At 45.6% G+C, this 288,358-nt stretch overlaps 5 protein-coding genes across 5 annotated transcripts; 3 read left to right on the top strand and 2 right to left on the bottom strand.

Annotated features, from left to right (window-relative positions):
* Window positions 1–14,601: 14,601 nt before the first annotated feature.
* SYT16 (synaptotagmin 16) lies at window positions 14,602–86,477 on the bottom strand. The gene is made up of 7 exons (XM_054971907.1): window positions 86,398–86,477; window positions 67,177–67,769; window positions 42,176–42,388; window positions 36,930–37,186; window positions 29,277–29,720; window positions 25,768–25,960; window positions 14,602–15,570 (listed from the first exon to the last, which is right to left on the bottom strand). Exons 2-7 carry the CDS (start codon window positions 67,685–67,687, stop codon window positions 15,257–15,259), a joined length of 1,932 nt encoding a protein of 643 aa, XP_054827882.1. The 5' UTR covers window positions 67,688–67,769; window positions 86,398–86,477; the 3' UTR covers window positions 14,602–15,256.
* Window positions 86,478–146,442: 59,965 nt separating this feature from the next.
* SNAPC1 (small nuclear RNA activating complex polypeptide 1) lies at window positions 146,443–168,789 on the bottom strand. The gene is made up of 10 exons (XM_054970200.1): window positions 168,639–168,789; window positions 166,849–167,008; window positions 165,178–165,318; window positions 161,066–161,173; window positions 157,003–157,161; window positions 154,854–154,922; window positions 153,514–153,576; window positions 150,637–150,781; window positions 149,266–149,388; window positions 146,443–146,933 (listed from the first exon to the last, which is right to left on the bottom strand). The coding sequence occupies exons 1-10, from the start codon at window positions 168,764–168,766 to the stop codon at window positions 146,899–146,901; spliced, it is 1,131 nt and encodes a 376-aa protein (XP_054826175.1). The 5' UTR covers window positions 168,767–168,789; the 3' UTR covers window positions 146,443–146,898.
* Window positions 168,790–173,595: 4,806 nt separating this feature from the next.
* Window positions 173,596–206,888, top strand: LOC129324327 (zinc finger protein 420-like). The gene is made up of 9 exons (XM_054971521.1): window positions 173,596–173,639; window positions 176,122–176,658; window positions 176,834–176,876; window positions 177,853–177,932; window positions 183,097–183,223; window positions 184,512–184,604; window positions 187,163–188,629; window positions 203,215–203,231; window positions 204,359–206,888. Exons 2-9 carry the CDS (start codon window positions 176,245–176,247, stop codon window positions 205,808–205,810), a joined length of 3,693 nt encoding a protein of 1,230 aa, XP_054827496.1. The 5' UTR covers window positions 173,596–173,639; window positions 176,122–176,244; the 3' UTR covers window positions 205,811–206,888.
* Window positions 206,889–213,399: 6,511 nt separating this feature from the next.
* Window positions 213,400–260,355, top strand: LOC129323696 (zinc finger protein 345-like). The gene is made up of 9 exons (XM_054970288.1): window positions 213,400–213,442; window positions 230,455–230,966; window positions 231,141–231,183; window positions 232,170–232,249; window positions 232,763–232,889; window positions 234,274–234,366; window positions 237,678–239,180; window positions 258,453–258,566; window positions 259,558–260,355. The coding sequence occupies exons 2-9, from the start codon at window positions 230,553–230,555 to the stop codon at window positions 259,707–259,709; spliced, it is 2,526 nt and encodes an 841-aa protein (XP_054826263.1). The 5' UTR covers window positions 213,400–213,442; window positions 230,455–230,552; the 3' UTR covers window positions 259,710–260,355.
* Window positions 260,356–267,148: 6,793 nt separating this feature from the next.
* LOC129323698 (zinc finger protein 345-like) lies at window positions 267,149–283,652 on the top strand. Its single transcript, XM_054970291.1, has 6 exons — window positions 267,149–267,216; window positions 270,072–270,583; window positions 270,755–270,797; window positions 271,537–271,616; window positions 277,073–277,199; window positions 280,823–283,652. Exons 2-6 carry the CDS (start codon window positions 270,170–270,172, stop codon window positions 282,496–282,498), a joined length of 2,340 nt encoding a protein of 779 aa, XP_054826266.1. The 5' UTR covers window positions 267,149–267,216; window positions 270,072–270,169; the 3' UTR covers window positions 282,499–283,652.
* Window positions 283,653–288,358: the final 4,706 nt, after the last annotated feature.

Here is a 288,358-nt window from a genome sequence, read left to right as displayed (position 1 = left end):
ACGCACCAACGCACCCTCAGCGGTGCCAAGAACGTGCGAGGCTCGTGTGTTCTGTGAACGTTCCATGGTGCCCAATCTGATCTCTCACTCATCTGTTGAATAAAAATAGCCTTCCTCTTTCTCTCGCCATGAACCACTTTTATCTGTATCAGTGCTTCTGCCCATGAGTGCATGCGTGATAGTTCCCCCAGAGGTAAGTGTTTTCTTTCCTCATGGACAGGACATGCTGGCCAATGAGAACAATTCTATTACACCTTTCCTCCAGGGACTTCCATACACAACCAATTGATCGTTGGTTGTGTATTGAATAATAATAACAACAATAATAACATTCGATTTATATAGCACCCTTCAGGACAACCTAATGCCCATCAGAGCAGTTTACAAAGCATGTCATTATTATCCCCACAACGATCACCCTGTGAGGTGGGTGGGGCTGAGAGAGCAACAGAGAGCGGCGACTAGCCCAAGGTCACCCAGCTGGCTTCAAGCGGAGGAGTGGGGAATCAAACCCAGCTCTCCAGATTAGAGTCCCACACTCTTAACCACTACACCAAACTGGCTGTTGAAACAATGATTACAAATTTATAGTTTCATCCAGGTAGCCATGTTGGTCTGCAGTTGTAGAGCATAATCCAGGTTCAACAACACCTTAAAGATCAACTAGGTTTCCAAACGATGAGCTTTCAAGAGTCAAAGCCTCTACATTCCTACTGTTCTATATCCATTACTAGTCAATAAAGTTTTCTTTTGCCAATTAAAAGTGTAAGTCTGTCTCCATTGGGGAAGAGGCATGCCCAAACAAACCCAATTGGGTCCTATGGTCCAGATCATAGTGCACACATGTGGGGACATCTACACGTGTCTAGCCCAGATTTCCAATGACAATAGCACTATTGCCCAGCCTGGCTTTCTGACTTTATAAGTAGATCTGCTGAGTGTGGGAGTCTTCAGCCTTTCCCCCTGAAATGGAGCCCTCCCTAGCTAACAGGTCTGCCACAGCACTCAAAACCCCCGCAAGTTTGGATTGGGGGAGGGGTCTATTTCAAGCAGCACATGAGGAATGATCAAATGTCTCTGGTAACTGCTCTTGCACTGTTGTGATCTAACATTCTAATGATGCATTGCCACAACTGCTGAAGTCCCAACTTTCATTTTTTAAAGTCTTTTTTCACTGTTTAGTTCTAAGGAGAAAGGTGAAGGTAGCATATTTCCACTTATAACTCCACAAAGGGAAGGGGCCAGAGATTTACTTTTTTTTTTTTTACATGAAAGCTGGCACATCAGCAATTATGGCAGTACATTGTTAGACTATTACATCATAGCACTACAAAGCCATTTCTTTAAAGCCTCCATAAGCCTTCTAGTGGCATGGCAGTCGAAGAATGCAGGATACTGGGTGAATGCAGCCATAGATTGTTATATCAGTCTTGAATAAATGCTGAGTCTTTAAGACAATTCTATCTTTCAATGTTCGTCTAACCAGTCCAATCTGCTTGGACAGGCAATTTTGAAAAAAATCAGTGCAACTCTGTTCAGCAGGCATTCGAGTCATTCGTGTCCAGTTGATCAGACTGGGTGATCAGCTCACAGCCAATCGTTTCATCCGAACACAGTAAGTTTGTCAAAAGCATTCGACACAAAATTCACTGCATCGCTAGTAGTACACTCTCTTGATGCTGCTTGAAATGCACCTTTCCAAGGCTGGCAGAACTGCAAGGCCTTGCAGTTCTGGGAAGGAAGAGAACCCCCTTTCAAACTCTGAGAGACTGCGGCCTTCCCAGTTCACGAATCTGTCATTCCGCATATCTCTTCAGACATTGTGGGAGACATAGGCTGATTCCGCACACGTTGGATAATACACTTTCAATGCGTTGGATAATACACTTTATCAGTCGTTTGAGATGGATTTTTTTTCCGCACACAAAAAAATCCGTTCCAAATGATCTATAAAGAGGATTGGAAGTGCATTATCCAACGTGTGCGGAATCACTCATACTTTCCCCCTCTACAATCAGCCAACATTGATTGGTGATGCTACTCAAGTTTTGACATGATCTTCCTAGGGTTGCCAGCCTCCAGGTAGTGGCTGGAGATCTCCCAGAATTACAACTGGTCTCCAGGCCACAGAGATCAGTTCACCTGGAGGAAATGGCTACTTTGGGGGGTGGACTGTATGGAATTATGCCATGCTAAGGTCCTTTCCCTCCCCAAACCCCCCTTTCTCCAGGTTTCTCCAGGTTTCACCCCCCAGATCTCCAGGAATTTCCCAACTTGGAGCTGGCAACCCTAGATCTTCCCCAACTCTGTCCAGAACTCAGCCCAGGAAACAAGCTGGCATATTCCTCCATTCCTGCCATAAGCAGGCATCACCCCCCCCCCAATCCCACCCCAATGCTTTAGAGATGAATAAGGTATTCCGGAAATGCATTTGCTAATGTTCAAGTGACAGGTAAGCACCACCTTTCAGCTCCCCAATCATAATTTCCTCCCTGCGCGTCCAAGATTATTTCATCTCCTCCAGGAAACAATATTTCACGTGGGAACGTTCAGTCTGAATAATGAGAGGAAAGGTTATATGGCCCGTCACAAGAACCAAGTGGTTTGGAGGAAAGGCTCCTGCTATTTAGTCTTGGCTGAGATACAAAGATGAATGTCACCTTTGGGGGGGGGGGTGTTAACAGACATTGCCTGAAGGGCAGATACAAACTGCTTCATAATATCTCTGAATTTCAGCTTCTATTTCTTTACTTCCTTTATACTCCATCTTTCTCCCCAGTGGAGATCCAAAGCAGCTTACATCATTCTCTTCTCCAAGTTTATCCTCACAACAACCATGTGAGGTAGGTTAAGCTGAGGATGTGTGACTGGCCCAAGCTCACCCAGCAAAATTGCATGGCAAAGTGGGGATTCGAACCTGGGACTCCCAGATCCTGGTAGGACAATCTATCCATTACACAGCACTGTGTCTAGATCAATAAGGAAATAAAGGTAAAGGTTTGAGCAGAGATTGTATGTAAGTTTGGGAGTAAGCCCCTTTGAATTCAGCAGGGGTTACATTCACATGATTGGCTGTGCAACTCGCAGCCACCAGAAAAGAAGGGATAGAGAGAATAAACTGGGGGAGGGAAAGCTGAAGGAAAGATGCATTTGCCTCCCCCGTATCACTATATATCTCTGGTCAGTTTCTTCATACCCTCCATGCATCTGACGAATTGAGCTGAGGTTCTTGAAAGCTTATGCTACAATAAAGTTGGTTAGTCTTAAAGTCGCTACTGGACTCTTTACTATTTTGCTACCTCACAGGGTTGTTTTTGTGAGAAAATGGAGAGGGGAATGGTACTCTAAGCTGCTTTGAGTCTCAACTGGGGAGAAAAGTGGAATATAAATTTAAAAAATACATGCAAATGAAAATGCATAAGTGGATTAAAAACCAGCAAAGCTGTGCTTCTTGCTCACAGGAGACTAAAGGTGTAATCCTACATGCACTTGGCTGGGAGTAGATACCAATGAACTTAGTGGGACTGACTTCTGAGTAGCAGGCACAGGCTTGGGCTGTAAGTCTAACCAGAGTGCTGCAAGGAGACTGGAAGAAGTCTTGCCCTACTAGAGAACTTGAGAATTCATGGTGGGTAAATCCTCTCTTTTCTAGTATCTGCAATGGCTGAAACTGGGTCCACCGATCACCAGGTATTGCACTACTGTAATAATTCTCCTTGTTTTCCTTCTGCAAACAGAGCAACTAGGAGATGAACGGAGCATGGATCCTACCTGAGAGCATTCATTCAAGAGGGAAAACCAAGTCCTGTGAAAATCTACTTTGTTGTCTTTCTGTGTCACAGTGAGCAGGTAACTGCGCCCCGTGATGCAGCATACATGTTCACAGGGCTTTTTTTCAGCTGGAACATGGTGGAACGGAGTTCCGGCACCTCTTGAAAATGGTCACATGGCCGGTGGCCCCGCCCCCCTGATCTCCAGACAGAGGGGAGTTTAGCTTGCCCTCCGCGCCACTGTGCAGAGGGCAATCTAAACTCCCCTCTGTCTGGAAATCAGGGGGTGGGGCCACTGGCCATGTGACCATTTAAACTTTAAAAAACTCCCCCCCTGTTCCAGCTGACCCAAAGTGATGTCATTGTGCAGTCCTGAGTTCCACCACTTCTTTTCCCAGAAAAAAAGCCATGCATGTTCACATAACGCAATTTATAACTGGCTTGTGGAACTCAGCGCCACTGGACGTTGTGATGGCTGCTAGCGTAGGTAGCTTTTGATCCAATTCATGGAGGGTAGGTTATTAGGCATAATGGCCAAATGGAACTTCCATGTTAAGAGGTAGTATATATTGACAAACCAACTGCTGGAGGCAATGATAGGGGAGGGTTTAGCCTCTGTAAGCTGTTTGTAGGCCTTTAAAAGGCATCTGATTGGCCACTGTAGGAAACAGGATCCTAGATTAGATGTATCAGTGGGCTAATCCAGAGTGTTTTTATGTTCTTATAAGATAGGTAAGGACTAGAACAAATATAGACCAAGAGGGGTAGCCGTGTTAGTCTGTCTGTAGCAGTAGATAAAGAGCAACAGTCCAGTAGCACCTATAAGACTAATAACATTTGTGGTAGGGGATGAGCTTTCGTGAGTCGCAGCTCACTTCTTCGGATACCTACTAAAGAAGTGAGCTACTAGAACAAATATAGAAGCCTTTAAGCAAGGGAAAATCAGCCTGCCCCCCTTCATTTTCTCTCTCTCTTTCTCTCCCCTACCCTTCCCTCAAGGAGGGTACACCATTTTGTCCTCCTCTGTTTTGCCCTTGTGACAACTCGGTGTGGAGGAATAAGCTGAAAGAAAATAACTGAGATCGTCCAGCAAGCTTCATAGCAGAGTGGAGATTTGAATCCAAGACTCTCAGATGCTGGATCACATCGCAACCATTCTATCACTCTGCCAGAGTCCAGTAGCACCTATAAGACAAATAACATTTGTGGTAGAGTATGAGCTTTTGTGAGTCACAGCTAGTGACTCACGAAAGCTCATACTCTACCACAAATGTTGTTAGTCTTATAGGTGCTCTTTCCTACTGCTACAGACAGACTAATACGGCTACCCATCTCGGTCTATTCTATCACATTGGCTGTCTCTGGTCCCTGACCTTGAGATTTGATGCCTTCCCTTGGAGGGAAAAAACTTGGCAGCTGCCAAGCCTGGCCTCAACGCCTTCTGAGCAAGCCAACACCTGCCCTCAAATGCCCCTCTGCAGTTCTGTCAGAAACTCTCCTCCTCCCAGCCCGGCATCCAGTATGATCGATAAATGGCTCCTTTCTCCCTTTCTCTTAATAACAGAGTCATTCACAGCCCTCAAAAGCCAGCGCTTCACAGAAATCTATGTTCACACAACAGATCAATGCCTCCCTGGAGCTGCAGGCGGAATGCAAACCAGAACAGCTGGTCACAAAAGCCGAGGAAATCTTTCGAATGCTCAGGGTCTCAGTTCCCCACAGCCTCAGGGGGGCAGGACAAAAAAAAATGCATGCAAAGCTGTCGTTTTCTTTTCGCATCAGCCAGAAGAGTGACTGCAGTTTTTACTAGCAGCCAGAGCTGAATTCTGCACACATGGAGAGATTTCTATTAGGAGCAGGTGGTACGGGTGCAGCTGTTGAATTGTCACTCCCCCACCCTAAAAAACAACAACCCTTCATCAATAGTCAATAGGCTGAAGCTAAACATTATAGAAACTCACTGTTAACGGAGCCACAGATGAAAAGAAGCATCAATGTTGTGAGCGGAAGCTGCACTAGGAATCCAGCAAGTCTCTGGTTTGAGCACATATTTGCTAAAATTGCAGCATTAAAAAAGATCCAGAGGAGTTAGCCGTGTTAGTCTGTCGTAGCAAAATAGAAAAGAGTCCAGTCGCACCTTTAAGACTAATCAACTTTACTGTAGCATAAGCTTTCGAGAATCACAGCTCTCTTCGTCAGATGCATGGAGGGTATGAAGAAACTGGCAAGAGATATATAGGTGGAGAGGGGAGGGGGGAGTAGATGCGATCAGTAGCTTCTGATAATGGGATCAGTTACTTCTAATAATAAGATAACCATTCATAGTCTCTATTCAATCCAAGCCTGACTGAATCAAATTTCCATATGAATTCCAATTCAGCAGCTTCCTGTTGGATTCTGTTTTTGAAAGGTTTCTGTTTGATTCAGTCAGGCTTGGATTGAATAGAGACACATCTGACAAAGAGAGCTGTGATTCTCGAAAGCTTATGCTACAGTAAAGTTGGTTAGTCTTAAAGGTGCTGCCGGACTCTTTTCGATTTAGCATTAAAAAAGAAAACTCAAAGCTGTTTTGACACAAAAGATGCTATAAAATGAAAAGTCTGACATCTTTCTAAAGTGATTTTTGGTGGGTAGCTGTGTTGGTCTGCAGGAGAAAATAAGAGTCCAAGTCCAGCGGCGCCTTAAAGGACTCGAATATTGCTCGTCTTTCAAGGGACTGTCTTAAGCCACGGGCTGACTTCATCCAGACCGGAATGCATCAAAGGCCAAGCTGATGCCAGGGGCAACTGATCCAAGGAGAACGTAAAGCAAGTCTTCCCAAGTAGTTCAGGGCAGAGCACATGGTCCTCCTCCACCCATCCTCATCTCACAACAGCCCTGTGAAGTAGGTTAGCGTGAAGGAAAAGGACTGACCCAAAGGTCACCTAGTAGGTTTAGAGAGTGGTGAGCTGAGCAAGGATATGATCAATTCCAACTCCAAGGCTTGATCTCCACAAGACCAAGTTCTCAGGGTGGGGTTTACAGACCCAGCCTACAAACTCGATGTCCCAGTAGTGTTGGCAGCTGCAGCAGGCAACCTGATGGGAGATGCTTGGAGGGGGTGGCAGACAGTTATGCAGGTCTTGCACCAATGCACAGTGCTACTTCTGGAGCAAAACTGGAGGTGATGTCATTGCATCAGCACATCATTCTTAAAATTCACTCAAAACTCTATGGTTGAACCATAGAGTTTTCAGTGCATCCTAGACCACTGCCCTGATGCGATGACATCACTTCTGGTTTTGTGCTGAGGTTGATATCATACATTGGTATGATACCAGTAACCCCCCCCCCACGCCTTTTCTCCTGCCAGGTTGTGAAGCGGTGGCAGGGAAGTAAGGCTGATGGGAAGGAAGTCTCCCTCTATAGCAGACCTGCCCCCCTGGAAAGTGTCCTAATCATGTGAGATTTGAATGTTCTTTTCTATGGCTGATTCCACACACGTTGGATAATGCACCTTCAATGCACTTTAGCTATCGTTTGGAAGTGGATTTTTTGTTTCACACTCAAAAAATTCAGTTCCAAATGATCTCTAAAGAGGATTGGAAGTGCATTATCCGACGTGTGCAGAATCAGCCAGTATGTTCTCCTCTATATATTGTCCCCAGCCTAAATTGGACCATAATGGACTGCAGAAGAAGCTTCCCCTTTCCCCTGCATTGTTACTTCCAAAGAAGTATTTGTCCCATTGCAGAAAATGACATGGTCTCCTGGTCTCTACAGTAAGTCAATCATTTATCCCTGGATGGTCTTGTGGAAATTGGCGCAGCATGTCAGACTAGGATCTGGGAGGCCCAGCTTTGAATTCCCACTCTGCCATGGACGCTTGACAGGTGACCTTGGGCCAGTCACAAACTTAGCCTAACCTACCTCACAGGGTTGTTGTGGGGATAAAACGGAGGAGAGGAGAAGGATGTAAGCTGCTTTGGGTGCCCAGTGGGGAGAAAGGTAGGGTCACAAACGATGCAAGAAAATAAATAAAAAATTAAGAATGTCCGTATAACTGTGCTGGATGACTAATGGTCTATCCAGTCCAATGAACAGCCAGATGTCCTCAAACAGGATCCACCAGAAATAGCCCCACCTCCTCACGTGCTCCTCACTATCAGAATCCAGAGATTCTATCCTGCTATCATGGCCAGCATCCAACAACAGAGCTATCCGGCATCAATTTATCCACCCTTTTCAAATCCATCTAAGCCAGTGACCCTTATCACACCTTGTGGCCGTGAGTTCCACAAGTCAACTACCCGCAGCATGAAGGAATACTAACAATGAGCCTGGATGTGCACAGACCTGGCATGTTGCCAAGCTCCCACAGAGACAATCTTCATTCTCCTCTTCCTTCCAGCATGGCAAAACTAGATTCAAAACTGTGTTCCCATTCCTTGGGCATGTATGAATGCCCTGTGTATGTATGTAAGTTCCATCAAGTCGCAATGGATTTATGGCAACCCCAGCAAGGGTTATTCAAGGCAAGTGAGGAGCAGAGGTGCTTTGCCATTGCCTCCCCTCGCAGAGACTTACTTGATCCCCCATCCACTTACAAACCCTGCTTACCTTCCAAGATCTGGTGAGATCACCATGATCCCTTCTGCATGCACTCCCAAGGCACACAGATTTACTGGATTCCCATCTTCCTCTGACTATCCAGGATTCTAAGCATGGGTTCAACTCTGATTTAGAACCCCAGCTTGTAGGAGGAAACTAACTCCAGTTAATTCGCACATCATAGGTGATTGGGGTTAGCTTCTTACTAAGGTTCTTCATGTGAGAAAGGTGAAGATGGAGTGACGTATGTGCAACAAGGTGGTCGATGCTGACCCTGGTTTAATCTTGGTTAGATGGAATGTCTGGATGGAGCCTGACATTCTTGCATCCTGGCTTACTCTAATACTTTTAATATGAATGGGTTCGGGGTCTTGTCTTGGAGGCGCTTCTATGCCCCCATGCACTCTGACACTTCACTCTCATGTTCTGTTTGGCGAACTGAACATGGTATAGTGGTTAAGAGTGACAGGACTCTAATCTGGAGAACTGGGTTTGATTCCCCACTCCTCCGCTTGAAGCCAGCTGGGTGACCTTGGGTCAGTCACAGCTTCTCAGAGCTCTCTCAGCCCCACCCACCTCACAGGGAGATTATCATGAGGATAATAATAACACACTTTGTAAACCGCTCTGAGTGGGCATTGTCCTGAAGGGCAGTATATAAATCGAACGTTATTATTATTATTATTATGGCCCATGCTTCCATGCCAGGTTGAGTTTTAGAATGTCTTTTTCTCTTCACCAAAACGAAAATTACCCCACCAGACTCTGGACTGTACAGCTCATTTCCTCAACTCACCACAGGTGTTTCTTTCAATTTTCTGAACAAAGGCATTGACTAAGCATGTGTTCATGGAGCAGGTCAACAGTCCAGCATTTGGTTTCCAGATGTGGCCCCTTCGCTTTCTGCGGAAGGTCACCAGCCTGAAAAAATTGGTTCCAGTCCACCTATTTTGTCCCCAGCACTGGCAAAGATATACTGCTTCTGTCCATGGAGGTTCCATTTAGCTATAAAAGTTAATAGCTGTTGCAAGTCTTATCTTTAACAAATCCTTCTAGTCCCCCTTTTGAAACCATCTAAGCTGGAGTGAATTCGTAAGTTAACTATGCCCTGTATGAAATGGTATTTTTCATCTAGTTTGGCTGAATCCACTGCTATAACAACAACAACAACATTCAATTTATATACCGCCCTTCAGGACATCTTAATGCCCACTCAGAGCAGTTTACAAAGTATGTTATTATTATCCCCACAACAAACACCCTGTGAGGTGGGTGGAGCTGAGAGAGCTCTGAAAGAGCTGTGACGGACCCAAGGTCACCCAGCTGGCTTCAAGCGGAGGAGTGGGGAATCAGACCTGGTTCTCCAGATCAGAGTCCTGCGCTCTTAACCACTACACCAAACTAGCTCTCAAACTGGCTCAGTTTCATTGGGTGTCCCCAGATTCTAGCATTAAAGGAGATGGGGGGGAGACCCTGCTGTATACCTTCTCAGAGCTATTTATGACTTTATAAATCTCAGTTGTGTTTCTTCCACTTTTGTCTTCATAATTCCTCCCTGAAGATCTGGGATAATATAATTTACAGGACAATCATAAGCAGGTATACTCAGAAGTAAATCCCACTGAGCTCAATGGGATGTACTCCCTTAGTAACCATGCTTAAGATAGCTAAACTGGAAACAGAATGGAAAATGTTGATACGAGAAAAAAATTCACCGTCTTATCGCAGAATCGTTGCTACATTAAAAAATCTGCAGTACCCCTCCATGCACAGAGGAAAGGGGATTCTTCATTTTCAAAGCATTTTATCCCATACTGGAGAAATTAAGATGTGCTAAAAGAGCCAGAAGGAGCCTGCCTGAAATATCCCCCAGAGAAGACATTCGTTTTGAAAGGTCCGAATCCATGCTGTGCTATTATGTCAGGTGAAAATGGCTTTCTCCCCAAGGTCCTGAATTCCCGGGAAAAGGGTCTAATGAGGACGGGGTCTGAATTTAGCTTGGTTTAACAGAATGCTAAACTAAATAGAAAAAAATGGATTTGGGCTGGCATAAAAGTTTTGGCTTGCCACATCCCCTGCATGTTATTTTGTGATTGGCGTGGCCTCTTGTGCAGTTTTCTCTGTGCTCCCTCTGTACTGTTTCAAGTGGCACATTTATAAACAGGTCAAAACCATAAGTCCTTTATATCCCTTCTTTGCAGCCCTGTAAACATTGCTCTGAAAAAAGAAGAGTGCAAAACCTTTCAATAATCAATTGCATCTTGGTCACCTTGACCTCCACCTTCATATGATACACTCTTGGCATGATCCCTTTGGGTGGATCTCTGTGAATATTTGGAAGGGGTGTAAAGCAGACAGCATTCCACACGTGACCAACGCCATTAAGAGAAATGTCGTAAGTTTAATATTACACATTCGGATGCATCTCCCATCAACCCCCAAAATATGAAAACCATTAAGATGGACATTTTGAAAAGATTTCTGACAATAAACGATGCACAGATTCGTGAAGGACGTTCTCATGGTAGAATCAAAGTCTTAAAAATTGTAAATATTGCCTATTAAACTGTGCTTTTTATCCTGAAGAAGAGTTCCTTAGTAACTCTGGTTTCAACTCATATTAATAAAGCCACTCGGATGATCTGTGCTTCTTTATTTAGCAAGTCGAGAAGGAATTCCTTAGCGTGGAGCCTGGATGAAAACCACGTGCCTATCTCCCGCTCAAGTTCCCCTGCCTGAGAGCAAAGTTAAGATGCTGCAGCAGGAAAGGAAGAACCAGAAGCAGTTCTAAAATCTCCTTCCCCTTCCACATACCCAATAAGAGGGTCACATGGAGAGCAGCATGATGAGGCTGCTAGCTGAAAATGGAGCCAGATACAACTGCCTTATACTGAATGAGGCCCTTGGGCCATCAATGTCAGCATTGCCGACTCAGACTGGCAGCTGCTGTCCAGAGTTTTTCACATCACCTCCCACTGACCTCTTTGACTGGAGATGCTGGGATTGAACCTGGGACCTTTTGCATGCCAAGCAGAAGCCGATGCTCTACCACTGAGCCACGACCCCTCCCCACCCCAACAGATTTGCTAGAATATGACGTCGTCTTTGCACCCGGGCAGTGATTCCCGGGGAGAGGGTCATGTTTGCAAATGCAGGGAAGTTTCACGCCACAGTTCTCTTATGCACAAGGACTTCGACGAGAGAAAATGCACCACCTCTTAAACTGTTTTTGCACAGTTTTCCAGCCGTACCTCTAATTCCCGAGAGCATTTTGACTTGGGTCTTCCGAAAAACATAAACAGCTTTCAATGGGCGTGCAGAATGTTAGTGAGTCTAGGCACCAAAGCGAGCACACCAGTTTGCTGGGGGCATCTCTGTTGGGAAGGGGATCTTGTACAAGCTGCCTGATTAAATCATCTCAAGTCACATGCACCCTTTTGGCAAACGGAAAAAACGAAGACTGTGAGACATGCTGGGCCTACCAAATTAGTGCTGTTGACTGGGGGGGGGAGAAAAGGGGGAGTTGCTTTCATGTACACTGCTAACTAGTATTTATATCTTATATAGATTAAATCGTCACCTATAGACCTTTGGATGTTTGTACAGAAAGCTACAGCCCTTCCCCTGAAAAGGGAGTCATTTTGGAGTGTCTCCCCCCACTTCCAAAGTGGCACCAAAGGGTGTTTAATTTCAAAACAGAAACACAATTTTTTTTAAAAAAAGAAAGGAACAAACAAGTAACATGCAGTGCTAGACTAATGATCTCTGCAACCAAGAAAACTTGCCCTCAGCATTCATATGAAAATTAGAAGGTGGGAAGGAAGGGAGAGAGAGTGGAACCTCAGTCAAAAAAAGCATCAGAAACAGTTTCATACCAATGAATCAGCTATCCGGGAAGGAAGCAATCTCTCTCTTCAATTGCCCCTGCCTCTGTGAATGCCTGTTCCGCTAATCAAAATATTGGTCTTGCACTATGGTGTTTGTGGTAACCACAGTGGTTCACTATGAGTGTGGCAGGTGAAGGACCGGTGGCTCACAACCAAGCAGGGGTTTTTTTTGAGGGGGAACGCTCCAGAATGGTGTTCTGGCATCTCTAGAATCTGCCCACGTGATTCCTTCCTCCTTCGGCCCTGCGGACTCTGCAGAAGAGGTTTAGCTGCTTTGAGTTCATTGTGCTTTCTTGAGAGAGAGAGAGAGAGAGAGAGAGAGAGAGAGAGAGAGAGAGCAGTTGCTGCTTGGGCCCAGTGTGGGCTCTGCAGATGAAGTTTAGCTGCTTTGAGTTAATTCTGCTTTTTCCATTCCTCTGTGACAGAGAGAGAGAGCTGGGGCCCTGCACAGGCTCTGCAGAGGAGGTTTAGCTGCTTTGAGTTCATTCTGGGTTTTTTTCCATTCCTCTGTGTGTGTGTGTGTGTGAGAGAGAGAGAGAGAGAGAGAGAGAGCAGAGCTGCTGGGGCGGGCTCTCCAGAGGAGGCTAAGGTGCTTTGAGTTTACTCTGCTTTCATTTCATTCAGGGGTTTCTGTGTGTGTGTGTGCTGCTTTGAGTTCATTCTGTTTTATTTTCATTGGGGGAGTAGGTGAGTGGGGTTGTGTGTGTGTGTGCTGCTTTGAGTTAATTCTGCTTTCTTTTCAGGGGGTGGGGCTCTGGTGTGTGTGTGTGGTGCTCCTACTGCTGCTTTGAATTCATTCTGCTTTTACTTCATTCGGGGTTTTCTGTGTATGTGTGTGCTGGGGCTGTGTGTACGTGTGCTGCTTTGAGTTCATTCTGCTTTCTTTTCATGGGGTGGGTGGGGCTGTGCATGTATGTGTGTGTGTTGCTTTCATTCTTTTGTTGACTGAAGTTGATATTGTTATGGTTCCCACAGCTTTTGAATGCAGATTGGTTTTGTGTTAGTTAAATATATTAGTTATGGTTATTTGTATTAGTTAAAATATCAATTATGGTTATTCCAGTTTTATGCTAGGAATGGATAGCTGTGTCCAAGTCACAGAAAGCTTTCATCAATATATTCATCAGCATATAGGTGCTTTTATGTCTTAATAGCTGTAACTCAAATGGTTCTCCCCATCCTCAGCTGATTAACATCACTGAAATTGCAGTGGACATATGGGTGTTAAGTTTTTATGAATATTGTTTGTTTGGGACATTGGAATATTTATGAACATTTCACAATGTCACAACAGCTTAGTCATTGGTAAGGTAGAGTTGGCAGGCAACAAAAATAGCCATTTTAAACTAAGTATAAATCTAATGCAGCTAAAGTTTAATTTTGAATTGAAAATCTAATTTTGAATTGCTCCAGTAAAGCAAAACCCTCCCTGAAAATTTGAAAATTCAATATTCATTAGATTAGGAATTTCAGACTATGGAATTTTGAGAAAGAATTTTGGATTTTTTTTTCTACACTGGCAGAGGGAATCTGTTAAAATTTAGATTTGTGAGATGGATTTTGGATTTTTAGAGGCCCCCTCCTTCTTGCATATTTTAAAATATGATTCCAAAGAAATGAAATGTTTGGGAAAGGTAATGAAAGATTTCACTTTTTGTAGAGGATACAGAACGGAAACAAACCCTTTCTCATAATAGTGTAATTTCCCAAGCTTAATAACATTTATCTCGTCGTAATGCACTGTGCTGGGTTCCAAGAAGTGACATCACTTCCGGGAGTGATGGCACTTCCGGGAATGACATCACTTCCAGGAGCGATGTCATCACGCATTTCCATCATCACGTATGTGATAATAGAGAGTTCCACCACCTCTTTTCCCAGAAAAAAAGCCCTGAAACCAAGTATGAGGCTGTAAGCACACAAGCATCCAATAATTCAAGTTTAAAAAGCATACCAGTGTAATGTAGTGGTTACAGTGTCAGACTAAGAGCTAAGAGACCCAGGCTGAAGTCCCCACCTTGGGTCAGTCATTCACTCTGTCAAACCAACCTTGCAGGGTTGTTTTGGAGGACAACAAAGAAGGGATGGAATCCATGCCACCTGGGATGTACAGATGTACAGAGAGATCCATTTCTCCCTGATGTAGCCAGGGCCTCTAACTTCCCTTCCATGATTTTGGGTTACATGACTGACAATACAGAATTTGGAAATCTCTCCCCTCCCACTCAAGATTTTGCTTCTTGAGAATATCAGCTACTTTCAAACAACCAAATACAAGTTGCTAGACCTCATGAACAAGAAGTTAGACAAAGAGAAAGCTCTGCTTCTCGAAGATTCTGAAATCACAGGAAGAGAGGAAGGAGTCCTTATAGTCAGAACAGTGACTCTGTGCCCAGACACTGTGCTCCATGTCTTACACTGTAGCTGCTAAAGCTTTGCCGTCCCCCTCCTCTGCCCCAGTTCCACTTTTATTGTGGATTCCTTTTTAACCATCTTTTCCGACTGTTCTATTCTCTTTCAAACTTCATCTCAGTTATTGCAATCGGATAAACCCAGAGCTGAGCCAAATGTTCTCCAGTAAACATTTTTCAGGGCTAAAGAGCCAAATTGTTTCCCAAAAGCATATCATTTTTTAATGCCTGTTCACTGTATCCCCAGTTGACTCTAGAGCTTTGGCACCGAGTGACCACCTTTTCTCATAGTCACAGTTAACAGTCTGCAGCCAATGAGATCAGGCTTTGTGACCGTGTCACTGAGGGCAAAGGCAGCTATTTCAGAGGGGGTGAAGATGACATTTGGTGCTTGTTTCTGGTACTGAGTGGAGGGCAACTTGGCTCTAACATTGCCTCTGTCATGTCAAGAGATTCCCAGCCGCAGAAATAAAAAGTGCATTAAAAAGTCCAGTTCTGTTATCAACTGACAGCTCTCTGCTTGTCCAATGTTGGGGAGACAACTTCTGCTCTTCAGGCAGAAGAGAGAAGGGGCATGCCAAAAGTGTTGAGTTCCACATTAAGACTCCAAGAGCGTATGCCACCGGCATACCTGCTGAGACTTGGACTCTTTCATCTCCTGCCAGTGATTTAGCTCCTCCTCGCCACTGCTGTTCTGACCCATGGAGAGCCAGCCAATCATCTCCTTGCGCTTGATGCTGCGGCGGTTGTAGATGGAGATCATCAGAGTGACATCCGAGAGCTGGAACAAGGCAACTTGGAAGACGAAAGTCTCTTTGTAGACAGGGTTTGGCTGGCCCCGGCGGACGGACGTCTTGCATCGAGACATCTCCTGGCCAACCGAGTTGAGAAGGCAGAGCTTGCCATAAGTATCTGTAAAAACAAAAATGGAAATTAGTTTTTTTTACTAATTAATAAAAACAAGCGAGCGAGGTCATGCACCCAAGCACGCATTGAAGATGTCTGCAAAATGACTATTTAATTCATGGGCAGTCCAGCCTTCCCAAGCTGTTTATCAGCCTTACGTTTTATTCTCACAACAAGTAGGCCAGACTTAAGAGTCTCTCTACACAATAGTTTTGACATGTTTTCTTCACGTGACAGGAGATACAATGTTAGCCAGGAAGTGTTATTTTGAAAGACAGAGCCGGTGGAGATTGCTCCAGAGGGGACAGATTCTCTCACAGCCCTCTGCTGCCTTTAGCATGCTGAACTGTCTCCCCTTCTGGAGTGTTTACCCTGCCTCCCTCACCGCTTAAAACTTTGCATTAACTGAGCCTTGGCAGAGCAAAGGCTCCGGAAGGGGAGACGCTGGGGCATCAGAGGACTGTGAGAGAATCCGTCCCCTCCGAAACGATCTCTGCCTGCTCTGTCTTTCAAAACTATGGTTCCCGGCTAACATTGCGTCTCCTGACACTTGATGAACACATGCCCAGACATCTCGTCTAGAGAAACTCTCATCCAGAGAAATTCTGAAACTCACATCTTCATGGCTGAATGTCTATTTAACCCCTGGTCTTGCTGATCCACGGCTGACACTCAATATTCCACCCTGGTTCTATTTGTTTATATATTTATTTAATTTATGCCTCAGCTTTTTTCCCCAATAGCAACGCAAAGCAGCTTACATTGTTCTCCTCGCCTGTATTTTATCCTCACAAAGACCCTGTGAGGTAGGTTAGGCTGAGAAGATGTGCCTGCCCCAAGATCACCCAGCAAGCTTCTATGGCAATGCAAGAATTTGAACCTGGGTCTCCCAGATCCTAGTGACACTTTAAACAAGACAACAGGCTGGCTCTCCATGTACTTTTCTGGATATCCACAGATACCAAATGCGACTTTTCAATCAAGACCTTCGGCAGCTTCAATCCCAAGTTCTACCTCTGTTATTATAAAAATAATGAACACACGTTTCTAGCCTGTGAAAGAAAACCTGAAATGAACTGACAGTTTAAAGCTAGAGGGTAAGATTAGTTAACTTGAGACGACTCCTTGAGCTGGAAAAAATAAAATAAAACTGAAACTTCAGAAATCAAAGTCAGTACTCTGATAGTTTCGCTGGGCACAATCTGCAGCTATAACGTGAATTTTCTCACTCTAGCAACTGCCTCCTTCCCCCCATTCCCTTAAGATGTGCTATTTTACGCATGTTTTTGCCCGAGAAACCTAAAGCGTGAAATTACACGTCAGGTGTGAAAACAATTATGTGCTTTAAATGAAAGGGGACCCTACTCTTACCCCTCCTCTCTCAAGTTTGGATGAAGAAAAACAACCTGGAAGGCAGAAAATGTGGACCTTTCAGTGTGGTAGGGTTGCTGCAATGTGTGGCTCACCTTTCGGATGTCAACCAGGTCTGGGATGCTCTGTTACCTCCCGAATGCACAAGTTTCACTTTGCTAACTCACATGAAAAGAAGGTTGCCTGTTCATGGCAGAAGAGCAAATGCAGACATCTGAACTGCTGGCATAAAAGAAAATCGAAACTGCCATTTATCCTAACAGAAGTACAGGACCCCAGTTACTCCTGAGAGCTCACAGCCTCTCTGAGTCCTGCCCATGACTCCTCCACTACTTGTGATTCTGGAATGGGAGTTAGAACTGGCCTGGGTTATTGCTAGGAAGGAGGAAGGAACCTTGGTTTTGTAGGAGAATTTATTTGTGGTCCAGCCTGGGCTTGACTGTGGTGTTCTCACTTTATCAGGTGATCTTCTACTCCTTCTTTATGTTGCCCAGTGGCCTGCTGAGGGCCAGCAGGAAGATTTTTTTTAAAAAAAAAACTGCCAGGCAAATAGTGCAACATCATTTCTGGTGAACACCAGGAAGTTACATCATCTCGTTAGCATGATGTTAAGGTAACACTCTAGGATTTGGGCAAAACTCTATGGCTTCACATATTGCTGGGGACAGTCTTCATAGGCTGCTTATCTGTACTTTACTGATTTGACTTTTTACTGGGTTTTATTGTTGGCTCTCTCTTTGGGGAGCCATATTTTGAGGTTTTGAAGTTCGTTGGACTGCCTTGAGTGCCTTGGTAGAAGGACAGGGCATAAATATACAGAAAATAAATAATAAAAGAAACTTCACGTCACCAGGAAGGGGGAACCTGGGAGGTGTTGTGTTAGAGTATCAGACTGGGATCAAGGAGACCCAGGTTCAAATTCCTACTCCATGACAGAGCTTGGTGGGGGGGGGTGACCTTGGGTCATTGCCCGCTGTGAACCCAAACTACTTCACAGGGTTGTTGGGAGATGGGGAAGGGAAAATTAAGCACACTGGGAAAATCAAGCACACTGCCCTGAATTCCTTGTAAAAAGGGTGGGATAAATATGTACTAAACACTGTGTGTGATGGAGAGAATGAGAGAAAAGTGGAACTATTTTTGAAAAGAAGAAACCCAGAAAGAAGTGATCTCTCATCATTTTGTACTGAAACGAACTTGGGGTTAATGTTTACTTTGCACACTGTGATGTTGAGCTAAAATCACCTTTCTAGATAGATCAAAGATTGCAGACCATGTTCAGCAATCTATTGATCTATATTCTAATTTTCAGCCTGTCAGGCTGGCCAAGGACCAACTTCCAGGTTGGTGTAAAATAGCCAAGAGGGCAAAGGAACTTTCCCCCTGACACCTGACTGGCTTCTGAGTTTAAGCAGGAGGCAACCCAACAGAGGGCCTTCTCGGTTGTGGCACCAAAACTGTGGAACTATTTATTACGGTTGTTATTGTTTATAGTTCCCCTTTCTCACTGAGACTCAAAGTGGCTTTCACAGTGATGTCTAGCTAGTGAATTTCCCTGAGGGAGAATAAGAGAGTTTTGTGAGGCGTTAAATTAACGACCTCTGAGAGGAATTTGGGGAATGACTTCTGAGGAGACTTTTGGAGAGATTTGAGGGAGATAAAGAAGCAGACAGATACTGCCGGTGGGCTGAAGCACCCTCATCTCTCTCTGTCCCTCTCTGTCTCTTTCTCCTGCCCTGTTAGGAGTATCTGACTAGCATAGGAACACATGCTTGGAATGCAACTCTGGCTCAGGACAGGATGCTAGCTGAGCACCACTTCTGTGAAGTGAGACCCTCCAAGTAGATATTAACAATAACAACCAGTGACTTATACTGGGGGCTATAAATGTTCTATATGTAAACAACCCGGCCTGAACAAGCAACATTTTATATTTATGAGCCATAATTTATATCATAGAATCATAGGGTTGGAAGGGACCTCCAGGGTCATCTAGTCCAACCCCCTGCACAATGCAGGAAATTCACAACTCCCCCCCAAAACACACACACACACACACACACACACACATCCAGTGACCCCTGATCCATGTGTATGTAATATCAGACCACTGAGGAAGGCCCAGAGGGGTGCAATGCATTTGGTCCCTATATATGTGCAATCAATTTTGTGTCTTGGTTCTTGTATACGTGCCAACATTTTTGCGACTCTGTGTAACTGTTGTTACTAGGGCCGTTTCCAGACGGCCCCCCGCCTTGCGAAACGTCGCGCGTCGTCGCGCGTCGTCGCGCAGAAAACGCGAAATATCGCGTTTTCTGCGCAACGACGCGCGACGACGCGCGACGTTTCGCGAGGCGGGGGGCCGTCTGGAAACGGCCTAGGTCTCAATGTTTTTAACTTTGTTCTGTGGTTTTTAATTGTTTATGTACTGTGCAATATAACGGTGTTTCTTTAATATCTTTTATTTTCTTGGCCGCTCAACTTTGTTAGTTCCTGACTTATTTTTCAGGAGTGTCACAGTGCCAGGTTTGCCAACCTCCAAGTGGAGCCTGAAGATTTCCTGGAATTACAACTGATCTCCATGCTACACAGGTCTGTTCCCCTGGAGAAAATTGCAGGAGTCTATGGCGTTATACCTTGCTTGGATCCCTCCTCTTACCAAACTCCACCTCCCCTGGGTCCACCCCAAATCTCCTGACCAAGAGTTGGCAACCCCGGTCCCCTACCTGTGTATCTGTAAATTAAGCAACTACCACAAAGAGACCACAAACCTCCAGGGAAACCTGGGTTAACAATGACCTCTGAAACCCTTCATATGAAAATAGTTTCAGATGGGTTGCCATGTTGGTCTACAGTAGAGCAAGATTCGAGTCCAGCATTATCTCACCACCAAGATTTCCAGGGTATAAGCTTTTGAGAGTCAAACTCCCTTCTGGAAAACTTTTGGAAAGTTTATATCCTGGAGATCTTGTTGGTCTTTAAGGTGCCACTGGACTTGCATCTTGCCCCTTATAAGGAGGAGTGGACTGAAAGAGTTCTCCACAAAACACAACGGGAGTTTGACTAGTAGGACTAGTAGGTGAAGAACCAAACGAGCAAACAGAGGGAGATTACAGGGAGGGGAGACAGCAGTCGCGGAGGATGCATAAAGCAAAAATAATTTGCTTTGCAGGGAGGGATGTGAGTTCAGCTAAGCATGACTAAGTCCCTTTCATTATCAACAAGGTGACAAGAGGTCCAGCCCTTATTTGCACTCCGGTAATTCAGAGGCCTCGCTAGAGAAAAGAAGTCTGCATCCTGTCCGATACCCAGCTGCCACTCTGAAAATGAGCGCTCTCTATTCCAAGCCTGCATACTGAGCCTTCCAAGGGGAGGTTCACTGGGTTCTAATACTACTGTGGTGCCTTCCAAATCACATTGTGACAGGATGGAGGCACGTGGCAGCTCCTGAACCTGGGACCTGAGAGATGTCCAGCAGGGACCAATATCTGGGAACTTTGGGAAAGTAGCCAGGCAAGTGAGGAAGACAATTGGCCAGAGCAGGTCACATGGACCTCCCTGACCCCTATAAAAGATGTGGAATCCAGCTTGTTGAGTGATCTCTCCGAGGGCCTTCTGATATATCGCATTTACCCTGCCCTTCCTCCAAGTTGCTCAGGGGAGCATCCATGGCTCTCCTTTCCCTGTTTTACCCCCACAACCTTATGAGGTGGGACGAGGTGACAGAGCAGGCAACTGAACCAAGGTTGCCCGGCAAGTTTCACACCAGTGTGGAGATTTGAACCTGGACCTCCCCAGCCCTAGTGTCTGACGCCTAACCACTACGCAACACTGTTTCTTGCAACAGGCCAGCCTTCCCTGTCCGGATCGGGGTCTGATCTGTAGGCTCCAAGTGCCTTTTGTTTTATTCGGTTTTTACTTGTCCCCTCGCCTCTCTGTTTGTGTACGGTCACCAGCTTCTTTTTCCTGCCAAGGTCCTGGGGAATTTCAGAGCTGAGTGGTAAGCAGAAGTCTGGCAGGGGAAGCTTATTATGGGGCAGAGAGGCAATGAGGCTTGGTCTTGGATTCCTGGCATCTGTGGTGCCTACCCAAGATTATTGCAACAAATACATGGGCATGAGCTTAGGCTGGTAGTGGTAGGGTCAGAGACCAGAACCAGCCTAAGAATATGTCGCCCAGGGGCTAACAGGGGAAGCAGAAACATTTATTTAACTGGGTCCCAGTTTATATATTGGGTCCCAATGGGGACCCAAAGTGGCTTACATCCTTCTGCTCCTCCATTTTTCCTTACAACAACCCTGTGAGGTAGGTTCAGCTGAGAATATGTGACTGGCCCAAGGTCACCCAGTGAGCCTTCATGGCAGAATAGAAAAGAGTCCAGTAGCACCTTTCAGACTAACCAACTTTACTGTAGCTTTCGAGAATCACAGTGCTCTTCGTCAGATCTGACTAAGAGAACTGTGATTCTCGAAAGCTTATGCTACAGTAAAGTTGGTTAGTCTTAAAGGTGCTACTGGACTCTTTTCTATTTTGCTACTACAGACTAATACGGCTAACTCCTCTGGATCTCTTCATGGCAGAGCAGGGGATAATAACAACCACCACCTTGTGTTTATATACCAATCTTCTGGACAGATTAGTGCTACTCTCAAAGCAGTTAACAAAATCAGTGTCATTATTATCATCCCCACATTATTATCTCCCACCCCCTGTGAGGTGGGTGGGGCTGAGAGAGCTCTGGAAGAGCTGTGACTGACCCAAAGTCACCCAGCTGGCTTCAAGCGGAGGAGTGGGGAATCAAACCCGGCTCTCCAGATTACAGTCCTGCAGCTCTTAACCACTACACCAAACTGGAATTGAATCTGGGTCGCCCAGATCCTAATCCGTCACTCTAGCTCCCCCCCCCATTACCCACCTCAGTTGCTATTCACCTCACCTTCTTCACCCCCCCCCCCCACTATCTCCAGTATGTGAATAGTATTTAGCCTACCTTACAAAACTGTTGTATAGGCTAATGTATAAGTGCAGAACCCTCAGGCCACGAAGCAGCCAAAATGTACATTCTTTAAAGTCCTGCCAGCATCAACTGAAGACAGTTTAGCATAAACTTGCCTCTCCCGAGTGAAAGTCTGGCACACGGTAGTAGCTAATCCTTGTAATGACTTTGGCTATACTCGGTTTCTCTGTTACATTTTTATCCCATCCTTCCTCCAGGGGATGTACTTGGTTCTCCCTGCCTCCATTTTATCCTCACAATCCCCCTGTGAGGTAGGTTCAATTGAGAGAAAATGACTGGCCCTCCGGGCTGAGTGAGAATTTGAATCCTAATTCCCTGATAGACCAATGGTCCGAGCACCATACCGTCCCCCCTCAGGTTGTCCCTTCTCTAAACACGAATTCAGGACTGACGCTTTTTGTCTTCTGCTCTCTGGCATAAATTATTGCTATTGTATTTGTGTAATGGGGCTAATGTTCTGCTGCTATAATCAGGGACTGTGCAAGGCTGTAATTATCATGTGTGATTAATTTTGGTTGAAGAGCTGAGAGGTTTGTGGGAGGAGATCCCCCTCCTTTTTTTGGCAGAAAGTTCTCTGAGCAATAGCTTTGCTTACCCAGCTGCCTCAAACCAAACACATAGCAATTCATATTGTTCCCATCCCTTTAAGTTCTGCCCTGCCAGGGACTGAACCTGGCACCTTCTGAACAAAATGTAGGCACTCTAACGTTGAGCAAGGTCCTTTCCCTAACACATGTATGAGCCTCTGAGCCTACAAGAGACCATTTAAGTTCACCAGCAATGGGCACACTGAAAATGTTTTAGGCGATGGAAGGAGGCTGTAGTAAAGTTGTACAGTATATTTTCAAAAGAAAAGAAAAAGTGTGTGTGATGCTTGGGAACAGCCAGTATTGTGCAGTGGTTAGAGCAGTGTTTCCCAAACAAGGTTCCACAGTACATTGTCAGGGGTTCCACAAGAAAATAAATAAAAATTTTGAAACTGCAAAAAATTCCAAACATCCCTCAAAAGAACATTATTAAGGCTATGATGGACTTTAAACCAGCATCTTGGAATGCAAATTAGTATGTGCATAATGTGTTGGTCAAGTTGCAGCTGACATATGGCTACCCATGCTGGGGTTCTCAAGGCAAGAGACAGATAGACGTGGTTTGCTGTTGCTTGCCTCTGTGTAGCAAATCTGCATTTCCTTGGTGGTCTCCCATCCATGTACTACCCAGGGCTGATCCTGCTCAGCTTCCAAGATCTGACAAGATCAGGCTAGCCTGTACCAACCAGGCACAAATCTGTAGCTAGTAGAGATGGGCATGGAATGGGAAAAAAATGAACCGTTCAGTTTGTGGTTCGTTAATTTCCACAGAACACGGAACACGAGCTTAACGAACTCACCCAATTTCCAAACCGGTTTGAGGTTCGGGGTTCGGGGGGAAGTCTAGGAGGGGGGGGAGAAAGGAAAAAAGCACCCTTTTCCCAAACACCTCCCCAGTCCCCTGTCAGTAAGAAAAACAAGAAAGCAAGAGAAAAGAAAAGAGGCTTTTCAGCCCCTTTTTCAGCAGCTAGAAGTGCAGGCCAAGTTTCAAGTTCCAATCCCAATCCCAACACCACAGCCAGCCACCAAGCCACCAAGCTCTCCTCTCTCTCCCACTCTAGAGAAACTGAAGCCAGGAATCACACGGCTCCCCCTATTTATGGAAAAAGACAAGAGATTGAACAACACAGGAGCACTCTGGTTGGCAGAAAAACCTGCCTAACATGGTTTTGGAAGAAAGAGATTGGTGTTACCATGGCTGCTGAAGGTCCATCTCCACAGTTGCCTTGGAGATTCTAACCCTCCCCCCCCCTTTTCCTGGCTGGAGAGGCCACAGTGGGGGCTCTCTAGTTGGCAGGGACAGCTGCCAATCAAGGCTGGAGGCCTTAGATTGGGGGCAAGCTAAAGACTGCCACCATTGCCTGGGCAAGGGAGCATTTGGTGCCCAATGTGTCCAAACCGGCAACGGAACAGCAAGAAAAGTTCATTTGCTTTGGAAAAACATGGTCCCATGGAACACGTGGTTGTTTGACTACGAATCGGCCATTCCATACGGTATTTTGTTCTGTAGTTTGTTTTGTGCCCATCTCTAGTAGCTAGTGCAACTGTTTGAACACAGGAGTGGTATAGTCATTTCAGCTTGCCCCATTAGCAAATGAGTGGCCACATCGGAGATAATTTTACCCCATCTAACATAGGGACAAGAGTCCCCTCCAGAATGTCAGCTTTGCTTACTAGTAGCCTCTCCAACTTGTCTGGAATCAATTTATTTTTTCTCCTCCTACCATTCATTTGACCACAGCATCCCTAAGAGGCAGTAGCTCAATTCCAGAGCACCTGCTTTGGATGCAAAAGGTCCCCGGTTCAGTCCCCACAATAACCCACCGAAGGGTCTCAGATCAAAGATCCTTTGCCTGATACCTGCAGATCAGATCCCAGTCAGGACAGACAAAGCTGAACTAGATGGACCAGTGGCATTATTTGATATTAAAGCTTCTCATATGATCACATGGCACTGGTTCAGGAGGGAAATAGCTGCATTGGGAGGTTTGGTCAATGAAATACAGAACTGGCCGTCAACAGCCCACCAATGATGCCCAACCCCAGAACTTGGAAGGGTCTCCCATGAATGTTGAACAGTATGGGAGTTGAACAATATGGAGATCTGGGCTACCGTATTGTGACAAAGCCAGACAGTTGCATAATTCTTCCTGGTCTGGCCACATCAGGGACAATATGACATTTACTTATTATATTTATTTACAAAATTGTGTGCTGAATTTCTGCCCAAGCAGGGCTACCAAGGTAGCTAACAAAACAAAATATTATAAAAAGTGTATCTTAAAGCAATTAAATCCAAATTAAAATACATTGTAAAAGCACAGAAAGCAGGAACTGAAATGTAGGGCAGGACGGAAGGATCATTGAGGGAAACGCCAGATGAAACAAAAATGGTCTTCACCTGCTGGTGGAAGATAGTGACCGAACGGGACAGATGAATATTCTTGGGAAGAGAGTTCAACAATTTTGATGCCATGACCAAAAAGGCATGGTGGAAAGTGCCGTCAAATCATAGCTGACTTATGGCAAGTCCTGCTGGGGCTTTCAAGGCAAGAGATGAACAGAGCCATTGCCTATCTGCAGCTTAGTCTTCTTGGGAGGTCTCCCATCCAATTACTAACCAAGGCCAACCCTGCTTAGCTTCTGAGATCTGATGAGAGGGCTTGCCTGGGCTATCCAGGTCAGGGCTCTCTCTGGTTGCCACCTGCCTAAACTCAGAAGCAGAGCATCGGAAGATGACTGTAGTAGTCAGGTGGGTTGGTATGGGATAGGCCTTCCTTCAGGAATGCTGGTCACAAGCCATAGAAGGCTTTTAAGGATAACACCAGCTCCTTGAAGAGAGTTCAGAAGATATTGTGAGCCAGTGCAGATGGGCCTAGACTGGAATGATATGGTCCTACGACCCACCCCATTCAACATCTCGGCTCCATCATTCTATATCCATGGAAATTTCCAAACACTACCTATTCATAGCCTATCCTTTATCCTAGAGTTGTTGTGGCAGGTCTGTCCTGTTGTAGTTCCAAACAGCGTGAGTAACACCTGAGGGTCCTGGAACCCCCAGACTCCCAGCACCCTGCTGTATTGACTGCAAGCACCGGGAATCGCCAGCCTCATCTTGGGCTGCTTTGTGGAGGTTCCCAGCACAAGCCCCCAATCACTCAACAGGAAATCAGAATAAGAGGAATGGTTGGAACCACCCAACAGCCACAGGATGGTTCTACATACCAGGTGGCCTGTTAATCGCAAGGTTGCGGAAGTGGCTGCCCTTGATCATCTCGACGGAAAGTCGCCCAGTTGTGGCGTTGTAGGAGAGCCCCACCAGCAGCTCCGGAACCCCTCCATGAGACAAGGACTGGGTCGAAGAAGCACTGTCACTCTGAGAGATGGCAGAGAGGCTGATCTGAGAGCCTCCACGTTGCTGGGAGGGAGAAAGAGAGAAAGAGAGAGAGGATGTTCATGGACCAAGACATTTTTACACTCCTCTTTCTAGATCGTTCATATCCTGCCCTCCTTCTAAAGAGCTCAAGGTGGTATACCAAGTTCTTTACTACTCCCCCCAGCCTCACAGCAACCCTACGAGGTAGGTTTTCATAGGTAGGCTGAAAGAGTGTGACTAGCCCACTGAGGTTCAAGATAAAGTGGGGATCTGGACCTGGGTTCCCCCTGTTATATTCTAACAGTTGCATCACACCCCAGCTCATTGGGTTTTTCCGTCTTACTCAGAGCCAAAGGTTGAGCAACTTGCCAGCAATCCCAGAAGTGTAGCTGCACTATTTGCACAAAGGGTCACATGTGGATATGTGTGTAAAGTGCCATCAAGTTGCAGCTAACTTGTGGAGATCCCATAGGGTTTCCAAGACAGAAGACAAACAGAAGCAGTTTGTCATTTCCTGCCTCTGCAAGGTGACTCCAGACTTTCTTGGTGGCCTCTGAACCAAGTACTAACAAGGGCCGGCCCTGCTTACCTCCCATGAGCTGATGAGATCGGGCTACCCTGGGCCGTCTAGGTGAGGGCCCCATGGGGCTAGATAAACCATAAGTAGAGATGGGCACGAACAGCCAGGGCTGGATCTACGGTTGCCAGCGCCCAGGGCAACCGTAGTCAGTCTAGTCGCGCGCTCCTGGCGCTGTGTGATGACGTCACTCCCATGAGTGGCGGAGCTGGTGGCGGTGGCAGCATGTGTGGCTCGGAGGATGCCCGCACCATTTACCTGCCCCGCAGGACAAGGGGCAGCCAGCTTGCCGTCGGGGCAGGGGGGGAAGGCGAATGGTGCCGGCCACCCCTTGTCCTGCGGGAAAGGCAGCGCAGGTGGCTGAGAGGCCGCCCACGCCATTTGCCTTTCCCCAGGCACGCTCCCAGGGCTGGCAGCGCACTCCCAGGGCTGGCAGCTGTGCCCGGCGCCCCCTCTTTGGCGGTGCCAGGGGCAGACTACCCCCCTGCCCCCCCCCCGTTGATCCGGCCCTGCAAACAGCAATACGAACTTTAAAAAGCCACAAACAGCCCATCAGCTGTTTCCAAACAAGCTGTTTGTGAGGCCCCATTCTAAATGAACAGGTGGTCATTGCAAGCCTCGTTCGTTGCTGTTCATCAAGCGAGACAGTCTGGCACCTGCAATCAATTCCCTTGGCAACCGGAGGCAGGGACTGCCTGAACTCTGTCTGAACTCCTGCTGTTGCCCTGGAAACCCCAATCTAAGCCCAATTTAGCTTGATAGGCAGGCCTTCCTTTCACATATGGAGCTCCAAATTTGTTACATGAAGCAAAGAGCAGGGAGGAGGGGGGCTCCCAGCTCTGGTTTTGCAGACAGTGAGGGAGAGACAGTTGCTGTTGGCATTTTGAGAGAGAGACAGGGAGAGTGCATTGGAGCTTGAATTTTCTTTGTGTGTGGTGGGATACGCGTCTACCTCTTCAAGTTCCAGGGCTGCTGCCAGGCTCTGGGCCAAGCTATTATTTATTACTGGTACCTTTCCTGCTGCCTGCTCAGGGATTCTGGGAGTGGTGTGGTAGAGATTTTGATGGCTGCAGGAGAGCCTGCTGGCCCCCACAAACAATGAACAATGAACATGATCGTGAACAGGTCATGTTCATCAATGTTGGTTGTTCATTGTTCGTGGATGGCAATGAACAACGAACACCATGTTCGGGTTTTTTTTTCTGTTCATGCCCATGTCTAACCATAAGGTGTAGTAAAATTATAAAAATGAATGAGTGCATCAGAGACACCTCATAGGAGCTGTCCAACTGAAGTAAATAAGATATCGTAATCAGAGGCCAACAAAACACAGATGGGTCTGGACACGAGGAACCGATGTGCATAGGGGTCATGGCAAAAGAGAAGGCATTTCCGCCATGACTTAAATGCCAGACAAGATCTCAGTGCAAGCCTCCATAACAAAACCGTTGTCATAGTCATTGATGATCTCTAGTTGGATAGCCAGGAGGACCTCTTCCTCTACCAGTGAGAAAGGGCAGAGCAACCTGTTACTTGCATACAGGTGTAACAAAAGCCCTCGGACATCTACTGTTCCTAGTGAAAAACAGCTTTACAGTGAAATTCTAAACAGATTTACTCCAGTCTAAGTCCAGTGATTTCAATGGGCTTAGACTGGAGTAACTCTGCTTAGGATTTTACTGTTACATGGGATGATTTGGGGCAGAGGAGCTGCAGGGAAGGGGAAGGGATAGGGCTTCACCCTTTTCCACCTGCCAAATCAGCCCTTCTACAACCACTTCCTTTGGCGAAGTTCCAGATGGCTGTTTGCTCTTGCAACATGAATGTTTGCTTATTGAGGGGCCATGGCTCTGTGGCCGAGCATCTGCTTGGCATGCAGAAGGTCCTAGGTTCAGTTTCCGGCATCTCCAGTTTAAAGGATCATGTAGTAAGTGAAGGTAACTTACTAACTTGTGCTTGTATTTTCATTTGTGCATGATCAATGGTTTTCAATGAGCTCTAGTGCAAACAGGAGCGCTGGCACAAGAGGAAGCAGGCCAGGCTGTCTAACCTGCACAGAACTTGATCCAAACCTGCGTGTTTGAGTGTGAAACAGAGTGAGTGAGAGAGGGAGACAGAGAGAAGCCCCAGGCCAGCCACCTAAGACTCATGTGTGAAAAGCCCTAAACCCCAGTAAGCACACTCTGCTTAAGGAACACCTAGGGATGTCAGCCCTTGGCTGGCAATCCCCAGGAGCATTGGCCGAGGGGCGGGGCGGGATGGGGACAGAGACTTCTTGGACATCATTTCTTGTTTTGAAACAGGGAGTAACGGGGAGTCTGCATTAGTATCTTTGTGATGCAAGACACTCCTTCTTGACCATAGAGATTTCTGAAATTTTAGTGTTGTGACATCACTTCTTGTTTTAAAACAGGAAGTTATGCCATAATGCTGTAGAGATTTCACAAATATCTATGGTTTTACGATAGAGATTTCTGAAATTCCTAGACTGTCATGATGTCAGTTTGGATGTCCCTGTGCTGTTTTTCCTCCCTTTGCTCCACTGAGCGAAGGAGAGGGACAAGGAGCTTCACTAGAGGGTCTCTATCATTACTGGGTAAGTGGCAACTCTAGAGACACCTGTGGTTATGAAGGGGTGCCTTGCATCACAGAGACAGTAATGCCAATTCTCTCATCCATTTTGTGAAAGCCAAGATTGCAGGAGTTCCAGGTCCTGGCTTTTGCCCCGAGAGCGTTGAAGAGGGAAGTAATTAAGCAGGCCACTTGGGTGAAAGGACTTACACACAAGTTGCTCCTGGGCTCCAGGACCAGCGTCACCTTCATTTCCCCCTCCTGGTTGAGGTGGCTAAGATGAAAGAGCCGTTCACCCATCATCCGCTCCTTCATCATTTTGCGCACTGAGTAGAGGCGGAATCGCAGGGCGTAGCTGCTGAGTTCCTCCGGGGCCAGCTTCGTGAAGGTCATCTTATCCTTGAAGAGTGGATTGGGGCCTCTCTGGACACCTGTCTTCCCCCTCTGTTTCTTGTTGGGCATCAGGACCGTGTGAACCTGCCAGGCGCTCACCCCACTCCGGTCCTTGTCCGGGATATCTTTTGCTTCCAGGACAGTCACGACCAGCTTTTGGCTTGAGGGCCTGTAGTCAAAGAGGATGTCTAAGTCGCCACATTTGGAAATCGGCTCATGGGTGCTGGGATGAACCAGGAGGGCATGTGCTCCTTCAGGGTCCTGGAAAAGGCATATAAAAGATGGGTGAAGCAGAGTGTATGTGAATGAAAAAACTGGAAGTGGTGTAGCTCTGAAATTGTAAAGTTTCACTGGGACCTGTGTGGCATAGTAGTTAGAATGTCAGACTAGTATCTGGGAGACTCAGATGGGAAGTCCTGTTCTGTAACTGAAGTTTCGTGGCAGAGTGTGGGCCAGCTCAGCCTAATCTACTCCACAGGACTGTTGTGAGATTAAGATGGAAAGGAGAGCAACGTAACCTCCTTTGGGTCTCCACTGGGAGACAGGTAGGCTATACAAGTGAGGTACATAAATAATAAATAAATATGGCGGAACAGAACTGAAAAAGGCAGGAAGAGGAAAAAACAGTCTTTGGAGATGGGCCTCCAGGAGAAGGATGAATCTTTGTTCTGGGGTCAGAAAGCAGGGGGCTGAGAAGCTAGAGAGAACAACGGTCCCAAGTCACCATGGCAGAAGTGAGGGGTAGAGAAAGAGAACGCAGTGGGCTGAGGACCACGGAAGGAGGGTTGAGGCAGGGGAATGAAGGAGGGAAGAACCTAAGACATTGTGGGGTTAACCCCACACTCCTTCCCCAGACAGGAGGACTGTGTGCTGCTGAGAAGAACTGAAATGTGGGTTTATGGGAGAAATGCTCTAATTATGCATAATATAATGCAGAGGAAGGCCAAACTGCAGGTAATATTTGAGGCCCATGATAGAATCTCCCAATGGTAAAAAGGAGCCGGAGCAGAGCAGGTGGAAGGTCTGGACTGGAATCAGGGTACTCAGCTGGAAGGGAAGTTAACCTTCCCCCGCACCCCGTACCATAGGCTTGATAGAAACCGCCCTCTGCAAAGCTACTGTTAGCTCTAATAAAGGTAGAAAAAGACAGGCACTCGCATTGTCTGTCTTCTTCTGCATACCATGGCTTACACATTTTGAGGCCAATTTCTACTGGGGAAAAGATGTGGGAAGAAAGGGTTTTCCTCCTTTATGTCAGTACCATCCTTCCTCACCCGTCTCTCCGATGCTTTTTAAAAAGGGGGAAAACATCAGACCGCATAGCTGCCCCATAACATGGGGCCCAAGCTGGACAGTCGAAACTAAAAACACATTGGAAGGCTGAACCTTGAAAAAACCCGATTCAGTAATTTCCGTAATCCCAGTCCTATGACTTTGCTTATTAGATGTTTTATCCAATTGATTCCATTGGCTCATACTGTGTAATCCACCTTGAGTCTCATCAAGAAAGGTGGGGTAGAAAATAAATAAATGCATTGCCACTGTGGTTAAAAAAAGACGCCAATTTAGGAGAAGTGATCTCTGGTCCTTGAGACAGTCCGTAGAGAGACAATGTCATGGACAGAAACTTGCCCAACAAGCTACTTGCACGTGGCCGAAGCTCTCTTGTTCCATTAAATCAACAACCTTGATTCCATGCTTTCCAGAGGCTGCAAGTCTGCATTACGGCTTCAACAAAGTTATAAATACCCCAGCCCAACCTTCTCCTTTACACCAGAGAAAGATTTCCTTGTGTATTCTGAAAGGACTCGATCCAGTTCAGCCTGCCTTCTCGCCAACCCTTTATTTTGATTATACAAAACTGAGGGGCAGGGCAGGGAAGCCGTGTTTGAAGGAGGAGGAAAGCGACAGGTGTTGGCTTACTAATTCCTGGGTGTGTTCTGTTTTCTGTTCAAAGGTGCTTTTTAATCTCAGGCTAGAATGGGTTGCTATAGAGATTGCTCCTTTCTATTTAAACATGAGCATGTGATTTACGAGAATGGGGCATGCAGTTAGAAGGGGGGGGGATCAAGCTTGCACAGCTCACAAGCTGCCGGGCTGAATGCAGCACACCCACTGCAGGCTGTGGCCTGCCAGGTATGGACAACTCACCAGTGTCCACACAAACGTACACAAATCCATTTTTCTAGTCGCAAGAAGGTACTAGCAACATAAAGAGGTGTATTAAGCCTCTGTTGGGCCACCATACATGGTTTGAGATTGTATTTTGTTTGGTAAGTCAACAAGGTTCTCAGACCAGGGCCGTTTCCACATAGCTTACCTTGTTCCGGAAAACAGCGAAATCTCACGCGAAATTGCACAATAACAGCGTCTTCTCGCGTGATTTCGTGCGAGATTTCGCAGTTTTTCCGGAACAAGGTAAGCCGTGTGGAAACGGCCCAGGAGGAGAAAGGAGGTGAATTAAAGTGTGACATGTTGTCCAAACTGTTTAACAAGCAGTTGATAAATAGAGCTAAGCTACGAGTGATGCTGGACACGTGTTTTTTAACGTGTCGAGAACGTAATTTTACCTGGGAACTGTAATTTTCAAAGACAGTTTTCAAAGACAGAGCTGCAAGGGATTGCCGGAGGAGAGTAACTTTGCAATTGTTTTCTTGCAATCTCAACAGAGAGCTGAATTACCAACTCTTCCCCTCCCTTCCCCAACAAAGTCTGCATTCCTTTGACTCCAGTGGGGTCATTACGTGAACGGAGTTATTGCATAATGAAGGTTGTTCTTGGAAAGATAATAAGGGCTTCTAGGTTACCCACCGAGGCAGGTAACTTCCAGCCCCAGTGCTCCTGCTGCTAGTTAGGATCACCAGGTCTCACCTGGCAGCTGGTGGGAGTGGGAGTGGCAGGTGTGTGCCCATTTCCCTTGGCCTGCCTCCTCCCATCAATCAGCCGGCAATTGGCAGGCCGAGACCCAAATTACCAGGAGACTGCCCACCATCAGCAGACACTCGGCAAGGCTGCTACTGATTGATGGGCAGCATGAGCCAAAATGAGGGGTGGGAGGACTGGCATTATGTAATGCTCTAGGAACTCCCCAAATCTCTATGGTTTTTACCATAGTGATTTGGGAGAATCCTGGAGCATTACTGATGCTATGCAGTCACTTCTGGTATGTAACCAGAAGTGATGTCACAAAGTTGCACGATATTGCTTTCTGCAATCTCCACACAACCAGTACTTCCAGGAGTTGCGTGTGGAGGGTTGTCAACTCTAATTCCACCATCATTCAAAGGATCCAATGGAGAAATTGTGTGACTGTAACAGCTACTCTGAGTATGCAAACCCTCTCTGGGATCATAATAGCTATTGTGTATAGTCTGAGCCTGCTTGAAATGTGGTGAGGGCGGAATAAAAATCGAAAATCAATAAATAAAAATAGAAGGGGGGCTGCAGATTAAAAAATCAGCAGCTTTGCATATAGGGTGATATTGCATTTATTTATCTATTTGAAATGTTTATATGCTTGTGTTACTCCTGAGCATCTCAGGACCCAAGACAGGTAAAAACAACATACAAAGATTTTTTTTTTGTAAGACAAACAATAAAAACAACAGATATAAAAACATTAAAATCTCTTTATGCCATTCACCCACAGATATGCCATTGCATGCAAGAAATATCAAGTGGCTCATGAGAATGGGTAAGCCAGTCCACTATACCGTATGTGGCCATGTGCACAGAAATGTAAACCCCAGAAATATATGCCCTGATTACTGAAAAGTGGGCACACATACACAGAGAGCTAGCTGAAATGAAAAATAAGTATATGGAGGAAAGAGCGGGGGGCAACATTAATCCAACACAACAGGCAATTATGAGAATGGCCCTGAAACCATATTTGTGACTCTGATGCCAAAGTGCTGTTTTTATTTCCAAGCAGGTGGGTGTTTGAATGGAGTCCGGAGATACCAGAATATTTTTAGAATGTCAGAATTCAGCCTTCAACTTCAATGCAGCTGGAAAAGAACCAAGTTGCAAGAGACTGAATGGAATCCAAGTGTATCCAACAATCTTGCTCCTTGTGTGTGTTATTCGTATTTCTTTTTAAAAAAAACATGTTGGGAGGGGGACAGGGAAGGGTGCCATACAACTGACATATAGAGATTTATACAAAAAGGTCTTATTGAGAAGGCTGCAGATGTCTTAAGAAGATTTCTTTTAAAAATCCATCACCTTTCAACTTGTAATGAATGGAGGCATAATTTTAACACAGGGTAAAAGAAACTTGTACAAAACCAAATTCAAGCATTACTTAATGAAACACCAGTTTTCCAAAGAAGGTCACAGTTGGTATCTCATCTCTGATCGTATACTGGCAAATTCAAGCAAGGAATGTGATCAGAACTATGGATGGCTTTGCATTGGCTACAGCCAAAAGCTGCCAAATGTGTGTGCGTGCGTGCGTGTGTGATTGAAATCAATTGCTCATTTCCTGCTGACGTCTTATTAAGGAAGAAGTTCTTACTTCTACAGGGCTGCTTCTGGCATTTTCACTGCTGAATCTAAGTAGGAGTACAAATTTGCTATTGCTCCCTAGCCAATTGTTAAAGACAGGGCTCATTTCGAGGGGGAACGAGCAGGAATGCAGTTCTGGCAGTTCCCCAAAGAGGTCACACGTCAGATGGCCCCACCCACCTGAGTCTCGGCCATTTTGGGCCCGTTTCAGCCTGGATTGGGGCTGAAACGGCCCAGATCAGACCTCTGGCGGGTGGTGGATCACTCTCCCACTCAGCAGCGGCCCGATCCTGACCATTTTGGGCCCTTTTCAGCCATTTTCAGACCCTTTTTGTCATTTTGGGCCCAATTTCAGCCCTGAATGGCCAGGATTGGGTCCAAAACAGCCAGGATAGGTGATGTCAGGGGGTGTAGCATATGCAAATCAGTTATGCTAATGACACACTTCTGGTGATGTCAAGGGGCATGGCATATGCTAATGAGTTATGCTAATGAGTTCCTCCAGCTCTTTTTTTATGAAATGACCTCTGGTTAAAGACAAATCTAATTCTCTGCACTGAAGACCGGAAGACTTCCAAACCATGAGTCTCTCTATGCAAGACATCTTCCATGGGGATGTTCAAGAGACTTGCTTTCTGTGTGGTCTTATATGAAAGTGTACTCTGTCTCCTTAGCAGTGCATCTGTATCCACAATGGGAGAACGAGTTTAAGATCTTTCACTTGATCCTACTCGTGTAAGATGTCTTGTGTAGAGAGACTCCATGAACGTGAAACGACCTGCAACTACAATAGCACCAGGGCTATGGAAAATTCCCACTACCCAATCCTCCTCTTGTAGAAAATTGCTAAAAACACTCCTATCTCTCAATTCACAGTTTATTATGGCAGGTTTAATTTTTCCGTTTGAGCTACTGCCTGAATCAAATGGAAGTCATGTTCTATGACCTGGTAAGGAGTTCCAACATGGCACACTAGGGTTGCCAACCGTGGGTTGGGAAATTCCTAGAGATTTGAGAGTACAGCCTGAAAAAGGTGAGATTTAGAGAGGGGTGGGACCTCAGCAGGGTATAATGCCATAGAGTCCACTCTCCAAAGCACCATTTTGCAGGGGGTACTGATCTCTTAAGTTTGGAAATCAGTTGTAATTCTGGGAGAGCTCCAAGCCCTAACAGGAGGTTGGCAACCCCATGGAATAAATTTTGCACCAAGCCTTTGTAAAAGTTCTTCTTTAATCTTTATTTCTTGTTTGTAAAATGGGGAGAATTCTAAATGCATCATAGGGCTGTTTGGAGAAAGAAGCAGGGAGGAAAAATGATGGTGACAAATGTTAACAGTTTATCTACACTTCAAACATATCCAGAGGAGTTAGCCGTGTTAGTCTGTAGTAGCAAAATCAAAAAGAGTCCAGTAGCACCTTTAAGACTAACCAACTTTACTGTAGCATAAGCTTTCGAGAAGCTTTCGAGAAGCTTTCGCATCTGACGAAGAGAATTGTGATTCTCGAAAGCTTATGTTACAGTAAAGTTGGTTAGTCTTAAAGGTGCTACTGGACTCTTTTTGATTTTCCTTCAAACATATATTATTATATATATTAAACGACATATCAGGTCCTTGGTCAGGAGAAAGGCAAGCATTTAAAAATTGCAGATAAATATAAATACATAAGTATACTGCTTTGACTGTCAGTTTCTCAAAAGAATCATGGAAATTGTAGTTTGGCGAAGATGCTAAAAATCCCATTACAGCTGTTCCACGCAGAATTACACACTTGGTCCTATACCTTGTTTCTGTTGGTGCTTCTCTTTTTCCATTACTGAGGCAGTGCTCCTCTGCACCCTTCCTGATTCCTCAAAAGGCATCGTTCTTGGTAGAGTAGAACTGTTTACTGTCAAAGGAACGTATGGTTGCCAGACCTCCCACTATGGTGGGAGACGTCTGGCACCCCTTGTTGCACATCACTGCTCAGAGCAGTAGCAAGAGAGAAAAAATAATTCCTATGGCATATGCAACATGATGTCACTTCCAGGGAAAACCCAGAAGTGATGTCACACGGGTTTAGGAATCGCTGGAAATGCTATTGTATTACCATAGTGTCTCTGGCAATTCCTAGAGTGAAGTGACGTCATTTCTGCTTTTCCTAAGAAGTGATGTCATGGTGCATGTGACATCAGTGTTGTCCCCATGTCTCCCTCTCAAGCTCCTTCAGGCATTCCTAAAGGAACATGTGCTCCACAGTGAAGGGCCACCACCTGAAGAGACAAAAGCCTTTTCTACATAGGTGATTTTTGCCAGTTCTGGCCCCATACCTCTTCGGGTTTTCTTCTGACTTCCACATGATTCCCGCCCCCCTCAGATTTCAATGCAGTGTTTTCAAGGGTTCTCTTCACATTTTCTGCCTGTGCTTATTTCCCAATGTTTTTCTCAATGCGATTCTCAATCAGCTTTTTCAATCATGCAGAATTCTCCTTTCATTTTTTCCCCTCTACCTTCTGTTCCAACCACCCCTATAGGCCACTTCTCACCGATTGATCTCTTTGTTCTCCTCTGAGATCTTCCCTCTCCCTTTCTCCCTCCTCTGTCCCCTTGTTTTCGAAGATGCGCTTTTTAAAAAAGGAAAACTTTATGACGTTATAACGTTATAATGTTATTGCAAAAACGAAGAGTTGGGAGGGCAAAGAGACATCAGGGGAATGCCCAGAAAGCATTTCAACATGGTTACTATTGCAGTTACCACTACTCTATACATCACTGTGAATCCAGATGTGCTACTCATGTGAAACAGGCTCAAACAATACTCACAGCTTTTAGGCTGTGAAGCTGTCAGAAAACGACCGACTAATATCGTAGCACATTTACTAAATTACCTCACCGTTGACATGGTAAACACCACAGCAGCTGTCTTTCAGGAGACCTCAGAGAGAATCAAAACACCGTTATGTAAGAGGGATTCTTTATCCTACCTCAGGGCTCCAGGCCGATGAGCTATCAGTCGCGTCGTTCCCTTCAAAGCCTTGGTTACTAAAGGCCGTCTCCATTTCCAAACTCCCTTCAGTTTCTTGCCGGCTGAGGCTGGGAGTCGCACCGGCCTCCATCTCGGGGTCTTTGGGCTGCCCGGAGCCCCTGCTCTCTGATGCAGTTCTCGAATCGAAGGAGAGATGGTCATCTTCATGATAAGACAGGTTGTCTTGGTAACTTAGTTGGCTGAACCCATCCAGATCTAACACATTTTAAGGAAAGAAAAATCAATTTGGGCGCAATTTGTATCAACTCCTTTATACTTTCTTGTGGTTGTATGTGCGGGTCTTTTAATCCACTACTGTTTTGATCTTGGAACTGCAAGGCATAAGAAACTTTGGAATGCCTATTCCTATCCTCATGTAAAAATGATCCATTCCAAGCACTCTGCAAGAAATAGGTCAAATGATGCATTTATTCAGAACCCCAAGGGCTCTTCAGACATGGGCCTGTATCCTACTGCTCCACTAGGACGAGTTTGAAAAATCCCTCCAACTTGTGGCTCTTCCTCCAACAGAAGAGGCCGCTTAATTTGCAGGAACGCTCTTTAGTCTGGAAGAACTTCTCCTGGCCTAAGGTACGGTGCATTCCATTATACTTTTGAGTGTACACCTAAAAAATGTAAACTATGGATTTGATAATTTGGGAAGGGGGGGGATGAGCCAGTGGTAGAGCACATGCCCTGTGTCCATAAAATCAGTCCTCAGCATCTCCAGTTTAAGGATCTCAGAGCCAAATGAGACGTTACGTGTGATGCCAGCTGGGACACAGGCACCCAACCGGTCTCACGTCACACAGAACTGGGGAATTTACTTTGCAAGTGTTTCATTGTTCCATCGGGCTCTGGAGCACTGCAATGGGGGTAAGGGGGCTTCTGGTTCCCCTACTATGCCATTTTCAACAATGGAAATGTCCACAGGTGGGCTGGGAAAACTGGCCTACTCCCACCCAAAACAGTGCAGTGGGGAAGTAAAAAAAAAAAACCCTGACATAGCCCAGGCAAGCCCTGTCTTAACAGCTCTCAGAAGCTAAGGAGGGCCCATCTCGGTTAATTATTGGATGGGAGTCCTCCAAAGAAGACCGAAGCGGACCTAACTTCTTTTAGTCACTTGTCTTGAAAGCCCCAGTAGGGGCCACCATAAGTCAGCTATGACTTGAAGGCACTTTCCACCAGCGGGGAAGCCTGCACAGCACACTGGAGCTGAATACAGCAATGGGCCACTTTCAATGTAAGTCCTCCATTTCTTCTGTGTGACAGTAAGCCAGGTCAGGCACCCACGTCCTGACTGGGGTCTAGATTTGCCCTCAGCAAACAAGGATTGGGAAAAGCCATTCTCTGTCTGAGATCATGGAGCACAGCGGCCAATCAGAGGAGACAATAATGAGTTAGATGGACTGATTGTCTGACAGGCTGATTCCGCACACGTTGGATAATGCACTTCCAATCCTCTTTATAGATCATTTGGAACGGATTTTTTTCGTGTGCGGAACAAAAAATCCACTTCAAACGATTGATAAAGTGCATTGAAAGTGCATTATCCAACATGTGCGGAATCAGCCAGAGTATAAAAGCCACTTCCTGCTCCTGTATCATGCAGATATGTGGACCAGAAAGTTGGATCGACTGGAGCAACTCCACACTTGATGTGTAAAGTGGACTACTGCACATAGACTGGTGGGTTTCCTGCTGCAAATGCATCTTTAAACACTTGCATACATGCCTTCTTACTTTTTTTCTCTAAAATGACTGGATTTCCCCCCTTCTTACATCCATTTATCTGGTGAAGAAACAGAAGCTGAGCGTCCTCAGAAGAAACTATTTGTGTAAGAACTGACATAATTCTGTCTATGAAGCTCTGCAGCAATGTTGACTATATGCACTTCCAAAACTGTGATCACCCGTGTGATTTTGCCCCAATGACCTCCAGGGGGCATGGACTGAGCTTGGGTTGCCACCTTTGGGTTGGGAAATTCCTGGAGATTTGGGGGTGGGACCTGAGGAGGGGAGAGTTTGGGGAGGGATAGTGGGATATAAAGCATAGAATCCAGCCTCCACAGCAGCTATCTTCTCCGGGGGAATTGATACTTGTATTTGGGAGATCAATTGCTATTCGAGATCTCCACGCCCCTGTTGGAGGTTGGCAATCCTAAATAAGCCTATGCATATTTACTCAGAAGTACGTCCCATTGTGTTCAGGAAAACATGCATGTAGTGTTGCAGCCCAGTTCCATGCATTTTTCTTTCCATTAGATTTCCACTGGCCTTGCTCAGTGGCAACTCAACAACGGATGGGAGTGCCTGAGGCTGCCTCTCTCGCCAGGCACCACACAACCCAGGAACCAGAGCAGACAATGTTCCTTTTCTCTTCATTCCCAAGGATTCTTTCTGGACAGTGCTATAAGCCATGCATGCCCAGGAGAGCTTCCCAAAAAGGTTGGGAAGAGAGCTGTGGGTCTGACGAAGAGAACTGTAGCTCCCGAAAGCTTATGCTACATTAAAGTTGGTTAGTCTTAAAGGTGCTACTGGACTCTACTATTTTGCTACTACGGACTAACACGGCTAACTCCTCCGGACTAAAGAGTTTGGGAACCTCTGTGGAGCATGCATGGCGTCCTTCACTGAGTTTAAAGATTCCTGGGGAGCAAGGAAAGAATGAGTGAGGAGCTGAGCAGTGGGGTCCCAGAAGGATCAGGACTGGGTTAGGTACTATTGAATCTGTTGATAAATGTTTTCAAATTGGGAGTGAACAATGTAGTACCCAAGTTTGCAGGCATTACCGATCTATATGTTCCCCATATGTTCCCCGGAGGTCGCTTCAATCAGCCAATAAGCACTTGCTGATGGTCCCTGGCTCCAGGGAGGTCCGCCTGGCCTCTACCAGAGCCAGGGCATTTTCAGTCCTGGCACCGACCTGGTGGAACTCTCTGTCTGAGGAAACCAGGAACCAGCAGGATCTGTTATCTTTCCACCAGGCCTGCAAGACAATGTTCCGCCAGGCATTTGGTGGGGGCTAGGCTGTCCTCTCGCCGGCCATACCACTGAAGACCATCCACCACCCATGCAGGAGCTCATAAGTGTGACACAGGGCATGATGCAAGAGCCAAGCTCTGCGTCTAAAATGCTGTATTTTAATATTTATACCCACCAATTTTATTGTATTTGGAATAATGTTTTTATAATGTTTTTATTGTTCTTAATCTTTATCATATGTTGTTACACCATATGTTGTTACACTGCCCTGAGCCTGTCTGATGGGGAGGGTGGTTTAGAAGTGTAATAAAATAAATAAATAAATATTTGGGATGGTGAAAACCAAGGCATATTTTGAAGAGGGTATTTTCTAAATAGGGTAAAATAGGACCTAAATAGGTCCATCAGTGGAGGATAGGTCCGTTCATGGAGGAGAGGTCCATCAATTGAGAGGTCCATGCATGGAAAAGAGGTCCATCATGGTGACTTATGGAAGCCTCCATCCCCATAGGTAGCAAACCTCTGAATCCCAGTGCTGGAAAGCAGCATCAGAAGAGAGCCTCGGCCTCTATTCCGTTTTTTGACCCTTCAGAGCAACAAGTTGGCTGCTATGTGTAACAACACGCTGAACTCGGTGGACTGATCCAGCAGACTTTATTTATGTTCTTATGTTATTTATCTCCCCAAATCCTCCACCCAAGGCCACCACCTCACTTCAATTCACTGCAGAGCTGGCCACAGGTTTCCAGAGCCCGTGAGCATAGGATCGTAGCCATGAATCTTTCAACCGATTAAACAGGCTTTCGGCTGCACTGACAAATCAGTAGGACTCATGAACATAACAGATTGTCGCTCTAAAATTAACACGCTTGTGTTTGACATACATTTGGAACACGGGGACATCCATCAGAGCCGTGGGATGAAAGGCAGGGATTTTTTTTTAAGTTTTAAAATAAATAAATTAAATGCTTCTCTGCAGAAAGATTAAATTACACACATCCCACACGTACCCCCAGGGTTTTACGGATTTGGTCTTCAACCAGGATATCATTTAAACTTCAAAAGATCTGCTGAAATTATGAAAAAACACAGTTGGAGGGATTTCATTGGGGCCAAATACTGTGTCGCCCTGTGGCTTCCAAGCCACATTCTGGAAGATTATGGGGTTCTCTAGAAGCTGATCTCTGAATGAGGTTGGTAATAGCAGGTAAACTTTTGTGAAAGACCTTTCCCTGCTGCATGCAGACTTGGGGAAAAACTGAAGTGCATTCAAAAGCACATGACAAAATCTGAAATAGGGCTGCCAACACGTCGGGAGAAAAAGGCCCTGTTCCTATGGTAGCAGAGAGTGCCATCAAGTCATAGCTGACTCATGGTGACCCCTGGTGAGCTTTCATGGCAAGAGACTAACAGAGCAATCCTAAGCAGAGTTACACCAGTCTAAGCCCATTGAAATCAATGGGCTTAGACTGGTGTAACTTTGCTTAGGATTGCACTGTAAGAGAGGTGGTCTGCCTCTGTAACCCTGGTTTTCGCTGGAGGTTGACCCTGCTTAGTTGCCAAGATCTGATGAGATCGGGCTTACCTGGGCTATCCAGGTCAAGCCCCTGTTTTTATAACAGAGACTCAATATGTGAAAATGAACAGGTGATGCTTTTTATGTAATACAGGTAAATAACATCACCTGGTAAATAGCATGTCATCATTACGCCTCTATGAAAGGGACAGGATTTTTCTTTTTTACTTCAGGCTGTAGGCTGCATATCAGCCAGTGCTCTTCCTATATAAACTTAATCTGTTTATTAACAGATTAAGTTTATATAGGGAGATTAAGTTTATATAGGACACTTCCCTTAATCCTTTGCAGGTGATACATGGGGGTTTCTAGACAGATAACATTTTTGTGGTTAGTAAGAGCTCTTAAGAGTTTCAGCAGAAGATGTATGACAACAACTGTGTTCTCCCCTGAGGCAAAACTTTTGTGGCGAGATCCTTCATGGAAGGTTATGGCTGCCTATTGGGAGCTTAAATGAAGAATGTGTACATATCACTGAAAGATGCATGTGCGCACCAGGGGATTAGGTGGAACGTATATCCATTAGAACTTAAATTCTTCAACCCACAGACTGAGTACATTTGCATCTGTCTACACAGTCAGGTTTGGTTGTCGCTTCTCCAAAGCAAACCATGTGGCTTGTGCCAGGTGGATCCAGATAATACCTTCACATTCTGATGCCTCCGTACTGTATTCTTCATGGTTCGACAACAAGCAGTTGAATTTGAGCCTTTGGTCAGAACCAGCCTGGGTCCCTTTTTCAGAAACTCCTGACCGAAAGCTCTGGGAACGCGAGACGGAGATCTCGAACTGCTTTATCACCTCTTCGTCACTGTCTGAGGATGTTGTGAGATCCTCGTCCTCCCCATAACTGTTTACTGGGGAGGGAAACACACACACAAGGAGGCTTTTGACAGCGCACAGTACAAAATTCAGAGAATACGGGGTTCCCCTTTCCTGCTCAAAGCAAAATGGGACACACAGCAGAAAGCAGTAGTATAAAGCACCTCCATCTCCTTCAGGGAAGTCGGGTACTAAGTGATAGAAATGATATTTCTCTGCCTGAGACTTTGGAGAGCCACTGCTTCAGATAAGGTTGCTTCATACACATTCATATATTCGGCATCCATCTGGCTCTCCGGCGACATGCCTCCCCCCCACCCCTTGACCTTTCATGCTCCTGTTAGGAATCTCTTTATTGAATCAACAAGAATGATTAATTTCACTCCTTTTTCTTTATTGAATTCGGTTTTTTTTCCTCTTGTTGTTTTTATTACATGGGAATATTTTTTGTAGCCATAAACAAGATGGTCGCCAGGAGTTTTCACATATGTTAGGTTTCCTTGGTTTTATTGTTAAAAAGTTGTTGTATCCACCAGGTGACTAAAACATTATTGGGAAGTGCCAGCATTCGGTGAGGTTCTAATCCTGAAAGGTCAAGGAAAGCATAACAGGAAAAGAAGTTCACAGCAGGTCCCCCTCCACACACACACACACACACTTGGGGCACAGGTCCACCTTCACAACAGAAACAACAGAAATGCACACAAACGAATCAAACACAGATGATAAACCAGAGAGGAAGGAATTGCTAAAGTACAGTTTATCTATATATATAAAGACAAGTGTCCTGACTAACCCATCAACGCTCAACCCAAACCCCTGGGCGTAGAAACATGAAATTTGGGGAGAACATTCCTTTCATGAAGTAAACGCCTACTAAGAAGGGATTTTAAGAAATTTGCCCCCTATGGGGGTAAAAAGGTGTAAAATGTGTTTTCCCAAAGGGATACAGCTTCCCTGTGTGCTGGCAGACTGCTGTCTGCTTGTGCCCCCGCCCACTGCCAGTTCAGCCACTCTTTCCTGATTGGGCCAGCCTTTCAAGGTCATTTGCATATGCAGGCTGATTGGGGCTCACAACATTCCACACCTCATTTCCCCACCCCCCAGAGACAGTTGGTACTATGCTATTATTCTACAAAACCAACTAAAAACACACACACAAAAACCAAAAAAATGTTACATGTCTACAAGTATTACAACTGGATTTAAAGTAGATAAATACTGTAGCAAAGCAGTATCAAGCTAGTACTATATAAAAGCATGTCATGACCCTCATCTCTCAGCCCCACCCACATCACAGGGTGTTTTGTTGTGGGGATAATAATAACATATTGTCGAAGGCTTTCACGGCCGGAGAACGATGGTTGTTGGGGGTTTTCCGGGCAGTCTTGCCGTGGTCTTGGCATTGTAGTTCCTGACGTTTCGCCAGCAGCTGTGGCTGGCATCTTCAGAGGTGTAGCACCAAAAGACAGAGATCTCTCAGTGTCACAGTGTGGAAAAGATGTAGGTCATTTGTATCTACTCAGGAGGGGTGGGGTTGAGCTGAGTCATTCTGTAAGAGTTTCCCAGGGTGTGGAATGCTAATGGCGGGAGGCTTCACTGTATCCTGAGGCGGTTCTTTTGCATATGGATTGGTGCTTGATGTGCTAATCTTCTCTGCAGGGCTATTGTCGGGTGTGGAGTGTTTTGTTGGCCTGGTGTTTTTCAGAACTGGAGCCCATGCTCTGTTCATTCTTAAGGTTTCTTCTTTCCTGTTGAAGTTTTGCTTATGCTTGTGAATTTCAATGGCTTCCCTGTGCAATCTGACAAAGTAGTTGGAAGTGTTGTCCAGTATTTTGGTGTCCTGGAATAAGATACTGTGCCCTGTTTGAGTTAGGCTATGTTCAGCCACTGCTGATTTTTCAGGCTGTCCAAGTCTGCAGTGTCTTTCATGTTCTTTTATTCTTGTCTGGATGCTACGCTTTGTGGTCCCGATGTAAACTTGTCCACAGCTGCAGGGTATACGGTATACTCCTGCAGAGGTGAGGGGATCTCTGCTGTCTTTTGCTGATCGTAGCATCTGTTGTATTTTTCGGGTGGGTCTGAATACTGCTTGAAGGTTATGCTTTTTCATAAGCTTTCCCATCTGATCAGTAATTCCTTTGATATATGGCAAAAACACTTTTCCTGTGGGAGACTGTTTTTCTTTGGTTGTTTGATTCATCCTGGGTTTGATTGCTCTTCGGATTTCATTTCTGGAGTAGCCATTTGCCTGAAGTGCGTGGTTTAGATGATTAATTTCCTCATTGAGAAAGCGCGGCTCACATATCCGTCTTGCACGATCCACTAATGTTTTCATTATGCCTCTTTTCTGTCGGGGGTGGTGATTGGAGTTTTTGTGTAAGTACCGATCAGTGTGAGTTGGTTTCCTGTAGACCTTGTGACCTAACTGAAAGTTTGCTTTGCGGATGACCAAGGTATCCAGGAATGAGAGTTTTCCCTCACTTTCTTTCTCCATTGTGAATTGTATGTTCAGGTGGATGTTGTTGAGATGATTCAAAAACTCCATCAATTCTTCCTCCCCATGGCTCCAAATGATGAATGTATCATCCACAAACCGGAACCATACACTGGGTTTGTGGGGTGCTGATTCTAGAGCTGTTTTTTCAAAATGTTCCATGTAGAAGTTTGCTATAACTGGGCTGAGTGGGCTCCCCATGGCCACCCCATCCATCTGTTCATAGAATTCGTTGTCCCATTGGAAGTAACTGGTTGTCAGACAATGATGGAATAAGGCTGTTACATCCTCTGGGAAAATCTGATTAATCAGTGCAATAGTGTCTTTTACTGGAACCTTGGTAAACAGGGATACAACATCAAAACTGACAAGTATGTCTTGTGGATTGAGTTTCAGAGAACTGATTTTGTTGATGAAATCTGCTGAATCTTTGATGTAAGACGAGGTTTTCCCGATGTGGTCCTGGCAGATCTCCTGCAGGACCACATCGGGAAAACCTCGTCTTACATCAAAGATTCAGCAGATTTCATCAACAAAATCAGTTCTCTGAAACTCAATCCACAAGACATACTTGTCAGTTTTGATGTTGTATCCCTGTTTACCAAGGTTCCAGTAAAAGACACTATTGCACTGATTAATCAGATTTTCCCAGAGGATGTAACAGCCTTATTCCATCATTGTCTGACAACCAGTTACTTCCAATGGGACAACGAATTCTATGAACAGATGGATGGGGTGGCCATGGGGAGCCCACTCAGCCCAGTTATAGCAAACTTCTACATGGAACATTTTGAAAAAACAGCTCTAGAATCAGCACCCCACAAACCCAGTGTATGGTTCCGGTTTGTGGATGATACATTCATCATTTGGAGCCATGGGGAGGAAGAATTGATGGAGTTTTTGAATCATCTCAACAACATCCACCTGAACATACAATTCACAATGGAGAAAGAAAGTGAGGGAAAACTCTCATTCCTGGATACCTTGGTCATCCGCAAAGCAAACTTTCAGTTAGGTCACAAGGTATACAGGAAACCAACTCACACTGATCGGTACTTACACAAAAACTCCAATCACCACCCCCGACAGAAAAGAGGCATAATGAAAACATTAGTGGATCGTGCAAGACGGATATGTGAGCCGCGCTTTCTCAATGAGGAAATTAATCATCTAAACCACGCACTTCAGGCAAATGGCTACTCCAGAAATGAAATCCGAAGAGCAATCAAACCCAGGATGAATCAAACAACCAAAGAAAAACAGTCTCCCACAGGAAAAGTGTTTTTGCCATATATCAAAGGAATTACTGATCAGATGGGAAAGCTTATGAAAAAGCATAACCTTCAAGCAGTATTCAGACCCACCCGAAAAATACAACAGATGCTACGATCAGCAAAAGACAGCAGAGATCCCCTCACCTCTGCAGGAGTATACCGTATACCCTGCAGCTGTGGACAAGTTTACATCGGGACCACAAAGCGTAGCATCCAGACAAGAATAAAAGAACATGAAAGACACTGCAGACTTGGACAGCCTGAAAAATCAGCAGTGGCTGAACATAGCCTAACTCAAACAGGGCACAGTATCTTATTCCAGGACACCAAAATACTGGACAACACTTCCAACTACTTTGTCAGATTGCATAGGGAAGCCATTGAAATTCACAAGCATAAGCAAAACTTCAACAGGAAAGAAGAAACCTTAAGAATGAACAGAGCATGGGCTCCAGTTCTGAAAAACACCAGGCCAACAAAACACTCCACACCCGACAATAGCCCTGCAGAGAAGATTAGCACATCAAGCACCAATCCATATGCAAAAGAACCGCCTCAGGATACAGTGAAGCCTCCCGCCATTAGCATTCCACACCCTGGGAAACTCTTACAGAATGACTCAGCTCAACCCCACCCCTCCTGAGTAGATACAAATGACCTACATCTTTTCCACACTGTGACACTGAGAGATCTCTGTCTTTTGGTGCTACACCTCTGAAGATGCCAGCCACAGCTGCTGGCGAAACGTCAGGAACTACAATGCCAAGACCACGGCAAGACTGCCCGGAAAACCCCCAACAACCATCAATAATAACATACTTTGCCCGTCTGACTGAGCCCGTCTGATGGGGAGGGTGGTTTAGAAATGTGATATAATAAATAAATAAATAATAAACCACTATGAGTGGGTGTAAAGTCATCCTGAAGGGTGGTATATAAATCGAATGTTGTTGTTATTGTTGTTGTTGTTTTGCTGTCCATAAACAGGATTTTTTGCTTGCTAGGGAATGGGGGGGATGTGGGAAATCACACCCAACAGGTGGAAGTGCTAACCTTGAGGGTTAGGAGTACATATGTGCCTGTCTGAAATATCTAATTCACTATACATTTGGTTTGTCAAAGTGTTAGCATATATTTCCAAAGTAATCCTGGGTAATTTGTGTGTCTATATTATTTTCAGTGGTTTTGTAATGAGTAGGTGTTGATTCCTCTCCTTCCCTCCCACACAACAGGTAGCCTGGAAACATATAGAGCTGTCTGTCGTCGCTACTTGGGCAATGCTCTCCTTTCAGAATGCAAATCTGCATATACATTATTCAGAATTCCTAAGTACCAGTACAAAATTGTAAGAAGGCAAAGTCAAAGGCCTTTTCAAGAAATTTCTCCTAGGACAACTTTGCTTTCTGGCGGCCTTTCTAACGGAGGGAGAGATAGCCAATGGTTTAGATGGCTGTAAAAGGGAATTAAACAACTTCATAAAGAACATTCCAGCAACAGTTGTTAGTCACAATGGCTTGGACTCAGCGATGCTCAAGAGGAAACATTAAACGGACCTAGCACAGTTCCACTGGTGCAAGATGTTATGCACCACCTAGCCTTTCCTCCCTGTATACTATAGTGACCAGTTGCAGAAGATCTTGCCTAAGTGAAAATGCAACGGGAGATACAATAAGTTTGCCTTCACGTAAGTGGCTACTGTGGTCTTTTTCTTGCATGTCCACCTGTGCAAGAGCTGTAGCCCAAGTGGAAATTTTGCACTGGATCCAACCCACTGACTCAATGGAACCTCTATGTTCAGAGGGATTAACTCTCTGAATGCTGGAGCCGGGAGGTAACTAGTTGGGGTGTCTATCCACAGAAGATCCAACTAGCTAGGGTTGCCATCATTTTTGCCATGAGTGAACTTGACAGACAAAATTACCACACTCGACGGCTGCAAAATATGGCAAGTCAATCCTGAGATTTGATTATTTGCTCGGAAAACAACTCAAACTACTTGCAAGTCATTTTACAGCTGCACAGTAGCTGTGTTACTTGGTAGCTGTAGTAGTGCCTTATTTTGAACATTCACAGTACATTTCTGTTGTGCTACTTGTGCAGTCAATATTTGCCATATTGTTGTGCTTGCACAGTTATCAATTGTCTGTGTGCATTTAAACAACCAATCATTCCAAAGATAATGTTTTTTTAAAATGTTGTAACTGTTGATGTGACAATCACCAAACAAGCTGTGGGAATTGGGGCAGTATAGGTCAGGCAATTTTTAAAAGTGATGAACAAGGTGAGAAACTACCATTCCCATGGTCCTTTGCTAAACCATGCATGTGTGAAAATCCTGCTGAACCACTCATATTGGTGGCTGCAGGCATACAAAAGCCATTGACTGATGACGATGAAAGGTAGGACCTATTTTTAAAATAATTCATTGTTCAAGACATCCATGATACATCAGGCTGCAGGAGGCAATGTGCATGCACAAAAACAATCATACTTTTGTGTGTGAGAGAAAGTGTGTGTGTGTGTGTGTGCGCGCGCGCGCGCGCGCGCGCGCGTGTGTGTGTGCATGTGCTGTGCTCGGCAACATCTGATGAGTGGTTCAGAGAGACCTCAATATAACTGTTGGTAACGTGGTGGAGTAGCAATTGTCACACAATCCAAACTTAGAGGTCAAGCATTCCTACAACTAACCAAACTAATTCCAAGCCGGAAGGCACTTTTTAATCTCAAAAGGGGAAAGGATGGTAAACATTGTCAAATCAATTCATCTCATTGCCCACCGCTGCTGGAAGCAGCAGTGGGAGAAAAATTAAAAAGAAAAAAAAGTCTTCATCTACTTACAGGAAGTTCTTTCCATAGAGTTACGGCAGTTCCTAGATATACCTGGAAATAACAAAGAGTAGCTCCAGGAAACACTCTATGGTAAGTCTTACCCTAGCTTTGGTGCAGCTCTAGGAATCACCACAACTCTATGATAAGGACTTCCTATCAGTAGATGAAAGCCAGTTTGGTGTAGTGGTTAAGAGCAGCCGGACTCTAATCTGGAGATCTGGGTTTGATTCCCCACTCCTCCAGTTGAAGCCAGCTGGTTGATGTTGGGTCAATCATAGCTCTCAGAGCTCTCTCAGCCCCGCCTACCTCACAGGGTGATTGTCATGAGGATAATAATAACACACTTTATAAACAACTCTGAGTGTGGCATTATGATGCCCTGAAATGCAGTGTATAAATCAAATGTTGTTGTTATTATTATTACCATTAATTTTTCTCCCGAGATGCTGCCCTCCCCAAATCCTCCCACCATTTGCCACAGTTTATGACGCCTGGATGAAGCCAATGCTTATGAGATGCTTTCAACACCCAGAAAGCAGTACCTCGCAACCCTAATTCACCTCCAGCTTCTTAGGGAATATTTTGCAAGCATTTCTCTGGGTCAATCCGGAGCAGTCAGGTTACAGTCCTAGGAGTAGCAACTGTTTCTGCTCACCAAAGCCCTTAATCACATGAATACATGAAGCTGCCTTATATTGAATCACATTGGTCCATCTATGTCAGTTGTCCCATATACATAAAAACGTGGGTCATGAAACAAAAATGCCTATATTATTCCTGGAATGACGTTAACAAACTAGGTCATGATAATGAGTTCACAGCCCGAGCCAGTACCCCACAAACCTAGAGAGCTACAAATATTTGTTTGAGCATTTATACTCTGCTTCTCTCCCATTTCTGGGGATTCCATAAGGTTGCCAACTCTTGGCTGGGAAATTCATGGAAATTTGGGGGTAGAGCCTGGGGAGGGCAGAGTTTGAATAAACGCTCAAGGGAAGCCATTTTCTCCAAGGGAACTGATCAGCTGAGATCAGCTGAGATCAGCTCCTAGATCTCCAGGCCGCACCTGGAGGCTGGCAACCCTAGGGTCCAAAGTGGTTTACATAATAAATGCAAAAATAGAATTTAAACACACAAACTATGCTTGCACGTCTTGGGCTGTTGCTGGTTTCACCACTCCAGCTCACACAGCAGTGACAAGCTAAGAGCCAAATCATCAGGAGCCCTTTTGCAAAAAGAAGTTTCTCATCTCTCTCCCCAGCGAGAACGGTCTCTTGCTCTACCCAGGTTGCAATGGAAGAGGGAATGGAATGGAATGGAATGGAATGGAATGGAATGGAAGAGGGAAGTGATGCTCAGCCCAAATCTCACAGCGTAGGCAAAGATGTTTCTCTCCCACCATGCTTTGCGTGTGGCACTATCAAAAAAAGATCACAACCCCTTAGATTCTTATGAGGCAAAGCAACACCAGGTTTCTTTTTAGGGGAAAATGTGACTGTTGTCTGTGTTACTGATAGTTAATCACGGGTGGAAGGAAAATATTTTTTATTAAAAAAATAATTAATAAAGGAGATAAAACCTTAGGCGATAAGTATTGGGATGGCGAATGATTAGTGGTTAAAAACCATTCTTTGGAGTAATTGGTATACAAATCATTAACTAGCTCTGATGTTTTCGAAAGAGTTTCAAGGAAATCTTCAAATGTCGCCATGTTAATGTCTGCTGGCGGATCTCGCTCGGGCGCATTTGTGTTTCAAACAACAACAACACAGTGTCAAGCGGAGAGGCTAGAAGTTTTCTTTATTCATACAATTATAAAATACAGGGAACCGGGGGCAGAAGCTCAGATGCTAATCTAAACTATTCAAGGAGAAGTTGCCTTTTATTCTACCTCGTTCCTTATGCAACTATTATCTCCTTGGTTGCAAATGCCAAACGCTAGCAGCCCGTTGTCAAAACACTTCTTTTATTTACCGGCTGGCTTGCTGAGAACATGTACCACTTGAGCTGCAGGCGGACTCCAGAGGCACAGCCAGATGTAACCCTTTCCATGTGTCACCTGTAACTCAGGACAGAGGGCCAGCTCTGCCCAGGAGGGCCACTAGAGTGGAGGCCATTAATCTTCTGCTGTAGAAGCGGGGCGGGAGGAGAGAAACTTTTACTAAGATGTGGAGGAGGAATGATTCTGCCACTTGGGAAGAAGGAATGTAGAAACTGAACATCCCACTGTAAGGTAATGAGTGGGGCAGCTAAGGGGTGAAGAGAAGAGAGGGAAGGAAGGGCTGTGAGCAAGCCAACCCTGCTCCCCGCAAAAGCTGGCTTATGACATGGCAGGAAGAGGGCAGGAAAGGAAAGAAGCTGAGTGGATAGCAGGTGGCACATGCTGATAAAATGAAGAGAGCCAGTTTTGTGTAGTGGTTAGAGCAGCAGGACACTAATCTGGAGACGCAGATTTGATGCCCCACTCCTCCACTTGAAGCCAGTTGGGTGACCCTGGGTCAGGCACAGCTCTCTCAGAGCTCTCTCAACCCCACCCATCTCACAGAGTGTCTGTTTGTGGGAATGATAATAACATACTTTGTAAACTGCTCTGTGAGTGTTAAGTTGTCCTGAAGGGCGGTGTATAAATTGAATGTTGTTGTTGGTAGCCATGTTGGTCAGTAGTAGGAGAGCAAGATTTGGGTCCAGTAGCCCCCAATGCCCTCTCCTCATCCTCTTCCCTTCCCCACCCTTCCCCTGGTTTGGGGTCAGGAAGCAACTTTGATACTATCGATGTATTGTCGAAGGCTTTCACGGCCGGAAAACTATGCAACTATCACGGCCGGAAAACTATGCAAGACTGAAGCACAGCCACCTAGACTATATGGACTCCCCAAAATACATAAGGATTCAGTCCCACTCCGACCCATTGTGAGTGCCATTGGTTCACCGACATATGAATTAGCTAGACATCTGGCAGATCTCCTGCAGGACCACATCGGGAAAACCTCATCTTACATCAAAGATTCAGCAGATTTCATCAACAAAATCAGTTCTCTGAAACTCAATCCACAAGACATACTTGTCAGTTTTGATGTTGTATCCCTGTTTACCAAGGTTCCAGTAAAAGACACTATTGCACTTATTAATCAGATTTTCCCAGAGGATGTAACAGCCTTATTCCACCATTGCCTGACAACCAGTTACTTCCAATGGGACAACGAATTCTATGAACAGATGGATGGGGTGGCCATGGGGAGTCCACTCAGCCCAGTTATAGCAAACTTCTACATGGAACATTTTGAAAAAACAGCTCTAGAATCAGCACCCCACAAACCTAGTGTATGGTTCCGGTTTGTGGATGATACATTTATCATTTGGAGCCATGGGGAGGAAGAATTGATGGGGTTTTTGAATCATCTCAACAACATCCACCTGAACATACAATTCACCATGGAGAAAGAAATCGAGGGAAAACTCCCATTCCTGGATACCTGGGTCATCCGCAAAGCAAACTTTCAGTTAGGTCACAAGGTCTACAGGAAACCAACTCACACTGATCGTTACCTACACAAAAACTCCAATCACCATCCCCGACAGAAAAGAGGCATAATGAAAACCTTAGTGGATCGTGCAAGACGGATATGTGAGCCGCACTTTCTCAATGAGGAAATTAATCATCTAAACCACGCACTTCAGGCAAATGGCTACTCCAGAAATGAAATCCGAAGAGCAATCAAACCCAGGATGAATCAAACAACCAAAGAAAAACAGTCTCCCACAGGAAAAGTGTTTTTGCCATATATCAAAGGAATTACTGATCAGATGGGAAAGCTTATGAAAAAGCATAACCTTCAAGCAGTATTCAGACCCACCCGAAAAATACAACAGATGCTACGATCAGCAAAAGACAGTAGAGACCCCCTAACCTCTGCAGGAGTATACCGTATACCCTGCAGCTGTGGACAAGTTTACATCGGGACCACAAAGCATAGCATCCAGACAAGAATAAAAGAACATGAAAGACACTGCAGACTTGGACAACCTGAAAAATCAGCAGTGGCTGAACATAGCCTAACTCAAACAGGGCACAGTATCTTATTCCAGGACACCAAAATACTGGACAACACTTCCAACTACTTTGTCAGACTGCACAGGGAAGCCATTGAAATTCACAAGCATAAGCAAAACTTCAACAGGAAAGAAGAAACCTTAAGAATGAACCGAGCATGGTTGCCAGTTCTGAAAAACACCAGGCTAACAAAACACTCTACACCCGACAATAGTCCTGCAGAGAAGATTAGCACATCAAGTACCAATCCATATGCAAAAGAACCTCCTCAGGATACAGTGAAGCCTCCCGCCATTAGCATTCCACACCCTGGGAAACTCTTACAGGATGACTCAGCTCAACCCCACCCCTCCTGAGTAGATACAAATAACCTACATCTTTTCCACACTGTGACACTGAGAGATCTCTGTCTTTTGGTGCTACACCTCTGAAGATGCCAGCCACAGCTGCTGGCGAAACGTCAGGAACTACAATGCCAAGACCACGGCAATACAGCCCGGAAAACCCACAACAACCACCTTTGATACTATCCTTTCCCTCCTCCCCTCTTCCTCCTATAAGGGTAAGACCATAGGACTATTTTCACAAGAGATGGTTCGGCTGATTTTGTGTGTGTGCACATGCATTTCCTGAATATGCAATTTGAATGCAAAACACACACAGTGGTTAGAATTCAGTTTTATTGTTCGTTCTATCCATCCATCCATCACTGCTCATACGGCTATCGCTTTAAGCAGAAATTAAAATGGGAAAAACTTTACTTAATGTCAATTTTACTGTTAACGCAATGGCTTCTTTCTGTTTTCTTTGCTTAATCGGCATCCCAACTGACACATTCCAACAAAAAAACATTCCGACCACTAGCATTCATTTGTTGTGAGAAGTTGTGCAAGTTGTCCCCTGCATGCAGACTTACCGTCTAAAAATCTAAACAAATGCCCACAGTACACAATCCACTAAAAGCCACAGACTTCATTTATACCAACAGTTTGCTAAGGGCAGTGGCTCAGTGGTAGGACCTCTTTCTACTTGACATGAAGACGGTCCAAAGTTCGATCCCCATCATCCAGTTCGAAGGATCAGGTGGTAGGTGATCTTTTAAAAAATTATTTACATTATTTATAGTTCACTTTTCTTGCTAGGACTCAAGATGGATTACACAGAGTAAGTCAATACACTCAATAGGGTGACGTATCCAATGAACAGTGCACCTAGCTATGGGTTGGAGAAATCTGGACTCAACCAGAAATCTGAAAACAGAGCTGAAGCAAAAACAAAGATATTAACACATGTTAAATGATGCAAAAATTACATCATAGGGTCCTACTTTACAGCAACATGCAGCCTGAGCTATAAACAGTAATACAGACTACAGTCCTAAACCTTTACCCAAGTTGTTTCTAAATGATTCTGTACAGTACAATTTGTGCAGAGAAGCCCTCTTGAATAATTCAGTTTTGCATAGTTTGCAAAAAGCCAGGAGAAGGGGAGCCTTTCCTGACTGCTTTAGGTAGACTATTCCATAAAATGGGAGCCACAATGGAGAAAGCCCATGTCTGGGGTGGTTGTTGATTTTGCCCATTCGCAGGCTGGCACTTGCAGATGAGCAAAGCTGTCGTGGTTGAGCACCGAGGGACAGATGGTCCTGCAGATATGAGAAATGAAGGCCAAGAAGGGCTTTGGATACAATAGCCAAAACCTTAAACTATACCTTGTAACTGGCATGTCTGCATAATGGGAGTGATACGTATGTTCTGTCTAGTTCCCAATAATATCCAAGCCATGCTGTTCTGAATCAACTGCAATCTCCATGTTGCTTTTGAGGGGACGCACATGTAAAGGTGATGTGAAAGAGTTCCTGAGAACCCAGAGAGCTGCTGCCAGTCTGAGTAGACAATACCCACCTTAATGGACCAAGAGTCTGATTCAGTACAAGGCAGATCTGGTCTGGATTAGAGATGGGTGCAAACCGGAAAAAAAAGAACCATGCTGTTTGTGGTTCGTCAAATTTCACGAACCACAAACTATGAACTTTCACGAACCTGCCCCTGGTTTGTGAACTGGTTCGTTTGGTTCGTGAAAACGTCACATCCAGGTCAGAAAACCATCACTTCTGGGCCAGCAGAAGGTCACTTCCGGGTCAGCAGAAGGTCTGCAGGAAGTCCATCCCGTTGCCTAAGAAACTGATTGATTGGCACCAGGGTGTCTGTAGTCACAAACCAAAAAACGAACCAAACGAACCAGCCTAAAGTTCGTGGTGGTTCATCAGAAATGGGATCTCACAAACTGGCCTGGTTCGTGCTTAATTTTGGTTCGTATTTCGGTTCGTGCCCATCTCTAGTCCGGATTGCAAAGCTCAATGTTTTAAGAATGCTTCAAAAACAGATCTGCACACTGCAGCTAACACAAGGAGCACTCCTCATACAATCCAGGTCTTGTTTGCTTGCTAGTGTGCATGGACCCCAACAACACATGCTACTTGGATTTAGGGTTACCAACCTCCATGTAAAGTCTGGAGATCTCCCAGGATTAAAATTTATCTCCAGATTACAGAGATCAGTTGCCCTGGAGAAAACGGCTGCTTTGGAGACTGGCTTCTAAGGAATTATATCCCATTGATATCCCTCCCCTCCCCAAATCCCAGGCTCCACCCCCAAATCTTAAGGAATTTCCCCACCTGGAGTCGGCAACCCTACTAGCCAGATCCTGCCCTGTGGCAATTGCTAGAAACCATTTCCAATTGGGAAAACAGTGTGTTTTGGAGCTCAGAAAACTTTGCAAAAACTAGCAGGCAGTGACTAGTCCCATGCCTGAAATTCAAAGACTGCCATTATTTCCAAGGGCTTCTGATTATTTATGCTCAGGCAGGCATGCAAAGCATTAACAGCTAATCTGTAGGCAGCTTAGGAAGCCTCATGAATGAAAAATAGAATTATTAACTATGCTTTAGAGAAATGATCCAATCGAATTCTGGAATTGTTAGGAACTTCAACTACAAATATAGCTTTTTAGAGAATGGCTGTGGCGGGTTCTTCACTCTAGGTGCAAGCCTGAGATCCTGAGTTGTCTTGCACAGACCACTAAGTTAAGTATTTGCTTAACCACTAGTCCCGAGGGTCAGGTGGACTGCTCACTTTCTATTTTTTAAAAATCAACAAATACATATCACAATTAATCCTTCAACTTATTACACCCTCCCCAGCCCCCGGAAAGCATTTTAAGTAACAGTTGCAATGCTAGTCTGAGGACCAGGGAAGGGGGGTTAGCAACCTCACAGGCAGTAGCCAATCCGTACTAACCCTGGCTGATTTTTTTTTCATATTTTCTTTCAATTGTGTGTTTCTTACACCTTTGAGAGATCTGTGGATACAGCCAATGGTAGTTTACAATGTTTTTCTTGTTTTTATGTCTTCTCTGCTAGCTGCAACTTTGGTTGTGGCTAAATTTCCAGCAATCTGGCCTCAATAGACCAGGCTAACCTGATCTTGGCAAATTTCAGAAGCTAAGGATAGAAGGCCACCAAGGAAGTCCATGGCTGCTACACAGAGGCGGGTGATGGTAAACCATCTCTGAATGTCTCTTGCCTTGAAAACCCTACAGGGTTGCCTTAAGTCAGCTGTGACTTAACAGGGAAAAAAAAGATTTTAAATTTAATTTAATTTAATTTATTGTATTTACATTCCGCCCTCCCCGCTTTCACAGTCTCAGCCACTGGCAGCAGTGGCTTTTACGCAAAGATGGAAAGAGGGTGGTATTTGTATTGGTTCTACCTAAGTCCACTGGGTCATCAGATTGTTAAATAAAGGATACTGGTTGCCTTTTCTCTATTCAAATGAAAACTCAAAGCTCACCTTAAGAGAGGGGCTATACACTCAGGTAAAAGCCTGAGTATGCTTCCAAAATCTCCTACTGCTATTTATGTTTCTCTCTTTTCAACCATTGAAATTTTCTCTCCCTGTGAATCTCCATCTTAAGACATTAGTCTTCTTGTTGCCATTTTTAAGAGGGGAAAACACGCACACACAGTAAAGTCTGTGCTGGAATAACACCATAAGGGCTCTTTGCGCCTTCGTCATCAGCCGCTGCTAAAATGAAGAGTATCTATTTTCTTCCCGTACTTTACGATTAGCAAGAGGGTCCTGTGAGCCGCCAGAATCGCTTCTATGGCAACAAAAAGCATTCAAGTGTAGCTCCTGTTTTGTGCCAATTTATCGTTAAAAGCTTCCTTTGTATTGGGGGGGCGGTGGAAGATGGTGCATTAAGAATAAATAAAGTCAAGAAACAGCTCTCTCGAAAGAATGAGAGGGGCTGTGTTTTTACTGAGCTGCGGAGGGAGGGGGAATCAGACCCAACTGTTCAAAATTCTCAAATAAACACCTTCTCCTCAACCTTCTTTTACCCACCAGCCAGCCTGCCTGCTTGCCCATCTGCTCATTTCATTATATGTCTAACCCCAAAATGACAAGATCAGAGGGAATGAGCTTCAAGCCTCTCCTCCCCGCTTCGATCATTTCCATTTAGATATGAAACAGCCAGAGTGCTCTGCCAGCCCTCGGCTCCCGAGCTTTTCATTTGCTTTATGTCAAGGGGAAGATCTGAAGAACTACCAGGAGAAAAACTGAGTGGGAGTGATAGAGAAGGCACAAGATAGCCTGATCACTACAGTAGCGCAACGAATCCTCCTGAATACAAGGGCCAATGCATACTACAAACCAGTTTTATAACCCTCTCCTTCCCAGCAGACCTGGGGAACGCTAACTCTATGAAGCAGGACTCTAATCCCTAACAGAGGGCTTTCAGTACCCTTACCCAAACTACAACTCTCAGTCCCCAAATAATATGGTTTGACTAAATAAAAGAAGCCACATCCACCAGTGTGCAAGATCTGAACAAGTCTGTTAATGATAGGACGTTCTGGAGGTCTTTTGTTCATAGGCATGCCAAAAGTTGGAAGTGACTTGACGGCACATAACACACACACACGTGCCCAAACAACAACTCCCAGGGCTCTCTGGGAAAGATTGTGTGATAGTTAGCCCCTGATGGTCACCTGTCTTTTCATTTATGTGACAGCACAGCTTGGACTGCCACTGGTTTTAGTTGTGGTGCAGCCCTGATATGATGGCAGGAAGGAGAAGAAGGGGGAAACCGAGGGGAAAGACTTCTGAAGTAAAAGAGTCTCTGGGCCAAGCTACAAGTGACAAATGACACTTGAACGGCAAGTGTATTTCTCCCTGTTCGCTTGCCCTCCACTTGCACTCCACTTGCCGTTGAAGTGTCATTCGTCACTTGTAGCTTGGCCCTCTGTCTGGACTGAATGAGGTCCTATTACCTCTGCACTCTGAGCCAAGCTACAAGTGAGCCAAGCTACAAATGACACTTGAACGGCAAGTGAACAGACTCATGTGTATCCTCCCTGTTCACTTGCGCTCCATTTGTGCTCTACTTGATCACGTAGTGACGAATGACACTTGAACGACAAGTGAACAGACTGAGGGCCTAGCTACACATGACAAATGACACTTGAACGGCAAGTGTATTTCTCCCTGTTCACTTGCCCTCCACTCAATCCACTTGCCGTTCAAGTGTCATTCGTCATGTGTAGTTTGGCCCTCATGTGTATTCCTCCCTGTTCACTTGCCCTCCACTTGCGCTCCACTTGCCGTTCAAGTGTAATTCGTCATTTGTAGCTTAGCCCTCTGTCTGGACTGAATGAGGTCCTATTACCTCTGCACTCTGAGCCAAGCTACAAGTGAGCCAAGCTACAAATGACACTTGAACGGCAAGTGAACAGACTCATGTGTATTCCTCCCTGTTCACTTGCGCTCCACTTGTGCTCTACTTGATCACGTAGTGACGAATGACACTTGAACGACAAGTAAACAGACTCACATGCATTCCTCCCTGTTCACTTGCACTCTACTTGCACTCTGCTTGATCACGCGAGTCTGTTCACTTGCCGTTCAAGTGTCATTCGTCGCTTGTAGCTTGGCCCTCTGGCATCTCTTTTTCTTCTGTTTAAACCCCAGCTGCCACAATAGTAATAAAAGGGGGGGAACATGAGCTTCGCGAGGTGATTATAAACCCCTTTCCTACAGATATTCTGACTTACAGACAGTACCCCGTTGGAACCGAACAACCCAAGATTTATGTTCAGGAAGTTGTAAAAACAGTTAAAGATATAGTGTGAAACAAATAATAAGCACAGCTGTACAACTGGCTCACAACTTTGTTCCCAAGAAGTTATGTTTCCCTACTGGGAGTTACCTTGTTGAACCGAAGCCTAAGTTAACAGAACTCGGGTGCCGAGGGGGAAATTATTGCCTTTTTTCCAAACAGGGCTCTTCAGCAGTCAAGGTTGATTTGTGACCTCTTTAACACAGCTGAGAGGCTGTTATGCTTCTACCCAAGTACTAGGCCACTCTCTTAAATTTTCAAAGAACCTGACCTCAGAACCGCTACCAGGAACGTTGGGTTTGGGATGGGCCCTTCACAAGGTGCTTGTTTAATTCCTTAAAGCAAGGTTCCTAACCTGCCCTGACCCCCAAATCCTGACCAAAAAGCCCAAAATAAAAAGGCTGACTACAGCTTAGATGCTTATCCAGATGTGCAATCTCCCAGATCAAAGGAAAATATATTAACTCTCCTTCTTCCCAACCAGGAAAGTTCCAGGGGCTCTAATTGGCTGGCCAGTCTCGGGGGTTTGCATGAGGTTAAAACCCCCAGAATTGATTCAGATACCGGCAGAATTTGGGAGTTGGTTGCCACAGTTGCCAACTCCTGATTGGCAAATTCTTGGAGATTTGGGAGTAGATCCTGGGAGAGTGGGGCTTAAGGAGGCGAGGGACCTCAGCAGAGTATAATTCCACAGATTCCCCCTTCCAAATAAGCCATTTTCTCCATGAGAACTGAAATCTGTCATCTGGAGATCAGTTGAGGTTCCAGGAGATCTCCAGGCCCCACCTGGAGGTTGGCAAGCCTATCTCTGGGAGGCTCCATAACTATTACAGTGGTATAAAACCAGTGCTTTTTTTCTGGGAAAAGAGGTGGTGGAACTCAGTGGTGGAACTCAGGACCACACAATGACGTCACTTTGGGTCAGCTGGAACAAGGGAGGAGTTTTTTAAAGTTTAAATTGCCCTTGGTGAAAATGGTCACATGGCCAGTGGCCCCGCCCCCTGATCTCCAGACAGAGGAGAGTTTAGATTGCCCTCCGCAGCTCAGCACAGAGGGCAATCTAAACTCCCCTCTGTCTGGAGATCAGGGGGCGCGGCCACCGGCCATATGACCATTTTCAAGAGGTGCCGTAACTCCATTCTACTGTGTTCCAGCTGAAAAAAAAGCCCTGTATAAAACTAAGACAACTTTGGGTCATATCCAGTGGTAGCTTTGCACTAATAGTAGTGGGAGGGATTTTTGCGGAATATCTTTTTCCACTGCAGATTCATTCCTCTTCCTGTTTGGGGCGGTGGGAGGCTTCCCGCATTTTGTTGAGCCCCTTGTGCTGCAGCAAGATGGGAGAAGCAAAAAAAGCCTCTTTCTCCTGATGCAAATCTCTTCCATTGTCTGTTTAATAGGGCCAGGGAGCCTGCTTACATGGTCTGACTAAAACCATTGGCTTACCTGCCACAGCTAAGAGTTAAACTGTAAATTTTGGCCATCACGCCTGAAACAATCCTAGACTGTGCCACTTCAGAAAGTTGGTGGAAGATCTCATCCAAGAAGACTATCCACAAAATGTTGGATCTAGTTCTAACATCACAGTTGCCACTATAGGATGCAACCAGGGAAACCGGCACCCAAGCTAAAGAATTGCACATTCAGCATCACTCTGCCCTAGCACTCTTTAATTTGCACATCTTAAATGCAAATCATGCAGGCCATGACCTGGATGGCCCAGGGCAGCCCATTCTCATCAGCTGTCAGAGGCTAAGCAGGGTTGGCCCTCGTTAGTACTTGGCTGGGAGATCACCAAGGTAGTCCATGGTTGCTAAGCAGAGCCAGGCAATGGCAAACCGCCTCCATTCTTCCTTTTGTCTCAAAAACCCTTTCGGGTTTTCATAAATCAGCTGTGACTTGACAGTCCTTTCCACCATCCGCAAATCACAAAGGTCAAAGTCAGGGTGGTTTTCTCGACCCTCCTGTTCCATTTCCACCTCCAACATATATCTCTGTCTACTAATAACATAACATAAACCTTTGATCAAATGTCAGTGGTGGGAATCATAAACAAAATGATGAAATCTCATCCGCACATTGAAGGCTAGCATGAGAGTCACAGGCAAGAAGACCACACCTTGTTAGAAGGGGCCGCAACAAATACATTCATGGCAGGTGCCACAAGTCTCTTTTATTATTAGGTCGTTTCTACGGTGTCTCTCTCTCCAAAGGAGTTCAAAGTGACATACAGACATTTTCAAAATAATCTATTTAAACAATATAATTTAAATAAACAAAGAAAACAAACACATCCTGAGCAGATTTTTAATCCACTGGGCAGTTTATTTTGGACTTTCGGTCACGAGATACACACTAAGGGCCAAGAGCCCTTTGTTTCTTGCCCATCTACTTGCACCTTTGGCCATACCCAGGCTTAAGTACCTGCTTCTTTCTTTCTTTCATCCCCCTGATCTTAGACTAAGGTCTTGAATAATAAAACTGAACTTAAATAAAACCCGTATCTAAAAACACCTCCTTTTGGCACTTCTCTGCCGCCTCTAGAAATCGAGCAAAAAAATAAGTACTTTTGGGATCAGAATCCTCTAAGACAGGTGTGGCCAAACCTGCTTAATAAGCGACATAGAATAAACCACATAGGCACATAGAATAAGCCACATAGGATAAACGTCAGATGTTTGAGAGCCGCAAGACATGATGCATTGAAGTGACTTCAGAGGAAGAGGCGAGTTTGGGGGAGTGTATTAAAAGTGGCGCCACAGGAAGGGGAGGGGTTTGGGTGCAGTATGCTGGAAGTGACATAATCGGAAGGGGTGGAGCTTGGGAAGAGCCATCACCTGACCTTTGACAAAAGTGATATCACATCCTTGATAGGCTTAACCCCCAAAGTCCCCCAAGTATTTTCTGAGTTGGACCTGGCAACCCCAACATTTTTATTGAAAATATGAAAGACATGGAAAGAAAAAAGGGAGGGAGGGAAAGACATGGAAAGAAAGAAGGAAAGAAGGGAAGGCATAATAATAATAATAACATTCGATGTATTGTCGAAGGCTTTCACAGCCGGAGAACGACGGTTGTTGTGGATTTTCCGGCCTGTATAACAACAACCAATAATAACATTCAATTTATATACCACCCTTCAGGACAACTTAATGCCCACTCAGAGTGGTTTACAAAGTATGCCATTATTATCTACACAACAAAACACCCTGTGAGGTGGGTGGGTCTGATAGAGCTCCAGAGAGCTGTGACTAGCTCAAGGTCACCCAGCTGGATTCAAGTGGAGGAGTGGGGAATCAAACCTGGCTCTCCAGATTAGAGTCCCACACTCTTAACCACTACACCAAACTGGCTCTCCTTGACAGCAGGGAAATAAACTAAAATAAAATAAACTGTACAGCCACAGCAATACTCAGAGACGTCCGGAAGCCACACAATACATCTAGAAGAGCTGCATGAGGCTCCCAAGCCACAGTTTGGCCACCCCTGCTCTAAGAAGAATTGAACCTACTTAAGTACATGCAAGGAAATGACAAAAAAACCCTAAAGTCAGCCCAGATGGTACAAAGCTGCAGCTTCCAGCCTCCTCCTAGCTTCCTTGACTTCCAGAAATACCTCTGGCCACATCCAGGCTTAAGTACCTACAAGCAGAGGAAAAAACAAACCTAACGATACTCAGCTGCTGCTAGCAAGGTAACAGGATCCTTCCAATTTCCTCCCCTGGCTGCCAGCATCCTCTGTTGTTTTAGACATCACAAATGAGCACGACATCCCCATTAGAATTCACCTTTAAACATTGGTTGAAGCTAGCCAAGAGCACACAAGCGGGTCCCATGTGCTTCGAAGGCTTAGAGTCTGAATAGGTAGAACTTGAGAAGTTCAGGCTTCTCAAGGCTTCAGCTTGATAGAAGAAGATAGAATCCTTCGGCAAAGCTGATTGGAACAATGTAGAAGCGAACAGAGAGGCCAAAGGACATTGATGAAAATCTTGTGCGCTGTGAAGCGTTCAGGAAAGCTGTGAGAATAATTGAAAGGCAGTATTTATGCTTTTTAGAAGGGTTGGATGAATATCACTCATTCTGCTCCGTGGTGGTTTGATATTTTTTTGGGGATGGAGAATTCCATCTTGCATCTTTCAGATGATCCACTGAATATTTCCATGAAATTCCTATCCACGAATGTGTGCCCAATATTCCTTTTGAATTTTTAGGCAGATTTGATATACGATTCAATCTAGACTTCCATGATGATGATATGTGTCCACCATCCTCAAAAATATCCTGGGTCACAGAAAAGGGAAGGCGGGGGAGTGTCCACATGCATTTCAACTTTTGCAACATGCACAACTCAGATTAGAACTCTACAATGTGGGCAGAATTCCTACCAGGAAGGAATCTAGAAGCATCCCAAATTTTTAAGACCATCGTTACATGAAAGGGTTTGTCTGCTTGTACTGTAGAGTTCTGTATAATTTGCATTAAAGCTACAAGCCTGGAAGGCATGCCTGCTGAATAGCTCGGTCAAACTCAAAAGTGTGCTTTTTCTGTCACTGTCCGATGCACTTCCAATGCAAAATTTTGCCTTGTCCACTCTGTTTCCCTCACCGGGAGAAGGCAGATCTGGCCCCACTCTTTGATTGTAAGGCAAGTCCATCATCGTCCATTTCACCATTGCATGAAAATGTGGAGAGGTGGTCCTTCCTGGGACCGTTCCATAATGTACAGATGGAGAGTTCATGTGGCTTCAAAAGAGCATGCCACAAGGAACAACTGAATGCTGTGAAGTTTCTGTTGCTGTGAAACAACACCACTGATTCACAGATCTGCTGTACTTCCATAAGAGATAGAACAGTGAAATGTGGCACGTGCATACAGAGTGCAAGATGCTGCAATAGAGAAAACAGGCCCATTTTCATGCTCATTTTAGAAATGAGCTGGGAGTGATGTTGATCGTAATATTTATTTATTTTGTTAAACTTCTATTCCGTCCTCCCGACAAACAGGCTCAGGACGGATCACATCATTTAAGACACAATACACAATTAAGTATAATTTCCATAAAACACAGAAAAACATTTATAAAATCATCCAGTGTGATACAAAGTTATAATAAATAATTCCCCCCGATGGCAGTAGTCACTGCTTAGCTAATTAAAAAATACACACAGGGTGGTGGACAGATCTGAAAGGGAGGCTTGTGTCATTCACCTCCTCCTCCTACGTGGTTGGTGGAGGCCTGGCCAAGCCTTGACCATATGCCTGGCAGAACATCTCCATCTTACAGGCCCGGTGGAAGGATAACAAATCCTGCCGGGCCCTGGTTTCAATAGACAGAGAGTTCCACCAGGTCGGAGCCAGGATCGAAAAGGCCCTGGCTCTGGGCGAGGCCAAGTGGGCCTCCCTGGGGCCAGGGACCACCAATAGCCTGCAGTACTCCAGTAAGAAGGAAAGACAACAGAACAAAAATAGGCAGACATGGGCACGAATAGCATTACGAACAAAAAAAACCCAATAAACAGCCTAATCTGCTGTTCTCGAACAAGCTGTTCGTGAGGCCCCATCCTAAATGAACAGATGGTCATTGCAAGCCTCGTTCGTTGCCTTCGGCAGCCATTAGGCAAGCCAGACAGTCTGGCACCTGTTGCAATCAATCCCCTTGGCAACCAGAGGCAGGGAGGAACTGAACTCTGTCTGAACTCCTTCTGGCTTTCCTTCTGGCTTTAACCCTTCAAAGTACTTCCAGCAGAGAGTCCCATCTTTGCCACTGTGAAGAGAAAATGACAGCCAACTGGGAGACCCGTGGATCATGCCTTTCTTGGGGTGCAATCTCTCTGAAACTTGGGGGTTCTTCAGAGGACAGTGAGGACTATGTCCCCTGCAAATTTGGTGGGTATTGGACATTGGGAAGGTCACTTTTGTGACCCCTCAAACTAGCTGCCTGCGGACACTGCTGTTTTTGCCAGGACAGGGCCCTTTAAACTATCAGGTGGCAGGCGGGCACCTGCCGCCTGCCAGCTAATAGTTTAAAGGGATCTTTAAAGGGCCAGGTAAGTGGGTTTGAGGGGAGGGGGGCTAAGTGGGGGGGTGGGGTGTGGGTTCTGGCCCCCACAAACAATGAACAACGAACATGTCCGGGAACAGTTCATGTTCATCCACATTCGTTGTTCATTGTTTGTGGATGGCACCGAACGACGAACAGGGTGTTCGGGGGTTTTTTTCCGTTCGTGCCCATGTCTAGAAATGGGTAGACGTTCCCCTTCTCTTAAACAGTCAAATGGGACGTCTTCATGACTTGCAGTTACAGAGCTGGTCCCACAACTAGAGCCATTATATCAGGAGCAAACAGAACAATCCACTTATGCCTGTCATGAATGGAAAGGTGTGGTAAAAACCTTTTCATAAACTTTAACAATCTTCACACTGAAGGAAGGCGGGGGGGGGGGGGCGGGAGTTTACAGGGGCAGCCAGGAATGTATGTAAGCTTGCAGAAAGAAGCAGTATTTCCTACTTTGATTCCATGATGGATAATCTCTTGACTAATGCACAGGGAGAATGTCTTATAGACATATTTGCATCAACACAGGAATAGAACGGCATTTCTTAATATAGTTAATCAAGCTCTCAGTTCACCTCTCCCCTCTGCAGTTTCTGGATCAACTAAACTTAATTAGCTGTAATGATATAAAACACATACCTGCTATAACAGATGCCAAGGCATAAACTAAACATAATCAGATATAAGACGTGGGCCGATGAACTGGAATCTTAGGAACTGTTAACCTATAGCTGCCTATTTTGTGCTCATCTGTCAACAATAAGTTGCGTGCCACGATCCACAGATGCAAGGGCTGTGGATCTTTTCCACATTCCCCTCCCCTCGATAGTCCCTTCTGTCTCTGGGAAAGTTTATTTCTGGGGGTCACAGGACCCACATCAAGTAATAGCCTCACTGGATGAGAGTCTCTCTACATGAAACATCTGACACGTGAAGAACATGTGTCGGGAGATGCAATGTAAGCCAGGAATGGTAGTTTTAAAAGACAGAGCTGGTGGCAGGGCAAAGGCTTTGCTATACACTGGAACTGTGTGAAGAGGCTGTGAAATGGCAGAAGGGAAACTTCAGCCTATTATAGCTTCTCCAGGTTCAAACCCAGCTCTTGACGGCAGCTCCAGCCCATTTCCATTCCTTGCTGCCCTCTAGTTGCGATCCCACACCGTTTTAGAATGGAGAGGTGAAATTGACAGAGCCTTTGAGGAGCGATCTCTGCAGGCTTTGTCTTTTTTAAACTATGCTTCCCAGCCAACATTGAGTGTCCCTACACTTTACAAACACACACCGAGGCGTCTCATGTAGAGAGATTCCAAGAAGCTGCAATGTGAAGGGGGAAAGTCATCCTCTTCTTTTGTCTTCTGCCAGTAGAGCTGAGCTGATGGAAGAGACAGGAAGGTCGGTTTTGTCTCCTTTGCCCTTGCCAGTTCAGAATCCTAATCCTATGCCACTATTAGTCCACACATGTTCCATCATCTCAAGAATAAACTTCTCTAGGGCTGGAAAGGACTGCTGGGTGGGGGAGGGGGGAAGGAAACATGAAGAAAACCTGTGACCATCACATAAACACATCCAGCACTGAGGACAAAAGCCATTTCCATAACAAATATAATTGAATAACCAAACTGATGGTTCTCATGGCCTTTGTAAATGATGTTTTTAGAATGAAAGCGAGCCAATGACGGGAGTGCCAAATTCAACAGACTCCATGGCTGCTAGAGTTTCAGCATATATCAAGAAATCTGTATTTGCCAAAAGCATGGGAAAAATTAAGCACATTATATAGATTTGCCTACTCAGGGATTCCACGGGGAAAGGTAACTACATGGTGAGCACAAGTGATGTATGGGACTCACCCTAAAACCATAGCAAAGTATGAATATGCTGCTGCCAAGGACATCAACTTACCTGCCATATTTGTATTTCCACTGCCCTTTTCTACCAGACATGACTTCTGATCATCCCAGTTGAGTGGCATGTTCTTTCTCTGCTTGGAATGAAGTTGCTCCTCTTCCTCTGGGATGGTGGGAAGAGTTTCCATGGGTTGGTGGCCCTTGTAACTTTGGTAGATTCCATGACAGGTCCAAGAATCCTCATCAAGATATTGTTCTGAGAATTTGAGGCCGCTCCTTTCTCCCTCTTGCCAACGGAGGTTAGAAGCACAGGAAGAGTTTAGTGAAGTAGGGTCACAACAACTGGATGCTGAAAAGTGGTCAGAGCTTTCACTGTCCTGGCTAATGGTGCTTTCATCTTCTGAACCTTCAGAGTAACGTTCGTAAGACCCTTCACTGTCTTCTAAGTCCTCATCTGTCTCATCATTGGAATGGTGCTCTAGTTTGGTTCCCAGATTGATCAAGGAAGAAGACAAGGAGTCACCGGCTTGTTGGACAGCCTCATACACCCGAGACATCCAAGAGGAAAGAGGCTGGAAGAAACTCTGGACATCCTGAGAAGCCATGTTTCAAAACACAAAGTAGTCTGGAGATCATGAACATCGTCAATTCATCTTTGTCAGCATGCCAGACTCTCAATTCTGCAAGCTACAGAAGAAGCATTACAAGATATTGCCATACAGCCCCCATCCCTTTAACCTCTCTTAATTACCAAAAATACCTAGTCGAGAGTGTGGGAGAAAGAAATTGAATGCATGCACCAGAAGAGAAAGGAGAGAATGCTTCCACCCATGTTTGCAGTAGAACCATGGAGTCACCCAAGCAAAAGCCAAGAAGCAATACCACCCCTAATTTTGTAAAAAGCTAAATAATAATTGCTGCGGCTCAGTCTTTCACAATCACTCAGAGTAGCTCAGTATGCAATAACTATTGTTGCTGTTGTTGTTACTGTTAGCAGTCAGACCCCTCCTCACTGCTAAGGGCAGTTTATAGATAGAATATTATAAGCATCCCTTCCTCATACATCGTAAGTCCAAGGCACTGCCTGGCCCAGAGTGGATGACAGTCATCTGGAGCCTGGAAAATTACCAGAGTGTGAGTCAAAGCAGCTGATTGATTGACGCCCCTCCATGCCCCGGAGAGAGATGCATAATTTAGGACAACGAGGATCCCAGGAAATTCCTGACTTATCTTGTCAATGCCTGATCTCTCTGCCCCAAACCCACCTATCCTAATTAAAGCTATTCAGCAAACCTGGTAGCTTTTCCCATCTGGTGCTTAAATGGTCATCAAGTATTTTTTCACCAGTAGTCCACCCCATATAGGACCCATCAAACCTCTCCCAACTTATGGTCCAACCTCCAGACAACCCATTAAGTTATTTGGTGGGGGGAGGGGCAAAGATTTCAGCTTGCCCTAGGGAGCATTTTGCCATATAACTGGATTCCCTAGCCACCAGTGAGTGTGTGTGTGTCTTGGGACCTGCCCTACATCCCCAAATCCATTTGGGCCTCTTCATTGTGAAACGCTGGTCATTCTGCTGCTGTCTTCATGGACCTCTGTCTTTCAGGCTGGTAACTATCACCCTCCCTGAAACTGCTTTCTCCCCATTTCCTCCCTGATTTTCTTAATTAGTCTTGTATGTATGCTGTGTGAAGTTTTTGTACGTTTGCCCTTTTTATTTCTCCTTTAATTAAAAAAAAAACCTTTCCGATTGAACTTCTGCCTGATTTATTAAAGAGTTCTCTCTAAGAGAATAATCCCCGTAAACATAGATGGAGAGAATCCTAATTACCCTCTCTTGCTTGTTTCCTTTAAAGCTAATTCCCCCAACTAATTAGGAGACTGCCTATTTGGGTAACACCACCAATAATGACAAGGATATTACAGTGTTAGAAAAAGACTCCCGAAGGCACAAAAAAGAGTCTGTAGTCATATTTACCTTCATGGAAATGAATTCCGTACATTAATGTGTGCACATGTGTGTGCAGGCACACACCCCTTTGTCACAGAAAGAAGTAGTTATCAAAAGGGCTCTTCACACATTATGTGTCTAGGTTTACACCCCATGTTTTCAAGGATGCCTATGCTTAAACAGAACTAATTTTGTTCACGATGATGAAGTCTAGAGTAGTTCGACGTTATAAATGTTATAAAATTCAATGTTATAAATGTTATAAAGTTTAAATTGGTACCCAAATGTGCTGCTAGCTCTACTACGACTGTGGGAGAGACTGTTTCTACTGAAACACCAAACTCTGTAGAATCCTACCTACTTTTCCAGTGGTAAAAAACAGGGAAGAAGAGATGCCTTCTAATCACTAAGAAGGCTACTCCAGGGATCGGATGAGCTATGTGAACAAAGGTTGTATGAGACTACAGTGAAGAATGGAATTGGGCAAGCTGGAAGGATGTAACCCACTTCTTTAGTACAAAATGTGTCTTCTATTTTCAAATTTTTATTTTTCCCAACATCTGTGATGGCAAAAACTATGCCGAACAGTACGATTTTAAATGATAAATTTTAAATGATAAAAGGATGCATTTTATGTTGTTAATTCAGTAAAATAAGTTCGGGATTGATAAATTAGAGTTGTACAGATATTTCAATTCTTCCCCAAATTTCTTTCCCCCACCCCTTCCACCAAAGCCCGGGGGGGGGGACACATGGACTTTAGTCCTATGCCTTCAAAATTGCTGGAAATTTTATTTTTCTAAGTGTCTATGCGTCAACGATCCTTTGGATGCGTGCCGTCATAAAATAGACGGAAATGGTAGACTTCCCCAACACAAAGATAATCTTCACAAAAGACTCAACTGTCTCAAGTAGTACTCCTTGGTTATATCTTGTCTTGACTCCTCCGCTGTGAAACATTCCAACCTTTCAAATATGCCTGTCTTGAAATCCAAAACTATTTCACCCAAAATAACCAATTCACAAATAATAGGGAATAAAATAAGGTTCTGCTATTCAACCTTCTCTAGCCTTTCTCTTTACTATTGTTCCCCAAGTCTTTTGAGCTTTACTAGCCAATTAAAAATAATGGCAACTATAAAATTACAGTTCTCCAGCAGAGAATAACATACACACACAAAAAGGAAGGAAACGGTATTGTTTAAGTCTGACATCAGTGGTTCCGTTAACCGCTAGAAGCTGTTCTAGAATCCAAAGTCGTCATACAGACAAACATAACATTCATCATTTTATACCACAGGTACTTCCAGATAGCACTTATACCACAGGTACTCCTTCCACAGATAGACATTGATGGGATAGGTAGCCTGGAGGTACCCTGAGGCAACAAGGCTCAGTGGGGTCCCACCTATGAGATAGCATCCCTTTGGACATGCCTTCTCTTGGGGCAGGTAACTCGGTTGTTCCTCTGCATGGGGACTGAGATAATGACTGCCAGTGAGGCAGAGAGATGACAGAACCTTGGGACCCCAACAACAAAAAATATTCTTGCCTTGCCTCTTCCAAATCAGAGACTCATACAGAGGCACAGCCCAGTCCTTCTGCAGATGGGTGTATTAGAGACATTTCCCCACTGGAGCCCAAGGAAATTCAGGGGCATAAGCAGTATTCATCCCAAACACCTGCCAGTTCAGCTCACACCCTTTTCGCCAACTGCAAGCAGAGACACGATTTTTCAATTATTGGTTGAACAGTTCATCAAGCTGTTTGTGGGAGTTCAGAAGGCTTTTCCACCGTATTCTTTAATAACCAGGCAGTACAGAGCAACTGGCTTTTCACGCATGCATGTTCTCACACAGCCCAACTGAAAGCAGAACTACAAGTGACAAAAGGCACAGGTTGGACACTTGTCAGCTTCCCTCAAGTTTTGATGGGAAATGTAGGCAGCTTGGTGGAATGTTGGACAAGTGACAGTTGAAAAGTCCATTGCACAGCAGTCAGAGAGCCAAGCTGCAAGACCAGGATGCCTACATTTCCCATCAAAACTTGAGGGAAGCTGACAACTGTCCAACCTGTGCCTTTTGTCACTTGTAGTTCTGCTCTGAGTACTAAGAATGGTTGTTGTGGATTTTCCGGGCTGTACAGCCGTGGTCTTGGCATTGTAGTTCCTGACGTTTCGCCAGCAGCTATGACTGGCATCTTCAGAGGCGTAGCACCAAAAGACAGAGATCTCTCAGTGTTACAGAGAGAGATCTGTCTTTTGATACTCACTGTGACACTGAGAGATCTCTGTCTTTTGGTGCTATGCCTCTGAAGATGCCAGTCACAGCTGCTGGCGAAACGTCAGGAACTACAATGCCAAGACCACGGCTGTACAGCCCGGAAAATCCACAACAACCAACGTTCTCCGGCCGTGAAAGCTTTCGACAATATATTGAGTACTAAGAACCCCACCCACTCATCCTTGCTGCGTAACTGTTCCATTCATCAGGCAATTGTGTGAACTATCAGATGACTCATCAATTCTATGTCAGTTATCCAACAATGCTGTGTTTCAATAAAATCCTACCCTTCGGTGTTCATCTAAGCAGACTCTTTAGTAACGCTAATGACCACTGATCATTTTGAATCGGCAGTGCCTTTGCACAGTTTTGGAAAAGCCCAGTCCAAAATGGTTCGGCTGGGGTCTGCAGCTGCTCAGCACAAACTGAACAGACCGAGCGGAGCGATCTTCTCACATTTGATTGCCACCTTCAGTAAGTTCGACAGCCGACATGTTGGTGGAGAAATTGGTGGCATCCCTAATAAGAAGGGCATCTCAAGCCTTCCATTTTTGCAGTTGGTTTCCCTCCAGAACCTTCTTCCATCACCGTAAGCATAAAACCACTCGGCCCATCCTCTTTAATATAAGCAGAGTATGTTTTCCTTTCCCCCATTCTACCGTCCCTCCTGAATTTCACCTTCCATGTCCTTCTACCATATCCATGTCCCCATTCCCTGGCTCTTCCATCTCCGGATCATGGCCAGTCAGCTGTACTATGAACTATTCATTCCCCAATGTATTCCCACCTGAATCAGGACTCCCTTCCATCCCTGTCTCTCCCACTGCTCCTTCTATTCCATCTCAGCAACCTCTCAACTCTCTCCTTCTTCTGGATTTACTCTGGATTTACTCTGTTTACTCTGATTTACTTCAGTTTACTCTGGACTACCCATGTGGGAAGAACCCAATTTGGACTCAAAGTAACTGTAACTGGGTATTTAGCTTAAAGTAACACAACTGGACACTAGAACTGTGCAAACATGAAGGATTTTCGATGTATTGTCGAAGGCTTTCACGGCCGGAGAACGATGGTTGTTGGGGGTTTTCCGGGCTGTATTGCCGTGGTCTTGGCATTGTAGTTCCTGACGTTTCGCCAGCAGCTGTGGCTGGCATCTTCAGAGGTGTAGCACCAAAAGACAGAGATCTCTCAGTGTCACAGTCTGTGACACTGAGAGATCTCTGTCTTTTGGTGCTACACCTCTGAAGATGCCAGCCACAGCTGCTGGCGAAACGTCAGGAACTACAATGCCAAGACCACGGCAATACAGCCCGGAAAACCCCCAACAACCATGAAGGATTTTATTGGACTGTCAAATGTACATTGCAGTGGTATTATTGCAATTGCTTGTCCTTTTTTCTCCATTTCCCCACTTTTGACTCTGTATCTTGGATAGAGCAATAAAGTTACTTGCCGGTTAAGTGTTTCTTTCTCTTCTATCTTTCTATTCTCAAAGATGTGTTTTGCTAAACTTGGGCCTGTGTATACAACAGACAAAAAGTTCCCTTTTTGCCCTGGAATCCATGTTCTAGGTTTTCACATGACAAATATGGGTGTGCATGCCTCCCAAGAAATCCAGGGGATCCAGACCCAGGATTCAGGAATCCCCAAAAAATCCAGTATCCCTGAAATCTGGGTCAGATTCTCTGATCCAGGTTAGAGAATCCCAGATTTAACCAGCCATTATTCCTTATGGGGGGGAAATGTCTAGGGGGCTGGAGAAGAATTTTTAAAGCAAACTCCACCTGTCTGTCCATTGAAGACCCCCCCCCCTCCATATTTCAGGAGGGTTGGACCCTGAGGTCCAATTCCATGGCCCCTGAACAAACTGCTCCCAGCCACTCTCCATTGTTTCCTAAGAGGAAATATTTCCAAAGCTTTTAAACTCCACAGCTTGTCATTCCCCACTCCTCCGCTTGAAGCCAGCTGGGTGACCTTGGGTCAGTCATAGCTCTCTCAGAGCTCTCTCAGCCCCACCTACCTCACAGGGTGATTGTCGTGAGGATAATAATAACTCACTTTGTAAACCACTCTGAGTGGGTGTTAAGTTGTCCTAAAGGGTGGTATGTAAATCAAATATTGTTATTATTATTATTAACAAAGACCAACAGAAGCAAACTGCAGCAAGAGAACCAATGTCAAACCTGAGAATCCCCATGTCGAACTGGAGACTCTCAAGCAAAGGAGAGGGTTATCAAGCAGCAGAGTTAGTTAGCATTGGCTTGAAGGGGTCTTTTGGAGTTCAGGTAGAGGTGGAGGGGCAGAATGAGATGGGAATCCACACTGCCTGCTGCCTCCTTCCCCATCCTACCAGCCTCATCCTGCTGTCCTGCCACGAAACTTCTGCTCTGCCACCCTAAGCACAGTAGAATCAAAGGGAATCAAGAGATCCAATGTCAAACCAGAGAATCCCTACAGCTCAGGTGGCAGGAGGGGCAGAATGGGCTGGGAGTCCACTCTGCCTGCTGCCTCCTTCCCTGCCCCACCAGCCTCATCCTGCTGTCCTGCCACGAAACTTCTGCTCTGCTGCCCTAAGCACAGTAGAATCAAAGGGAATCAAGAGATCCAATGTCAAACCAGAGAATCCCTACAGCTCAGGTGGCAGGAGGGGCAGAATGGGCTGGGAGTCCAATCTGCCCGCTGCCTCCTTCCTTGCCCCACCAGCCTCACTCGCCTCTCCTGCAGCAGCATAGAGCTTGACTCCATTTGTGCTGCTGCCCTCGTGCGTCGGCTGCCCTCTCACTCTCAGCTGTGGCTGCCTGTGGCAGCTGCCTACAGGTGAATAATTTGGCCCAGCAGAGTTCAGTTGCCCAGATCAGAGCCAGGGTTCGTCCGGGGGAACCAGCATAGCCGGATTATGCCGGATCGGCATAAATCCGGCAATTTTGCTGCTGGTTCCCAAACCTGGATTGCACACCCCTAGTAGCAGGTCTGACACAGGGACTGGCTTGGGAAACACTACCACGTACACTTGGTTCTTGCTTTGTTTGCATATTAGGAAGAAATTTTAGGTCTGACAGTTATTTTGTATATCACCCTATTTTGGCAAAAGCAGTACATATTTATATATTCATTTTAATTTACTTAATTTATATCCTACCTCTCTCCTCCAATTAATCTTACAACAATCCTGTTAGGTAGGTTATGCTGAGAGTATGTGACTGGCCCAAGGTCACCCAGAAAGCTTCCGTAGCTAAGTAGGGATTCAGATCCTAGTCCAACACTCTAGATCCTGGGGTTCTCAGATCCTAGTCCAACACTCTACCTACTACACCATGCTGGCTCTTGCATAAAGAAAAGAGACCTATGACCTGAGTTCTATGAGCTACAATTTCTAGCCTTACCAGTCAAGGATGGTTACCAGGTCTCCTGCTTTGGTGGGAGACTCCCTGCTCCCTGCTGTCTCTGCCCAGTGATGCTCATTTCGGTAGCATGGTGGAACACCAGGTGAAACGGGGTGTGTGTGTGATTGGCATCACCTGACACAATGACATCACTTCTGGTGTGACCTAGAAGGGATGTTTGGGCTCTAGCATTTGCCCAAAACTCTGTGGTTTAACCAGAGAGTTTTGGGGCAAATACTAGAGCATTTCCCCCTTCTCTGGACAAAATCAGGGCTTTTTTTCAGTGGGAATGCGGAGGAATGGAGTTCTGGCACCTCTTGAAAATACTTGGAAATAGTACTTGAAAATAATATGATTTCAAAGAATCCCGTGTGTTTCTTCCTCATTTCCCTCTTGAGAGTTCCACCACCTCTTTTCCCAGAGAAAAAAAACCCTGGACACAATTATATCACTTCCAGGTCATGCCAAAAGTTAAATCATTCTGCTGAAGATACCACCACCGCTGTGAGTCCCTGCCTCCCCATCTTCTTTCACTTGCCAGGTATAGGGCATGATCTATAGCACTGTCAATAAACTCAAGATCCACATCAGGCGTAAGAGCCTGGCTCAATGCTACTAACAGCACCAATGAGCATTGCCAATGGGGGACACAACGAGAGTGCGGAAATTCTCCTTAAGACATTTAGGATAATTTTTGAAGGGCTTTTGTTTGTATATATTGTATATACTTTCACTCTGCTGATTTTTTTTGTGATCTGAACAACTTATTGAATTTTGATGGTTTTAGTGTTCTCTTTTACTGTTGTTTTCTGCCTTTTTATTTTGGAATTTGATGCCTTTGGGCTAAATATATATTCAAAAAATACATTCAACTACTAGCCATCTACTGTTTTGGCACAACCCTACAAGCCTAGCATAGGGCAGCAATTTGTTATTAAGGCGACTTACAGACGTCCTTTTAGAAAGATGGATATATTTCCCACTTGGCCAAGGACGAGATGATGTTATGCATTAGGCAACAAGCCAAGTCTAATGCGTTCTTCCAGGGACTGGCACACAAGAGGACGTAAGTTTGTACAGAATCCAGGTATTCAAGAACAGGTCAGGGCCTAGACACAGGAGGAGCCAAGTATTGGGGATATAAAAAGGCTGCTCCAAAATGTCTCAGGGAGAGCCATCAAGAATCCAGACACAGGGTCAAAAAAGAACCAGTCCAATATATGTAGAGCTACATAAAGAGGAACAGCCAGAAATATGGACCTGAAACAACAACAGATGATTCTGCATGTATGAAGGGTAGGGGGCATGGCTCAGCCGTAAACATCTCAGTGGAAAGCAGGTAATATTTTTTAAGGAAACAAAACACCTGTTTTCCACAGGTAAGAGAGAAGTGCACACACTGTATGCTGTAACCTTCTTTCAAAGCCCCTTCAACTTCCTGGAAAAAGGACATTTTCCCATGATCTATCCCCAGCTTTCATCAATGCCAAACCGATTACCAGAGAGGCATGTAGAACTTTGGGAATGTAGGCTGTTAGGCGGAGCCAAGCAACTACTTAATTTGCATGCTGAGAGGAGAGTAGGGTTGCCAGCCTCCAGGTGGTAGCTGGAGATCTCCTGGAATTACAACTGATCTCCAGGCAACAGAGATCAGCTCCCCTGAAGAAAATAAAGCTGTAGCAAGGAGCAACCCTCAATAGATCAGAAACACAACGCAAAAAAAGCAGAGGGGACCTACAATAAAGAAACTATGCGAATGTCTTACAAAAAGGGTATTAAGAAACAATTCTAAAAGTGCAAAGTGCTACACAACTTTATAAGAGCGACCTCATGTACAATATGTATATCAAAATGTCAAAAGTAGAAACAATCCAAAATAAATCAGTCAACAGTTAATGAACAATGTAACAGCAGGTATTCTTTAAATTAACAACAATTATTCATTACGTTTACACCAAGCTTAGACCTCTCTGCATCGATTACAAAAAGCAAAAAGAAGAAAGTGGCGTCTGCGTTCCAGCATATGCAGCAATCAAGCAATAAAGATGAGTATCCACAATCTGGGAGTGAACCAAAAGTGATCTTATTCGTATAGTCGTCTTTGTTTTTTTCTTCCTTTTTTTCTTTTGCAGGTGCAGTTAAAGAGTTGCAAAGCCCCACAATTAGCGACTCGGCAAGGAGCCAGCTAATGACTTGTTTCATGACCCTTCCTCAGGAGTCACTCAACAGAAACACCCAGGCTGGAAATAAAGAAATAAATGTAAGCAGTTATCTCCTGTTATTAATGAGTATAACTGTCATCAAGTAAACTCCCTTGGAGAGTTTCTCCCCTGGAGAAAATGGCTGCTTTATTTATTTTATTTATTTTCCATTTATATACCGCCCATCCCCAGGGGCTCTGGGCGGTGAAGGAGGGTGGACTCTATGGCATTATACCCACTGAAGTTCCCTGCCCTCCCCAAATTTTGCCATCTCCAGGACCCCCTCCCCCAAATCTCCAGGCATTTCCCAGCCTGGAGCTCGCAACCAGGAGAAGTTGGCTGGGCAGGAGGGGCTGTCTCATTTACATATGTATGTATTTATTTATTTATTCCCACCCAAAGCGGCCTACACCATCATCACCCCCAATTAATCCTCACAACAACTCTATGAGGTAGGTTAGGCTGAGAAAATGTGACTGGCACCCAGAAAACTTCCACAGCAGTGTGGGGATTCGAACCTGGGTCTCCCAGATCCTGGCCTGACACTTTAACCACTACACCACTTTGGTTCTTGCTCTCTCATGGTTAGAGTGTCTCAGCTTTGTGCAAGGAAGGCCTTTATATCACCTCAGAGCTGGCAGCTAATGCTGCTTCTCACTGAGGTGAGCTGTCCTGTTTCGAGTGGGGAGGTTACATGTCTCAATGCAAAAACATTCCATTCCATTCACAGAGATCTTCAGCCACAGTCTGAAGGTTGGCAACTGTCATGTATGCAAGCATCCATACCATTGTTGTGTTCTGCATCGTGTTTTATAAGCATCCATGCCAAAGTTATGTTCTGCATCTTACACTGCATCTTAAACTCATACTGATATAACACCAAAGTTAACTACTGTATCTTATGCATTTTATATAAGTCACCTGAGGATGTCTAGACTGCTAATACTAATTTCCAGAGGAGCCAGTGGCCTCTTTGTTATCTCTAAGAAATATGTGCTTTCACTTCTGAGTGTCCTTGGAACAGAGCTACAGCTGTGTACTGAAATGTATCTTTTTCACAGGAGGGAATAATTCCACTCTGTACTTTGTCTAGACTAAACTACTTGGTTCCCAAGTAACTTTTTGGGTTTTCGCACCTGAATGCAAACAAGCCAGTGGGCGGGGGAACGTCCCCTATAATTAGTAGTCCTATTGTTTGAATAATCACTTCTGCCAACTTCTACCTATGAGTGCACACCTGAACTGAATAGATCTCTAAATAAAGTTTCTTCAACCAATGCACCTGCCTGCTTGCTGTGAGGGGCTTGGGGCTCTAACTGCCAGGGACTGCCACCCTAGGACTGGCAACAACCCTACTGCCTGTTCTTGACCTCTGTCCACCACCACTGCTCAACAGGGCAATGGGGGGAAATGGGGGGAAGGAACTATCTGTGACACAGCAACATCATTGCCAGTATGTAGACACAAGTGACATCACTGTGTGGTGGAATGCTCTTTCCCCCAAATCCTACAGCATCTGGTGATGTGGTGGCATCGTTTCTCCTTAGACAGCTGGAAGTGGCTCCCCAGGACAGTGTTTGGGTGAGTCTTTGCCCCCCCCCCCAGTCCTTGGACCCTATCTTCAGCAGGCAGGCATGTTCCCAGGATTTCCCTTCCAGTTGTAGATCCAGAGGAGTTAGCCATAGTAGCAAACAGTAGTTAGTCTGTAGTAGCAAACCAGTAAAGAGTCCAGTAGCACCTTTAAGACTAACCAACTTTATTGTAGCATAAGCTTTCGAGAGCTGTGGCTCTCGAAAGCTTATGCTACAATAAAGTCGGTTAGTCTTAAAGGTGCTACTGGACTCTTTACTATTTTGCTACTACAGACTAACTACTGTTTGCTACTATGGCTCTCGAAAGCTTATGCTACAATAAAGTTGGTTAGTCTTAAAGGTGATACTGGACTCTTTACTATTTTGCTACCAGTTGGATCAACTGAATGATACCAAAAAGTTATCTCTCAGGCTATAATGGTATAAGAATGGCCTGATCTTTTCCTGTTTGCACACAGCTCCCTACTTTTTACGTCAGGTACTGTTTGGCACAGGAGATTTTGGTATAATTCAGGGCCAAGCTACAAGTGACAAATGGCACATGTTGGACACTTGTCAGCTTCCCTCAAGTTTTGATGGGAAATTTAGGCATCCTGGTCTTGCAGCTTGGCTCTCCGACTGCTGTGCAATGGACTTTTCAACTGTCACTTGTCCAACATTCCGCCAAGGTGCCTACATTTCCCGCCAAAACTTGAGGGAAGCTGACAAGTGTCCAACCTGTGTCATTCATCACTTGTAGTTTGGCCCTCAGTTGCCACTGCATGCAACCTGGTCTCCCTGACTGTAGAAGACAATCTCCTGCTTCCCTTCCTGTTTCACGTATTAGACATGTGAGCCTTCTGACCTGAAATGAAGGCCAAAAGTTTAAAAGAGTCTTCACCATTAGCTCTTAGTCCGTGGCTCACACAGCCTAAGGGCTTGTATAAGGCAGCCCAAGAGGATCTGAAACTAGCCATGGAGCACCGAATTTTCATTTTGCTGCTAGTTGCTTGTTTAATTATATTTATAGGTGGGGGGTTGGTAAGCCAGTTTGGGCCCCCAGTGTGTGTGGGGTGGGGGAAAACAAGATTTAAATACATAAATATCAGCTTAAACACAATATGGAAGCAATTTGCACATTTGACTGAGAGTCCACAGGAGATGGAGGTGCACATTCTCCCCCTAGAACCTCAGATATGTCTGAAGCAGCCCTGGTTGTTTAATCACACATCTGTCTCGCTGACATATAAAAGGAGAGAGATTTCGTTTTCATAAGCAACTCAAGCCTCCTATCCCCACAATGCAAACGTGTGAACTATACGGTGGCCCAAGAACACATAGTTGAGAGCCAGTATTGTGTAGTGGTTAAAGTCTCTGAGTAGACCCAGGTTCAAATCTGCACCTAGCTATAAAGCTCAATAATTATCTCTCCAACTAACCTACCTTGCAGGATTGCTGTAAAGGATAAAATAGAGGAGGAGAGAACTACGTATATTGCCTTGAGTTCCTTGGAGGACAAGCAAGATAAAAAATAAATAGAAAGATATGGATAGCCAGCCCTCCAATTCAATTTATACGTGTTTTTTAATGTAAAAAAAGAAACAAACATCCTACAAGACAAATGCAACCTACAGACACGGAAACACACCCCAGTGTTTTCAGCCTACCTTCTCTGGAGGCTAGCGCATTAGTCGGAGTGCTCCATACCACAACTAAAGCCATGGGTCCCCCTCCGCCCCTTAAGACAGCTGAGCAGGAAATTACAAGTTCAGAAGAGCTTCCAGCTCTAGCTGTCCATTATAGTAAAAGGAAAATAATTTCTTCCTTGACTTTCCCAGTATAATTAATACATTCCAGTTCCCTGCAATTATATTTCTAGGACCACAACAAAGCATATGCCACTGCTATCTTAGCACGTACAAGCTGTGGTTAAGAGCAGATCTTGGCCTTTCCATTATAAACCCACATTTTGAAGGATTGATGTGTCAATCACACCAGAATCACTTTGAAATGCAAATTGCTGCTGTGTGGAAGCAAATTCCCCCCCCTCCCACCCCGGCAACCTCCCACTTTACTTGATTTTAAAACCTACCCTGTTTATTAATAATTCACATTTTTTAAAAGGGTTCAGTAAATATATGTTTGCACGGTTGTCTGTGGCAGTTCCAGAAAGCATCGACGCCCACACACCGTCAAAGAGAGAAGTTGTCATTTAGAAGCCCGAACATTGTACTACTTGTCAACGGTGGGCGGGGGAGGAGAAACGATAAGAGTTTTACAACGTTCCTATAAAAGGTTCCCTCCCCCACCCCAAGAATATCAGCATTTATGTAATATTGAGAGCACAGCAAAGAATGGAACCGAAGAGAACAGAAGCCTCATTTTACACATCTCTGCAATGTGTGGAAATGAAGTACGATTGCACTCCTCTGCGTTTGCCCCAGATGCCACTCACACACCCTTATGACCAGGGCTCTTTTTCTGGGAAAAGAGGTGGTGGAACTCAGTGGGTTGCCCTCAGAGAAAATGGTCACATGGCTGGTGACCCCGCCCCCTGATCGCCAGACAGAGGGGAGTTCAGATTGCCCTCCACACCGCTCAATCTAACCTCCCCTGTGTCTGGAGATCAGGGGGCGGGGCCACCGGCCATGTGACCATTTTCAAGAGGTGCCGGAACTCCGTTCCCACGCGTTCCCCCTGAAAAAAAGCCCTGCTTATGACTGCCAAGAACCTCCAGAGCCCCCAGAGAGTGTGTTGGATCCAGACTCAATTTTCCAGTGGCAGGATGGAAATTTCCTGCCTCGCTCCTCCCACTGCAACCCCCTGATCTCCACAAAACACTGCCCCTCGGAGGGGGGGACAGTAAGAAATTGCATGAGGGTGGTCTGCAAAATTGGTGGAAATTGCCAATTGAGTCTGCATCCAACCCAATGACTTGTATCTTGCTGGTGTAACCGCCATAATTGGTTTAGCCCAGTAGGGCGGAGTCAGTATCTGGATTCAGGCAGCTGAGGAAGAGCCTGGCTGCTGGGAGCTTGATAACATTTTGCGTGCTCTTATCACCTTGAATAAGGTAATCACAAATAAGTTGTGTGTATGTGTGTTATATCTGTGCGTGTTGTGTGCCATCAAGTCACCACTGATCTACGGCGACCCTATGAATGAAAGACCTCCAGAACGTCCTATCATGAACAGACTTGCTCAGATCCTGCGAACCGGAGGATGTGGCTTCTTTTATTGAGTCAAGCCATCTCGTTTTAGGTCTTCCTCTTTTCCTACTGCCTTCCACTTTTCCTAGCATTATTGATTTTTCCCGAGAATCTTGTCTTCTCATGATGTGTCCAAAGTAGTGTTATATTTCGTTTGGTGTTATTATTGGAATCATATTTTTCTTGCAGGGCTGCAGTTCCCAAGCTGAAGACAGAAGCCTGGGTTCCAGTTGCTTCATAATCAAGAGGACTGTGGCATAGGACTCTAGCACTGAAAAGTCGGGCCTTGCTTACCGGGAGTGGTTTTAAAGACAACCGGTTACCCGAGTGAACTTAAAGACATTGTTGGCTTGCAAGTTTCTGCTCTTGTTCCAGCTAAAAAATAATAGGATTGTTCTGATCGTTGAAAGGTTTGGTGTAAAGACATGTTCTTAACTTACATGTATGTTGCAAATTTGGTTCCCAAATTAGCCCCATAGAACCCAAACAAACAAACAAACAAACAAACAAACAAAAAGAGGTTATACCAGCTCTGAAGATAAAGGGTCTTTCCACCTTCAAAGGAGAGGGCATTGCTGCCCATTTTACTCCCCACCCCCCAAACAGTACACCCTCCTTTTTCCTTCCTGATGAAGAGAGCTGTGGTTCTCGAAAGCTTATGCTACAGTAGAGTTGAGCTGATTCCACACACATTCGATAATGCACTTCCAATCCTCTTTAGAGATCATTTGGAACTGAATTTTTCGTGTGTGAAACAAAAAATCCACTTCCAAACGATAGCTAAAGTGCACTGAAAGTGCATTATCCAACTTGTGCGGAATCAGCCAGTGTTAGTCTTAAAGGTGCTTCTGGACTCTTTACTATTTTGCTACTACCGACTAACACGGCTAACTCCTCTAGATCTATGACCTCCTTTTTCCTTGTATACTTTCAAGTCCAGAGACAAAATGGCAGTAGGCTGTCGAGGAATGGGAAAACAAGGAAGTTCCAGTCTGCTCCACTAGCAGATCTTGATGGACTCAAGCCAAGGAAAAGGGGAGAGGCTGCGACTCAGTGGAGGAGCCTCTTCTTGGCATGCCAAAGATCCCGGATGCAACCTCCAGCATCTCCAGTTAAAAGAATCCGGTAAAAGGTGATGCAAAAGATCTCAGCCTGTGAGCCTGGAGAGCTGTTGTCGGTCTGAGTAAGCAGTATGGACACTGATGGACTAAGGAGTGTTCCTGTTGGAACCCTGCCTGATACCCAGATTCAACCCAAACATCCTATGAAAACAAACCTATGGGCTACTCAGCTTCCCCAAACGTTGTCCCTTTAGTCTTCCCTCCAGCTGGCCCTAACTGCAGATCCCACTCACATCTACTATTGACACAAAACTGGCACCTGCGCACATAGAATACAAAACAGAAATGCGTCGTTCACACAGTCTTTATACGACGAAGCAAGTTACATTAACCAGGCCTGCTTTTGGTGTACTCCAAATACCGATTATAAATGCGAGGCATAAGACCTGCCATGAGAGATCTGACCAAAATCCAGCTTGTCTGCTATTCTGTATCCAAGAGCTGCCACCCACACAACTCTGAAAGCTCACAAACAGGAGCACGAAGGCGATGGCTATCTGTTGTTGTTTTGTCCCCAGTAGGCTCCGCTACCTGGAACCACAAGAGCAAGCCCTAGAAAATGGATACTTTGAGAGATAACAACTGCAACTTAATCCCAACTGGGTCTCTGCAGAGCACGTTAACCATCTGGCCATCATTGGGGCCCAACTCAAGTACAGACACAAAACGGCTTCATTTAGGGTTGCCAATATTCTGAACTGCTCTGCTCTTGAGCCCGCTATGCCGAAGCAAGCAAGGCTTTTCTCATCAGACCTGGGGGTGGAGTGGAAACTCTTCTGCTAAATTACTACTTCTGTTAAAGGCAGCAGAGAAGGGACTGTAAAAAGATTCAGATACTTCTAGTTTAACTGCACACACCCCCCAAATTGGTCACACACTCCCATACCCAGAGATGGTACTTCTAGTAAGCCTTCAATGACTTTCTCACACCATCAAGTGACTATCTGAGAATCTTGGCAGGAATTAGAAGCAGGGCTTTTTTCTGGGAAAAGAGGTGGTGGAACTCAGTGGGTTTCCAGCACAGGGGGCAACTCCTGGCGGGAGGTGGTGCCCCTGGTACCACATGCGCATGCGCAAAGTGCATGTACGTTCCCGGGACCGTGCAATGAGATCACTTTGTGTTATCTGGAACAAGGGGGGAGTTTTTTTAAGTTTAAATCGCCTTCAGCTAAAATGGTCACATGGCCGGTGGCCACGCCCCCTGATCTCCAGACAGAGGGGAGTTTAGATTGCCCTCCGCGCCGTTGGAGTGGCACAGAGGGCAATCTAAACTCCCCTCTGTTTGGAGATCAGGGGGCGTGGCCACCGGTCATGTGACCATTTTTAAGAAGTGCTGGAACTCCGTTCTACCGTATCCCTGCTGAAAAAAAGCCCTGAGTAGAAGCATTACATTGTCTAGCTCGGAGTGGGTTTGCATGCTTACTGCATCACAACCATATCATTAAGTGAAGGATTGCATGTGTCCATACTCTTAATGCCACAAAGTGAACTTCCGCATCATGACTTCTAATGCAATTTTTTCCCCAATGCCTATAGCCCGTTCTCATTTTTCCACTGCCAGTTTCCACGTGTTAAGAAATCAAGTGTGAACCAGCCCTACCTGATTCTAAACCTAGCTTACATCTAGCTTATTCAGGACTCATATCCCCCTTTCTCACCTGTTTTTTGGACTATATGACTTGGATCCAAAGGAGTGTTTACACAGATGGGAGGCTTTCTGCCCATGGAGAACGATTTCCTTACCCCTCCCATTCTGCTACAATCTCAAATGCATCTCAGGGAACATCTGAAGCTGCAACAGGGTAAAGGAGGTGAGAAAGTCACATTTCAGGCATGGAAATCCATCCACCATGGAAACATGTGCTTGGATCCAAAGCCTCAGATGGCTTCTAATCTCCCATCTGCACTTTATACAGAACATCTTAAGTGATTGCATCCAACAAGCAGCATCGTGCTCGGAAACAGAGACAAATGAACATCTAGCACCTCCAGTTTCAGATCCAAAGTTTCAGTCTTCTGCAAAGAGAGAAACCTTTGAAAATTCTCATTTCCTGATACTGACCCAAATTACTGCCTTCTTTTTACCTGCAGGGTAACTCACCCATTTACTGGTCCTTGGCATGCAGACAGGAGAATGTCAACTTATCTTAAAAAGAACATTCACTGCATTTTTTAAACCCTCAGTGTCCTACCACCTACTCAGTGCTTATCAACAAATAACGAGTCATGTCGCCTCCCCCACCCACCCCACCATAATCTTTCGACAGGCTGTCTTCCTTTTTAAAATTATTTTGCAAAACATTGTTGGCATGTTTAAGCAATTGAGACTTCATTTGTGTCTTATTTTTCCAACAAAGGAAACCAGTTTTAAAACACTGCCAAAATGCTCAAGGGGCGGGATTCATGATGTCACAAGACAGTAGCCAATCAGCACTATGAACAGCCAGATTGCACTAAGAACTAGCAGATCTTACTTTTTCAGCCTAAGCCCCCGACTAAACGTGACAGGTGTCCCCATGTTCACCCCGGAGACGCACTGGCATTTTTAAAATTGCATTCCCAGCTAGGAGGTCCTTTAAACTGTGTTACGGTGCCCCAATTCTGGTTGGAAAAAACACAGTGTGGAGTGTATCCTGCCTCCCCCCACATCTGTTTTTTCTCCTGAAAACACTACTACCACTGATGCCTTTTGGAGAAGAAAAACAGTATGAGGGAGATGCAGGATTCTCTTTGCCCATCAATGCTGTGGTGGATCAGAACTGGGCTGATTCTGCACACGTTGGATAATGCACTTCCAATCCTCTTTAGAGATCATTTGGAACTGAATTTTTCGAGTGTGAAACAAAAAATCCACTTCCAAACGATAGCTAAAGTGCATTGAAAGTGCATTATCCAATGTGTGCGGAATCAGCCCTGGTCCCCAGCAAGACAGTTGAACGGAGTTCCTGGCTGGGAACTCACTTTTCGAAATGGCAATGTGTCCCTGGGGTGAACCTGGAGAAACCCACCAAAAGGGTTCATTACATGGGACAAGGACCCCACGTGTATGCTTCGAGAGCTCAGGAGCCCCCCTTTTAAGGCACTTCCACATGCACCACTGGTAACTAACCCAAAGCCAGAGAGCCAGAAGGAGAGCACCCATCACCAGGCTGAAAGCATCCTTAAGGAAGATCCAAAAGTTTCCCAGAGGCACCACCAAAAGAATCAGGACAGAGAATTTAGTCGGTATTCATGTTATTTTTTGATGTATTCCAGACAAGGATAACCACTAGTTATCTTGGAATGAAAGGACAGCAGAGTAACTAACATTTTTGCATTAAAAGGGACATCTGTCTTAGAGCCAAGCTACAAGTGATGAATGACACTTGCCTGGCAAGTGAACAGACTCACGTGTATTCCTCCCTGTTCACTTGCCGTTCACTTGATCAAGTGGAGAGCAAGTGAACGGCAAGTGAACAGGGAGGAATACACGTGAGTCTGTTCACTTGCCAGGCAAGTGTCATTCATCACTTGTAGTTTGGCTCTTACTCTTTCAATCAAAGCCTGAGTAAGATTCAACAGTTCAAGGAAGAGCCAGAAAACTGAAGTGCTTACCGAGGCCCTCATGAACCACAGACTTCTCCCTGTAGTTCCTGCGCCTCCCTCGTTGTTCCAAGCAAGGGAGCCCCCCTATCTTTTCAAAACAGAGTTTCTTGTTGATGAAGAGGAACAGGACTGCAAGGAGGACGATGAAGACTCCAACAGCAGAGAGGAACCCGATTGCTTCAGGGGTAACTGGCGACAAAACACATGGAAGAAGGCAATGTATTAAATTGGTGCAGTTTGGAAAAAATTAGCCATAGCAGCTGCTCACAGACCACGTGTATATTATCTTGGTTCAAAATTTGCATTTCAAATGTATTTATTTAATTTTTTTACCCTGCCTTTGTCCTACAAATAACCCCAAGGTAGCTTATGATGATATTAAGGGAAATAAAGTCAATTGCAGAGAACTGACTCCATAAGCACACGGAAAAGGGACAAATCTCCTAAAGAATCTGACCATTGATAGGGGTGGGGGAAAGCTCTTTGAAATTTGGCTTTCCATCATTTCTGAAACGGTGACAAAGCAAATACTTTCCTTATTTGTTCTGGAGGGCTATTCCATAAAGAATTAGCAACCACAGAAAATGGGTTGAGGTTGATCTAGCCGGCCTACACAAGGAATCAACAAGACATCAAGTAACACAATTAGATCATGGGCTTTCGTTGGGTTAGATACAGGTTTTTGGGATGGACACAAAGGGCACCTTCACTCACTACATTCAGGAAGGCATGTCAAATAGTTTTATTTCAGAGCATAGTCTGGTGGACAGTGGACTGCGTCATCAGATCTGGCTGTGTTTTTTTCAATCATATAGAGTAAGCTTGCCAGGTTTCTCATTATAGCACTCTTAGAGTGGGATAAGCCCCACTGCCCACTATTACTCAGAGCAGAGGTGGGAGAAAAATAAAGTAAAAAACAGCAATGTCATTGACATCACTACATTGCTTCCAGTTAGAACCCGGAAGTGACAAAGGGTAGCTCTAGGAATCTAGGTTTTACCATAGAATTTCTGGTGACTCCTAGAGCTACCATTTATGACTTCCAGGTACCACCAACATCAAATGCATGCTGCCTTGTTCCTGCTCCCAGCTACCAGTTGCAGTGGCCTGGCAACCCTAGTATAGAGTGAATATTATATTGCTTCTACATGTTCACAACTTGTTGGTGCAGTGGTTAAGAGCAACAGCACTCTAATCTGGAGAACCAAGATTGATTCCCCACTCCTCCATCTGAAGCCAGCTGGGTGACCTTGGATCAGTCACAGCTTCTCAGAGCTCTCTCAGCCCCACCCACCTCACAGGGTGATTGTTGTGAGGATAATAATAACACATTTTGTAAACTGCTCTGAGTGGGCATTAAGTTGTCCTGAAGGGCAGTATATAAATCAAATGTTATTGTGTTATTATTACAAGGTTGTGGTTGTGAGGGTAAAGCAGAAGAAGGGAGAATAAAGAGTAAGCCGCTTCACGTCCCAAACAGAGAGAAAAGTGGGATATAATAACAGATTAAAAACAAATGAATAAGCACCCTCTCTCAGGGTGCCCATATTGCAAAAATAAAACTCGAATGGGAGTAGAGAGGGTTTTTACAGTAGGAAATGAGCCAGAGAGGAAAGTGTTTTAAAGTTCTCTTTCCCTGCAGCCTCAGCAGTTACATTTATGGGGAGAGAGAAAAAGAGATATAAACGTAACTCTAATCTGCTCACTGAGTTGTGGTGTAGATAAAACAAAGGAAGAGAGAACCGTTTACGCTGCTGTGTCTATAAAACATGATAGCCAGCTACCTGAATTGCCAAAAGGCAGCATACAAAGAAGTTCCTCAGAAAAGAGGAGGGGGGGGACTTGCTAAGGTAAAGAAATTTTCCTTTCCACCCCAGCCAACCGGCTTGCAATAGTTAATTCCGGGAGGAAGCCCTATTCTAAACAATGAGCATTTCCCTTCCAATTTATTCCTGGCTTCAAGGCAAGAGGAGAGTATAAGGAAGCTGTCAGCCGTACTTTTCCAATTACAAACCCACCACCACCTTATCGGTCACCCTACAAACTGTCCGCTCTATCCCACTTGTGCTAATTGCATCTCGTTATACATTTGGAGCAACGCATTATTTGCCTGTTGGTTCTTATGGCACCCTTCAAAATCGATGGCTAATTATACAGCCTGTGCATGTACGGAAACACACACGGGCCAGCACACCAAGAACTGTTGTGTGGACAGAAACTCTACCGGGGGGGGGGACGGGACACCGCACATGTGGCACAGTCAGTGCTGCAAGGTGCATTACAAGATTTCCTCCAATGAGCATGGCTGCAACATTTGTTGTGCACCCGCTGTGCATAGAGTACCTTCCCCTTATTCTCCGTCTATGTTATTACTACCCCTGGGGGAAGAATCAGAGGAGAACCATTTCAGAATAAGGTTGTACTGAACAGGTATTGTACCGTTCCCTTAACAGATTTTTATCTCTCATTCAAAAGAGGGGCCTAATACATATATCTATAAAATATGTATTGTTAGTGTGTCATGTTTAGAATTGTGTGTTTTTTCTTATTCTTTATGTTTATTGTTTATTATGTTATGGTATATAGTTTATAGTTTAAATAAAGAAAATTCAAACACGAAAGAGGGGCCCGAGAAGCAAAGGAGGGACCTAGTCTTTACAAGAAGATGTTAAAAAAGATATAAGATAAACACCCAATGGGAGGTGGCGCCAAAACAACGTTTTTGCTGGTGATAAAGGACACACACATTTTGTATATTTATTTATATCCTGCTTTTCTCCCCAATGCGGACCCAATGCAGCTTAAGAACGTCGTTCTCCCTTCCTCTGTTTTAATTTCACAACACCCCTGTGAGGTGGGTGAGACTGAGAGACTATGGCTGGCCCAAGGTCACCCTGCAAGCTTCCCAGGATCCTGCCCTGAGCTGGATGACCCAGGCTAGCCTGATCTCATCAGATCTTGAAAGCTAAGTAGGGTTGGCCCTGTTTCCTGCTTGGATGGGAGACCTCCAAGGAAGTCCAGGATTGCTACGGAGAAACCACCTCTGTTCGACCTCCAAGGAAGTCCAGGATTGCTACAGAGAAACCACCTCTGTTCGACCTCCAAGGAAGTCCAGGATTGCTATGGAGAAACCACCTCTGTTCGACCTCCAAGGAAGTCCAGGATTGCTACGGAGAAACCACCTCTGTTCGACCTCCAAGGAAGTCCAGGATTGCTACGGAGAAACCGCCTCTGTTCGACCTCCAAGGAAGTCCAGGATTGCTACGGAGAAACCACCTCTGTTCAACCTCCAAGGAAGTCCAGGATTGCTACGGAGAAACCACCTCTGTTCGACCTCCAAGGAAGTCCAGGATTGCTATGGAGAAACCACCTCTGTTCGACTTCCAAGGAAGTCCAGGATTGCTACAGAGAAACCACCTCTGTTCAACCTCCAAGGAAGTCCAGGATTGGTACGGAGAAACCACCTCTGTTCATCTCTTGCCTCAAAAACCCTATGGGGCTATGCCAGCTCTCTCAAAGGAACGATGTTTGCACTTGAACCACTCAAAAAGATGACACTGAGAATCATGGGGCTGATGGCACCAGAAAGGCCAAAGGATGTTGGGTGGCATCATTGTTCCTCAGCCAGAACCCGCTTAGGCAGAAGCATGAGCCGCACTGTTACACTTCTTGGTTGTACCAGGCTGATTCAATGCATGTTCCCCATACACAGACACACATGCACACCACGCAAGGTATACCCTCCTGAGCCTATACCACTGCTGGCCTGGTCCAAGCCAAGCCCCTGCAGCACTGGACCCAGAAAGAGGCACCATACCAGGAGAGGATGCCATTCACTTCCCGTGTCACTAATGGCTGGGAATCAGTTGAACCCCTGCAAGGCGTTCATGCCTTGAAGCTGCCTTATCTTGACCCAGATCATTTCACGGTAGGTATTGTCAACTCTGACTGGCAGCAGCTCTCCAAGGTCTCAGCTTGTGGTGTTTCCGATCACCTAATGCCTGATCCTTTAAACTGCTGATGCTAAGGATTACTGTGCTGAGCCACCCCATAACACAAAGCTACCCTCTACTGAGTCCAATCCTTGGTCTATCAAGGCCAACATTGTCTACTCGGACAGGAAGCAGCTCTCCAGGGTCTCAGCTTGAGGTGTTTCCCATCACCTAATGCCTGATCCTTTTAATTGGCAATGCTGAGGATTACTGCTGAGCCATCCCATAACACAAAACTGCCCTCTGCTGAGTCCGACCCTTGGTCTATCAAGGCCGACATTGTCTACTCAGACTGGCAGCAGCTCTCCAGGGTCTCAGTTTGAGGTCCTTCTCATCATCTCTGCCTGCACGTATTAACTGGAGATGCCCAGAACTGAACCTGGGACCTTCTGCATGTAAGGCAGGTGCCCTGACTTATGCTCTGAACTTACCCACCCAAGTATTTAATCCAGAAATACAATGAATTCTGCAAGGGACTAAGTGGGCACCAATCTGCTTATTCCTCCGGCTTTTGCCAGGGGTAGAGAACAGCACGGGTCTCTGGAATGCCAGCCCTCCAGTGGTCCCCCATCCCAAATTACACTAGGCATCAATTGTATCATTCCAAGTTTATCTCGCTCAAGGTTGAAGAAGCTGGGTTCTGGGCAAACTCAACGGAGGCTTATTAAAGCAAACTGAACAGCACACACAGCTGTCTTAACAAAATGTGGGTCACGCTATAGCTGTTGGAGCCCTCCCCCTTGACAAAAAGCAGCCTGCTGTTGAAGGAAAGGGGTTGATATGCGCACCACGAGCCACAGTTATCAGCTTCAAACAGGTGGCGCTTTTATTCATGTGCGAGGCGTACGCAATCTGCAAACACTCCAGAAATAAAATGTGTGCGTTTTCGCAGGACGGCGGCTTACTGTTGATTATCTATTTCAAACAAGCCAGAGACTGAATTATTGCCAAGCTTTGCGTGCCACTGAGACGGGATGGCTGTGCCAGGCTCCTGCCTTCAAAAAGGTGACCCTTCTAATCAATCACTAGACACAGAATGGGAAAGAAGGAAGGATGGCAGCCAGAGGTGACGTGTTCCAGACAATAAGATCTGCCAGTCTGAACAGGGAGATATATCCTAGAAATCAAGACCTTCACCCCATCCCCTTCGCGTAGTACACAGAAACTGAAACTTCCCACTGAATTTAAAATTCCAAAGCAAGTAGCCTTGTTGGAGATCCATGGCACGCTTCCTATAGGGCTGCCATGCCCTAGTCAAAGTGAGGGATTCCCTGCCCTGAGGTTCCCTTGCCTGCTGCCACTCCAACTGGGAAATTTAAAGTCATGAGTGTGTTGACATCACTTCCTGGAAAAACTGGGAAGTGATGGTGGTAGCTCCAGGAATTTCCAGAAACTCTGTGCTTTACCATAGAGTTTCTGCCAATTCCTAGAGCTACCACTGTCACTTCCAGGTTTTCCTTGGAAGTGATGTCCTCATGATTGTGACATTGACCCTCCCTCCTTCATGTCCCTGCCTACAACCCTCCCCCAGCTGCCAAGTTCACCCTAACAACTCTACTATTCTACAATTCTACCAGGAGTGGGCTGGCCATTTAATTTACATGGAGAATTCCCAAAGCTTTGCAGGCCTCTGGCAACCAGAAGCAAGCAGAAGCAAGTGTCTACTGTGGTCAGTCTCTGACAGAGGCCTAAACATGGTGGGGAGATTCCTAGTCCTGACAGAGTAACCCTAACTGGACCAAATGAGCAGATTCATTTGCCTTTGGGCAACAGAGACGATTCTCTTTCTGCTCCCGCTACAAAGGCAAAGAGTCCTTGTCTGCCACACTGGCACACCTTGCCAGACCCCATCAGTGAAAGCGATGTTGTCACTGGATTCCAGCCAATTTTAAAATGGTCTGGCCCGCAGGTGACACCCGGGGTGTGGAGAAACGAGCTTTTCCCACACTGTGAGGCAGTCAGAGAAAGCACAGCACAGCCTGTCCTTTCCTGGAAGGGTGTTCTGCTCCGCATTAACAAGCATTCCGTTTCTTTCTACAGGCGGTGGCTGGAGTGTATCCCCGACCCCAAGGAGACACCTGAAAAGCAAGATGTAGACGTTCACCTCTGTTTACCGGGACTCTTGCCGGTTTGGTTGCCATGCTCCTATTAATTCACATCGGTTGAGAGGATAAGCAAACAGGCTGCTAGGAGCATGAGACTCTAGGGGTCAGACCCATAGATCAGCTGAACGATTTTGCAGCCTGCACATCTTGGCTCATGCCCAGAGCCCTGCATTTCTTCTCTCACATGCCTGCTTCAAAACCCACATGCAATTTAACCTTGTAGCCCTCATCCCCCATCAAAAGACATGCCACTGCCTTTCTGTGATTCCAGCCTATGCGATTTGATTTGGGCTTAACAAGAACTGCAGGTTTCTTTTCCAACTCAGGGGCTAGCCTTGTTAGTCTCTCGTCACTTGTTACTTCTGCCACAAAGGGTCCCTGTTATTGTTTATGCCATGAGACCTGGGCAGAATCTACTGGGGCATTCTTTGTTCATGTTCTTCTTATTTATTTATTTATATTTAATTTATATTCTGCCCTCCCCTCATCAGCAGGTTCAGGGCGGATCACAAGCAAGTTTAAAAACGTATTTCATTATATATACAATTTAAAATCATAAAACATCCTAATACATAGATTAAAATACATGTAAACATATTCACACACACACATATGTGTATGTGTGTGTATGTATGTATGTATGTAAACACAGCGGCACATAATCCAGATGACCCTCTATTTAGCCATCTCCAGAGTATTTTGCCAGGGATGTATGAGAGATGGAGGTGTCACTAGTAGGGAGGGCATATACTGTGCTCCCCCCGCTAGGGGGCACCGCCCGGCATCAACTATATGCCTGGCGGAACAGCTCCATCTTACAGGCCTGGCAAAATGCTAATACATCTCGCTGGGCCCTGGTCTCATTGGACAGAGAGTTCCACCAGGCTGGGGCCAGGACTGAAAAAGCCCTGGCTCTGGTCGATGCCAGGTGGGCCTCCCTAGGGCCAGGAATCTTATGATGCAACACAAGGATGGGGGGTCGGGGGAAGAGATACATGAAGTGGGAGAGAAAGACTGCAGTCTTTTTTTTTTGACAGCTAAATGAAGTTTTCACTGAGCTTCTGTGGGTATTTAAGTTTGGGCTCTTAACCTTTAACTTGTGTTGTCAGTTGCCCGAAATCAGCAAAATAAGTGAAACGAGGGTTGCCAGCCTCCAGGTAGTGGCTGGAGACCTCCTGGAATTACAACTGATCTCCAGGCCATAGAGATTGGTTTGCCTGGAGAAAATGGTGGCTTGGGTGGACCTTATGGTATTATACCCTAATGAAGCCCCTCCCCACCCCAAACCCTGCCCTCTCCAGGCTCCACCCCCCACATCACCATGAATTTCCCAATCTGGAGCAGGCGACCCTAAGAGAAACCATTATCAGGATGCTGGAGTGTTGAGCTGTATATTTGTTGGTCTTTTCTTCTGCATTTGTTTTGTAAGCTGGTTTGAGAGGTAGGAGAAAAGCAGGTTATAGATGTCATTAAAAAATTGTTATTTATGGTCCACCTCTCTCACTAAGACTGAGTGTAAATCTATATGATCTATATTTACAGAGTGTAAATCTATATGATCAATGGCTGGGACATTCAATAAAGAATACTATGGATAGCAGAAATTTGTGAACAAGCATAATTCCAAATACAGAACAATTCAGGTAAAGCAACATTCCGCACTCTAAAAAGATATCCGTAAAAGGACAAGAGAGTATCCTAACCAGTCGTGCAAGAGGAGGCCAGCCTTCCCAAAGGGAGATCCATATGGAAGCTGTCCCCACATCTTGTTATGATTTATTTTATCATAAAAAGGGAAATACAGGCAGACTGTATCTAAGAGAAGAAGCCAAGTCAGCGCTGACAGATGCAGTTAAAAATGAAATGAGAAAGGGCACTAAGATAAAATAGAACTCCCAACGTGTTTTGGGGTTCTTCCTTGGGGAAAATCTACCAAAAAAAGTGGGTTGAATCCCACAGATCTGTTCTATTAACATTACTTGCCTCCAGAGCAAGGAAAGCACTGTAGATCCAACCCATAATACATATCTCAGATGATGATAATGTCATTCTTAGGAAACACCTACGGAAGTCACCCATTTTAAAGTGTTACACAAAAGTTTTGGCTGACATACTTATAAAAAGTTTCAAATGTTTAAAGAGGGAAACAACAACAACCTGATGTATTGTCGAAGGCTTTCATGGCCAGAGAACGATGGCTGTTGTGGGTTTTCCGGGCTGTATTGCTGTGGTCTTGGCACTGTAGTTCCTGACGTTTCGCCAGCAGCTGTGGCTGGCATCTTCAGAGGTGTAGCACCAAAAGACAGAGATCTCTCAGTGTCCACAGTGTCAGTGTAGACACGACACGACACATGACAAGACCACGGCAATACAGCCCGGAAAACCCACAACAACCATCAACAACAACCTGACTTCCATAAAAAATAATTCTTGCAAGCAGAGCTCTCCTTGTGGCAACCAGGTCTCAGATGCTATATGAAAATTGTTTTCAGCTACCGATGAGACAGATTTGTGTGCAAACTCGGGATGGCTATTACTAGTATGATTAAGGCTACTCATTTCAGAGACAGAGCATCGTCCCCACAGAACAAAACTATCCTCCATCTTTCCCCTCCCTCCAAAAAGAGAGAGGCCGACCAAGAAGTTTGCCATTCTCGGCTTCCTTTCCCCTCTCACAGACTCTTCTTCGTCTGCCCTCACCATTTTGCTCTTAAGTACAGGTGACTCGCTGCCGTCAAAAGTTGGCCAGCAGCGGGGACTTCCGGTTTGGGATTCATGGAGGTCTAACGCAGCTCCATTTGTGGAGCTGACCGGATTGCCGTTTTAACCGGCCGGAGGGGTGAAAATAACCCGCGGCCGACTGCTCTCAGGCGGGGAGCAGGCAAAGAACGCTCAAGACCCTAGGGTGAGTTAGATCTCGGACGAGGGGGGGCTCTACACAAGGAGTCTCCCCCCCGATCCTTGAGGTCCCACCTTGCGACGGGTCGGCTATAATCTCTGCGGCAATTTTGGGGCCAATTCGGCTGGCATAAGACCTACATACCCAAGCTTCGATCGGGGAGGGAAGTCGAGAGGAGAATTTAAGATCGAAACAGCGATTACAACCCGAGAAAGCTGGAGAGAAGGTAAAGATCGCTATCTCTTGAAACGGGACAGATTGACAAAAACAGAGAGGAAAGAAAGTAGACTTTTAAACTGCAACAGACTAGCGAAAAGGAGGTGAAGACTCGGCAGGAGTTGTATTTTAAAAGAGACTAAGTTTAAAGAAGTTATTACAAAAATCGGACTATTGTTTTGAATACCTGTGGTTTTGGAGCTGTGGGAAAAAGACACCATCGCGAGACCTGCTGTGGGAAGACGGGAGACAGGAAGTGCGTAACAACAATAGAGTGGCTGGAGGGAAGCGGCCCTTGCCAAAGGACAGGAAGTGGGGAATCGCCATCTTTGAAAGTGGAAGGGTCGTGGCTTCAGCGGAAGAGGAAGTAGGCCATCTTGGATTATAATAACATAGAGAAACCATAGAGAAAAGACGCCCGACATTTTGGATATAAAAAATTAATTTTGGCAAAGATTGGGACATTTAAAAAAAAAAAAGGAAAACGTTTAATTATACGCCACGGAGCTGAGGAAGAGAGCAGATTCGTGGGAGCGAGCTAAAGCAAGCCCCACGATGTCGAAAAAAGAGTGGCAATCGGCAATAGAAAACTTGGACAAAAAACTTATAGACATGATGAAAGAACTTAAGGACACGAAATTGGAGCTTATTAAAGAGGTCAAGGAAGTTACACAGACAGTAAAGTCGGAGCTGTCAGAAGTGAAAAAAGGTGTGGAAACGATTAGTAGTGAATTACAAGGAACGCAGCAGAGAGTTAAAACAGTAGAAGACGCGATGGAGAATTTAATAGACACGCAACAAACAGAGATGAGGCTGGTGAAGGGGAGGATGTCAGTTGCAGAAACTAAACACATGGAGAAGCAGCTTCGTTTTCGTGGTCTGCCAGAAGTGGAAGGGAAGTCAGCGCAAGAACAGATGACTGAGGTGTTGGCTGATTACCTGGGGAAGGAGGAGGAGGAAATTGTGGCTATCCTAGATGTGGCGTATCGTGTGAACTCGAGAATTGCAACCCAGAGGAAACTACCAAGGGATGTGATTGTGCAGTTTACAACTAGAAATATGAAAGAGAGGATTGTGACCAAACAATTTCAAGATCCATTGGAGATTGATGGCAAGACGATTATTATAATGAAGGAACTGCCCAGATCAGTGTTATTGGACAGGAAAAAATATAGAGTGCTAATTCAGATTTTGAAGGACATGAATATCAGATACAGATGGGAGTTACCGGAAGGAGTGTCCTTTGAGTTTGGAGGGGCAAAAAAACGTATCAGATCTGAGCGGGAGATGGAGAGATTTATCAAGGACAATGAAAAAGACTTACCAACAAAACCATGAATATGGAGTGTAAAGTATTATCTTGGAATATAAATGGACTAAACTCACCGAATAAGAGAAAAAATATTTTTCACTGGCTACTAAAACAAAAATGTGATATTGTTTGTTTGCAGGAGACCCACATTAGAAAACAGGATGTAAAATATTTAAAATCTGGAAAATTGGGCAAAGAATTTGTAGCGGCTTCCAACAAGAAAAAGAGAGGAGTGGTGTTGTATATAAAAGAGGAGCTGCAGCCAAAATTTGTTATGAGAGATGTGGAAGCTAGATTTGTAGCAGTGGAATGTAATTGGAACTTAAAGAGAGTGTTGGTAGTCGGACTTTATGCACCTAACGGTGCAAAGGAAAGCTTCTTTGAGGACTTAAGGAAGCACCTAGACGATCTTGTATATGACCAGATAATTCTTGCTGGAGATTTCAATGGAGTGACAGATTTGGAATTAGACAAAAAGACTACAAAAGCACAAAAGAAAAGAGGACTATTGCCAAAGCTTTTTTTTGAGTTGATTCAACAAGAGACTCTCGAAGACGTATGGAGGAGAGAATATCCTAAAACCAAACAGTTTACTTTTTATTCTGCAAGGCATCTTACATTATCAAGAATTGATATGATCTGGGCCTCAAAGGACTTAGCGCTATGGACTAAGGAGGTAGAAATAATGCCGATGGTAGGCTCAGATCACAACCCAATTATGTGGAAATTTGGAAAAAGGAGAAAAAGGAAAGCCTGGAGAATAAATGAGGACCTGTTACAGGAAAGTGAGAATATGGAAACACTGAGAAGAGAGACTAAGTTTTTTATACAATACAACGTGAATAAAGAAGTACCAACCAGTAAAGTTTGGGACGCGTACAAGGCGGTTGTAAGGGGCATACTAATGGACTTAAATGGTAGAGCAAGGAAAAAGAAAGAGGAGAAAAGACAAGAGATTGAGGAGAAAATAAAGGCCAAAGAAGTACAGTTAAAAAAGAGACCAGGGAAAAAGAAAATACATCAGGAAATCAAAATTCTTCAAGAACAGTTAACAGCAATGAGTAACAAAGAATTGGAGTGGAACCTTAAAAGACTGAATCAAAAAGCTTTTGAGGGTGCTAATAAACCTGGGAAATATTTGGCATGGCAATTAAAGAAGAAAAGGGAAAAGAAAATAATAAATAAAATTTGTGAAGAAAACAAAACGTATTTGGAGCAGACTACCATTAGCAGAGCCTTTTATAAATTTTACGCTAAGCTGTATAATAAAAAAGAAGTAAACAAAGAATCAATAGCATCATATTTGGAGAAAACCAAACTCCCAGAGATCTCGGAAGCTTGGAGAAATAAGTTGAACAGTGAAGTAACTGATGAGGAAATAAATATGGCAATACAATCCGCAAATCTAGGAAAGGCGCCAGGGCCAGATGGACTTACGGCTAAATTTTATAAGACAATGGCCAATGAACTGGCACCATTCCTAAAAGAGGTGATGAACGGAGTTTTTAGGGATCAAAGAATTCCAGACACTTGGAGCGAAGCGAATATATCATTGATCCCAAAAGAGGGCCAAGATCTGACTAGCGTGAAAAATTATAGGCCTATATCACTACTCAATAATGACTATAAAATTTTTGCGAAGATATTGGCGGAGAGATTGAAGGGGTGGCTCTCGGAAGTCATAGAGGAGGAACAAGCAGGCTTTTTGCCAGACAGACAAATAAGAGACAACTTAAGGACAGTGATCAATGCTATTGAATACTACGACAAGCGTTGTGACAAAGAGGTTGGTTTCTTCTTTGTAGACGCTGAAAAAGCGTTTGACAATTTAAACTGGGATTTTATGTTTGCCACTATGGAAAAGCTACAACTGGGAGAAAGATTCGTCAGAGCAATCAAGGAAATCTATAGAGACCAGACTGCAGCAATTGTAGTGAATGATGAATTGACCAAAAAATTGACGATTAGTAAAGGAACAAGACAAGGTTGCCCGTTATCTCCATTGTTGTTCATTTTAGTATTGGAGATTCTGATGATACAAATTCGACAAGATGAGGAAATACGAGGAATAAAAATAAAGGACTACTCATATAAGGTCAGAGCATTTGCAGACGACATAATGTTAATTGTAGAAGACCCACTGGAGAACATGCCAAAAGTGATAGGCAAGATCAAGGAGTTTGGAGATTTGGCAGGTTTCTTCATTAACAAAAAGAAGTCAAAGATATTATGCAAAAACATGACTAAGCAGAAACAACAATTGTTAATGGAAACAACGGATTGTGAAGTAACTAGTAAGGTGAAATACTTGGGAGTTGAGCTGACTGCAAAAAATATAGATTTGTTCAAGAATAATTATGAAAAATTATGGACTCAGATAGAGAGAGACTTGATCAAATGGAATAGATTGAACCTGTCATGGTTGGGCAGGATTGCAGCAGTTAAGATGAATGTGTTACCAAGAGTAATGTTTTTGTTACAGACAATACCAATCATCAGAGACTCTAAACAATTTGAAAAATGGCAGAGGAAAATATCAGATTTTGTTTGGGCAGGCAAGAAGCCTCGAGTGAAAGTAAAAGTTTTACAAGATGCAAAGGAGAGAGGCGGAATGCAACTGCCCAATCTGAGACTTTACCATGATGCAATCTGCCTAGTTTGGCTAAAAGAGTGGATGACATTAAAGAATAAGAAACTATTAGCCCTAGAGGGATATAAAAAAATTTTTGGATGGCACGCATACCTATGGCATGACAAAGTAAAGGTCAACTCGATGTTCCTGCATCATTTTGTAAGGAGAAGTCTATTTACAATCTGGAAGAAGTATAGAACTTACTTACAAGAAGGAACCCCCTTGTGGGTGGTTCCATATGAGGTGATAGATCCGAGAGCTGTGGATAATGAACAACAATGTTTAACGTATAAAGAAATAACTAAGATTGAAGTATCTAAACTTAGAATAAAGACGCAAGAGGAACTATCACCTAACTATGATTGGTTTCAGTATAGACAGATTAGAGACTTATACAACTCAGACTTTGCAAAAGGGGGCATACGAACAGAGAACTCGGAACTAGAGCAGACCCTTCTTAAAGAAGACAAGAAAAGAATATCCAAGGTATACCAAGTATTGCTGAAATGGTATACTGAGGATGAGATAGTTAAAACACAGATGGTGAAATGGGCTATAAATTTCAATAAAGAAATAACAATGGAGGCATGGGAATACTTGTGGAAAACTACAATGAAGACAACGACATGTATTAATATTAAAGAGAACATTTTCAAAATGATCTATCGTTGGTACATGACACCAAAGAAGATTGCGCTAGGGAATTTGAATACTTCTAATAAATGCTGGAAATGTAAGAAACATGAGGGCTCCCTCTATCATATGTGGTGGTCGTGTGAGGTAGCTAGGCAGTTCTGGGGGGAAATAATAAGAGAAATGAGTGAAATTTTACAGTTTCAAATAAATAAGAACCCAGAACTCCTGCTGCTAAACTTGGGAATGGAGGGAATTCCAGCCCATCATAGGACGTTGATTTTTTATATGACTGCAGCAGCTAGACTTTTGTATGCGCAGAAATGGAAAGTACAAGAAGTACCAACTATTGAAGATTGGATCTACAAATTGCTGTATATGGCTGAAATGGACAAGATGACAAGAAAACTGAGAGATCTGGACTCAGGGCAGTTCAACACAGACTGGGAGAAGCTGAAACAATACCTGGAGAAGAAATGGGAGGTGGGAGGAAAACTGTGGCAGTTTGAGAACTACTGAAATATAATAAAAGTATAAAAGAGAGGGGTGACTTTACCGGGGGAGGAAGAGAAATGTGAATTTATAAGCAGTTAGATTAATTGATTGAGATATATATAGATATGTATAGGTCAACTGATAGAGAATAATTAATGATAAGGTTTAAACATGAGGATTGACTAACTAACAATATTTTCTTTCTTTGACAAGATTTATATGCACCAAACTGAATGTATAGAAGAGTTAAATTGATTGAGTATCTGAGGAGTTATATAGAATTACCATAAAAAGTTGAAATGAGTAATATATAGAGAACAAATCAAATTGTTTGATTTAAATGTGGGAAATTTTTATGGTTTATGATATATAGGTTTATATAGAATTATTCAAAACTGGAAAATGGGATAAATTGTTTATCTAAAGACGTATAGTTTGGGTGTATAATAATTAAAGGAGTTAATGATGCACTGCTTAATATAATGGAGAATGTATATCTGTTTTAGACAGAGGAATTTAATAGAAGTAAGGGAAAAGGGACAGAGGGTGGGAAAGCTGTTGGAAGTCAACAAAAGGGGGGGAAAGGGAGGGGGTTAGAAACGAAAAATTAGGGGAAAATTGATTGTAATGTAAAAATAAAAATGTTCTAACCCAATAAAAAATTTTTCAAAAAAAAAAAAAAAAAGTTGGCCAGCAGCCCCCTTTCCAAGACCTGATCCAAGCGCTATTCCATCAAACTGACTGAGGGTGATGTAGCACTAAACCTTTCCTCTCAAGGTTGAGTGCGTTTCCTTGGCAACCTGCCTGACCTCCATTACTCCAGGAAGCTAAAATGAGCTGCCAAACAAAGTGTTTTCGGCTTAATCAAACCTTGTCCTCTTAATAGTTGTAGGTTTTCCCATCTGCAGGTCACGTGCCCCGACGAGACATGCACACAGACAGGGGGGGAAAGTGCAGCTGCCTTCTCCTTGACCTACAATTATCTACCTGTCTCCCCTCCGGGCAAACTCTTCAGCCAATGGTTACGCAAACAGAAGAAGTAGGCCGAGATGTACTTAACGTTTCTGCTACCGGCTCTCTTCCTGGCCTGTGTTTTTTGTCAGGAATCACTAATTGCTTACAACAGCTATTTTAGGACAGGCAGGCCAAGGAAAAGGTGAGATTTCTACGCAAACGCAGACCTGTACCTGAACTGTAGCCTGTAGGTCAGTTCTGAAGATTACAGCTGCCATAGTCCCTGCGCCATCCTCTTATTTTCTTCCTTCACGACCGTACTTATGACCTGCACACCTCCAACTCCACCAATCCCGTATGCTGCCTGTAAAGCTCCTACTTTCTTACAAGGCTTTTCTGTCTTCGCCCTAAATGCGGTGAAACATTCTCCATCCTGACAACAAATGCCTCAGAATATGGAGAATATGTGAAATGTGTCCATCTTCCACTTCCTTTTTTTTTTAATAAAGAATTTTTATTGGATGGGTCAATATATACATAAATCACCATACACACTTTGTAACAACCATCACATTATATTATTCCCACCCATTCCCCCCCTTTTCAGTTGACTTCCAACAGCTTTCCATTCCCTTCATTTAGACTAAATCACTATCTCCTACTATATAACCTTAAACATTTCTACATTATAATATATACTATAACATAAGCTAACCTTTAGTACAGTATAACCATGATATACTCATCTCTGTCTATCCTATTCCAAATATCTCTAATATTTATTTCAATATTACTGTATTCTTCTTAACATATACTATCATATTTCCATCACTAATTACAAACAAGTAAAGATCTATTCTCCCCTTCTAACCATTATCCAAAGACCACATTTTTCCTTTCATGTCCCACTTTTTTTCCACATAATTCTTAAATTTCTCCCAGTTCATAACATAGTCCAAAGTGTCTTGTTCTTTTAACTTTCTTGTTAACTTGTCCATTTCAGCCATATTCATTACTTTCAAAATCCAATCTTCCACTGATGGTATTTCTTGAGTCTTCCATAGTTGTGCATAACACATTCTAGCCGCAGTAATCATATAAAACACCATTATTCTGTCCATTTTATCAAATTCTTCTAGGTTCATACACAACAACATCAATTCTGGGGATTTATTCACAATTTTCTGTAAAACATCTGACATAACTTCTATTATTTCTCCCCAGAACTGTTTAGCTTTCTCACATGTCCACCACATATGATAAAATGAACCTTTGTGTTTCTTACATTTCCAACATAGATAAATTTGGCTATTACCGTTGGCTAACTTCTTTGGTGTCAAATACCATCTATACATCATTTTATAAACATTCTCTCTTACAGTGGTACATGCTGAAATTTCCATCTTCCACTTCCATGGCACCCCCTGCTTCCTTTTAGGCATGCAACTCCTCCCTAGAACTGAAATATAGTACCTTCTCTCCCCCACCCCCAAAATCCCTCTTCAAAACCTCTTTTTCTCCCACCAATCTACACAAGCAAACCCCATGCTCTCTTCCTTTCTTCTGCTCTCATCCCTTACTCTTCAGATGAGAGCTGTAGTGATTAGCATGCTGTACTACAACCTGGGAGACCCAGGTTTTAATCCCCACTCTGCCATGGAGGCTGGCTGGGTTACCTTGGGCCAGTCCCACATTCTCAGCCTAATCTACCACACAAGGATGTTGTGAAGATAAAATGGAGGAGAGGAGAACAATGTAAGCTGCTTTGGGTCCCCAACGGAGAAACAGATGGCACATAAATGAAGTAAATGGTGGTGGAAAGTGCCATCAAGTCATAGGGTGACACCTGCTGGAGTTTTCATGGCAAGAGACTAACAGAGGTGGCTTGCCATTGCCTGCGTCTGCAATCTTGGTCTTTATTGGAGGTCTCCCACACAATGGCCATTTTCACATGCGCCCCGGGAGATTGTGCAAACTCACAGCATGAAGTGTCTTCCTAGCACAATCTCCCAGCACGATCCCCTTTAATGGCCTGATGACGTCAGAAAAAGGGCCATTAAAGGGGATCATGCTGGGAAATCGCGCTAGGAAGACGCTTTTATGCCGTGTGTTTCACGCAATCTTCCAGGTGTGTGGTTGTGTGAAAACGGTCAATTACCAACCAAGGCCAAATCTGCTTAGTTTCCAAGATCTGATCAGGCTTGCCTGGACTATGCAGGTCAGTGTAAATGAGGTAAATAAAATAAAATAAACATTTAACCCAACATCTTATAATGAACATAGAATCCCACACTCTCAGCCCAATCTACCTTACAGGGTTGTTGTGAGGATAAAACGGAGAAGGGAAGGATGTTGTAAGCCACTTTGGATTCCACTGAGGAGACAACCAGGGTATAAATGAAATTAAATAAATATTTTATTCAAGTATTCTTCATCCACTCCTTATCTCTCTTCGATAACAGGTGACGTAATGTACGGACAGTAGATCTCCCTGAACTCTCACCAAGTTCCCAGGCATTGCAAAAGTTCAAGACCATTTGGGTTGTCTTAGCAACCTCATTTGATGGCAAGACATTGTGACTGAGGGGAGGGGTGGAATGCTGATATTATTATTATTTATTTATTATATTTCTAATCCACACTCCATGTGAACAGGCTCAGAGCGGAATAGAACATATATAAAATAACAAGAGCATTTTGCACAGAAATGGCTATTGTGGATGGCACTGTCTGGTTCAAATGTGGGTTAAGTGTTCTGGTTGGACAGCATGCTTATCAGGTACAGGTCTACTAAGTCAACTGGGGTTGGCAATTCCTGGAAGGGAATTTCCTGGAAATTTGGAGGCGGAGCCTAGGGAAGGGAGGGTTTCAATAGGTTATAATGCCGTAGAGTCCACCTTACAAAACTGCCATTTTCACCAGGGGAACTGATCTCTGTAGTCTGGAGCTCAGTTGTAATTTCAGAAGATCTCCATACCCCACCTGGAGGACGGCAAGCCTAAAGTCAGCATCTTCCCTCCTCAATACAACCCCAAGCAAAAGGCTTAAAGGCAGCATGGGGAAACCAAAACACTGCGGATACAGACATGCCATTCAAACTTGGCCTAATCTCTTGAGATCCAAAAGCCAGAGAAAATTTCATTTAACTTAGTCACCATTCTGAGCTTATCAAACACAACTTATTTGGCTTAGATTCTTATTATCTTCCAAATGGATCCCTCCTATTTTCACACCTAAGAAAAATGAATCTTAGATATATATAACTCATGCAAAGGAGCAGATGCATTCCCCAACACAGCTCAGTTCCTTCACAACCTGCTTGAAAAGTTGAATGGTCAAAGCTGTTGTTTCGCTCCAAAAAAATCATAACATGTGGATGGATTACCTTCACTTCCTGTAATGGAAGATCCAAAACAAGTCATACACACAAATGCACAATAAACTGCCTTATACCAAATCAGACCATTGGTTAATCAACACCAGTATTGTCTACTGGTCCAGGGTCTCAGGTGGAGGTCTTTCCCATCACCTACCACCTAATCCTTTTAACTGGAACCTCATACCTTCTGTATGCCAAGCAGATGCTTTAACACTGAACCATAGCCCTTCCTCAAGGTCGTCTCCCATTCCAAACTGTGCATGCCCTCAATCAAAGTGCAATGCAGCGCACGGGTTTCCATAAGCACATGTGACAAAACATTGACGAGAGCATCCATTTTCTTGACCTCAGTATTCACAGCAGAATAAGCGGAGCCACACTGGGCTCAACAAGCAAGGTGCATACGTTTTCCCAAAACAGAGACCATTACTATCACATAAGGAAAAATACCAGGAGTGTGTGAAGTGTCCCTGAATGAAAGTGAACATGTCTGGAAGAAAGGCAAGATCAAATCTGATTTCAGAACAGGAGAGATGGAGAGGAAGCCTCAAAAAACCAGGACTCTCTTCTTCCACAAAGAGGAGGATTCAGAAGGTTTGTGCTGAAAGGGCAGGTGGAGAATAGTACCCGCAACCTCCCCTGAGAGTGAACCTGAAATGGAACTCCAGAAGCAAAAGGCATTGTCAACACCAGAGGGAAACATACCCTCAATAGGGCAGAGGTGTCCATTTTCTTGCCAAAACTAAAATCTAACTAATGTACGGCTTGTGTTTGTGGGCAGGACGGTGCCATTCTAGAGAATCCTCACTAACTTCTCCAGGACCCTGGCGCCCTCGGGGAGAATTTCTCCAGCCAACAGAGAAATTGGAGAATGAAGGGGCCATGGCTGCAGCTAACAGCAGCCATGTGAAGCTGACCTGGGGAGGAAGGAAATGAACAAGAAAGGGCACCGCGTAGTAACAGTAAGTGCAAAAAACAACCTACTGCGGTAATATCAAGGCAAGGTACCAAAAACACTTAGCAATATATACAAAACCTTTATGATTAGTAACACACAACAGCAAGGGATCACACAATACAGTCACAAGTTCTCCAAGCAGTTCAGTAACATATATTGGACAAATCCTCCTTCAGTCTTAAGGGGATCCCAGAAGCCGCAGGCAGGCGGGGAAGCCAACTCCCTGGCTGAAGATCCTCCAGTGGAGAAACAAGACGTGCTGTGAGAAGGTTGCAGCTATCAACAGCTCAACAGGGCACAAGCTGGACTCCTGTTTCGGTATTGCTTTTTCAAGAGCGTTGATAACCAGCAAACATATTCATAATTAATTCCAAAGATGGATTCCACAAGGGCAAAATTCTCCTCTCTAATCCCGCATGGGTAACCCAGGCAGAGTTACTCCAGTCTAAGCCCATTTAAACCAATGGGCTTAGATGAGTAATTCTGTTTAGGATTGCACTGTAAGACTAGTAGTTAGATTCAGCTGCAACTAGCCAAGGTAATCCACGGCTGTGAACTGCAGTATCTCCAATCCTTATTCAACATTCTAACCTCTGGCTCTCAAAGAAGGGATAACTTAAGATTTCTTTTTAGGTCCATGAGAAACATTTATCCCTTTAACAAGAGACAAGAATTTGGACCAGATCCCCTAGGGAGAGGAGCATGACTGTGACAAATGAGGGGCAGCAGTGGGGAACCTGCATTCCCTCTTTCTGCATCTCTGTAGCACATCACCAACCATCAGCCAGGCAGCCTCTTAGATTGGCAGTAATATGGTGAAGGGCAAAAAGCCTTTGCAACACAAAAAACATGTTTTCAACCAAAAATCATACAACACAGGAAACTTGCCAGCAGGGCACATCATTTATGGAAGGAACGTTTAAAGCAAAGGACTTACCCAGGTTCTTTTATGCTGAGCAAAAAAACAAGACACACACACACGCAACAAAATTTCACCCACTCCACCAAAAATTTAAAAAATCCCAAGAATTTGAGGATGGTAGATTTTGCAGAGGGTAGATTTTGGAATGCAGCAACTCTCGAGAGATGCTTGGTTCTCAGCCCTGTGACAAACCCCTGAACTTCTCTTTGCTTTGGAACAATGGTGCTTCACCACCAAAGGACTGGTGAAGGAAAACTTCTATAGCCACGGGGTTTAAAACTGGGAGCGGCAATTGCACTCTCCAAGGTATTGTCCCAGAGAAAGGAGGAAACTTCCCAGTCTGTAAATATGTGACTGTCACCAAAGGAATGTTAGCAGAACTAGCCCAACTTGTTTCTCCCGTCATCTGCCGACAATCACCTCTCTCTTCTGTGCCAAAGTGTTTCAAAAGGACACCTGGATCCCCTGCTAGGATTCCAATCATTAGCTCTTTCTACACTGGAGGAATTCTCTTTTTGCTGACAAAGTCTGCTCGATGGGAAGAATGGCAAATTATATACTCAAGATTTTCCTTTGCAAAGGTATAATTTGGTGCCCCGTGTGGTCTCAAGACACCTGCCATAAATATTCTTGAACAACTAAAATAGCAATCCCCTTATGTGATGCCTGCCGATATACGTTTCTTGGCACCTGATTTGTTCTTGGGGATAAAATCCAGAGGGTTTTGAATGAATAACAACAACAAAATTCCGAGGAGCTTCCTGCTGAACTCTACCTGCTGAACTCTACCTGGCCAGATGCATGACTCATTACCACGTGCCCTCAAGTTGGCCATTTTCTCATGTTTCCTGAACTTGGAAATCTCTCCCTGGTGGCTACAAAGAGAGCAAAAATAAGAACCTAAGAAGAGGCCTTCTGGATTAGACCAGTAATCCATCTAGTCCACCATCTTGTCTCACACTGTGGCTAACCAGTTACTATGGAGGGCCAACAAACAGGATACTCCCTCCCCATTCTTTGGGAACTGGAACTAAACAGCCTCTCTTCCCTAAAGCAAAGAGCCAATCCAGTCCCCTTGGTAGCCATTTTATAATATGTTTATTGCTTTTCCGGCCGAAGCCATAAGCCATACAAACCAACAAAATATGAACTGTACACTTGAACATACCCAATTCACACAGACATAACTCGTCATTATCACTTTAAACTATCTAAACTCATGAAGATTTTGTTTCTTTATCACCGTGGCTAAAAAGGAAGCCACTATAGCAGAAGTTTGATTGTCAGGAAAGTTATCAGACAGTAGCACTGAGATTGCCCAAGGAAGGAAGGGAAGCTTTTCTTTTAACATAATAGGAATAATAAATCTCTCTCTTTCCTTACTCCACTTAGGAGGTAGCCATTTTATGATCGGCCTCTATAATCTATGGCAGCCTTTTATGGTTCTACCCTTCTTCAGAATTCCAGCAGAATGAAAGCCAGTGTGGTATAGTGGTTAGCGAGTCAGACTAGGATCTGGGAAACCCAGCTTACTGGGTGATCCTGGGCCAGTCACATGCTGTCAGCCTTGCGGGGTTTGTTGTGGTGGGGGGGGGGGTGGAGAGGAGAATGATGGAAGCCGCTTTGAGTCCCCTCTAGGGAGAACGGCAGGATATAAATGATGTAAAAATAAATAAAATAAAATAAAATTTCCACTACCTTTTCTCAAAATTCTAACAGCTCCCACAGGCTCAACATGTTTGTGGACCTCCGCCCTATGAAGACTCGTCTCCCCAATAAAACAGGGCTCTGCAGGATTACAATGAAAAGGGCAGAATTCAAAGCTTTGAACAGAAGACAACAGGGCCACATCCTGCCACTCAGCTCAGCTAAGGGCAGCTTAAAGAAGGTCTCTCCATTGCAAGAGGCTCTTGAGCAGGTAGAGTCGGACGCAAATGCATAATTCACCAGTCCTTGTGCCCGCTTTACTTCATCCAAATCGTCCTGTTTTGTGTTCGCTCTGCCTTGGAAGGGATCACTCGAGTGGCATTTCTACACTGAGACAAACCAATATTAGTTTTTTTGAGTAATCACCACTCTGCCTTGCTCTTTGTGGGTAGAGCAGCAACATCATGGCTCTCAAGCTCTCAATCTGAGACTTATTAAATGACTGGCCCCTTGCTGTGCAGGAAACAAAGTGGGGGAGGGAAAAGGAGAGAGAAAGAGAGAGGGAGGTGGGCCACTGCAGTCTTAACAATGCCCGGTTTCTTCCCCTCTTCATAAAGTATCAAGAAAAGGCGCTTAGCACATTTGCTTTCAGGGAAGTTTGGCATTTTATTACTGTAAGATTTTCAAGCATATCCATCTCCTTCATCTTGCTCAGTCACAAAAGCATTCCAAAGGGGGGAGGAAATGGGTTGCCAGCTCCAGGTTAGGAAATACCTGGAGATTTGAGGGGTTTGGGGATGGGAGAGATCTCAGCAGGGTCAGCGGCGGCGCTAGGGTTTTCGGTGCCCGCAGCAGCCAGTGAGCCAGGCGTCCCTGTGTGCGCATGCGCACACACTCGCACCGGCCTGCATAATGACGTCGCATGTGACGTCATCACGGGTGCACGTGCACGCCTGCCCGATCACTGTAGCAGGCGGCTGGGACAGCGCGTGGGTAGCCTCCGAGCTCTCCTGCTCGGTTGCCCTGCACCGCCGCAGACGCCTGCCCGCGGCTGCTGAGCCTGGCCGGGGGCATGTGCTGGTGGCGGCAGCAACACAGGGCAGGAGGTCTGAGAGGCTGCAGCTCCGTGGCGCGTGCTCCTGCCCCCCGCGCCTCCTCTGGTGCCCCCTCCACCACCACACGCCCTGAGGCCACCGCCTATCTGGCCTTCATGGGCGCCCCGGCCCTGAGCAGGGTGTAATGCCATAAAATCCATCCTCCAAAGCAGCCATTTTCTCCAGGGGAACTGATTTCTATGGCCTGGAGATCCGTTGTAATTCAGGGAGATTTCTAGCCACCATCTGGTTGTCAGTAGACAACCCTAGTTTCCAGCCTCCCACTGCTGTCCAACGTGGCAGCAAAAGAAAAATAGTGGGGAGACTGATGTCATGGCGATGCTGCAAAATCACTCTATGGCTTTACCATAGAGTTGTGACGGAATCCTAGAGTGTCACATCAACTTGCTGATGTCACTTCTGAGGCCGCATGAGAAGTGACAGTGCAGCATTGCCATATCAATTTGACCCCTAAAACTCCTGCCAGTTACCATCCAAATGCCTGCAACCCTAATTCCAAGTATTCAGTTTAAGGCAGAGCCTTCAAGACCTCGCAGGGTTTACCATGCCATCCTCAGCAGAGTTATTCCTTTCATAGCCCACTGACTTCAAGGGGCTTAGAAGGAGTAACTCTGCTTAGGAGTGCACTGATAGGGGTTAAAGTATTGAACTAGGACTGGAGAGAACATAATAATAGTAAAAAAAACCCAACAACATTCGATTGATATACCACTCTTCAGGACAACTTAACACCCACTCAGAGCGGTTTACAAAGTATGTTATTATTAATCCCACAACAATCATCCTGTGAGGTGGGTGGGGCTGAGAGAGCTCTGAGAGAGCTGTGACTGACCCAAGGTCACCCAGCTGGCTTCAAGTGGAGGAGTGGGGAATCAAACCCAGCTCTCCAGATTAGAGTCCACTGCTCTTAACCACTACACCACACTGGCTCAAATTTGTACATGGGTACAAATCCTCAGCCAACTAAGAAATTCAGGACCTAACCGTACAATACATTGTTTCAGGTATGCCCCCAAGTCAGGCTACAATGCACAAGGGGAAAGTATACTTAAGCCTCCCCTCCCCTAACTGTGAAGGTAGCCTGACTGGAAACAACGGAGTGATATTTGCATCACTGATGGCTCCACATGTATTGATGAGGTAGGTAAGGTAAAGGTAGTCCCCTGTGCAAGCTCCGAGCCATTACTGGCCCATGGGGGGATGCCGCATCACGACATCTTATTGGCAGACTTTTTGTTACGGGGTGGTTTGCCATTGCCTTCCCCAGTCATCTACACTTTATCCCCAGGAAACTGGATACTCATTTTACCAACCTCAGAAGGATGGAAGGCTGAGTCAACCTTGAGCCAGCTACATGAACCCGGCTTCTGCCAGGATCGAACTCAGGTCGTGAGCAGAGCTTGGGCTGCAATGCTGCCGCTTACCACTCTGCGCCACAGGGCTCCTATTGATGAGGTGCATGCAGGTTTTCCCAATGGGGTGAAAAGTGCCCACCAGGGCCATTTCAGGGCAGGAAAATGGCACAAGAGAGGGAGATGGCCCTGGGAGAGGTGGTGGCCTGCCGAGGGTTATTCAGTGAGGAGGAACTAACTGTATGATATAGACTACACTCTGGGTTGGATTTGGATTGGAACCATGGCTGTGGCAAGAGGGGGGAAGGTGGAATTACAAATGAAGTAAGTAAAGAAAGAAAGAAATCAATAACCTCTTGCAATGAGAGAACACAAAGCTGGCCCATGGGCACACAAGCAGATTACAATCTACTGTTCTACCAAACACCTATTTAAATGATAGACTAGCAGCCACCTTAAGCCCACACGTGGTCCAGCTCAGGTCACATGCTGCTTTGCAGAGACCCAGTGGGTTGGACAAATCACCTGGACGGAAGCAAACCACCTGTGAACTAGATGCCAAGTGTACCAAACGCTCAGGAGGGAAAGTTGGGCATCAGGTCTGTCGGTGCTTAAAAGCCACAGGCCGCAGGAGACAAGCCGGCTTAGCTTTTGGAAATGTATACACACATATTTTCAAAGGCCCGTGTTCGTTGAGTGGTCTGGCTGGCTTTCAAACCCGACAAAAGTGAGGAAAGACGGATTCAGCAGTTTATGTAGGATACATCTGCCTCTCTTGGAGGGCAGCCAAAGCCTTCCTCACTCTCCGAAGAGCGAATCGGAAATCAATCCCCGAGATGTTCATTTAATCTCACAGAGACACCTTGGCAACAGATCCTTTGCAGGGCTCCAAAGGAGAACGAGCCACTTCTCCCGGCCTCTGGATTGGCCGCTGCAATCGGTGAACCTGTGAAACGCTTAACTGTTCCGTTGAACTGGAAGCAAAAAATTAGGTTGCCGGAGCAACCGTTTCCTTTGCAATTCTCTAGCGAAAAGATGTTTGATTTTTAAAAAATAAAATAACGCCGTGCAGTAGCTTATGTGAAGATCACTGTACAGGTGTTTAAAAATAGCCGCTTGACATTTAACGGGGGTACAGAAACAACGAACGTTTTTACAATCTAGTTAATGGTTGACAAACACAGTACAGCCGTCCTTTGACAAGAATGTATTGATTGCCCACACACACACGCACACACACACAAAGACCATTTAGTAAAGCCACATCTCAGTCACTTCTATTGGACCTTTCAAGTTTAATTTCTTTTAGATATGAGTAGGAATAAGGAAAAACTTGACACCACCAAAATAAAGATTTAGCGATTGCTATGGCTTCTCGTTCAAGCTCGGCGACGAAGCCTTCTCTCTCCGTCGTCACAGGCACAAAACTTTCAAGGTAGTCTTGAATGCTTTCCTCGCGGAAGAGGTATAAATTCCATGTGACCATCCCCAAGGCCCAGTCTAGGTTTGCTGCAACTGTTGCTAAAAACCTGGTTCGGGGATGAGCTGTGGCTCACTGATACAGCCTAAAGGAAGTGCCGTGTTCAACCTCTGGTATCTCCAGTTCACAGAGCTTACTGACTTCGTTTATAGCCCTGCCTTTCTCTCCACTGGAAATCCAAAGAGACTTGCATCATTTTCCTCTCCTCCATTTCATCCTCACCACAATTCTGTCAGCAGGTTGGGCTGAGAGTGTGACTGGCCCACAGTTTCCCAGCAAGCTTCCATGGCAGAGTGGGGACTTGAACCTGTGTCTCCAAGATCCTAATCGGACACTGTAGCTAACACACCACAACGTCTCTTGTGGTTGCCCTGAGCCTCAAGTGGGATACTGTCAAGACTCACCGTAGAGATCCTGCCATTGGCTCATGGAGGCAACATGAGGAGACCTTTCAAGATGAAAGGCTGGAGAAATTGCTCTTGGATCTTGGGTAGTGGGTGTTGGGAAAGACTCTTCTGTGCCCCAGATGCTGGAGAGCCAATCTCAATAAGACAAGACTGACTTCGATAGACTCATCGTCTGATTCAGTATAAGCAGGGCTTTTTTTCAGCGGGAACGTGGTGGAACGGAGTTCCGACACCTCTTGAAAATACTCGGCAATAGTGCATGAAAACAGTATTATTTCAAAGAATTCCATGTGTTTCTTTCTTAGAACAGGACCACAAGTGACGCCTGACACAGGTTGGACACTAGTCAGCTTCCCTCAAGTTTTGATGGGAAATGTAGGCATCCTGGTCTTGCAGCTTGGCTCTCCAACTGCTGTCCAATGGACTTTTCAACTGTCACTTGTCCAACATTCCACCAAGCTGCCTACATTTCCCATCAAAACTTGAGGGAAGCTGACAAGTGTCCAACCTGTGTCAGGCGTCACTTGTGGTCCCGCTCTCATTTCCTTCTTGAGAGTTCCGCCACCTCCTTTCCCAGAAAAAAAACCCTGAGTATAAGGCATCTTTGTTATGTTTATATTAGGGAAGGGATGTGGCTTGGAGGACTATGTACCTTCACTGCTGAACATCTCGTGTTCAAACCCAGGCATCTCCCATCAAAGGACTTCGGAAAAGTCTTTCTGGACCAGGGACCCTGGAGAACTGCTACCTACATACATACCAAAGCAAACAATTCTGAGCTCCAAAATGCCCTTTGGGCAACTTTTCAGGGGGCTACAGAGGTTGTCAAAGGGGTTTTTTTTAAGCTGTCTTATACTGAGTCAGAGCACATCAGGGTCAATACTGTCTGCCAGAAGCAGGTCTCCAGGATCTCAGGCAGAAGAGATCTTTTACACCTACCACCGGATACTCTTAACTAGAGATGGTGGGGACTAAACATGGGACCTTTGCCAGACGCTCAACCACTGTGCCACAGCATCGTCCCCATTTGGGAAATAAGAACACTCAATCACCGACATGCGGTTCGATGCTGAAAAGAATTCAGAGACAGGCTGTTGAGACCGGATCAATGAAGCTATCCGCTTATTCTAGCCTCTGGATGCCAAGGAAGAGATCAGTGACCATGTCGTCTGCCTGGGACTGTACATATCGGGATAGTTTTTCACCAGAATTAGAAAGCAATTCTAAGTTTCCAAAGCTGTGGTTCAGTTTGCAAGACGTGAGAAAGGTTGTTAATGACAGATCATTTTGGAGGTTATCAATAGGTGTGTGTGTGTCTCTGTGCATGCGTGCTATCAAGTCACAACCAAGTTAGGAAGACCTGAGGAAGGGGCTTTCAAGGCAAGTGAGAAAGGTAGTTTGCCATTGACTTTCTTGGTGGTCGCCCAACCAAGTACCAACCCATCTTAGCTTCCCAAGATATGATGAGAGCAGGCTACAACATGCTGCCTTCCCTCCTCCCATCAATTCATAGGCTCAGCATAAGTTGGAAGCAACTTAACAGTATATAACATACACATAGAAACGAGTCCAATAGCACCTTTAAGACTAACCAACTTTACTGTAGCACAAGCTTTCGAGAATCACAGCTCTCTTCGTCAGATGCAGAACTGTGATTCTCAAAAGCTTATTTTTGCTACTACAGACTAACACGGCTAACTCCTCTGGATCTTTATAACATACACGTAACTCAGAAGAATTACAGTTGCTGGCCTGCTTACTTTGCTACCCACTCAACATGTACATTTGTGATATCTAGTTGTTCTCAAAACACTCCATGGCTGCAGTCCTGTTCACACACATGTAAAAGTAAGTCCGACCCAACTGCGTGACCCTTACCTCTGTGCAAACAAGGCTAAAAATCTCCAGTACTCTCTTCCAGGGAAAAGTACCCTTATAAAGCTGTTCTCAAGGCAGAAGTGCAAAATAATATTTATAGCTTGTTGCAGACCTTGACAACACGGCAGTGCTTCAGGAAAACAACCCTCCCCTTCCTCTTCCTCCTCTCAATGGGGAGCATCTTGTCAAGTCAATTTAATGTTGCATCAAGGGCCCTCCCGCGCCATCCTCCATTGATTTTTATTTTAAGCAATAGAAGGAGGTCATTTGGCTGCTTCAATCAATGCAAAGATGCTTATGCCGGGCGCGCGAAAGCTCTCTCCCTGCCACAGAGGAGCAATTGCTGTCAGCGAGGAGCTTGCCCACGGTTGCCGACATTGCGGGGTTATTGCCATTTCTGATTCGATATTCTCACAATTTACGGGAAAGGCCAGACAACCTTGACCAGACTGGCTGCTACAATTTAGCCTCCAAATGTAGCAAGGGAAGTGATCTAACGCCCCAAGGGGGACATGAATAAAGAGCCCTTCTTCCTGCCGGCTGCCTCACATATCCTTCTAGATAGGCAGGTCTTATTTCAAGACCAAACTGCCATCTGCTCCAGCTTTGGAGCAGCTCAGAAAACAGCACCAATGACGCAGCCCCCTCTAGTGGCAGGACGGCACCAATGCTCAAGTATAAAGCCGTACCTTTTTCAGAAGCATCTGTACCCCTGGTTTAGTACGCACAATAGTTACGAGCCCAAATTCCCTGGTCCAATGGCTCAGCAGCAGCCTGAATAGACCAGGCTATTCTGAGTTCATCAGAGCTGGAAAGCTAGGCAGGGTTAGCCAAGGAAAGTAGAATCATAGAAGCATAGGGTTGGAAGGGACCTCCAGGGTCATCTAGTCCAACCTCCTGCACAATGCAGGAAATTCAAAACTACTTGGATGGAAGACCACCAAGGGGTCCAGGGTAGCTATGCAGAGGAAGGCAATAGCAAACCACTTCTGCTCATCTTTTGCCTTGAAAACCCCATGGGAGTCACCATGAGTCAGTTGCTACATAATGGGACAATTATTATTTGTGGGTTCAGCACCACAGTTCCAAGCCAGACTCACCTAGAGAAGAAGCCGGGGTGAGGGACTGCTGTGGAGATTAATTTCCCAAACCTAGAAGGCTTGAATCATGCAATCCACACGAACCCCATGTTTCTCATTGTGCCAATTCAGAATTTGGGGGGGGGGGGGTCTGACTATAAAGTAACTGCAAAAGCAAGCAGAGGTTTTAACTAAAACAGGGAGAAAGTGTGATTGGATGTGGGGGATAAAAAGGCTTTTAAAAGTTTGCCATGTTTTATGGATGGAGCCTTTTAACATGAGCAGGAAATACATAACGCAGTAAGTGTGCAACAGCAGTGTGTTTGACTCATATGCAATGAAGCCTACTTTGGCTGTGGCATACAATGTACCCTGCAGAGCTGACCAAGAGTCTAACTAGTCCACTAGTTCTATTTCTAATCTGACTAGAGAGAAGCTTCCGAGAAGTTCACATGAAGAGCATACCTTCTCTTAAGTGGTTGGGTTGTGAATCGGCACTCTGCTGGTTCAAATCCCACTATTGTCATGAGCTCATCAGGTGCCCTTGGGTAAACCACTCCTCTCAGCCCCAGCTCCCCAGCTGTATTGTGAGGATAATAATAATATTGACTTTGTTCACTGCTCTGAGTGAGGCACTCATCTATCTAGAAGATGAGTGATTTCAGATGCTGAATAACAATAACAGGTAAATTACAATAGCCGGTGAATGACAATAGCAGGCATGATTGAACTGGATGGGGTATGGAGAGGGGCAGTGGGTGTGGAGAAATCACCATTGGTAATGAGACAGGAAGCCTAGGTCTCAGTTCAGTCCAGGTGGATGCATAGTCTTGAGCTTCATTATCAGTTGCAATTCAGCAGTCTCTTTTTCTCATCTCCCTTTGAAATTCCTCTGCAGGATAACTGCTCCTTTTAGGTCTGCAACTGAATGTCCTGGAGGGTTAAAATGTTCCCCTGCATTCTAGCTGTATCTGAAGAAGTGAGCTCTGACTCATGAAATCCCATACCCTCCCACAAATGTTGTTAGTCTTATAGATGCGACTGGTCTCTTGTTTTTTTCCACTGCTACAGACAGACTAACTCAACTACCCATCTTGATCTGTCTAGAAGAGCAGTAGATAAGCGTAGTCATTATTATTATAACTACCGGAAAACGTGTAAAGCTGCCCCAAGAATCTCACATGCAGAGCTGCATGTCTGCCCCAATTCTATTTATCTAGTGCATTTTTATCTCAGCCTTCCTCCAAGGACCCTGGGGTAGCATACACAGTTCTCTCTTTCCCATGTTATCCTCACAACCATTCTGTGAGATAGATGAGGATGAGAGAGAATGGTCATCCCAAACTTCACAGCAGTATGGGGATTTGAAACAGGGGTCGAATCCACATTCACCCATTACCCGCATGTTTATCGGATATCTTCCGTTTGCCTCCAATCCGCGATTTTTTCCTCTTCGTTCACATTCCTGCTTCCAATCCGTCTTTCTCGCGCGTCCCTCCAGTCACACGGCCGCTTGAAAACCGTTTTTTGGGTGGGACCTTTTCTTCCCGCCCATTTTTTTTATTTTTTTGAGCGCACTTTTCCGTTATTTCGATCTTGCCTTATAAAGAAACATCATTGAAGATAATGATGCCTCTCTTTCACCCACTGACAGCACTGATGGCTCTTCCGTTTCTTTTTTGGAAATTTGGAAGCATGTGGGAAGCTTTCGTGGGCATTTCCTATGCAGGACAGTTCAGTGCCTGAATTTTACTGAAGTTTCACTTCCTTGGAGTGTCATTATTTCGATATTTCGTAATTTCGATATTACAGTAATATAAAATAAAAAAAATAAAAAACAAAAAGGAAGTTTCGCGAGTCCGTTGTGAGGATGGATTCACCCCAAAATGATTTTTCAAACTACCAGATTTGATTCAGAAACAGCATAATCAATAAATCCAATGCTATGAAGTCAAAAACAGTCTTTTGCAGACTACAAAACACTTGCAAGTTGAATCAGCCAATAGGAACTCTCGGAACGGCCGGAGAGACAGGAAGGGGGGTGGTTTTTAAAAAAGACGTGTAAATTGCGCATTGGCCTGTTCATGGCCACCGTGAAACTCCCGTTGAAAACCTGTGACCACATATTCGGGAGAAATGCGAATGAAATGCATCTGTTTAATGAGGTAATGTGACCGGCACTCGGGATTGCGTGGGGAATGCGGGGAACATGCGACTTAGAATGAGTAATGTGGATTCGACCAGGGTCTCTCGAACCCAGATCTTCACCACGCAAAGGGAAGTGAGAACATCTCTCAAAGGAAGCTGGGGGTATTCCTCCAAAAGACGGAAAACACACCATTTTTAAGATTCATGCATCCAGAAGTATCCAATCGTCGGAGGCTAGGGCTTCAGGACCCTGGACAGTTCCTTGGGCCTCATGACTTGCAAATCATACAACATAAGGGAAATTACACAGATGTGCATAACGTTAACTTGTCACAGAACAGTCACGGAGCAAAATTTCAAAAAGTAAAGCACAGAACCTGTTTGTGACCCACTCTAGCATTTCCTGTTGCTCTGGAGCAACCCTTCTACAGAAATGTTTGGAAAGAAAGATTTCAAACTCTTAAGCATCTGCATCAATTCTGAGGAACGTCAGATGAGAGAGGTGAAAGCTGTCCCTGCCTGCTATGGAAGAACACACAGGTGAACGTGTGCCTCCTCCTGCTGAATCAAACCATCAGTACATGAAGGTCAGTATTGTCTAGTCAGATTGTGGCAGCTCTCCGGGGTCTCAGGTCTCCGGGGTCTCCGGGGTCTCAGGCTGTCAGGGGTCTCAGGTCTCCAGGGTCTTTCCCATCACCAGCTGGCTGGTCCTTCTTAACTGGAGATGTCGGGGATCCAACCTGAGACCTTCTGCATGCAAAGCACAGGCTCTTCCACAGAGCCACAGACCCTCCCTTATCAGTACTGTCTACGCTTACTGTCAGTGGCTTTTAGAGGTCTCCGGCAGAGGCCTTTCTCATCACCTCTTATCCGATTCTTCTAACTGGAGACGCCGGGGTTTTGAACCTGGGACCTTCTGCATGCAATCCAGGTGCTCTACCACTGAGCCACAGACCCTCCTTGATGCATTTCTATGCCAAAGTAGAGACAAGTATCGACCATGTCCCTTTAAGGCAGTCCCTCAGAAATAGCAATATCCTCAAGTTTGCGTTTATTCTTAGCATCAAAAAGTGGAGATCTGTATGAATTTTGTACAATAATGATTGTTAGGAAATAATTAATTTTGTGGTAGTGCACTTTAGCACTGAGCACTTTACATTGATGGAAGAATTTCTATAAATTTTGTAGTAAGTTATTTATTACAATTTATTGCAAGTGCTATTGTTTAGATAGCCTATTAGTTGCACCTTGCAGAACGCCTTTGGTTCGTTAAAGTAGAGATAAGCTCAACAGTAGATGAGGTGTAGAAGTAGAGGGAACAAGATGCCGGACCACGCCCCCTAGGCCATATCCCAAACACTTTATTTTTCAATAAATCAAGCGCTGCAGTATTGCACGGTTTAAGACAATAAATGGGGGATGGACAACACACAAGCACACTCTTGAGCATGTAGGAATTTGCAGAGTCAAAACTGGTGCAACTGGTTCTTTCTCTGCCGCTGGTGCAATGTACTATTTTTACTTCTATGCAGAGAGGGAAATAGCTACGAAGTCACAGGCACCTTTTCAGGAAGGGTGTTCTACTGCCCTCTAGAGGCCAATGTTGGTCAACTGTGAGTAATCGCTAAACCCTCATTTATGGCTCTTACCATAAACATTATCCTTATATCAAAGCAAAGCAGCTGTCAGCCCAAGCAATTACAATTGCCACAAATGCAAAAAAGCAAAAAATGTGCCATTCCAATTAGGCCACATATAAAATCATCATCCCTCTTTTAATGTGTCATATTACACGAGAACATATAAACTGTGAGATTTTTACAACATAACACACAGAGGTATGTGTCTATCAAAATAAAGTCACAGGAGTTTAGGAAGAAGAACCTCTTCTTCAGATATTCTCTTTGAAGACTTTGGAAACACTACAGGGACTTTTGGATCAGGTTAGTCTGTTTAATGGCTCTGGGGTTACACTGAAACTTCCACCCAACTGAACACAGCCTCTGCTTTTTCATTTACAGGTCACAGTTCCAATGTCTGGTTCTAAATAGCCTTCCCCAACTCAAACAACTTGGGTAATGAATCCCCCTTAGAGCGGCTAAGCGAAAATATCTTAACACCCGCTCAGAGCAGTTTACAAAGTATGCCATTATTATCATACCCAGTTCTCCAGATTAGAGTCCCACCGCTCTTAACCACAACACCACACTGGTTGAAAAGTCGACTATTCTCCAGTCCTCAGACAAAATGCACACACAGAGAGAATATTTGCAAAAGAAACCTGCCACAACTTCAGTAATAACTTCTGACTATTATAGGCTAGTCTGAAGGCCTTCTGTATGAGTGTCACAACATTGGGATCACGCATAGCCCCAAGTAAGAAGTTTCAAGGCAGGGAGATTTCAAGGAATACAAAAAGGACCTTTCAGTATTCCATCTGGCGCTCTATTGCTCAACTCGAAACAGGCAGAACAGCACCGAATATTATGTCAAGCAGAAGTTCTGTGCACCAACAGTACTCCTGCATCCATATGGACTGTGCCATCTGTGCAGAGACAGATTCTCCACTTCTGTTGGGGGTGATCAGGGTAAATTGGGCACCAATGGAGTAAAGCACACAGGGATTAGGTGTGCTCCTTCCGCCCATTTCAGTGCACAGAACACCACCGCTGCATTGAACAGGTAAACATTTTGATGTCCACATCAGTCAGGAAGGGAGAAATAAAAAAACGCACAAGCTTGGGAGATACTTCCAACTGCAGAAGCTCCAGCTCACTAAGGAGGGGGCAAAATCAGACAACTCCCCCCTCCACATGAACTCATGAAACTGACTTATAAGGAGTCAGGCCATTCGTTTATCATAGTCAGTCGTCTTCTCTGACTGGCAGTGGCCCTTCCCCGATCTCAGGAAGAGGTCTTTCACATCTCCTGCTACCTGGGCTGAATCCACACACCCGCTGAGCGTCCCGGCATTGTGCTAAATGTTCGCTAAACACCCAGAAGTGTCGCATCTTTCTAGCGTGATTCAGAAATCATGCTAGTAAGACGCTACACTTCCGGGTGTTTAGCGAACATTTAGCGCAATGCCGGGACGCTCAGCGGGTGTGTGGATTCAGCCCTGATCCTTTTTTAAAACTTGAGATGTCAAGGACTGAACTCAAGACCTTCTGAATGCAAGATGCTCTACCACCAAGGCATAGTCCCTCTTCCTCATGCAAATCCCCACTTTGCCTTCCCAAACTGTTCCCAAGGAGCCCCGGGAGACAATTCTGGGGAGTGTGGCAAGCTGCACTACAAGGGGGGGAGGGGAAGCTCCTCTTCTTCTCCACTCATGCCAGAAAGAACCCTCCCCATGGCCATTTTAACGGGGGAAGTAGCCCAATTGACATCCATGGCATTTTAAAAAATAAGCAAAAGAAGAAGGCATTGAATTCACATTATTCTATAAAACAAGGAAGACAATAACCTATCAGCAATTTGGTGATGATTTAGGTGACCCCTGGAGGGATTTTCATGGTAAGAGACTAACAGAGGTGGTTTGCCATTGCCAGCCTCTGTAACCCTGGTCTTTGTTGGAGGTCTCCCATCCAATCACTAACCAAGGCCAACCCTGCTTAGCTTCTGAGATCTGACGAGATCAGGCTCACCTGGGCTATCCTAGTCAGAGTATTAGCAATTTACATGGAGTTAATTATCAAGGTTTTATCTAGATAAAGGGCTTTGAACACTTGAGAAGCTTCATGTACAAGTATTTAATATTCCCTTGACAAGCCGGTTCTGATTCCAATGCGTTCCTTCCGTGCGCAAGGAAAACAACAGATTTTTGAAACCCCCACGCCCATCTGTCCCTGGTTAAGGAAAGCTATTTTCATCTCGATGTTGGATGCAGGCATTTCACACACAGACAGAGCGACTTGGAATAAGAGGATTCAAACAGCAGGCTTCTAGCAGCCACAAACACTTCCACACCCCAGCTAGGGAGGGCCGCTTGTGACTGTGTGCCTTATGGAGCATGGCTGGGCAAGCATGGTAGGCTCCCACAGCAGCTGGGGCATAAGAGATGACGCAACGGCTTGTTTTTGCTGCCACTTAGCACCCTGCAAAGCCCAAAGAGATTGTATTGTCGAAGGCTTTCACGGCCGGAGAACGATGGTTGTTGGGGGTTTTCCGGGCTGTATTGCCGTGGTCTTGGCATTGTAGTTCCTGACATTTCGCCAGCAGCTGTGGCTGGCATCTTCAGAGGTGTAGCACCAAAAGACAGAGATCTTGCAGTGTCAATGTGTGGGGAAGATGTTAGCAGGTAATTTATATCTACTCAGGAAGGTGGGTTTGGGCTGAGTCATCCTGTAAGAGCTCTGAAGATGCCAGTCACAGCTGCTGGCGAAACGTCAGGAACTACAATGCCAAGACCACGGCAATACAGCCCGGAAAACCCCCAACAACCCCAAAGAGATTATCATGGAAAAAGCTATAAAAACTAATGAACCCGTGAAAACTAACTAAGCAAAAGACAAACAATACATAATAATTGGTGTGTTATTATTTCTTGGGGATGAGTAAGTAAAGAGATATTTAGATACAACATATTCTTCTATTGAGCAAAGCAGAAGAAGTATCAAAAGTAATTACAATATTCAAATCCTTTTCCCTGGATAATAAAGTGCATCATTCATCCATGAGTAATAAAGAATAATTCACCCTTGTTCATCCTCTTTGAGTCCTATTTACATATAAACACTCAGTTCTTATGTAAACATCAGGAGCTTCCACAAATAGTAAGAGATCTGCAAAAACTCTAATAGTCAATTCTCTAAAGTGCATGTGCAAAGGTGGGAGGTGGGTTGGGGAGAAATTGCGTTAGATCTGAAACTGAGAACTCTCAAAGTCCGGTATGAAGTCTGCACACATCCCTCCCTTCGTCATGGCAAGAGGATTGCAGACTCAGCCTCAAAAATGCTTCTTCCCATTGCTACCCCCCAAATCAAGACCCATACTTTGGAGAACCCCTGAAATCCAAGGGACTTTTGATGGCAGGGGTTCCTCTTTGATACCAAACCAGAGAATCACAATCATGCTAAGTGAATCCAACAGCATTGGCAAGAGGTAGTGAACCTGCTTTCATGAGCTTAGGATCACTGTAATTAGAAGTGGTTCTCCAAGACTCCTCTCATGTCTTACAGCCAGCTGTTGGGAGGACAATCGCCCAAGTTTCCAAACTGCTGAACCTTATTCATTTATAACAAATATTCCTCCAGATCCTAAGTATTTGGGTCAGGCAGGATGGCTCCTCTCCAGGCAGGCAGAAACAATCCAGAGAGTCAAGGCTGCATGTGATGAGAGAGGACCCTGATTGGAAACTCTCCCTGATGTTTCTAACCTAACTGGCAGCTGCACAAGTCACTGGGAGAAAAGGGAAGGACTTGTGGATACACAGACTCATGAAGCTGCCCTGTACTAGATCAGTCCAAAGCTTCATCCGGATCAGTATTGTCCACTCAGATTAACAGGCTCTCCAGGGACTCAGAGCCAAGCTACAAGTGACGCCTGACACAGGTTGGACACTTGTCAGCTTCCCTCAAGTTTTGATGGGAAATGTAGGCATCCTGGTCTTGCAGCTATAATGAAGAGCCAAGCTGTAAAACCAGAACGCCTACATTTCCCATCAAAACTTGAGGGAAGCTGACAAGTGTCCAACCTGTGTCAGGTGTCACTTGTAGCTTGGCTCTCAGTTAGAGGTCTTTCACATCACCTACTGCTTGATTTTGCCTTACCTGTCTTACCTGGGGGTGCCAGGGATTGAACCTGGGACGTTCTGCATTCAAAGCAGAGGCTCTAACGCTGAGCTATGATGCCATCCCATAACATGAATCTGCCTTATACTATGTCAGTCCCCTGGCTTATCAAGGTCAGTCTTGTCTAACGGGAGTAGCTCTCCTGGATCTCAGGTAGAGGTTTTCTATCTACTACCTGATTCTTTTAACTGGAGATGCCATGAGTTTATCCTGAGATCTTCTACATGCTGAACAGATGCTCTACCACTGAGCCATGGCTGCCCCCCTTCTATAGTTGCTTTTTTCTTCCAGCTTGGGGGTAATATGCATTTTTTATGCACAGAAGGTTCCAAGTTCAATCTGTGGCATCTCCATTTAAAGGAAAGGGAGGTGCTAGAAAGGACCTTTCTCTGCTGGCTTGGAGAGCCACTGCCAGTCCAAGCAGGCATTACTGATCTTGACAAGCCAACAGGGTAAGCAGAAAGCCAGTATGGTGTAGGGGTTAGACCAGCGAGATGCAGGTTCAAATCCCCATCTCCTCCAAACTGCATGGCAGGTGATTATGGGTCTCCCTCTCTCAGGGGAGTAGGGAGGACAAATTCCTTTGGAGGCACCTTCATACATTCAGAGGAGCTATTTAACTGGTGGGAGAGGCACTGCTTCCCACCCACCCCTGCCACTCATTCTCAATGCAAACTTGCGCTGCCAACAGGTCAATCTGCAGCAGCACCAATTCAGGCACAAGAGCAGGAGACAAAACCCATGGCTGGGAGGAGAGGCCATGGGTTGGTGTTGGCATGCAGAAGGTCCCAGGTTCAGGGCCTGGCCTCTCCAGGAAAAAGGATGAGGCAGTAGGTGATGAGAAAAACCTCTGCCTGAGACCCCGGAGAGCCACCTAACAGTTTGAGTAGACAATACTGACCTTGATGGACCAAAAGTCCAATTCAGTATAAGACAGCTTCATATGTACATATACATGTAACCCCCTTTGGGGAATGAACTGAAAGGAGAGAGTGGAGGCCCCACCAACCTAGGTGGCACAGCTGAAGTGCTGCCCATGGTTGTCATGCTACATTTTTTGATGCCGGCCTCTGGCTGGTGTTTATGATCTTATGAGAGAACAGAGCATCTTTGTGCACATGTGTGGAATGTGCCACATGATTTTTTTTAAAAAAAGCAGAGCAGGAGAAGACACTGGCATGTATCCTTGGACTCATGAAGCCTTCCTCCAGCCTAAAGCAACTACTTATGACTTTGTGGCTCCTCCATCAGAGGAAGAGCCACTCAAGATGGAGGCAGGCTTCTAACTGGGCTGAGCAGAAGGGCACGATGTGCTGTGGTTCCCAACTGGAGCAGCAGCAGTACAGTTCCACAGGGGCACAGAGGGATACAGGTTAGGAAGCAGCCCATCCTCTCTTCAACTCAGGGGCCTTTCGCACATGGGCACGACCCACCTTCTGGAAGCCTCACTCCAAACAGTGCATGGACCAGACCCCGATAGCCAGGTTCAAAATCCCCACTCAGTCAGGAAATTCCCTGGATGACCTTAGCCCAGCTGTCCAAGGTCAGCCTAACTAACCTCATAGAGTAGTTGTAAGAATACAATGGGGAAGGAAGAATGATATGTTAGCAGTCAGACTCCCTTCCCACACTGCAAAGGGTAGTTTATAGATATGGAATATCATAAACCCCTTGCAATGAATCATAGACACTGCCTGGCCCCAGAAAGAGAAGATGCCAGCTGGCCTAGAGATTAGAAAGTTAACAAGACATGAGTCATAGCAGGAGGAATGACTGACAGACGGCCCTCCACGCCCTGGAGAGCAGCAGGGTTGATGAGGCTTCCTGAGAAAACTCCCTGCCTAATCCCATCAACGCCTCTCTCCACCTTTCCTCTCCCACTTACCTATTCAAGGGTATTCAGCACACCTGATAGCCTTCCCGTCCAGTACTTACCAGGTCATCAAGCAATATTTTTACCTATAGACCATCCCAGATAGTCACATCACACCTTTCCCAAGTTATTGTCCTACCCCTGGACAAGCCATTAAGCCATTTTTGGGGAGCAAGACATCAGCATTGCTCCAAGGTATATTTTGTCATATAACTGGACTGCCCAGCCATGTGCTCAGCGTGTGTGTGTTCTGGCTCCATACACCAACCCTCAAGTTCGCTTGAGCCTTCTCCTTCTCCTCATGAAATGCTAGTCATTTTGCTGCTGCTACCACAGACCCCTCCTACTTCAGAACTGGTAATTATCACCCTCCCTAACTACTTTCTCCCACTTTCCTTCCTGTTTTTCCTAGTTAGCCTTGTATGCATACTGTGTGTGATTTTCTGTATGTTTGCCTTTTATTTTTCTTTAATTAAAAAAAACCCCTTTCCTGTTGAACATCTCCCTGATTTATTTGAGGATTCTCTACAGGAACAATCCCCATAGACATAGGTGGAGAATCCCAGTTACCCCCTCCCACTTGTCTCCTTTAATGCTTATTCCCCCAACCAGTTAAGGAAATCTTCTAGTTGGGTAACAGATGCTATTGTGTGTTGGAAAGGCTGGAAACAAACATAATGGATAGTAAAAGAGCAGGATTCGAGGCCAGAAGCACCTTAAAGACCAGTAAAATTTCCAGGATATGAATTTTCAAGAGTCAAGCTCCCTTCAGCAGATACCAATATCATGGATAGTAAATAAGTAAGCATTCAAAGACGGGTTGTGCAAAAAGCGGAAATCCTGAAAAAAAATGTGTTTCTAGGTACTTAATATATCTATACCTCTTGCACTGATCCAGCTGGCACAGGCTTTGAAGTACAATACTCATGAGAGGAATAGGAAATTATCTTACTGGCAAATCTCAAAATAAAAGTGTGGGGGGGGAGCAGTTATTACCCAGGTTTCATTCATTTTGGAAGAAAGAAACAGAGAGCAAGGCTTCAGGATACAAATTCAAACATTCTCCTTAGTTACAGCCAAGCTACAAGTGACGAATGACACTTGAACGGCAAGTGAACAGACTCACGTGTATTCCTCCCTGTTCACTTGCGCTCCACTTGTGCTCCACTTGATCATGTGGAGCGCAAGTGAACAGGGAGGAATACACATAAGTCTGTTCACTTGCCATTCAAGTGTCATTCCTCACTTATAGCTTGGCCCCAAGAGAGATTGCATTTCTACGCATCAGCAATGCTAGTAGGTTTTCACAGCAGGACTTGCTTGTCTTTCACTGATCAACTCTGCCCCCCTTTGGAGACTGTCAGGTACATGCCAGGAACATACACAGCTAAGAAATCCCAATGCATGGAAATGGAAAGGGGGAGCAAAACACACACATAGACTGATCTATTGTCACCAATTCTGACATTTTAGCAGGATGGGGCACAATAAAGCTAAATCCAAAAACAACCCACAGTCCACCTAATATCTTTTATTAGGGCCAGCTACAAAGGCACAAAATGGTATGCAAAGCTTTCAAATTCTCCAGAACTCTTCCTTGGGCTAGAAGTTACAACATTTTTAAAAACAGAGCTGGCAGGGGGAGGGGGGGGAAGAGATGTTTTCGGCCATGATTTTAAACCATTTCTGCTTTCCAAGTGTTACTTACGGATGAATAGGGTTTTATCCCACATGCGCTGTCAACAAAAGATGAACAAAAAATATTCATACAATATACAGTTATATTGTATATTGTATAAATATGCACTTATATTTATTTATTATTATTTTGCTTCATTTATACTCCACCTTTCTCCCCAACAGGGATCCAAAATGGCTTAGATCATTCTCTTCTTCATTTTATGTTCACAACAACCCTGCGAGGTAGGTTAGGCTGAAGGGTGTGACTGGGCCAAGGTTACCCAGCGGGCTTCCATGGTAGAGTAGGGATTTAAACCTGGCTCTCCCCAATCCTAATCTGACACTGTAACCACTACATCAATTTTAAAAAATCTTTTTTGTGCAACTTATTTTAGGGGGATTGTCTTACATTCAGGATTATCTTGGCTAGATATTAATTGACTTGCTTTATTTGTGCGAGTGATGTGCCATTAAGTCACCTCTGACCTATGGAGACCCTATGAAAGACCTCCAAAGCATCCTATTATTAACAGACTTGTTCAAATCAGCTTTATTTATAGACCCCCCCCTTTCTCACGGCAGATTACAGGATATAAAATTGCATAGACAGAAAACATAAGAAAATCGGTGGATAATGGAAAACAACAAGGATTATGGGATGTAATCCTGTAAAATGTAATCCTGTAGATGTAAAATGGTGCTTGAGGACCCTGTGAGTACCAGATGGGAGAAGCTACCAGTTTGGGTGAATAGCTTAATTAGGGTAAATGGGTGAGGGGAAGTAAGCCCGGGCATTGACGAGATTAGTCAAGAGTTTCTTGGGAGACCCATTGTCTTAAATTGTGTGTCTCTCTGGGGCATTCAGGGGGCCATCAGTCAGTACAGCTGCCAGGTCCCCTTACCCTCCTGGTGGGAGAGGGGAAACCAGCACTCACTTTTGCACCATCCTGGGAGTAAATGGGTGAGGGGAAGTGATGTCATCACCTGTTTGAGGCCCAAACTGGCCTGCTGTGAAGCACGGGAGGGCTCTCAGGCCAGTTTGATAAAGTCACTCCCAGGAAGTGACATCATCATGCCACCCCAGGAGTGTGCCTGAGAGACCCGTTCCCATGCCTTTCAACCCACTGCACCAGCTGAGTGGTGGCAGGGGGACAGAAGCAGGGAATCCCCTGACCCCATTGGGGGACCTGGGATCCCTATTAGTCAGTCAGCTACTCTGACTTACCTTCTAAAATATTTTCCCAGGCTCTTACCCGGCTGGCATCTATTTTGTTTCATTTTAGGCCAGTGAGGTGATACTTGAGGAAGGGCATTTATGGTTAAACTGTCCCTCAGCGAGAGGAGAGGTTTGACTACTAACGGCTGGGCCTACACGCACCTGGAAGGCACGTCCTCATATGAATAGGTGAAGCTGCCTTACACTGAGTCCGACAACTGGTCTATCAAGGTCAGTGTTATCTACTCTGATGAGGATGGCCCGTGTGCTTGCTATGGCCGGCAATCCCCTGCCCCCCTCTCCTGTCCCCTGCTACCCCTTGATGCAGTGACGGGAGCAAAAATGGGGAGGGAGGCTGCATTTCACAACATGGCCACAGAAGAAGAGCCCGTCTGGGTCAGATAAGAGGGCCATCTAGTTCAGCATCCTGTCTCACAGAGCAGCCAACCTGTCACCCTGGAGGGCTAACAAACCGGGCACAGAAGTCAAGGCCTTCCCCTGAAGTGGCTTCCTGGCCCTGCTTTTCAGATATTTCCCTTTAATCATCACAACTGGTAGCTACTGATAGACTCCTTCTCCGTGAATCTGAGAGCCAAACTACAAGTGACTCATTACACAGGTTGGACACTTGTCAGCTTCCCTCAAGTTTTGATGGGAAATGTAGGCATCCTGGTTTTACAGCTTGGCTCTCCATTACAGCTGCAAGACCAGGATGCCTACATTTCCCATCAAAACTTGAGGGAAGCTGACAAGTGTCCAACCTGGGTCAGGCGTCACTTGTAGCTTGGCTCTCATTCAAGTGAAGACCCTTTGAGTGAAGACTGAGGGCCAAGCTACACATGACGAATGACACTTGAACAGGAAGTGTATTTCTCCCTGTTCACTTGCCCTCCACTCAATCCACTTGCCGTTCAAGTGTCATTCGTCATGTGTAGCTTGGCCCTCAGAAAACTCAGAAGTGATGTCACTGTGTTGAGCAACACACTAGAAATTTACTTCCTTCAGTTATGATACAATTCTTACCCAAGTTGCAATTCCTTGTTGGATAGAGCAAGAATCCAGGAGCACCTATCAAACTAACAAAATTTGTGGTAGGGTAGGAGCTTTCGTGAGTCACAGCTCACTTCTTCAGATACCTGGTATCTGAAGTGAGCTGTGGCTCATGAAAGATCCTACCCTACCACAAATTTTGTTAGTTTGATAGGTGCTCCTGGACTCTTGCTCTTTTCTACTGCTACAGGCAGACGAACACGGCTACCCATCTTGATCTCTCTCCTTGTTGGAAAAGATCTGTAACAGGATTGTCAATTGCCACACAGTGATGATGATTTCAGATATGCACAAAAATTGACACATGCTGAGAAGGCCGGGAAAATCACTACTTGTGTTAACACCATGAAACAACCCTGCACTCGAGCTCTGTCGTAAGTGCCAACGTTAACACACACACCCTCCAACTTCTACAAACCAGGCACCAACCTTTTCTTTTTTCATGTAAACGCGAGTACAACTCAAATCTTTTTAAAATGGAAATCTGAAGCAACTGCTTACAGAACCAAGCACAGAATTGTGATTTAGGTATTTGCAGCTTTGCAGGTGTTTGCAAATGACGACTGGCGGAAGTTTCAGGCAAAGATGCAAAGCAGCTACCGCTGGAACAGAAAATTCAAACAAGCTGGACGCCAGACCCCAGGTTTCCATCTTTCCGCATATCTGAGGGTGTGGAAGAGTACAGAGACCCACTGGATGAAGGCAAAGCACCACATGTTCTTCTTGGTGCTTTTAATATCTGTTTTGCGTTTAATTGTTTTTATGAACTGTTTTTATAATCCAAGTCCAGTAGCACCTAGATTTCCAGCATATGAGATCTTCTGGTTACACACCTGAAACTGTTTTTATAATGTTTTAAAGTTAACTGTTAGACACTTTGATGACCTTAACTTGGAAGAAAGAAGGTATACAGATTTTGTAAGTAAAATAAAATAAAGCAAGCATTCTGGTGCTGGCGTGGAAGATCCAAAATGGTGAAATGGTTGCAATGTCAGACTAGGATATAAATTTGAAAACCCACTCTGCCATGGAAGCTGACTGGGTGACCTTGGGCCAGTCACACAATATTGACCTTCGCCTCCCTTACAGGGCTGTTGTGCAGATGAAATGGAGGAGGGGAGAATGAGGTTGCAAGCTGTTTCGGATCCCTGCTTGGAAGAAAAGCAGTGCATAAATATCTAAAAATAAATAAACCACTTCTCAGTCGACATGGTTGGAATGGGGTTACAGCTGAAGTGGGAATGTTGTCTACATCTCTGGTTCCTCCTCCAGACCCACAAGCTTAAAAAGATGTGATATGTTAAGCTGGAAAAGTTGGAGAAAAGAGCAAACTAATGGGCATAGCAAGGTTCAGAATTAGATATAACGACTTCCTTTTGTCGGCCCTGATTCTACCCTCCCCTCCCCAAACCTTGCCCTCTCCAGGCTCACCTGCCCCCAAATCTCCAGGTATTTCCTGACTTGGAGCTGGCAACCTTACTTTGGTGTATCTTGCCATAGAGTCTGCCCTCCATAGCAGCCATTTTCTCCAGGGCAACTGATGAACCTGATAGGCCTGTGTTCTCTGTTGTGTGATGGGCATTTGTTCTGTTTTTTTTGTTTGATCACACGTAACGGCTCCTTTGTTCTGATGAATCAGGCTGTCGGGCTGCCACCCTCAACATAACTTACTTTGAAGTGCATCCTGTTAAAAATCAATGGAAAGTACAGAAACTGATGTAAGGGAGATCAGTAGAATTCGTTTAGCTGATCAGCTACATTTTAGTTCCAGCTCCGTCAACGAGCTTCGTTTTTGATAGAGGGGGAGAAATGGCGACACTCTGCTGAATAATTCAAGGCCTGGCCTAATCGGTCCGGAGCTCTGATAAAAGCTCACGGTGTCCCAGGGGTCACTTGGATTATAAATGGATCCACTGTTCCTTAGGTGACTGTTGAAGACAAGCTGCGGCAAAAACAGCAAGATGCAAGATGCAAAAAGAAGTAGAATATACTGCTGTGGGAAAATGATATATTTTTCTTAAAGGCGGGGAGGGAGAAGCAAAAAACCTACACGCAGCACAGGGCACTTCTGCATCTCAGCCGGTGGGAAGCATTTTAAACATTTAGTTTTCCTCCAGCTCCAGGCTATTTATTCGCAAAGTATCAGAGGGTGTGTTGGAATCAAAGGCACATTTCTTAACACAAGATGGCATCATGAGCAGCCAAGCGCCAACAGTTTTCATATGTGGTTTTTAAAAATAATTTATTGAGACAGTGGAATATAAGTATATGGGATGATTTGAACATTGCAGTAAAAGCCATATTAACAAGGGGGGGGGGGTTAAACAGCATACGGTTGCCAACTTCCAGGTAGGACCTGGAGATCTCCTGGAATTACTGTGACATCACAGCATCAGTACCAATCTAGATCAACAAATGTGAAACACTACAGTGGAGTGCGTAAAACTTTGGCACATGGAGTACCGAATCAGATTCAAGGTTTTGGTATTGACCTATAAAGCCCTATGCAGACTGGGACCAATGTATCTATGGGACTGCCTCTCCCTATATGAGCCCCGGAGGACGCTCCGATCCAACAATAAACAGCTGTTAACAATCCCTGTCCCCAAGGAGGCCCACTTGGCGTCAACCAGAGCCAGGGCCTTCTCGGTCCTGGCTCCAGCCTGGTGGAACGCTCTGTCGCAAGAGACTAGGGCCCGGCCGGATGTGTTATCTTTCCACCGGGCCTGTAAAATGGAGCTGTTCCGCCAGGCATACGGGGTTGATGCTGGTTAGGGCCTCCCTGCCGGCCAAATTGAGGAAAATCTGCCCTCCCTATTCTCTTCCCAACCTCTCTGTTAAAAATCTGTGGAGGGGACTGGGTGGTGGATTCTTTTTTGAGAATTGCTGCCACACTGTTTTTAAATATTTATAATACTTACGTGATTTTATTTCCGTTTTAAAGTGTGTGTGTATATATATATGTGTATATATATATGTGTATATATATATGTATATATATATATAGCTGAGACCCTAATGTAGCCCCAGAATGGGTCTGCCTATTGTTTAATTTTCTTAACCTGGTCTCCATGGAGGGTAGAAATTAAGACAGGTGCCATAGGATGCAATAGGAAAAGCAGTGCTCCAACACAGACTTCGTTGCATACTAAAGAACTACAGGTACATCAAAGAATCCTGCCTGGAAAAGACTAATCTATCTACTTCTCCCCCTGCCCCCTCACCTCAGATTGCTTGATCTTCCTGCGATCCTAATTGCATGAATTGGTCTGTCTTATCTTTTATATATACATACCTGCTTCTTAGGATATAAACTTCCCTATTGTATCATCGTATCAAAGACTAGTAATAAATTTTGTTATGTTATTCAGCCTTTAATAGGGTTCCCAGGTGCCCGCCAGTGGCCGGCAATCTCCTGGGGATTTGCCCCCTCACATGCTAATCTGCCAGTGATCGGTGAGAGGTGATCAGCAAGGGATTGGCCCCTCAGAGGTTGCCTACCACTGGCAGGTACCCTGGGAACATGTGCAGTGCACACAGTCCCAGAGGACTCAGTGACTTCACTTCCAGAAGTGACCTTCTCACGCAGTGACGTGACTTCTGGAAATGACATCATCGTGCCAGTCATGGGAACATTCCCGTGCTTCGTTTGGGGCTGATTCGGTCCCCAAATGGGCGAAATCAGCCCTATGCAGGGTGCAGGAGCGCTCGTGCAGCCAGTGTAACAACGTCACTTCTGGAAATGTTAAGTGCGAAGAATGATCATGCAAGTCAAGCGACACAAGGTAAGTGTCAGGTTCCCCCTCTCCTGCTGGGAGGGTATAGGGACCTGGAAACCCTACAGCCCTACAAGTATTCCTTCTGACCCTGCTTAGAGGTTCCTGGAAGCATCCAGACAGCTACTGTGGGAAACATTAGAGGAAACAAAATGGGAGGGGGGGTCCAATCCAGCAGGTTTTGCTATGGCTCAGTAATGCAGCAGAGGAGATGGGGATTGTGCGGAAGCTCCCTTGAGCAGAGCGGAAAAGCAGTAGGCAAATATTTCAATAACATTTCATTAATAAAATTATGCAAACTATTTCTCAGGGAGAACACAAGGAGGAAGATCATTCTAGAGGGCTAGCTGTATTCGTCTGCTGCAGCAAAAACAGAGGGCGTCTTTTGGCACCGCAAAGACCAACAACATTTTGTTCCATCGTAAGGTTTTGTGGACTAGAGCCCTCTTTTTCAGAAGCAACAAGCAGATCGTCACTCTGCAGACATTTTGTGTAGGAAGTGGAGGGGGAAGTGGGGACACAGAGCCATGAAATGCAAGGTGAAAAGTCATTAGGTAAAATCCAAATGAGTCAAGAAAAGCACATGAACACCTATAATGGGTGGGGAGTGACAAAGTTCATTTTGTTGAACAAAATGAAATTTTGCCCTCAAGTCATAGTTGACTTATGGCAGGCCCTAATAATATTACAATATTAACATTAGATTTATATACCACCCTTCAGGATGACTTAACACCCACTCAGAGCAGTCTACAAAGTATGTTATTATTATCCCCACAACAATCACCCTCTGAGGTGGGTGGGGCTGAGAGAGCTCTGAGAGAGCTGTGACTAGCCCAAGGTCACCCAGTTGGCTTCAAGTGGAGGAGTGGGGAATCAAACCCGGCTCTCCAGATTAGAGTCCCGCGCTCTTAACCACTACACCAAACTGGCTCTCAGTGGGGTTTTCATGGCAAGAGACCAACAGAGGTGGTTTGCCATTGCCTGACTCTGCAGCTCTGCTTGGTCTCCCATCCAATTACCAACCGAGGCTAACCCTGCTTAGCTTCTGAGAGCTGACAAGATCAGGCTCTTCTGGGCTATCCAGGTGTTAATGAGCCATAAATCCCATGTCTTTGTTCAAGCCAGGCAAGAAGGCAGCATAAAGTCTCATTCACCCAGCAACCTGCCTTTCAAATTCTTTTGTTGAAAATTCTTCAACAGAACCCAGGAAGGGAATGGGATAACAAATATTGCAGGGTGGAGTGGAACCCGGCACCCTGCAGCAGGAGAAAAAGCCTATGGGTGAGAAATCAGCTGTCCACCAAGCAGGAGATCCCAGTGTCTTTGAAGATCACATGACATTTTCCAGAGTAACTGAGACTACGGGCCGTTTCCACACTACTCCCCTTCATCAGTAACGCTGCGCAATGTTGTGAAGAAAACACAGAAGATAGCGTCTTCTCATGAGAGTTTCGCACGACATCGCGCAAAACTCGCGCAAGAAGACACTGTCTTCCATGGGTTTTTTTGCAATGTTGTGCAGCATTCCGGATGAAGAGGAGCAGTGTGGAAATGGCCTACATTTCATTCTGCCCCCAACCAGACTTGAGAGTTTTTCTCTTCTCACCCACTTTCATGTTTCATGTGAAAATAAAAGCTACAAAGCAGAGCTGCTCTGAGCAGTTGTAATTTCAGCTCATGGCACCTCAACTTCCGTAGATATTACAGAATGTATTAAAAGATCTTTTAAAAAGATAACTCTTGAAGCCAGCTGGGTGACCTTGGGTCAATCACAGCTTCTAGGCGCTCTCTCAGCCTCGCCCACCTCACAGGGTGTTTTGTTGTTGTGGGGATAATAACAACATGCTTCATAAAACGCTCTGAGTGGGTGTTAAGTCGTCCAGAAGGGCAGTATATAAATCGAATGTTGTTGTTGTAGAATTTAGTACAACTTTTTCAGCTCAAGGAGCACACTTACATGTCTTCCCTGCTTCAGAAAGCTCCAAGCTGGGGTCTGACTTGGGACCCCCTCCAAAGACGCTGGAATTCCAAATGTGACACTCTCTCTGACTCAGCTGCTTCTCTGGCCCACTAGCTGATCGACAATTTTTGGGAGTATCATCCAGCTAGCAGATACTGCACTTTGACCCTCCCAACAAACTGTTAAGCAGCTTCAGGGGCCAATGAAAAGTTCTCCTGGACCAAAATTTACCCACCTCTGGTCCAGCACCAAGTGTAAAGTTGAAGGCGAAGCAAACAACATCACTTATAAAACCAAGATTCGTGTCTGCGCAAGACTCTGGCCCTCCAAAAGAGTGACCTAAATGAGTAACAAAGGATTTCTCCAATGTATTACATGTTAGTTCAACCAAGGCTCCAAAAGCCGAACAATTCTTGTAACCAAGCAACCTCTGCATGAGCCAAAATAGAAAACAGAGCGTGCTGATCATTAATTTCTGTGACAATAAAAAACCCATAATGCTGCAGGGTAACCGTTGGGTCTGAATCTGAACCAGCTCCGGAGTTGGGCTGAGGATGTATTTTGCTCTCAAGCCTTCCCCCCAACCCCATCTCCTCCTGTCTGCCACACACAAACTTGTCTTATAGAGTCAGGCCATTTGTCTATCGAGGACTGTATGGTTTACTTTGGCAGAGGTTCTGCGGGGTCTCAGATCTTTCACAACACCTGTTCTCTAATCCATTTTACTGGAGATGCCGGGGTTAAACGCGAGACCTCTTGCATGCAAAGCGCATGCTCTACTAATGGGCCATGCCTCCCACACACACACGCCACATTTCAGCACAGCCTTAGTGCTAAGCATCCTCCAAGTCCCCTAAGGCCTTTTCCAGCACACAGAAGTTAGAGTGGACCAGGGATTCCATAAGTGTGGAAGATTGATTTATTTACTTTATTTATACCCCACTTTTCTCCCCAGAAAGCGGCTTACAACATTCTCTATTCCTCCATTTTAACCTCACAACAACCCTGTGAAGTAGGCCAGGGTGAGCGCGTGGGACTGGCCCAAGGTCGCCCAGCAAGCTTCCATAGCAGAGTGGAGACGTGAACCTAGGTCTCCCAGATCCTAGACTTGCACTCTAACCACTACACAACACTGGCTCTCAATGTGTTATCAAACTATAACAATGTATGATGGTGGTAGAAAGTGCCCTCAAGATATAGCTGACTTATGGCAACCCCTGGTGGAGGGTTCATGCCAAGAGACAAACAGAGGTGGTTTGCCATTGCCTGCCTCTGCAATCCTGGTTTTCGTTGGAGGTCTCCCTCCCATCCAATTACTAAAGAAGGCCGACCCTGCTTAGCTTCTGAGATCTGACGAGATCAGGTTCACCTGGGCTATCCAGGTCAGGGTATAACAATTGATAATGTAATATAAATCTGGGGACCAGATCTCCTTGGGCTTCCTTCTCCTTTGTTGCTCTTTCGCTGCTCTTTCTAGATAGGCAGTTTGCATCTGCACATAGAAGTAGAAGATCTCCTTGTAGGAGGGCTGTAGTCTTGAAACAGAACCCTTTCCTGGTAGCGGAAGTCCTGCCGCACACCTTTATCAGGAGGAGCCAATGTGGTGGAGGTTAGAGTGTAGGACTAGGATCTGGCCAGTCACACACACTCAGCCTAGCCTACCTCTCAGGTAGAGTTGCCAGGTCCAGGTTGGGAAATTCCTGGAGATTTGGGGGGTGGAACCTGGAAAGAGTGGAGTTTGGGGAGGGGAGGGGCCTCAATGGGGTATAATGCCATACAGTCTACCCTCCAAAGCAGCCATTTCCTCCAGGGGAACTGATCTCTGTGGCCTGGAGATCATTTGTAATTCCAGGAGATCTCCAGCCACCACCTGGAGGCTGCCAACCCTACTCTCAGGGTTGTTGTGAGGTTAAAATGGAGGAATAGAGAATGATGTGAGCCACTTTTGGTCCCCCACTGGGGAGAAAAGTTGGGTATAAATGAAGTAAATTAATCAGTCTCCTGCATTTAAACCCAATATGACATCCACGGGCCACACTCACTTTCTTGTGCTGGAAAAGGCCTTGTGGGGCTTGGAGGGTGTTTAGCACTAAGGCTGAGCTGAAATGTGGTGTGCCGCAGTGCCATGGAAGCTCATTGGGCGACCTTGGGCCTGTCACACACACTTAGCCTGTCCTACCTTAGAAAGTTGTTGTGAGGATAAAATGGAGGGGAATGGGAGTCTCTCTACACAAGGCATCTTACACAGGGACGCTCAGGTGAAAGATCTTACACTTGTTCTCCCATTGTGGATACACATGCACTGCTAGAGAGAGAGAGTACACTTGAATATAAGACCACGCAGAAAGTAATAATAATAATAACAACAACCACAATGACAACAACAACATTCGATTTATATACCGCCCTTCAGGATGACTTAACACCCACTCAGAGTGGTTTACAAAGTATGTTATTATTATCCCCACAACAAAACACCTTGTGAGGTGGGGGGGCTGAGAGAGCCCTGAGAGAGCTGTGACTGACCCAAGGTCACCCAGCTGGCTTCAAGTGGAGGAGCGGGGAATCAAACCCGGTTCTCCAGATTAGAGTCCTGCCCTCTTAACCGCTATACCAAACTGGCTCTTCACCAACTGGCTCTATACCAAACTAAGTCAATTCAGTGTCCCCCTATAAGATGTCTTATGTAGATAGACTGTAAGGTAAGCTGGGGTTTTTTTTTCCTTTTTGGGGGGGACAGGTAGGTATAAATGTAAACAACAACAACCTTGTGCTTATATACTGATCGTCTGGACAGATGAGTGCCACACTCAGAGCAGTTAACAAAGTCAGTGTTATTATTATCCCTACAAACAGACCCTCTGTGAGGTAGGCAGGGCTGAGAGAGTTCTGAGAGAGCTGTGACTGACCTAAGGTCACCCATCTGGCTTCAAGTGGAGGAGTGGGGAATCTCCAGATTAGAATCCTGCCGCTCTTAGCTACTACACCAAACTGGCTACACCACATTGGGAATCACAAAATAGTGATTCCAAGTGTGGTACCTCTGTGTTTCCTGTTGCCCTCATATTCCTTAAGCATTGGGGGGAACTGCAAAAAGTCTTGAATGGAATGGGGGGAAATACCAGAAATCTTCAGGTCATTCCCTAACAGATGACTGACTAGCAAAGCGCTCAGCTCATCCTAGGCAACTGCATCCCAGCCACATGCCCTCGGCTTGAGCTCAGCCTATCACTATGTGATCGAGTGGAGCGCAAGTGAACAGGGAGGGATACATGTGAGCAGGGGTCATTTCGTAGAAAGAGCTGGAGGAATTCATTAGCATAATTCACTAGTATATGCCACTCCCCTTGACATCACCAGAAGTGTGCCATTAGCATAACTGATTTGCATATGCCACACCCCCTGGCATCAGCTATCCTGGCTGTTTTGGACCCAATCCTGGCCATTCATTGGGCACAAAATGGCAAAAAGGGGCTGAAAATGGCCGAAAACGGGCCCCAAATGGTTAGGACTGGGCCGCTGCTGAGTTGGAGAGTGATCCACCTCCTGTCAGAGGCCCGATCTGGGCCATTTCGGCCCCAATTCAGGCTGAAACGGGCCCAAAATGGCCGAGGGTCAGGTGGGCGGGGCCACCTGACATGTGACCTCTTTGGGGAACTGCCAGAACTGCGTTCCTGTGCTTTCCCCCTCAAAATGAGCCCTGCATGTGAGTCTGTTCACTTGCCATTCAAGTGTATTTTGTTACTTCTAGCTTAGCCCTCAGACAGATCCCTCTGGGCACGGCAAGTACTCCTTGGGGCCATGCAGGGAGCGCCCCCCTCCCCTTGCTTTGAAAATAGAAACTGAACAGCCACGCAGAGAGCTGACTCTGTCCCCACACAGTAACCATTCTGCGATTTCCCCCACTCTCCAAGGCAGACCCTTTCTTATTGCCCCTTCTTTCCCCAGCCAGTTCACGGTGGCGCATGCTACCTTTTCTCAAAACTGTGCCTGCAAGTTCCAATCAAGTCAGGGATCCTTGAATCATATAACCAGGTATTTACATTGTGAGCCCTTTGGAGGCAGACACACACTTGGAAAAAATCACCATAAGCCGCTTTAAGCTCATGGGGTAGAGCAGAATGTCAATCAAATAAAGAAATCGATGTTGCCGCTCTGTCTTGTTCAGTGTCTGCTACTGGATCAGACACTCATTACAACTGGCCAGGGAACTGCCATCCCGAACAAAAGCCAAGCTGACGATCATCAGAAGAGATACGGAAGATTTTCCTTCAATCAAAGAAGATTGGGAGGTACAGCTTCTCATGTCGTATTAGAGCGGACAGAAAAGTTGTTAAATTCTCTCCTACAGCTGGCGGTACTTTCAGATGGGTGGATGAGTTGGTCTGAAGTGGAAGAATAAAAATCGGATCCAGTAGCACCTTAAAGACCAACTCGATTTCCAGGGAATGAGCTCTCGAGAGTCGGTTCCACAGCTGGCAGTAGGAAGTCGATTCCCTTCCTCTAAGGTCTAACAAGGATAAACCCACTCTCATCACTCAGGAATCATGCTTCCAAACCGTATCCAATTTCTGCCCATCTTAAACCATAACAAGCTTTAATCTCCATACCCTCTACTCCAAAGGGTACTCAAAAAATGGTGCCCCTAATTTTCCAAATAAATAAATAATACTAGTCTGGTTCACAGCAATGTTAATGTACACAGTACTCTAAGAAAGGGATTTTGCAAGGGCAGAGGAAGTGAGTTAAGGCACAAAATAAAGTTTTGGGGACTGGTTGTTGTTTTTAAAATTCACTATAGCCCCATGAATCAGGGCTCTGTTTTGCTCACAAGTCCCTTGATGCCAGCACTCAACTGAATGGCAAGGGGAGGGGGAGGGTTATCTGCCAATCCTAACTGAGTTTAGACTCATCCTAGTTTTACCGTTCTTTGAAGAAACTTGCTCACAAATCCAAAACCAAAACACGCCATCTCTTTTCATGAGGACCAACCCAAAATGACACAAAACAGTGTGCAAGCTTCCAAGTTCTCCAGAACTCTTCGTCAGTTTGATGAAGAACTCTGGAGGACTCAAAAGTTTGCACATGGGTCATGGGTTATGTTTGCTTGGTGCCAACAAAAAGTATTACACGTCTTTTGTTTCTGGATTAAAGAGGCTATTGAAAATTCTTCCTGCCTGGAGCTGGGACAAGAGGGATGCTTTTGCTGGAATTGGGAAGGAAGACCGCACAGGATGGCATAGACCACAGAAGCAAAGAGAGGATTGCCTGGTGCTGCAAGGTCCAAGGGGAAAGCTCCGACATTTGTTTTATTTGCCACATTTCACGCGCCGTGCACCTTCCCCATCCAGAGCATCTTAATTGCTGTTTCTTCTGCACCTTCTCCAGATTTGCATCACTGTCGTTGTTTTGATTATCTGAATTGCAAAGATTTTTTTATCCAGTAATAAAAGACACCTGGGTTTTGAACTGCACACAGTCATCTAAATATGGTTTAGAGTTATATAAGGCATTGTTATATTTGCAGATGATGCTTGGAGAGGGATAGGAACAAGTCCCGAATGAATGACAGAGAGAAGGGGAAATGGGCTTAAGGAAGGGGGAGTGCTTGCTGAATTTACTCTGCTGGCTGGGGGAGGGGGTGGTCCAAATTCATCAGAACGGCTAATGGGATATAAGACAAGGCAGATACAAAAATGGGGAGGAACAGCAGTTAAAGGGCTTTTACAGTTATTATAGCAAGTATTCTCGGGGAAAAAACATTTTATGTTGACATTCTTGTTTGTATTCATTGTTCTGCATTTTGGTGCTTACATATAGGTCATTAAATAAAAACTCGGAACCTTCCGAGTAGGCGGCGCTGTCAGAAAACGTGAGATGCAGAGCTACTTAGAGAATAGATGGAAATGTACGTCTTATTCTTTTATCTTCTAGGGAGCCGGATATTCTAAAGGAAGGTTGTGGGGAGGGAATTGTTTCGTAATATCCAAGCTCCTTGGGACCTCACAGTATGAACATGAGGACTCAAACAGAAGTGATTAAAGAGGGTGATTTCACCCACCCCACCCCCTACCCCCTTCAGTGCAAGATGAAGCGTAGGTGAAGACTCGAACCCATGCTAGTGAGTCAACATGATGGACTCTTGTCCGTCAAACTCGACATCCTCTGCTCTTGATTGATAGCAGCTCGTTAAGGCTTTAGACTGACCTTAGGGACCTGCTCCTGGAGTTCATTATAATGAGCAGTGCCCCAGACTGAACTCGAGGCCATCCGTAATGTGGAAAAGAACTGTGCTGCCCCAACGCCAGGCCCCCTTCCTTGCTTGTGAATCCAGGGGGGTATTAGTCCTTCCACGTTCCCACCAATGTCCAAGAATCACTCTGGCCACTATACAATTTGCAAGGGTGATTAAATGCAGAGCCCAAATGTGAGGTCGGATGCTCATGGCCTTGGATCTGGCAGAGACCACCCCACCCCCCCAACCGCCACCAAAACAACCCGTCCTCTGCGGCCCATGGACTCCCTGGCCCTGCTGAGAAGTGGTGGACTTTGGCTGCAGCTCCAGACACGGAGATCTGGGGAGGTTCCTGTTGCAGCAGCTAAACACAGAGGAGGTGGGATTGGTAAAGTTGCCAGCTCTGAATTAAGAAAAATTCCTGGAGATTTGGGGGTGGAGCTCAGGGAGGGAAGGATTTGTGGGGGGAGGGACCTCGGCAGGGTACATTGCCATACAGTCTACCCTCCAAAGCAGCCATTTTCTCCCGAGGAAATTATCTCTGTAACTTAGAGAGCAGGTGTAATTCCAGGGGATCTCCAGGCCCCACCGGGAGATTGGCAAGTCCACTGGGAGCAGGTGAGGACATGTGGGGGGGGGGTTCGAGCAGATCGACAGGGATGGGAAGGCGCCAGAGAGCACAAAGCCCAAGGGGATGAGGGAGATTTGGTGGCTCACTGAGAGCGCAACTGCTTGGCGCGCACAAGGTTCCGAGTTCAATCCCCGGCAACCCATTTCTAAAAAAATATTCCAGGTGATGTGCAAAGACCCCGGAGAGCCCAGCCGACCTTGACAGACCGGCTGGGCAGCCAAGAGACACCAGACACCAGAGCCCCCCCGCCCGGCGCACTCACTGTCAGTCGCCATCCCGCTTGCTGCAAAGCGCCGCCTGCACCGCCTCCTCTCCTCCTCCTGCCTTCAGCCCATTCCTGCGTCCGAGGAAGCCGCCAAAGGGAGCCCAGGCTAGACTCGACGCGCGCTCTCGCTGGCATGCAGCGCGCGGGCGCGTGCCCGAAAGGGAGAGGTTGCGCCGGGGGAAGCGCGCGCGGGCAGCAGTGCCCGGCGCGCCTCAGTTCCCGGAGCTCAGCGGCGGCACCGCTCGGGCGAGCTCTCCCAGGGATCCTTTCTCGCGTGTCTTCGTGATGTGAGAACAGGTCGTGGTTCTCTAGGGGTCGGATCTGCGTCTTTGCGCACGCAAAGGAAAGGGCAAGCAACCGAGGGTCGTCAGCCTTTGGAGAGCTCCCGGAATTACACGTGATCTCCAGATGACATCACATCTCTGTCGAGCCCTTTCCTTTCCCTCTCCAAAATCCACCCTCCCCACCCCTAAATCTCCAGGAATGTCATGATCCAGAGTTAAGCTCTGCTCAATCGTTAGTTGAGCCATCCAACCATACTTAAAGAGAGGAATGAAAAAATAAATCCTGCCCTCGAGTCATAGTTGACTTATGGCAAAAAAAAAAAACGGGCCTTCCTAGTTCATGGCCCTCCTAATTCACGCAGGTGTCATTTTGTGTGAATAGGGCAACACTCGTGTTTCTAACTTCCCACACAATAGGAAACCCTGATTTGAGTTTACATATGGGCATGCACTTAAGTTTAGCAAATACACAGGGGTTGCACCTTAGTCACAGATAATGGTAGCTGCACTTATTCAAACGGCCGCAAGTAGCACACCCTCACAGCCCAAACCCTGAGATTGGAGCACCCTTCTAATCTGCCCAATAGGGGCAGTGTGTGCCTTTAGAATTGTATTCAAGTCCAGCCCCATGCTAAACACATCTGACTGCTTCCAGCTGCCACTGGATTTGCGTCCAGTGGCACCTTTCAGTCCAACGAAATTTAGGAGTTTTGACTTGAAAGCTTATATTCTGAAAATCTTGTTGGTCTCTATGGTGCTGGATGCAAATCCTACAATGGCTCTCCTTTCCTCTATTTTATCCTCACAAGTTAAGTTAGGTTGAGGAAGATTCTGGAAGAGCTGGAATTTGAACCCAAGTCTTCCAACCTGACACTCCAGCCCAGTTTTTCCCAACCAGGATTATACAGGACATCATCAGGGGGTCTTCAAGAAATCAAAAAATAAATAAATAAGAATTTTGTAATACTGCAAAAACTCCACAAATATCCAAATTCAGCCAAGAATTCAACATTTGTGCCAAAATCAACAATACCAAATATCACCTAGAAAGTAAACCTTGTATTGACTTTGGATATGAACTTAAATGTTTAATAAACTTAAGCTTGGTTTGATATTTGTAAAAAAGTAGATAAAGACAGGAAAAATGCTTCATGTTTTTCTTACACTGTCATTTGACATACAAACATTATACACTCACGTATGAAACAGCTCTTTACAAATAAATTTGTATGTGAATTGTGCTCCCTACTATCAAGTTTTTTCTGGCTCATAAATGTTTCATAGGTAGGTGTTTACTGGGATTCGAAAAATTAATTTAGGAGTCCCTCCATGGCAAAAAGGCTGGGAAATGCTGCCCTAGCCACTAACAGGCTTAGCCTTGTAGAACTTATGCCAAATATTCACGAAACCAGCAATACTCTACCAAAACTGTTGTTTTAAATACAAGGCAAGAATAAGTAGAATCTCCAAAAAGGTGCAGGAGCATAAGGAATTCGGGTTTTGGAATCAGAGGTGAGACGCAGCACCTCACTTTGAAAAGGTTAGCTATTGCCCAAGCAAAATGCACCAGCATTGCCATTTACCTGCATTACAATTCCTGTGTCCTGACAATGGCAACAGGCAGAAATTCAACAGGTGCTGCTTCCTCCAGCTTTTGTTTGCCTGCATTTCTCCTTTGTCACAAGAATGCTCTTCAGAGGAAGAAGAAAAAGTTGCACTGACTGTCAAATGTTGAGAGATAGAAAGGATGGCTGCAGCTGACAAACCCCGTTTCACAACTTCACATTACAGTCTGTGAAGCAACATGGAACACGCACTTGGAAAATGGCAGAACCCAGTAGCACCTTTTAAATCTAACCAACTGTACTGTAGCATAAGCTTTCGAGAACCACAGTTCTCTTCATCTGATGCATGGAGGGTATGAAGAAACTGGCCAGATATATATAGGTGGTGAGGGGAGGGGGGAGTAGATGCAAATCAGTTGCTTCTGATAATGAGATCAGTTACTTCTGATAATGAGATAACCATTCATAGTCTCTATTCAATCCAAGTCTGACCAAGTCAAATTTACATATGAATTCCAATTCAGCAGCTTCCCATTGGATTTTGTTTTTGAAAGGTTTCTGTTGAACTATGGTGACCTTTAAGTCCTGGATGGAAAGTCCTGGTAGATTGAAGTGCTCTCCCACTGGTTTCTGGATGTTGCCATTTTTAATGATAGATTTGTGCTCATTTATTCTTTTGTGCAGAGCTTGGCTGGTTTGTCCAGATGGACATTGTTGGCACATGAGGGCACATATCACATTGGAAAGTAATCTACAACACAAGATTCAGTATTGAAGACAATTCAAAGGTTTGTGCCTCTACTGAAACACAATTTTACCAATTCCCCCAATAAAATATGAGGCCACTAAGATGTAGAAGCAGCTGATTTCTGATCAAATGAGCAATATTATCTGTACCCAAAATTATCTACTTTCTCCTTTCTAGAATACTGATATCCAAACAAGCAGCTGGAGCAGAAGCTGCAGTTCACTTAGAAGCATTCCGAAATCAAGTGCAGGAATCAACAATCAACATGCCTACGTTTTACCATTCCAGCTGATTGCCGAGTGAAACATAAGAAGGGATTCTCCATGAATACACTAATGAGTCGGCCTACAGAGCTGGCAAATGGATCAGAACACAGTAGAATCCTGCTGCACAGACTCGAAAGCGGCACAGCATGAGAAATACACATTCAGCATACAGCTCCTCCAGGAAACCCGAAGCCAGGCTGCTCCACTTGTAAATTCATTTTAACAAACTCGCCCATGTGCTTATTAAATTCTTGACATAAGCAGCCGTTAAGAGCCACACAGCACAACCATCAGTTTATAATAATAAAAACATTCGATTTATATACAGCTCTTCAGGACAACTTAACACCCACTCAGAGCGGTTTACAAAGTATGCTATTATTATCCCCACGACAATCACCCTATGAGGTGGGTAGGGCTGAGAGAGCTCTGAGAGAGCTGTGACTGAGCCAAGGTCACCCAGCTGGCTTCAAACGGAGGAGTGGGGACTCAAACCTGGCTCTCCAGATTAGAGTCCTGCCGCTCTTGACCATGACACCAAACTGTCTCTCTGTCCCGTTCAACTCTGTGCACAACTTTCCTCTAGCACAGAAAGCTTCTGCTAGAGATAGGCTCTCTATTGACCTGAGCAAAAGGATAAAAGCCACGGAGAGTGAAAGGTTAATTGCCTCTTCCACCTATCTTTTGGAAGGGAGCACTTTTGTGGAAGAACAAAGGTGCAAGGCCACACCCTTCCATGTGTCAGGTCCACAGATGCGTCATTCAAAGAGATTTTTAAAAAGATAGGGCTACTAACCAATCCCACTGTGGAAATCCCTAATCACAACCATAGCTATGGAGGCAAGATGGTTAACCATGTTAGTGTGTCTGTGGCAGTGGAAAAGAGCAAGAGTCCAGTAGCACCTATAAGACTAACAAAATATGTGGTAGGGGGTGAGATTTCATGAGTCACAGGTCACTTCTTCAGATACCTTCAGATATCTGAAGCGAACTATTACTCACAAAAGCTCATACCCTACCACAAGTTTTGTTAGTCTTATAGGTGCAACTGGACTCTTGCTCTTTTCCACTACTATGTAAGGAAGGACAAGATGGACACATACAAAGTTGCAAAAAAAGTAATAATTTAATTCAGTATACTTTACATATTCACTGGTATTGAAAAAAATCACTACGCTGTGATGACAAACATTCAAGTACAATTCCATGTAACACACACAAGGATTTTTAAAAAGAGCTTTCTACCAAAAATGTACTTTAAATAGGAAGTACCTGAAGTATTTACATAAATACATACTTAAGGATAGCTTGTCAGCATTTATAAAGGTGGAAAAGCACAAAATGTCTCTGAAGAACAACCCTATGTGTGCCCTGCACTGCAGAACACACACAGCATGTGTTCTTTAATTTAAGCTCTTTTTCCACAGAGTTCATTTTTGCTTTGTGCCTTGTCACTTGGGAATTGGCATACGCTGTTTGTAAGATGGCACGGGGCCACTGTCTCTGCCCCTTCCACTGGCTGCATTCACAGTTCAGTCAAACTATTTGTGCTTGGATAACTCCTTAAATGGTCCTTTTCCTCTTAACGGGGATGAAATCTGAAAAACAAGAGAATAAAGTGACAGAAGTTGGCATAGCAATTTACTTGACTTTACAGAAACCTGCCTTTCTCCCCATAGGATACCCAAAGCAGAGTATATCGCTTTATCCTCACAACCACCCTGCATGCTAGGGTAGGATGAGCGTGTGACTGGACCAAGGTCATCAAGCAAGCTTCCATGGCCCTAGTGACACTCTAACCACAACACCACAATTGGTATACTGATACACACACTATACCACACTGAGCAGGAGGGATATGCAAGTGATTCCTGAACAAGGTAGATTTCTTAATAGTTTTAAGAACGTGATCACCCAGTTACCATCTGCAAACAACATACACAGAGAACAAACAGAAGTTCATCCCAGTAAGAGGTCACTGCTGATAAACATCCTAAGAGTTTAAATTCAAACAGGAGATTGATATGCTGTACTGGGGGGGGAGGGGGGAGATCCATGCCCTTCTGGCTTTCCAGCCAGTAACTCTTATTCATGAAGAACACCTTCCCTGGAGAGTTCTTGTGAGGACAAATGAACTCCGCCATACAGCACTTTCATATCAAACACTGAATGAAGTCAGTCTTCATTCATAAAAGAAAAGGTTTTTCATCTGTTCTCTCCACTCCTCAAATGTACTTTCTCCAGTAGAAGCAGTAGCTAAGAGGCAGAAGACCGTAATTTGCACAAGATGCCATTCAAGAACGATTATCGTCTGAGAGCTGGGTATGGAATGGCAGAGGAGTTATGATTCAGTGAAGTAGGAAGTGAATATTCTGCTTCTACACAACTGGCCCAGGGGATGGGGGGGTGAACAAGACTTATTTTATTTATTCGCATTTGTACCCCGCCGTCCCCTCACACAGGCTCAGAGCACATCATTTTCTGGACAAAGCACTTGGAACCTCACTTAGACAGAGGGGTTAATGGAAGGCCCAAAACTCTGCAATAAAGCAGAATTTCCACGCATAGGTGTTCCAGGTTTAACCCCTGGTGACATCCAATTTCGATTCCTCACAGCCAAGCTACAAGAGACTAATTACATGAGGAGGAGCACATGAAGGGAGTCGCAATGTTAGCCAGGAAGCTGAGTTTTAAAAGAGATCAGAAGGCTTTGTCAATTTCCCCTCTCTACAGAGCCAGGGAGATAGCTGCTCAGAGGGTTTGTTAATTTCCTCTTTGCCTCCAGAAGGCTCTGTCAGTTTCACCTCCCCTTCTAAGAGGCAAAGAGGAAATAAACAAACATTCTGAGCAGCCATCTATAGAGAGGGGAAATTGACAAAGCCTTCTGATCTTTTAAAACTCAGCTTCCCGCTTAACTGCTCCTCTTCGTGTAATTCGTCTCTTGTAGCTTAACTCTCAGTCTGGTGTAGTGGTTAAGAGCGGCAGGGCTCTAACCTGGAAAACTGGGTTTGATTTCCCACTCCTCCGCATGAAGCCAGCTGGGTGACCTTGGGTCAGTCACAGCTCTCTCAGAGCTCTCTCAGCCCCACCCACGTCACAGGATGATTGCTGTGAGGATAATAATGACACACTTCGTAAACCACTCTGAGTGTGGCATTAAGTTGTTATTGTTAATGTTTTATTTTTAAGAAAACACCTGCCTGAGAGATGGGGAAAGTTGCTGCCAGTCAGAAGAGAGAATATGGGTCTAGATGGCCCTATGGTCTAACTTGGTCTCAGGCAGCGAATGCCCCATATTGGGCAAATGCCAATAATCAAAGGAAAAAGCCACTATGTGCAGCTGTTGTGTCTACAAAGAGCAATCCAGGGAGACTTCACTATTGGCAGGTTTCTCATAAACATAAGCTGAAAGCTGTTCTATTAGCTGCTGACACACATTCTAGCATAGTTAAAATCAATTCATGTGGGTGTTTGTCTCTCCACTACAACTAGGAGACTCAAAGCCCAACATAATCCTAGCTGAGGTGATGCGTTCTCAGAAAGCGAGAAGAAAAATTAAAATCAAGTCATCGGGGGTTGGTCTCCTTGCTGAAAGTGAACAAACGCTTTGCTGCATACGGCTCAATTTGTACTGGTCCAGCTGTGTGTGTAAAATATAGCTATTGATCTAAGGTTGGAACCAGAGAATTAACTGTAAGATCTGTTCCTGTTGCAACTAAAAGCGTTCCTGCAAAGAGACACATGGAGGGCGCTGCTGCACAAATCTCAAACCAAATCTCCGCTTTATGTGTTACACAAATCCAACTAACTTGCACTCTCTATGCAGTTCCAGGAGCCCCCCCCCCCCGGAATGTAATCCAGCTGTAGGACAGTTTGTATTCTTCCACCTCCAACACTTCTGTTGCGTGCAAAGATACCCTTGCAACATACCTTCATCACTCGAATGATCTATTTCTTCATCCTCATCCTCCTCTTCTTCATTGTCATCCTCTGCAATTACAGGCATGCTCAAACTCGCAACAACACCTTCCTTCTTTACCGCTTGCGATGTTTCTGCAAAGACAACAGCAAATTAAAAGAAATTATTTCCACTTCAGGTCCATACTCAAGTCAGGGGATGGTAACGCCCATCAATTTTGCATGATACTGTCCAACTACTAGCAGCCTGCATGGTCTATATACAGCAGTTAAAACACTTAGATATGTGTACAGCCAGTTTGGTGTAGTGGTTAAGAGTGGCAGGACCCTAATCTGGAAAGCCAGGTTTGATTCCCCACTCCTCCGCTTGAAGCCAGCTGGGTGACCTTGGGTCAGTCTCCCCCTCCCTCTCCCCCTCCCCCTCTCTCGTATTTGTTCTGGTGGGTCTGAATACAAGAGCAAGTAAACCAAGGATAAATCAAACAACTAAGGAAAAACAGTCTCCCACAGGAAAAGTGTTTTTGCCATATATCAACGGAATCACTGATCAGATGGGAAAGCTTATGAAAAAGCACGGCTTACAAACAGTATTCAGACCCACCAGAAGAATACCACAGATGCTACATTCAGCAAAAGACAGTAGAGACCCCCTCACCTCTGCAGGAGTATACCGTATACGCTGCAGCTGTGGACAAGTTTACATCGGGACCACAAAGCGTAGCATCCAGACAAGAATAAAAGAACATGAAAGACACTGCAGACTTGGCCATCCTGAAAAATCAGCAGTGGCTGAACATAGCCTAACTTAAACAGGACACAGTATCCTATTCCAGGACACTAAAATACTTGACAACACTTCCAACTACTTTGTCAGACTACATAGGGAAGCCATTGAAATTCATAAGCATAAGCACAATTTCAACAGGAAAGAAGAGACTTTAAGAATGAATAGGGCATGGTTTCCAGTCCTGAAAAACACCAGGCTAACAAAACACTCTATACCCAACAATAGCCCTGCAGAGAAGATTAGCACATCAAGCACCAATCCATATGCAAAAGAACCGCCTCAGGATACAGTGAAGCCTCCCTCCATCAGCATTCCACACCCTGGGAAACTCTCTCTCTCTCTCTCTCTCTCTCTCACACACACACACACACACACACACACACACACACACACACCCAACAGATTTCACCCATTACAAACAAAGGAAGCATTTCCATAGGAATTTTTCCTAACGTGCTCCAGAATTTTCCAAATCTTTTCTAATGGAAAAAAGGGGGGGAGGGCAGAAAAGCAACTTTTTCCCAGGCCTTCACTTTTCTATATTTCCTATATTAAGAAGTACACCTTTACAGAAGGAATCCAGCGCTAGAGGCTACCTCTGTTTCTTAGAGAGACTTTCTTCCTCACTGGCTGAGACCTGGTACTGGTTCCTTTAGCCTTAGGCGATTTAGTTACTCCGTGTTCCGACCGCGGTACAGAAGACTCTAGAGTAACTTGACGATGCCGTCTTGATTTGGAAACCTGAAAGTTTTAAATCCAGACAAGTAAAAACGTAAGTAACGGGAAAACTAGTTCTGAAAAATGCATTCACAAAGTAACAATGTTATGACAAAACAGAACATTCAACCATTTAAATCCTTCAACCTTTAAGTGACCATATGCTGTATTCCTTTAATAGTATAATTACCAATGCAGCCAAATACAAGGTTGGAAATTAAATTCTATACAAGTGACTGATAAGGATTTCAAATACACTAGAGAAAAGCACTCATTAACTCTCACTGACTCTTCCTTAAATTGAATTATTTATCATGGCTGGAGACCATTTTTGTTCATGTGTTCTTAACTATTTTGTATATATCGATGTGTGTTTTTAACTGGTTTTAATGTTTTTATTGTTCACTGCCTTGGGGCGCCTTACATGTTTTAAATAAATAAATAAAAACTTTATCCAACGGCTGAGCAGACATTACAACTGCATGAGTTCTCTACAGAGACTTATTTTATCTATTTTATTTAATACATTTATTAGCCACCTTTCCAGCTAGAGGAGCTCAAGACAGTTTACAATATAAAATAGAAACAAACATAATACATTAAAAATGCAGTTAAAAACTATCAATACATTAAAAAGTGGCTAAATAAAAGGCATCTTAAAAAATTTTAAAAGCCTTCAGCTGCCTCCTGAAGACAGTGAGGGATTATGGGGAGATTGTTCCAAAATCGTGGGGCTGCTACCAAAAAGGCCCTCTCTTGTGAATCCACCATCCAAGTTTCTTCGGTTGATGGGACAGGCGGGAGGGCCACTCCCTGTGATCTTAACTCCTAGGCAGGAACATCTAGGAGGAGCTGGTCCTCCAGATACCCTGGGCCCAAGCCATGGAGGCCTTTAAACACCCTGAACTGAAGTGAAACAGTAGCCAGTGTAGTAGTTGTAATTTCGGGGACACATGTTCAGGCAGCTGGCCCTGATCAGCAGTCTAGCTGCAGCATTCTGGATTTGTGGCAGCTTCCAAACATTCTTGAAGGGTAGCTCCGAGTAAAGCATATTGTAATAGTCCAGTATGGCTGTAACTAAGGCATGGATCACTGTGGCTAAATCTGACTGAGCCAGGCCAGGAATGGACACAACTGATGCACCAGCAAAAGCTGGGAAAACACACTCCGAGCCACATGGCTGTGTAGCTGACTTTTCAAGGGGAGTGTAACCCCACCTGAGACATGAGAGATCTCACGTCACTGGTTAGCCTGTCTCCTAACCCACAGAAACTCATCCTCATCTAGTTCATTACTGACCCCAGGCACCAGTTCTGTAGGTCAACAGCATCCTTAGAATTAAATGGAAATAAGAGCTGGTTAGATCTGTGTATCAGGCTTGCAGGTGTACTCAAGCTGCTCATTCCTGGTGGCAACTCAAGAGTAAATGCACAGCGGGGCTCAATTTGAATTGGAAGTGCCATGGGGGAGAAGGAGGAATTCCTGCTTTTCTCTTCTGTACTGTTTTTCGGCAACTGAAACCATCCAGGGTGGGGGGAGGTGGGAGTATTATTTTCTCTGTGGTGAGTCAGCACAAGTAAGCATTCACAGAATCACAGGGTTGGAAGGGACGTCTAGGGCAGCAGTTCCCGACTTTTTGGAACCAGGGACCGGTTTCATGGAAGACAATTTTTCCATGGACTGGGGGCGGGGGGGGGGGATGGTTTTGGGATGATACGATTGTGCAATTTATTTCTATTATTACATTATAATATATAAAGAAATAATTATACAACTCACCACAATGCAGAATCAGAGGGAGCCCTGAGCTTGTTTTCCTGCAACTAGACTGCTCCCTGGAGCTGGCTCTGCGCTCGCCCGCCACTCATCTCCTGTGCGGCCCGGTCACTAACAGGCCATGGACCGATACCGGTCCACGACCCGGGGGTTGGGGACCGCTGCTCTAGGGTCATCTAGTCCAACTCCCTGCAAAATGCAGGGAATTCCCAAACACTATCCCCCTACTTCATTCAGTGTAATAGCCCTCACCCTGCAGCCTCCAGGCTGTTTCAGCCACGGAAAACAGCACAGGGGAGAAGGCAGGCATTCCTCCTTCTACAACATAGCAGCCCCGATCCAGGTCCTGCTGCACATTTACTCACACATCGGCACCAAATACTAGCAGCTACATAGCTGCTAGTATAGTATAGCTGCCAGTCCCCGTGGTGAACTTGCATAGTTTGTAACATCTAGCTAGGCTGTGAGTGCACAGGGTCCTCCCTCACCTGGAAGTGGTGGTGGTTGTGGAGAGTGCCATCAAGTCATAGCTGACTTATGGAAACCCCTGGCAAGGTTTTCACGGCAAGGGACTACCAGAGGCGGTTTGCCATTGCCTGCCTCTGTAACCCTGGTATTCATTGGGAGATCTCCCATCCAATTACTAACCAAGGCCAACCCTCCTTCGCTTCCGAGATCTAGAGGTAGAGATCCTAGAGGTAGACATTTTTTAAAGAATCCAGCTGTTCAAGGATAACTAGTTACTTCACGACACTAACTTTTTGCTGGCAGAAGAGCCTGTGAGCTTTTTAGTTTCCAGAATTCTTCATCATACGAAACAGTCGAAAAGCAGGAAAAGTGAACAGAGACGACAACTAAAGGGATAATCTAGCAATTATTTTGGGACAGAAGAGTTCACTTCCTGACCGCTGCACGAACTTTAAACCACACAATCACAACGGCGCCGAAGTTCCCAACCCACAGAGACTCTGTACACGCACCTGAGCAACCATAGAGTAAGACTTGGCTTTGATGCTGGCTAATGTTTTGGCCCTTTCGGTTCCCTGAAGAAAATAAGAATAAAGTTAGAAAAGCTTGCACTCAGTTTTGCAGATTCTTCTTCGACTGGCAAATAATCCCTCTTCTCACACGGCAAAGCAAAGCTCAGAGCTGAGATTCAACTGAAGTGGCTGAATACGACTGCTCTTCGTTTCTGCAGCCGGAACCGCTGCACCCTAAACCAGGTCCATTCAGCTCCTGATACAGAGGCAGTGCCATTCATTCATTCGATTTTTATACCGCTTCTCTTCAGTTAACACATCTCGAAGTGTTTCACGATGACAGTGGTTAAGAACAGCACAAAAATGTAATATTCCATAAAATCACAACCTAATACAATAATTAAAAAACACTCTAGTCCCCACCCCAGCTTATAAAAGCCTGGGAATCACATAAAAATTGCAGGCAGATAAAAATGCACAGCAATCTGCTCTGCCGCAGAAAAGAATATTAGTTAACAAAGCACACTAGAATAGTTTTCTGCCTTATAGAGTTTCTGAAAGATTAGCATTTCAGTACTCCAGAACTTAAAAGTGCTTCCAGGACAGAAGCAGACCAAAGGACAGGTGTGTCATCTACATGGCTACCTTCCAGAACTGAGCAGGAGTTGAACTGACAGGGCTAAGTACCAATTTGTTCACAAATACCTTTGGCACTCCTGTTCATGCATCCTGCAGAGTTAAACTAGGAATGATGGTAAGGGTGTTTTTTCATTATTGATTTTGTATTAAAACATTTTAACCCCGTCTTTCTTTGTGGGTCAAGAAGGCTTACAATAGTAGATTAAAAACATTTACATCTAAAACCAAACTAAAATAACCTCAATGTACTTTCTCTCCCCCCCCACCCCTCTCAGCCTGCAGTTCAAACCCCCTCCAAAGCCCTGATAAAGAGGCAAAGATCTTCAAGGGGGGGGGGAGCTCCCCTCCATTCCCGAGAGCAGGGGCCAGTACGGAAAAGGCCTGGACAATGGTTGATGCCAGACTGGCCAACCTAAGAGGTGGTATCCCCAACAGATGGATGCCCGGAGACCACAGTTGGTGCACAGAGACATATGGAAAGAGACAATTTATGATGATGTTGCAGTAGCAAGCTTGTTCTGCACCAGACACGCTTCCTTTGAAACCTGACCACACAATTGTGCTCCCCTATGTTTATGATGGTTCAGTCTTCCAGTGACTAAGACCATCTGGTTATGGGCAGCTCAGGTGACCCAGCTGGTGATGGGACTGCTAGCTCTTACGCCCCTTGATGCCAGGAATGACACCGGGAGCTTCCTTACTTCCGCGTCTTGAGAAGATCCTTCATTTTCATTTCTTGCTTCTTCACTCGCGCTCGTTAAGGACGGTTCCTGGAAGATCAGGCATAAGGTCGTAAACACGAAGTCTAGAGATGCTCACACACCAAGAGGCATTGAACACATGACTGAATCAGATGGAGATGACGGGGACTGACCCCGGGACCTTCTCCAGGCGAAACAGATTCTCTAACCACTGAGCCACAGCCCCTCCCCCTCCATTGCAGACATTAGTGCCGTTCATGGGGGGAACCCTAAACAGGAGCAGATACCAGAAGTAGGTATCTACATGGAAACGGGTTGAAAATGGATGTCCTTCTTCTGAAAACTTGATTCTTCCTCCTCCATAGATTCAGCTTTGTCATGATGTAAGAGCCAAGCGCTGCGCCTAAAACGCTGCATTTTAATATTTATATCCGCCAATTTGAGAAATTTTTATTGTATATGGAATAGTGTTTTAATGTTTATTTATAATGTTTTTATTGGTTTTAAATTGTATATTGCAAATTGTATGTTGTTACACCACCCTGACGGGGAGGGCGGTCTAGAAATGCAGTAAATAAATAAATAAAATTAACGACCACCATGTTCAAATTCGGGACTTCATGGCCTAGTGAGATTCCTACTATCCTGCCCTGAGCTACAAGAAAGCTGGGATATAACTACTTGAATGAATAAATCAATATGCTTATAAATTATGCACAGCAATAGTCGTCACTCATACATTACCCCACCCTCAAGGACTCCAGTAAACCTGACACACATTTGCATTCATCCTAAAGTACGTTCTGTACATGTGAATTCTGATACACACATATAATAATAACAACAACAACAACCGATATAAATAAATTCGGAATATAAATACGATAGAATAAATAAATAAAATAAATAAATTTATATACTGCCCTTCAAGATGACTTAACACCCACTCAGAGCGGTTTACAAAGTATGTTACTAATATCCCCACAACAAAACACCCTGTGAGGTGGGTGGGGTTGAGAGAGCTCTAAAAGAGCTGTGACTAACCCAAGGTCACCCAGCTGGCTTCAAGTGGAGGAGTGGGGAATCAAACCCGGCTCTCCAGATTAGAGTCCTGCCGCTCTTAACCACTACACCAAACTGGCTCTCCACAGCTCTGTCCGCAGAGGTTTCTTCCATCTGTAGTAATGGATGGCATGAATGAAGCCTTCGGCTCTTACGACTGAAATTGTGCAAGCATTCATCTCTCTGCTGATCCTTCTTACTGTGGAAGATTTCACCTGGAAACTCACCAAAGGCTGAGCATCTTTTTAGAAGCATTGTAAGGCCCCTTTCAACAGATTTTTGGTGGTTATGGCTAAGCCACTTTAGGATAGGATGGTTGCATAAGGCAATCAGGGAGACCTGGATTCAAACTACCACTCTGCCATGAAACTCACTGGTTGACCTTTGGTGAGTCAGTCATTCTTTCACAGCCTAACCTAGCTCACAGGGATGGTATAAGGATGAAACAGAGACTGGGAGATCCACATATGCCATACTGAGCTCCTTGGATAAAGAAAAGAAGCGATTTTTAAAATCTGCTGAATACAGTTACTTCCTTTGCATTCCAAGACAACTTACCTTATAGTTCTGCAGTGTTACTCATTCCAAGACTTTATGAGCAAGGCAGACCACACATTTATTTAACAAATATATACCCCACACCTTTCTGCCCTCATAAGGGCCACCAAGGCAGTCAAGAAATTAAAATTTACCCAATAAAATCCACATCATAAAAACCAACAAAAACACATCATTAAAACAATTAAAACCAGACACATACCAAAACTTAAAAGCAGCAATTACAACATTAAACACATACCAAACACATACCAAAACTTAAAAGCAGCAATTACAACATTAGGCAGGAAGAAGGGAACACGATCATTGAGGGAACCTCAAATTAAACTAAACAGTCTTCACTCGCTGGTGAAAGATAGCAACGAAAGAGAACAAGCTAATCTCACTGGAGAGAAGAGTTCCAGACAACTGAGAAGGTCCACATATGTAGATGTGTGAGCAATAAAGACTTCAAAGTGTGAAACGGCTTCCCAACAACCACAATACGCTGTCAAGACAACACACAAAAAAACACACCCAAGTCACCTACCAGCTTGTCCTGCTTCCGCTGCTGATGCTCCAGGATCATATTCTTGAAACTGACTATGAAGTCATCTTTTATCAGATCGAGAGCCTTGTCGGGGTGGGATTTGTCTGCGGAAATCAGGCACTTCATTTTTTGGTAGTGTTTATGAACATTTGCAAGTTCCTTAAAGGGGGGGGAAATGGTAAAGCAGGTCACGTACCCATGCTCAGCAATCTTAGAACACTCTCTGCTCCTGAGAATTGGAGCACGCGGAATTCAGCAACTGTCAATAAATGCATCACGTTACGGCGAATACCCAGATTAAGAGTCTACATTCAACTGCTGTTTAGGTCTTATTGTTCACAATGATACACGAAGTTACCTTATACCGAGTCAAACTGTTGGTCTATCAAGCCCATTTTTGCCTGCTCTAGCTTGCTTGCTTAAATAAATAAATAAATATTTATTTATCCCACCCTTCCCCTGGGCAGGCTCAGGGCAGGTCACAACATCATAAAACCACAATTTCAATTGTGTGTGTGTGTGTGTGTGTGTGTGTGTGTATGTGTGTGTGTGTATATATATATATATACACACACACACACACACACACACACACACACACACACACACACACACACACACAATAAATACAATAAGGTTTAAAATCACAAAACAATAAAATACCAATACACAGGGGTCATTTCGGAGAATATAGCTGGAGGAACTCATTAGCATAACTCATTAGCATATGCCACACCCCTTGCCATCTCTGGAAGTGTGTCATTAGCATAACTGATTTCCATATGCCCCACCCCCTGACATCACCTATCCTGGCTGTTTTGGACCCAATCCTGGCCATTCAGGGCCGAAATTGGGCCCAAAATGGCAAAAACAGGTTGAGAATGGCCAAAAAGGGGCCCAAAATGGCCGAGTCAGGTGGGTGTGGCCACCTGACACGTGATCTCTTTGGGGAACTGCCGGAACTGCGTTCCTGTGCGTTCCCTTTCGAAATGAGCCCTTCCAATACATATTCTGGGCAGGCACAACAGATCTCATTAGGCAGTGGAGTGGATCAAAACAGGATAGTTTGCCAGCTCCTCGACCACTCTCATAGGCCTGGCAGAACATCACCGTTTTACTGGCCCAGCGGAACTGTAATAAGTCTGGCAGGGCCTGGGTCTCAACTGGGAGAGCATTCCACCAAGCCAGAGCCAGAGCTGAAAAGGCTCTGGCCCCGGTTGAGGCCAAGCGAACATCCTTGGGGCCAGGGACCACCTGCAGATATTGGTCTGCTGAGCATAATGCCCTCTGGGGAACATACAGGGAGAGACAGTCCCAAATATATGCCGGTCCCAGGGCTGAAAGTGTCTCTCTCTGACATCTCAGGGGAAGGTGTTATTCTCTAATCTTGTGATCCGTTCTTGTTACGTTGATCACTGGATATAACATTTCACTGCATTGTCCTCTGATCTTGCTTTACGGTCTGCATTTTTATTGCAGGGTTCTCTCATTTTGTTTACTGTTTGTAAAAACAACAGCATCGTTTTTAGTTGCAATCCACCTCAAATCCCGGCAGGAGACACATTATAAATGAAGCAAATAAATCATGTTTGCACTGTGCGGAGAAACACGCTGCAAGCCAACAAAATACTTTAGGAATGGGAAACGTATACCCCAGGGCAATGCTCAGTTAACATCCTAAGTTCTGGAACTGTTTCCAAAGGCTGCAGTAGGCAAGCCAGGACAGTGCCAAAGCATAGAACAACGATGGTAAGAACATACGAAGAGCTCTGCTAGATCAGACCAGTGGTCCATCTATTCCTGCATCCTGTCTCACACAGGGGCCAACTGGTTGCTATGGAGGGTCAGCAATAGGGCACAGAGGCTGAGGCCTTCCCCTGAAGTTGCCTCCTGGTACTGGTATTCAGAGATTTACTGCCTCTGTATATGGAGGATCCCTTTTGTCACCATGGCCAGTAGCCACTGATACACCTATATTCCATGAATCTGTCTAGTTTCCTTTTAATGCCATCTATGCCTGTGGATATCACTACATCCTCTGGCTGTGAATTCCACATTTTAATCATTCACTGTATAAAAAAGTATTTCCTTTTGTCCATCCTGAATCTACTGCCCGCACTTCGGCTTCATTGGATACCCTCGCGTTCTAGTATTATGGGAGAGGGAGAAAAAGTTCTGATTCCGCACACGTTGGATAATGCACTTTCAATGCACTTTATCAATCGTTTTAGGTGGATTTTTTGTTCCGCACACGAAAAAATCCATTCCAAATGATCTATAAAGAGGATTGGAAGTGCATTATCCAACGTGTGCGGAATCACTATCTGTCCACTCTCTCTACCTCATTCATAATTTTATAAAGCTCTATCTTGTCCCTCCTCAGAGATCTCTTTTCTCAAGGTGTTCCAACTCCCCAATCATCTTCGTTGCCCCGTAAGACGATTTCCTTCCAAAAGAGGACTCCTTTGGTACTTCCTACTGTAGTCATGACTTGTACACTCGCCACTGATGTAGGAAAGGTTATTCCCTAGTGAATATTCTAAATTACTTAGCTAGTTAACCCAGTTACCCAAAATAGACGGGTTTATCATTGTGTTTTAAATTCTAAATGAGGACATAGAGACGGGTTAGATGAAAAAGATGCAGGAATGCCCTTATCCTGTAGGTATGTAGCAGTCCAGCACTGAGAACCAGCCAATAAATATGTTCGAATTCAAGAAACGGGACGTAAGCAGAATTGAAGGAGCAGCATTCTGCTCTTCGTTCATTAACTGTATTGCATTTACGTCAGGCGACATTGCTCAGCGTTCTCTTTTCTCTGACTTGCACAATGTTGCCAAGGAACCGAGACAGAAGAAATTGCAGGTCAACGCTTGCTTCCGGGACTGTGAATTTTAACAAGTATCCAAAGAGAAATACAATCCTGGCAAACGATGCACTAGTTTTCAGAATGAATGGGAGCTCTCCTACAGCACTCTTCTCTGTCAGCAGTCCAGAGCAGATGAACCAATCCCGATGCCCTAATCACGGCAGCGTGCAGCTGGACTTCTAAGTCTGGGTCTCAAACACTGCTTAGTGTCATGTCTGCATACCATTCATCCACGCCATTCATGTATTCTTTGTACTGATTTGATCACACTGTGTACCTACCTGTATGCTCTCATATTATGCTCATATTACTGCAACCATTATATTCATGCCATATTTGGCCTGCCTGAAAATGAAGGTAATAATGCTGAGCCTGCTATCGCTGGAGTTTGCTGGTTGGCCTTGCAGCTGTCCTGTGTCTCTTCCCAAGAGACAGAGGGAGTTGAATTCCTTGTAATCTTTTACCTTTCTCTGCCCAGACAAAGCTTTTATGTTCTCATGAGATTGTGAGATTTTCGTGCCTAATTTCTTATCTCCCAAGGGGAGGGGGGAATCAAGCTCCTTATATCAAAGTGCATATGTTTGTATTGTCATTCCTGCCAACATACATCTTTGGATGTACCTGTGAACTTAATGGATATCTATAATAAAACCTTTTCATCCAAGACCCTGGAGTACTTGCTGTGAGAGGTTTGGGGATCTATCTGCCATGGACTGTCATCCCTTAGCATCAACTATGATAAACATTGAAGCACATGTAACAAGATACAAGCTAAGAATTCACACAAGAGGGAAGACAAGGGAACATAAAAGCCCATGGACACGCCTAATGTCCTACACATGCTTTGGGGGTCAGAATCTTGTGCCTGCACCAGCCAATGTCGCATGCTTGCAGAAGGCAGTTCTGCTGACAAGGTCCCCTTTTCCCCGCACATTTTACAAACAACTACATTCCAACACGGGAAAACTAGGAGCTACAACCTATGCAGTCTGTAGGTACCCTGATTAAAGATAAGTGGCTTGAATAAAAGACATTTTTTGCAGCCTTAACATACAAAGCTGTCATCACAATATGTAAATACATTAACCCACACTATATATTTTTATTAGCACAAGCGCACATGAGATTCCAGGGTGACGAAATGAGCAGATGCTGTCTTACGACAGCCACAATGCAGAAGAACAATTGCCGTACCTCTAAGACGTCGTCGGTAGCAAGCATAGCAACTCTGTCGCTTGGATCCTTAAATTCCTTCTTTATCTCAGCTTTATCCCGCTCGACCTTTTTAGCCCTAAATGAAAGCTAAAGAAAAATAGTTGCAGGTCAGGGTTGTAAAAAAAATGAGAGATAAACAAATCAACCGGGATGCCACCAAAGTGGAAAGTTGAGAAGGCGCTGGCATTTGAGACATTTTTAAATGTCCAGAATGGTTTCTGTTAACAGAGCAAGAAAGTATATGTTTAAGAACGTAAGAGAAGCCATGTTGGATCAGGCCAACGGCCCATCCAGTCCAACACTCTGTGTCACACAGTGGCCAAAAAGCCAGGTGTCATCAGGAGGTCTGCCAGTGGGGAAGGCACACTAGAAGCCCTCTCCATCATTGTGTATTTATATTTGGGATTTTGGCCCCAATGTGCATTACTTTGCACTTGGCCACGCTGAACCTCATTTGCCACGTTGACGCCCACTCGCCCAGCCTCGACAGATCCCTTTGGAGTGCCTCACAATCCTCCCTGGTTCTCACCACCCTGAAGAGTTTAGTGTCATCCGCAAACTTAGACACTTGACAGCTTACTCCCAACTCCAGATCATTAATGAACAAGTTAAAAAGCACCAGACCTAATACTGAGCCCTGCAGTACCCCAGTGCTTACCACCCTCCACTATGAATATTGCCCATTTTTACTCACTCTGTTTCCTATTCATTAGCCAGTTTTTGATCCACGATAGGACTTGTCCTTTTACCCCATGACTATTGAGCTTACTTAGCAGCCTTTGATGAAGAACTTTATCAAAAGTTTTCTGGAAGTCCAGGTAGACAACATCTATTGGTTCCCCCTTGTCCACATGTCTGTTCACTCCCTCAAAGAACTCTAACCAGTTCGTGAGACAAGATCTTCCCTTACAGAATCCATGCTGAGTTTTCCTCAATAGCTTTTGTTCATCAATATTCCTACTAATTCTTTCTTTAATAACGGTTTCCACCAACTTACCTTACCTGATATTGACGTTAGACTGACTGGCCTGTATTTCCTGGATCTCCTCTGGAACCCTTTTTAAAGATGGGGGTGACATAAGCTGCCTTCCAGTCCTCAGGAACGGAGGCAGATGTTAATGAAAGGTTAAGGAGATCCACAAGTTCACGTTTGAGTTCTTTCAGAACTCTTGGATGTATGCCATCCGGGCCTGGTGATTTGTTAGTTTTTAAATTGTCTATCAGTCATAGGACCTCCTCTGTTGTCACCTGAATCTGACTCAGGTCTTTCAACACTCCTTCCGAAATCAGCAGTTCTGGAGTGGGCAAACACCTCTCATCTTCTACAGTGAAGACAGGCAAAAAATGCATTTAGCTTCTCGGCCATTTCCCTGGCTGGTTTCCTGCTTCTAATATATTTGAAGAAATGTTTATTGTTGGTCTTTATGTTTTTTGCAATGTGTTCCTCATAGTCCCTTTTTGCCTGTCTGATCACAGACTTGCATTTTCTGTGCCACAGCCTGCATTCCCCTTTATATAACTCACTCCAACTAGCTTTCCACCTTTTAAAGGAAACCTTCTTACCTTTTATAGCTTCCTTTACCTTGTTAACCATGAAGGCCTTTCTAAATACCTATTTGTGCCTTTCCTAACCTGTGGTATATATATTTATCTGAGCTTCTAGGATTGTAGTTTTAAATAGTCTCCAATCTTCCCCAAGGGTGGTTGTTGTGGGTTTTCCGGGCTGTATTGCCGTGGTCTTGGATGACCACGGCAATACAGCCCGGAAAACCCACAACAACCATCGTTCTCCAGCCGTGAAAGCCTTCAACAATACATCTTCCCCAATGGGTTTGACCCTTTTAACCTTTCCTTTCAGTTTCTTCTTCACATGCCCCCTCATCTCAGAGAAGTTACCCTTATTCAAGTTAAAAGTGTTTGTGTTGGTCTTTTGGGGAAACTCCCTATTTATACAAATGCTGAACTCAATAACATTATGGTCACTGTTCCCAAGTGACCACTTTTACACTTCTTACCAGATCTTGGGCATTACTTAGGACCAAGTCCAGGATCGCCTCCCCCCTGGTAGGTTCTGCAACCATCTGCTCCATAGCACGGTCATTGAGAGTGTCTAGAAACTCAGTCTCTTTCTCCCAACTTGAACACACGTAGACCCAATCAACGTGTAGGTAAGGTTTATTGCATTAGGCCAAAGGCCATTACAAACAATAAACCGTAACAAAAATATGAGCAACGATGCAGGTAAAATATACAGTACAAACCTGATAAAACACTATAGGAATTACACTATAGCCTACGGACAGCCCTGTGCTTCTCTCGGATTTTCCCTGCTGCAAGGGCAAAAAGAGAAACCCTGTACGAGGTCTCTGGGTCCACGTCTGCTAATGCAGCAATAATGTTTTCGTTATCTTGTCTGAAACCTAAACTAGCTAGGATTGGACTTAAATATTTCTTTCTGGGGGATGTGTAGAGTGGGAAGTGTAGTAAATAGTGACACAAGTCTTCTGGCTCTGAGCCACCACACGGGCAACCCATAGCTGCGCAATGTGTGGGTCATTGAAATCACCTATTACTACACAGTTATTTCGTCTAGCTGCAATCCTTATTTCTTTCATCATGTTATGATCATCCTCTAGAAGCTTGCAAGAGGGGGTAACTGGGATCTTTTGCGCCTTTGTATACAAGGATCCCTTCCTCTAGAGAACCCTTTCAATAAGCAGGCAGAGACGTTCAATCAAAAAGGAGTTTTTATTTAAAATACTACAGATCAATTGCACACAAAACACACAGCAAACACACAGAGCTAACTAGAAAAAAAAACGGGGAGGAAAGTTGGAGAGAGTTGCAGAGTTGGTTTTATAGTTACCAGGTCCAGAAGACTGAGAGTGTCCGAGGGAGAGCAGCTTCAGTGACCAGTACTTCATGGCAAAGGGCTCAGACATGCCATCTGAGGGTGTGTGGAGGGTCCAGAACAAACAAACACACACACACACACACACACACACACAGAGCACATGGCAGTCATATATACTGTGTAACATGCTGTAAAGCAGGACTGAGTCTCTGCCCGAAAACAATGCCTTCATGGTTCTTCCCAGGGTGGGACAAAGGACTGAGAAACTGTTTCCAGGGTGAGACAATAAGGCTGGCGAGTTGCCTCCAAGGTGGGGCAATGAACTAGGAAGGTTTGGTTATGTCTTCCTGAGAGGAACTATAGGTGTAAAATGATTATTTGATGACTCACGATGGCTGGATGGGTGAGGCTATAATAGGCGAGTGGGTAAAGGATAGAATTGGCAGGGTGTGTGAATGGATGCATTCAAGTGCTTCTCGAGACCTCCCTTGTTCTAAGGTTATGCACAAACTCCAGGGTGTAGGGCTAAGTTAGAGCCAAGCTACAAGTGACGCCTGACCCAGGTTGGACACTTGTCAGCTTCCCTCAAGTTTTGATGGGAAATGTAGGCATTCTGGTCTTGCAGCTGTAATGGAGAGCCAAGCTGTAAAGCCAGGACGCCTACATTTCCCATCAAAACTTGAGGGAAGCTGACAAGTGTCCAACCTGGGTCAGGCGTCACTTGTGGCTTGGCTCTTAGTCTCACTTCACCGCTCACATTCCACTACTTTTCCATCTCCTGCCTAGCCAGGCAGCTTGTCTGTGTTTTAAACACATGAGCAGAGGGGCTTATGATATTGCCATATTCATAAGCCTTAATAACGTGAGAGCAAGTATGACCACTTATTTCAGTTCCCACATTAGTATTGTAAGAGAAACAGGAAGTTGAAAACCCCACGCCTCCCTCATAATGTCTGAAATTAGTACAATATGGGGCACAGAGAATACTCAGATGGATCTATGCAGATGAAGTACAGTTGGGAGTAAATTCAGCCAAGCCAAAGCCACATGTCTGGTCATGGAAGGAGGTACTAGAGTGCATGTTTAAGCTGGAATTTTTAAGAGTTCATTTTTATTACACATCAAGGGCTGCACGTGACAAGAATTCAAGATCAAACTGAGCCGGTATTGCTTTCCCTATTCTGCAAAAGGAATTTAAAGTGATTTAACAGGATTGTCAAAAGGTTTGGTGACTTACGAGTTTCGGCATCGCTGTGAAGTAGAACGCTTTGTCCATTCGGAGCTTCCTGAAAATATACGCTGCGTCATAATGCTGTGCGTTTAACAGCTCCTGCTGGAAGTTCAGGACTTCAGGCCAATCTTTGAGCGCAACTCTGATCTGGAATAGGAATCACACAGAGATTTCTTCAGGTTCAGGAGAGAAATATAATCTAAATACAATGGAGCTAAGAACAGCCAGTATCACCAACCAGGTGAAAGAGGCAAAGCCCAGCAGCAGTAATTAATACCGAAAACTAAGGCCTCTTCAGAGAAATGCAAGATTTGAGTCCAGTGGCACCTCAGAGACCAACAAGATTTTCAGGGTAGAAGCTTTCACGGGTCAGAGCTCCCTTCTTCAGATACATTTCTTCATAGAAATGGTTAAGTTCTCGGAAGAACAAGAGATGTGAACCCAATCCCACCCCCCCCCAAAAAAAACCCAGAACAATTTGGAAATAGCCTCATTTTTTCTGCCCCCCAGGCTTTTTCTAATGAAAAAACTAAGAAATTTGGGTGATGATCTGTTCAGGCATTTATAACTTTAAATTCCATGAATATGCCCATTAGTATAAATCTATATGGTTAGTTATAAACAGAGCTTTTTTTCTGGGAAAAGAGGTGGTGGAACTCATTGGTGGAACTCAAGACCACACAATGACGTCACTTTGGTTCATCTGGAGCAAGAGGGGGAGTTTTTTAAAGTTTAAATTGCCCTCGGCGGAAATGGTTGCCAAGGGCAATTTAAACTTCTGTCTGGAGATCAGGGGACGGGGCCACCAGCCATGTGACCATTTTTAAGAGGTGCCCGAACTCCGTTCCGCCACGTTCCCGCTGGAAAAAAAAAGCCCTGGTTATAAATGACACATTTTACATTGTTAAAGAAGAGAAATAAGTTTAGGTTTGATAAGAAAGAAAGTATGGCTGTGAAGTGAAAACTCAATGAATACACATTAAGAACACTCAAATTATCAAAAATATAGTTATAATGTGTATATACAAAATAATCCAAATACTGAAGTAATCAAGATGTGAGTATTACAACAACCATCCCAGTAAATACATCACAAAAGTGCTCACTGACACAAAACAGTAAAGGGGGGGAGCACGCAGGCACCTCCTAAGAATTATACAACCTAAAGGCAGCAATTACAAATATACAAACAGTGAAAGAGGGGGTGCACGCAGGCACAAAAATTTGTGCACACACATCTACATCTCAGTAACTAGATTAGTGGATGCATACACAAAAAAGCACCATATGGGCATCAAAGCATTAACGGATTCCAAAGCTGTTCAGGAAGTGGGAAGAAACAAGAAGCTCACTTTACTTGCTAGCTGAAAACATTTCCTATTCTTGGTACAGAACCATTTCATACCAACTCTATTCTTGCGGCCATCTATCTAGAAAGCTCAGCGAGAAAGAGAACTCTTGCATGGATGTAGCATTGTGAGCAATAAGTCACAACAAAGGCAAGATCTGAACACAGAACTTCCTGTACTCGCCATCTACCTTCTTACCACTTAACTACTGCCATACACCTGCTTTATTTTAAATCCCTAAAACAGAATAAAATTACAGGCATTTTGGAGGAGGTGGGGAACGGAAGAGAAAAGGAACGAGAGGCAAACATGTTCAAGCTGAATTTACCTTTTGTTTTGGCTGACAAAGTTGCACATTGTACAACCCATAGAGAAGATAAAGAGCACCAACTCGGATCTGGAAAGTGTAAGGAGGCAAGAAATATGGCCAAACAAGCTCCAAAGCCTCTTTGGTGAACTTATTCTGCTCCAGAGCTCTTATTTTGCCACTAGAGAAAACAAAAAACACATCATTTGTCAATCTCATAGATTATATATAACAAATATTAAAGATTAATGATACAAAAATCAGTGACAGAAAAGGAAAAGGGACGACAAACCAGCCACTGGGAAGAAGCATTAGGGATGGTGAAATGTTACAAGATTATTACAAAGTGACTACTAAAGGCTCTCTATGTGACTGGGTGGATTGGTCAACTCCACAGTCATGAAGATACATCAACACTGTCTATTTATTTACTTCATTTATATCCTCCTTTCACCCCAACGGGAACTGAATTTGTAACGTTGTTTTCTTTGCCTCCATTTTATCCCCACAACAAACCTGCGAGGTAAGTTAGGTTAAGAGTGTGTGACTGGCCCAAGGTCACCAGCAAGAGTCTGTGGCAGAGCAGGAGTTTGAACCTGGGTTTCTCAGGTCCTCCTTCGCCTGATACTTTAAACACTGCACCCCACTGCAACATCCCATCAAGTCACTGCAATTGTTGCCACCGTACAATTCTTATTTTTACTTGCTTGAAGCATCAGGGGCCGTGGGAGAGAAAAAAAGACCAAGCTACTGATACGGATGCAATTCATGCCGATGTAGAAAGCAGCAGTATGTGGTGAAATGGACCAAAATAAATCAGTGATTTTCAAACTGTGCTGCTAGAAAGTGAGGTTCTGTAGAAGACTGCAAAATCAGTCACGTTAGCAAAACATCCCTGAAGAAAACTCACCCACTACCAAGTTTAAAAAATGGGTCCTCACAGGCATATTATGAATGGATGGATGGATGTTGGCCTGACTACCATTTCGCTTTACCAGGGACTCGGAATGTGCCCCAAAATCTCTTGAAGAAGCTCAGACCAATGCCTATGGTTATGCCTTTCATACAACAACCTTGCAAGGTAGGCTAGGCTAGTATTGCCTACCTCCAGGTAGCGGCTGGAGATCTAGAATGACAACTGATCTCCAAGCTATAGAGATTATTTCCCCTGGAGAAAATAATTGCTTTGAAGGGTAGGCTCTATGGCATTATACCCTGCTGAGACCCTTTCCTTCTCTTCCCTTCCCCAGATTCCACCCTCAAAATCTCTAAGAAGTTCTCAACCTGGAGCTGAGCCAGCCTAGGCTAGGCTCATAAACAGGGGCTGTTCCAGTGACTCTCCCTGCAGCAACCTTCATGACAAGATGGGGATTTGAACCCAGGTCCAAGTGTAACAAAGACACCACATTAGCTTATTAGAGATGGGCGGCTGGGCTCAAGGGGCACTATTTGACATAGAAGCACCATGAATTCAGGAAGGCTCCATACCCAAAGGAAGGGGACACTCTGCACACGCCTCGCAGCCGGCCAGGCAAACAGCTCCCCTCCCCTCAGCCCAAAGCTGGGCTCCAGCAAGGTTGCCAACTCCCAGTTGGGAAATTCCCAGAGATTTGTGAGGTGAAGCCTGGAGAGGACAGGGTTTCGGAGGAGAGGGACCTCAACGGGTTGTGATGCCATACAGCCCACCCTCCAAAGCATCCATGTTCTCCAGAAGAGCTGATCTCTGTCACCTGGAGAGCAGCTGTGATTCCGGGAGATCTCCAGAACCTGCCTGGAGGCTGGCAACCCCAAAGCCACGAGGCTCCACTCACTAGAAGATGGTGTGGAAGCGGCGCTGCCGCCACAACGAAGCAAAGTCTTCGAAGCGGACGCTGTCAGCCTCCTGGAAGGCGCTGAGGAGCGCCTCGCAGTCCGTTTTCAAGCCGGGCCAGCCGTCCATCGCATTCCCCTCTGCTCCCAGTTCCCGTCTATAGCCCCGCTCCTCGACTGCGCATGCGTGAGACGGGACTCCCCAACCAAGCTAAACCTATTAACCCGTGAAATGCCAAAGCAGGAAGGAGAGATCTCCAGTAGATACCTTTGAAGAAAAGCCGCGTTGGTTAGATGCCCTTTTAAGAAAAACTCCGACTGTGCAAGAGGGGGCGGGAGTAGGCTATTTCAGCCAACCAAAGCCATAATTTGGCTGATTGTTCCGCCCTCGTTGATTTTTTCTCCTATCGAACTGCTGCTTGAGTTCCGCCTCGGACAATGATTAAAGTGGCAAAAAAAAAACTTTGGTCAATGGGCGCTGTTTAGTACGGGACCCCCCCGCCGTATTTTAAGGGATTTGTAATTTTTTGCAATTTAAATTACAAATTTAGATTTTGCAATTGTAATTAAAAGCTGTTTGGAATTTTGGTTGTTGTGGGTTTTCCAGGCTGTATTGCCGTGGTCTTGGCATTGTAGTTCCTGACGTTGCGCCAGCAGCTGTGGCTGGCATCTTCAGAGGTGTAGCACCAAAAGACAGAGATCTCTCAGTGTCACAGTGTGACTGAGAGATCTCTGTCTTTTGGTGCTACACCTCTGAAGATGCCAGCCACAGTTGCTGGCGAAACGTCAGGAACTACAATGCCAAGACCACGGCAATACAGCCCGGAAAACCCACAACAACCATCGTTCTCCGGCCGTGAAAGCCTTCGACAATACATTGTTTGGAATTTGTTTTTAAAAGTCTATTTTCAGCACAGCAGTATTTTTTTCCCCCGGAGATTGCTTACAATTTTACTAACTCTGGGGTTGAGAAATGCCAGGGGAAGTGATCTCTGTCTCCTGAAGATAGGTTGTAATTCCGGGAGATCTCCAGCCCACACCTGGAGGTACAAAGTCAAAATAAAGATTAAGGAGCAGTGTGGTTTTATGGACTAGGGCCCATGTAACGAAATGGTTACCAGGGGTGAAAGGAGTGCCAGTTGCTGTTAATCTGTCTTTAAAGAAAGGGAAGGAAATGTTCCCCATGAGGTCTGATGGGCTGTAGGGCCAGGGAGAGGCCTGCAGGAGTCTTGGTGTGGGATGCCCTTCTTCCTGGACTACAACTCCCAGCTGCCCTGGGCTAGGAAAGTGAGGGGAAAAATAAGCGGTGGGGCCGGAATTGAGAGACTGAGCTGATCCTGAGGGGAAAAACGTCAGTTAGGCTCCTTCTTGGTTGAAGAAGGAGAGGCTCCTGCTGCTGGGTGAAACCCGGTTGCCTAGGCCCTAAGTGTGGAGGGCCTGGGAGGCAGCAGAGAGGGAATAAAAGGTGAACCTTCCCTCAGACCACCACCCCCTTAAGGAAGAGTAAGGAACAGTGTGGTAGGGAAAGCAGACGGCGGTTCTCTTCAGTTTGATTTTCTGCCCTGTGAGTTCTGAACCGGGGGGTCTACCCCTATGTGTTGTGCCTTTACATGCTTGTATATAGTGCTCTGTATATAGTTATTAAATTATACTTTTTTGAATATAAAGAACCTTGTGGAGCTCTGACTACGTAACCTCCCCCACTTGGCATGCTACAGGAAGGGAGGGAGCCCAGGAGAAACTGATCAGGCCAGACCTTGGTGGGTTGCCAATTCTCCAGGGCCCAATCAAAGATTGGGCAATTCACTTCCCAGTAAGGAAATTCAGCCGGAGGGGTCTCACTGCCCCTCAGTCAGGCGGTGTACAAATCAGTGAGTGGTGGCAGCAACAGAGAGTGTGAGCCACACCCACCAGGGACGGTGGGAGGTGGATAGTGGGGCTAGCAGGCCATTGATGGTGGCTCAGTTGCCCGGACTGAGAGCCAGCGCCCTTTCCGCCACAGCCCACTTCACCATATGCAGGAAATGTGTTCTTAGCTAACTAATGCATATAACGCACGCACTAGGTTTGCCAGCTCCAAGTTGGGAAACTCCTGGAGATCTGGGGGGGGGGGAACCTGGAAAAAGTGGGGTTTGGGGAGGGAAAAGACCTTGGCAGGGCATAATTCCATACAGTCCAGCCCCCAAAGGAGCCATTTTCTCCAGGTGAATTGAACTCTGTGGCCTGGAGACCAGTTGTAATTCCAGGAGATCTCCAGCCACTACCTGGAGGTTGGCAACCCTAGCATGCACGCACACATTGGAGAGAAAAAAATGCAAACAGCAGGCTTAAAAGCAATGAAATGCGAGTCCAGACTGTAACATCTCTGTAGCTCTTTCCATTACCTTTTGTTCCCACGGTTTCTACTTCTTCTGAGGACATTTAATGCAAGTGGCTGAATAGGCTGCACACCAACAAAGTTCATAGCACAATAAACCTTTTAAGGTGCTACAAGGCTTCTTTTTGGTTTTGCAACAAACTAACATGGATATGCATAAAGAAGGTGAACTAAGAGACACTTTTCTCTCCTACAAAACTTGATCTTAAGGTCACAGTATGAAACTGATTGGAAGGGGATTCAAGCAGGGCTGTATTATTCATAAGGCTGACTAGGCTAAAGCCTTGGGGCCCCACAGGAACTAGGGGCCCATCTTTTTTTTTTTTTTTTTTGCTGAGGCACTGTTATCTGCTCCCTAGGGCTTCAATGGTTAAAGGCAGGGGTCATTTCATAGAAAAACAGCTGGAGGAAGTCATTAGCATAACTCATTAGCATGTGCCACGCCCCTTGCCAGCACCGGAACTGTCATTCACATAACTGATTTGCATATGCCACACCCCCTGACATCTCCTATCCTGGCTGTTTTGGACCCAATCCTGGCCATTCAGGGCTGAAATTGGGCCCAAAATGGCAAAAAGGGGCTGAAAATGGCTGAAAAGGGGCCCAAAATGGTCAGTGTCATGAGTCAGCCCCAGCCCCGACTGGCCACCTTACCTAGTGCCTCAGAGTCCTCCTCAGAGTCCTCCTCAGAAGATGAGCAGGAAGGGCCAGCAGGATCTCCTCTAGAGTTGGAAGCCCATGCAGAAGCTATGGGAGAGGAGGAGCAGTCAGAAACTACTGCTGCTGCTCCAGAGGGAATTCAGCAGGAACAGCCTGGAGCTTCTGCAGAGACTGTCAGGGACGAGGAACAGCCAGAAACCTCCACAGAGGCTGTAAGAGACAAAGACTCCCCCAGGGCAAGAGCGAAATCTGAGCCTCTGGGGCCAGCTGAAAGGAGGAAACTTAGAGATAAGGCAGCGCTCCTGGAGAGGCGTAGGAGTGGCCGTCTGCAAGCACAACGCCGAGCTGAGCTGTTCGAGGGAGAGGCAACAGCTGTCCCTCATTAGGACAGCAATAAAGGAAGACGCTGAGGAAACCAAGCGTGGAAGCAACTCAGCTTGCCACTCCCTGCTACCTGGACATTCGTGTACCCTGCTCTACTGCTTGCTTGGACTTTGACCTTGGCCTGCCTACTGACTACTCTTCTGCCTGCCCCTCTCTCTCTGACTGATAGCCGTACCCTGACACCTGGCCTGACTCCTGGACCCTGGTTTGCTGTCTTCTGTAATACTGAACTCCTGCCTGCAGTGTTCAGCCCTGCAGTACCAGTGAGCCTCCTGCCTGTTGTGCCCAGCCCTGTGCACGACAGTCAGGATCAGGCCACTGCTGAGTGGGAGAGTGATCCACCACCCATCAGAGGCCCGATCCGGGCCGTTTCAGCCCCAATCCAGGCTGAAACAGGCCCAAAATGGCTGAGAGTCAGGTGGGTGGAGCCACCTGTCATGTGACCTCTTTGGAGAACTGCCGGAACTGTGTTCCTGTGCGTTCCCCCTCGAAATGAGCCCTGGTTGAAAGCACTTTGCAGTCTGTGCCATAGCAATACATGTACATACGTTCCCACAGGCCATTGGGACCAGCTAAAACAATTATTATTTATAATTTTTTTAAAAGAACAAATGGCAGCCAACATGTGCAAGCACAAGTCAGGATTTCAAAAGAGAAAAGAAAAGGAAGAACAAAGGGGGGAGAAAAGAAAGGGCAGGGGAGTAGCATTGTAAAGGATGTATATACTTGTGAGGTATATACATATTTGAGCATGGAAGTTCAGTTGAAAGTCTCTGGGTAAAAATAAAAGGAGTAAGAAATAACAGTGATATTATGGTGGGTGTCTGCTATAGACCACCATGACAAGCAGGGGACTTGGATGAGAAACTCCTAGAACAAATTACAAAGTTCACAAAGAGACGGGACACAGTGGTCATGGGAGATTACCCGGATATCTGTTGGAAGTCAAACTCTGCTAAAAATGAAAGGTCAAATAAATTCCTGACTTGTCTTGCTGACAACTTCATTTTTTAGAAAGGAGAGAGGGCAACAAGGGGTTCTGCTATCTTGGACGTGATTCTTGGTTGACATGGCGAAAGTAGTGGGCACCCTGGGTAGCAGTGACCAAGTAATTTTGGAATTCACAGTCTTGGGGAAGGGAAAAGCTGTTGGTAGTTAGACATACAGGTTGGACTTCAGGAAAGCAAATTTTAACAAACTGAAAGCTATGCTTGGTAGAATCACGTGGTCAGAAATACTTAAGGAGAAGAGAGTTTGAGAGGAGTTGGAGTTTCTTAAAAGCGAAATATTGAAAGCACAGTCACAAACTATTGCTATGAGAAGAAAAAACGGGAGAAGCTTAAAGAAGCCAAGGTGACTTCATAAACAGCTTTGTAAGGAATTGAGAAATGCACCCTTTGCAGGGCAAAGCCAGAAGCGGAGTATTTTGGCTTCCTGGGAAATCCATCTTAGGGTTAAAGGGAAAGAGTCTCAGTTCCTAGAAAGTTCTGAAGAGAAAAGTCACCTGACTTGCTACAGTCACTTCCTGTTGCAATATGGTGAAGGGGAGGGGAGGTGGCACTGGAGGACCTTTTAAACAGAGGTAAGTAATGGACCGATATTTCCTTTGCAAAATGCCTCCCTGCTCTTAGCATTGGTAGCCAGAGGGCTGAGTTCTTCTTGCAATAAAAGGATGCATCTCCAGCCACCTTTGTGACTCAGCAAGCCTCAGCCCTCCCCTTCCTTTACTAAAGAGAATAGGGATTCTCTGGTTTGATGGTTTCCCCTCAAGGAATCAACAGAGAGCGGCTGGGGGCAGCTTCTTCGGAGAACCATAGAATTGGATCCCAGGGTCCAATCCCCCCCTCATTTCCCCCCAAAGGAAATAATCGTTGGATAAATTCAGGATTCTCTAATTGGATGAGACTATCTGACCGGGAATTCAAGGATACCGAGTTTTTCTTTTATCTTCCTGAAACCCATTCTGTGCACACACTCCCAGTCTACAGTCCCAGTCCCTTTTCCAGACCGTCTCTCAAAGCCTTTTCTTACAGCACAGGCCTATTGCCTGCATAAAAAGCCCTCCTGGATCATTCAGTCTTCCACAGTTTGCAGACAGCCAGGAGAGAGGAAGCTTTCCTGAACTCGTCAAGAAGGTCAGTCTGTTGGGGAACACTACAGAGAGTGCGCATGTGTGTTATAGGCCCCGGAACTCTAGCCTCACGAGGATCCCAGTCTGATGCCCCTATTTTGATCTGACAGAAATAGAAGATGGAGCCAGCATTAAACCACCAAACCAATACCAGGAGGGCATAAGCCACACTAGGTAGCCAAGGATGATGAGTCGTGCCAAAAACCTAATGGAAAGCAGAGCAGTTCCTGAGATGGAATAAATGAAGGGCCATCCCCCCCCCCCCGAAGGTCTTCAGACTCCCCTCCCAGCATAATTTGAACCTAACAAATGACTCAGATCTCCAAAACAGTGGGCAATAGTGGGCAACTATAGATTTTGCCCATTTTCAGGGTGGCACCTGCAGAAGGCCCTGCTAAGAGGAGTGAAGCTGCTGTGGTGGGCAGAGATGGAGAGGCTGTCCCATAATTTTTTCCATAAGCCTGGTGCAGTTTATGTCAAAAAAATCGGCAGTCTTCCAGGTGACTTCTGCAGCCTGGCACACTGCAGCTGCCTCTGCTAAGGAAGATCTTTGGCTTTTAGAAATCCACCTCTTCAAAGCATGGGCACCTCACACAAACTGACCCTTTCTTAATGAGTCAACGAGTCCTTGAATAACAACAAATAGGGTTTTGTAGACTGAAAGCAAGCTATTAAGATATTATTCGTAGCTCAACTCCTTCCCTTAAAAGGTACCCTTCGAAAACCTCATTTTTAGTCAGCATATAAATCTCTTCCAACTCATTATCATATACAGAGTTCTCATCTGCGAACTTAGTGGCAAGATACGAAACCAATCGTTGGGTTTGGGTCCTGCAAGCTTCCGAATTAGGGTCCCCTTGCTCATCTCTGTCTCTTCTATGGCTCCGGCAGCTTCCATGGACAAGCCAGACTGCTCCTGAAATCTTCTCCACTTGTCTGAATCACGATTTGAGAGATCCAGCATCTCTGGGACTCTCAGTTGCTCCACCATAACCATTTTAATAACAATACATTTGATTTATATAACACCCTTCAGGACGACTTAATGTGTAAGAGCAGTTTACAACGTATGTTATTATTATTCCCACAACAATCACCCTATGAGGTGGGTGGGGCTGAGAGAGCTCTGAGAGAGCTGTGACTGACCCAAGGTCACCCAGCTGGCTTCAAGTAGAGGAGTGGGGAATCAAACCCGGTTCTCCAAATTAGATTCTTGCTGTTTTTAACCACTACACCAAACTGGCTCTCTGTTTTGTAAATATGCACTCCATTCCTGGCCCCATGTCATCTTGTCTAGCATCTGAATGCTGCTGGAATCTTTAGTTTATAGTTTAGCAACATATGGGGGGCCTGCAAGGACTTTTGGAGGGCATCTCATTTCTCACTTCCTCACCTTAATCCCTTTTCCTTCCCTGCCCTCCACAGCTTTCCTCCCATTCCTGCTTCCTTCTCTCTTTCCCTCCCACCTTTCTCTGGCCCCTTCTTCCCCTTTCACATTCGCCTGTAAACGCTTCTGGACACTATTTCCTCTTTCCCTCCTCCTGAAAGCCTGCAGGTTCTCACCATACGTACTTCTCTCCCATGTACCTACTAAACAACTTATCTGCCTCTGTACCTGGCCCCAATAAATCCTCCCCCAGAGTCCAAAACAGCCCCAGAAAAGGCCATGTCCCTTCCCCTTGCATTTTACTGACAGAAACGAAATCTGGAATACTGGGTGACCTGTCATGGTTGCCTAGCAACAGCCACCGAGGACATCTAGTTATAGTTTCTGCTTGCTGTGTGGAAGTTCCTCTTCATTTGCTCTATCCATTTTTTAATTTTCGAACATGTATATATATGTATATTTTGAACATATATATATATATATATTTCGAACATATTTTGAACATCTCTCTCTCTCTCTCTCTCTCTCTCTCTCTCTCTCCAACAGTTCGGTCTTCTCTTTGCAGATGCAGAAGGTCAATGATCCAGCAGCTGCCTTGATAGAAGATTCTGGCAAAGGAGGAAGGCGATCCACTGGTCCAGCTGGAGGCTGTTTGGAGAGGAAGGGAAGATGAGGACAGAGCTGGACTCAGCCGCTCCAGAAGAAAGAAAAGGCCCTGTTGCTATGGAGGATGGGAGCAGAAGGGAACTGAGGGAAGGAACCTTGCAGAGGAGCCTGGGAGAGGATTTTCCCCTTTCAGATGTGCAGCGCCAGCACTTCAGGCAATTCCGTTATCGGGAGGCTGATGGGCCCCGAAAGGTCTGCAGTGAACTCCACCACCTTTGCCTCCAGTGGCTGAAGCCAGAAAGGCACAGCAAGAAGGAGATCCTGGACCTGGTGATCCTGGACCAGTTCCTGGCCATCCTGCCCCCGGAGATGGAGAGCTGGGTCAGGGAATGTGGGCCAGAGACCAGTTCCCAGGCAGTGGCCCTGGCAGAAGGGTTCCTCCTGAGCCATGCAGGTGACAAGAATCCAGGCCAGGAGGTAAGAGGCATTCCTCTAGGTAGTATGTGGGGGACAGGATATGATCCAGGGATACCTTCAAAGTCCACACAGAGGGCCCCAACTTTTTTAGACATCTCCCCCCCTCCCCCCGCACCTTAACCCTGTTCCTTTCCTCAACAGTTTCCCCTTTGTGAGATCCCCACTTCTCTTTCAGGTGCAGGAAAGGATCAACTATTGCCACAGAGCAGCTTTTCTGGGTAAGAAGGGCTGTAGTCAGAGGCCTGTTGGGATCTGGAGGGAGGAGGAAGTCGAGGCCTCAGTGGCCCACTCTGACCCTTTCTGTTCAGCGCTGACCCAGTTCTGGCTTGGGCTCTGCATCAGCAGTGACAGGGTCAGATGGTGCCGGGTAGAGACTCATTGGGCTGTTTGGGGAACTTTGCAGTATATTCAGTCTGAGGATGTGGACAGGATCCTTGGGGTCTTGAGGCTTATGTCTTGCTTATATGGCCTCTCCTTCCTGGCTAATGTAATCTGCCGGGGGGGGGCTGATTGGCTTGGTCTGAAAGGGAGGAAATGCCTCCTTGTGCGAGGGGGAGGTCCCCCCAGCCTCGAAACAGACTGTGTGGCACCACGTCAAAACAGGACTACAAAGGACCCAGGAAATCGCAACTGACAAGCCTGAACTAGTCCTTTCTTGAGTAAGGTGATTGAACTGGTGGGAGATGGAGAAATTCAAGCTTTCCTGGATAAGGAAAAGGGTTCAGATCCTTTCTAGTCCAGTTCTAGGCTTGGTCATGGGACTGAAACAGGCTTGGTGGCCCTGGTGGATGACCTGTGCCGGGAGATGGACAGAAAAAGCACCGCCCAGTGAAATAGGCAGTGGGACTTCACCGAAAGCAAGCCTGCCTTTCCCCATCTGCGCCTGTCTTGCCCACATGCAAAGATATTCTTGAGTTTGGTAGCTGCGATTTCTATCATTGGGTTCAGAGCTGCTTCTACCTTTCATTTCAGAGTTCTTCCTTCTTTATTCTGTGAATTCTATACCATTGGAGAATCAGCCCTTCATTTGTCTATGATAACCTGAGCAAGACTGGTTTCTTTAAAATATACGAAAGGAAGAGAGGGTAGTTGTGAACATGACCCAAGAAAATCTGTGTTCCCCATTCAAGGAACTGAAATGCTAAATACTGGAAAAGATTTGAATGTCTTCCAATTATCTTTTGATCTTTCCAGGCGAGGCCTTGAAACCAACAATAAAATCTTTGCCGTATCTTTGCAGCAGGGAGAAATCAACTTCTGTGGGGCTGATGCAGGTGAGTGAAGAACTGCAACTCATAACCATGAGGGCCTGGTGCTGCTGTTGTGCAGTTGCGATTCCACATGGCCTCTGTGCCCCACTCACCCGTCCCTAGCCCAAGGAAAACCCCTCACTCTCTTTGCCTTGGGTCATATCTGTTCTGTTCACTAGAAGGAAAATGGAAAGGTGTCATGGAAGTTTGGATGTTGTAAGCAAACTTCTAATTATACTCATTTGGGCTGGTCCTCCTAAGGGGAAGATACGTTTCAGTATCTGAGAAGATAGAAAAATAGTAGAATCCCGTAGCACTTTTAAGACTAATCGACTTTATTGTAGCATAAGCATTCGAGAGCCACAACTCTTTTCATCAGAGGCATCTGACGAAGAGATCTGTGGCTGTCGAAAACTTATGCTTCAATAAAGTTGGTTAGTCTTTTTTTTTAATAAAATTTTATTGGTGAGTGGAAACAAATTTTTTTCCCCCAAATTTAACACATATAATCCCATTTTTCCCCCTTACTCTGTCCCCCACCCTTTTCCTCCCCCCTCCCTATTGACTTCCAACAGCTTTCCAACCCTTAACCCTTCTTATTACTTAAATCTATTTCATTTATATTTTCCTACCAACTTTGAATCATAATATCTCTTACTCTAAGCACATTCTTATTCTTTTACATAAACTCTATCAAACATACTATCAATATAGTATATCTCATATCAATATAACATAACAATATAGTATAATATATAGCAGGGATCGCACTATCTCTTACTTTAAACTTATTCTATTTCTTTTCTTTTAGGCATATATTCCATCAAATACACTATCAATATAGTATATATTATAGTAATATATTATATATATATTGTATGCTATGCCACCAATGTAGCACAGCACACAACACCATATAGGATAACCACATAATATGTTATAATGTAAAGTCTGATCCACTAACCCGTTATTTTATGTTATATATCATATATAGTATACCTTTCTCATATATTCAATGTAAAATTCCCTTAAATATTATATTAGCTTAGATTATAATTACATTCCCCCTAAATGGTAAGATCCCTTCTCTCTTCTCATTGCAACATTGTTTTTTTAAAAAAAAATTTCAAACTGCCACAGTTCTCCCTTTACATCCCACTTTTTTTCCAAAAATTGTTTCAATTTCCCCCAATCAACAATATATTGTCCTAGGTCAAGATCTTTAAGTTTCCTTGTCATTTTGTCCATTTCTGCCATGTACAGCAATTTGTAAATCCAGTCTTCTACAGTTGGTATTTCTTGCGTCTTCCATTTCTGCGCATACAAAAGTCTTGCCGCTGCTGTCATATAAAATAACAATGTTCTATGCTGCATTGGAACTGTCTCCATTCCCAAGTTCAGTAGCAACAATTCTGGGTTCTTGTTTACTTGTATCTGTAAAATCTCATTTATTGCTTCAATTATTTCTCCCCAGTACTGTTTGGCTACTTCACATGTCCACCACATATGATAAAATGATCCTTCATGCTTGTTACATTTCCAGCATTTGTCTGACATATTAGTATTTCCAAGCGCAATTTTCTTTGGTATTAAATACCATCTGTAAATCATTTTGTACACATTCTCTTTAATGTTCGTACAAGTTGAAATCTTCACTGTATTTTTCCATAGGTACTCCCATGCCTCCATTGTTATTTCTTTATGAACGTTTATTGCCCACTTCACCATCTGGACTTTTACTGTTTCGTCCACCGTGAACCATTTTAAAAGTAATTTGTAAATCTTGGATATTTCTTTCTTGCCTTCTTGTAGTATCACTTCCTCTAGCTCCGAATTTTCCAATCTCATTCCTCCTCTCTGGCAGTCCGCATTGTAAAGGTCTCTGATCTGTCTGTACTGGAACCATCCATAACAAGGAGACAATTCTTCTTCTGTCTTTATTTTCAGCTTTGAATGATGTATTTGTGTAATCTCCTTGTAGGTTAGACATTGCTGTTCGTTATCGACAGTTCTCGGATCTATTACTTCATACGGAACCACCCATGAAGGAATTCCATCTTTCATATACAACTTGTATTTCTTCCAGACCGTGAAGAGGCTTCTCCGAATATAGTGATGCAAAAACATAGAGTCCGCTTTTACTTTGTCATACCACATGTATGCATGCCATCCAAATATTTTTTTATATCCCTCCAGGGCCAGCAACTTACGGTTTTTTAACGTTATCCAGTCTTTCAACCATATAAGACATACTGCCTCATGGTACAGTCTTATGTTGGGCAGTTGCAAGCCACCTCTTTCCTTCGCATCTTGTAAAACCTTCATTTTCACTCGTGGTTTCTTGCCTGCCCACACGAAATTTGAGATTTTCCTTTGCCATTTATCAAAGTGTTTGGAGTCTCGGATAATTGGTATAGTTTGCAACAAGAACATCACACGTGGTAAGACGTTCATTTTTACTGCTGCAATTCTTCCCAGCCATGATAAATTCAGTTTGTTCCATTTTATTAAGTCTCTCTCTATTTGTATCCACAGTTTCTCATAATTGTTTTTGAACAAATCTATATTTTTCATAGTCAACTCAATGCCAAGATATTTTACTTTACTAGTCACCTCTCAGTCTGTTATCTCTGTTAGCTCTTGCTGCTTCTGTTTAGTCATATTCTTACATAAAATCTTTGACTTCTTTTTGTTCACGTAAAATCCATCCAAATCTCCAAACTCTTTTATTTTCTCTATTACCTTTGGCATACTTTCAATTGGATCCTCTACTATTAACATTATGTCATCCGCAAAAGCTCTGACCTTGTAAGAAAACTCTTTTATTTTCATACCTCGGATTGTGTCATCTTCTCGTATTTGAATCATCAATATTTCCAAAATCAAAATAAACAACAATGGAGACAGCGGGCATCCCTGTCTAGTTCCTTTGCTGATTTTCAATTTTTTTGTCAAATCCTCATTCACTATGATTGCTGTACTCTGGTCTCTATAAATTTCCTCGACTGCTTGTATGAACTTTTCTCCCATTTGCAGCTTTTCCATGGTAGCAAACATAAAATCCCAGTTCAGATTGTCAAATGCTTTTTCCGCGTCTACGAATAAAAAACCAACCTCTCTGTCACAGTGCTTGTCATAATATTCAATAGCGTTTATTACTGTCCTCAAATTGTCTTTAATTTGTCTGTTGGGTAAAAATCCCGCCTGTTCTTCAGCAATGAATTCCGACATCCATCCTTTCAACCTCTCTGCCAACACCTTTGCAAATATTTTATAGTCATTATTCAACAACGAAATTGGTCTGTAATTTTTAACACTGGTCAAACCCTGACCTTCCTTCGGTATCAGCGATATATTGGCTTCGTTCCATGAGTCAGGAATCCTTTGATCTTGCATCGCTCCATTCATTGCCTCTTTCAGGAATGGCGCCAGTTCATTAGCCATCACTTTATAAAACTTTGCCGTTAGTCCGTCTGGTCCTGGCGCCTTTCCTACCTTCGTTGATTGTATAGCTTCTTTTATTTCTTCTTCCGTCACTTCCTTATTTAATTTCTCTTTCCATTTTTCAGGAATTGTCGGAATTTTCATCTTCTCTAGGTATTCCGCTATTAAATCTTTACTCACTTCTTTTTTTTGGTACAATTTTGCATAAAACTTTAAAAAGGCTCTACTAATAGCTGCTTGATCCATAAGCACCTTATCATCTTCTAGAATTTTACTTATGATTTTCTTCTCCTTCCTTTTTTTTAGTTGCCACGCCAAATATTTCCCAGGTTTATTTGCACCTTCAAACGACCTCTGATTCATCCTCTTTAAATTCCACTCTAGTTCTTTATTGTCCATTGCTGTCAATTGTTCCTGCAGAATTTTAATATCCTGATATGTCTTTTTTTCCCACGGTCTTTTCTTAAGTTATTTTATTTTATCCAAAATTTCAGATCTCTTTTCCTCCTTTTTCCTCCTAGCTCTTGCATTCAGGTCTATTAGTATGCCTCTTATCACCGCTTTATATGTGTCCCATACTTTATTGGTCGGCACTTCTTTGTTCAGATTATATTGTATGAAAAATTTGGTCTCCCTTCGCAGCAACGCAATATTTTCTTCTATTTGTAATAAATCCTCATTTATTCTCCATCCTTTTCTTTTATTATTTTTCCCAAATCTCCACATAATTGGGTTATGATCTGAGCCTACCTTTGGCATTATCTCCACCTCTCTAGTCCATAATGTCAGTTCTTTAGAGGCCCAGATGATATCTATTCTTGATAATGTGAAATGTCTTGCAGAGTAAAATGTATATTGTCTATTCTTAGGGTATTGTCTCCTCCACACATCTTCTAAACTTTCTTGTTCCTTAAGCATAAAAAACGCCTTTGGTAATAGTCCTCTTTTTTTGTGAGCAGCTTTAGACTGCTTGTCCTCATCCAGGTTTGTAACTCCATTGAAGTCCCCCGCCAAGATTATGTGATCATAAGTCAGTTCATCTAATTGTTTTTCTAAGTCCTTAAAAAAAATTTCTTTTGCACCATTAGGTGCATAGATCCCGATCATCAATATTTTCTTAGAATTCCAAACAATTTCCACTGCTAAATATCTGGCTTCTGCATCTTTTAAAACTAGTCTGGGCTGCAATTCTTCTTTTATGTACAATACAACTCCCCTCTTTTTCTTTTTAGAGGCAGCAACAAATTCTTTTCCCAATTTAACAAACTTCAAATATTTTTCGTCCTGCTTTCTAATATGTGTCTCTTGCAGACAAACTATATTACATTTTTGTTTTGCTAGCCAGTGGAAAGTAGCTTTGCATTTACAAGGTGAGTTTAGTCCATTAACATTCCAAGATATAACTTTATATTCCATGATCACTTTCTTATAGTTTTTGGTAAGTCCTTTTCATTTTCCCTGATAAAAGTCTCCATCTCATGGCCAGATCTGATGCTCTTTCTAACTCCACCAAACTCAAATGTCAGTCCTTCTGGTATTTCCCATCTATATCTGATTTTCAGCTCCTTTAACATCTGAACCAGTTCTCTATACTTCTTCCGCTGTCGAAAACTTATGCTACAATAAAGGTGGTTAGTCCTAAAAGTGCTACTGGAAACTTTACTATTTTGCTACTACAGACTAACACGACTAACTCCTCTGGATCTATGAGAGGATAGAGAGGTTTCTTCTTTTCTCTTTTCAGGGTCCGGTGACCTTCGAGGAGGTGTCTGTTCCTTTCACTGAGGAAGAGTGGGCTCTACTGGATGCAGAAAAAAGAAGCCTTCACAAGGAAGTCATGGAGGAGAATTTTCAGAATGTGGCCTCTCTGGGTAAGGGTCCACTTTCCTTTCCTTTCCTTTCCAGCTGCTGAAGGCAGTAATCGCTCCTTTCAAGAAGGACACTCGTAGGGCCTCCCCAGTGGAGACTCAGTCAGTGAGTGGGGCGGTTCCACATGCACACAAAGGAGGGACTTCTGCATATTTAGATGAGTACCAAAGTATTCATGTGTCTGCTAAAATACCAGATTGCAAACAAAGAGGAACAATTCATGGGATATATTGTCGAAGGCTTTCACGGCCGGAGAATGATGGTCGTTGTGGATTTTCCGGGCTGTATAACCGTGGTCTTGAAATTGTAGTTCCTGACGTTTCGCCAGCAGCTGTGGCTGGCATCTTCAGAGGTGTAGCACCAAAAGACAGAGATCTCTCAGTGTCACAGTGTGGAAAAGATGTTGGCAGGTCATTTATATCTACTCAGGAGGGGTGGGGTTGAGCTGAGTCATCCTGTAAGAGTTTCCCAGGGTGTGGAATGCTAATGGCGGGAGGCCTCACTATATCCTGAGGTTCTTTTGCATATGGATTGGTGCTTGATGTGCTAATCTTCTCTGCAGGGCTATTGTCGGGTATAGAGTGTTTTGTTAGCCTGGTGTTTTTCAGGACTGGAAACCATGCTCTATTCATTCTTAAAGTCTCTTCTTTCCTGTTGAAAGGAAAGCCTGTACAAAAAGACACTTCTGTGCTCCATGGACCTTTGGTCTCCCGTTGGGCGTGAGGAGGCTATGAATGTGCGGGGAGAGGGATGAATTTGGGTCATTCCACTGTGTTCCTTCTACTGAAACTAGTGTAGGCTTTGGCATGGTCAACACAGACAGGAAAGGTTGTGTCAGAGCCTTGAAGAACAAACCAAGAAAACCTGGATTTGAGCAGGTGAAGTTTTGGTCTCCGTCACAAAGAATTTTGCCTGCTAAGTTCATATTAATAAGTGTTAAAAAAATTTCTGATCTTTAGTAGGAATTCAAGGTTCTGGGGATCCATCAACAACATTCCCTCTCCCTGCAAGGAGTTCGGGGTTTCTTTAAAGGGAGAGGACCTTCTTCAGGGCTGCCTTTGATGGTGTCAGACTGGAGTACTGGATCCTGCATGCCTTGGAGGGGGCTGAGATCCTGTACCACGGTGGCTCCGTCTGGGCTAGGGCTTCCCTCCCCTGTGCTGGAGTGCCCTGCCCCCTCCTCTGCTCTGGGCCACCAGCAGGATCAGCCGACAGATTCTTCTGGATCCAAGCACTAACCTCCTCCCCTCTCATACAGTATTTTTTTCTGTTCCCCCCCCCCAAAATTAGGACTTCTGGGTCCCAGACCTGACAGTATTTCCTCAATGCAAAGAAATGGAAATCTATTTTTCCAGGACCCAGAAGAAAGGGAGAGATCAGCAGGTATGAACCTCCTCATGTAGTGCAGACCTTTTTCTGGTGTATCCGGATAGGACCTCTTTGGCTCAACTTCATCCATTGTGGAAACATTTTGAAGAGGAAACAACCAAGAATAGCTAGGAAAGCTTTCCCAAACAGTTAGAACAGCGAACAAAATGTAGACTTATTAGTGCCTAATCTTGGAGGAAATTTGTATACGCTATCCAGTTACATTCAACATGTATTTATCTATTTAAATGACTCTCCAGGTAACACAACATGAATATCAGTAACAAAATTTAAACTAGGATCAGAATAGCAGACCACAGAATACCTAAGAATGAGAAACACTTTAGTTCGAAGCCTGATTGGAAAAAAAAAGTCACCAGGTGCTAGAAAGATAACAATATAGGCTCCAGGCAAGCTTCTAGAAGGGAGGAGCCACAACTGAAGGCCCCGTCTCTGGTGACCTCCCATCTCTCTACTTGGGGGCCCTGAGAGCAGGGCTTGGGTGGGGGGAAATCTTAACCGGGTGGTGGGGCACAGTCTGGCTGGAGGCAGCCCATGAAGTACTCCAGGCCCATTTCAGGCCTTAAAGGTAGAACCAAAAACAATTGGAGCTGCTCCAGTTGCTCCCCCTAGACCAGAAATGTTTCTTCTGATGGGCAGTAGAACTTTGGAGAGAGGGGATTGGTCCTAGGGTGTGATGAGTCCTGAACAGGTGATCTGTTGGGGGGAGGGCAGCAGTCCCGTCCCTTTATTTCTAGTTTTCTGTGTAGTCTTGCATCTTATCCCACTCTTCTTTCAAGGAATACAAAGCAGAATTAGTGAGATCATTCCATTTACTTGCACAACAACCCTGTGAAGTAGGAAACACTGGGGAAGAGTGATTGGTCCAAGACCACTCCAGTGTGCTGTGCCTCTAGGGATCTGTGCTTGGGTTCCCATAGTTCACATCTAGAGACCTGTTCTGGATTGTGCTCAACCCAGCAAAAAGGAAACACATGATGAAGGAGGGGAGTTGAAGCCTAGCGTAGGCGTCAGGCTGATCTATAAACACCTAGCTTCCTTAACAGAAAATGTTTCTGGTGTAATTTTGGTGACTCTGTCTATAATCCACAATCTGTAAGAATCTTTGAGCATCTTTGAGAATTCTTGGAGAGCAGGTGAGGTGCCAGAAGATCAAAGATGACCCAAGTTGTCCCCAACTTTTGAAGGGGAAAAAAAGAGGATCCAGGTAACTACCAACATTTCAGCTTCACACCCATACCTGGAAATGTTTTAGAACAAATCCTGAAAGAGTCATTCCTGGAGAACGTCAAAAGGCTATGATGACGAAGAGCCAGCATGGGTTTCTCAAGAGCAAATCGTGCTAGATTAACCTTATTGCTATCGTAGATCGAGTCACTTCTTTGGCAGTTGAGGAGAATTCTATGGAAATAGTTTCTCTAGTTTTCAATAAGGCTTTTGAGTAAGGCTTTCTTGTTAGCATTTGTTGACAAATGTGGTTTGCCTGCTGCTGCTGTTCAGTAGATTTGCGATTTGATAACAAATCATACCGAAAGTGTGTTTCTAAATGGTTCCTGATCTTTTTGGAAGGGAATAAGAAAAGGGATTGCCTCAGGGATCTGGCCGTGGCCATCTGTTGTTCAATGAATTGGATGACGGAACAGAGGGAATGCTCGTTAAAGTTGCAGATGATACTAAATCGAGACAGGAAAGAAATGTAGGAGAAGATGGAATCAAAATTCAGGAAAGCATGAGAGGCTGGATAACTGAGCTAAAACTAACAAAAGGAATAAATTTCTTCATTTAGGTCAGAAAACTAAAATGCATACTTGTAGGATTGGTGAAACTTATCTTGGCAGTAGTGCATGCAAATGAGACCTAGGGGTCTTAGTAGATCACACACTGGCGATGAGTCTGCTGTTTGATGCAGTAGCTAAAAAGTCAAATGCGATTTGGGGCTGCATGAGCAGACATACAGTATCCAGATCTTGTAAAATTGTGGATGTTGACAAACTGGAATGTGCCAAAATTGGGCCAACAACAAAGATGATGAAGGGTTTGGAGACCAAGTCTGTGATGGGCTCCCCTTCTTTGGAAGTTTTCCAGTAGAGGCTAGACGTCCATATGTCAGCACAGCAGTGCTGATTTTATGATTCAGTATGAACTTAGGCAGATAGTGAGATGGACAGCAGGAAGAAATGAACCAGTGCTCTGCTCCTGAGACCTTTTTGTCTTTCCAGAGCAATGCTGATAGCCACTTTGGGATCAAGAGTGAATTTCCCTCCAGGCCAGATTGGCCATGGAACCTGGAGGGTTTATCGCCTTCCTCTGGATGTAGGGCAGTGGTCACCAAGGGAGTAGAGGGGTAGCTGTAAATGTCCTGTATTGTGCATGAGGTTGCACTAGATAACGTTTTGGATCTCTTCCAGTCTTATTTTTCTATGTTTACCCAACATGAACATACAATACTCAAAACTTAATACGTGGTAGGATGTGTCACCCCCTTCAAGTGTTTTCTGTTGTTATCAGGTGCTCTTAATGGCCATTTTTCTTTGATTCTGATTTGTTTTAAGGACTTACCAGTCTCCTCTGTTTTACTGAGACTGATGGTCCCCAGAGAAAGCCTGAGGGAGAACCACAACAACTCCCATTAGAAGGTGAACAGCAGAAGAGAAGCAGTGGGAAAAAACGGAAGAAGAGGGATGAATCAACCCTTCAACGAATCTACCCAGTGGAGAAAGAATATATATGCATGGAGTGTGGGAAGAGCTTTGCTCAGAAGAAAGCGCTTACAGTCCATCGACGAATTCACAGAGTGGAGAAACCATTCAAATGTGTGGACTGCGGGAAGATGTTTACTTACAATGCACATCTTACTGAGCATCGACGAATCCACACAGGGGAGAAACCCTATAAATGTCTGGAGTGTGGGAAGAGATTTGCTCAGAGTTCCAACCTTCATTACCATAAACGAATCCACACAGGGGAGAAACCATATAAATGTCTGGAGTGTGGAAAGAGCTTTGTTCAGCGTTCACATTTTACTGGCCATCAACAAATCCACACCGGGGAGAAACCATATAAATGTTTGGAGTGTGGAAAGAGCTTTTCATTGAAAAAAGACCTTACTGTCCATTGTAGAATCCACACAGGAGAGAAGCCATATAAATGTGGGGAGTGTGAGAAAAGATTTTCGTCAAATAATAGCCTTACTGTCCATCAACGAATCCACACAGGAGAGAAGCCATATAAATGTGGGGAGTGTGGGAAGAGCTTGGCTTCAAATACACAGCTTACTGTCCATCAACGAATCCACACAGGGGAGAAGCCATATAAATGTGGCGAGTGTGGGAAGAGCTTTGCTCAGAGGTCCAGCCTTACTTGCCATAAAAAAATCCACATAGGAGAGAAACCATATAACTGTGCAGAGTGTGGGAAGAGCTTTACTCAAAACTACTACCTTACTGTCCATCGACAAATCCACACAGGAGAGAGACCATACACATGTGTGGACTGTGGGAAAAGCTTTTGGTGGAATAAACATCTTACTGCCCATCAACGAATCCACACAGGGGAGAAGCCATATGAATGCTCAGAGTGTGGAAAGACCTTTGCTTGGAGGAGACAGCTTAATGTTCATCGACCTATCCACACAGGGGAGAAACCATACAAATGTTTGGAGTGCGGGAAGACATTTGCTCGAAATGATCATCTTACTGAGCATCGACGAATCCACACAGGGGAGAAACCATACAAATGTTTGGAGTGTGGGAAGAGCTTTGCCCAGAGTTCCCACCTTACTTACCATCGACGAATGCACACAGGGGAGAGACCATATAAATGTTCAGAGTGTGGGAAGTGTTTTGCTCAGAGTGGAGAACTTACTGCCCATCGACAAATCCACACAGGCGAGAAGCCATATAAATGTGTTGAATGTGGGAAGAGTTTTGCTCAGAGCTCCCAACTTACTTACCATCACCGAATACACACGGGGGAGAAATCATATAAATGCATGGAGCATGAGAAGAGCTTTGCTTCGAGTACAGAACTTACTGTCCATCAACAAATCAACACAGATTAGAAACCATATAACTACATTGAGTGTGGAAAGAGCTTTATTCCAAGGGTCAACTGTATTTCCGATCGACAAATCCACAAAGGGGAGAAACCATATAAGTGTTTGAAGTGTGGGAAGAGCTTTAGTCAAAGCTTCTACCTTACTGTCCATCAACGAATCTGCACAGTGGAGAAGCCGTATAAATGCATGGAGTGTGGGTAAGGGTTTTCTGAGTTTACAGCTTACTGTCCATCAATATATCCACAGAGGGGAGAAGCCATTTAAATGTGTGGAGTGTGGGAAGAGCTTTGCTCAGAGGGCCCACCTTACTTTCCATCAATGAATCCACACAATGGAGTAACCATACCAATGCATGGAGTGTGGAAACAGTGTTTCTCAGAGTTCAGGCCTTATTGTGCATTGGCCAATCCACTCAAGAGCCCACTTGCGGGGAGGGCGGGTTAAAAATATAATAAATAAAATAATAGACCGCGTAAGAGCTAAGAGTCTGGAAGAAAGTTATGTTTAAAAGATCATCTTGTCACATATCAAAAAATTCACAAAGAGAGAAATATGAAAGGTTTTTGAGGGAGAGTGAAAGTCAGAAAACTTTCAAGGGCAGAGATCCAGAGGAGTTAGCCATGTTAGTCTGTAGTCGCAAAATAGTAGAGTCCAGTAGCACCTTTAAGACTAACTAACTTTATTGTAGCATAAACTTTCGAGAATCACAGTTCTCTTCGTCAGATGCATGGAGGATATGAAGAAACTGGCCAGAGATATATAGGTGGGGAGGGGAGGGGGAAGGAGATGCAAATCAGTTGCAAAAACTCATGAAATAGGTGGAGTGCCCAGTCCTGGCTGGGTGTGACCCCTCCCCTCCATAGCTGAATCTGAATGGAATGCCTGAATGCCTGGATAATGCCTCATTATCCACTTCTGATAATGAGATAACCATCCAGAGTCTATTCAATCCAAGTCTGATTGAGTCAAATTTTCATTTGAATTCCAATTCAGCAGCTTCCCATTGGATTCTGCTTTTCCCACACTCGCTTTATACCGAGTGTGGGAAAAACAGTACGCCCTCAACAGAAACAAACTGTCAGACTTTTACCAAATTGGTGACATGAGACTGAATGTTGGCAATGCTGTACGTGAGTAAGCTCTTCATACTATAAGCTTTTGTGGTAAAGAAAAAACTAATACTTATTTCATTGTTTAAAAATATTTTATTACAGCGGATTTTAGGACTGAGGAGCCTTTGAGAAAGTTTGGATTATGAAATTGGGAGAAAGGTATGCTGGCAATGCCCGTTAGGCTCCGCCCTACAACAGCTGTCAGCCTATGGAGTTCAAGTTACATTGATTTCATCTCCCACCTCTTGGAGCAAGAAATCTCTTAAGTCAAAGGTTTTTATTGGAAGAGTATATATTCAAGATACAAGTGTCCATAGATAATCCAAAGGCTACAGAAGCTTCAGGCTGAACACAAGGCCTTTGTTGAGAATGACGTGTTAGTTACTTGTAGCAGCATATCAAACCCTCCATTCCATCCCCCCCCCCCCGTATGCCCAGTTAGTATAGGAGCTGGGGAATGTGAAAGTTATTGCTCCAAGGTCTCTGCGGCAAGCCTCTTCAGATAAGCCTGTCTTGGGAACCACATCTGCCTCCGTGAACCTGCATACAAAACGACACTGGAAAAATACAGCAGTACAGCAGTGAGAAAGCAATATGGCAGTGCTGTGGGTAACAGACCTGACAACAGCAAGATTATAAACAGGAATATTGCTATTTCTCTGGAAGAATCCACTCCTGTCAGTAGCATATTCGTCTGCAAAACAGAAAGAACAGTGATTAAGACAATGAAGAACAGAATGGTGTTTGCTTACTTACCTTAGTGGATTCCTTTGTGATACTTTTTCACTATTTGGATCTATGGACATTGTGTCAAAAAGGAACTATTTCTTCCTTATGTGAACCATTGTGTGTACTTAGTTACTCATAAGTGTATGTTTATATTGTATGTTAAGGAGCCCCGTGGCACCGAGTGTTAAGCTGCAGTACTGTAATCGAAGCTCTCCTCATGACCTGAGTTTGATCCCGGCGGAAGCAGGGTTCAGGTAGCCGGTTCATGGTTGACTCAGCCTTCCATCTTTCTGAGGTTGGTAAAATGAGTACCCAGTTTCCTGGGGGTAAAGTGTAGATGACTGGGGAAGGCAATGGCAAACCACCCCGTAAAAAGTCTGCCAAGAAAACGTCATGATGTGACATCCCCCTATGGGTCAGTAATGACTCGGTGCTTGCCCAGGGGACTTACCTTTATCTTTATATTGTAAGTATTGATAGTAAGAGTTTTGTTGAATGTATAGATATTTATTATATTTATTGCTTATTTAAATAACACATTTGCAGCACTATGCTCTTTAAGAAAAAAGAAAAGGTAAAAGAAAAAATATTTATTAATACAATTTATACAAGTTGTGTTTTTACTCTGTTGGTGGGGAGATCTTTCAGTGATAGCCTTCATATTAGCTCTGGAGAAGCCCTAATGTTGATTGCTGCACCCGATTCCAGCTAAGTGAAGCAAGGCGGACATTGCCACCTGCTCTGTTCCTGATCCCGGATGGGTGAAAGTGGGGGATGGGCATTGTTACCTAATCCACTCCTGATCTCGGCCAGGTAAAGATAGAGGGTGGGCATTGCCACTTGCACCCCTCTTGATCCCAGCTGAGAGAAGAGGGGTGGACATTTCCACCTGCACTGCTCCTGATCCCAGTTGGTGAGGGGGGGGGCAGTGCCACATGCTATGCTCCTGATCCCGGCCAGGTGAAGGCGGGGGAGGGCATTACCACTGGTTCTGCTCCTGATCCCATTTGTGTGAAAAGGGGGCAGGCATTGCCACCTACTCCACTCCTGATCCTGGCCCGGTGAAGGAGGGGGCGGGCATTGCCCCCTAATCCTGTCCATGTGAAGAGGGGGCAGGCATTGCCACCTACTCCACTCCTGATCCTGGCCCAGTGAAGGTGAAGGATGGGTATTGCCAGCTGCTTTGCTTCTGCTTCTGACCGGGGGAAGGCCGGGGTGGCAGACATTGACACCTGCTCTGCTCCTGATCCCGGCTGGGTGAAGATGGAGGGCAGGCATTGCCACCTGCTTCTCTCTTGATCCCAGCTGAGAGAAAAGGGGCAGACATTGCCACCTGCACTGATCCTGATCCCTGATGGATGACGGCGGGATGGCAGATATTGACACCTGCTCTGCTCCTGATCCTGGTCGGTGTGTGAGCAGCAGTTCCCAGCCTCCACTATGTTTAATACCACCTGTGATATAAAATTACAGACCTCTAGAATTAATACAGCTTGATCTGCATCAGAGACATTCCAGATGGATGGGTGAAGCAATTACTGAGTCTTGTCAGGAGAGTGAAGTTCAAATAGCATACAGATGCAAATGCAAAGTAATTGGGTGGGATTGTTCCTACTCCCCACCCCCAAGCTATGGACATTCAGTTGTTGACAACAAAGGTTTCCGATGGGTCACCCCCATACATTCCAATCACCCCTCCTTTCCATAATTTACAACCCATCCTCCAGTTGATGGACCATCAATCAGCATTGATAAAGTTAAATTTCTTCCTGGTGATCAATACTGCCCAGCTCTGGGGATATTAAGAATCGATTGCTTCATCTTCCAACAACAGGAAAACCCAATGTTTCTCTTTTATCGCACCCTGGTGGCAACAACCAGAGATGTTCAAACTTTTGTCATTCTCAGGAATTGACTGTTATGGCCTTTTGTCTCAATGGCCAAAAGAGGCTTCCCAGCCTCTTTTATATATACTTCCCCTCCCTCACTCTATTGCAATCTCTGGCTAATTTTCTAAGACTCTGTGTGTCTGTGCCAACAATCCATATTACTTCTTGTGTGTATGCATTTTCCCCTTTAAATAAAGTTACTCTTTACTTTGAAGAATAGCAGTCTTGAGAGTCTCCTTGGGGAGAGGACCCCATAAACATTACAGGAAGTTCTGCTCGTTACCCCTCTTGCATAAGCCCATTCCATGCCCCTAATTCCCCTATTCGCAAGGAATCCCATCCAGGTAACAGGAGAAGATGGAGGGCAGGCATTATCACCTGTTCTGCTCCTGGTCCAAGCTGTGTGAAAATGGGGCAGATATTGCCACCTGCTCTGCTCCTGATCTCATCCAGCTGAAGGCAGAGCTGCAAGCATTGTCAACTGCTCCACTCCTGATCCGGGCCAGGTAAAGTCAGGGCGGGCATTGCCCCTTGCTCCCCTCCTGATCCTGGCCAGGTGAAGGTGGAGAGGGGATGGGCATTGCCACCTGCTCCACTCCTGATCCCAACCAGGTGAAGGGGGTGCAGGAATTACTACCTGCTCCACTCCTGAATCCAGCCAGGGGAAGATGAGAGGGCGGGCATGGCCCTGATTCACTCCTGATCCCAGTTGAGTGAGGTCAAGGGGTGCACATTGCCACCTGCTCCACTCCTGATCCTGGCTGAGTGAAGGTGGTAGATGGGCATTGCCACCTGCTTCACTCTTGATCCCAGCCAGGTGAAGGCAAGAAGCAGCAATTGCTGCCTGATACACTCCTGATCCTGTCTGGGTGAAGGCAGTGGGGCATTGCCCCCTGCTTTGCTACTTGTCCTGGCTGGGTGAAGGCGGGGGCAAGCATAGCTTCTTACTCTACTCCGGATCCCTACCAGGTGAAGGCGGGAGGTGAGCATTGTCTACTGCCCTGCTCCTGATCCCGGTTTGATGTAGAATCCAAAGAACTGCTAATGATCAACATTCGTCAAGGGTTTTTTAGGTACATCTCTTTCCGTTCGGCATGTTCTCTGCTCCTGCTGGTTACTAGCATTACTTTAATGTCCATTCCAGTGTTTTTTGTTCTGTTCTAGGAGCATTTTGGCAGGGAAAGGGTTAATAAAAGCATGGCATTTCCATGTTTTCATTTCTAGAATATTGTTCTCCATAATCTTTAATGGATCCCACTGATTTTTGCGGTACTATTATTTGTATAATGCCATTCCGGCTTCTACCCCATCCCCTTCAGAGGCAGATGCATGCAAAGGGCATTCCAGTGCTTGGCGGGAGGGTTGCAGGAACCTGCTTTAAGCACCAAAGGTGAGCCTCTCCCTTCCTCCCAGCAAGAGAACATGGGCACACCATCACTGCACGGGATCTTGACCAACAGTCTCCAGCCTGGGCACCTTCTGTGGGTCTTCTGGAAGGGGTACCCCCTCGGCCATCACTTGCTCTCCCCCGGGTATGCAGATCCACACAGCTCACCGCTGCAAGGAAACCTGCCAGCAGCTGCTGACACGATCCTCTCTAGGGATCAGAACGAGGTTGTCCAAGAGAAATTCCACTGCCAGCCCCAAAGAAAACTCCTGAGGATTCAGGAGCATCTTCTATGGCACTGCGAAGACCGGCTACACCACCGAGCACAGCTTATCTCTCATTGCTCTAACAATGGCCGTGATAGTTTTGTGCATTTTCAGGTAACGGGGAAACTATGGAAGGAGAAGAAAATGTGAGTGAATGGAGGAGGGGGGGGAGAAAGGGGTTGGTCCTTAGCCCTAGGGATGCCCATAGAAGCGATAATATAAAGAGAGAGAGTGGCTTAGCAGGCAGTATCTTAGACTTAGGCCAGAGAGTCTTGAGTTCAGATCTCTGCTCTGCCGTTTGGTGAAATTGATCAAGTCACTTTCCCTGAGCTGAATGTCTCCTGCAGGATTATGATGATGAGAAAATGAGAACTGACGGGTTAACATTAAAATTAAATCAAAAGAATTTTCTGCTAAACATTAGGAAGAACTTCTTGACAGTTAGAGCGGTCTCTCAGTGGAACAGGCTTCCTTGGGAGGTGGTGGGCTCTTCTTCTTTGGAGGTTATTAAGTAGAGGCTAGGTGGCCCTCTGACAGCAATGCTGATTCTGTGAACCTGGGCAGATCATGAGAGGGCGGGCAGAAGAGGTTGTATCAGGGCTTGGTTTTTGTGGCCCTACTTACATACTCAGGGTAATGCAAATTGCCACCTTGGGGTAGGGTAGCAATTTTCCACAGGCCAGTTTGGCTAGGGATCCTGGAGGTGTTTCACCATCTTCTGGGCATGGAGCGGGGGTCGCTGGGGCAGTTGGGGGGGTCAGTTGTGAATTTCCTGCATTGTGCAGGGGGTTGGACTAGATGACCCTGGAGATCCCTTCCAACCCTATCATTCTATGTGTCTTTAAATCACCGTTTTGCTCATGGCAGCTTCCCCAAGTTGTGGATGCCTGCTTTTTGTGGTGCAATCGGTGGCCATACATGTGATCAATTTTTTAATAATGAATTTGTATAGTGACTAAACACAGGAATCCTGAGGGTCCCTGAGAGAGGATCCCTGATTTGTAGCCACATTTTGGTATGTGGGAAGGGGGGACATAAAGCAGTGGGTGCTTGTCTGTGCAGTCTCTGGCTATAGAGATGATATGTCATTTGATGGTGAATTTGGGGGGACCCCATTTAAAAATCCTCAGGCTCAATGAGGACCCGTGCCTTGGATTCTTATTATTGCCCTGTGACAGTGCCCTGAAGTGCTGGGTGTGTGATTGTTTTGGTGCTGCCTGTAGACTAACAAATGTGAGGGTGGTGTTATTTTGTCGGGAGTGATTGTTTTGGCTTTCTGGAAAGTCCATCTAAGGGTTAAAGGGAAAGAGTCCCAATTCCTAGAGAGGCATGAAGAGAGAAAGTCACCTGACTTCCCACTGTCACTTCCTATGCTGAGTGGGGAAGGGAAGGCAGGCAGTTCTGGAGGACTTTTTGAATAGAGTAAGTAATGGACTAATATTTCCTTTGCAAAAGGCCTCCCTGCTTTTGGCCTTACTAACCAGAGGGCTCCACTCACCCCCAGGGCTTTCCTGCTTTTTCTCTGGCAGCTCCTCTTCCCTGGGGGTGGAGCTGAGTCCTTCTTGCAATAAGGGCGGCATCTCTGGCCACCTTTTAAACTCCGCAGCTCAGCAAGCCTCAGCCCTCCCCTTCCTTCACTAAAGGGAATAGGGATTCTCTGGTTTGATGGTTTCTCCTCTAGGAAACAATGGAGACGAGCTGGGGGCAGCTTGTTCAGGGGGCCATAGAGTTGGTCCCCAGGATCCAATCTTCCTGTAATTTGGGGGGTCTTTAGTGAATTGTCAGAAACTAGGTTTCCGGCAAATGTTCTACTGTTTACTTCAACAAGGCCCTCCAGACATCCCCCCCCCCATAGGAAGTAATCTCTGGATAAATTCAAGATTCTCTAATTGGATGAGAGTACTTCCTGGGAATTCGGGGATACCAAGTTGTTCTTTTGTACCCCTCAAAACTGGATCTGGGCCATCCGGTGCACACTCCCAGTCTCTAGTCCCCGTCCCTTTCCCAGACTATCTTTCTGAGCCTTTTCTTATATCACGGGCCTATTGTCTGAAAAAAGGCCCTCCTAAATACTTAAGTTTTCCACAATGTGAAGAAAGCCAGATATGGGGGAGCTTTCCAGAACTTCTCAGGAAGGTAATTCTCTATGATAGGGGCCACTACAGAGAGAGCGCATGTGTGGCGTAGCCCCCAGGACCCTAGCCTCACAGGGAGCCCTTTTTGATGGCCCCATTTTGATCCCAGCATGGCCGAGCAATAAAAGATGGGGCCTGAATTAAACCAACAAACCCATGCCAGGTTATGCCACAAGCCCAATGGAACGCAGAGCAGGGCATCCATCCATTATGCACAGCCCTTCCCAGGAAAGAATAGATGTAGGGCCACCCCCTCAAGGACTTCAGATTCCCCTCCCAGCATAATTTGACCCTAAAAAATGACTCAGATCTCCAAAACAGTGGGCAATAGTGGGCAACTATAGATTTTGCCCATTTTCAGGATGGCACCTGCAGAAGGCCCTGCTCAGAGGAGTGAAGCTGCTGTGGTGGGCAGAGATAGAGAGGCAGTCCCTATAATTTTTTTCATAAGCCTGGTGCAGCTTATGCCAAAATAATAGGCAGACTTCCAGGTGATTTCTGCAGCCTGGCACACTGCAGCTGCCTCTACTAAGGGAAGGCCTTTGGCTTTTAGAAATCCACCTGTCCTCTTCAAAGCGTGGGTACCTCGGACGATCTGATGCTTTCTTAATGAGTCAACGAGTCCTTGAACAATGACAAATAGGGTTTTGTAGACTGAAAACAAGCTATTAAGATATTATTCATAGCTCAAATCCTTCCCTTAAAAGGTACCCTTCGAAAACCTCATTTTTAGTCAGCATATAAATCTCTTCCAACTCATTATCATATACAGAGTTCTCATCTGCGAACTTAGTGGCAAGATACGAAACCAATCAGTGTGTTGGGGCCATGCAAGCTTCCAATGTAGGGCCCCCTTCCTCGTCTCTGTCTCTTCTATGGCTCTGGCGGCTTCCATGGAGAAGCCAGACTGCTCCTGAAATCTTCTCCAGTTGTCTGCAGCACGATTCGAGAGATCCAGCATTTCTGGGACTCTCAGTTGCTCTGTTCTGCTCTAAACCATTTTTAATAACAATAATAAATTTGATGTATTTGAGTACACACCTTTCAAGATGTGTACTCAGAGCGGTTTATAAAGTGTGTTGTTATTATCCTTGCAACAATCACCCTGTGAGGTGGGTGGGAGTGAGAGAGCTCCCAGAAGTCGAGACTGACCCAAGGTCACCCAGCTGGCTTCAAGCGGAGGAGTGGGGAATCAAACCCGGTTCTTCATATTAGAGTCTTGCTGCTCTTAACGACTACACCAAACTGGCTCTCCATTTTGTAAATATGCACTCCATTCCTAGTCCCATGTCATGTTCTCTGGCATCTGAATGCTGTAGCAATCTTTAGTTTGTAGTTTAGAAACATGCGGGGGCTGCAAGGACTTTTGTGGGGCATCTCACTTCCCACTTCGTCACCTTAATCCCTTTTCCTTCCCTGCCCTCCACAGCTTTCCTCCCTTTCCTGCTTCCTTCTATCTTTCCCTCCCACATTTCTTTGCCCCCTTCTTTCCCTTTCCCATTCCCCTGTAAACCCTTCTGGACAGTATTTCCTATTTCCCTCCTGGCAGCCTCCATCTTCTCACCTTTTCCTACATGCGTCTCTCTTACATACCCACTAAACACCTTATCTGCTTCGGTACCTGGCCCCAATTAATCCTCCCCTGGAGCCCAAAACAGCCCCAGAAAAGGCCCTGTCCCTTCCCCTTGCATTTTACTGACAGAAAGGAAGTCTGGAATACTAGGTGACCTGTTATGGTTGCCTAGCAACAGCCACCAAGGACATCTGGTTGAAGCTATAGTCACTCCTTTTACCATTTAGGGTTTTTTTAAAATTTCATTGTTTGATTTGGGGGTGGGGGTTAGATTTCACATTCTTCTGCAAACCAATGACAATTTTCAGTTTTGTAGGAAGGTCTGTCTTTTCAGTTCAGTCTCTGGATTTAAATAACCTCTGATGAGGGCCACTTGCCTTTTAGTATATAAGATGCTGTTATTAAGCAGAGTGGATCCTTTCTGCTTGCTGAGTGGAAGCTCCTCTTCACTTACTCCATCCATTTTTTAATTTTCAAACATCCTTGATTCCGGGGTATTCTGACTTTTGTGCGTCATGGGTCACTTCTTTACATGCTGGTGCCTATATATATAGGTTCACCAGATAAGTCTTGTCTTTGCAGGAGGTCAATGATCCAGCAGCTGCCTTGATAGAAGAATCTGGCAAAGGAGGAAGGCGATCCACTGGTCCAGGTGGAGGCTGTTTGGAGAGGAAGGGAAGATGAGGACAGAGTTGGACTCAGTCGGTCCAGAAGAAAGAAAAGGCCCTGTTGCTATGGAGGATGGGAGCAGAAGGGAACTGAGGGAAGGAACCTTGCAGAGGAGCCTGGGAGAGGATTTTCCCCTTTCAGATGTGCAGCGCCAGCACTTCAGGCAATTCCGTTATCGGGAGGCTGATGGGCCCCGAAAGGTCTGCAGCGAACTCCACCACCTTTGCCTCCAGTGGCTGAAGCCAGAAAGGCACAGCAAGAAGGAGATCCTGGACCTGGTGATCCTGGACCAGTTCCTGGCCATCCTGCCCCCGGAGATGGAGAGCTGGGTCAGGGAATGTGGGCCAGAGACCAGTTCCCAGGCGGTGGCCCTGGCAGAAGGGTTCCTCCTGAGCCACGCAGGTGACAAGAATCCAGGCCAGGAGGTAAGAGGCATTCCTCTAGGTAGTATGTGGGGCACAGGATATGACCAGGGATACCTTCAAAGTCCACACAGAGGGCCCCAACTTCTTTAGACATCTCCCCCCCTCCCCCCGCACCTTAACCCTGTTCCTTTTCTCAACAGTTTCCCCTTTGTGAGATCCCCACTTCTCTTTCAGGTGCAGGAAAGGATCAACTGTTGCCTCGGAGCAGCTTTTCTGGGTAAGATCAAAAGGGCTGTAGTCAGAGGCCTGTTGGGATCTGGAGGGAAGAGGAAGTCGAGGCCTCAGTGGCCCACTCTGACCCTTTCTGTTCAGCACTGACCCAGTTCTGGCTTGGGCTCTGCATCAGCAGTGACAGGGTCAGATGGTGCCCGGTGGAGACTCTTTGGGCTGTTTGGAGAACTTGTATAGGGCATTCAGTCTGAGGCTGTGGACAGGATCCTTGGGGTCTTGAGGCTTATGTCTTGCTCATATGGCCTCTCCTTCCTGGCTAATGACCCAAGAAAATCTGTTTTCCCCATTGAAGGAACTGAAATGCTAAAAACTGGAAAAGATTTCAATGACTGCCAATTATCTTTTGATCTTTCCAGGCAAGGCCTTGAAACCAACAATAAAATCTTTGCTGTATCTTTGCAGCAGGGAGAAATCAACTTCTGTGGGGCTGATGCAGGTGAGTGAAGAACTGCAACTCATAACCATGAGGGCCTGGTGCTGCTGTTGTGCAGTTGTGATTCCACATGGCCTCTGTGCCCCACTCACCCGTCCCTAGCCCAAGGAAAACCCCTCACTCTCTTTGCCTTGGGTCATATCTGTTCTGTTCACTAGAAGGAAAATGGAAAGGTGTCATGGAAGTCTGGATGTTGTAAGCAAGCTTTTAAGTACACTCATTTGGGAGGGTCCTCCTAAGGGGAAGATACATTACGGTATCTGAGAAGATATAGTAGAGTCCAGTAGCACTTTTAAGACGAACCAACTTTATTGTAGCATAAGCTTTCGAGAGCCACAACTCTTTTCATCAGAGGCATCTGTCGAAGAGATCTGTGGCTCTCGAAAACTTATGCTACAATAAAGTTGGTTAGTCCTAAAAGTGCTACTGGAAACTTTACTATTTTGCTACTACAGACTAACATGACTAACTCCTCTGGATCTATGAGAGGATAGAGAGGTTTCTTTTTTTCTCTTTTCAGGGTCCGGTGACCTTCGAGGAGGTGTCTGTTCCTTTCACTGAGGAGGAGTGGGCTCTACTGGATGCAGAAAAAAGAAGCCTTCACAAGGAAGTCATGGAGGAGAATTTTCAGAATGTGGCCTCTCTGGGTAAGGGCCCCCTTTCCTTTCCTTTCCTTTCCTTTCCAGCTGCTGAAGGCAGAAATCGCTCCTTCGAAGAAGGACTCTCGTAGGGCCTCCCCAGTGGAGACTCAGTCAGTGAGTGGGGCGGTTTCACATGCACACAAAGGAGGGACTTCTGCATATTTAGATGAGTACCAAAGTATTCATGTGTCCGCTAAAATACCAGTTTGCAAACAAAGAGGAACAAACAATTCATGGGATATATTGTCGAAGGATTTTACGGCTGGAGAACTATGGTTATTGTGGATTTTCCAGGCTGTATTGCCGTGGTCTTGGCATTGTAGTTCCTGATGTTTCGCCAGCAGCTATGGCTGGCATCTTCAGAGGTGTAGCACCAAAAGACAGAGATCTCTCAGTGTCACAGTGTGGAAAAGATGTTGGCAGGTCATTTATATCTACTCAGGAGGGGTGGGGTGGAGCTGAGTCATCCTGTAAGAGTTTCCCAGGGTGTGGAATGCTAATGGAGGGAGACCTCACTATATCCTGAGGAGGTTCTTTTGCATATGGATTGGTGCTTGATGTGCTAATCTTCTCTGCAGGGCTATTGTTGGGTATAGAGTGTTTTGTTAGCCTGGTGTTTTTCGGGACTGGAAACCATGCTCTATTCATTCTTAAAGTCTCTTCTTTCCTGTTGAAAGGAAAGCCTGTACAAAAAGACACTTCTGTGCTCCATGGACCTTTTGGTCTCTCGTTGGTCATGAGGAGGCTATGAATGTGCGGGGGGAGGGGGGAGGGATGAGTTTGGATCATTCCACTGTGTTCCTTCTACGGAAACTAGTGTAGGCTTTGGCATGGTCAATGCAGACAGGAAAGGTTATGTCAGAGCCTTGAAGAACAAACCAAGAAAACCTGGATTTGAGCAGGTGAAGTTTTGGTCTCCGTCACAAAGAATTTTGCCTGCTAAGTTCATATTAATAAGTGTTAAAAAAAATTCTGATCTTTAGTAGGAATTCAAGGTTCTGGGGATCCATCAACAACCTTCCCTCTCCCTATTAGGAGTTCGGGGTCTCTTTAAAGGGAGAGGACCTTCCTCAGGGCTGCCTTTGATGGTGTCAGACTGGAGTACTGGATCCTGCATGCCCTGGAGGGGGCTGAGATCCTGTACCACGGTGGCTCCCTCTGGGCTAGGGCTTCCCTTCCCTTTGCTGGGGTGCCCTGCCCTCTCCTCTGCTCTGGGCCACCAGCGGGATCAGCCGACAGATTCTTCTGGATCCAAGCACTAGCCTCCTCCCCTCTCAGACAGTAATTTTTTCTGTTTTTTTCCCCAAAATTAGGACTTCTGGGTCCCACACCTGACGGTATTTCCTCAATGCAAGGAAACGGAAATCTATTTTTCCAGAACCCAGAAAAAAGAGAGAGATCAGCAGGTATGAACCTCCTCATGTAGTGCAGACCTTTTTCTGGTGTATCCGGATAGGACCTCTTTGGCTCACCTTCATCCATGGTGGAACAGAGATCATTTTGAAGAGGAAACAGCCAACAATGGCTAGGAAAGCTTTCCCAAACAGGTAGAACAGAGAACAAAATGTATGCTTATTGATGCCTAATCTTGGAGGAAATGTGTATGCACTATCCAGTTACATTCAACATTTATTTATCTATTTAAATGACTCTCCAGGTAACACAACATGAATTATCAGTAACAACATTTAAACTGGGATCAGAATATTTATCAGGAGAAAAGCAGACCACAGAACACCTAGGAATGAGAAACCCTTTAGTTCAAAGCCTGATTGGTGAAAAAAATCACCAGGTGCTAGAAAGATAACAATGTAGGCTCCAGGCAAGCTTCTAGAAGGGAGGAGCCACCACTGAAAAGACCCCGTCTCTGGTGACCTCCCATCTCTCTACTTAGGGGCCCTGAGAGCAGGGCTTGGGTGGGGGGAGATCTTAACCGGGTGGTGGGGCACAGTCTGGCCAGAGGCAGCCCCTGAAGTACTCCAGGCCCATTTCAGGCCTTAAAGGTAGAACCAGAAATAATTGGAGCTGCTCCAGTTGATCTCCCTGGACCAGAAATGTTTCTTCTGATGGACAGTAGACCTTTGGAGAGAGGGGATTGGTCTTGGGGTGTGATGAGTCCTGGACAGGTGATCTGTTGGGGGGAGGGCAGCAGTCCCATCCCTTTATTTCTAGTTTTCCGTGTAGACTTACATCTTATCCCACTCTTCTTTCAAGGAATACAAAGCAGAATTAGTGAGATCGTTCCATTTACTTGCACAACAACCCTGTGAAGTAGGAAACACTGGGGAAGACTGATTTCTCCAAGACCACTCCAGTGTGCTGTAGATCTAGGGATCTGTGCTTGGGTTCCCATCGTTCACCTCTACAGCTCTGTTCCGGATTGCTCTTCTGCTCAGTGTTGGAATACAGGATGAGGTCTGCCAGAGGTCCATCTAGCCCTGCCTCCCTTGTCCCAGAGTGGCCAGCTGGAGTCCCTGGAACATTTGCAAGCGGAGAAGCAGAGCCAAAGCCTCCCCCTGGGATTGCCCGAGCTGGCAGCCAGCCTTCAGAGAGATAGTTCTTGTAATGAGGGAGGTTCCTCTGAGTCTCCTTGGAAGAGGTAGGCCAGCTGCAGGGAAAGGAAAGTGGAAGTTTAACAGGTGATCGAGAGGGAGCAGAACTGCTCAATTCCTAGTTTGCCTCCATCTTCTCCTGCCAGGGAAACTGTGCTCGACCTGGCAAATGAGAAGACATGATGAAGGAAGGGAGTTGAAGCCTATGGTAAGCAATGGGGGTGATCTGGGAGCACTTCGCTTCCGTAACTGAAAATGTGTCCACAGGGCCAGCTTCCATCCTAGGATGCTAAAGAAACATCCTAGTGTAATTTTGGAGACTGTCTAAAATGAACAATCTGTAAGAGTTTTTGAGAATTCTTGGAGAACAGGTGAGGTGCCGAAAGATCAAAGATGACCCAAGTTGTCCCCAACTTTTGAAGGGGAAAAAAAGAGGATCCAGGTAACTACCGACATTTCAGCTTCACACCCATACCTGGAAATGTTTTAGAACAAATCCTGAAAGAGTCATTCCTGGAGCACGTCAAAAGGCTATGATGACGAAGAGCCAGCATGGGTTTCTCAAGAGCAAATGGTGCTAGATTAACCTTCTCTCCATTGTAGATAGAATCACTTCTTTGGCAGTTGAGGAGAATTGTATGGAAATAGTTTCTCTAGATTTCACTAAGGCTTTTGAGTAAGGCTTTCTTGTTAGCATTGTTGACAAATGTGGTTTGCCTGCTGCAGCTGTTCAGTAGATTTGTGATATGGTAACAAATCATACCGACAGTGCACTTCTAGATGGTTCCTGATTTTTTGGGAGGGGGATAAGAAATGGGATTGCCTCAGGGATACAGATGTCGTGCCAGATGTGGTGGGCTCCCCTTCATTGGAAGTTTTCCACTAGAGGCTAGATGTCTATAAGTCAGCAGTGCTGATTTTATGATTCAGTATGAAATTAGGGAGATAGTGAGATGGACAGCAGGAAGAAATGAGCCAGTGCTCTGCTCCTGAGATCTTTTTGATGTTTCCAGAGCAATGCTAATAGCCACTTTGGGATCAGGAGTGAATTTCCCTCCGGGCCAGATTGGCCACGGACCCTGGAGGGTTTATCGCCTTCCTCTGGAGGTAGGGCAGTGGTCACCGAGGGAGTATAGGGGTAGCTGTAAATGTCCTGTATTGTGAATGAGGTTGCAATAGGTAACACTTTCGATCCCTTCCAGTCTTATTTTTCTATGTTTACCCGACATGAACATATAATACTCAAAACTTAATACATGGTAGTGTATTTCAAGTGTATTTGTACTGTTGTTATCAGGTGCTCTTAATGGCCATTTTTCTTTGATTCTGATTTGTTTTAAGGACTTACCAGTCTCCTCTGTTTTACTGAGACTGATGGTCCCCAGAGAAGGCCTGAAGGAGAACCACAACAAATCCCATTAGAAGGTGAACAGCAGAAGAGAAGCAGTGGGAAAAAACAGAAGAAGAGGGATGAATCAACCCTTCAACGAATCCACCCAGCGGAGAAACAATATATATGCATGGAGTGTGGGAAGAGCTTTGCTCAGAAGAAAGCGCTCACAGTCCATCGACGAATTCACACAGTGGAGAAACCATTCAAATGTATGGACTGCGGGAAGATGTTTACTTACAATGCACATCTTACTGAGCATCAACGACTCCACACAGGGGAGAAACCCTATAAATGTCTGGAGTGTGGGAAGAGCTTTGCTCAGAGTTCCAACCTTCATTACCATAAACGAATCCACACAGGAGAGAAACCATATAAATGTCTGGAGTGTGGAAAGAGCTTTGTTCAGCATTCACACTTTACTGGCCATCAACAAATCCACACAGGGGAGAAACCATATAAATGTTTGGAGTGTGGAAAGAGCTTTTCATGGAAAAAAGACTTTACTGTCCATTGTAGAATCCACACAGGAGAGAAACCATATAAATGTGGGGAGTGTGGGAAGAGCTTTTATTCTAAAAAAGAACTTACTGTTCATCAACGAATTCACACAGGAGAGAAGCCATATAAATGTGGGGAGTGTGAGAAAAGTTTTTCGTCAAATAAAAGCCTTACTGTCCATCAACGAATCCACATGGGAGAGAAGCCATATAAATGTGGGCAGTGTGGGATGAGCTTTGCTCAGAGGGCCAGCCTTACTTGCCATAAAAAAATCCACATAGGAGAGAAACCATATAACTGTGCTGAGTGTGGGAAGAGCTTTACTCAAAACTTCTACCTTACTGTCCATCAACAAATCCACACAGGAGAGAAACCATACAAATGTGTGGACTGTGGGAAAAGCTTTCGTTCAAATCAATATCTTACTGCCCATCAACGAATCCACACAGGCGAGAAGCCATATGAATGCTCGGAGTGTGGAAAGACCTTTGCTTGGAGGAGACAGCTTAATGTTCATCGATCTAGCCACACAGGGGAGAAACCATACAAATGTTTGGAGTGCGGGAAGACATTTGCTCGAAATGATCATCTTACTGAGCATCGACGAATCCACACAGGGGAGAAACCATACAAATGTTTGGAGTGTGGGAAGAGTTTTGCTCAGAGCTCCCAACTTACTTGCCATCGACGAATACACACAGGGGAGAAGCCATATGAATGTTCGGAGTGTGGAAAGATTTTTGCTTCGAGGAGACAGCTTAATGTTCATCGACCTATCCACACAGGGGAGAAACCATACAAATGTTTGGAGTGTGGGAAGAACTTTGCTCAGAGTGGAGAACTTACTGAGCATCGACGAACCCACACAGGGGAGAAACCATACAAATGTTTGGAGTGTGGGAAGAGTTTTGCCCAGAGTTCCCACCTTACTTACCATCAACGAAAGCACACAGGGGAGAGACTATATAAATGTTCGGAGTGCGGAAAGACTTTTGCTCGAAATAATCATCTTAGTGCCCATCGACAAATCCACACAGGCGAGAAGCCATATAAATGTGTTGAATGTGGGAAAAGTTTTTCTCAGAGCTCCCAACTTACTTACCATCACCGAATACACATGGGGGAGAAATCATATAAATGCATGGAGCGTGAGAAGAGCTTTGCTTCGAATACAGAGCTTACTGTCCGTCAACAAATCCACACAGATTAGAAGCCCTATAACTACATTGAGTGTGGAAAGATCTTTATTCCAATGGCCAACTGTATATCCGATTGACAAATCCACAAAGGGGAGAAACCATATAAATGTTTGAAGTGTGGGAAGAGCTTTGGTCAAAGCTTCTACCTTACTGTCCATCAACGAATCTGCACAGTGGAGAAGCCGTATAAATGCATGGAGTGTGGGTAAGGGTTTTCTCAGAGTTTACAGCTTACTGTCCATCAATATATCCACAGAGGGGAGAAGCCATTTAAATGTGTGGAGTGTGGGAAGAGCTTTGCTCAGCGGGCCCACCTTACTTTCCATCAATGAATCCACACAGTGGAGTAACCATACTAATGCACGGAGTGTGGAAGCAGTGTTTCTCAGTGTTCAGGCCTTATTGTTCTTTGACCAATCCACTCAAGACCCTCTTGAGGGGAGGGCGAGTTAAAAATATAATAAATAAATAAAATAATAGACCACGTAAGAGCTAAGAGTCTGGAAGAAAGTTATGTTTAAAAGATTATCTTGTCACTTATCAAAGAATTCACCAAGAGAGAAATATGAAGGGTTTTTGAGGGAGAGTGAAAGTCAAAAAGTCAGATGCATGGAGGGTATGAAGAAACTGGCCAGAGATATATAGGAGGGGAGGGGAGGGGGAAGTAGATGCAAATCAGTTGCAAAAACTCATTAAAGAGGTGGAGTGCCCAATCCTGGCTGGGTGTGACACCTCCCCTGCATTGCTAAATCTGAATGGAATGCCTGAAAGGCAGTTACTTCTGATAATGAGATAACCATCCAGAGTCTCTACTCAATCCAAGTCTCATTGAGTCAAATTTACATATGAATTCCTATTCAGCAGCTTCCCATTGGATTCTGCTTTTCCCACATTCGCTTTATACCTAGTCTGGGAAAAGCAGTACGCCCTCAACAGAAACAAACAGTCAGACTTTTACCAAATTGGTGATATGAGACTGAATGCTGGCAATGCTGTACGTGAGTAAGCTCTTCATACTATAAGCTTTTGTGGTAAAGCAAAAACAAACACTTATTTGTTTCAACAAAGCCTTCGACAAAGTACTTATTTCATTGTATTGTCGAAGGCTTTCACGGCCGGAGAACGATGGTTGTTGGGGGTTTTCCGGGCTGTCTTGCCGTGGTCTTGGCATTGTAGTTCCTGACGTTTCGCCAGCAGCTGTGGCTGGCATCTTCAGAGGTGTAGCACCAAAAGACAGAGATCTCTCTCTGTCTTTTGGTGCTACACCTCTGAAGATGCCAGCCACAGCTGCTGGCGAAACGTCAGGAACTACAATGCCAAGACCACGGCAAGACAGCCCGGAAAACCCCCAACAACCATCGTTCTCCGGCCGTGAAAGCCTTCGACAATACATCGAACACCTCTACGGGGAGGAAACATTCCAACAGACCCGAAGATTGGAAATACTTCGGAACAAGAGACACTGAGAGATCTCTGTCTTTTGGTGCTACACCTCTGAAGATGCCAGCCACAGCTGCTGGCGAAACGTCAGGAACTACAATGCCAAGACCACGGCAAGACAGCCCGGAAAACCCCCAACAACCATACTTATTTCATTGTTTAAAAGTATTTTATTACATCAGAATTTAGGACTGATGAGCCTTTGAGAAAGTTTGGATTATGAAATTGGAAGAAAGGTATGCTGGCAATGCCCGTTAGGCTCCGCCATACAACAGCAAGATTATAAACGGGAATATTGCTATTTCTCTGGAAGAATCCACTCCTATCAGTAGCATATTCGGGTCTGTAATGGGTCAGTAATGACTCGATGCTTACCTATAGATCCTAAGTATTGATAGTAAGAGTTTTGTAGAATGTATAGATATTTATTATATTTAATGGTTATTTAAATAACACATTTGCAGCACTATGCTCTTTAAGAAAAAAGAAAAGGTAAAAGAAAAAATATTTATTAATACAATTTATACAAGTTGTGTTTTTACTCTGTTGGCGGGAAGGTCTTTCTGTGATAGCCTTCATATGAGCTCTGGAGGAGCCCTTGTGTTGATTGCTGCACCTGATTCCAGCTAAGTGAAGCAAGGCGGACATTGCCAACGGCTCCGTTCCTGATCCCGGATGGGTGAAAGTGGGGGATGGGCATTGTTACCTAATCCACTCCTGGTCCCAGCCAAGTAAAGATGGAGGGTGGGCATTGCTACTTGCACCCCTCTTGATCCCAGCCGAGAGAAGAGGGGTGGACATTGCCACCTGCACTGCTCCTGATCCCAGATGGTGATGGGGGGGCAGTGCCACATACTATGCTCCTGATCCCAGCCAGGTGAAGGCGGGGGAGGGCATAACCACTGGTTCTGCTCCTGATCCCATTTGTGTGAAGAGGGGGCGGGCATTGCCACTTACTCCACTCCTGATCCTGGCCCTGTGAAGGTGAAGGATGGGTATTGCCAGCTGCTTCGCTTCTGCTTCTGACCGGGGGAAGACCAGGGTGGTCGACATTAACACCTGCTCTGCTCCTGATCCTGGCTGGATGAAGATGGAGGGCGGGCATTGCCACTTGCACCCCTATTGATCCCAGCTGAGAGAAGAGGGGTGGACATTGCCACCTGCACTGCTCCTGATTCCAGATGGTGATAGGGGGGCAGTGCCACATACTATGCTCCTGACCCCAGCCAGGTGAACACGGGGAAGGGCATTACCACTGGTTCTGCTCCTGATCCCATTTGTGTGAAGAGGGGGCAGGCATTGCCACTTACTCCACTCCTGATCCTGGCCCTGTGAAGATGAAGGATGGGTATTGCCAGCTGCTTCACTTCTGCTTCTGACCGGGGGAAGACCAGGGTGGTAGACATTAACACCTGCTCTGCTCCTGATCCCAGCAAATATATAAAAAAAACACCACCTACTAACTAAGAAATTTTTGTGGCATACAATTCAGACATTTGAATCAAATATATGCAAAAGTACAAAGTTATTTAATGAAAATAAAGAGTATCAAAATATAAATGGACTACAAGGCATGGAAATGCTTCAATAGAGCTGTGGTCAAACAATTCTCCCTAGGGAGAACCACCAGACTCACTAAAGTGTCCACCACAAACCAAATCTCAAAGCTGAATAGCTCATGTAAATATCAAAAATTTACAGCATTTAGGGCATAGGTATTAGCTGAATCACATATATCCAAAAAGTAAATGCTTATCAGAATACAGTACATACAGTAGTTAAGTCACATTGCCAAAATCACTATTCAATGCAAATAATTGTTGTTATATGTAATGTTTACAATGTAACCACTAACAGGTTCTCTAGCAAGAGGTCCCGTATCAGTTGCCCCTTCTTCAAAGCAGTTACAAAGGCAATGTATCACAAACTAATCACAGCCCTTACATCTGCACAATAGCGGCTCGCTCATCGGCTGTGATTAGTTTGTGATACATTGCCTTTGTACATTTGTACATTTACTTTTTGGATATATGTGATTCAGCTAATACCTATGCCCTAAATGCTGTAAATTTTTGGCATTTACATGAGCTATTCAGCTTTGAGATTTGGTTTGTGGTGGACACTATAGTGAGTCTGGTGGTTCAATTTTTTTCTCCCTAGGGAGAATTGTTTGACCACAGCTCTATTGAAGCATTTCCATGCCTTGTAGTCCATTTATATTTTGATACTCTTTATTTTCATTAAATAATTTTGTACTTTTGCATATATTTGATTCAAGTGTCTGAATTGTATGCCACACAAATTTCTTAGTAGGTGACGGTTTTTTAATATATTTGCTGGTTTTTCCATGACCCTCTCTACTTTGTGATTACTGCTCCTGATCCCAGCTGGGTGAAGATGGAGGACGGGCATTGCCACCTGCTTCTCTCTTGATCCCAGCTGAGAGAAGAGGGGCGAGCATTGCCACCTGCTCTGCTCCTGATCCCGGTCGGTGTGTGAGCAGCAGTTCCCAGCCTCCACTATGTTTAATACCACCTGTGATATAAAATTACAGGGCTCTTGAGTTAATGCAGCTTGATCTGCATCAGAGACATTCCAGCCAGATGGGCAAAGCAATTACCGAGTCTTGCCCAGGAGAGTGAAGTTTAAATAGCATACAGATGCAAATGCAAAGCAATCGGGTGGGATTGTTCCTACCCCCAACCCCCACCCCAAGCTTTGGACATGCAGTTGTGGACAACAAAAGTTTCCGATGGGTCACCCCCATACATTCCAATCACCCCTCCTTTCCGTAATTTACAACCCATCCTCCAGTTGATGGACCATCAATCAGCATTGATAAGTTTAAATTTCTTCCTAGAGATTAATATTGCCCAGCTCTGGGGATAGTAAGAATCAATTGCTTCATCTTTCAACAACAGCAAAACCCAACGTTTCTCTTTTGTCGCACCCCAGTGGCAACAACCAGAGATGTTCAAACTTTTGTCATTCTCAGGAACTGACTGTTATGGGCTTTTGTCTCATTGCCAAAAGAGGCTTCCCAGCCTCAGGACATGATATGCCCTATAAAAATCAGAGTTTTGACACACTCAAATTGTACACGTTCACCCAGCGTAGTACCCTCAGAGGCTCCCACTTCCCTGGTCAAAGATGCAGCACATCTGAAGCTTCATTCCTCCATGAACCACTCTTCTAGATCGGTAAATAGACTTCCCCTCCCTCACTCTAATGCAATCTCTGGCTAATTTTCTAAGACTCTGTGTGTCTGTGCCAACATTCCATATTACTTCTTGTGTGTATGCATTTTCCCCTTTAAATAAAGTTACTCTTTACTTTGAAGAATAGCTGTCTTGGGAGTCTCCTTGGGGAGAGGACCCCGTAAACATTGATGGAGGTTCTGTTCGTTACCCCTCTTGCATAAGCCCATTCCTTGCCCCAATTCCCCTACTCACAAGGAGTCCCATCCAGGTAACAGGTGAAGATAGAGAGCAGGCATTGTCACCTGTTCTGCTCCTGGTCCCAGCTGTGTGAAAAGGGCGGCAGGCATTGCCACCTGCTCTGCTCCTGATCTCATCCAGCTGAAGGCAGAGAGGCAGGCATTGTCAACTGCTCCACTCCTATCCTGATCCTAGCCAGGTAAAGTCGGGGGGCAGGCATTGCCACCTTCTCCTCTCCTGATCCTGACCAGGTGAAGGCGGAGAGGGGATGGGCATTGCCACCTGCTCCACTCCTGATCCGAAGCAGGTGAATGGGTTGCAGGCATTACCACCTTCTCCACTCCTGAATCCAGTCAGGGGAAGATAGGGGGCAGGCATGCCCCCTGATTCAATCCTGATCCCAGTTGAGTGAGTTCAGGGGGTGCACATTTTCACCTGCTCCACTCCTGATCCTGGTTGGATGGAGGTGGGAGGGGCATTGCCACCTGCTCTCCTCTTGATCCCGGCCAGGTGAAGGCAGGAGGCAGGAATTGCCACCTGATCCACTCCTGATCCTGTGTGGGTGAAGGCGGTGGGGCATTGCCCCCTGCTTTGCTACTTATCCTGGCTGGGTGAAGGCGGGGGTGAGCATTGCCTCTTGCTCTACTCCTGATCCCTACCAGATGAAGGCGGGAGGTGAGCATTGTCTACCACCCTGCTCCTGATCTCAGCTGGATGAAGATTCCAAAGAACTGCTATTGATCAACACTTATCAAGGGTTATTTAGGTACACTGCCTTCCGTTCAGCATGTTCTCTGCTCCTGTTGGTACTAGCATTTCTTTAATGTCCATTCCAGTGTTTTTTGTTCTGTTCTAGGAGCATTTTGGTAGGGAAAGGGTTAATAAAAGCATGGCATTTCCATGTTTTCATTTCTAGAATATTGTTCTCCGTAATCTTTAATGGATCCCACTGATTTTTGCGGTACTACTATTTGTTTAATGCCATTCTGGCTTCTACCCCATCCCCTTCAGAGGCAGCTGCATGCAAAGGGCATTCCGGTGTTTGGCGGGAGGGTTGCAGGAACCTGCTTTAAGCACCAAAGGTGAGCCTCTCCCTTCCTCCCAGCAAGAGAACATGGGCACATCATCACTGCATGGGATCTTGACCAACAGTCTCCAGCCTGGGCACCTTCTGTGGGTCTTCTGGAAGGGGTACCCCCTTGGCCATCACTTGCTCTCCCCCAGGGTAGGCAGATCCACACAGCTCAACGCTGCAAGGAAACCTGCCAGCAGCTGATGACGTGATCCTCTCCGGGGATCAGAACAAGGTTGTCCCAGAGAAATTCCACTGCCAGCCCCAAAGAAAACTCCTGAGGATTCAGGAGCATCTTCTATGGCAGTGCGGCTACACCACCGAGCACAGCTTATCTCTCATTGGTCTAACAATGGCTGTGATAGTTTTGTGCATTTTCAGGTAACGGGGAAACTATGGAGGGAGAAGAAAATGTGAGTGAATGGAGGAGGGGGGGAGAAAGGAGTTGGTCCTTAGCCCTAGGGATGCCCCATAGAAGCGATAATATAAAGAGAGAGAGAGTGGCTTAGCAGACAGTGTCTTAGACTTAGGCCAGAGAGTCTTGGGTTCAGATCTCTGCTCTGCCATTTGGTGAAATTGATCAAGTCACTTTCCCTGAGCTGAATGTCTCCGGCAGGATTATGATGATGAGAAAATGAGAACTGACGGATTAACATTAAAATTAAAACAAAAGAATTTTCTGCTAAACATTAGGAAGAACTTCTTGACAGTTAGAGCGGTCTCTCAGTGGAACAGGCTTCCTTGGGAGGTGGTGGGCTCTCCTTCTTTGGAGATTATTAAGTAGAGGCTAGGTGGCCCTCTGACAGCAATGCTGATTCTGTGAACCTGGGCAGATCATGAGAGGGCGGGCAGAAGGGGTTGTATCAGGGCTTGGTTTTTGTGGCCCTACTTACATGCTCAGGGTAATGCCAATTGCCACCTTGGGGTAGGATAGCAATTTTCCACAGGCCAGTTTGGCTAGGGATCCTGGAGGTGTTTCACCATCTTCTGGGCATGGAGCGGGGGTCGCTGGGGCAGTTGGGGGGGGTCAGTTGTGAATTTCCTGCATTGTGCAGGGGGTTGGACTAGATGACCCTGGAGATCCCTTCCAACCCTATGATTCTATGTGTCTTTAAACCACCGTTTTGCTCATGGCGGCTTCCCCAAGTTGTGGATGCCTGCTTTTTGTGGTGCAATCGGTGGCCATACATGTGATCAATTTTTTAATAATGAATTTGTATAGTGACTAAACACAGGAATCCTGAGGGTCCCTGAGAGAGGATCCCTGATTTGTAGCCACATTTTGGTATGTGGGGAGGGGGGACATAAAGCAGTGGGTGCTTGTCTGTGCAGTCTGTGGCTATAGAGGTGACATGTCATTTGATGGTGAGTTTGGGGGGACCCCATTTAAAAATCCTCAGGCTCAATGAGGACCCGTGCCTTGGATTCTTATTATTGCCCTGTGACAGTGCCCTGAAGTGCTGGGTGTGTGATTGTTTTGGTGCTGCCTGTAGACTAAGAAATGTGAGGGTGGTGTTATTTTGTCGGGAGTGATTGTTTTGGCTTTCTGGAAAGTCCATCTAAGGGTTAAAGGGAAGGAGTCTCTGTTCCTAGAGAGGCATGAAGAGAGAAAGTCACCTGACTTCCCACTGTCACTTCCTATGCTGAGTGGGGAAGGGGAGGAGAGGCAGCACTGGAGCACTTTTTAAAAAGAGGTAAGCAGTGAACAAATATTTCCTTTGCAAAACGCCTCTCTGCTTTTGGCCTTAGTAACCAGAGGGCTCCATTGACCTTCGGGGCTTTCCTGCTTTCTCTCTGGCAGCTCCTCTTCCCTGGGGGTGGAGCTGAGTCCTCCTTGCAATAAGGGCGGCATCTCTGGCCATCTTTTAAACTCCGCAGCTCAGCAAGCCTCAGCCCTCCCCTAGGGATTCTCTGGTTTGATGGTTTCTCCTCTAGGAAACAACAGAGAGAAGCTGGGGGCAGCTTGTTCAGGGGGCCATAGAGTTGGTCCCCAGGATCCAATCTTCCTGTAATTTGGGGGGTCTTTAGTGAATTGTCAGAAACTAGGTTTCCGGCAAATGTTCTACTGTTTACTAGAACAAGGCCCTTCAGACATTCCCCCCCCCATAGGAAGTAATCTCTGGATAAATTCAAGCTTCTCTAATTGGATGAGAGTACTTCCTGGGAACTCAGGGATACCAAGTTGTTCTTTTGTACCCCTCAAAACTGCATCTGGGCCATCCGGTGCACACTCCCAGTCTCTAGTCCCCGTCCCTTTCCCAGACTATCTTTCTGAGCCTTTTCTTATATCACGGGCCTATTGTCTGAAAAAAGGCCCTCCTAAATACTTAAGTTTTCCACAATGTGAAGAAAGCCAGATATGGGGGAGCTTTCCTGAACTTCTCAGGAAGGTAATTCTCTATGATAGGGGCCACTACAGAGAGAGCGCATGTGTGGCGTAGCCCCCAGGACCCTAGCCTCACAGGGAGCCCTTTTTGATGGCCCCATTTTGATCCCAGCATGGCCGAGCAATAAAAGATGGGGCCTGAATTAAACCAACAAACCCATGCCAGGTTATGCCACAAGCCCAATGGAACGCAGAGCAGGGCATCCATCCATTATGCACAGCCCTTCCCAGGAAAGAATAGATGTAGGGCCACCCCCTCAAGGACTTCAGATTCCCCTCCCAGCATAATTTGACCCTAAAAAATGACTCAGATCTCCAAAACAGTGGGCAATAGTGGGCAACTATAGATTTTGCCCATTTTCAGGATGGCACCTGCAGAAGGCCCTACCCAGAAGAGTGAAGCTGCTGTTGCCAAGTAGGCCCCCTCCCCTGCTTTGAAGCCTGCTATGAACTGTGCTAAAGTTTCCTGCGCTACTGTTTCACTGCTACACCAAAAAGACTGCTTTGCACGTGTGTGCTCCGATACACGTGTCAGTTTCCTGCCTGCGTGCCAATTACCCTGCTGCTGCAATAGACTGTGTAGTTTACTGACTCCATGTTTGGGTAACTGCACAAAAGGACTCTCTTTCTGGGCAGCCCTGCCCTGACCTATATCTGGAATTCCCAGTGTGTGTTTGGACTCTGTTACAAGTGTGCCCTGTGCCTGCATTGCCATCTGCCACGGACCGTGCCTGTCCCCTGCTTTGGGCTGTGTTTTGTGTGCTGTTCCCCCTGCCTCCATGGAAGCCTGCCTCATATGGGCCCAAGCCGCTGCTAGCAGCCGGGCGCCTGCCAGGGAAACCTCCAGCGAGCCTGGCTAGGCGCTCCCTGGTCAGTTCCCGCCTGGAGCCTCCCGCGGGCCGGTCGCCGAGCTTGCCCTCGCTACTGGGCAGCCTGCTATCCAGCCCCAGCTATGCCCAGCCGGCATCCATGTTCTCAGGCAGCCAGAAGACCCTGGGAAGAAGACTGCTTTGAGAAGCCATTTCGGCGAAGCGGGCACACCACGTCCGCAGCGAGAGCCCCTCGCCCCGCTCTGCATATCTTAGGAGCCGCCCCGGAGAAGGAACTAAGTGCCGACCATCCCAAGCACTTAGAGAATGCATCTCAAAGAAACCTCCGCATTCCAAAGCTGATGACATCAGGACAAGCCCTGTCCGCTGGAACATCCTTTCAGCCCACTTGGATTTCCCCCTCCCTCTTTTGTCCCCTCTTCCTGAGGTGTCACTTATCACAATCTGATTACCAAAGTGGCCCATCCAAGCCATTCAGTAGCCCATTAGACCCTTTGTTTTAATCTGTGAGAACCACCAAGTACAGCACCAGCCCCAGGGTACGTTTTGGGGTATTTAAGCTGGTCTCTCAGACCACTCGGTGCTCAGGCCATTCCCTATCCAGACCTCCTTGCTGTCCGTCTGTGGTCCCAGTGCTGGCATTGGGCCACCTCGCTGCTGCGTCTCTGCTTCGCTCCAGGATAAGTGAGTATTCCCCCTATCATCGTTGGGAACCAGCTAATGCGAACGTCTCTGTATTTCCTACTCTGTATTTCTTAGACCTTGTATGTTCTTTGTATGATTGTGCAAGCTAGGCTTACGCTACACTCAATACACGTGTTTGGACCTTACTTCTTGTCTGCCTCTTTTTCACTAGAGTGTCTGGGATCGGGACCTCCGTAAACATAGGTTATGATCCTCGCTTAATATTAATAGTTACAGACTGCTGCAGCTAATTCCCCATTATAATAAAAGAGCAGTTCTGGTAACAGTTTACTGGTGGAGGATGCGGGCATAACCCGGTTCGTGTGAATGCACGTGAGTCGACACGCGTGTCTTCGGCGAACTGACTTAGAGGAAAATTTTCCAGACCTCAGTGTAAAGAGCGCAATTTAGCTCAGGGAATTAAAAGTGTGAGTGTGTGTGGCTCTAGCGAGCATTTCTATCTTGTGGGTTGGCTTTTCCCCCATTTCCTCCTTCAGCCAGCTTTGGACTACTTGCCTTTTGTGGTGCACCGCGAGGCCCTTCAGCCGTTATAACCGGTGTACTGTGGGTGAGGACCTCTGAACTGGTGAAGTTCCTGGCCACTTTCCGGGCCGCCTAAACGCGTCTATGTGGGTGGGATCCCAGAAGTAGGCTCTATAGATATATATATATCCTGAAGCAGCACATATAAAATTCTTTTCCGCCCTCCCCCGTCTCTCCTAAGTCCGTCCAAACCCCGTTCCTGCCAGCACTTAGGCTTCAATCCCCGCTCCGGAGGAAACGTGAAGGGATCGTTAGTCCGTTTGGTTGTTCAGTCAGTTAGCTTTGGGAATCTGAAGCCAGGTTCCTGAAGCCCCGCGGCAGCCGGCCGCACCGTGCTTAAGAGTTTTAAGGTAGACTCTTGGGCGCCTTTCCGCTTGCGAGTTTTAAGTTAGACTCGTGGGCGCACCTCGCTTGGGAGTCAGTGGGACTCTTGGGCACACTCTTGCTTGGGAGTTGTTAGAACTCTTGAGCGCTTTTCCGCTTGGGAGTACAGTAAGCTTTACTCCTGAGCAATTTTGCTTGGGGACTTGCAGAGGCAGTCCTTGAGCGCTTCAGTCTTTTGGTCGAGGCTTGGAGACAGTTTAACCGTTTGTCTCTGAGCACGAGGCCTGGGGACACTTTGAGTATAGTTCTTGGGCAGAGAGCTTGAGAGCATTTGTAGCTTCTGAGCAGAGGCTTGGGAGCATTTCGGGTTGCCTGAGCAGAGGCTTGGGAGACCCCCTTAGTAGCAGTTCCTGAGCAGAGGCTTGGGGACACTTTTTGGTTTTCCGAGTAGAGGCTTGGGAGACCCCTGAGCTTTGGCTTCTGAGCAAAGGCTTGGAAGCACTGAGCGTTTTTGGTTCTTGGGCTTAGAGAGCTTGAGAGCACCCTCTGAGCCAGTAAACTTTTCCTGGTCCCGTGGCTTGTAGGCAAGCTTGAAACGGGAATAGGAATTTTCCTTCTCCCCCGGTGGAGAAGAGCCGAGTGTAGAACCCTTAAAAATACCCTGTAAACCCTAAAAGTAGAACCTTAAAACCCCCTGGTAAAAACCCTTGAGGACCTGAGGGAAGGATAAACCTCCCAAAAGGGACATAGAGAGGAAGAAGTTGTTAAAACCCTTGAGCAGCTTTAATCGCCCCACCCCTGGTGTCGCTGATCTACTCTTTAACCTCCCCCGAGATCAGCCTTAAACTAAAAAGTAAAAATGTACCGGGCAAACCCCACCGTGCCCCGCCTGGAGAAGTGGCTAGTGAAGAAGGGAGATTGCCCTTGGGAAGCAGGTTCCTTCAAGGGACCCGACCCACTCCAGATAGTTAGAAGCGCCTTCCAAGATTTTTGTGAGAAAGAGAAACCCAAGTCGAGCAAGAAGGACAGATACGGAGCTTGGGCACTTTTTACTGCCTTACAGGACAGCGTGTCCCTGATAAATAAATTACATATAGCGCAGGAAGATAGTGAGCAGGAGATAGAGAGGCTCAGATTAGCCCAAGACAAAGAGAGGAAGGAGCTAGAGGAAAAAGCAAAGCGAGAACAGGACGCCCTGCACCTAGAAATCCAGAGTCTCAGGGCCAAACTAGTCGAACAGGAAAGAGACCATGAGGAGAAAGCAGTTGAGTGGCGCGCCGAACGCGTCAATTTCATATTAGAGAAGCAAGGACTAACTACCGCCCTCCAGGACGCCCAGCACAAGGCTGAGGCAGCCACCGCTCGTGCCGACATGGCGGAGCATGCAGTAATCGAGGGACAGGAAAGAATTGCTAAGCTAACCCATGCCGCCCAGTTCATGGCAGAGCACAATCACTCCAAGGTAGCTTCTGCAGACCACTCCGCTTGTAAGAGGGAGCTAGAGGCCCTAAAGCAGCACCTGGGAATGCAGCAGGCCGTAATTTCCGCCGTGCATCCCGCAGCCCTCTTGGCCCTCCCCGAAGGTAGTACCGACAGTTGGTCACCTCCTTCACCCCAGCCCGAGGAAGCTCCACAGCCCCTCCATCCGATAGCTACCAAAGAAATTGTCACCACAGACGATGATGGCAGGAAGACAGACCGAATAGTTAAGGAAACCCGCAATTGGAGGCCCGATGAGCTCCAAGCCATAGCGGACCGCATGGGACCCCTGAACCGAGATTCAGCTATACAATGGTTTGCACACGTGACCATGTCCCAGCCCTCTGCCAGTGGCTCCGATGTAGCTCAGCTGGCTCGCCATTGTGCCAGCCCCGAAATAGTCACCTCTCTTAACGCATATATTTCCAACCGGAGACTAGCCACTCGCAGTCAGTATGGTGCCATGAAAGAGTTGTGCGCCTTCCTGTGGCCCACCAAGAGTTTAAAGGCCCTATATATTGCAGAATCTCAAAAACCCGGAGAGGATCCAGAGGCATATTTAGCCAGGAAACAGCTCCTAGCCGAACTAGCAGACGAGGTAGATTTAGATTTAAGTGACATGCCGGACTTCGACGACTTAGAGTTCAGGAGAGCAGTCATAGATGGACTCAACAGCACCACTCGCCTAGCCCTAGCAGGAGTAGAGCCCGGGAGCATTACATGGGGAGAGCTGGAATCCCGCATCAGGAGCATTGCTGGCCTGTTGCGAGAGACCGGCGCCATCCGCCATGTGAAGTCCCCAGCCTCTCGTAGGAAGGAAAGCGAGCCGATTAGCGCGGTTACCTATGCCAATCATGGCCCCCACTCTCAGTACCGACCACAGGGACGCAGCCCGTATCCGGAGGCAAGGGGAGGAATCCTGAGGGGAAGGAGCAGTAGCTTTAACCGGGGAAGAGGACCGAGGGACTACCGTCCGGGAGTTTCCTTTGCGCCTACCCCGAGTTACAGTTCCTCCTCCCAGCAGGGACCCCACGAGCCCCGACTACAGGATGCACCCATAGCCCCTTCTCACTCGCGAGCATCGCACCCGTACCACCATCAGGTCTACCCGCCTCCAGACCAGTCTAATGCTTGGGGAGCATCGCAGGGCGACCACGAGGGCTACCGGGACCGCGGCAGCACGCCCCAGTCCAGGGACTCCCTCCGTTGGGAACTATGGATGCGCCTCAAAAACATTGGAGCGAACATGGAGCTCTTCGACGGAAAGCCCACGTCCGTTCTAATGAAGGCGATCATGGAATGGGAAGACCAGCAGCAGCCCCCAGTGCCTCCGTCGGCGCCCCCTTTGCCGCCGGACCCTCCCTTCTCGAGTCCCCCAATAGCTGCGGTTCGGGAACGCCCGAGCCCCAACAACCCCTTTAGAGGAAGCGCCGCTTCCACCGATCAGGGTGCAGGATCAGAATAGGGTTGCCCCGAGTCCCAGTCTCCCTCCGTGGGCATAGTTGCCAAACTAAAGCCGGATACATGGGGGAGACCGACAGTGAAGGCAGGGATCGGGACTCCCGGGGAAAAGAAGAAGCCTGCCACCCTCCTCATAGATACCGGAGCTTCACTTAATATACTCCGGCCCACCTTAGTCACAAAGGGCACCCAGACCCCCACTACAATGCAGCTCGCCGGTTTTGGAGGCGGCATGCAGGAATCCCCGGTCTGGCAGGACATCCCCCTTTCCGTTGGGAACCTGACCACCCGGATTTCGGCATGCGCAAACCGGGGAGAAGACGATGGACTTTTGGGCATGCCATTTTTCCGTGCCGAGGGACTGACCATTGACCTAGCGAACGGGCTCCTGTGGCGCATCCCGGGAGGCCCCGACTTTGTTAATGCAGTCCATCGATGCGCAGCCCATAGAAGGACTCCTTGAGTGGGACGTCATACTCCCGATGCAGTCCATCTGCAACGCCCCATTGTGGCCAGTTCTGAAAGCAGATGGAGTGACCTGGAGAATGACGGTCGACTTCCGTGCCCTGAATGCCACCACCCCTCCAGTTGCCCCGGTTGTGGCCAAGTATAATGAGATCCTAACGGCCATTGCCGCTGGGTCCCGGTTCTACTCGGTCATAGACCTGGCCAATGCTTTCCACTCCATCCGGTTGCATGAGTCTTGCTGGTACAAGTTCGCGTTCACTTTCCGCGGCCAGCAATACGCATTCAAGCGGACCCCCCAGGGATTCCACTCCAGCCCCAGTATTTGTCATGCCCATGTAGTTCAGATGTGGGAACGCCTCCAACCCTCCTCGAGGCCCCACGTACTGAGCTACGTGGATGACATTTTAGTCCACGCCCCCACGGAAGAATTAGCCCGCCAAATCACCAGGGAAGTCCTGGAACTCCTCCACGAGACTGGGTTCAAGGCAAGCAGGGAAAAGGCCCAATTGGTTCAGACCAGCGTCAAGTACCTGGGTCTGACCCTGGGACCCGAGGGTCGCACCCCGGACGCCCAGCGAATGGAGGTCATTTCCAAGCTGCCTGCACCCACCGATGTCCCCTCCCTCAGAGCCCTTCTAGGAACTTTCAACTTTTCCCGAGACTTCATCGAGTCCTTTGCAGACAAAGCTCGCCCCCTTTATGCTCTCCTCAAGAAGAACACTCCCTGGGAGTGGGGACCGGAGCAACAGACAGCCTTAGCCGAGCTAAAGCGCAGTCTGGCCGCAGCCCCGGCCCTAGCCCATCCAGATGTTACCCAGCCCTTCTTTATCCAGCTAGCAATATCAGACAAGAGCATAGGAGCCACGCTCACCCAGCAGCAAGCAGGGACCGCTAGAGTAGTAGCCTATGCCTCTCGCAACCTAACCGCAGTAGAAACTAAGTTTAGCCCATGCGAGAAGACATGCCTTGCTCTGGTTTGGAGTCTGACCCATTGGGAATTTATCATAGGAGGTTCACGTACAATAGTGCAAACCACTCACACGCCCCTCAAATATATCCTGTCGGGAAAGATACAAGACGGACAAGTTTCAAACGCTCGCATAGCCCAGTGGACCCTGGCCCTGGTCAACCGCGGAGTAGAATTCAAAAAGGAAACCACTGAGCCTCCAGCCCCCTATGGCCTATTGGTAACTGGGACCGAGCACGAGTGCCCCCTGGACCCGCCACCACAGGTTGTCTGGCCAGTCACTTGGGGAGTCCCGCTAGAGGAAGCCCGACAGAACGGCTTCACATGCTGGTTCTGTGACGGCTCCTCCTTTCACGTTGGAGGCTTCCCTCGGACCGGCTACGGCGCCGTGCGAGTGAGCGACGCCCATACCCTCAAAGGTCCAGCCCGCCCCCATTCCAGCCAAGCGGCTGAGGTGCAAGCGCTTCTGGCGGTGCTTGAGTTTGAGCCCCCAGGAAGCCCACTTGCCATTTATACAGACTCGGATTGGACGGCCAAAGCCGCCACGGTCTGGCTCCCGGTGTGGCAGAATCAGGGGTGGAGGGCCAGCGATGGGAAACCCGTAGCCCACAGCTATGGCAGCAAGTAGCAGCACTCCTCCAGTCTCGCTCCGGCCCAACGCAGGTGACCCATGTCAAGGGACACCAGAAGACGAACTCAGAGACCGCTTATTGGAATGACCAGGCAGACCTTGCAGCCAAGGCAGCCGCCACTGAGAGTGCTCCCCCACCGGAACTAGCCACCGATTGTCCCCTCCGCCCTGTCACCACTCGGGCACGAGCCCGCAGCCAAGCTCAGGGAACCGCAGGAACACTAGACCTAGCACAACTGCAGCAATCTGACCCAGAAATAACTGACCTCCTAGCCGCAGGAAGGGATCAGACAGGGAGACTCATGATCAGAGAAGAGGAAGACATAGTTTGGGCAGTAGATGCAGCCGGCGAACGCCATTGGGTAGTGCCATTGGAAGTTAGGGCTGACTTAATTCAGTTTGTCCACGAGCAGGGACACCGAGGCAAGGATCTGACTCTGGAAAGGGTAAAAGAGGTTGGTTGGTGGCCTGGCATGCGCACCGAAGTAGCGCAATGGGTAGACAACTGTCTGTCCTGCGCTATGGTTAATGCAGACCCCACCGGACCTAGAGCTCCCCTCCAGCATCAGAGAATTGATGGACCCTGGGCTCGCATACAGATTGACTTTATCGGCCCCCTTCCCCCCACTGCTCGCGGCAATCGCTACTGCCTCACTGTCATAGACCCCTTTAGCAAATGGGTCGAAGCGTTTCCGTGCAAGCGCAACAATGCAGCCACCACCGCCAAACTACTGTTCAACAATGTCTTTTCAAGATGGGGCATTGTGCGAGTCATGGACTCCGATTTAGGCTCACACTTTATCGGGGAAGTTACACAGGAGCTTTGTAAAGCATTAGGCATCCAGCAACGGTTCCACATAGCCGGCCACCCTCAAGCTTCAGGCGCCATAGAAAGAACCAACCGGACCCTCAAGGAGGCTCTCCGCAAGATGGTTCGCTCCTCCGGGAGAGACTGGGATGAAAAACTCCCCATAATCCTAATGGCCATTAGAGGCACTACCGCAGTTCATGGGCTCACACCCCATATGGTAATGACAGGGCGAAGAATGCAGCTCCCGGAGGCCTTCTGGCTAGATACGCAGCTCCCTTCCGATATGCAGCCTGTAGTGATTAATGATGCTTGGGTCCAGGACCTGCTCTCATCCATACACGCCGTCCACATGCAAGTGGCCCAGAAGTTGGGCACAGCTCAGAAGGATATGGACCGCAAATTGGGATGGGTCAGGAACCCCAGGCAGTGGGAGGAAGGACAGCTCGTTCTGTACAGGACGTTTTCGCAAAAGGCACATTCACTAGCAGCCAAGTGGCAAGGCCCAGTCCCTATCACAAAAAGAGTCTCCCCAGCTGTCTATCAGGTAGCCATCCAGAGAAAGACAGGAGGAACGTGGCTAAAATACTTTCATGCCTCTCAATTAAAAGAATGGAAAGGGAAGCCGCTGCAAACCGCCCCCCCTGTGTATGACCCTGGGGGAACCACCACCAGCCCAGCCCCCCTCTGCCCAGTGATTCGCCAGATATCACTCCACCCTGGGCCAGAGATACCGTGTGTCCCCTTAGACCAGACTTTTGTAGCTTTAGAATAAAAGAAACAATAGAATATGTAGATATCGGTGTAAATGTTAAAAGTTTTTCCAGTTCTATTCTTTGACCTCATTAGGCGGGCCCCACAGTTGGGACCCTTGGGGAAGACACGGCAACCAAAGCCAAATAGGACCACCACCGAAAGTGATTCTTAATTGGATTGTAAGCCGCATGTTCGGAAAAAATTGCACAGGCAAAAGAGATTTGCTGTGTGTGAAGGTGGTTGGAGAGGCTTTAGCCCAAGAGTGAATGCATTTCCAATATTGGAGACACACCAATAAAGGTGATCTCTGTATTTGAAAACATTTCACCCGCCGTGCTGGTGAAGATCCCGCATCTACGTAGATTCGGGGTCTCACCTGCCAGACCCACGCTTTCGCATGATGGTCGGCTTTGGCTTTGAGGGCCGTGCCTCCCCTGGAAAAGGTCCCCCAGATAGCCCAACACCTCTCTTTTACTAATGTTCATATTCGTCATGGTGAGTTGCTATACGGCGCCACCATCTAGTACGCTTTAGTGCAAAGGTAAAAGACCCGCCAGTATTTTGTAAATATGTGACCCCTGGAATGTGTTATTGGGGTGCGTTCGCCACGCACAAGGGGCAGCGTGCCTCATTTACATAGCCAGGATCCCCCACGCCAAGATGACCCCTGAATAACCCAGACCCAGTGGCGCCGGCAGATCTCGGCCGCCTCCGCCGCTTTTCGATAAACGCCGCCGAGCGCCCTCGGCTCCACTTCGGCCCTTTCCGCCAGCAGCCGCCCGCCCCACGTAATCTTTTCCCTTGCCCGTACCGTACAAGGGAAAAGAAGGGGGGGAGACATATTGAAGTCATAATGAAGCCCTGCCAGGCCTTCCAAGTGAGGGCAACCTGAAAGTACCCCACACCCGTATGCTTCTTGCTCCTTATATTTTTCTTGCTCAGTGTATTTTTCTTTTTGCCCGGTGTACCTTTTTTTTTTGAAACCAGAAGATGGGGCCTCCCGAGGGAGTCCCTCCAAAAATTGCTAGTCCTGCAAACATATGACGAAAGCCCATTTTTAGGAAATTAAAGCGAGGGCCCCCGTCTGCAGCAACCCTTATAGTTAATGGAAACCGCTCTTTAGTTTTCTTTTCTTTTTAAAACGGCAAGGCCAGGCCGAGCCGGACCGACAGCTCTCAGCCCGCAAAATAAAAACAGCCCGCCGCCAAGCAAGGGGCACCTGAAGGCCACATAGTCCAGGCACCCAGGGACCCCTGGGGCGAGTTTGCATAATCCCGCCTAACGCACAGCCGACCCTCGCTCGACGTAAAGACGTTCCCCCTGAAATATACATGCTTTAGAAAGAAACCTTCGCACAGGAGTTCCCCAGAGCAACAAGCTGGAAGGCTCGCTTAGTGCTCTGGGACTTCTCGTTCGAGCCCCACCTATAGACAGTGCTGGCAGAAAAACGCCCTCTCTTTTCTTTTTCCCTGCTCCACTTTATTTTATTTTCGCTGCAACAAACTCAGGGAACCTGTACTTATATCCGCAGGTCTCCCCAGGATATTTTCACTACAGAAAGGAAAAAGAAGGCCAGGAGATGAGGCACCTGGCTACTCTGTGTTTGCTCGTGCTGACAGGCACCCTAATAGAGGGACGCCCGTCCAAATTAATGCCCTACCCACACTGGAGATGCATCAATACCCTGGCAGGAAATGAAATGATGGTCTGCAAAGTTGTGCAGCAGAGCAATATGACCACCCCCACGGATCGCACTAACTTCCGCAGTTGCGAAGAGCAGTGGATCCGACCCCCAGAGCTTGTCATTTTATGTGTGGGAGTAAAAACTCTGTCCCAAGAACTAGTGTGTTACTCGCCTACCGATACAGTTTCACCACTCGCTCCGATTCCATGTATGTTTCTCCCCCGCATCAGGCCAGCCCCCACCGCAGTCCCGGTGGTAGACAAATATACCACCCCTGCCAACTTCGAAACCTCGCCATTTGTCACTGAGGCTTTCGGACCATACTGTGAAGTTATTTTAGTGTCGGCCGCAGTATGGAAGGCAGGAGACCCCTTTAGAATGACCATCCTACTAGGCACTACTGCCATTGAACCTGCATCAGTCACTATCACGCCCCCTTCAGGTGCAGTTCTCTCCTTTGCTATAGAGCGCTGGGAGAACCTGACCTGGATTGTAAAAGAGGAAGACCTAGCCAAACATGGCCCACCCGATTGGATTCTGGTTCAACAGACGCCCGAATGCCAAACCAAGCCCCTAGTAGAGAAATTTCACCGGCTTGGGCTGCTCTTTGTAAATTTGACTCATGAACCAGGCAATTACTCCCTGCTGATCCGGACCCAGGAGACCCACACCATCCAAATTGACCCTTTGATTGCTAGCAATGAACAATTAAGCCAAGGCGGCACGCACATAGTGGGCTCCCATGTTTTGAAGACTGACATTCGAGAGAGAGTTCTAGTCCGCCCGCAAATGTCTTTAAAAGAGATCCGCATAGACTTAGCTGAGCTAAATATAACCCAGAGGCTGCCGCAGTGCGCTCCCTATCTGGAGGCCGGTAGCAAGGGTTGGAATGCATGGCTACAACTGTGGATCGATCCCTCCCCCTCTCTCTCACGTGCCAGACGAAGCATTGCCGACTGGACTGCTCCTGCAGCCGGAGGCTTAGCAATCATGGATTCGGTCAATATTGAGACTCTCGCTAATAAGTTTGCCCATGTCACGACTAGCATCTCCGACTTAGGTAAACCGGTGGTGCAGTCCCTAAATTCCATTTCAAATGGGCAACACGAGATCAGCTCCATTTTAGTTAACTGGGAGAGTCAAATTGAAAGAGATTTTTCTCTGCTGCTCAAAGGAACACAGTCTTTTGAACGCAACGTGTCCATAGCCATGGCATGTATGCAAGCCCAACAATTAAATCAGGCTGTGGCCATGGGGCTAATTCGGCAAGCCACGGACGGGCATTTGCCCCTGGAAATTAAAAGATTGATTATGCCCAAATTGTCACCCATAGAACTGGAGCTTGAATCCTGGTGGTCTCTTGTAAATTCCTCATTCTCACCGACCACCCAGGAGCTTAAATTATTTTTATTAACGGCCAGTGCGCACGAGTCATTCCACGTGTATCCAGTCGTGCCTCTGGGACTCCAAGTCAGCGACACCGAGGTCCTCTACGCCCGCCACCCCGACCATTGGGCCCGCTTCACCCCGGCCGGATGGCAGCTCGTCAGCCTCCAAGGGTGCCAGCATCGAGACCAGACCGGCTTCATCTGCCAGGACCAAGCCTTTGCACCTCATCACCCCTGTGTAGCCCCGCAAGTCGACGCCCTCAACGAATGCCCTTTCGAGGTCGTCCAGGAGAACAGCTCCGCTGTGGTCTACCTTGGGAAAGGATGTGCCTGCGTGCGAACGGCCTGCGACTTTGTGATCCTGAACTCGTTCCAGCTGAAGCCCGTGATTCCGGGAGTCAACCGCTGCTTCTGCAACCTGTCTTCGGTGGCCGCCTGCGACTTCACCTACACGGTACCGGTCTGGACCCAAGAAGAGATCCTGGTGGCACCCTCCATCTATCGATATGTGAAGCCCATTTCCCTTGGCATCGGTCTGGAATTAATCCACGAGCTCCTGGCCCACCCGCAGCTCCACCGCACCCTCCAGAGCATCCAGAGGGACGGGGACACTACGGAAAGGAGATTTTGGATCTGGTCCAGCGGATTAAGACCACCGGAGAGCACTCGTGGTGGGAAACCCTCTTTGGCTGGAGCCCCACTGCCACTGGAATTTACAATTTGGCTTTGCACCCGATCGTTGTTATTTTGGCCTTTCAAGTTTTGTTATGTGCCTCACTACTTTATTTGGGCTGTTGGAGCCGCCGACAGCTCCAGCAACTCCAGCTGTCTTACCGCTTGGATCACTATAACCCCGACCTTCTTTTGCCTTAAGGGTCGTTCTTGGCGCCCTCCTTTAACCCTTGTTTGTTTTATTGCTTATGTTGTTATAAACTATGATTACGTTTATTACTATGTGTACGGATCCTGCACCGGCCCCATGGACGCTCTGCTGCCGGACTCCGCTCCGAGGCCCTCTTGTGGACTAGGGGGGGACATATCTCTCTGCCTCCCAGCCCACGGCCCGTCTCCAAACGACCGCCAGCAGCGCCACCTCCATGAGGACTAGAACTGTGTGCCTGAAGCCCTTCTCGCCGCCTGCCGACCCTGCTCTGCGGATTGTCGCAGACAGCAAGGGGGGGTGGAAGTGTGTTTTGGAGCACATGGACTAAGTTTGCTTGTTCCTGTAAATATGCAACCCAGTCCAGCAGCTGTACTGCGGACTGAGCCGTCTGTGATCTTTGTTACTCTATGGTTTTATGAATTTCTTTCCATTGCTTTTATGAATTTTAACTCCCATGAATTTAGCCCCGAACTAGTCCCTCCCTCTATCTATTGCAAGTGCGCCCATGAACTTTATCCCTATGAATTTGATTTTAACCTTAGGAATTGCCTTTTTAACCCGACTCCCTCCGCCGAGGTAATTCTAGCATATCTATTATTTTATGAATTTGGTTTTAATCTGACTATATGAGTTGGTCTTTTAATTGCAGAGTTTATTTTTCTGACCCCCTATGAGCCCTTCCGCCGCTCACCCCTCATGAATTGTTTCCACGCACTTGCTTTTACTCTTACTGCTTTTATTGGTTTTAACCTCCCGAATCATTGCTTTTAATCCTATGTATTTATGTATTTATGGTTTTAATTATCTATGAATTGTTCAACCCTTGATGAATTGGTCTATGCCCTGCTTGCACATTTCACTTTATCTTGTATGAATTGCTTTTAATCCTACATTCATGAATTGAACCATGAATTGTCCTTGCTTTTAAATCTTATGCTTATGAATTAATCCATGTATATGAATTGCCCCTGGTTTTTAATGCTTTTAACCCATCATGAATTCCGTATGAATTACCTTCAATCATGAATTAATCAATGTACACAATTATGAATTATTGCTATTTATATGCATGAATTGCTCATTGCTGCCTATACTACTATGAATTGCTATTACTTATGAATTATTGCTATTTATTCTGACGATTGCACTTAGCACACCCCCCTGGTGTGAACCCAGAGACCTGCAGCCCATTGGCTGATCTAAATTGCACTTATTCGGTTAGGTGGTTCTCCAAACTAAATTTCTGAGTGACGCCTCCTCCCCCTTCCCTTCCCACTCCTTCTTCGCTCGAAGCTCGACCACCGGACATTGCCGACCACCTCGCCTTTGAAGTCAAGTTCGGAGACCCGCGCGCCTGACGTCCCGGGGTCTCCGAGGGGGGGAATTGTTGCCAAGTAGGCCCCCTCCCCTGCTTTGAAGCCTGCTATGAACTGTGCTAAAGTTTCCTGCGCTACTGTTTCACTGCTACACCAAAAAGACTGCTTTGCACGTGTGTGCTCCGATACACGTGTCAGTTTCCTGCCTGCGTGCCAATTACCCTGCTGCTGCAATAGACTGTGTAGTTTACTGACTCCATGTTTGGGTAACTGCACAAAAGGACTCTCTTTCTGGGCAGCCCTGCCCTGACCTATATCTGGAATTCCCAGTGTGTGTTTGGACTCTGTTACAAGTGTGCCCTGTGCCTGCATTGCCATCTGCCACGGACCGTGCCTGTCCCCTGCTTTGGGCTGTGTTTTGTGTGCTGTTCCCCCTGCCTCCATGGAAGCCTGCCTCATATGGGCCCAAGCCGCTGCTAGCAGCCGGGCGCCTGCCAGGGAAACCTCCAGCGAGCCTGGCTAGGCGCTCCCTGGTCAGTTCCCGCCTGGAGCCTCCCGCGGGCCGGTCGCCGAGCTTGCCCTCGCTACCGGGCAGCCTGCTATCCAGCCCCAGCTATGCCCAGCCGGCATCCATGTTCTCAGGCAGCCAGAAGACCCTGGGAAGAAGACTGCTTTGAGAAGCCATTTCGGCGAAGCGGGCACACCACGTCCGCAGCGAGAGCCCCTCGCCCCGCTCTGCATATCTTAGGAGCCGCCCCGGAGAAGGAACTAAGTGCCGACCATCCCAAGCACTTAGAGAATGCATCTCAAAGAAACCTCCGCATTCCAAAGCTGATGACATCAGGACAAGCCCTGTCCGCTGGAACATCCTTTCAGCCCACTTGGATTTCCCCCTCCCTCTTTTGTCCCCTCTTCCTGAGGTGTCACTTATCACAATCTGATTACCAAAGTGGCCCATCCAAGCGATTCAGTAGCCCATTAGACCCTTTGTTTTAATCTGTGAGAACCACCAAGTACAGCACCAGCCCCAGGGTACGTTTTGGGGTATTTAAGCTGGTCTCTCAGACCACTCGGTGCTCAGGCCATTCCCTATCCAGACCTCCTTGCTGTCCGTCTGTGGTCCCAGTGCTGGCATTGGGCCACCTCGCTGCTGCGTCTCTGCTTCGCTCCAGGATAAGTGAGTATTCCCCCTATCATCGTTGGGAACCAGCTAATGCGAACGTCTCTGTATTTCCTACTCTGTATTTCTTAGACCTTGTATGTTCTTTGTATGATTGTGCAAGCTAGGCTTACGCTACACTCAATACACGTGTTTGGACCTTACTTCTTGTCTGCCTCTTTTTCACTAGAGTGTCTGGGATCGGGACCTCCGTAAACATAGGTTATGATCCTCGCTTAATATTAATAGTTACAGACTGCTGCAGCTAATTCCCCATTATAATAAAAGAGCAGTTCTGGTAACACTGCTGTGGTGGGCAGAGATTGAGAGGCTTTCAATATATTGTCGAAGGCTTTCACGGCTGGAGAACGATTGTTGTTGTGGATTTTCCGGGGTGTATAGCCGTGGTCTTGGCATCGTAGTTCCTGAACACCCCAGAAAAGGCCCTGTCCCTTCCCCTTGCATTTTACTGACAGAAACGAAGCCTGGAATACTAGGTGACCTGTTATGGTTGCCTACTAACAGCTACTGGGGACATCTGGTTAAATCTATAGTCACTCCTTTTACCATTTAGGGTTTTTAAAAAAACAATTTTTATTGTTTGTTTTTGGGGTGGGGGTTAGATTTCACATTCTTCTGCAAACGAATGAGAGTTTTTGTAGGGAGACCTGTCTTGCCAGTTCATGACTCTAGTCTCTGGATGTAAGTATCCTCAGATGACGGCCACTTGCCTATTAGTATATAAGATGCTGTTATTAAGCAGAGTGGAGCCTTTCTGCTTGCTGTGTGGAAGATCCTCTTCACTTGCTCCAACCATTTTTTAATTTTCAATCATCCTTGATTCCGGTTTATTCTATGACTTTCGTGCGACATGGGTCACCTCTTACATGCAGGTTTCCATATATATATAGGTTCACCAGATGAGACTTCTCTTTACAGGAGGTCAATGATCCAGCAGCTGCCTTGATAGAAGAATCTGGCAAAGGAGGAAGGCCATCCACTGGTCCAGGTGGAGGCTGTTTGGAGAGGACGGGAAAATGAGGGGAGAGCTGGACTCAGCCACTCCAGAAGCAAGAAACGGCCCTGTTGCCATGGAGCCTGTGAGCAGAAGGGAACTGTGGGAAGGAACCCTGCAGAAGAGCCTGGGAGAGGAGTTTCCCCTTTCAGATGTGCAGCACCAGCAATTCCGGCATTTCCGTTATCGGGAGGCTGATGGGCCCCGAAAGGTCTGCAGCGAACTCCACCACCTTTGCCTCCAGTGGCTGAAGCCAGAAAGGCACAGCAAGAGGGAGATCCTGGACCTGGTGATCCTGGACCAGTTCCTGGCCATCCTGCCCCCGGAGATGGAGAGCTGGGTCAGGGAATGTGGACCGGAGACCAGTTCCCAGGCGGTGGCCCTGGCAGAAGGGTTCCTCCTGAGCCACACAGGTGACAAGAATCCAGGCCAGGAGGTAAGAGGCATTCCTCTAGGTAGTATGTGGGGCACAGGATATGACCAGGGATACCTTCAAAGTCCACACAGAGGGCCCCAACTTTTTTAGACATCTCCCCCCCTCCCCCCGCACCTTAACCCTGTTCCTTTCCTCAACAGTTTCCCCTTTGTGAGATCCTCACTTCTCTTTCAGGTGCAGATAAGGATCAACTGTTGCCTCGGAGCAGCTTTTCTGGGTAAGGTCAAAAGGGCTGTAGTCAGAGGCCTGTTGGGATCTGGAGGGAGGAGGAAGTCGAGGGTTCAGTGGCCCACTCTGACCCTTTCTGCTCAGCGCTGACCCAGTTCTGACTTGGGCTCTGCATCAGCAGTGACAGGGTCAGATGGTGCCGGGTGGAGGCTTGTTGGGCTCTTTGGGGAACTTGTATAGGGCATTCAGTCTGAGGATGTGGACAGGATCCTTGGGGTCTTGAGGCTTATGACTTGCTTATATGGCCTCTCCTTCCTGGCTGATGCTATCTGCCGGGGGGGGGGCTGATTGGCTTGGTCTGAAAGGGAGGAAATGCCTCCTTGTGCGACGGGGAGGTCCCCCCAGCCTCGAAACAGACTGTGTGGCACCACGTCAAAACAGGACTACAAAGGACCCAGGAAATCGCAACTGACAAGTCTGAATTAGTCCTTTCTTGAGTAAGGTGATTGAACTGGTGGTGGGAGATGGAGAAATTCAAGCTTTCCTGGATAAGGAAAAGGGTTCAGATCCTTTCTAGTCCAGTTCTAGGCTTGGTCATGGGACTGAAACAGCCTTGGTGGCCCTGGTGAATGACCTGTGCCGGGAGAGGGACAGAAGAAGCACCGCCCCGAGAAGTAGGCAGTGGGACTTCACCAAAAGCAAGCCTGCCTTTTCCCATCTGTGCCTGTCTTGCCCTCATGCAAAGATATTCTTGAGTTTGGTAGCTGCGATTTCTGTCATTGGGTTCAGAGCTGCTTCTACCTTTCATTTCAGAGTTCTTCCTTCTTTATTCTGTGAAATCTATACCATTGGAGAATCAGCCCTTCATTTGTCTGTGATAACCTGAGCAAGACTGGTTTCTTTAAAATATATGAAAGGAAGAGAGGGTAGTTGTGAACATGACCCAAGAAAATCTGTTTTCCCCATTCAAGGAACTGAAATGCTAAAAACTGGAAAAGATTTCAATGACTTCCAATTATCTTTTGATCTTTCCAGGCAAGGCCTTGAAACCAACAATAAAATCTTTGCCGTATCTTTGCAGCAGGGAGAAATCAACTTCTGTGGGGCCAAAGCAAGTGAGTGAAGAACTGCAACTCATAACCCTGAGTGCCTGGAGCTGCTGTTGTGCAGTTGTGATTCCACGTGGCCTCTGCCCCACTCACCCGTGCCTAGCCCAAGGAAAACCCCTCACTCTCTTTGCCTATCTGTTCTGTTCACTAGAAGGAAAATGGAAAGGTGTCATGGAAGTCTGGATGTTGTAAGCAAACTTCTAAGTACACTCATTTGGGCTGGTCCTCCGAAGGGGAAGATACCTTACGGTATCTGAGAAGACAGAAAATTAGTAGATTCTAGTAGCACTTTTAAGACTAACCAACTTTATTGTAGCATACGCTTTCGAGAGCCACAACTCTTTTCATCAGAGGCATCTGATGAAGAGATCTGTGGCTCTCGAAAACTTATGCTACAATAAAGTTGGTTAGTTCTAAAAGTGCTACTGGAAACTTTACTATTTTGCTACTACAGACTAACACGACTAACTCCTCTGGATCTATGAGAGGATAGAGAGGTTTCTTTTTTTCTCTTTTCAGGGTCCGGTGACCTTTGAGGAGGTGTCTGTTCATTTCACTGAGGAGGAGTGGGCTCTACTGGACCCGGAAAAAAGAAGCCTTCACAAGGAAGTCATGGAGGAGAATTTTCAGAATGTGGCCTCTCTGGGTAAGGGTCCACTTTCCTTTCCTTTCCTTTCCTTTCCTTTCCTTTCCTTTCCTTTCCTTTCCTTTCCTTTCCTTTCCTTTCCTTTCCTTTCCTTTCCTTTCCTTTCCTTTCCAGCTGCTGAAGGCAGTAATCGCTCCTTTCAAGAAGGACACTCGTAGGGCCTCCCCAGTGGAGACTCAGTCAGTGAGTGGGGCGGTTCCACATGCACACAAAGGAGGGACTTCTGCATATCTAGACGAGTACCAAAGTATTCATGTGTCTGCTAAAATACCAGTTTGCAAACAAAGAGGAACAATTCATGGGATATATTGTCGAAGGCTTTCACGGCCGGAGAATGATGGTTGTTGTGGATTTTCCGGGCTGTATCGCCGTGGTCTTTGCATTGTAGTTCCTGATATTTCACCAGCAGCTGTGGCTGGCATCTTCAGAGGTGTAGCACCAAAAGACAGTGATCTCTCAGTGTCACAGTGTGGAAAAGATGTTGGCAGGTCATTTATATCTACTCAGGAGGAGTGGGGTTGAGCTGAGTCATCCTGTAAGAGTTTCCCAGGGTGTGGAATGCTAATGGCGGGAGGCTTCACTGTATCCTGAGGAGGTTCTTTTGCATATGGATTGGTGCTTGATGTGCTAATCTTCTCTGCAGGGCTATTGTCGGGTACAGAGTGTTTTGTTAGCCTGGTGTTTTTCAGGACTGGAAACCATGCTCTATTCATTCTTAAAGTCTTTTCTTTCCTGTTGAAAGGAAAGCCTGTACAAAAAGACACTTCTGTGCTCCAAGGACCTTTTGGTCTCCCGTTGGGCATGAGGAGGCTATGAATGCGTGGGGGGAAGGGGGGAGAGGGATGAATTGGGGTCATTCCACTGTGTTCATTCTACTGAAACTAGTGCAGGCTTCAGCATGGTCAACCCAGACAGGAAACGGTGTGTCAGAGCCTTGAAGAACAAACCAAGAAAACCTGGATTCGAGCAGGTGAAGTTTTGGTCTCCGTCACAAAGAATTTTGCCTGCTGAATTCAGATTAATAAGTATTAAAAAGAATTTTCTGATCTTTAGTAGGAATTCAAGGTTCTGGGGATCCATCAACAACATTCCCTCTCCCTATTAGGAGTTTGGGGTCTCTTTAAAGGGAGAGGACCTTCCTCAGGGCTGCCTTTGATGGTGTCAGACTGGAGTACTGGATCCTGCATGCCCTTGGAGGGGACTGAGATCCTGTACCACGGTGGCTCCCTCTGGGCTAGGGCTTCCCTCCCCTGTGCTGGAGTGCCCTGCCCCCTCCTCTGCTCTGGGTCACCAGCGGGATCAGTCGACAGATTCTTCTGGATCCAAGCACTAGCCTCCTCCCCTCTCAGACAGTAATTTTTTCTGTTTTTTTCCCCAAAATTAGGACTTCTGGGTCCCACACCTGACAGTATTTCCTCAATGCAAGGAAACGGAAATCTATTTTTCCAGAACCCAGAAAAAAGAGAGAGATCAGCAGGTATGAACCTCCTCATGTAGTGCAGACCTTTTTCTGGTGTATCCGGATAGGACCTCTTTGGCTCACCTTCATCCATGGTGGAACAGAGATCATTTTGAAGAGGAAACAGCCAACAATGGCTAGGAAAGCTTTCCCAAACAGGTAGAACAGAGAACAAAATGTAGGTTTATTGGTGCCTAATCTTGGAGGAAATGTGTATGCACTATCCAGTTACATTCAACATTTATTTATCTATTTAAATGACTCTCCAGGTAACACAACATGAATTATCAGTAACAAAATTTAAACTAGGATCAGAATATTTCTCAGGAGAAAAGCAGACCACAGAACACCTAAGAATGAGAAACCCTTTAGTTCAAAGCCTGATTGGAAAAAAAATTCACCAGGTGCTAGAAAGATAACAATGTAGGCTCCAGGCAAGCTTCTAGAAGGGAGGAGCCACCACTGAAAAGGCCCCATCTCTGGTGACCTCCCATCTCTCTACTTAGGGGCCCTGAGAGCAGGGCTTGGGTGGGGGGAGATCTTAACCTGGCCAGAGGCAGCCCCTGAAGTACTCCAGGCCCGTTTCAGGCCTTAAAGGTAGAACCAGAAAAAATTGGAGCTGCTCCAGTTGGTCCCCCTAGACCAGAAATGTTTCTTCTGATGGGCAGTAGACCTTTGGAGAGAGGGGATTGGTCCTGGGGTGGGATGAGTCCTGTACAAGCGATCTGTTGGGTGGAGGGCAGCAGTCCCATCCCTTTATTTCTAGTTTTCCGTGTAGTCTTACATCTTATCCCACTCTTCTTTCAAGGAATACAAAGCAGAATTAGTGAGATCATTCCATTTACTTGCACAACAACCCTGTGAAGTAGGAAACACTGGGGAAGAGTGATTGGTCCAAGACCACTCCAGTGTGCTGTACATCTAGGGATCTGTGCTTGGGCTCCCATAGTTCACATCTAGAGCTCTGTTCTGGATTGTGCTCAACCCAGCAAAAAGGAAACACATGATGAAGGAGGGGAGTTGAAGCCTAGCGTAGGCGTCAGGCTGATCTATAAACACCTAGCTTCCTTAACAGAAAATGTGTCCGTAGGGCCAGAATGCATCCTAGAGTACTAATGGAACTGGCTGCTGTAATTTTGGTGACTCTGTCTATAATCCACAATCTGTAAGAATCTTTGAGCATCTTTGAGAATTCTTGGAGAACAGGTGAGGTGCCAGAAGATCAAAGATGACCCAAGTTGTCCCCAACTTTTAGAAGGGGGAAAAAGAAGATCCAGGTAGCTACCGACGTTTCAGCTTCACACCCAAACCTGGAAATATTTTAGAACAAATCCTGAAAGAGTGACTCCTGGAGCACGTCAAAAGGCTATGATTACAAAAATTGCTACACATGGCAGAAATGGACAAAATGACGAGAAGGTTGGGAGACCAGAATCCAGAAGAATTTTTTAATGATTGGGGGAGACTAAAACAGTATTTAGAGAAAAAGTGGGACGTAAAAGGGGAATTATGGTTGTTAGAAAATTATTAATTTTGCAGATTGGAAGACATATAGATCTTTATTAGAGAAGAAGAAAGATACATTATAATTTTATTATTAGATTGAGATTAAGCTATACTGAAATTATTAACATATTAACCAGTATAATAATATATTAGGATATGCAATAAAATAATAGAGAAGTAGGTAATAGATTTCAACAGAGGGTTGGAAAACTGTTGGAAGTCCTAGATAAAGGGGGGGGGAGGGAAAGGGGGGTACTAGAAATAAGGGTATTAATGGAAAGTGTAATTGCAGTTTATACTCACCCAATAAAAATTTTATGCAAAAAAAAAAAGGCTATGATTACAAAGAGCCAGCATGGGTTTCTCAAGAGCAAATCGTGATAGATTAACCTTCTCTCCATTGTAGATCGAATCACTTCTTTGGCAGTTGAGGAGAATTGTATGGAAATAGTTTCTCTTGTTTTCAATAAGGCTTTTGAGTAAGGCTTTCTTGTTAGCATTTGTTGACAAATGAGGTTTGCCTGCTGCTGCTGTTCAATAGATTTGCGATTTGGTAACAAATCATACCGAAAGTGTGTTTCTAGATGGTTCCTGGTCTTTTTTGGAGGGGAATAAGAAATGGGATTGCCTCAGGGATCTGGCCTGGGCCATCTCTTGTTCAAAGCCATTCTAAATGAATTGGATGAAGGAACTGAGGGAATGCTCATTAAAGTTGCAGATGATACTAAATCGGGACAGGAAGCAAATGTAGGAGAAGATGGAATCAAAATTCAGGAAAGCATGAGAGGCTGGATAACTGAGCTAAACCTAACAAAAGGAATAAATTTCTTCATTTAGGTCAGAAAACTAAAATGCATAATTGTAGGATTGCTGAAATTTATCTTGCAGTAATGCATGCAAATGAGACCTAGGGGTCTTAGTTAATCACACACTGGCGATGAGTCAGCTGTTTGATGCAGTAGCGAAAAAATCAAATGTGATTTGGTGCTGCATAAGCAGACATACAGTATCCAGATCTTGTAAAGTGATGGATGTTGACAAACTGGAATGTGTCCAAATTGGGCCAACAACGAAGATGGTGAAGGGTTTGGAGACCAAGTCCTATGTGGACGGTTTGAAGGAGTGGGTATGTTTAGTCTAGAGAGAAGGCAACTGAGATGTGATACGATAACTGTCACATAGAAGAAGCAGTTATTTTCTGTTGCCCCAGAGGGTCAGACTAGAAGCAATAGGTTAAATTAAAGCAAAAGGGTTGTTGGCTAGACATTGGGAAGACATTCCTGAAAGTTATATCAGTTACTCAGTGGAACAGGCTTCCTTGGGATGTGGTGGGCTCCCCTTCTTTGGAAGTTTTCCAGTAGAGGCTAGATGTCCATATGTCAGCAGTGCTGATTTCATGATTCAGTATGAAATTAGGGAGATAGTGAGATGGACAGCAGGAAGAAATGAGCCAGTGCTCTGCTCCAGAGACCTTTTTTATGTTTCCAGAGCAATGCTGATAGCTACTTTGGGATCAGGATTGAATTACCCTCCAGGCCAGATTGGCCACGGACCCTGGAGGGTTTATTGCCTTCCTCTGGATGTAGGGCAAAGGTCACTGAGGGAGTAGAGGGGTAGCTGTAAATTTCCTGTATTGTGCATGAGGTTGCACTAGATAACGCTTTGGATCCCTTCCAGTCTTATTTTTCTGTTTACCCGACATGAACATACAATACTCAAAACTTAATACATGGTAGGATGTGTCACCCCCTTCAAGTGTTTTTGTTCTGTTGTTATCAGGTGCTCTTAATGGCCATTTTTCTTTTATTCTGATTTGTTTTAAGGACTTACCGGTCTCCTCTGTTTTACTGAGACTGATGGTCCCCGGAGAAAGCCTGAGGGAGAACCACAACAACTCCCATTAGAAGGTGAACAGCAGAAGAGAAGCAGTGGGAAAAAACGGAAGAAGAGGGATGAATCAACCCTTCAACGAATCCACCCAGCGGAGAAACAATATATATGCATGGAGTGTGGGAAAAGCTTTGCTCAGAAGAAAGCGCTCACAGTCCATCGACGAATTCACAGAGTGGAGAAATCATTCAAATGTGTGGACTGCGGGAAGATGTTTACTTACAATGCACATCTTACTGAGCATAGACGAATCCACACAGGGGAGAAACCCTATAAATGTCTGGAGTGTGGGAAGAGCTTTGCTCAGAGTTCCAACCTTCATTACCATAAACGAATCCACACAGGGGAGAAACCATATAAATGTCTGGAGTGTGGAAAGAGCTTTGTTCAGCGTTCACACTTTACTGGCCATCAACAAATCCACACCGGGGAGAAACCATATAAATGTCTGGAGTGTGGAAAGAGCTTTTCATCAAAAAAACACCTTACTGTCCACTGTAGAATCCACACAGGAGAGAAACCATATAAATGTGGGGAGTGTGGGAAGAGCTTTTATTCTAAAAAAGACCTTACTGCTCATCAACAAATCCACACAGGAGAGAAGCCATATAAATGTGGGGACTGTGGGAAGGGTTTGGCTTCAAATACACAGCTTACTGTCCATCAACGAATCCACACAGGGGAGAAGCCATATAAATGTGGGGAGTGTGGTAAGAGCTTTTATTCTAAAAAAGACCTTACTGCTCATCAACGAATCCACACAGGGGAGAAGCCATATAAATGTGGGGAGTGTGGGAAGAGCTTTGCCCAGAGTTCCCACCTTACTTGCCATAAAAAAATCCACACAGGAGAGAAACCATATAACTGTGCTGAGTGTGGGAAGAGCTTTACTCAAAACCTCTACCTTACTGTCCATCGACAAATCCACACAGGAGAGAAACCATACAAATGTGTGGACTGTGGGAAAAGCTTTTGTTGGAATAAACATCTTACTGCCCATCAACGAATACACACAGGGGAGAAGCCATATGAATGCTCGGAGTGTGGAAAGACCTTTGCTTGGAGGAGACAGCTTAATGTTCATCGACCTATCCACACAGGGGAGAAACCATACAAATGTTTGGAGTGTGGGAAGACATTTGTTCGAAATTATCATCTTACTGAGCATCGACGAATCCACACAGGGGAGAAACCATACAAATGTTTGGAGTGTGGAAAGAGCTTTGCCCAGAGTTCCCACCTTACTTACCATCGACGAATGCACACAGGGGAGAGACCATATAAATGTTTGGAGTGTGGGAAGTGCTTTGCTCAGAGCGGAGAACTTACTGCCCATCGACAAATCCACACAGGGGAGAAGCCATATAAATGTTTTGAATGTGGGAAGAGTTTTGCTCAGAGCTCCCAACTTACTTACCATCACCAAATACACACAGGGGAGAAATCATATAAATGCATGGAGCATGAGAAGAGCTTTGCTTCGAGTACAGAACTTACTGTCCGTCAACAAATCAACACAGATTAGAAGCCATATAACTACATTGAGTGTGGAAAGAGCTTTATTCCAAGAGCCAACTGTATTTCCTTTTTTTTAAAAGAAATTTATTGCATAGGTTAACATACATTTCACAGATTACATATTACATCCTTTTTGTTTTCAACTAGTACTAATTGTCTCACACTTATCAATTCAAATACACATTTCCCACCCTCCCTCCCCCTTTTACCCTAGACCCCCAACAGCGCTAAAACCTTTTTAAATCTTATCATTTCCTTCTATTCTAATATTTGTCCCAGTTTTCAAAGGTAAAGTTCTTACATAGTTTTTAGTTGTATTCTCATATACATATTAATAACTATCCATAGACCATAGTTTCCTTTTACATCCTACTTATTTTCCAAATACTCTTTAAGTTTTTCCCAGTCCTTTAAAAATTCATGTGAGCTTTGTTCATCCAATTTTCTTGTCAATTTCTCCATCTCCACCATGTACAACAGTTTTTGAATCCAATCCTCAATTTCTGGTATCTCCTCTTGCTTCCAGTATTGCGCATATAATAATCTTGCTGCCACCAACATGTAATACAATAATGTCCTGTCCAGTACATTGACTTTTTCCATATTAAGCCCTATCAGAAACATTTCAGGGCATTTTGACAAATTACCTTTCATAATTATCAACATTTCCGCATATATCTTAGACCAGAATTGCTTAGCTTTATCACAAGTCCACCACATATGATAGAAAGAGCCTTCATGTTGTTTACATTTCCAACATTTGTTTGACATAACGTTACTCATATTTGCTCATTTTTTCGGTTTTAAATACCATCTATGCATCATCTTATATCCATTCTCTTTTAAATTAACACATGTAGATATTTTCATAGTATTTTTCCACAAGTATTCCCATGCCTCCATTGCCATCTCTTCATTAAAATTTAATGCCCATTTCACCATTTGTGTCTTAACCGTTTCATCTTCTGTGTACCATTTCAGTAACAATTTGTAAAGCTTAGAAATTATTTTTGTTCCCTCTCCAAGTAAAAGTTCTTCTAACTCTGAATTTCTAGTTCTGAAACCTACTTTTCTTTTATCTACTTCAAATAAGTCTTTAATTTGTCGGTATTGTAACCATCTATATTTAAAAGGTAAGTCTTCTTCTTTCTTCATTTTTACAATGTCTCTATCAACAATAATTCCTTATATGTTATCCAGTCTTCTCCTTGACAGTCTGTATGTGGTTTTATCACCTCTGCTGGCACAATCCACATAGGCCTTTTCTCCTCTGTATATTTTTTGTATTTTTGCCAAACCGAAAAAATATTTCTCCTTACAAAGTGGTGTTGAAACATACCATCCATTTTATATTTCTCATAACATAAGTATGCATGCCAACCAAACAAATTGTTATGACCCTCCAAAGTTAACAGCTTGTAGTTAGGGGTGTGCAAGGAAAAAACTTTCGGCTTTCTTGTTTCGGGATTACCCGAAACAAGATTCTCTACCGGCATTAGCCGAATGCCGAAACAAGAATCTCTTTCGGGATTCGGGATTCGGCATTATTTCGGCATTCTTTCGGGATTCTTTCGGGTTATTTTGCTGGGAAAATGCCTCCGTCTTTCAGGACGCCTGGAGGAGGCATTTTCCCACCAAATAAGCCCAAAATTGGTGGGGACCTTCCTCTAACCCTTCTCTAACACCCACCCAAGTTTCAGACAGATTGGACTTTGGGGGGCCATGTTATGGCCCCCCAAAGCAGGTCCCCCCATCCTCCCATAAAGGAGCATCTTCTTCATTATTTCCTATGGGGAAAAAATGAAGAAGCAGGCTTCCTTTGCCAGGGGTGGCATTTTGCATGCAAAATGCCCCCCAGCCCTCAGGGGCCCTTCTCCCACCCCTCCTCCCACCCCCCACCGAGGCTCAGCCTGCTCCCACTTGGGGGGGCCATTTCATGGCCTCCCCAAGTAGGTGCTCTAATCTCTACCACTGACAGCTGGGGGAGGCTTGTGTTGCCAGGGGTGGCATTTTGCATGCAAAATGCCCCCCAACCCTCTGGGGCCCTTCTCCCACCCCTCCTCCCACCCCCCACCAAGGCTCAGCCTGCTCCCACTTGGGGGGGCCATTTCATGGCCTCCCCAAGTAGGTGCTCTCAGCCCCTAAAGTCCACCCTTCACAGCCCCACACAAACCCAATTCCCCCCCAGCTGCCACACACAGACCCAAATCCCCCCAGTAGCCCCTCACAGACCCAAATCAACCCCCACCTGCCCCACACCCACCATAACCCCAGGAACAGGCTGGCCTGCCCTCCCCTTTTGGGAACCCCTAAACTCTCTTTCCCAGGGCAGTTCTGCACAGACAAGGGGTGCCACAATGGTGGCAGTGCCAAATCGTCCCTGGGAAAGAGCACCTGCCCTGGCACACAGACAACCACCCCCCTGACCCCCCCACCACCCGCAGAGAAGGCTGGCCAGCCTGCCCCATTGTTCCCTATGCTGGGAACCAACCTCCCATCAAAGAAGGGAACACAGACACACAATCATTAAGTTTAAAAAACCTTTATTTTCTCATTTTCAAATTACAAGTGGTCAACAAATCACAACATATTACACTTATTGTCCCTCATAGCACAACACAACACAATTAACTACACATCAGAGAATCTTAAACACATTTTTTTTTTTGAAATGGACAAACAGTAAAGTTTTGAACATTACAACAGGTCACATAGTGAGCGGGCACAACAGGGCATGGAAACAGAAGATGATCATAATAACTACCAGCCTAATACAACTCTCCCTCCATAAAACGACTTAATGGGGGGGAACCACTGCAACAAAATCCCCCCCCCAACCCTCTGGGGCCCTTCTCCCACCCTTCCCCCCACCCCCCACCACATGCATTCCTTGACAATCAAGAAATCTGGAGTTAAATATAATGTGCATGTAAGTCCCTCAAAGACAGAAGCAATATGACCCATTTGATTTCCACAACCTCAGACACAATTAGGGATCCGTTTCCCCTTGGTGGGGGATCCCCCACTCTCACCTATCACCCCGAAGGGGGAAAGTCAGTGAATGAGCCTTCAAGGTACGCTCCAGGGGCTGCTGCCGTGATGTCACTGATGTCATCTGGCTGCCCTGAGAGTATGCCTGTGCTTTGCAGTGGGCTGATTTGGGCCCTGCAGGCCAAAGCAGGATCCCTTGTGGCCCAAATCTGCCTGCTGTGAATTGTGCGTGCTCCCCAGCCTTGTGTGATGATCACATCACTTCCTAGAACAGACATCATCATGCCAGAGCATTGCCATTAAATGATCATGCGTGTGTGAACAGACCCTATGTATCCTGTAGGCTTCAGTGATGGTATAGTAATGTTTTCACTCACATTATAGAGAGAGAGAGAGAGAGAGAGAAGGGGGGGAGGCACTGAAGCTAGATTATTTCTTCTATTTTACTGTCCCCTTCCAAAGCCAGGGTGGCATTGGCACAATGCCCCCCTCCCCCCGGCCAGAGCCTTAGTACCAGTATGCATTGACAGGCCCATGCATCATAGTCCTTTTTGAGACCCAGCCAAGTTGTGTGCCTTTTGGAGAAAAATGTTCAAGTTGCTGGTGGGGGTATGAACAATTTTTAGATATCCACTGTAGTGCAATGGCTAGAGAGTTGGTCTAGAATCTGGCAGACTCTGATTCTGTGCCTTGTAGGCTTGATGGATGTTCTTGGCTCAGCCTAAGTAAACAATTGTGTTGTGTTTTCCAGAGGCAGTCTAGGTGATTTTGGGGCCCTGGACAAATGTTCTTGACGGGGCCCCAGAACCAGTGCCGCCCCACCACTGGCTCCTTGCCAAGGCCAAGCAATTTGGCAACCTAGGCCCCAGATAGAGTGGGCAGGAGTGCGTTGTTTCCTTCCTCCCCCCCCCTCCACCCCCTCATACAACTAAGAAGGCCATCGGTGGAGTCACTCCAATGTGAGGCATGGAGCAGCTGTCTATTGTTAGCCTGGTTGTGATGAGGGTGAAACAAATCAAGGGAGAACAGCAATGTGTAAACCACTCTAGGTTCCCATGGGGGAGAAAACCGGGGCATAAGATAAACCTTTAATTTGGTGGGGAGGGGGTATATACATTTTATGTGTATGTGTCTGTATGTTTTATGCATTCAAATCACTTGTGGTGTACTTTAGAATTATATTGAGCTCCACAGTATCCCAAAAACCTTGTCCATGTATTGCAAACCGAAGTCAATCTACCACATCTAGGGTATTCTTCTTTTCCCTACTGCCTTCAATTTTTCTTAGCATTATTGTCTTTTCTAGTGAACCTTGTCTTCTCATGATGTGACATAAGCACTATCATCAATTGATATCTTCAAGGGAGAAAGCAGGCCTGATTTGGTCTGGACATGTCTTTTTCGGAGTCCATGGTACATGTAAATTGAAACTTTCTTCCCACTTCACAGTGTGAATGCTTTTTCCTCCTATGAGCTTTGTCTAAATTTTACTGTACTGATACTGCTCATTTGGCCAAAAGGCCTGCCCTTGATCAATGCCACATTAAATACTTCATAATAAAAATATGTTTTTAGAACCATTTAAAAGTGTCCTTAAGTGCCATACGCCGATTTAAAAAACCATAAGCTAAATGTTTGGGAACACAACCAGATATGTGAATGACTGAAATGCAGCCCAATCCCACTGCTACTTAAAATCCATTTTTGATGGAGGTCTGGATTGTCTTACATTGGTGTCATTGGGCTTGGAATCAGGAACCTGGAAGCGTTCCATGGGGGCTACAACTTTCATGCCAAGGCTAAGAGGGTGGGAACGGGATCTCTCTGGGGTGGCAAACTCTGGCCTTGGAAGTTACTGGCAATTTGGGGGTGGGACTTGTGGAAAGGAAAATCTGAGTAGGGATCTCCCCCAGAATCCATGGTCCGCATTTGCCCTCTAAAGAGATTGCCCTTGGAAGCAGCCAGTTTATCTGTAGGGAACTACTCTCTCTAACCTGAACTCAAGCCCAACCAGGAGTTTGGCAGCCCTAGGAAAATTTCTGAAAAAGATGGCAAAGGAGGGCCAGCAACTGATAGAGGCATGGAAGCCCACACCAGGACAGTAGCAGGGGCCTACTTGGGCAAAAGGGACGACCAGTGCTCTCATCCCCCATAGTCCACTCCTTTCAGCCCCACACAAACCCAGTTCCCCCACCCCAGCTGCCACACACAGACCCAAATCCTCCACTCAGCCCCTCTCAGAACCAAAACCACCCTCAGCTGCCCCACACCGAGTACCCCAGGAACAGGCTGGCCAGCCTGCCCCATTGTTCCCTATGCTGGGAACCAACCTCCCATCAAAGAAGGGAACACAGACACACAATCATTAAGTTTAAAAAACCTTTATTTTCTCATTTTCAAATTACAAGTGGTCAACAAATCACAACATATTACACTTATTGTCCCTCATAGCACAACACAACACAATTAACTACACATCAGAGAATCTTAAACACAATTTTTTTTTTGAAATGGACAAACAGTAAAGTTTTGAACATTACAACAGGTTACATAGTGAGCGGGCACAACAGGGCATGGAAACAGAAGATGATCATAATAACTACCAGCCTAATACAACTCTCCCTCCATAAAACGACTTAATGGGGGGGAACCACTGCAACAGGGTCCAGCAGAACCTATGTCATTTCCTGTGGCTGTGCTTTCAGTTCAGACACACAAAGCTGAACTGGGCACTTCCAAGGCACTGGACAATGGTATTTCTGGAGCAGTTCTGCAGAGGTCTCCCCCCACCCCCACACCAGCCTCAGAATTTACCTGGGAACATCTGTGAGAGATCATCATTGGCCGGTGCCCATCCACCACTCTTCCCGCATCCCCCAACCATGCAAACCCAACATTAACATCAAATTTTTTTTTTTAAACATGAACTGAACATCAACTTTTAAAAAACATAAGCACAACATTTTTTTTTGGGTTTTTTTCCTTTTTTTTACATGAACAGAACATCAACTTTTAAAAAACATAATCACAACATTTTTTTGGGTTTTTTTTCCTTTTTTTTACATGAACAGAACATCAACTTTTAAAAAACATAAGCACAACATTTTTTTTTGGTTTTTTTTCCTTTTTTTTACATGAACAGAACATCAACTTTTAAAAAACATAATCACAACATTTTTTTGGGGTTTTTTTCCTTTTTTTTACATGAACAGAACATCAACTTTTAAAAAACATAATCACAACATTTTTTTTTGGTTTTTTTTCCTTTTTTTTACATGAACAGAACATCAACTTTCAAAAAACAGTACAACAATTCTTCTACAATTTTTTTTACAATGATTTCATCTGATAAAAACACCTAAGCAATCCCTATCTAACCTGTTTCTCCCTCCAGTAGCAATCCATGTTTCTGGGGCATTATTTTTCATAATAAATTTGGTCCCACAGGGTATGTCTCAGTGATGGGAGATGTTTTGAATACCCTGGGGGGGGGGCTTTCAAATTGCTGGGTGTTTTCCCTTTGCCACTGGTTCCTAACCACCCTCCCTCTACTGGCCGGTTTTAACTGTATATACAGGGTTTTATACAGGGGAGAGCGCGATTCCAAAGGATTGGACTCATAGAGGATGCAGGCCACAAGTTGGGCTCACCTCAGTCACTCTGGAAGTCCAGTCCTGAGAAATCGAAGAGGCGAGAGTTGACCTTCAGGAAGGTCAACTGCTCGACTCTCCATGGGAGAAGGCGAGTGCGATGTGGGCCGACAATGTCGCCCGCATGTGAAAAGACGCGCTCGCTCTCCACGCTCGTCGGAGGGCATGAGAGCAGCCGCTGCGCCTCGAGGGAGAGGTCCGGCCAGACCGACTCCTTCCTGGCCCAGTAGCTGAGCGGATCGGTGGAGAGCGACTCGCAGGGCTCCGCGAGGTAGTCCCTGACCATCGCCTCCGCCGGATCCTCTCTCACGGTCCTCACGACCCCAGAGGGGACGAGGGCCCACCGGAGCATCTCCATCTCCATCGGCACTCCGGTGGTGGCCTCGGGGGGGGCCTGCGCAGAGGGGGCGTCAGAGGGACCCGCACGGCAGGGCCCCTCTTGCGTCCCCCCTGTCGACAGGCGTCCCCTCTTGGCCTGCCTGCGCCTCACCCAAGAGCAGAGCCCGTCTCTGGCTTGGGTGAGGTTCCCGTCCCGCTCGGCGAAAGTGCCCTTTATGCGCGGGTCACACATGGTCGCCAACATGTATGACTCTTCCTTAGTGAGAGGAGTTAGCCTGGCAGCTATGCCCTGCTGCAGCCTTCTCACTAATGCGCGCACCGCTGGAACAAGGTCAGCACGGGGCGCGACCCGGTCTGCAAGGGTGGCCAGATTCCTCTGGAGCGTGTGCACCAGGGGAATGACCAGACCGAGGGTCGCCGTGTCTGACGAGACCGCCACAGTGAAGTCCTTGAAGGGCTTCAGGACCTCCACTGTCTGGGTGATGGTGAGCCAATCCTCCCGGTTGAACTCACCCACCTGACTCGCACCGCGGTGCTCGGAGAGCCACGCGTGGAGTGCGGCCTGCTGCTCCACCAAGCGCTCAAGCATGGCGCAGGTGGAGTTCCAGCGAGTGCTGACGTCAGTGATCAGAGCGTGCTCTGGCACACCTGTCCTGACCTGTGTCTGGCGCAGTTCGTGCGTGGCCTTCACGCTGCGCGAGAAGTGACCCGTGAGCCTCCGACATTTCTGGACAAGTAACTGGAGTTCACGGGTCCGGGTATCCACGGGTTCCTTCGAGGAGCCCAACCCCAGCGCATCTCTCACCACTAGGTGAAGCTTGTGAGCGGCACAGTAGACGCTCTCTCGGCTCACTAGATGCGCCGCTGCCCTCATGTTCTTGCCACCGTCCGTCACCATGCATCCCACGGTGGCGGGTCCCTGGCCTATCCACTCGTCCAACTGTCTCCTTAAGGTGGCAGCGATGTTCTCCGCCGTGTGGGACACGTCGAGCACCTCGGCGTGAAGCAAGGCCTTGCAGTAGCCGGCCTGGCGGTCTCGCATCCTTCCCTGTCTAGCTGTGCTAGGCACCTCCCCCCGGCCCCCACCCAGAACCGACTCGGGTTCCCACCAGTGAGCAGTAAGCGAGAGGTACGCTTGCTGCACACTTGGGCAGGTCCAGATGTCCGATGTGAAGTGCACAGTTCTCCCGGCAACCCGGGACAGCTGTGCCTTCACATGATCCCTGGCAGCCCTGTAAAACGAGGGCACCACCGATCTGCTCAACGACGTGCGAGCAGGGACGGCGTACCAGGGAAAGCAATCTTGGAGCAGCCCTGAGAAGCCGAAGTCTTCAACTACGGAATACGGTTGCCCATCCACTGCTATCATGTTGACGATGTGGCGCGTGATGCGCCTGCTCGCCCTCCGGATCCCCTCTCTGGGCACACTAGCGCCCTGCATACCAAGCATCTCCGGGAGAGAGGCTTGGCGTCCCTTTCCTGCAGGTACCCTTGGGGGGAGAGCACCAGAGGAGCCTGCCTCCTTCTGGCTAGCTGGCGGCCGTGCGGCGCCACTCGAACCCTCCTCCCGAAGAAGCACCGCCTGGTGGTGCCTCTTCATATGGTACCTCATCCCAGACGTGGAGAGATGCCACACATCTTTGCCACGGCTGACGCGCTGCCTACAATGCAGGCACAGGGCTGCTCGGGGATCCTCCGTTGTCTGGAAGTGCTTCCAGATTTCGGAGGAAAAGGGCATCCCACGCTTCCCAGGAGAAGTGCGTTCGGGACCACCCTGCGGCACCTCCTGTGAGGTGCTCTGGCCGGACACACCGTGTCCCACTCTCGGCCGGGCAGGTGGGGATGGACGAGGCTGAAGGGGCAGAGATGTGGGCTCTTCCACCACAGTCTCTGCCTCTTCCTCCCGCGTCCTCTCCTCCTGCACAGCCGCGAGAGGCCTGCTGCTGGCCTCAGAGGAAACTGGGGTGGACCGCCCCAGGGGGGGTCTCACGGGCAGTTCCTCCAACATCCTCCGGGTTCCTGGGGTGAGCGGGAGCGCAGGGAAAGTCATGTGCTCCGCGCCCATCCCAGGAGACACCACATGCTGCCCCTCCTCCAGCAGCTGGCTCGCAACCACTGGAGGAGGAGGAGCCTCAGCAGCAGGCCCCTGCCCAGTGCCAGCCCCTGCCTCACGCACCCGGGTTGGGGGTGGCCCTCCAGCAGCTGCCTCAGGAAAGAGAGTCTTGCGAACCCTCTTCCTGTCACCAGAAGCCAGGCTGGTGAACGGCAGCAGCGCAGGGGAGGGCCTCCTCCGCTCAGATGGAGGGGCTGCCGCAGCAGTCCCCCTCCCCCTCCCCTCCTCCCCTCTAGATTTCTCCCTAGCCTTTCCCCCGGGTCCCCTCTCTGCTTTCCTCTCTGACATACTTTCCCCTCCCAAATTCAACCCTAACTAATCAGAAAAGATTTAGAAAACAAAGGTCAACTTTGTTTTCAAGACCTAACTAACCTGCTATAAATCTGTGTTTCTAGTGGCTCTGTGACTTGGAGATGAACAATCAAGTGCCTTTTTAAGCAACCCTATTTATGTCAGGGAACCTGAGCCTGCCAATCAGCTGAATTCCTCTGGAATTGAGCTGGCCCTAAACCCCAATAACAGGTGACGAAGCCTTAAACACTCACACACTAGTATGCCCGGGCCGGCCTGGCACCACCACGTGTGCCAGAGATGGGCAGTGGAACCCTAGTTATGGGGGCACTAATGGGAAGCCTATTGACAGCTATTACAAATTTTTATATATATATATATATATATATAGAATTCAAACCTAACACTCACTCACTAATGCTTTCCCTGCTGAGTCCCTATTTAGTTTTTTAAAAAAAACTAGGCTCGGTTTCCCTAATAATTATGTTGAGGGCAATTATCCACTGATCACCTACCAACTGGCCTACCTACCTAAGAGACACTATTTAGCGGGACCGATGTATCTGTGGTATGTCGGTGTGGGGTGTGGATGTGGTGTTTTGAAGATGAGCCTCCCCCCTCCCAAGCTAGCAAGAACCCACCCCCAAGGCCACCCAAATGTCAACCCGGACTCGCTCACACTAACACCAGTCCTGCAGTCCAGCGATGTTCAGGCGGTCTTGCAGCTGGTCCTCCTCTCCTCCACGATGCTGTCAAGAAAATTGGAAATGTTAGCAGAGTCAACACCACACGCCGCACACGCAACCCCAAAATTCAAGGCCCCGTTGCACAAGCCAAGTCAGCCCCCCCCCCCTTAAAGGCTAGGGCCAACCAGCAGCAAAACAAAACACATCCACCCAGCAGAGCTTCTGGCCTGTGCAGGCCAGAAGCTGGCACACTCATTTTTTAGTCCTGTGAAACAGCAGTTCATGCCCACCCCCACACTCAAACTTGAAAAATGAAACATGAAAGAAAGCTGGCACTGCGATCAATGCTGGCCCCCCTAACCCCCAAACAATATCCTCTTGCCCAACCAGAAAATGCCCCCCCCCCCCGGCCCAAGCCATAAAGACAGAGCCAAAGCATATGCTCGCAGGTAGGCACAGCAGCAGACATAAGCTCAAAAACCAAATTTAACAACAACCCTACCAGTCCACCAGTGCAGATGTCCAGCAATGTTGATCCTCCACGCAGAGATCTGCAGGCCGATGTCCACCAAGTGCAGTCCAGTCCAGAAGAGGTCCACCAACGATAAACAACCTGAATGTGAAGCAAAACAGTGAGTGCCAGGCCAGCAAACGGGAAGGGTTACCAAAGCCGGAGCAGCAGGCCTGTGTGTGGGCCGAAGGCTGGCACAGTTGATCAGGACGGAGCCTGTTGGGAATCCTTGCAAGCAGGGGACCAGACACAGAAACGCAAGCCACACCATTCCAGATTGTGGAGCACAACTGTGAGTGCCAGGCCAGCAACCAAAAAGGGTTACCTTGGCCAAAGCAGCATACCTGTGTGTGGCCCACAGGCTGGCACAGTTGATCAGGACGGAGCCTGTTGGGAATCCTTGCTAGCAGGGGACCAGACACAGAACAGCAAGCCACACCATTCCAGATTGTGAAGCACAACTGTGAGAGCCAGCCAGAAGAAAGGCTTCTGGCCTGTGTAGGCCCGAAGCTGGCACACTCTGGTTTTAATCTTCAAACAGTGGATCAAGCTTAAAGAAGGCAAGCACAACAACCAATGCTGAACCCCCCCCCCCCACCATCAAACATTGTCTGCCCAACCTGTCCCCCAGGCCATACCTGTGTGTGGCCCACAGGCTGGCACAGTTGATCAGGACGGAGCCTGTTGGGAATCCTTGCTAGCAGGGGACCAGACACAGAAAGGCAAGCCACACCATTCCAGATTGTGAAGCACAACTGTGAGAGCCAGCCAGAAGAAAGGCTTCTGGCCTGTGTAGGCCCGAAGCTGGCACACTCTGGTTTTAATCTTCAAACAGTGGATCAAGCTTAAAGAAGGCAAGCACAACAACCAATGCTGAAACCCCCCCCCCCCACCATCAAACATTGTCTGCCCAACCTGTCCCCCAGGCCATACCTGTGTGTGGCCCACAGGCTGGCACAGTTGATCAGGACGGAGCCTGTTGGGAATCCTTGCTAGCAGGGGACCAGACACAGAACAGCAAGCCACACCATTCCAGATTGTGAAGCACAACTGTGAGAGCCAGCCAGAAGAAAGGCTTCTGGCCTGTGTAGGCCCGAAGCTGGCACACTCTGGTTTTAATCTTCAAACAGTGGATCAAGCTTAAAGAAGGCAAGCACAACAACCAATGCTGAACCCCCCCCCCCCACCATCAAACATTGTCTGCCCAACCTGTCCCCCAGGCCATACCTGTGTGTGGCCCACAGGCTGGCACAGTTGATCAGGACGGAGCCTGTTGGGAATCCTTGCTAGCAGGGGACCAGACACAGAAAGGCAAGCCACACCATTCCAGATTGTGAAGCACAACTGTGAGAGCCAGCCAGAAGAAAGGCTTCTGGCCTGTGTAGGCCCGAAGCTGGCACACTCTGGTTTTAATCTTCAAACAGTGGATCAAGCTTAAAGAAGGCAAGCACAACAACCAATGCTGAAACCCCCCCCCCCACCATCAAACATTGTCTGCCCAACCTGTCCCCCAGGCCATACCTGTGTGTGGCCCACAGGCTGGCACAGTTGATCAGGACGGAGCCTGTTGGGAATCCTTGCTAGCAGGGGACCAGACACAGAACAGCAAGCCACACCATTCCAGATTGTGAAGCACAACTGTGAGAGCCAGCCAGAAGAAAGGCTTCTGGCCTGTGTAGGCCCGAAGCTGGCACACTCTGGTTTTAATCTTCAAACAGTGGATCAAGCTTAAAGAAGGCAAGCACAACAACCAATGCTGAAACCCCCCCCCCCCCACCATCAAACATTGTCTGCCCAACCTGTCCCCCAGGCCATACCTGTGTGTGGCCCACAGGCTGGCACAGTTGATCAGGACGGAGCCTGTTGGGAATCCTTGCTAGCAGGGGACCAGACACAGAAAGGCAAGCCACACCATTCCAGATTGTGAAGCACAACTGTGAGAGCCAGCCAGAAGAAAGGCTTCTGGCCTGTGTAGGCCCGAAGCTGGCACACTCTGGTTTTAATCTTAAAACAGTGGATCAAGCTTAAAGAAGGCAAGCACAACAACCAATGCTGAACCCCCCCCCCACCATCAAAGATTGTCTGCCCAACCTGTCCCCCAGGCCATACCTGTGTGTGGCCCACAGGCTGGCACAGTTGATCAGGACGGAGCCTGTTGGGAATCCTTGCTAGCAGGGGACCAGACACAGAAAGGCAAGCCACACCATTCCAGATTGTGAAGCACAACTGTGAGAGCCAGCCAGAAGAAAGGCTTCTGGCCTGTGTAGGCCCGAAGCTGGCACACTCTGGTTTTAATCTTAAAACAGTGGATCAAGCTTAAAGAAGGCAAGCACAGCAACCAATGCTGAAACCCCCCCCCCCCCCCACCATCAAAGATTGTCTGCCCAACCTGTCCCCCAGGCCATACCTGTGTGTGGCCCACAGGCTGGCACAGTTGATCAGGACGGAGCCTGTTGGGAATCCTTGCAAGCAGGGGACCAGACACAGAAAGGCAAGCCACACCATTCCAGATTGTGAAGCACAACTGTGAGAGCCAGCCAGAAGAAAGGCTTCTGGCCTGTGTAGGCCCAAAGCTGGCACACTCTTGTTTTAATCTTAAAACAGTGGATCAAGCTTAAAGAAGGCAAGCACAACAACCAATGCTGAACCCCCCCCCCCACCATCAAACATTGTCTGCCCAACCTGTCCCCCAGGCCATACCTGTGTGTGGCCCACAGGCTGGCACAGTTGATCAGGACGGAGCCTGTTGGGAATCCTTGCAAGCAGGGGACCAGACACAGAAAGGCAAGCCACACCATTCCAGATTGTGAAGCACAACTGTGAGAGCCAGCCAGAAGAAAGGCTTCTGGCCTGTGTAGGCCCAAAGCTGGCACACTCTTGTTTTAATCTTAAAACAGTGGATCAAGCTTAAAGAAGGCAAGCACAACAACCAATGCTGAAACCCCCCCCACCATCAAACATTGTCTGCCCAACCTGTCCCCCAGGCCATACCTGTGTGTGGCCCACAGGCTGGCACAGTTGATCAGGACGGAGCCTGTTGGGAATCCTTGCAAGCAGGGGACCAGACACAGAAAAGCAAGCCACACCATTCCAGATTGTGGAGCACAACTGTGAGAGCCAGCCAGAAGAAAGGCTTCTGGCCTGTGTAGGCCCAAAGCTGGCACACTCTTGTTTTAATCTTAAAACAGTGGATCAAGCTTAAAGAAGGCAAGCACAACAACCAATGCTGAAACCCCCACCCCACCATTAAACATTGTCTGCCCAACCTGTCCCCCAGGCCATGCCAAGAATAAACTGCAACACCTTTTTGCAGAGGCAGGCCACAGCAGCACATTGCCCAGCATCAAAAAAATTTACAAAAATTTTAAAAAGGCCTACCAGGTGTCCTCTCAGGATGTCCAGCACAGTTGATCCTCCAGGCAGATGTCCTCCAGGCTCCAGGTGCAGTCTCTCTTCTTCTCCTCTCTCGGTCACAGCTCAGCAGCAGCAGCAACAGAAGTGTTCCAGACAGTCTTGCTCCAAATTTAAATCCCCTGCTGCAGCCTCAGCCAAAGATTTAAATCTATTGGCTGGCATGAGAATGCAGCAGTGGGATTGGTGACTCCTAAAGTCCCCAGTCCCCTGCCTTTCCCCACCCACACTCCAAGAGCCACCCTCCTCCTGCTCCCCCTCCCCTACCTGTTAGTTTTGGCGGGAATCTCTGCTGCTTTGCAAATGCAAAGTGCAATGCAATGCTTGCACCTTGCATTTGCAAGGCAAAGCAGGATTCCCTATCCTCCTTTGCAAGAGGGGTGGGGGGTGACAGAAGGAGTGAGTGATTCACTCCTTCTCCCCCCCTCCCCTCTTCTAAGAGCCTGCAGGAAGCCTTTGCTTCCAGCAGGATTTTGCTAGCCGCTTGCTAAGGCAAACGGCTAGCAAAATCAAAATGGCGATTCTCGAATGCCGAAAGAATGCCGAAAGAATCCCGAAACGTTTCGGGTTTTTCTTTCGGCAATCCCGAAACGTTTCGGCATTCCCCGAAACGTTTCGGGATTCTTGAAGAATGCCGAAACACTTTTGTTTCGGCATTCTTTCGGCATTCAGAATGCCGAAACGCACATCCCTACTTGTAGTTGGATAAATTTACCCAGTCTCTTAACCGTGTTAAACATCGCTTCATGATATAGTCTCAAATTTGGTAGTTGTAATCCGCCCCTTTCTTTTGCATCACATAACACTTTCATCTTAACTCTTGGCTTTATCCCTGCCCACACAAACTCTGATAATTTCCTGTGCCATTTATCAAAGTGCTTTTTGTCTTTTACAATTGGGATGTTTTGCAACAAGAACATCACTCTTGGTAACACATTCATTTTTACAACTGATGTACGCCCCAACAGTGACAAATTCAGTTTGTTCCACTTTACCATGTCTCTTTCTAATTGCGACCACAGTTTTTCATAATTATTCTTAAATAAATCTATAATTTTCATTGTTAATTCTGTTCCCAAATATTTTGTTTTTTGAACCACTTCACACTCCATAACATTCATTAACTCCACTTGTTTCTTTTTCATCATATTTTTACAGAGCAATTTAGATTTTGATTTGTTAATATAAAAACCTGCCAGATCTCCAAATTCTTTAATCTTATTTAATAATAATGGTAATGTCTGGACTGGATCTTCAATAATAAACATCACATCATCTGCAAATGCTCTGAATGTATAAGAGAAACCTTTAAGTCTTATGCCTTTAATACTATAATCGTCTCTTATCTGTCTTAACAGTATTTCCAAAACCATAACAAACAACAAAGGTGAAAGTGGACATCCTTGTCTTGTACCTTTTCTTACCTCAAATTTTTCTGTTAAGTCATTATTTATACATAGTGTCGCTTTTTGATCCTTGTAAATAGCTTTTATGGCTTCTATAAATTCTTGCCCTAGTCCCATCTTTCCATTGTTAAAAACATAAAATCCCAATTTAAATTGTCAAAAGCCTTCTCCACATCTGCGAACAAAAAGCCCACCTCCTTTTCAGGGTGCTTATCATAATATTCTATAGTGTCCATAACAACTCTCAAATTATCTCTTATTTGTCTATTAGGTAAGAATCTGGCTTGTTCTTCTCCCACAAAGTCCATTAAAAATATCTTCAGCCTTTCCGTTAAAACTCTTGCGAAAATTTTATAATCATTGTTTAACAGAGAAATGGGCCTATAACTTTTAACATTTGTTAAATATTGTGTCTCCTTTGGGATCAATGAGATACTTGCTTCGTTCCATGTGTTTGGTAGTCCTTCTTTCTTCATTATCTCATTCATCAACTTTTTCAAAATTTGCACCAAGTCTTTTTTCAATATTTTATAAAAATTTAGCTGAAATTCCATCTGGGCCCGGTGCTTTCCCTGTTTTTGTTGCCTCTATGGCTTCTAAAATTTCCTCTTCAGTAATTGGATTATTTAAAGTTGCCTTCATAGTGTCTGAAATCTTAGGTAATTTCGCCTTGTCCAAATGCCGATCTATTTTTTCCATGTTAATTATCTTTTTTTGAAATAGTTTGGCATAATACTTATAGATTACTCTCTTTATACCTTGATGTTCCATTACTTCTTTTCCATCTTCAACTATTTTGCCAATTATTTTTTCCCCTTTTTTTCTTCAATTGCCAGGCTAAATATTTCCCTGTCTTATTTGCTCCTTCAAAAGTTTTTTGCTGTAAACTCTTTAGCTTCCATTCCAATTCTTTATTCACAAAAGCCCCTAACTGTCTCTGTAATATCCTAATTTCTTGTATTATTTTTTTCTTCCCTGTTTTTTTTCTTTAACTCCAGTTCCTTTTTGGTTATTTTCTCTTGGATCTCCAGGAATTTCTTTTCCCTATTTTTTCTTTCTTTGCTATTCAAGGTGATCAGGTTTCTCCTGATCACTGCTTTATAAGCATCCTAAACCGTATGTATTGGCACCTCTTTCCCCATGTTATATTGAAAAAAATACTTTGTTTCCTTTTGAATATAGTCCACTTTCTCTTGACTCTGAAATAAATCTTCATTCAATCTCCATCTAAATTTTCTATATCCCATCGAAGCTTTCCACATCATCGGATTATGATCAGAACTCACCTTTGACATCACCTCTATTTTTTTGTCAATAAACTTATGTCCTTTGTAGTCCAGATCATGTCTATTCTTGAAAAAGACTGATGTCTTGCAGAGTAGTAAGTAAAGTCTTTTAACTTGGGGTTCCATTTTCTCCAGATATCTTCCATATTTCCTGTTTTACTAAATCAAAAAAAGATTTGGGTAGTTTCCCTACTTGTCTTTGTATTTTCTTTTGCTGTTTGTCTAATTGCAAATTAACGACTCCATTAAAATCTCCCATCATCATTATCTGATCATATGAATATTGATCTAAATTTTGAATTATTTCTTTATAGAAACCATCTTTAGCACCATTAGGTGCATATACTCCTAAAACCAAAGTTTTCTTGGAGTTCAACATTATTTCTACCACCAAATATCTTCCATCTTTATCTCTGAAAATCATTTTAGGGTCTAATTCTTGCTTTACATATATCACAATCCCTCTTTTCTTTTCTTTTGCAGATGCCAAAAATTCTTTTCCCAACTATCAGTTTTTTAAAAATTTCTTACCCTGTTCTTTAATATGTGTTTCTTGTAAGCATATAATATTACATTTTTGCTTCTTTAGCCAATGAAAAATTAATTTGCATTTCTGGGGTGAATTCAGTCCATTAACATTCCAAGAAATCAATTTGTACTCCATAGTATTACTTTTTGGTAGCTCCTGCAAAGTCTTTTCAGTTATCTATTAGGAACATTGTCATTTCCTGCTTTGTCTTAATGCTGACTCTTGTAGATTGAAAGTAGAAACTCAGACCTTCTGGTATTTCCCATCTGTACCTAATGCTCTTCTCTCTCAACTTTTCTGTCAGTTCTCTATATTTCTTGCGTTCTTGCAATATCTTCCTGGGTAGTTCTTTCATAATTCTGATTCTACTCCCTTCTATTTCAAGAGGATCTGCATAGTGCTTTCTCAAAATTTCTTCTTTAATTCTTTTAGTTGTCAATTGTACAATTACATCTCTCGGTAAATTCTTCTGTTCTGCATAGACGGAGTTCACTCTGTATACCAAATCCAAATTTACATCTATCTCCTCTGGTTGTTTCCCTAAGAACTCTGCCAGTACGCCCACTATTTGTTCTTGTACATTTTGCACTGCAGACTCCAGCACTCCCCTAAATCTCAGCTGGTTCTCCGTCACTTTGTAATCCATCACTGCCACACGCTCTTGAAGTTTTTGATTTTCTTCTTTTAAGTTACTGGTCTTTTGTTCCACCTCTTGTACTGTTTGCGTTGTTGATTGCAGTTCCTTTTTCCATTTCCTCTATATTCTTGGTTAACTCTGTCACCTCTGCCTTTATCAACTCTTTCATATATTTAGTCAATTTTTCAAAATTTTCTTCCATCTTTTGGCATATTTCCTTATTACCTTCCAACATTTTCTTCTCTAACACATCCATCGCGGTCTGCCATTCTTGCTTCTCCTTTTCTGCTTTTTTTGCCATCCTTGGACTGACCTTGGCACCACTCCAAGTCGCGGCTCTATTTCTTAGCTCCATCTTTAAAGTTGACCGTGTTTTCTTCTTTTATCCCGTCAATCAGTGTCCTCTTAGTCCAATCGTTTGTCTTATTTTCTTATTTCCTTTTTCTTATTTTTTATTTTAACAATTTCTTAAAATTAACCTCACCAAGATGTCAGGCGCAATTTCTCTATGGTTAATTCACTTCTTCTCTACTTCCCTTCCAAAAATGGCGGCTGATCACTTCCTGTTCTCCTCTCACCTCCACAATTTCGCGATATTCCTCCACTTCCTCTTCCGTGGTCTCACCACTTCCTTAACAACATCCAGTAGTAGCTCCTCTCTAGGCAGGAATTCACAGTCCTATATTTCTTTCTCAGTCTCACAATGTTTGCTCCGCTTTTTCTTCCACGCTCCATCCCCTTTCTCACCGTCATTATCAACAGAGAAACCACAGGTATGTGTAAACAATCTTGATTTTCCTTCTTTAATGCCTTAATTTACACCAAATTCTCTTAAATTTCTTTTAACTTCCTTCTGCTTATCTGCAACCACCTCCATAAATTACTTTCACTTTTTAATTTTTTTCCTTTTATTTTTTAGTCCCTAAAATAGATAGCCATCTTTACCTTCTTTGTTCTTTTTGGGTTGTTCGTGCTGCTTCTTGCGTTCAAAGGTGATCAAATTCAGATACTGAAGCCTGGATTCTGGCAGCCTTATGCCAAGTATTGACTCAAAAAGAGCTCTGCAGAGATTGTAGCTCACCCATCGCAGAGGGAACCTTAAGGAGCCAGGAGAAATCCTTTATTCAGGGCTCCCCTCAGCACCAAGATCACACACGCTCAGGGTCTTGTAGCGTCCTGGCTCCTCTCCTGCCTGAAGAAGAGTGGCAGCAGGTATCCAGTGTACCTGACCTGCCCAAACAGAGACTCTCGATTGCTCAGCTCACTGAACAACTTCAGGTTGCCATCATTCCAGACCGGAAGTTGGGCCAACTGTATTTCCTATCAACAAATCCACAAAAGCGAGAAACCATATAAATGTTTGAAGTGTGGGAAGAGCTTTGGTCAAAGCTTCTACCTTACTGTCCATCAACGAATCTGCACAGTGGAGAAGCTGTATAAATGCATGGAGTGTGGTAAGGGTTTTCTCAGAGTTTACAGCTTACTGACCATCAATATATCCACAGAGGGGAGAAGCCATTTAAATGTGTGGAGTGTGGGAAGAGCTTTGCTCAGAGGGCCCATCTTACTTTCCATCAATGAATCCACACAATGGAGTAACCATACCAATGCATGGAGTGTGGAAGCAGTGTTTCTCAGAGTTCAGGCCTTATTGTTCATTGACCAATCCACTCAAGAGCCCGCTCGCAGGGAAGGCGGGTTAAAAATATAATAAATAAATAAAATAATAGACCACGTAAGAGCTAAGAGTCTGGAAGAAAGTTATGTTTAAAAGATCATCTTGTCACATATCAAAGAATTCACAAAGAGAGAAATATGAAGGGGTTTTGAGGGAGAGGGCAGAGATCCAGAGGAGTTAGCCATGTTAGTCTGTAGTCGCAAAATAGTAGAGTCCAGTAGCACCTTTAAGACTAACTAACTTTATTGTAGCATAAGCTTTCGAGAATCACAGTTCTCGTCAGATGCATGGAGGGTATGAAGAAACTGGCCAGAGATATATAGGTGGGGAGGGGAGGGGGAAGTAGATGCAAATCAGTTGCAAAAACTCATGAAATAGGTGGAGTGCCCAGTCCTGGCTGGGTGTGACCCCTCCCCTCCATAGCTGAATCTGAATGGAATGCCTGAATGCTTGCCTCATTATCCACTTCTGATAATGAGATAACCATCCAGAGTCTATTCAATCCAAGTCTGATTGAGTCAAATTTTCATTTGAATTCCAATTCAGCAGCTTCCCATTGGATTCTGCTTTTCCCACACTCGCTTTATACCGAGTGTGGGAAAAACAGTACGCCCTCAACAGAAACAAACTGTCAGACTTTTACCAAATTGGTGACATGAGACTGAATGTTGGCAATGCTGTACGTGATTCAGCACTTCATACTATAAGGTTTTGTAGTAAAGAAAAAACAAATACTTATTTCATTGTTTAAAAATATTCTATTACAGTGGATTTTAGGACTGAGGAGCCTTTGAGAAAGTTTGATGATGAAATTGGGAAAAAGGTATGCTGGCAATGCCCGTTAGGCTCCGCCCTACAACAGCAAGATTATAAACAAGAATACTGCTATTTCTCTGGAAGAATCCACTCCTGTCGGTAGCATATTCATCTGCAAAAAAGAAAGAACAATGATTAAGACACTCAAGAACAGAATGATGTTTGCTTACTTACCTTAGTGGATTCCTTTGTGATACTTTTTCACTATTCGGATCTATGGACATTGTGCCAAAAAGGAACTATTTCTTCTTTATGTGAACCATTGTGTGTACTTTGTTACTCATAAGTGTATGTTTATATTGTATGTTAAGGAGCCCTGTGGCACCGAGTGGTAAGCTGCAGTACTGCAATCGAATCTCTGCTCACGACCTGAGTTCGATCCTGGCAGAAGCCAGGTTCAGGTAGCTGGCTCAAGGTTGACTCAGCCTTCCATCCTTCCAAGGTCGGTACAATGAGTACCCAGTTTCTTGGGGGGAAAGTGTAGATGACTGGGGAAGACAATGGCAAACCACCCCATAAAAAGTCTGCCAAGAAAACGTCATGATGTGACGTCCCCCTATGGGTCAGTAATGACTCGGTGCTTGCACAGAGGACTACCTTTACCTTTATATTGTATGTATTGATAGTAAGAGTTTTGTAGAATGTATAGATATTTATTGTATTTATTGGTTATTTAAATAACACATTTGCAGCACTATGCTCTTTAAGAAAAAAGAAAAGGTAAAAGAAAAAAATATTTATTAATACAATTTATACAAGTTGTGTTTTTACTCTGTTGGCGGGAGTCTTTCTGTGATAGCCTTCATATTAGCTCTGGAGGAGCCCTCATGTTGATTGCTGCACCTGATTCCAGCTAAGTGAAGCGAGGCGGACATTGCCATCTGCTCCGTTCCTGATCCCGGATGGGTGAAAGTGGGGGATGGGCATTGTTACCTAATCCACTCCTGATCCCGGCCAGGTACAGACGGAGGGCGGGCATTGCCACTTGCTCCCCTCTTGATCCCAGACAAGAGAAGAGGGGTGGACATTGCTACCTGCACTGCTCCTGATCCCAGACGGTGATGGGGGGGCAGTGCCACATACTATGCTCCTGATCCCAGCCAGGTGAAGGTGGGGGATGGCATTACCACTGGTTCTGCTCCTGATCCCATTTGTGTGAAGAGGGGGCGGGCATTGCCACCTGCTTTGCACCTAATCTTGTCCATGTGAAGAGGGGGCAGGCATTGCCACCTACTCCACTCCTGATCCTGGCCCAGTGAAGGTGAAGGATGGGTATTGCCAGCTGCTTTTACTTCTGCTTCTGACCGGGGGAAGGCCGTGGTGGCAGACATTTACACCTGCTCTGCTCCTGATCCTGGCTGGGTGAAGATGGAGGGCGGGCATTCCCACCTGCTTCTCTCTTGATCCCAGCGGAGAGAAAAGGGGCAGACATTGCCACCTGCACTGCTCCTGATCCCTGATGGATGATGGCGGGATGGCAGACATTGATACCTGCTCTGCTCCTGATCCTGGTCGGTGTGTGAGCAGCAGTTCCCAGCCTCCACTATGTTTAATACCACCTGTGATATAAAATTACAGAGCTCTTGAATTAATGCAGATTGATCTGCATCAGAGACATTCCAGCCGGATGGGCAAAGCAATTATTGAGTCTTGCCCAGGAGAGTGAAGTTTAAATAGCATACAGATGCAAATGCAAAGCAATCGGGTGGGATTGTTTCTACCCCTCACCCCTACCCCAAGCTATGGACATGCAGTTGTTGACAACAAAAGTTTCTGATAATAACATTATAACAATAATAACATTCAATTTATACACTGCCCTTCAGGACAACTTAATGCCCACTCAGAGCGGTTTACAAAGTATGTTATCATTATCCTCACAACAATCACCCTGTGAGGTGGGAGGGGCTGAGAGAGCTGCAGAGAACTGTGACTAGCCCAAGGTCACCCAGCTGGCTTCAAGTGGAGGAGTGGGGAATCAAACCCGGCTCTCCAGATTAGAGTCCCGCACTCTTAACCACTACACCAAACTGGATCTCCAGTTGGGTCACCCCCATACATTTCAATCACCCCTCCTTTCCATAATTTACAACCCATCCTCCAGTTGATGGACCATCAATCAGCATTGATAAGTTTAAATTTCTTCCTGGAGATTAATATTGCCCAGCTCTGGGGATAGTAAGAATCAATTGCTTCATCTTCCAGCAACAGCAAAACCCAACGTTTCTCTTTTATCGCACCCTGGTGGCAACAACCAGAGATGTTCAAACTTTTGTCATTCTCAGGAACTGACTGTTATGGCCTTTTGTCTCAATTGCCAAAAGAGGCTTCCCAGCCTCAGGACATGATATGCCCTATAAAAACCAGAGTTTTGACACACTCAAATTGTACATGTTCATCCAGCGTAGTACCCTCAGAGGCTCCCACTTCCCTGGTCAAAGATGCAGAATGTCTGAAGCTTCCTTCCTCCATGAACCACTCTTCTGGATTGGTAAATAAACTTCCCCTCCCTCACTTTATTGCAATCTCTGGCTAATTTTCTAAGACTCTGTGTGTCTGTGCCAACATTCCATATTACCTTGTGTGTATGCATTTTCCCCTTTAAATAAAGTTACTCTTTACTTTGAAGAATAGCTGTCTTGATTCTATGGTTTTGCATCATTATATCAGAAGGAGCCTCTTCATGATCTGGAAAAAATATAAAAAATATCTGGGTGAAGGCATCCCCTCTTGGGTGGTACCGTTTGAAGTGATTGATCCGAGAGCTATTTACAATGAAGAACAATGTTTACCATATAAAGAGATATTGATTATGGAACAGAAAATGATAAGAATTAAATCGGAGGAAGAGTTATCTTCTTGTTATGGATGGTCCCAATATAGACAGATCAGAGACCTTTATAATTCGGATTGTTCAAAAGAAGGGATTAAATGGGAAAACTCAGAGTTGGAAGAGACTATACTACAAGAAAGCAAAAAGAAGATATCTAAAATTTATAAAATACTTTTGAAGAGGTATACAGAGGATGAGATGGTCAAAGTACAGATGGTGAAGTGGGCAATTAATTGTCATAAAGAAATAACAATGGAATCATGGGAATATTTATGGAAAACTACATTGAAGATTTCAACTTGTACCAGTATTAAAGAGAATGTTTATAAAATCATCTATAGATGGTATTTAACGCCAAAGAAGATTGCGCTTGGAAATGCTAACATGTCAGATAAATGCTGGAAATGTAAAAAGCATAAAGGATCATTGTATCATATGTGGTGGACATGTGAAATAGCCAGACAGTTCTGGGGAGATATTATAGAAGTAATAAATGAGATATTGCAGATTCAAATAAAGAAGAACCCAGAACTATTGCTATTGAACCTAAGCATGGAAGATGTTCCTACTCAATACCGAACATTACTATTTTATATGATGACGGCAGCAAGACTTTTATATGCGCAAAAATGGAAGGTGCAAGAAATACCAACTATTGAAGATTGGATGCATAAATTGCTGTACATGGCGGAAATGGATAAAATGACAAGGAAGCTGAGAGATCAGAATCCAGCGGAATTTTTTACGGACTGGGGAAGATTGAAAACAAATTTAGAAAAGAAGTGGGACGTAAAGGGGGAATTATGGCAATTTGAAAATTATTAGAATGGATTTGTTATTAGAAGAGATAGAGTCTTTACCATATGAAGTGAAGTATTAGCTAATTGTTAGCCCAAATGTAAGTGGACTTAGAGTTAATAGATATTGTTAGAATTACTAAAGTAGATATTTTATCTGACTGTTAGTTAGTTTAAATTTAAATATATGTGGAGCTAATATAAAGTAATATATAATAGATTTTAAGTTTATAACAATATTTTTGAAGTTAATAGATAGGGCTTAGTTGAATAAAAGAGTAAGTAAACATACGATAAGGAGTTACAGAAAAAGGGGACAGACTGGGAATGGATTAGGCTATAGGATTGGAAAACTGTTGGAAGTCTTGGAAAAGGGGGAGAGGGAAAGGGTGGGGGAAAGGACAATGAGATGCTATTTGAAAGTTGTATATTAATATTCTCACCTAATAAAAATTTTCTAAAAAAAAAAAAAATAGCTGTCTTGAGAGTCTCCTTGGGGAGAGGACCCCGTAAACATTAACGGAGGTTCTGCTTGTTACCCCTCTTGCATAAGCCCATTCCTTGCCCCTAATTCCCCTACTTGCAAGGAATCCCGTTCAGGTAACAGATGAAGACGGAGGGCAGGCATTGCCACCTGCTCTGCTCCTAATCTCATCCAGCTGAAGGCAGAGCAGCAAGCATTGTCAACTGCTCCACTCCTGATCCTGGCCAGGTAAAGTCAGGGGAGGACATTGCCACTAGCTCCCCTCCTGATCCTGGCCAGGTGAAGGTGGAGAGGGGATGGGCATTGCCACCTGCTCCACTCCTGATCCCAACCAGGTGAAGGGGGTGCGGGAATTACCACTTGCTCCACTCCTGAATCCAGCCAGGGTAAGAGGGGGGGGCGGGTGTCATGGACCAACCTGGCCCAGCGGAGCAGAGAGACTCAGAGGACTCTTCTGAAGAAGAGGCAGCTGGTGAACCTGACCCAGATCCACAGCCAGTGGCAGAGGCACTGCAGGAGGAGGCAGGCCCTGAACGCTCAGATACTGATCCACAGCCAGGTCCCAGCACATCGGTTCCTCAGCTTCCCAGCCCTGGGCTGGCAACAGAAAGCAAGGTGCAGGCCAGCTCTTCCCCTTCCTCACCAGAGCCTCGGGAGCGCTGCCAGAGGAGGGCTAGAAGAGCCCTCCAAGCCAGAATGCGCAGTGCCAGGCTAGCAGCACAGCACCGGCCCAGCATCGTTAGTGATGATGAGTGCTCGCAGGAGCAGGACAGAGACAGCCGGCAGGTGCTTGCTGTAGCACAGGCAGCTGAGCACTGTGAGGGTTAAAAGTAGCCAAAGAGGGAGTGGCTGCGTGGAAGCAACGAGTCCGCTTACTACTGACCTTGCTGCTGTGTTTTGAACTGATTCTCTTGTCCCTGACCTTGGCCTGTTCCTGTGGATGTGTTTCTGGAAGCCCCCTTTGGACTTGAAGCTGTGAGTGTGCCCAATTGGTGCCTGAACCTTGGAACTGGGTGCTGCCCTGCTCGGACAACTTGGGAGTTTTCCCTTGCCTGCTGCCAGTGTGAGTCTGCATCGGGACAGTGGGCATGGCCCCTGATTCGCTCCTGATCCCAGTTGAGTGAGGTCAGGGGGCGCACATTGCCACCTGCTCCACTCCTGATCCTGGCTGGGTGAAGGTGGCGGGCGGGCATTGCCACCTGCTCCACTCTTGATCCCAGCCATGTGAAGGCGAGAAGCAGGAATTGCCACCTGATCCACTCCTGATCCTATCTGGGTGAAGGTGGTGGGGCATTGTCCTCTGCTTTGCTACTTATCCGGGCTGAGTGAAGGCGGGGGCAAGAATTGCCTCTTGCTCTGCTCCTGATCCCTACCAGGTGAAGGTGGGAGGTGAGCATTGTCTGCTGCCCTGCTCCTGAACCCAGCTTGATGTAGAATCCAAAGAACTGCTAATGATCAACACTCATCAAGGGTTATTTAGGTACACCACCTTCCGTTTGGCATGTTCTCTGCTCCTGCTGGTTACTAGCATTTCTTTAATATCCATTCCAGTGTTTTTCGTTCTGTTCTAGGAGCATTTTGGCAGGGAAAGGGTAAATAAAAGCATGGCATTTCCATGTTTTCATTTCTAGAATATTGTTCTCCAGCATCTTTAATTCATCCCACTGATTTTTGCGGTACTACTATTTGTTTAATGCCATTCTGGCTTCTACCCCATCCCCTTCAGAGGCAGCTGCATGCAAAGTGCATTCCGGTGCTTGGCAGGAGGTTTGCAGAAACCTGCTTTAAGCACCAAAGGTGAGCCTCTCCCTTCCTCCCTGCAAGAGAACATGGGCACACCGTCACTGCACAGGATATTGACCAAAAGTTTCTAGCCTGGGCACCTTCTTTGGGTCTTCTGGAAGGGGTACCCCCTCGGCCATCACTTGCTCTCCCCCAGGGTAGGCAGATCCACACAGCTCACCGCTGCAAGGAAACCTGCCAGCAGCTACTTACCTGATCCTCTCTGGGGATCAGAACAAGGTTGTCCAAGAGAAATTCCACTGCCAGCCCCAAAGAAAACTCCTGAGGATTCAGGAGCATCTTCTATGGCACTGAGAAGACTGGCTACACCACCGAGCACAGCTTATCTCTCATTGCTCTAACAATGGCCGTGATAGGTTTGTGGATTTTCAGGTAACGGGGAAACTATGGAGGGAGAAGAAAATGTGAGTGAATGGAGGAGGGGGGGAGAAAGGAGTTGGTCCTTAGCCCTAGGGATGCCCCATAGAAGCGATAATATAAAGAGAGAGAGTGGCTTAGCAGACAGTGTCTTAGACTTAGGCCAGAGAGTCGTGGGTTCAGATCTCTGCTCTGCCATTTGGTGAAATTGATCAAGTCACTTTCCCTGAGCTGAATGTCTCCTGCAGGATTATGATGATGAGAAAATGAGAACCGACAGGTTAACATTAAAATTAAATCAAAAGAATTTTTGGCTAAACATTAGGAAGAACTTCCTGATAGTTAGAGCTGTCTCTCAGTTGGAACAGGCTTCCTTGGGAGGTGGTGGGCTCTCCTTCTTTGGAGGTTATTAAGTAGAGGCTAGGTGGCCCTCTGACAGAAATGCAGATTCCGTGAACCTGGGCAGATCATGAGAGGGAGGACAGAAGGGGTTGTATCAGGGCTTGGTTCTCGTGGCCCTTCTTACATGCCCAGGGTAATGCCGATTGCCACCTTGCGGTCGGGTAGCAATTTTCCACAGGCCAGTTTGGCTAGGAATCTTGCAGGTGTTTCACCATCTTCTAGGCATGGAGCAGGGATCGCTGGGGCAGTTGGGGGGGGTCAGTTGTGAAGTTCCTGCATTGTGCAGGGGGTTGGACTAGATGACCCTGGAGGTCCCTTCCAACCCTATGATTCTATGTGTCTTTAAATCACTGTTTTGCTCATGGCGGCTTCCCCAAGTCGTGGATGCCTGGTGCAATCGGTGGCCATACATGTGATCAATTTTTTAAATAATGAATTTGTATAGTGACTAAACACAGGAATCCTGAGGGTCCCTGAGAGAGGATCCCTGATTTGTAGCCACATTTTGGTATGTGGGAAGGGGGGGGCATAAAGCAGTGGGTGCTTGATGTTTGCAGTGCAGTCTGTGGCTATAGAGATGATATGTCATTTGATGGTGAGTTTGGGGGGACCCCATTTAAAAATCCTCAGGCTCAATGAGGACCCGTGCCTTGGATTCTTATTATTGCCCTGTGACAGTGCCCTGAAGTGCTGGGTGTGTGATTGTTTTGGTGCTGCCTGTAGACTAAGAAATGATCTACAATGTGAGGGTGGTGTTATTTTGTCGGGAGTGATTGTTTTGGCTTTCTGGAAAGTCCATCTAAGGGTTAAAGGGAAGGAGTCTCTGTTCCTAGAGAGGCATGAAGAGAGAAAGTCACCTGACTTCCCACTGTCACTTCCTATGCTGAGTGGGGAAGGGGAGGAGAGGCAGCACTGGAGCACTTTTTAAAAAGAGGTAAGCAGTGAACAAATATTTCCTTTGCAAAACGCCTCCCTGCTTTTGGCCTTAGTAACCAGAGGGCTCCATTGACCTTCGGGGCTTTCCTGCTTTCTCTCTGGCAGCTCCTCTTCCCTGGGGGTGGAGCTGAGTCCTCCTTGCAATAAGGGCGGCATCTCTGGCCACCTTTTAAACTCCGCAGCTCAGCAAGCCTCAGCCCTCCCCTAGGGATTCTCTGGTTTGATGGTTTCTCCTCTAGGAAACAACAGAGAGAAGCTGGGGGCAGCTTATTCAGGGGGCCATAGAGTTGGTCCCCAGGATCCAATCTTCCTGTAACTTGCGGGGTCTTTAGTGAATTGTCAGAAACTAGGTTTCCGGCAAATGTTCTGCTGTTTACTTGAACAAGGCCCTCCATACATCCCCCCCCCATAGGAAGTAATCTCTGGATAAATTCAAGATTCTCTAATTGGATGAGAGTACTTCCTGGGAATTCAGGGATACCAAGTTATTCTTTTGTACCCCTCAAAACTGGATCTGGGCCATCCGGTGCACACTCCCAGGCTCTAGTCCCCCTCCCTTTCCCAGACTATCTTTCTGAGCCTTTTCTTATATCACGGGCCTATTGTCTGAAAAAAGGCCCTCCTAAATACTTAAGTTTTCCACAATGTGAAGAAAGCCAGATATGGGGGAGCTTTCCTGAACTTCTCAGGAAGGTAATTCTCTATGATAGGGGCCACTACAGAGAGAGTGCATGTGTGGCGTAGCCCCCAGGACCCTAGCCTCACAGGGAGCCCATTTTGATGGCCCCATTTTGATCCCAGCATGGCCGAGAAATAAAAGATGGGGCCTGAATTAAACCAACAAACCCATGCCAGGTTATGCCACAAGCCCAATGGAACGCAGAGCAGGGCATCCATCCATTATGCACAGCCCTTCCCAGGAAAGAATAGATGTAGGGTCATCCCCTCAAGGACTTCAGATTCCCCTCCCAGCATAATTTGACCCTAAGAAATGACTCAGATCTCCAAAACAGTGGGCAATAGTGGGCAACTATAGATTTTGCCCATTTTCAGGGTGGCACCTGCAGAAGGCCCTGCTCAGAGGAGTGAAGCTGCTGTGGTGGGCAGAGATAGAGAGGCAGTCCCATAATTTTTTCCCATAAGTGTGGTGCAGTTTATGCCAAAATAATCGGCAGTCTTCCAGGTGACTTCTGCAGCCTGGCACAGTTCAGTTGCCTTTACTAATGGAAGATCTTTGGCTTTTAGAAATCTACCTCTTCAAATCATGGGCACCTCACACTTGTTGACCTAATGAGTCAACAAGTCCTTGAACAACAACAAATAGGGATTTTTAGACTGAAAGCAAGCTATTAAGATATTATTCATAGCTCAGCTCCTTACTTTAAAAGGTACCCTTCATAAACCTCATTTTTAGTCAGCTTATAAATCTCTTCCAACTCATTATCATATACAGAGTTCTCGTCTGCGCACTTAGTGGCAAGATATGAAACCAATCATTGGGTTTGGGTCCTGCAAGCTTCCAAATTAGGGTCCCCTTCCTCATCTCCGTCTCTTCTATGGCTCTGGCGGCTTCCATGGACAAGCCAGACTGCTCCTGAAATCTTCTCCACTTGTCTGAATCACGATTTGAGAGATCCAGCATCTCTGGGACTCTCAGTTGCTCCATCACCACCATTTTTAATAACAATAATAAATTTGATTTATATACCACCTTTCAAGATGACTTAACGTGTACTCAGAGCGGTTTATAAAGTGTGTTGTTATTATCCTTGCAACAATCACCCTGTGAGGTGGGTGGGAGTGAGAGAGCTCCCAGAAGTTGAGACTGACCCAAGGTCACCCAGCTGGCTTCAAGCGGAGGAGTGGGGAATCAAACCCGGTTCTTCAGATTAGAGTCTTGCTGCTCTTAACAACTACACCAAACTGGCTCTCTATTTTGTAAATATGCACTCCATTCCTAGTCCCACGTCATGTTCTCTGGCATCTAAATGCTGTAGGAATCTTAATTTATAGTTTAGAAACATGCGGGGGCTGCAAGGACTTTTGTGGGGCATCTCATTTCCCACTTCCCACCTTAATCCCTTTCCCTTCCCTTCCCTGCCCTCCACAGCTTTCCTCCCTTTCCTGCTTCCTTCTATCTTTCCCTCCCACATTTTTTTGCCCCCTTCTTCCCCTTTCCCATTCCCCTGTAAACCCTTCTGGACACTATTTCCTCTTTCCCTCCTCTTGGTAGCTTCCATGTTCTCACCTTTTCCTACATGCCTCTCTCTTACGTACCTACTAAACAACTTATCTGCTTCTGTACCTGGCCCCAATTAATCCTCCCCTGGAGCCCAAAACAGCCCCAGAAAAGGCCCTGTCCCTTCCCCTTGCATTTTACTGACAGAAAGGAAGTCTGGAATACTAGGAGACCTGTTATGGTTGCCTAGCAACAGCCACCAAGGACATCTGGTTGAAGCTATAGTCACTCCTTTTACGATTTAGGGTTTTTTAAAAAGCAATGTTTATTGTTTGATTTGGGGGGGGGGGGTGGTTAGATTTCACATTCTTCTGCAAACCAATGAGAGTTTTTGTAGGAAGGTCTGTCTTGTCAGTTCATGACTCTAGTCTCTGGATGTAAGTATCCTCAGATGAGGGCCACTTGCTTTTAGTATATAAGATGCTGTTATTAAGCAGAGTGGAGCCTTTCTGCTTGCTGTGTGGAAGTTCCTCTTCACTTGCTCCATCCATTTTTTAATTTTCAAACATCTTTGATTCTGATTTATTCTATGACTTTTGTGCGACATGGGTCACATCTTTACATGCGGGTGCCCATATATATATATGGCCACCAGCTGAGACTTCTCTTTACAGGAGGTCAATGATCCAGCAGCTGCCTTGATAGAAGAATCTGGCAAAGGAGGAAGGCCATCCACTGGTCCAGGTGGAGGCTGTTTGGAGAGGACGGGAAAATGAGGACAAAGCTGGACTCAGCCACTCCAGAAGAAAGAAAAGGCCCTGTTGCCATGGAGCCTGTGAGCAGAAGGGGACTGTGGGAAGGAACCTTGCAGAAGAGCCTGGGAGAGGATTTTCCCCCTTCAGATGTGCAGCGACAGCACTTCAGGCAATTCCGTTATCGAGAGGCTGATGGGCCCCGAAAGATCTGCAGTGAACTCCACCGCCTTTGCCTCCAGTGGCTGAAGCCAGAAAGGCACAGCAAGAAGAAGATCCTGGACCTGGTGATCCTGGACCAGTTCCTGGCCATCCTGCCCCCCGAGATGGAGAGCTGGGTCAGGGAATGTGGGCCGGAGACCACTTCCCAGGCGGTGGCCCTGGCAGAAGGGTTCCTCCTGAGCCACGCAGGTGACAAGAATCCAGGCCAGGAGGTAAGAGGGATTCCTCTAGATCGTATGTGGGGCACTGGATATGATCAGAGATACCTTCAAAGTCCACACAGAGGGCCCCACCTTTTTTAGACATCCCCCTACCCCCCCCCCCTTAACCCTGTTCCTTTTCTCAACAGTTTCCCCTTTGTGAGATCCTCACTTCTTTTTCAGGTGCAGGAAAGGATCAACTATTGCCACAGAGCAGCTTTTCTGGGTAAGATCAGAAGGGCTGTAGTCAGAGGCCTGTTGGGATCTGGAGGGAGGAGGAAGTCGAGGGTTCAGCCCACTCTGACCCTTTTTGCTCAGCATTGACCCAGTTCTGGCTTGGGCTCTGCATTAGCAGTGACAGGGTCAGATGGTGCCCGGTGGAGACTCTTTGGGCTGTTTGGGGAACTTGTATAGGGCATTCAGTCTGAGGCTGTGGACAGGATCCTTGGGGTCTTGAGGCTTATGTCTTGCTTATATGGCCTCTCCTTCCTGGCTAATGTAATCTGCCAGGGGTGGGGGCTGATTGGCTTGGTCTGAAAGGGAGGAAATGCCTCCTTGTGCGAGGGGGAGGTCCCCCCAGCCTCGAAACAGACTGTGTGGCACCACGTCAAAACAGGACTACAAAGGACCCAGCAAATCGCAACTGACAAGCCTGAAATAGTCCTTTCTTGAGAGATTCTTGAGTTTGGTAGCTGCAATTTCTATCAGTGGGTTCAGAGTTGCTTCTACCTTTCATTTCAGAGTTCTTCCTTCTTTATTCTGTGAATTCTATACCATTGGAGAATCAGCCCTTCATTTGTCTATGATAACCTGTGCAAGACTGGTTTTTTTTTTAAATATATGGAAGGAAGGGAGGGTAGTTGTGAACATGACCCAAGAAAATCTGTTTTCCCCATTCAAGAAACTGAAATGCTAAATACTGGAAAAGATTTCAATGTCTTCCAATTATCTTTTGATCTTTCCAGGCGAGGCCTTGAAACCAACAATAAAATCTTTGCTGTATCTTTGCAGCAGGGAGAAATCGACTTCTATGGGGCCAAACCAGGTGAGTGAAGAACTGCAACTCATAACCCTGAGTGCCTGGAGCTGCTGTTGTGCAGTTGTGATTCCACATGGCCTCTGTGCCCCACTCACCCGTTCCTAGCCCAAGGAAAACCCCTCACTCTCTTTGCCTATCTGTTCTGTTCACTAGAAGGAAAATGGAAAGGTGTCATGGAAGTCTGGATGTTTTACACAAACTTCTAAGTACACTCATTTGGGAGGGTCCTCCTAAGGGGAAGATACGTTACGGTATCTGAGAAGATAGAAAAATAGTAGAGTCCAGTAGCACTTTTAAGACTAACCAAATAAGAAGTCTGATTATTAATAATTGTAAGGTTTGAATTTTACATGGGCTGGTTAGGCTGGAAAATATTTAATTGTTAATCAAGATCTATAAAGGTTAGGATTCTGATACCTTGTATTGCAACAGTTTTGGTAGTAAATAGTTTAACACTTGCTTCCGCTATAATGGATAAAACTTATAAGCTGTTTTAGAACCGCAGTTATGGAAATGATTAAATAGAGATATGCTTGAAAATTTGACTGTAAGATAATCAGTAATATAAAATAGTAGATCGTATAACTTTGGAAGATTGGCAATAGGCAAGTATGGTTACAGATATTGTGAGTATAAGCAAAAGGTAATGAGAATATGGAGTAGATATAGATCAGAATTCCTAATACTATATTATTTTAAAGATTTTACAGTTACGATAACCAGTTATATTAAGAAAGTAGTAGTATCTGGGTTAAGAATTGATTTTTGTTTCTTCGTTTTATTATTACTAAAATGATGAGTAGAATTAGGTATGAACTTTATATGTGTTACTTATCTTGGAAAAATATTTAATTATCATAGTCATAAAGATCATGATTTTGTATCTTGTATTTTAATAGCCCTTGTAGTATATGGTTGTTGTGGGTTTTCCGGGCTGTATAGCCGTGGTCTTGGCATTGTAGTTCCTGACGTTTCGCCAGCAGCTGTGGCTGGCATCTTCAGAGGTGTAGCACCGAAAGACAGAAATCTCTCAGTGTCAATATGTGGAGAAAATGTTAGCAGGTAATTTATATCTACTCAGGAAGGTGGGTTTGGGCTGAGTCATCCTGTAAGAGCTCTGAAGATGCCAGTCACAGCTGCTGGCAAAACGTCAGGAACTACAATGCCAAGACCACGGCAATACAGCACGGAAAACTCACAACAACCATCGTTCTCCGGCCGCGAAAGCCTTCGACAATACACCCTTGCAGTATACATTGTTATATCTGCTTTGTTTGCCCCCCTTTCTTCCCTTCCTTTCTGTATTTCCCTTTTTTTGTTTAATAAAAGAAAAAAAGAAAAATAGTAAAGAGTCCACTAGCACCTTTAAGACTAACAAACTTTATTGTAGCATAAGCTTTCTTTTTTATATTTTTATAATTTTATTTTATCTAAGTAAAAATAGGATACAGAAAGAAAAAAGGGGAGGGGAGAAACTGATGAGGTCAAGAAGATTTTACAGCTGTTCGCTACACAAATTGTTGTAATACAGAGTGCACACACACTTAATCTTTTTCAGTGTATGTCTGTATAACAATAAAGATTACAACCTTTATTAAATCCCATTCCTGTATATTATCCCTCTATGCTACACATACTTAATGCATACCTCCTCCTTCTCCACACTCAATAATCAAAAACTGATAATCAAAAATTGATAATCAAAAAGGAAGACTGCTCAGTTCATTGTTACTACAATATTTCATCTTAATATAGCTGATTAACATAACATTTAGTAGAACAATCATCTCTACTTATCCTTAGCTTTATATCAATATTTCCATATCCTACAAACTATTTTAGCAATTATATATTCAAACATTTCCCCCCCTTGTCAAACTGCAACCTCTTATAAAATAGGTACAATAAGTCAATTTACGATCTTGTTCCAATTTGTAAAACTACAACATCTTATATTGTTCTTTATAAGCAAAATAATTCCCCCATTTCTCTTCAAATTCTCTTATTGGTCTTCTATTTATATAACTCATCCATTTTGCCATCACTGCACATTCTGCCATCTTGTCTTTCCAAATTTCATTGGTTGGCCATTCCTCTTCTTTCCATTTACTTGCAAATATCACTCTTTCGGCCATCAGCAGGTATCTGAATAATCCATGTGATGTTTTATCAATATTGTCTGGTAATATTCCCAGCAGCATAGTCTGGGGCTTCATGGTGAAATCAAATTTTAAAATTTTTTGCATCCCCACATGTATGTATTTCCAAAATTTTTTACTTTTTTTGCATGTCCACCACATATGATAAAAGGTGTTGTCCGCTTCTTTACATTTCCTGCATGGCCCTACATATTTCTTATCCATTTTCTCAATGTCCTTTGGTGTAATGTACCATCTGAAAAACATCTTATACCAATTTTCCCTTAGAGTTTGGCTTGCCCTGAACTTTATGCCCTTTGTCCAAAGATTCTCCCACTGTTGAAATGTTATTTCTTCTCCAAAATTTTGCATCCATTTTATCGTGCAAATTTTAACTTGTTCTGTTTCTGTGTCATATTGAAGTGAAAGTTTATGAATTTGACCCAGAATGTGCTCCTTCTTGTGAGTGATTCCGCACACGTTGGATAATGCACTTTCAATGCACTTTATCAATCATTTGAGGAGGATTTTTTGTTCTGCACACACAAAAAATCTGTTCCAAATGATCTATAAAGAGGATTGGAAGTGCATTATCCAACATGTGCGGAATCACGTGTGATTATCTTCTCAAACTCTGTAAGATCTCTTAACTGTCCTCTGTAAACTTTTAAGAGCTTCTTTTAATCTGGAGACCGCCTGGAAATGTATTTTTATTCCTTCATCCTGAATTTCTTGCCATGATTTTATCTTTCCTTGAGAGCTTATCATATCTCTATAAATTATTAAGTCATTGTCTTTTCTCTGGTTTTTATCACAGAAGGCTTCAATTAGTGAAAATATTGGCGATATCAGCGGACTTATTCTCTTTCTAATCGATTCCCAAATTTGTATCAGGCTGTCTCTTATAACATGACTTTTTTGTTGTCTCCTTGTTCTTCTTGCTACCCAAAGGTAATTATGTAGTCCCTCTGATAAATCCACCGCCTCTAGTCTTATTAATCTGTTCTTAGGGTTTCTTATCCAATCTGTAATCTAAACTAAGACAGCTGCTTGATAATATAACTAGATAATATAACTCCTCTTCTTCTTTCATCTTGTAGTAACTTAAATATTACTTTTGCTTTTTTGCCATTCCAAATAAATTGATTTATTTGTCTCTGCCAATTTTTCAACGTCTTATCTCTTATGCTAATTGGTAACATTTGGAACAAAAAGTTAATTTTTGGTAAAATAGTCATTTTAATTGCGGAAATTCTTCCAATCCAGGACAGCTTTAACTTGGACCATCTTTCTAAATCTTTTTGGATTCTCCTCCATAATGCCTCATAATTGTCTGTATGGCCCCTTCCAACTCTGTGATTCTGTGACAAACCAACTTTATTGTAGCATAAGCTTTCGAGAGCCACAGTTCTCTTCGTCAGATGCATCTGACGAAGAGAGCTATGTCTCTTAGAAGCTTATGCTACAATAAAGTTGGTTAGTCACAGAGTCATAGAGTTGGAAGAGTCCAAATAGAGACCTTCTAGTCCAACCTCCTGCCCAATGCAGGATGAGCCTAAAGCATCCCTGACAAATATTCATCCAGCCTCTTCTTGAAAACTGTCAGTGACGGGGAGCTCACCACCTCCCTAGGCAGCTGATTCCACCTTTGAACTACTCTGACTATGAAAATTTTTCCTAATATCCAGCCAGTACCTTTCTGCATGTAATTTAAACCTGTTGCTTCGAGTCCTGTCCTCTGCTGCCAACTGGAACAGCTCCTTGCCCTCCTCCAAATGACAGACTTTCAAATATGTAAAGAGAGCAATCACGTCCCCCTCAATCTCCTCTTCTCCAAACTAAACATTCCCAAGGCCCTCAGCATTTCCTCGTAGTGCTCAGTTTCCAGATCCCTAATCATTCTCGTCACTCTCTTCTGCAACCTCTCAATTTTGTTCACATCTTTTTTGAAGTGAGGCCTCCGGAACTGCACACAATACTCCAGGTGTGGCCTGACCAAGGCAGTATAGAGAGGGGCTATGACCTCCTGCAATTTCGATGCAATGGCCCTTTTGATACAACCCAAGACTGAGTTTGCCTTTTTTGCTACCACATCACACTGACTGCTCATATTTAGTTTACAGTCCACTCTACCGCAAGATCTCTTTTGCATACACTACTACCCAGAAGTGTATCCCCCATCCTTTATTTATGCTTCACATTTTTGTGGCCCAGATGTAATATTGTGCACTTATCTATGTTGAATTGCATCCTGTTCACAACTGCCCACTTCTACAGAGTATTCAGCTCTTGTTGAATTTTAACTCTATCTTCTTGCGTGTTTGCCATGCCTCCCAATTTGTTATCATCTGCAAATTTAATGAGTAGCCAGTTTACCACTTCACCCAGATCATTGATAAAAGTATTGAAAAGTACTGGGCCCAAAACCGAGCCCTGTGGCACCCCACTGGACACCTCCCTCCAATCTGATGAAATGCCATTGATCGCCACTCTAAGGGTGCAGCCCTCTAACCAGTTCCTTATCCACCGAACTGTCCTATAGTCCAGTCCTCAGTCTTCCAGTTTACCCATTAGAATGTCATAGGGAACCTTATCAAAAGCTTTGCTGAAATCCAGGTAAATCACGTTGACAGAGTTCCCACAATCCAGTAAGCTTGTCACTCGATCAAAGAAGGAAACAAGGTTGGTCTGACAAGATCTGTTGGGGACAAAACCATGTTGACTTCCCCAGATCACTAAGTGGTCCTTCAGATGCTTACAGATCGATCCCTGTAAAATCTGCCCCAATATCTTCCCAGCAACAGAAGTCAGACTGACCAGCCTGTAGTTTCCCAGGTCATCCTTCTTCCCTTTCTTAAAGATTGGGATAACATTTGCTCTTCTCCAGTCTTGTGGCACATCCACAGGCCTCCATGAGGCCTTGAAGATGATGGACAGAGGTTCTGCACATTCTCTAGAAAATTCTTTGAGCACTCTTAGGTGAACACCATTCATCCCAGGGGATTTGTATTTGTCCAGTGCAGCCAGGTGCCTCTCCACAACCTCTCTGTCAATGTCAACTAGCCACTCAGGTGCCCTGTCATGTCTACTACCATCTCTAAATAGGCTCAAGTTCTTTAAAAAAAAAACAGAGGTAAAAAAATCATTAAGCCTGTCTGCTTTTTCTCTGTCCTTCTTCAGAGTTTCTCCTTCCATTCCCAACAGTGGTCCAGTTGCCTCTTAAAGGTCTTAAAGGTGCTACTGGACTCTTTACTATTTTGCTACTACAGACTAACTCCTCTGGATCTATGAGAGGATAGAGAGGTTTCTTTTTTCTGTTTTTAGGATCTGGTGACCTTCGAGGAGGTGTCTGTTCATTTCACTGAGGAGGAGTGGGCTCTACTGGATCCGGAAAAAAGGAGCCTTCACAAGGAAGTCATGGAGGAGAATTTTCGGAATGTGGCCTCTCTGGGTAAGGGTCTTGTTTCCCTTCCTTCACAGCTGCTGAAGGCAGAAATAGCTCCTTCTAAGAAGGACTCTTGTAGGGCCCTTCTGATGGAAACTCTCAGTCAGTGAGTGGGGCAGTTCCACACGCAGGCAAAGGAGGGACTTCTGCATATCTAGACGACTCCCAAAGTATTCATGTATCAGCTAAAATACCAGTTTGCAAACAGAGGAACACTTCATGGGATGTCAACAAGGCCTCCTCATGGGCCTTCCAGAGCTGCCAAGGAAGCCAGCATTTTAAATTATTATTATTATTATTTATTTTATTTTATTCGATTTGTATTCCACCCTCCCCGCACCAGCAGGTTCAAAGAAGATTCCAATTAATACAACAATATAAAATACAAATATCTTTAAAAACAATAAAACATCTTAAATATTTTAAAAGGAACTCACACGACAAATAATACAGCAGCAAGTTTTTGAAAACATATATGGCAGCAGATTTCAGCAGCAATCACCCCCAACCACCTCCAGAAATATATGGCCAAGGCTAAGTGATAGATACTCTTTGTAGGAGCACAGCTATCTCTAGGTCAGAACAGAACAGCTATGTCTTACAGGCCCAGTGGAATGATAGCAGATCCGGCTGGGCCCTGATCTCTTTAGACAGAGCGTCCCATCAGGTTGGAGCCAGGACCGAAAAGGCCCTAGCTCTCGTCGATGCTAAACGGGCCTCCCTGGGGCCAGGGACCAGTAGCAGCTGTTTATCATTGGATCAAAACGTCCTCTGGGGTTCATACAGGGAGAGACGGTCCCATAGATACGCCAGTCCCAGTCTGCATAGGGCTTTATAGGTTAGTACCTAAACCTTAAATCTGATCCGGTACTCTACTGGTAACCAATGCAGCTGGTGCAATACCGGTGTTATATGTGCAGTGCAAGGCACTCCAGTGATAACCCGCGCCACCGCATTTTGAGCCAGTTGTAACCACCGGATCAGGTTCAAGGGAAGCCCTGCGTAGAGCACATTACAGTAATCTAACACAGAGGTGACCATTGCTTGATCCACTGTAGTTAAGTCGTGAGTCGAGAGACAGGGAGCAAATTGCCTGGTTTGTCGAAGATTACAAACATTATTACTTGGATATGATTTGGATTTATATTGGGCCCTTGCTGCGCATTTTACAAAGTACAAAAAGACATTTCTGTGCTCCAAGGACCTTTTGGTCTCCTGTTGAGTATGAGGAGGATATGAATGGAGGAGGGGGAGGAATGAATTGGGGTCATTCCACTGTGTTCATTCTACTGACACCAGAGTAGGCTTCGTCATGGTCAACCCAGGCAGGAAAGGGTGTGTCCCCTGGATTTGAGCAGGTTTCTGTCTCTGTCACAAAGAATTTTACCTGCTGAATTCTTATGTGTCAAGGTCCTTTCCGAAAGGCGGTGGGCTGGAGGAGATGCTGTTCTGAGCCCCCTCAAGGAAGGGCCGGATAAACAAAGTTCCGTACAGAAAATCAGATTAATAAGTGTTAAAAAAGAATTTTCTGATCTTTAGCTATGAATGTGCAGGGGGGGGTGGGGAGGGATGAATTGGGGTCATTCCACTGTGTTCCTTCTACTGAAACTAGTGCAGGCTTCAGCATGGTCAACCCAGGCAGGAAAGGGTGTGTCAGAGCCTTGAAGAACAAACCAAGAAAACCTGGATTTGAGCAGGAGAAGTTTTGGTCTCTGTCACAAGGAATTTTGCCTGCTGAGTTCTTGTGTGTCAAGGTCCTTTCCGAAAGGCGGTGGGCTGGAGGAAATGCTGTTCTGAGCCCCCTCAAGGAAGGGCTGGATAAACAAGGTTCCAAACAGAAAATCAGATTAATAAGTGTTCAAAAGAATGTTCTGATCTTTAGTAGGAGTTCAAGGTTCTGGGGATCCATCAACAACATTCCCTCTCCCTACAAGGAGTACGGGGTCTCTTTAAAGGGAGAGGACCTTCCTCAGGGCTGCCTTTGATGGTGTCAGACTAGAGTACTGGATCCTGCATGTCCTTGGAGGGGGCTGAGATCCTGTACCAGGGTGGCTGTGGCCTGGGTAGGGCTTCCCTTCCCTGTGCTGCCTTGCTCCCTCCTCTGCTCTGGACCACCCGCGGGATCAGCAGACAGATTCTTCTGGATCCAAGCACTAGCCTCCTCCCCTATCATGCAGTATTTTTTTTTCTTTCCCCAAAATTAGGACTTCTGGTTCCCAAACCTGACAGTATTTCCTCAATGCAAGGAAATGGAAATCTATTTTTCCAGGACCCAGAAGAAAGAGAGAGATCAGCAGGTTTGAACCTCCTCGTGTAGTGCAGACCTTTTTCTGGTGTATCCAGATAGGACCTTTTTGGCTAACTTTTATTCATTGGAGAACAGAGATATTATTGAAGAGGAAACAGCCAAGTATAGATAGGAAAGCTTTCTCAAACTAAATCGGGACAGGAAGCAAATACAGTAGAAGATGGAATAAAGATTCAGGAAAACATTAAAGGCTGGATAACTGAGCTAAAATTAACAAAAGGAATTTTATCACACACAAATATAAATTTCTTCATTTAGGTTAGAAAAATCAAATACATAATTGTAGGATTAGTGAAACTTATCTTGGCAGTAGTGCAGGCAAATGGGACCTTGGGGTCTTAGTAGATCACACACTGGCGATGAGTCAAATTCGATTTGGGGCTGCATGAACAGAAATAAAGTGTCCAGATCTTGTGAAGTGATGGTATCACTTTGCTCCACTGAGACCTCACTTAAGTTTTTGGCACCACAGTTTGAGAAGGATGTTGACAAACTGGAACATGTCCAAAGTGGGGCAGCAAAGATGGTGAAGGGTTTGGAGACCAAGTCCTATGTGGACGGTTTGAAGGAATGGGTATGCTTAGCCTGGAGAGGAGGCGACTGAGAGGTGATACGATAACTGTCACATAGAAGAAGCAGTTATTTTCTGTTGCCCCAGAGGGTCAGACTAGAAACAACAGGTTAAATTAAAAGAAAAGGGTTGTTGGCTAGACATTAGGAAGACATTCCTGATAGTTATATCAGTTACTCAGTGGAACAGGCTTCCTCGGGATGTGGTGGGCTCTCCTTCTTTGGAAGATTTTCAGTAGAGGCTAGATGTCCATCTGTCATCAGTGCTGATTTTATGATTCAGTATGAACTTAGGTAGAGTGTGAGATGGACAGCAGGAAGAAATGAGCCAGTGCTCTGCTCCTAAGGCCCTTTCTTATGTTTCCAGAGCAATGCTGATAGCCACTTTGGGATCAGGAATGAATTTCCCTCCAAGCCAGATTGGCCATGGACCCTGGAGGGTTTATTGCCTTCCTCTGGATGTAGGGCAACGGTCACCAAGAGAGTAGAGGGGTAGCTGTAAATGTCCTGTATTGTGCATGAGGTTGCACTAAATAATGCTTTGGATCCCTTCCAGCTTTATTTTTCTATGTTTACCCGACATGAGCCTGCTAGTGTGGGGAGGGAAGAATATAAATCAAATAAATGAATGAATGAATACTCAATACTCAAAACAATACATGGTAGGATGTCATCCTCTTCAAGTGTTTTTGTTCTGTTGTTATCAGGTGCTTTTAATGACAATTTTTCCTTGATTTTGATTTGTTTTAAGGATTTACCAGTCTCCTGGGTTTTACTGAGACTGATGATTGCCAGAGAAAGCCTGAAGAAGATCCACAACAACTTCCATTAGAAGGTGAACAGCAGAGGAGAAGCAGTGGGAAAAAACAGGTGAAGAGGCATGAATCAACCCTTCAGCGAATCCACCCAGGGGAGAAACAATATATATGCATGGAGTGTGGGAAGAGCTTTGCTCAGAAGAAAGAGCTTACTGTACATCAACAAATTCACAGAGTGGAGAAACCATTCAAATGTGTGGACTGCGGGAAGATGTTTACTTACAATGCACATCTTACTGAGCATAGACGAATCCACACAGGGGAGAAACCCTATAAATGTCTGGAGTGTGGGAAGAGCTTTGCTCAGAGTTCCAACCTTCATTACCATAAACGAATCCACACAGGGGAGAAACCATATAAATGTCTAGAGTGTGGAAAGAGCTTTGTTCAACGTTCACACTTTACTGGCCATCAACAAATCCACACAGGGGAGAAACCATATAAATGTTTAGAGTGTGGAAAGAGATTTTCATCTAAAAAAGACCTTACTGTCCATCACAGAATCCACACAGGAGAGAAACCATATAAATGTGGGGAGTGTGGGAAGAGCTTTGCTCAAAGTTCACAATTTAGTGGCCATCAAAAAATCCACACAGGGGAGAAACCATATAAATGTTTGGAGTGTGGAAAGAGCTTTTCATCTAAAAAAGACCTTACTGTCCATCACAGAATCCACACAGGAGAGAAACCATATAAATGTGGGGAATGTGGGAAGAGCTTTTCATCGAATAATAGCCTTACTGTTCATCAACGAATCCACACAGGAGAGAAGCCATATAAATGTGGGGAGTGTGGGAAGAGCTTGGCTTCAAATACACAGCTTACTGTCCATCAACGAATCCACACAGGAGAGAAGCCATATAAATGTGGGGAGTGTGGGAAGAGCTTTGCTCAGAGGTCCAGCCTTACTTACCATAAAAAAATCCACAAAGGAGAGAAACCATATAACTGTGCTGAGTGTGGGAAGAGCTTTACTCAAAACATCTACCTTACTATCCATCGACGAATCCACACAGGAGAGAAACCCTACAAATGTGTGGACTGTGGGAAGAGCTTTGCTTGGAATAAACATCTTACTGCCCATCAACGAATTCACACAGGCGAGAAGCCATATGAATGCTCGGAGTGTGGAAAGACCTTTGCTTGGAGGAGACAGTTTAATGTTCATCAATATAGCCACACAGGGGAGAAACCATACAAATGTTTGGAGTGCGGGAAGACATTTTCTCGAAGTGATCATCTTACTGATCATCGACGAATCCACACAGGGGAAAAGCCATATAAATGTTTGGAGTGTGGGAAGAGCTTTGCCCAGAGCTCCAAACTTACTTACCATCGACGAATGCACACAGGGGAGAACCCATATAAATGTTTGGAGTGTGGGAAGAACTTTGCTCAGAGTGGAGAACTTTCTGCGCATCAACGAATCCACACAGGGGAGAAGCCATATAAATGTGTTGAATGTGGGAAGAGCTTTGCTCAGAGCTCCCACCTTACTTACCATCAACGAATGCACACAGGGGAGAAACCATATAAATGCATAGAGCATGAGAAGAGTTGTGCTTCAAGTACAGAACTTACTGTCCATCAAGAAATCTACACAGGTTAAAAATCATATAACTACATAGAGTGAGGAAAGAGTTTTATTCCAAGGGCCAACTGTATTTTGACAGATCCACATAGGGGAGAAACCATATAACTGTTTGAAGTGTGGGAAGAGCTTTACTCAAAGCTTCTACCTTACTGTCCATCAACGAATCTACACAGTGAAGAAGCCGTATACGCGTGTGGAGTGTGGTAAGAGTTTTCTCAGAGTTTACAGCTTACTGTCCATCAGTGTATCCACAGAGGGGAGAAACCATTTAAATGTGTGAAGTGTGGGATGAGCTTTGTTTGGAGTACAGATTTTGCTTCCCATCAATAAATCCACACAGGTCAAAAAATATATAAATGCATGGAGAGTGGAAAGAGCTTTGCTCAGAGGGCCCACCTTACTGTCCATCAATGAATCTACACAATGGAGTAACCATACCAATGCATGGAGTGGGGAAACAGCTTTTCTCAGAGTTCAGGCCTTAGTGTGCATCGACAAATCCACTCAAGAGAGAAACCATGTAAGTGCTAAGAGCCTGGAAAAAGGTTACTTTTAAAATATCATCTTGTCACATATCAAAGAATTCACAAAGAGAGAAAATACATAAAGGGCTTTTCGCAGGGTTTATGAGGTACAGTGAAAGTCCGGAAGTTTTCAAGGGCTGGGGGAGGGAGAGATTTTATATCTTTTTAATTTGGAATTTTTAAAATTGTTTTGTAAACCACCTTGAATCATGTACAAACATGGGATATGTTTTAATAAATTACTAAAAAATAAATGCTGCCACTGCAGCAGCAGCTTCAGCCCCAAGCCCATTTTTGCCATGAAATCTTCACAGCTGAGCAGTAGGATAAATCTTTGGAATTATCACTTAGCATCTAGCATTTTTATGCTAAATTCAGCCTATCTTTTACACCTTTGGATTTGCTTTGTTCTATTCCCAGCTAAAATAATTGGTATACAGCTTATTATAAAATCGGAGTGTTTTTACCTATGCCATTAACACATGTTGAGGAGGGGTGTCACAGACATTAGGGTTAATACAGGCCAGGCTGTGAGGTGGAGGTTGTCTCTGGTTGATGATCTCGCCTGAATATAGACAAATGCCATGCTTCTTTGTTGCAGTGGCCATACCATCTTTTTTCAGCTGGAACACTGTGGAATGGAGTTCCGGAACCTCTTGAAAATGGTCACATGGCTGGTGGCCCCGCCCCCTGATCTCAGACAGAAGGGGGTTTAGATTGCACAGAGGGCAATCTAAACTCCCCTCTGTCTGGAGTTCAGGGGGCGGGGCCACCAGCCATGTGACCATTTTCTCCTAGGGCAACCCACTGAGTTCCACCACCTCTTTTCCCAGAAAAAAACGCCCTGGTTAAGACAGATGTTTGTATCAAGGAATGTACCTTGAACTGCTTCAAATAGTTTCTCATGGAATGAACTCAAGGAGTTGCTGTTGGAGACCAGCTATCTTCAGAGTAGGTATAATTTTGTGGAGTTTCCCAGGGCACAATCTTATCCCCCATCTTATGCAACCTTTATGTTAAGGCTTTTGGAGAACTCATTCATAGCTATGGAACTGGATGCCATCAATATGCAGTTGACATCCAGCTCCGTATCTTGCTATCCAAATCACTGTGGATATTTGGTTTGCTGCCTGACAGCTGTGCTCAAATGGCTAAAAGCAAACAAATTGAAAGTGAACCCAGATAAGATGGAAGTGAAGTTCATAAGGAAAGCAGAAACTTTGAAGGAAATTGTACTCCCCTCTTTTTAAATGGAGTTTGTCTGATATTTGCAGACTAAGATAAGGATCAAGCACTACTGCTAGAAAAGCAAGTTAAGGCAGCTGCCAAAAATGCTTTCCACAAACTGTCTAGCCTGGAAGATGGCCCCCTACCTTGAAACGGCTGACCTGGCCACCTGGATCCATGCCAGGGTAACATCAAGACGTGACTATTATTGTCGGAGACCCACATCGGCTGGACTCATTACCCTCTGATGACCCTTCCTCCTCCTCCGAGGAGCTGGAAGAACCTGCGCGAGACCCGCCCACGGCCCCTGAAGAGCCATCCAGCAACCAGCAACCTGGCCCCTCAGTGCAACTCGGCCACTGAGTGCAACCCAACCCCTCAGTGCAACCTGACCCCTCAGCACAACCCGGTCCTTCAGTGCAAGAGGAGGGGGCTCGCGCACAAGAGGAGCAGCCGACACCTCAGAAAACCAAGTCTTGCGAGCCGGCGGCAAGGCGGAAGGCTCAGGCGAAAGAGATAGTGTGGGAACGACGGAGGAGTGCGCACCTGCAAGCACAGCGACGGCCGGAGCTGAACGCTGAGGACGAGATGGGGCAATCAAGCGAAGGCGAGACACCTGGGCCTCGTTCTCTTATGCCGCGCTGAGCTTATAAGGGAGACGCTGGGCAGAGCCCAGCATGGGAGCAATGTCATTCACCACTTCTAGCACCCAGCAGCTCGGCTCCTGGAAGCTACGCCTCAGCCTTGTACCCTGCCCTTGTTCGGACTGATCTCTTGAGCCCTGACCTTGGCTTTGTCCTCGACCACCCCTCACTTCTCTGCGCATTGGACTGACGACTCGGCTTGCAGACCTCAGCCCGGCTCTCTGACTTTCCTCTGCTTGCTCCCATCACGGACGGACTTCCCGGCTCTCGACCTCGGCGTGCTTTGGGTCCTCTCTCTCTCTCGCCCTCTCCCCCTCACTCAGCCCGGCGCCCGAGCCGGACTCCAGCCCTGACCATGACAATTATAGTGCACTCCACATAGGTTTTCCCTAAGTCAACTTGGAGACTTCATTTAGGGCACAACATTGCAGCTTGGCTGTTATTGAGAGTTAGGAGGAGCATAATAACCTATAAAGCCGTATACGGACTGGGACCAGCATATCTGCGGGACTGCCTCTCCCCATATGAACCCCAGAGGACTCTTCGCTCTAGCGATAAGCATCTATTAAAGATTCCTGGCCCTAGGGAGGCCCGCCTGGCATTGACCAGGGCCAGGGCTTTTTCAGTCCTGGCCCCAGCCTGGTGGAATGCTCTGTCCAATGAGACCAGGGCCCAGCGAGATGTATTAGCATTTTGCCAGGCCTGTAAGATGGAGCTGTTCCACCAGGCATACGGTTGATGCCAGGTGGTGCCCCCTAGCCAGGGGAGCACAGTATATACCCTCCCTGACACCTCCACCTCTTATACATCTCTGGCAAAATACTCTGGAGATGGCTAATTAGGGGGTCGTCTGGATTATGTGCCGCTGTGTTTACTTACATACATACATATATATATATGTGTGTGTGTGAATATGTTTACATGTATTTTAATCTATGTATTAGGATGTTTTATGATTTTAAATTGTATATATGATGAAATATGTTTTCAAACTTGGTTGTGATCCTCCCTGAGCCTGCTGATGTGGAGAGGGCGGAATATAAATTAAATATAAATAAAAATAAAATAAATAAATGTGACTCCCATTCTGCAATCACTCTATTGCTAACTATCAGTTACTGGGCTCAGGTCAAGGAATTGGCTACCACATACAAAGCTCTCTATGGCCTTGGTCCAGTATGTCTATAGAACTGCCTCTCTCCCTGTGTTCCACCACGGCAGCTTCAGTCATCTGAACAGGACCTTCTGCAGGTGCCACTGCGCGTGGGCAAAGTCAACAGCTTCCTGTACACGTTCAGCCTCTGTGGTAGGTCCCGCATTATGGAATTGTCTTGAGAGTATGGAATAAGTATAAATTTAGGTTGGGCCCTAAAACACCGCTTTGGATTTCACCACATGGAGACTTTTTAAGAAGAGAAATGTCAGCATCAAGATATATTGGATTTTGTTAAAGGTGAATGTAAGATGATATCCAGAGAGGATTTAAATACACAAGGATATGCTTGCCAATCGTTTTTTAATGTACAATTAAGAGAAAGATTCTCGGTGGGCTTATCCTTGTTCTTACCGAATCTCAGATTTGAATCAAGCGGTTCTTATCACATGACTTTCTTGTTTTGACCTTGCCCTGCTCTTCACCTAGAGGTAGTTATGCAATCCTTCCAGTAGATCAGCTACTTCTAATCGTATTACGTCTTTTGGATTTTTTATCCAGTCTATAATCCAAGCCAAGACGGCCACTTTGTAATATAACTTTATGTTTGGCACCAACAGTCCTCCTCTTCTTTTTCCATCTTGCAGTACCTTAAATCTTATTCTTGGTTTTTTGCCATCCCAAATAAATTGGTTTATCTGTCTTTGCCATTTTTGAAGTGTCTTTTCTTTTATGCAAATTGGTAACATTTCTTACTGAAAATCAATTTTTTATTTCAAATGTCAGCCAGCAATCTTGTTACCCAAATGAGTATATGTGTCTGTACTGTAGCCCCACAAACGTCTCTCTGAGTGAGTAGCGTGCAGACTGGAACCACTAGGGTCAACTTATACCAGAATCTTTACAGCCCCATTTACTTACTAACTTATCCTACTTCATGTACATCACACCTTTCTCCCCAGTGGGAAGCCAAGGTGGCTGCCATAAGTTTCCTCTCCTTATGAAGTGAAGCTGAGAGCCAAGCTACAAGTGACGCCTGACACAGGTTGGACACTTGTCAGCTTCCCTCAAGTTTTGACGGGAAATGTAGGCATCCTGGTCTTGCAGCTGTAATGGAGAGCCAAGCTGTGTCAGGCGTCATTTGTAGCTTGGCCCTGAGTGTGTGTGACTGGCCCAAAGTCACCCAGAAAGCTTCTATGGCAGGTCTGATCCTGACACTCTAGCCACTAGGCAACACTGGCTCTTGATACCACTGTCCCAGATTTGGAGGAAGGTGCCCACAACTAAATACACCAAACCAAAACAAGGAACTCCTCCAAAGTAAACCAAAAAACAGAAAGGCACTGCAAGCAAACAGAATTTATCTGGAATAAATAAAACACAGAAGAATTGCACCGGAATGAATAAAATGATTTATTTACAGAGCAATGAAAAATGAGGGTAGATGGAATAACATGAGCATGCATACACGCACACACAATACTAGAGTCAAACCTTATGCATGTGAAGTCTAAGAAAACTATTCTGTCTACAAAGGGGGTAAATGTGAAAATAACCAACCTTTCTTGTTGTGGAAGTCCCAGATTGTCTCATGAAATGAGTGGCGAAAGGGGGTTTGTGGTACAGATGGAGCCACTCTTGCCTCTCCATGTTCCTGCACTGATGTGTGGGGGCAAGAGGGGGAGGTCGGAGGAGAAACTTCCGCAAACCATGGAGCTTTTGGGGGGGGGAACATTTACACTGAGAAGGTGTGTAGATTGTGGGGAAATAAGATACTAAGTGGGATGCTGTAGACATGCCTTACTCAGGATTGGTTGCGCACTAAAAGGGTTATTGATGGAACTTACTTATTATATTTTTATTTTATTCATTTATAGTCCGCCTTTCTCACTGAGACTCAACATGGACTACACCATGTATGTCAATACGATGAACAACTGGGACGTTCATTAAACAATACAGTAGCATTTGGATTGCAGAGATCTGAAAATACGCAGAGAAAGAAACAAGGTTGAAGCAATGCTCTCTCTGCCTCATTACATCCTCTGATGCAAGGAGGAGGGAGGTGAATCCCACAGGGAACAAAAGAATCAATTTCATGCCATTTATAATACAATGAGTCAATTTATAAGTGCAATTGAAAGTGCAAAGTGCTGACAATTCATAAATATTCCCACAATATAACAAATTCATAAATATCCATTCACAAATGTCCATACAAGTCCATACAAGGCAACATTTCATATATGAGCATTCTCCAAATAGTCCATAACTTCCGGGTAAATCCTTGATGAAACAGTTTTTTACTTTCTTTCCAGATCTTCTTT

This window comes from Eublepharis macularius, chromosome 2 (genome assembly GCF_028583425.1).
Source record: "Eublepharis macularius isolate TG4126 chromosome 2, MPM_Emac_v1.0, whole genome shotgun sequence".
In the NCBI taxonomy this organism is placed as follows: domain Eukaryota; kingdom Metazoa; phylum Chordata; class Lepidosauria; order Squamata; family Eublepharidae; genus Eublepharis; species Eublepharis macularius.
This window is presented reverse-complemented; position numbering and strand designations above follow the sequence as displayed.

Excerpts from the sequence above, each read along its gene's own strand:
- SYT16 (XM_054971907.1), bottom strand. The coding sequence starts at position 67,687 with ATGGCTTCTCAGGATGTCCAGAGTTTCTTCCAGCCTCTTTCCTCTTGG. Across the intron at positions 42,389-67,176 it reads CTGGGATGATCAGAAGTCAT|TAAACAGTTATGGGGAGGAC; the intron begins GTCTGGTAGAAA and ends TTCCCTCCCCAG. Across the intron at positions 29,721-36,929 it reads CATCGGCCTGGAGCCCTGAG|GACCCTGAAGGAGCACATGC; the intron begins GTAGGATAAAGA and ends TGCCTTTTCCAG.
- SNAPC1 (XM_054970200.1), bottom strand. The coding sequence starts at position 168,766 with ATGGACGGCTGGCCCGGCTTGAAAACGGACTGCGAGGCGCTCCTCAGC. Across the intron at positions 165,319-166,848 it reads TTTGTCAGCCAAAACAAAAG|ATCAGAGTTGCGCTCAAAGA; the intron begins GTAAATTCAGCT and ends TTCCTATTCCAG. Across the intron at positions 146,934-149,265 it reads AGATCATTCGAGTGATGAAG|ATTTCATCCCCGTTAAGAGG; the intron begins GTATGTTGCAAG and ends CTTGTTTTTCAG.
- LOC129324327 (XM_054971521.1), top strand. The coding sequence starts at position 176,245 with ATGAGGACAGAGCTGGACTCAGCCGCTCCAGAAGAAAGAAAAGGCCCT. Across the intron at positions 176,877-177,852 it reads CCACAGAGCAGCTTTTCTGG|GCGAGGCCTTGAAACCAACA; the intron begins GTAAGAAGGGCT and ends TGATCTTTCCAG. Across the intron at positions 177,933-183,096 it reads CTTCTGTGGGGCTGATGCAG|GGTCCGGTGACCTTCGAGGA; the intron begins GTGAGTGAAGAA and ends TTCTCTTTTCAG.
- LOC129323696 (XM_054970288.1), top strand. The coding sequence starts at position 230,553 with ATGAGGGGAGAGCTGGACTCAGCCACTCCAGAAGCAAGAAACGGCCCT. Across the intron at positions 239,181-258,452 it reads CCATCACCAAATACACACAG|GCGAGAAACCATATAAATGT; the intron begins GGGAGAAATCAT and ends AAATCCACAAAA. Across the intron at positions 258,567-259,557 it reads GTATAAATGCATGGAGTGTG|TGGATTTTAGGACTGAGGAG; the intron begins GTAAGGGTTTTC and ends ATTCTATTACAG.
- LOC129323698 (XM_054970291.1), top strand. The coding sequence starts at position 270,170 with ATGAGGACAAAGCTGGACTCAGCCACTCCAGAAGAAAGAAAAGGCCCT. Across the intron at positions 271,617-277,072 it reads CTTCTATGGGGCCAAACCAG|GATCTGGTGACCTTCGAGGA; the intron begins GTGAGTGAAGAA and ends TTCTGTTTTTAG. Across the intron at positions 277,200-280,822 it reads TCGGAATGTGGCCTCTCTGG|GATTTACCAGTCTCCTGGGT; the intron begins GTAAGGGTCTTG and ends ATTTGTTTTAAG.